A 247,001-nucleotide genomic window follows, 5' to 3' on the forward strand; every position below is an offset into this window, starting at 1 on the left:
TCCTCCCCTTGTGGGGAGTTGATCCAAAACTGTGGGGTTGAAATAGTGCTTGGACCCCACTGACAGTAGATGCTGCCATTGTGTGACTTAGGATTAGTGTCTGGGATGACTTGGGTCAAGATCTCAACCTCCCTGCAACCCACTTCACTGCTGTCAGAATCCCTCCTGCACACCCTGTTAGAGCCGCCTCCCAGCCCAACCTGTGTCGGGGTGGAGAAGAGGGTTCTGATGACTTGAGCTGTGATTTGGAGGTGGAATATCTGTGAAGGGCACTGAGCAGGAGGTAGCAGGAGCTCACCCTACAAGGAGGGGGGTTGGCTCTGGAGGTTTCTAGAAAGGACAAGAAGACTCCATTTTGGGGTTCAGGAGGTGAATTCATCTCTCATTGATGGGCAGGTGCTGGGTGGAAATACTGCTGGTTCCAGGTTCCCTTAATTCCCCCTGATTCCTCGGGGCGTTTGAGTCTCTGACAGGTTCTCGTTCCCTTGCAGCAGGAGGACGTCACGGCCAAAAGTGATGCATCAGCTCCGCATCATCCGGCACTTGCGCCAGATTCCTGAGACACTGCAGGGGCTGTGCCTCTGAGGCCATCAGCAACTCCCGCTCCCTGCTGCAGGTACTGCTCTGGCTCACTGTAAATGGGGAGCTAGTGGAAGGGGAAATGGAGCCCCCTTGCACTCACTAAAAGGGAAAGTGATGGATTCTCCATCTGTTAATGTCATTTAATTTAGACTAGATACTTTTCTGGAATGTTTGTGCCCAAAAAGTAACTATTGTACTATACAGGAAGCCCATGATATGCAGGGGCTTAGATGAGATGCTCTAAGGGTCTCTTCTGGCCATAAAGTGTAATAATTTTGGAAACAGTGAGTGTAGCATTGGGAGCAGCCTCTGATGTTTTATTGTCTAGCCGGCTTGCTTCCTAGAATGAAGACCCATTGAGTGGGGTGATTCACACAGAGTAGCTCAAACCTTCAAAGTGTCAGGCCAGCAGGAGGACATTAGCACTTCAGGGTTTGGTTGGGTGTGGCAGTGACACCACAAAGGCCTTTTGCAGGACGTCAGCTTATTGGTCAAATGTGTTAGGGAGGTGGTGACCTCAGAGAGAGATGCTGACATCAGAGAGAGATGCTGACATGAGGGCCAGGGAAACCTCAGAGACCCCTCTGGCTTTGCTTCAGCAAGTCTCCTCCTTGAGGTCTCTCGTTGAGGAAAGTAAGTGCCTCGGAGAGGTTTGTATCCTGTTCAGTCTGATACACCTGGTGCCAGCTGAATTCTAAGCATGGAAAACACTAGTTCAAGGTGGCAGAATTTTATTCCCTCCCTGTGATTTTGTCCCGTAGAATCACTGGGGACATTAGTGTTTGTCCTTTTCATTTTACCTTTTCCTCCCTCCCTCCTTCCTTTCTCTTCATCTCTTTCTTCTTTTGTCCTTTCTCCTGTTCCCCTCCCACCACCGGGAGTGGTTTGTGTGTCTGTGTGTGTTTGTGTGTTGCTGGGGGTGCTCTTCACCTCCCTTTGTGGGGAGTTCATCCAAACCTGTGTGGTTGAAATAGTGCTTGGACTCCACTGACACTAGATGCTGCCATCGTGTGGATTAGCATTGGTGTCTGGGATGACTTGGGGCAAGATATCAACCTCCCCGGAACCCACTTCACTGCTGGCAGAATCCCTCCTGCCACCCCTGCTAGAGCCGCCTCCCTGGCCAACCTGGGTAGGGGTGGAGAAGAGGGTTCTGATAACTTGAGCTGTGGTTTGGTGGTGGAACATCTGTCAAGGGCACTGAGAGGGAGGTAGCAGTAGCTCACCCTTCAAGGAGGGGATTTGGCACTGGAGGATACTAGAAAGGACAAGAAGACTCCATTCTGGGGTTCAGGAGGTGAATTTATCCCTCAGTGGTGGGCAGGTGATGGGTGGAAGTAGTGCTGGTTCCAGGTGCCCTTAATTCCCGCTGATTCCTCGGGGCGTTTGAGTCTCTGACAGGTTCTCGTTCCCTTGCAGCAGGAGGACGTCACGGCCAAAAGTGATGCACCAGCTCCGCATCATCCGGCACTTGCGCCAGATTCCTGAGACACTGCAGGGGCTGTGCCTCTGAGGCCATCAGCAACTCCCGCTCCCTGCTGCAGGTACTGCTCTGGCTCACTGTAAATGGGGAGCTAGTGGAAGGGGAAATGGAGCCCCGTGGCACTCACTAAAAGGGAAAGTGGTGGTTCTTCTTCGAGTGCTTGCTCATATCCATTCCATTAGGTGTGTGCGCGCCGCGTGCACGATCGTCGGAAGATTTTCTACCCTAGCAACACCGGCGGGTCGGCTGTGGAGCCCCCTAGAGTGGCGCCTTCATGGCGCTGAATATATACCCCAGCCGACCCGGCGCCCCCTCAGTTCCTTCTTACCGCCCCTGACGGTCGTTGGAACTGTGGAGCGCTGCTTAGCTGTTCTCCAGTCTCCCTAGCTTAGTTAGTTATTCGCAGTTATAGTTATAGTTATAGTCCTAGTGTTTATAGTTAAATAGTTCAATAGTTTTAAAAGTTGTTCTAGTTGTTATAATAGTTCAGGGGATTAAGGGGGTCGTCTCCCCCTTTCTCCCCCGGCCGCGGGGCCGAGCTCATGCCCAACGCTCCCGGCTTCAAGCTGTGCGCCTCCTGCGCTAAGCCTATGCCCACGAGCGACCCGCACGACTCCTGTCTGAAGTGCCTGGGAGAGTCCCATCAAACAGATAAGTGCAAGATCTGTAAGGCCTTCAGACCAAGGACCAAGAAGGAGCGGGACTTTCGGCTCCGGCAACTCCTGATGGAGGCGGCACTTAGTCCGGACGCTCCATCTACAAGTCAGGCCCCGGCACCTAGCGCCTCGGTGCGCAGTGCCCCGGCGGCACCGGCTATGACGACCACGCGAGTGGCGTCAGATAAGCCTCCCCGGCACCGGACCTCGTCGGCACCGCAAGCACAGCAAGTGCCTCGGCGCCGGTCATTATCCCCAGGGCATAAAAAAGCCCATAAGACGGGGACCTCCGTGCCGAAGACGCTGGCTCCCCCAGTGCCGGGGGTAGAGCCGCGTCCGCCGGTGGAGCAGCGGAAACAGGTGCCTCCAGCACCGTCGACTCCGGCGCCGAGGCCGATGGTGTCTCCACCGAGGCCGGTGGTGATACAGTGCCTCCCGTCGACGCCAGAGACCTTCGCGACGGCGAGAGACTTAATAGCTCTCACGGAGCCGGCACCGCCCCAACCACCGGCACCGACGGCACCGTTGACTTGCCCGGTCCAGTCGAGGGGGAAACCTGCCTTGATGCGCCCTCCATCGCAAGGACTGGAACCTCGGCACCGATCCAGGTCCCGAAGCAGGTCCCCACGCCGCTCACAGTCCCGGCACCGAATATCACCTCGGCACCGGTCGTACTCGCGGCCAAGATCTTCTTCGCGGCACCGCTCTACGTCTCGGCACCGCTATGATCGTCGGCACCGATCAACGTCGAGACGTAGTTCTCGGCACCGCTACGGTCGACGCTCGACGTCGAGAGGCCGCTCCCGGTACCGGGCATACTCCAGGTCCTCGTCGAGGTCCAGATCCGACTCCCGGCACCGACGAGGTCATCGGCACCGGTCGCGGTCCCGGCACCGATCGCCGGCACCGCGTAGAGATAGATCATCTCCGGACTGGCACCGTGCGGCACCGCAGCCCACGGGAATCGTCTCGACGCTCTCGGCACCGCCATGGCCATCGAGATCGGTGTCTCGCTCCTCGGAGAACCTCTCGAGATCGGCATACCCCCCTCAGGGGCAAGCCGAGGAACAGGACTTGGGCCATTGGCAGAACATAACAGAGGACCATTCTCATGGCCCATCTCACTGGTCGTTTTGGACCCCGTGGGCGTACCATCAGGCGCAAGGGGCTCCAGTTGCTCCGGTCACTCTGCTAGAAGGGCCCCGGAGTCCACCATCTCTCGGCCTCCGCCAGGGGGCATGGAGGCTTCCGTGTCCGCACCACCTGACGCCCTGGATTCAAGCGCAGGTGATGCTCCGGCCCAGGAGCAGGGAGACCAGGACCCTCCCTTGGATCCTGTTCCACCGGAGGCATCTTCCTCTTCCTCTCCGGATGAGGCAGTGGCGGGCACATCGTGCACAGGTCCACCTCCAATAGATCTTCGGGCTCACCAGGATCTTCTGCGTAGGATGGCCCGTAATATGGACCTGCAGGCGGAGGAGATAGTGGAGGTGCACGACCCCATCGCGAATATCCTCGGAGCGGATGCCCCATCGAGGGTGGCGTTACCCCTGATCCGCACGATACAAGCCAATGCATCTACGATATGGCAGACTCCTGCCTCTATCCCACCCACAGCGAGAGGGGTGGAAAGGAAATACTTTGTCCCGTCTAAAGACTACGGGTACTTGTATACCCACCCCCAGCCGTGTTCACTGGTGGTGGCATCAGTGAACGCAAGGGAGCGCCACGGTCAGCAGGCCGCAGCGCCCAAATCAAAGGAGGCCAAGCGCCTCGATTTATTCGGCCGTAAAGTTTACTCAGCCGGAGGGCTGCAACTTAGAGCGGCTAACCAACAGGCGCTCTTGAGCCGCTATAGCTTTAACTCCTGGAACTCTATGGGGAAGTTCAAGGAGTTGGTTCCCCAAGAGTCCAGGGAGGAGTTTGGAGCCCTGGTAGAGGAAGGTAAGAAGGTGGCTCGGACCTCCTTACAGGCCTCCTTAGACATAGCGGACTCTGCTGCGAGAACCCTGGCCTCAGGTATCGCTATGCGGAGGATCTCCTGGCTCCAGGTTTCGGGTCTGCCTCAGGAACTGCAGCAAACCCTGCAGGATCTACCCTTCGAAGGACAAGGGTTGTTTTCAGAAAAGACGGACTCTCGCTTGCAGAGCCTCAAGGACTCCAGGACGATCATGCGTTCCCTGGGGATGCATGTTGTGGGCCCTCAGCGCAGGCCATTCAGACCGCAGCCTCAGCGCTTCTACCCCCCCCCGCCTCGTCAGAGACAGGACTCGGCCCGGAGGCGAGGGCGAGGTGGTAGAAGAAGGTGGACCGGCCCTCTACCCGGTCAGAACCAAGGGCCTCCTAGACCACCTTCAGGCCCCAGGCAGAACTTTTGAAGGTGCGGTCGAGGACGGCGCCCCAGTCATCCCCCAGGATCCAGCCCCCTCCTTTCGGGATCGCCTTTCCCATTTCCACCGTGCCTGGTCCCTTATAACCTCGGACCGTTGGGTCCTTCGCACGGTGGACAGGGGATATGCTATCCAGTTTTCTTCAATCCCCTCCTCCTCCCCCCCTTCCCCGTCCCTCTTCAGGGACCCTTCTCACGAGCAACTTCTTATACAGGAAGTTTCCACGCTCCTTGCTATGGGGGCCATAGAGGAGGTTCCAGTGGAGTTGAGGGGCAGGGGATTCTATTCCCGTTACTTCCTCATTCCCAAGTCCAAAGGAGGTCTGCGACCCATCTTGGACTTGCGCGGACTCAACAAATTCGTAGTAAAGTTGAAGTTCCGCATGGTCTCTCTGGGGGCCATTATCCCTTCCCTCGATCCTGGAGACTGGTTCGCCGCCCTCGACATGAAAGACGCATACTTTCACATCCCAATTTACCCGCCTCACAGACGCTTCCTGCGATTCGTGGTAAGCAAGGTGCACTACCAATTTGCAGTCCTTCCCTTCGGCCTATCCTCGGCCCCAAGGGTGTTCACGAAATGTATGGCCGTCGTGGCAGCGTACCTTCGTCGGCAAGGGATACAGGTGTTCCCGTACCTAGACGACTGGCTAGTACGCGGTCGCACCAAAGAGCAAGCTCGAGCTCACGTCCACATAATAGTGCACACATTCAACGAGTTGGGCATCCTACTCAACAAGGACAAATCTACTCTAGAACCTACCCAGAGAATAGAATTCATCGGTGCAGTTCTAGACTCCAGACGTGCACAAGCCATCCTGCCAGACAACCGCTTTGGCACCATCACGAGCCTCATTCAAGGACTCAAGGCCTTCCCAACTACCACGGTGAGGTCGTGCCTTACCCTGCTGGGTCACATGGCTTCTTGCACGTACGTAACCAGGCATGCCAGACTTCGGCTTCGCCCACTCCAGACCTGGGTGTCATCGATATACCGCCCACATCGGGACAGCCTGAACATGGTGGTCACGGTCCCGAACTCGGTCCTGACCTCCCTCACATGGCGGCTAGATCACAATGTGGTTTGCGAGGGGATGCCGTTTCACGCCCCACAACCCTCTCTGCACCTGGTCACAGACGCTTCATCTCTGGGTTGGGGCGCCCATCTCAACGAGCACCATACCCAGGGCCGGTGGACTGCACCCCAGCTAGCCCTGCACATCAATGTTCGGGAACTGATGGCGGTGCGCCTGGCGTGCCAGGCATTTCTCAATCTCCTACGTGGCCGCTGTGTGTTAGTTCTCATCGACAACACCACGGCCATGTTTTACATCAACAAGCAAGGAGGAGCACGTTCGTCAATTCTATGCCAAGAGGCCATTCGCCTGTGGGACTTCTGCATCGCCCACTCAATCCATCTCACGGCATCGTTCCTCCCTGGTGTCCAGAACACTTTAGCGGACCGACTCAGCAGGTCCTTTCAGACTCACGAGTGGTCTATCCGTCCGGACATCATACATTCCGTTTTCCAGAAGTGGGGGTTTCCCCAGATAGACCTGTTTGCATCTCGAGACAACAGGAAGTGCCACGTGTTCTGCTCCCTGCAAGGTCGAGCTCCGGGCTCCCTCTCGGATGCGTTTCTCCTTCCCTGGAAAGACCACCTGTTTTATGCCTTCCCTCCGTTTCCTCTCGTCCACAAGGTACTGCTCAAATTGCGCAGAGACCAGGCACAGGTGATTCTGATCGCCCCAGCGTGGCCGAGACAACATTGGTACACCACGCTGTTGGAGCTCTCGGTTCAGACACCGATCCCGCTTCCATTATGTCCGGATCTCATCTCTCAGGACCACGGCCGGCTGCGTCACCCCGACCTGCAATCACTCCACCTCACGGCGTGGCTGCTCCATGGTTCACCCAGGTAGAGCAGCAATGCTCACATTCTGTCCAACAGATTCTGCTGAGCAGTAGGAAGCCCTCAACACGGTCCACGTACCTGGCCAAGTGGAAGCGGTTCTCCTGTTGGTGCGAACAACGAGCCACGCCCCCGTTACAGGCACCTATTCCTCTCATATTGGAATATCTCCTCTCCCTAAAACAGCAGGGTTTGGCGATATCTTCAATTAGAGTTCACCTGGCCGCTATATCGGCCTTTCACCCAGGGGAACTCGCATCCTCGGTATTCTCTAACCCGATGGTCGTTAGATTCCTCAAGGGCTTAGACCGGATGTATCCACAACAACGTCAGCCCGTTCTGACGTGGGACCTCAACCTGGTTCTCTCCAAGCTCACAGGTCCTCCATTCGAGCCACTGGCCACCTGTTCACTTCTGTACCTATCCTGGAAGACAGCCTTCCTCGTAGCCATCACCTCAGCAAGGCGCGTTTCTGAACTCAGGGCGCTTACATCCGAGCCCCCTTACACAGTTTTCCATAAGGATAAAGTGCAGCTTCGCCCACATCCTGCCTTTCTCCCTAAGGTGGTTTCTCCATTTCATATCAACCAGGATATATTTCTCCCGGTCTTTCATCCTAAACCACATGCTACTCGCCAGGACCAACGTTTGCATTCTCTGGACGTGCGCAGGGCCCTGGCTTTCTATATTGACCGCACAAGGCACTTTAGAAAGACGACGCAACTCTTCGTTGCAGTGGCCGACCGAATGAAAGGCTCACCGGTCTCCTCACAACGCCTATCCTCCTGGATTACGTCTTACATCCGGACTTGCTATGACCTGGCAGGTGTCTCAGCACCGCACATCACCGCTCACTCCACGAGGGCCCAAGCTTCCTCGACGGCTTTCCTGGCTCAAGTTCCGATCCAGGACATTTGTAGAGCTGCGGTTTGGTCATCAGTCCACACGTTTACAGCGCACTATGCACTAGTGCAGCAGTCCAGGGACGATGCTGCATTCGGATCAGCAGTTTTGCACACAGCAATGTCTCACTCCGACCCCACCACCTAAGTTGGGCTTGGGAGTCACCTAATGGAATGGATATGAGCAAGCACTCGAAGAAGAAAAGACGGTTACTCACCGTTGTAACTGTTGTTCTTCGAGATGTGTTGCTCATATCCATTCCAAACCCGCCCCCCGTCCCCACTGTCGGAGTAGCCGGCAAGAAGGAACTGAGGGGGCGCCGGGTCGGCTGGGGTATATATTCAGCGCCATGAAGGCGCCACTCTAGGGGGCTCCACAGCCGACCCGCCGGTGTTGCTAGGGTAGAAAATCTTCCGACGATCGTGCACGCGGCGCGCACACACCTAATGGAATGGATATGAGCAACACATCTCGAAGAACAACAGTTACAACGGTGAGTAACCGTCTTATTCTCCATCTCTTGATGTCATTGAAGGAAGACTAGATGCCTTTCTGCAATGTGTGTGCCCAAAAAGTAACTATTGTACTATACAGCAAGCCTATGGTATGCAAGGGGTTAGATGAGATGCTCTAAAGGTCTCTTCTGGCCATAAAGTCCCCTAATTTTGGAAACACTGAGTGTAGCATTGGGAGCAGCCTCTGATGTTTTACCGTCTAGCCGGCTTGCTTCCTAGAATGAACAGGCATTGAGTGGGGTGATCCACAGAGAGTAGCTGAAACCTTCAAAGTGTCAGCCCAGCAACAGGACATTAGCACTTCCGGGGAAGGGTGGGTGTGGCAGTGATATCACAAAGGCCTTTTGCAGGACGTCAGCCTATTGGTCAAAGGTGTTAGGGAGGTGGTGACCTCCGAGAGAGATGCTGACATCAGCCTGGCAGGACAGGAGCACAGGGCCAGGGAAACCTCAGAGACCCCTGTGGCTTTGCTTCAGCAAGTCTCCTTCTCGAGGTCTCTCTTTGAGGACTGAGAGAGTGTTAGGGTTGACGTATGTGAGTGTGAGCAGGAGCCTCTTTCGAGTTTTCTCCTTTCCTTTTGACGGATTTTACTAGAAAACAGACGTCCCTATTTAGAAGGTAAGAGCCTCCAAGAGGTTTTGGAACCTGCTCAGTCTGATCCATCTGGTGCCAGCTGAATTCTAGGCATGGAAAACAGTAGTTTAAGATGGCAGAATTTTATTCCCTCCCTGGGATTTTGTCCCGTAGAATCACTGGGGACATTAGGGTTTGTCCTTTTCGTTTTACCTTTTCCTCCATCCCTCCTTCCTTTCTCTTCATCTCTTACTTCTTTTGTCCTTTCTCCTGTTCCCCTTTCACCACCAGGAGTGGTGTGTGTGTGTGTGTGTGTTTGTGTGTGTGTTGCTGGGGGTGCTCTTCACCTCCCCTTGTGGGGAGTTCATCCAAAACTGTATGGTTGAAATAGTGCTTGGACTCCACTGACACTAGATGCTGCCATCCTGTGGCTTAGCATTAGTGTCTGGGATGACTTGGGGCAAGATCTCAACCTCCCCTCAACCCACTTCACTTCTGGCAGAATCCCTCTTGCCCCCCCCGCTAGAGCCGCCTCGATGCCCAACCTGGTTGGGGGTGCAGAAGAGAGTTCTGATAACTTGAGGTTTGGTTTGGAGGTGGAACAGCTGTGAAGAACACTGAGGGGGAGGTAGCAGGAGCTAATCCTACAAGGAGGGGGGTTGGCACTGGAGGATACTAGAAAGGACAAGAAGACTCCATTCTGGGGTTCAGGAGGTGAATTCATCCCTCAGCGGTGGGCAGATGGTGGGTGGAAATTCTGCTGGTTCCAGGTGCCCTTAATTCCCCCTGATTCCTCGGGGCCTTTGAGTCTCTGACAGGTTCTCGTTCCCTTGCAGCAGGAGGACGTCACGGCCAAAGTGATGCACCAGCTCCGCATCATCCGGCACTTGTGCCAGGTGCCTGAGACACTGCAGGGGCTGTTCCTCTGAGGCCTTCAGCAACTCCCGCTCCCTGCTGCAGGTACTGCTCTGGCTCACTGTAAATGGGGAGCTAGTGGAAGGGGAAATGGAGCCCCCTGGCCCTCACTAAAAGGGAAAGTGGTGGATTCTCCATCTCTTGATGTCATTGAATGAAGACTAGATGCCTTTCTGGAATGTGTGTGCCCAAAGAGTAACTATTGTACTATACAGTAAGCCTATGATATGCAGCGGGTTAGATTAGATGCTCTAAAGGTCTCTTCTGACCATAAAGTCTACTAATTTTGGAAACACTGAGTGTAGCATTGGGAGCAGCCTCTGATGTTTTACTGTCTAGCCCGCTTGCTTCCTAGAATGAGGATGCATTGAGTGGGGTGATCCACAGAGAGTAGCTCAAACCTTCAAAGTGTCAGGCCAGTAGCAGGACATTAGCACTTTAGGGTTTGGTTGGGTGTGGCAGTGATATCACAAAGGCCTTATCCTGGACCTCAGCCTATGGGTCAAAGGTGTTAGGGAGGTGGTTACCTGAGAGAGAGATGCTGACATCAGCCAGGCAGGACAGGAGCGCAGGGCCAGGGAAACCTCAGAGACCCCTTTGGCTTTGCTTTAGCAAGTCTCCTTCTCGAGGTCTCCCTTTTTAGGACTCAGAGAGTATTAGGGTTCAAGTATGTGAGTGCGAGGAGGAACCTCTTTCGAGTTTCTCCTTTTATTGATTTTACTAGAAAACAGACGTGCCTGTTGAGAAGGTAAGAACCTTGGAGAGGTTTTTAACCTGCTCAGTCTGCAGTCTGATCCATCTGGTGCCAGCTGAATTCTAGGCATGGAAAACACTAGTTCAAGGTGGCAGAATTTTACAGCCCACCTGGGATTTTGTGCCGTAGAATCACTGGGGACATTAGGGTTTGTCCTTTTCGTTTTACCTTTTCCTCCATCCCTCCTTGCTTTCTCTTGTTCCCCTCCCACCACCAGGAGTGGTGTGTGTGTGTGTGTGTGTGTTGCTGGGGGTGCTCTTCACCTCCCCTTGTGGGAAGTTGACACTGCAAGGGCTGTGCCTCTGTGGACATCAGCAACTCCCACTCCCTGCTGCAGGTACTGCTCTGGCTCACTGTAAATGGGGAGCTAGTGGAAGGGGAAATGGAACCCCCTGGCACTCACTAAAAGGGAAAGTGGTGGATTCTCCATCTCTTGATGTCATTGAATGAAGACTAGATGCCTTTCTGGAATGTGTGTGCCCAAAGAGTAACTATTGTACTATACAGGAAGCCTATGATATGCAGGGGCTTAGATTAGATGCTCTAAAGGTCCCTTGTGGCCATAAAGTCTACTAATTTTGGAAACACTGAGTGTAGCATTGGGAGCAGCCTCTGATGTTTTACTGTCTAGCCCACTTGCTTCCTAGAATGAAGACGCATTGAGTGGGGTGATCCACAGAGAGTAGCTCAAACCTTCATAGTGTCAGTCCAGCAGCAGGACATTAGCACTTAAGGGTTTGATTGGTGGCAGTGATATCACAAAGGTCTTTTGCAGGACCTCAGCGTATTGGTCAGGTGTTAGGGAGGTGGTAACCTCCGAGAGAGATGCTGCCATCAGCGAGGCAGGACAGGGGCGCATGGCCAGGGAAACCTCAGAGACCCCTGTGGCCTTGCTTCAGCAAGTCTCCTTCTCGAGGTTTCTCTTGAGGACTGAGAGAGTATTAGGATTCACGTATTTGAGTGAGAGCAGGAGCCTCTTTCGAGTTGTCTCCTTTCCTTTTACAGATTTTACTAGAAAACAGACATCCCTGTTTAGAAGGTAAGAGCCTCCAAGAGGTTTTGGAACCTGCTCAGTCTGATCCATCTGGTGCCAGCTGAATTCTAGGCATGGAAAACACTAGTTCAAGGTGGCAGAATTTTAATCCCTCCCTGTAATTTTGTCTGGTAGAATCACTGGGGACATTAGGGTTTGTCCTTTTCGTTTTACCTTTTCCTCCATCCCTGCCATCCTGTGGCTTAGCATTAGTGTCTGGGATGACTTGGGGCAAGATCTCAACCTCCCCGCAACCCACTTCACTGCTGCCAGAATCCCACCTGCCCCCCCTGCTAGAGCCGCCTCCCTGGCCAACCTGGGTGGGGGTGGAGAAGAGGGTTCTGATAACTTGAGCTGTGGTTTGGAGGTGGAACAGCTGTCAAGGGCACTGAGGGGGAGGTAGCAGGAGCTCACCCTACAAGGACGGGGGTTGGCACTGGAGATTCCTAGAAAGGAGAAGACGACTCCATTCTGGGGTTCAGGAGGTGAATTCATCCCTCAGTGGTGGGCAGGTGCTGGGTGTAAATACTGCTGGTTCCAGGTGTCCTTAATTGCCCCTGATTCCTCGGGGCATTTGAGTCTCCGACAGGTTCTCGTTCCCTTGCAGGAGGAGGACGTCACGGCCAAAGGGATGCACCAGCTCCGCATCATCCGGCACTTACGCCATGTGCCTGAGACACTGCAGGGGCTGTTCCTCTGAGGCCTTAGCAACTCCCTCTCCCTGCTGCAGGTACTGCTCTGGCTCACTGTAAATGGGGAGCTAGTGGAAGGGGAAATGGAGCCCCCTGGCACTCACTAAAAGGGAAAGTGGTGGATTCTCCAACTCTTGATGTCATTGATTGAAGACTAGATGCCTTTCTGGAATGTGTGTGCCCAAAAAGTAACTATTGTACTATACTGGAAGCCTATGATATGGAGGGGGTTAGATGAGATGCTGTAAAGGTCTCTTCTGGCCAGAAAGTCTTCTACTTTTGGAAACACTGAGTGTAGTATTGGGAGCAGCCTCTGATGTTTTACTGTCTAGCTAGCTTGCTTCCTAGAATGAAGATGAATTTTGTGGTGTGATCCACAGAGCGTAGCTCAAACCTTCAAAGTGTCAGGCCAGCAGCAGGACATGAGCACTTTAGGGTTTGGTTGGGTGTGGCAGTGATATCACAAAGGCTTTTTCAAGGACCTCAGCGTACTGGACAAAGGTGTTAGGGAGGTGGTGACCTCAGAGAGAGATGCTGTCTTCAGCCAGGGAGGACAGGGGCTTACGACCAGGGAAACCTCAGAGACCCCTGTGGCTTTGCTTCAGCAAGTCTCCTTCTCGAGGTTTCTTTTTGAAGACTGAGAGAGTGTTAGGGTTGACGTATCTGAGTGCGAGCAGGAGCCTCTTTCGAGTTTTCTCCTTTCCTTTTACTGATTTTACTTGAAAATTAGAAGGTAAGAGCCTCCAAGAGGTTTTGGAACCTGCTCAGTCTGATCCATCTGGTGCCATCTGAATTCTCGGCATGGAAAACAGTAGTTTAAGGTGGCAGAATTTTATTCCCTCCCTGGAATTTTGTCCCGTGGAATCACTGGGGACACTAGGGTTTGTCCTTTTCGTTTTACCTTTTCCTCCATCCCTCCTTCCTTTCTCTTCATCTCTTACTTCTTTTGTCCTTTCTCTTGTTCCCCTCCCACCTCCAGGAGTGGTGTGTGTGTTGCTGGGGGTGCTCTTCACCTCCCCTTGTGGGAAGTTGATCCAAAACTGTCGGGTTCAAATAGTGCTTGGACTCCACTGACACTAGATGCTGCCATCGTGTGGTTTAGCATTAGTGTCTGGGACAACTTGGGGCAAGATCTCAACTTCCCCGCAACCCACTTCACTGCTGGCAGAATCTCTCCTGCCCCCCCTGCTAGGGCCGCCTCCCTTCGCAACCTGGGTTGGGGTGGAGAAGAGGGTTCTGATAACTTGAGCTGTGGTTTGGAGGTAGAACAGCTGTCAAGGGTACTGAGGGGGAGGTAGCAGGAGCTAATCCTACAAGGAGGGGGGTTGGCACTGGAGGATACTAGAAAGGACAAGAAGACTCCATTCTGGGGTTCAGGAGGTGAATTCATCCCTCAGCGGTGGGCAGGTAGTCAGTTTAAATACTGCTGGTTCCAGGTGCCCTTAATTCCCCCTGATTCCTCGGGGCGTTTGAGTCTCTGACAGGTTCTCGTTCCCTTGCAGGAGGAGGACGTCACGGCCAAAGTGATGCACCCGCATCATCCGGCACTTGCGCCAGGTGCCTGAGACACTGCAGGGGCTGCGCCTCTGAGGCCTTCAGCAACTCCCGCTCCCTGCTGCAGGTACTGCTCTGTCTCCCTGTAAATGGCGAGCTAGTGGAAGGGGAAATGGAGCCCCCTGGCACTCACTAAAAGGGAAAGTGGTGGATTCTCCATCTCTCGATGTCATTGAATGAAGACTAGATGCCTTTCTGTAATGTGTGCGCCCAAAAAGTAACTATTGTACTATACAGGAGGCCTATGATATGCAGGGGCTTAGATGAGATGCTCTAAAGGTCTCTTGTGGCCATAAAGTCTACAAATTTTGGAAACACTGAGTGTAGTATTGGGAGCAGCCTCTGATGTTTTACTGTCTAGCCGGCTTGCTTCCTAGAATGAAGACGCATTGAGTGGGGTGATCCACAGAGAGTACCTGTGTCAAGGCTGTATCCCCACTTTGAAGTTTAGGGTACAAATGTAGGGGCCTGCATGAAAACCTCTAAGCTTAACCACCATCCCAAGGCTAATTTCCTCCCCTGGGTAGCCTTGAGAAACCTTTCAGCAATTCCCTGGTGAATACAGATCCAAACCCCTTGGATCTTAAAACAAGGAGAAATAAACCGTCCCCCCTCCTTCCTCCCACCAACTTCTGGTGAATACAGATTCAACCCCCTTGGATCTAAAAGAAGGAGAAATTAACCATTCCCCTCCTTCCTCCCACCAACTCCTGGTGAATCAAGATCCAAACTCCTTGGATCTTAAAACAAGGAAAAATCAATCAGGTTCTTAAAAATAAGGCTTTTAATTAAAGAAAAAGGTAAAAATCATCTCTGTAAAATCAGTATGGAAATTAACCTTACAGGGTAATCAAACTTAAAGAGCTCAGAGGACTCCCCTCTAGTCTTAGGTTCAAAGTACAGCAAACAAAGATAAACACTCTAGTAAAAGGTACATTTACAAGTTGAGAAAACAAAGGAAAACTAACACGCCTTGTTTGAAATAGGAGAGACTTGTTTAGAAAGATGTGGAGAACCTGGCTTGATGTCTGGTCCCTCTCAGTCCCGAGGGCGAACACCCACACAAACAAAGAACACAAACAAAAGCCTTCCCCTCCCCAAGATTTGAAAGTATCTTGTCCCCTTATTGGTCCTTTAGGTCAGATGCCAGCCAGGTTACCTGAGCTTCTTAACCCTTTAGAGGGAAAAGGATTTTGGAGTCTCTGGCCAGGAGGATTTCTTAGTACTGTACACAGGACAGCTGTTACCCTTCCCTTTATAGTTATGACAACCTCAAACCTTCAAAGTGTCAGGCCAGCAGCAGGACATTAGCACTTGAGGGTTTGGTTGGGTGTGTCAGTGACATCACAAAGGCCTTTTGCAGGATGTCAGCTTATTGGTCAAATGTGTTAGAGAGGTGGTGACCTCAGAGAGAGATGCTGACATCAGCCTGGCAGGACAGGAGCACAGGGCCAGGGAAACCTGTGTGTGTGTTGCTGGGGGTGCTCATCACCTCTCCTTGTGGGAAGTTCATCGAAAACTGTGGGGTTGAAATAGTGTTTGGACTCCACTGACACTAGATGCTGCCATCCTGTGGCTTAGCATTAGTGTCTGGGATGACTTGGGTCAAGATCTCAACTTCCCCGCAACCCACTTCACTGCTGCCAGAATCCCTCCTGCCCCCCCTGCTAGAGCCGCCTCCCTGGCCAACCTGGGTGGGGGTGGAGAACAGTGTTTTTTTCATACATTCATAGATTCTAGGACTGGAAGGGACCTCGAGAGGTCATCGAGTCCAGTCCCCTGCCCGCATGGCAGGACCATGTAACGGACTTATTAGATAAGGGAAATGCGGTGGACCTAATATACCTGGATTTCAGTAAAGCGTTTGATACTGTACCCCATGAGGAATTATTGGTTAAACTGGAAAACATGGGGATCGATATGAAAATCCAGAGGTGGATAAAGAATTGGTTAATGGGGAGAATGCAGCGGGTCGTATTAAAGGGTGAACTGTCGGGTTGGAGGGAGGTTACTAGTGGAGTGCCTCAAGGTTCGGTTTTGGGACCCATTTTATTTAATCTATTTATAACTGACCTCGGAACCGATTGCAAGAGTGGGCTGATAAAGTTTGCGGATGATACGAAGGTGGGAGGAGTTGCAAATTCGGAGGAGGACAGGGATATTCTGCAGGGAGACTTGAATGAGCTTGTGAATTGGAGTGTCAGAAATAAGATGAAATTTAATAGTGAAAAGTGTAAGGTGATGCACTTGGGGATTTTAGTTACAAGATGGGGACGCATTGGTTAGAAGTAACGGAAGAGGAGAAGGACCTAGGGGTTCTTGTAGACCGCAGGATGACTATGAGTCGACAATGTGACGTGGCTGTGAAAAAAGCCAATGCGGTCTTGGGATGTATTAGGCGAGGTATATCTAGTAGGGATAAGGAGGTCCTGCTTCCGTTGTATACGGCGCTGGTGAGACCTCATTTGGAGTACTGTGTGTAGTTCTGGTCTCCCATGTTTAAAAAAGATGAACTCAAATTGGAACGGGTGCAGAGAAGGGCGACTAGGATGATCAGAGGAATGGAAAACCTGTCGTATGAAAAGAGATTAGAGGAGCTCGGGTTGTTTAGTCTGACAAAACGAAGGCTGAGGGGGGATATGATTGCTATCTTTAAATATATCAGAGGGATAAATACAAGGGAGGGAGAGGAATTATTTCAGCTTAGTATACTAATGTGGACACGAGAACCAATGGATATAAACTGGCCGTGGGGAAGTTCAGGCTTGAAATCAGACGAAGGTTTCTGACCGTCAGAGGGGTGAAATATTGGAACGGCCTTCCGAGGGAAACGGTGGGGGCAACGGACCTGTCTGGTTTTAAGATTAAGTTGGATAAGTTTATGGAGGGAATGGTTTAATGGTAAAACATAGTAGCCGAGGAAAACCAAGCAATGGTACGTAAATAGCATAATGGCAAACAAGGGTCAGGCTAGAGACTCTTGCCTACATGCTCGGGGTATTACTGATCGCCATATTTGGGGTCGGGAAGGAATTTTCCTCCAGGGTAGATTGGCTGAGCCTGTGGAGGTTTTTCGCCTTCCTCCGCAGCATGGGGCAGGGATCACTAGCAGGAGGGTCCCTGCCGATTGAAGTCACTAAAACACAGGATTGGGGACTTCAACGGCACAGTCCAGGGAAGGGTCTTGTGGCCTGCAGCATGCAGGGGGTCAGACCAGATGATCATAATGGTCCCTTCTGACCTTAAAGTCTATGAGTCTATGAGACCAAATACCATCCCTGATAGACATTTATCTAACCTCCTCTTAAATATCTCAAGAGATGGAGATTCCACAACCTCCCTCGGCAATTTATTCCAGTGTTTAACCACCCTGACAGTTAGGAACTTTTTCCTAATGTCCAACCTAGACCTCCCTTGCTGCACTTTAAACCCATTGCTTCTGGTTCTATCCTTAGAGGCTAAGGTGAACAAGTTTTCTCCCTCCTCCTTATGACACCCTTTTAAATACCTGAAAACTGCTATCATGTCTCCTCTCAGTCTTCTCTTTTCCAAACTAAACAAAGCCAATTCTTTCAGCCTTCCTTCATAGGTCATGTTCTCAAGACCTTTAATCATTCTTGTTGCTCTTCTCTGGACCCTTTCCAATTTCTCCACATCTTTTTTAAAATGCGGTGCCCAGAACTGGACCCAATACTCCAGCTGAGGCCTAACCAGAGCAGAGTAGAGCGGAAGAATGACTTCTCGTGTCTTGCTCACAACACACCTGTTAATACATCCCAGAATCAGGTTTGCTTTTTTTGCAAGAGCATCACACTGTTGACTCATATTTAGCTTGTGGTCCACTATAACCCCTAGATCCCTTTCTGCCGTACTCCTTCCTAGACAGTCTCTTCCCATTCTGTATGTGTGAAACTGATTGTTCCTTCCTAAGTGGAGCACTTTGCATTTGTCTTTGTTAAACTTCATCCTGTTTAACTCAGACCATTTCTCCAATTTGTCCAGATCATTTTGAATTATGACCCTGTCCTCCAAAGCAGTTGCAATCCCTCCCAGTTTGGTATCATCCGCAAACTTAATAAGCGTACTTTCTATGCCAATATCTAAGTCGTTGATGAAGATATTGAACAGCGCCGGTCCCAAAACAGACCCCTGCGATACCCCACTCGTTATGGCTTTCCAGCAGGATTGGGAACTATTAATAACAACTCTCTGAGTACGGTTATCCAGCCAGTTATGCACCCACCTTATAGTAGCCCCATCTAAATTGTATTTGCCTAGTTTATCAATAAAAATATCATGCGAGACCGTATCAAATGCCTTACTAAGGTCTAGGTATACCACATCCACAGCCTCACCCTTATCCACAAGGCTCGTTATCCTATCAAAGAAAGCTATCAGATTGGTTTGACATGATTTGTTCTTCACAAATCCATGCTGGCTGTTCCCTATCACCTTACCACCTTCCAAGTGTTTGCAGATGATTTCCTTAATTACTTGCTCCATTATCTTCCCTGGCCCAGAAGTTAAACTCACTGGGGTCTGTAGTTTCCTGGGTTGTTTTTATTTCCCTTTTTATAGATGGGCACTATATTTGCCCTTTTCCAGTCTTCTGGAATCTCTCCCGTCTCCCATGATTTTCCAAAGATAATAGCTAGAGGCTCAGATACCTCCTCTATTAGCTCCTTGAGTATTCTAGGATGCATTTCATCAGGCCCGGGTGACTTGCAGGCATCTAACTTTTCTAAGTGATTTTTAACTTGTTCTTTTTTTATTTTATCTGCTAAACCTACCCCCTTCCCATTAGCATTCACTATGTTAGGCATTCCTTCAGACTTCTCGGTGAAGACCGAAACAAAGAAGTCATTAAGCATCTCCGCCATTTCCAAGTTTCCTGTTACTGTTTCTCCCTCTTCACTAAGCAGTGGGCCTACCCTGTCTTTGGTCTTCCTCTTGCTTCTAATGTATTGATAAAAAGTCTTCTTGTTTCCCTTTATTCCCGTAGCTAGTTTGAGCTCATTTTGTGCCTTTGCCTTTCTAATCTTGCCCCTGCATTCCTGTGTTGTTTGCCTATATTCATCCTTTGTAATCTGTCCCAGTTTCCATTTTTTATATGACTCCTTTTTATTTTTTAGATCATGCAAGATCTCATGGTTAAGCCAAGGTGGTCTTTTGCCACATTTTCTATCTTTCCTAACCAGCGGAATAGCTTGCTTTTGGGCCCTTAATAGTGTCCCTTTGAAAAACTGCCAACTCTCCTCAGTTGTTTTTCCCCTCAGTCTTGATTCCCATGGGACCTTACCTATCAGCTCTCTGAGCTTACCAAAATCTGCCTTCCTGAAATCCATTGTCTCTATTTTGCTGTTCTCCCTTCTACCCTTCCTTAGAATTGCAAACTCTATGATTTCATGATCACTTTCACGCAGGCTGCCTTCTACTTTCAAATTCTCAACGAGTTCCTCCCTATTTGTTAAAATCAAGTCTAGAACAGCTTCCCCCCAGTAGCTTTTTCAACCTTCTGAAATAAAAAGTTGTCTCCAATGCAGTCCAGGAATTTGTTGGATAGTCTGTGCCCCGCTGTGTTATTTTCCCAACATATAGCCGGATAGTTGAAGTCCCCCATCACCACCAAATCTTGGGCTTTGGATGATTTTGTTAGTTGCTTAAAAAAAGCCTCATCCACCTCTTCCACCTGGTTAGGTGGCCTGTAGTAGACTCCTAGCATGACATCTCCCTTGTTTTTTACCCCTTTTAGCCTAACCCAGAGACTCTCAACACTTCCGTCTCCTATGTCCATCTCTACCTCAGTCCAAGTGTGTACATTTTTAATATACAAGGCAACACCTCCTCCCTTTTTCCCCTGTCTATCCTCCCTGAGCAAGCTGTACCCATCCACACCAACATTCCAATCATGTGTATTATCCCACCAAGTTTCAGTGATGCCAACAATGTCATAGTTGTATTTATTTATTAGCACTTCCAGTTCTTCCTGCTTATTCCCCATACTTCTCGCATTTGTATATAGACATCTAAGATACTGGTTTGATCTTTCCTCCCAGTTTTGTCCTGACCCTCCTTTCCCTCTGACAATATAGCCCACACTCCCTCTCGTTTTTGACCCATCTCCCCGGTCTCCATGTTCCCCACTTACCTGTGGGCTTTGCTCACCTGTCCCCGTCGAACCTAGTTTAAAGCCCTCCTCACTAGGTTAGCCAGTCTGTGTCCAAAGGTACTAATAACTTGAGCTGTGGTTTGGAGGTGGAACAGCTGTCAAGGGCACTGAGGGGGAGATAGCAGGAGCTCATCCTTCAAGGAGGGGGGTTGGCACTGGAGGTTACTAGAAAGGACAAGAAGACTCCATTCTGGGGTTCAGGAGGTGAATTTATCCCTCAGTGGTGGGCAGGTGATGGGTGGAAGTAGTGCTGGTACCAGGTGCCCTTAATTCCCGCTGATTCCTCGGGGCGTTTGAGTCTCTGACAGGTTCTCGTTCCCTTGCAGCAGAGGACGTCACGGCCAAAAGTGATGCACCAGCTCCGCATCATCCGGCACTTGCGCCAGATTCCTGAGACACTGCAGGGGCTGTGCCTCTGAGGCCATCAGCAACTCCCGCTCCCTGCTGCAGGTACTGCTCTGGCTCACTGTAAATGGGGAGCTAGTGGAAGGGGAAATGGAGCCCCTTGGCACTCACTAAAAGGGAAAGTGGTGGATTCTCCATCTCTTGATGTCATTGAAGGAAGACTAGATGCCTTTCTGCAATGTGTGTGCCCAAAAAGTAACTATTTTACTATACAGCAAGCCTATGGTTTGCAAGGGGTTAGATGAGATGCTCTAAAGGTCTCTTCTGGCCATAAAGTCCCCTAATTTTGGAAACACTGAGTGTAGCATAGGGAACAGCCTCTGATGTTTTACCGTCTAGCCGGCTTGCTTCCTAGAATGAACAGGCATTGAGTGGGGTGATCCACAGAGAGTAGCTGAAACCTTCAAAGTGTCAGGCCAGCAGCAGGACATTAGCACTTCCGGGGAAGGGTGGGTGTGGCAGTGATATCACAAAGGCCTTTTGCAGGACGTCAGCCTATTGGTCAAAGGTGTTAGGGAGGTGGTGACCTCCGAGAGAGATGCTGACATCAGCCTGGCAGGACAGGAGCACAGGGCCAGGGAAACCTCAGAGACCCCTGTGGCTTTGCTTCAGCAAGTCTCCCTCTCGAGGTCTCTCTTTGAGGACCGAGAGAGTGTTAGGGTTGACGTATGTGAGTGTGAGCAGGAGCCTCTTTCGAGTTTTCTCCTTTCCTTTGACGGATTTTACTAGAAAACAGACGTCCCTATTTAGAAGGTAAGAGCCTCCAAGAGGTTTTGGAACCTGCTCAGTCTGATCCATCTGGTGCCAGCTGAATTCTAGGCATGGAAAACAGTAGTTTAAGATGGCAGAATTTTATTCCCTCCCTGGGATTTTGTCCCGTAGAATCACTGGGGACATTAGGGTTTGTCCTTTTCGTTTTACCTTTTCCTCCATCCCTCCTTCCTTTCTCTTCATCTCTTACTTCTTTTGTCCTTTCTCCTGTTCCCCTTTCACCTCCAGGAGTGGTGTGTGTGTGTGTGTGTGTGTGTGTTTTTGTGTGTGATGCTGGGGGTGCTCTTCACCTCCCCTTGTGGGGAGTTCATCCAAAACTGTATGGTTGAAATAGTGCTTGGACTCCACTGACACTAGATGCTGCCATCCTGTGGCTTAGCATTAGTGTCTGGGATGACTTGGGGCAAGATCTCAACCTCCCCTCAACCCACTTCACTTCTGGCAGAATCCCTCCTGCCCCCCCGCTAGAGCCGCCTCGATGCCCAACCTGGTTGGGGGTGCAGAAGAGGGTTCTGATAACTTGAGGTTTGGTTTGGAGGTGGAACAGCTGTGAAGAACACTGAGGGGGAGGTAGCAGGAGCTAATCCTACAAGGAGGGGGGTTGGCACTGGAGGATACTAGAAAGGACAAGAAGACTCCATTCTGGGGTTCAGGAGGTGAATTCATCCCTCAGCCGTGGGCAGGTGGTGGGTGGAAATACTGCTGGTTCCAGGTGCCCTTAATTCCCCCTGATTCCTCGGGGCCTTTGAGTCTCTGACAGGTTCTCGTTCCCTTGCAGCAGGAGGACGTCACGGCCAAAGTGATGCACCAGCTCCGCATCATCCGGCACTTGCGCCAGGTGCCTGAGACACTGCAGGGGCTGTTCCTCTGAGGCCTTCAGCAACTCCTGCTCCCTGCTGCAGGTACTGCTCTGGCTCACTGTAAATGGGGTGCTAGTGGAAGGGGAAATGGAACCCCCTGGCACTCACTAAAAGGGAAAGTGGTGGATTCTCCATCTCTTGATGTCATTGAATGAAGACTAGATGCCTTTCTGGAATGTGTGTGCCCAAAGAGTAACTATTGTACTATACAGGAAGCCTATGATATGTAGGGGCTTAGATTAGATGCTCTAAAGGTCTCTTGTGGCCATAAAGTCTACTAATTTTGGAAACACTGAGTGTAGCATTGGGAGCAGCCTCTGATGTTTTACTGTCTAGCCCACTTGCTTCCTAGAATGAAGACGCATTGAGTGGGGTGATCCACAGAGAGTAGCTCAAACCTTCAAAGTGTCAGGCCAGCAGCAGGACATTAGCACTTTAGGGTTTGGTTGGGTGTGGCAGTGATATCACAAAGGCCTTATCCTGGACCTCAGCCTATGGGTCAAAGGTGTTAGGGAGGTGGTTACCTGAGAGAGAGATGCTGACATCAGCCAGGCAGGACAGGAGCGCAGGGCCAGGGAAACCTCAGAGACCCCTTTGGCTTTGCTTTAGCAAGTCTCCTTCTCGAGGTCTCCCTTTTTAGGACTCAGAGAGTATTAGGGTTCAAGTATGTGAGTGCGAGGAGGAACCTCTTTCGAGTTTCTCCTTTTATTGATTTTACTAGAAAACAGACGTGCCTGTTGAGAAGGTAAGAACCTTGGAGAGGTTTTTAACCTGCTCAGTCTGCAGTCTGATCCATCTGGTGCCAGCTGAATTCTAGGCATGGAAAACACTAGTTCAAGGTGGCAGAATTTTATAGCCCACCTGGGATTTTGTTCCATAGAATCACTGGGGACATTAGGGTTTGTCCTTTTCGTTTTACCTTTTCCTCCATCCCTCCTTGCTTTCTCTTGTTCCCCTCCCACCACCAGGAGTGGTGTGTGTGTGTGTGTTGCTGGGGGTGCTCTTCACCTCCCCTTGTGGGAAGTTGACACTGCAAGGGCTGTGCCTCTGTGGACATCAGCAACTCCCACTCCCTGCTGCAGGTACTCCTCTGGCTCACTGTAAATGGGGTGCTAGTGGAAGGGGAAATGGAACCCCCTGGCACTCACTAAAAGGGAAAGTGGTGGATTCTCCATCTCTTGATGTCATTGCATGAAGACTAGATGCCTTTCTGGAATGTGTGTGCCCAAAGAGTAACTATTGTACGATACAGGAAGCCTATGATATGCAGGGGCTTAGATTAGATGCTCTAAAGGTCTCTTGTGGCCATAAAGTCTACTAATTTTGGAACCACTGAGTGTAGCATTGGGAGCAGCCTCTGATGTTTTACTGTCTAGCCCACTTGCTTCCTAGAATGAAGACGCATTGAGTGGGGTGATCCACAGAGAGTAGCTCAAACCTTCATAGTGTCAGGCCAGCAGCAGGACATTAGCACTTAAGGGTTTGATTGGTGGCAGTGATATCACAAAGGTCTTTTGCAGGACCTCAGCATATTGGTCAAAAGTGTTAGGGAGGTGGTAACCTCAGAGAGAGATGCTGCCATCAGCGAGGCAGGACAGGGGCGCATGGCCAGGGAAACCTCAGAGACCCCTGTGGCTTTGCTTCAGCAAGTCTCCTTCTCGAGGTTTCTCTTGAGGACTGAGAGAGTATTAGGATTCACGTATTTGAGTGAGAGCAGGAGCCTCTTTCGAGTTGTCTCCTTTCCTTTTACTGATTTTACTAGAAAACAGACATCCCTGTTTAGAAAGTAAGAGCCTCCAAGAGGTTTTGGAACCTGCTCAGTCTGATCCATCTGGTGCCAGCTGAATTCTAGGCAGGCATGGAAAACACTAGTTCAAGGTGGCAGAATTTTAATCCCTCCCTGTAATTTTGTCTGGTAGAATCACTGGGGACATTAGGGTTTGTCCTTTTCGTTTTACCTTTTCCTCCATCCCTCCTTCCTTTCTCTTTATCTCTTACTTCTTTTGTCCTTTCTCTTGTTCCCCTCCCACCACCAGGAGTGGTGTGTGTGTGTGTGTGTGTGTGTGTGTTGGTGGGGGTGCTCTTCACCTCCCCTTGTTGGGAGTTGATCCAAAACTGTATGGTTGAAATAGTGCTTGGACTCCACTGACACTAGATGCTGCCATCGTGTGGTTTAGCATTAGTGTCTGGGATGACTTGGGGCAAGATCTCAACCTCCCCGCAACCCACTTCACTGCTGCCAGAATCCCACCTGCCCCCCCTGCTAGAGCCGCCTCCCTGCCCAACCTGGGTGGGGGTGGAGAAGAGGGTTCTGATAACTTGAGCTGTGGTTTGGAGGTGGAACAGCTGTCAAGGGCACTGAGGGGGAGGTAGCAGGAGCTCACCCTACAAGGACGGGGGTTGGCACTGGAGATTCCTAGAAAGGAGAAGACGACTCCATTCTGGGGTTCAGGAGGTGAATTCATCCCTCAGTGGTGGGCAGGTGCTGGGTGTAAATACTGCTGGTTCCAGGTGTCCTTAATTGCCCCTGATTCCTCGGGGCATTTGAGTCTCTGACAGGTTCTCGTTCCCTTGCAGGAGGAGGACGTCACGGCCAAAGGGATGCACCAGCTCTGCATCATCCGGCACTTACGCCATGTGCCTGAGACACTGCAGGGGCTGTTCCTCTGAGGCCTTAGCAACTCCCTCTCCCGGCTGCAGGTACTGCTCTGGCTCACTGTAAATGGGGAGCTAGTGGAAGGGGAAATGGAGCCCCCTGGCACTCACTAAAAGGGAAAGTGGTGGATTCTCCAACTCTTGATGTCATTGATTGAAGACTAGATGCCTTTCTGGAATGTGTGTGCCCAAAAAGTAACTATTGTACTCTACTGGAAACCTATGATATGGAGGGGGTTAGATGAGATGCTGTAAAGGTCTCTTCTGGCCAGAAAGTCTCCTACTTTTGGAAACACTGAGTGTAGTATTGGGAGCAGCCTCTGATGTTTTACTGTCTAGCTAGCTTGCTTCCTAGAATAAAGACGAATTTTGTGGTGTGATCCACAGAGCGTAGCTCAAACCTTGAAAGTGTCAGGCCAACAGCAGGACATGAGCACTTTAGGGTTTGGTTGGGTGTGGCAGTGATATCACAAAGGCTTTTTCAAGGACCTCAGCGTACTGGTCAAAGGTGTTAGGGAGGTGGTGACCTCAGAGAGAGATGCTGTCTTCAGCCAGGGAGGACAGGGGCTTACGACCAGGGAAACCTCAGAGACCCCTGTGGCTTTGCTTCAGCAAGTCTCCTTCTCGAGGTTTCTTTTTGAGGACTGAGAGAGTGTTAGGGTTGACGTATGTGAGTGCGAGCAGGAGCCTCTTTCGAGTTTTCTCCTTTCCTTTTACTGATTTTACTTGAAAATTAGAAGGTAAGAGCCTCCAAGAGGTTTTGGAACCTGCTCAGTCTGATCCATCTGGTGCCAGCTGAATTCTCGGCATGGAAAACAGTAGTTTAAGGTGGCAGAATTTTCTTCCCTCCCTGGAATTTTGTCCCGTGGAATCACTGGGGACACGAGGGTTTGTCCTTTTCGTTTTACCTTTTCCTCCATCCCTCCTTCCTTTCTCTTCATCTCTTACTTCTTTTGTCCTTTCTCTTGTTCCCCTCCCACCTCCAGGAGTGGTGTGTGTGTTGCTGGGGGTGCTCTTCACCTCCCCTTGTGGGAAGTTGATCCAAAACTGTCGGGTTCAAATAGTGCTTGGACTCCACTGACACTAGATGCTGCCATCCTGTGGCTTAGCATTAGTGTCTGGGACAACTTGGGGCAAGATCTCAACTTTCCCGCAACCCACTTCACTGCTGGCAGAATCCCTCCTGCCCCCCCTGCTAGGGCCGCCTCCCTGCGCAACCTGGGTTGGGGTGGAGAAGAGGGTTCTGATAACTTGAGCTGTGGTTTGGAGGTAGAACAGCTGTCAAGGGTACTGAGGGGGAGGTAGCAGGAGCTCACCCTACAAGGTGGTGGGTTGGCACTGGAGGTTACTAGAAAGGACAAGAAGACTCCATTCTGGGGTTCAGGAGGTGAATTCATCCCTCAGTGGTGGGCAGGTAGTCAGTTTAAATACTGCTGGTTCCAGGTGCCCTTAATTCCCCCTGATTCCTCGGGGCGTTTGAGTCTCTGACAGGTTCTCGTTCCCTTGCAGCAGGAGGACGTCACGGCCAAAGTGATGCACCAGCTCCGCATCATCCGCCACTTGCGCCAGGTGCCTGAGACACTGCAGGGGCTGCGCCTCTGAGGCCTTCAGCAACTCCCGCTCCCTGCTGCAGGTACTGCTCTGTCTCCCTGTAAATGGCGAGCTAGTGGAAGGGGAAATGGAGCCCCCTGGCACTCACTAAAAGGGAAAGTGGTGGATTCTCCATCTCTTGATGTCATTGAATGAAGACTAGATGCCTTTCTGGAATGTGTGTGCCCAAAAAGTAACTATTGTACTATACAGGAGGCCTATGATATGCAGGGGCTTAGATGAGATGCTCTAAAGGTCTCTTGTGGCCATAAAGTCTACAAATTTTGGAAACACTGAGTGTAGTATTGGGAGCAGCCTCTGATGTTTTACTGTCTAGCCGGCTTGCTTCCTAGAATGAAGACGCATTGAGTGGGGTGATCCACAGAGAGTACCTGTGTCAAGGCTGTATCCCCACTTTGAAGTTTAGGGTACAAATGTAGGGGCCTGCATGAAAACCTCTAAGCTTAACCACCATCCCAAGGCTAATTTCCTCCCCTGGGTAGCCTTGAGAAACCTTTCACCAATTCCCTGGTGAATACAGATCCAAACCCCTTGGATCTTAAAACAAGGAGAAATAAACCACCCCCCCTCCTTCCTCCCACCAACTTCTGGTGAATACAGATCCAACCCCCTTGGATCTAAAAGAAGGAGAAATTAACCATTCCCCTCCTTCCTCCCACCAACTCCTGGTGAATCAAGATCCAAACTCCTTGGATCTTAAAACAAGGAAAAATCAATCAGGTTCTTAAAAATAAGGCTTTTAATTAAAGAAAAAGGTAAAAATCATCTCTGTAAAATCAGTATGGAAATTAACCTTACAGGGTAATCAAACTTAAAAAGCTCAGAGGACTCCCCTCTAGTCTTAGGTTCAAAGTACAGCAAACAAAGATAAACACTCTAGTAAAAGGTACATTTACAAGTTGAGAAAACAAAGGAAAACTAACATGCCTTGTTTGAAATAGGAGAGACTTGTTTAGAAAGATGTGGAGAATCTGGATTGATGTCTGGTCCCTCTCAGTCCCGAGGGCGAACACCCACACAAACAAAGAACACAAACAAAAGCCTTCCCCTCCCCAAGATTTGAAAGTATCTTGTCCCCTTATTGGTCCTTTAGGTCAGATGCCAGCCAGGTTACCTGAGCTTCTTAACCCTTTAGAGGGAAAAGGATTTTGGAGTCTCTGGCCAGGAGGATTTTATAGTACTGTACACAGGACAGCTGTTACCCTTCCCTTTATAGTTATGACAACCTCAAACCTTCAAAGTGTCAGGCCAGCAGCAGGACATTAGCACTTGAGGGTTTGGTTGGGTGTGGCAGTGACATCACAAAGGCCTTTTGCAGGATGTCAGCTTATTGGTCAAATGTGTTAGGGAGGTGGTGACCTCAGAGAGAGATGCTGACATCAGCCTGGCAGGACAGGAGCACAGGGCCAGGGAAACCTCAGAGACCCCTGTGGCTTTGCTTCAGCAAGTCTCCTTCTCGAGGTTTCTCTTGAGGACTGAGAGAGTATTAGGATTCACGTATTTGAGTGAGAGCAGGAGCCTCTTTCGAGTTGTCTCCTTTCCTTTTACTGATTTTACTAGAAAACAGACATCCCTGTTTAGAAAGTAAGAGCCTCCAAGAGGTTTTGGAACCTGCTCAGTCTGATCCATCTGGTGCCAGCTGAATTCTAGGCATGGAAAACACTAGTTCAAGGTGGCAGAATTTTAATCCCTCCCTGTAATTTTGTCTGGTAGAATCACTGGGGACATTAGGGTTTGTCCTTTTCGTTTTACCTTTTCCTCCATCCCTCCTTCCTTTCTCTCTATCTCTTACTTCTTTTGTCCTTTCTCTTGTTCCCCTCCCACCACCAGGAGTGGTGTGTGTGTGTGTGTGTGTGTGTGTGTGTGTGTGTGTGTGTGTGTGGTGATGGTGCTCCTCACCTCCCCTTGTTGGGAGTTGATCCAAAACTGTATGGTTGAAATAATGCTTGGACTCCACTGACACTAGATGCTGCCATCGTGTGGTTTAGCATTAGTGTCTGGGATGAGTTGGGGCAAGATCTCAACCTCCCCGCAACCCACTTCACTGCTGCCAGAATCCCACCTGCCCCCCCTGCTAGAGCCGCCTCCCTGGCCAACCTGGGTGGGGGTGGAGAAGAGGGTTCTGATAACTTAAGCTGTGGTTTGGAGGTGGAACAGCTGTCAAGGGCACTGAGGGGGAGGTAGCAGGAGCTCACCCTACAAGGACGGGGGTTGGCACTGGAGATTACTAGAAAGGAGAAGACGACTCCATTCTGGGGTTCAGGAGGTGAATTCATCCCTCAGTGGTGGGCAGGTGCTGGGTGTAAATACTGCTGGTTCCAGGTGTCCTTAATTGCCCCTGATTCCTCGGGGCATTTGAGTCTCTGACAGGTTCTCGTTTCCTCACGGCCAAAGGGATGCACCAGCTCCGCATCATCCGGCACTTACGCCATGTGCCTGAGACACTGCAGGGGCTGTTCCTCTGAGGCCTTAGCAACTCCCGCTCCCTGCTGCAGGTACTGCTCTGTCTCCCTGTAAATGGGGAGCTAGTGGAAGGGGAAATGGAGCCCCCTGGCACTCACTAAAAGGGAAAGTGGTGGATTCTCCATCTCTTGATATCATTGAATGAAGACTAGATGCCTTTCTGGAATGTGTGTGCCCAAAAAGTAACTATTGTACTATACTGGAAGCCTATGATATGGAGGGGGTTAGATGAGATGCTGTAAAGGTCTCTTCTGGCCAGAAAGTCTCCTACTTTTGGAAACACTGAGTGTAGTATTGGGAGCAGCCTCTGATGTTTTACTGTCTAGCCGGCTTGCTTCCTAGAATGAAGACGCATTGAGTGGGGTGATCCACAGAGAGTACCTGTGTCAAGGCTCTATCCCCACTTTGAAGTTTAGGGTACAAATGTAGGGGCCTGCATGAAAACTTCTAAGCTTAACCACCATCCGAAGGCTAATTTCCTCCCCTGGGTAGCCTTGAGAAACCTTTCAGCAATTCCCTGGTGAATACAGATCCAAACCCCTTGGATCTTAAAACAAGGAGAAATAAACCGTCCCCCCTCCTTCCTCCCACCAACTTCTGGTGAATACAGATCCAACCCCCTTGGATCTAAAAGAAGGAGAAATTAACCATTCCCACCTTCCTCCCACCAACTCCTGGTGAATCAAGATCCAAACTCCTTGGATCTTAAAACAAGGAAAAATCAATCAGGTTCTTAAAAATAAGGCTTTTAATTAAAGAAAAAGGTAAAAATCATCTCTGTAAAATCAGTATGGAAATTAACCTTACAGGGTAATCAAACTTAAAGAGCTCAGAGGACTCCCCTCTAGTCTTAGGTTCAAAGTACAGCAAACAAAGATAAACACTCTAGTAAAAGGTACATTTACAAGTTGAGAAAACAAAGGAAAACTAACACGCCTTGTTTGAAATAGGAGAGACTTGTTTAGAAAGATGTGGAGAACCTGGATTGATGTCTGGTCCCTCTCAGTCCCGAGGGCGAACACCCACACAAACAAAGAACACAAACAAAAGCCTTCCCCTCCCCAAGATTTGAAAGTATCTTGTCCCCTTATTGGTCCTTTAGGTCAGATGCCAGCCAGGTTACCTGAGCTTCTTAACCCTTTAGAGGGAAAAGGATTTTGGAGTCTCTGGCCAGGAGGATTTTATAGTACTGTACACAGACAGCTGTTACCCTTCCCTTTATAGTTATGACAACCTCAAACCTTCAAAGTGTCAGGCCAGCAGCAGGACATTAGCACTTGAGGGTTTGGTTGGGTGTGGCAGTGACATCACAAAGGCCTTTTGCAGGATGTCAGCTTATTGGTCAAATGTGTTAGGGAGGTGGTGACCTCAGAGAGAGATGCTGACATCAGCCTGGCAGGACAGGAGCACAGGGCCAGGGAAACCTCAGAGACCCTGTGGTTTTGCTTCAGCAAGTCTCGGGGTCTTTCTTTGAGGACTGAGAGAGTATTAGGGTTCACGTACATGAGTGCGTGCAGGAGCCTCTTTCGAGTTTTCTCCTTTCCTTTTACTGATTTTACTAGAAAACAGACGTCCCTGTTTAGAAGGTAAGAGCCTCCAAGAGGTTTTGGCAGCTGCTCAGTCTGATCCACGTGGTGCCAGCTGAATTCTAGGCATGGAAAACAGTAGTTTAAGATGGCAGAATTTTATTCCATCCCTTGGATTTTGTCCCGTAGAATCACTGGGGACATTAGGGTTTGTCCTTTTTGTTTTAACTTTTCCTCCATCCCTCCTTCCTTTCTCTTCATCTCTTACTTCTTTTGTCCTTTCTCCTGTTCCCCTCCCACCACCAGGAGTGGTGTGTGTGTGTGTGTGTGTGTGTGTGTGTGTGTGTGTGTGTTGCTGGGGGTGCTCATCACCTCTCCTTGTGGGAAGTTCATCGAAAACTGTGGGGTTGAAATAGTGTTTGGACTCCACTGACACTAGATGCTGCCATCCTGTGGCTTAGCATTAGTGTCTGGGATGACTTGGGTCAAGATCTCAACTTCCCCGCAACCCACTTCACTGCTGACAGAATCCTTCCTGCCCTCCCTGCTAGAAAACCTGTCGTATGAAAAGAGATTAGAGGAGCTCGGGTTGTTTAGTCTGACAAAACGAAGGCTGAGGGGGGATATGATTGCTATCTTTAAATATATCAGAGGGATAAATACAAGGGAGGGAGAGGAATTATTTCAGCTGAGTACTAATGTGGACACGAGAACCAATGGATATAAACTGGCCGTGGGGAAGTTCAGGCTTGAAATCAGACGAAGGTTTCTGACCGTCAGAGGGGTGAAATATTGGAACGGCCTTCCGAGGGAAACGGTGGGGGCAACGGACCTGTCTGGTTTTAAGATTAAGTTGGATAAGTTTATGGAGGGAATGGTTTAATGGTAAAACATAGTAGCCGAGGAAAACCAAGCAATGGTACGTAAATAGCATAATGGCAAACAAGGGTCAGGCTAGAGACTCTTGCCTACATGCTCGGGGTATTACTGATCGCCATATTTGGGGTCGGGAAGGAATTTTCCTCCAGGGTAGATTGGCTGAGCCTCTGGAGGTTTTTCGCCTTCCTCCGCAGCATGGGGCAGGGATCACTAGCAGGAGGGTCCCTGCCGATTGAAGTCACTAAAACACAGGATTGGGGACTTCAACGGCACAGTCCAGGGAAGGGTCTTGTGGCCTGCAGCATGCAGGGGGTCAGACCAGATGATCACAATGGTCCCTTCTGACCTTAAAGTCTATGAGTCTATGAGACCAAATACCATCCCTGATAGACATTTATCTAACCTCCTCTTAAATATCTCAAGAGATGGAGATTCCACAACCTCCCTCGGCAATTTATTCCAGTGTTTAACCACCCTGACAGTTAGGAACTTTTTCCTAATGTCCAACCTAGACCTCCCTTGCTGCACTTTAAACCCATTGCTTCTGGTTCTATCCTTAGAGGCTAAGGTGAACAAGTTTTCTCCCTCCTCCTTATGACACCCTTTTAAATACCTGAAAACTGCTATCATGTCTCCTCTCAGTCTTCTCTTTTCCAAACTAAACAAAGCCAATTCTTTCAGCCTTCCTTCATAGGTCATGTTCTCAAGACCTTTAATCATTCTTGTTGCTCTTCTCTGGACCCTTTCCAATTTCTCCACATCTTTTTTAAAATGCGGTGCCCAGAACTGGACACAATACTCCAGCTGAGGCCTAACCAGAGCAGAGTAGAGCGGAAGAATGACTTCTCGTGTCTTGCTCACAACACACCTGTTAATACATCCCAGAATCAGGTTTGCTTTTTTTGCAACAGCATCACACTGTTGACTCATATTTAGCTTGTGGTCCACTATAACCCCGAGATCCCTTTCTGCCGTACTCCTTCCTAGACAGTCTCTTCCCATTCTGTATGTGTGAAACTGATTGTTCCTTCCTAAGTGGAGCACTTTGCATTTGTCTTTGTTAAACTTCATCCTGTTTAACTCAGACCATTTCTCCAATTTGTCCAGATCATTTTGAATTATGACCCTGTCCTCCAAAGCAGTTGCAATCCCTCCCAGTTTGGTATCATCCGCAAACTTAATAAGCGTACTTTCTATGCCAATATCTAAGTCGTTGATGAAGATATTGAACAGCGCCGGTCCCAAAACAGACCCCTGCGATACCCCACTCGTTATGGCTTTCCAGCAGGATTGGGAACTATTAATAACAACTCTCTGAGTACGGTTATCCAGCCAGTTATGCACCCACCTTATAGTAGCCCCATCTAAATTGTATTTGCCTAGTTTATCAATAAGAATATCATGCGAGACCGTATCAAATGCCTTACTAAAGTCTAGGTATACCACATCCACAGCCTCACCCTTATCCACAAGGCTCGTTATCCTATCAAAGAAAGCTATCAGATTGGTTTGACATGATTTGTTCTTCACAAATCCATGCTGGCTGTTCCCTATCACCTTACCACCTTCCAAGTGTTTGCAGATGATTTCCTTAATTACTTGCTCCATTATCTTCCCTGGCCCAGAAGTTAAACTCACTGGGGTCTGTAGTTTCCTGGGTTATTTTTATTTCCCTTTTTATAGATGGGCACTATATTTGCCCTTTTCCAGTCTTCTGGAATCTCTCCCGTCTCCCATGATTTTCCAAAGATAATAGCTAGAGGCTCAGATACCTCCTCTATTAGCTCCTTGAGTATTCTAGGATGCATTTCATCAGGCCCGGGTGACTTGCAGGCATCTAACTTTTCTAAGTGATTTTTAACTTGTTCTTTTTTTATTTTATCTGCTAAACCTACCCCCTTCCCATTAGCATTCACTATGTTAGGCATTCCTTCAGACTTCTCGGTGAAGACCGAAACAAAGAAGTCATTAAGCATCTCCGCCATTTCCAAGTTTCCTGTTACTGTTTCTCCCTCTTCACTATGCAGTGGGCCTACCCTGTCTTTGGTCTTCCTCTTGCTTCTAATGTATTGATAAAAAGTCTTCTTGTTTCCCTTTATTCCCGTAGCTAGTTTGAGCTCATTTTGTGCCTTTGCCTTTCTAATCTTGCCCCTGCATTCCTGTGTTGTTTGCCTATATTCATCCTTTGTAATCTGTCCCAGTTTCCATTTTTGATATGACTCCTTTTTATTTTTTAGATCATGCAAAATCTCATGGTTAAGCCAAGGTGGTCTTTTGCCACATTTTCTATCTTTCCTAACCAGCGGAATAGCTTGCTTTTGGGCCCTTAATAGTGTCCCTTTGAAAAACTGCCAACTCTCCTCAGTTGTTTTTCCCCTCAGTCTTGATTCCCATGGGACCTTACCTATCAGCTCTCTGAGCTTACCAAAATCTGCCTTCCTGAAATCCATTGTCTCTATTTTGCTGTTCTCCCTTCTACCCTTCCTTAGAATTGCAAACTCTATGATTTCATGATCACTTTCACCCAGGCTGCCTTCTACTTTCAAATTCTCAACGAGTTCCTCCCTATTTGTTTAAATCAAGACTAGAACAGCTTCCCCCCAGTAGCTTTTTCAACCTTCTGAAATAAAAAGTTGTCTCCAATGCAGTCCAGGAATTTGTTGGATAGTCTGTGCCCCGCTGTGTTATTTTCCCAACATATAGCCGGATAGTTGAAGTCCCCCATCACCACCAAATCTTGGGCTTTGGATGATTTTGTTAGTTGCTTAAAAAAAGCCTCATCCACCTCTTCCACCTGGTTAGGTGGCCTGTAGTAGACTCCTAGCATGACATCTCCCTTGTTTTTTACCCCTTTTAGCCTAACCCAGAGACTCTCAACACTTCCGTCTCCTATGTCCATCTCTACCTCAGTCCAAGTGTGTACATTTTTAATATACAAGGCAACACCTCCTCCCTTTTTCCCCTGTCTATCCTTCCTGAGCAAGCTGTACCCATCCACACCAACATTCCAATCATGTGTATTATCCCACCAAGTTTCAGTAATGCCAACAATGTCATAGTTGTATTTATTTATTAGCACTTCCAGTTCTTCCTGCTTATTCCCCATACTTCTCGCATTTGTATATAGACATCTAAGATACTGGTTTGATCTTTCCTCCCAGTTTTGTCTTGACCCTCCTTTCCCTCTGACAATATAGCCCACACTCCCTCTCGTTTTTGACCCATCTCCCCGGTCTCCATGTTCCCCACTTACCTGTGGGCTTTGCTCACCTGTCCCCGTCGAACCTAGTTTAAAGCCCTCCTCACTAGGTTAGCCAGTCTGTGTCCAAAGGTACTAATAACTTGAGCTGTGGTTTGGAGGTGGAACAGCTGTCAAGGGCACTGAGGGGGAGATAGCAGGAGCTCATCCTTCAAGGAGGGGGGTTGGCACTGGAGGTTACTAGAAAGGACAAGAAGACTCCATTCTGGGGTTCAGGAGGTGAATTTATCCCTCAGTGGTGGGCAGGTGATGGGTGGAAGTAGTGCTGGTTCCAGGTGCCCTTAATTCCCGCTGATTCCTCGGGGCGTTTGAGTCTCTGACAGGTTCTCGTTCCCTTGCAGCAGGAGGACGTCACGGCCAAAAGTGATGCACCAGCTCCGCATCATCCGGCACTTGCGCCAGATTCCTGAGACACTGCAGGGGCTGTGCCTCTGAGGCCATCAGCAACTCCCGCTCCCTGCTGCAGGTACTGCTCTGGCTCACTGTAAATGGGGAGCTAGTGGAAGGGGAAATGGAGCCCCCTGTTACTCACTAAAAAGGAAAGTGGTGGATTCTCCATCTCTTGATGTCATTGAAGGAAGACTAGATGCCTTTCTGGAATGTGTGTGCCCAAAAAGTAACTATTGTACTATACAGCAAGCCTATGGTATGCAAGGGGTTAGATGAGATGCTCTAAAGGTCTCTTGTGGCCATAAAGTCTACAAATTTTGGAAACACTGAGTGTAGTATTGGGAGCAGCCTCTGATGTTTTACTGTCTAGCCGGCTTGCTTCCTAGAATGAAGACGCATTGAGTGGGGTGGTCCACACAGAGTAGCTCAAACCTTCAAAGTGTCAGGCCAGCAGCAGGACATTAGCACTTCCGGGGATGGGTGGGTGTGGCAGTGACATCACAAAGGCCTTTTCAGGACCTCAGCCTATTGGTCAAAGGTGTTAGGGAGGTGGTGACCTCAGAGAGAGATGCTGACATCAGCCAGGCAGGACAGGGGCTTAGGGCCAGGGAAACCTCAGAGACCCCTGTGACTTTCATAGAATCATAGAATCATAGAATATCAGGGTTGGAAGGGACCTCAAGAGGTCATCTACTCCAACCCCGTCCTCAAAGCAGGACCAATTCCCAACTAAATCATCCCAGCCAGGGCTTTGTCAAGCCGGGCCTTAAAAACCTCCAAGGAAGGAGACTCCACCACCTCCCTAGTTAACGCATTCCAGTGCTTCACCACCCTCCTAGTGAAATAGTGTTTCCTAATATCCAACCTGGACCTCCCCCACTGCAACTTGAGACCATTGCTCCTTGTTCTGTCATCTGTCACCACTGAGAACAACCGAGCTCCATCCTCTTTGGAACCCCCCTTCACGTAGTTGAAGGCTGCTATCAAATCCCCCCTCATTCTTCTCTTCTGGAGACTAAACAATCCCAGTTCCCTCAGCCTCTCCTCATAAGTCATGTGCTCCAGACCCCTAATCATTTTTGTTGCTCTCCACTGGACTCTTTCCAATTTTTCCACATCCTTCTTGTAGTGTGGGGCCTGTCGGAGAAAAACAGAGTTCTCACTATTTGTTTAGGTACAGCAAGTCAGATGCTTTATTAACTCTCACAATTGCCCAGAGGGAGAGAGCTAAGCAGGTCTCTCCCAGGTAACTAATTACAGCAAGCATTTATACCTTTCATTACAGAAATAACGAGGGACAGCTGCGTTTTGTTTATACATAGGCCATCTTGATATCTCATTTCTTCACTTGTTTTGACTCTTGCCAACATACAATATTTTCTATACCTTATCTACACAAGGTCTTCTACACCTTATCTATACCAGGTCATAATGACTTCTTACACAGTTCTTTCTCACCTGCCTCACACATTCCTCGCTTCTACAAATCTCGCGTTATTAGGGTTACAGTTAGCCTAACTCTTGCTAACGAACTGTCATGCATTGCATCCCCTTCCTGTGAGCTCTTTCTCTGCTTCCACAGGCCCAAAACTGGACACAGTATTCCAGATGAGGCCTCACCAATGTCGAATAAAGGGGAACGATCACGTTCCTCGATCTGCTGGCAATGCCCCTACTTATACAGCCCAAAATGCCGTTAGCCTTCTTGGCAACAAGAGCACACTGTTGACTCATATCCAGCTTCTCGTCCACTGTGACCCCTAGGTCCTTTTCTGCAGAACTGCTACCTAGCCATTCGGTCCCTAGTCTGTAGCAGTGCATGGGATTCTTCCGTCCTAAGTGCAGGACTCTGCACTTGTCCTTGTTGAACTTCATCAGGTTTTTTTTGGCCCAATCCTCTAATTTGTCTAGGTCCCTCTGTATCCGATCCCTACCCTCTAGCGTATCTACCACGCCTCCTAGTTTAGTGTAATCTGCAAACTTGCTGAGAGTGCAGTCCACACCATCCTCCAGATCATTAATAAAGATATTAAACAAAACCGGCCCCAGGACTGACCCTTGGGGCACTACTCCGCTTGAAACCGGCTGCCAACTAGACATGGAGCCATTGATCACTACCCGTTGAGCCCGACGATCCAGCCAGCTTTCTATCCACCTTACAGTCCATTCATCCAGCCCATACTTCTTTAACTTGGTGGCAAGAATACTGTGGGAGAGCGTATCAAAAGCTTTGCTAAAGTCAAGGAATAACACATCCACTGCTTTCCCCTCATCCACAGAGCCAGTTATCTCATCATAGAAGGCAATTAGGTTAGTCAGGCACGACTTCCCCTTGGTGAATCCATGCTGACTGTTCCTGATCACTTTCCTCTCCTCTAAGTGTTTCATAATTGATTCCTTGAGGACCTGCTCCATGATTTTTCCAGGGACTGAGGTGAGGCTGACTGGCCTGTAGTTCCCCGGATCCTCCTCCTTCCCTTTTTTAAAGATGGGCACGACATTAGCCTTTTTCCAGTCATCCGGGACCTCCCTCGATCGCCATGAGTTTTCAAAAATAATGGCTAATGGCTGTGCAATCTCATCCGCCAAGTCCTTTAGCACCCTCGGATGCAGCGCATCCAGCCCCATGGAGTTGTGCACGTCCAGTTTTTCTAAATAGTCCCGAACCACTTCTTTCTCCACAGAGGGCTGGTCACCTTCTCCCCATATTGTGCTGCCCAGTGCAGCAGTCTGGGAGCTGACCTTGTTCGTGAAGACAGAGGCAAAAAAAGCATTGAGTACATTAGCTTTTTCCACATCCTCAGTCACTAGGTTGCCTCCCTCATTCAGTAAGGGGCCCACACTTTCCTTGACTTTCTTCTTGTTGCTAACATACCTGAAGAAACCCTTCTTGTTACTCTTAACATCTCTTGCTAGCTGCAACTCCAAGTGTGATTTGGCCTTCCTGATTTCACTCCTGCATGCCTGAGCAATATTTTTATACTCCTCTCTGGTCATTTGTCCAATCTTCCACTTCTTGTAAGCTTCTTTTTTGCGTTTAAGATCAGCAAGGATTTCACTGTTTAGCCAAGCTGGTCGCCTGCCATATTTACTATTCTTTCTACACATCGGGATGGTTTGTTCCTGCAACCGCAATAAGGATTCTTTAAAATACAGCCAGCTCTCCTGGACCCCTTTGCCCTTCATGTTATTCTCCCAGGGGATCCTGCCCATCTGTTCCCTGAGGGAGTCAAAGTCTGCTTTTCTGAAGTCCAGGGTCCGTATTCTGCTGCTCTCCTTTCTTCCTTGTGTCAGGATCCTGAACTCGACCATCTCCTGGTCACTGCCTCCCAGGTTCCCATCCACTTTTGCTTCCCCTACTAATTCTTCCCTGTTTGTGAGCAGCAGGTCGAGAAAAGCTCTGCCCCTAGTTGGTTCCTCCAGCACTTGCACCAGGAAATTGTGCCCTACACTTTCCAAAAACTTCCTGGATTGTCTGTGCACCGCTGTATTGCTCTCCTAGCAGATATCAGGGTGATTAAAGTCTCCCATGAGAACCAGGGCCTGCGATCTAGCAACTTCTGCTAGTTCCCAGAAGAAAGCCTCGTCCACCTCATCCCCCTGGTCTGGTGGTCTATACCAGACTCCAACCGTGACATCCCCATTGTTGCTCACACTTCTCAACTTTATCCAGAGACTCTCAGGTTTTTCTACAGTTTCATACCGGACCTCTGAGCACTCATACTCCTCTCTTACATACAATGCAACTCCCCTACCTTTTCTGCCCTGCCTGTCCTTCCTGAACAGTTTATATCCATCCATGACAGTACTCCAGTCATGTGAGTTATCCCACCAAGTGTCTGTTATTGCTTCAGCAAGTCTCCTTCTCGAGGTCTCTCTTTGAGGACTGAGAGAGTATTAGTGTTCACATGTGTGAGTGCGAGCAGGAGCCTCTTTGGAGTTTTCTCCTTTCCTTTGACGGATTTTACTAGAAAACAGACGTCCCTATTTAGAAGGTAAGAGCCTCCAAGAGGTTTTGGAACCTGCTCAGTCTGATCCATCTGGTGCCAGCTGAATTCTAGGCATGGAAAACACTAGGTTAAGGTGGCAGAATTTTATTCCCTCTGTGGGATTTTGTCCCGTAGAATCACAGGGGACATTAGTGTTTGTCATTTTCGTTTTACCTTTTCCTCCATCCCTCCTTCCTTTCTCTTCATCTCTTACTTCTTTTGTCCTTTCTCCTGTTCACCTGCCACCACCAGGAGTGGTGTGTGTGTGTGTGTGTGTGTGTGTGTGTGTGTGTGTGTGTGTGTTGCTGGGGGTGCTCTTCACCTCTCCTTGTGGGAAGTTGATCCAAAACTGTGAGGTTGAAATAGTGCTTGAACTCCAATGACACAAGATGCTGCCATCCTGTGGCTTAGCATTAGTGTCTGGGATGATTGGGGCAAGATCTCAACCTCCCCGCAACCCACTTCACTGCTGGCAGAATCCCTCCTGCCCCCCCTGCTAGAGCCGCCTTCCTGCCCAACCTGGGTGGGGGTGGAGAAGAGGGTTCTGATAACTTGAGCTGTGGTTTGGAGGTGGAACAGCTGTCAAGGGCACTGAGGGGGAAGTAGCAGGATCTCATCCTTCAAGGAGGGGGGTTGGCACTGGAGGTTACTAGAGAGGACAAGAAGACTCCATTCTGGGGTTCAGGAGGTGAATTCATCCCTCAGTGGTGGGGAGGTGCTGGGTGGAAATACTGCTGGTTCCAGATGCCCTTAATTCCCCCTGATTCCTCGGGGCGTTTGAGTCTTTGACAGGTGTGGTCCCGTTAGACTGGAGAATAGCTAATGTGGTTCCTATTTTCAAGAAAGGGAAAAAAAGTGATCCGGGTAACTACAGGCCTGTTAGTCTAACATCTGTAGTGTGCAAGGTGTTAGAGAAAATTCTGAAAGAGAAACTAGTTGAGGACCTGGAGGGTAGTGGCAATTGCGATAAATTACAACATGGTTTTACGAAGGGCAGATCGTGCCAAACGAATCTGATCTCCTTCTTTGAGAAAGTAACGGATTTATTAGACAAGGGAAATGCGGTGGACCTAATATACCTGGATTTCAGTAAAGCGTTTGATACTGTACCCCATGAGGAATTATTGGTTAAACTGAAAAACATGGGGATCGATATGAAAATCCAGAGGTGGATAAGGAATTGGTTACTGGGGAGAATGCAGCGGGTCGTATTAAAGGGTGAACTGTCGGGTTGGAGGGAGGTTACTAGTGGAGTGCCTCAAGCTTCGGTTTTGGGACCCATTTTATTTAATCTATTTATAACTGACCTCGGAACCGATTGCAGGAGTGGGCTGATAAAATTTGCGGATGATACGAAGGTGGGAGGCGTTGTAAATTCGGAGGAGGATAGGGATATCCTGCAGGGAGACTTGAATGAGCTTGTGAATTGGAGTATCAGAAATAAGATGAAATTTAATAGTGAAAAGTGTAAGGTGATGCATTTGGGGATGACTAATAACAATTTTAGTTACAAGATGGGGACGCATTGGTTAGAAGTAACGGAAGAGGAGAAGGACCTAGGGGTTCTTGTAGACCGCAGGATGACTATGAGTCGACAATGTGACGTGGCGGTGAAAAAAGCCAATGCTGTCTTGGGATGCATTAGGCGAGGTATATCTAGTAGGGATAAGGAGGTCCTGCTTCCGTTGTACAAGGCGCTGGTGAGACCTCATTTGGAGTACTGTGTGCAGTTCTGGTCTCCCATGTTTAAAAAAGATGAACTCAAACTGGAACGGGTGCAGAGAAGGGCCACTAGGATGATCAGAGGAATGGAAAAGCTGTCGTACGAAAGGAGACTAGAGGAGCTTGGGTTGTTTAGTCTTGTTGCCTGCACAGGTGTGCTCGAGGACAGCAACAGTGGGTTCGTTGCCCGGTGTGCTTCGCGTCAATAAACACACCAGGGGGAGAAGCAAACAAAGTTTATTTGGGATCCCAAAGCGGTGCAAGGAGACAGGCACGTCTCAAATCAAGCACATTAACAGGAACAGTTTTTCTTCTTTTATACATTTTGCAGTTAAGCCTCACCCCCCCCCCGCCCTTTCCGCTCTAGCCCTCCCTTTCTCCCCCCCATTCCTCCCTCTACCCCTTCCGTCCCTGGTAATAGTTAAGTCATTCTTGGCAGCTATAAGCCTAGCTTGTTAGTAACTTCTTTAAACCGTTATCTTGTCCTTTTTCCCTTCAGCCAGAAACATGCAGACCTCATTATTACTGCTTGAGCAGGGGGTTGCACACAGATAACTGGTTGCTTACATATTCCAATTGCACCTGGCTTTTGAGGTTGATTAGAGTTTAAACATGGAAGGATAGAGTTTGGTTCACTTAGGCCTAGTGCAGGAAGGCTTCATTGACACTTAGTGGCCTTCCACCCTCCCGAGTTACCTAGGGTGAGGCTTAATGACGTCAACAGCTCCCTCCTTTGAGAATACTCAACAAGCTTTTGGCTGAGTTTTCTCATATTCTGTGGACAAGATATGATTAAGTGCTATGAAGCTGGGGTTTTCAATGAGAGGGTATGCCGGGATTTTTGAGGAACGGGGGGCACAAAGCTTACGGAGGAGCATTTTAAAACAAGCAATTAGGAGGAGGGTGACCAGGCACAATACCACACCGGTGAGGAGGAGACGCACAAGGCCACCCCCCAGTCCTCCTAGGTTGGGCAACCAACTTCAAAGGGAATTGAAAACTGTGGGTTTCCTTTCCTGGGCCTTCCACTGCTTGAAAGCCTGTTCGGCCGACAGGACGTGCTTGTTAATGTCCTGTGAGTTTTCTGGGACATAAGCTTCTTCCTTAATGGGCTCTGAGGTGGCATACAAAGATTTACGCTGCCTGGGGCAGCCAGGGGTTGTCCCTTAATGCATACTGGGATTCAATGGTACAGTTTTGTGACAAGGGGGTACCCGAGGTATTTCTTCCCCTACTGAACCATCCCCAACAGATATCTGACCAATTTTGGGGGACCACCCTCCAGGGTAACCCTGCTGCGTGGTGTGGGATTTGGGAGCATACCCAGCAGTTAGAGAGGTTAAACTCTTGGGCAAAGCAAACTTTCAAGGACTCATATGTGTTTGTTTCCAAGTTAGTAGGGATCCCTTTCCATCCCACATGTGCCTGGGGGGAAAACGGGAGGTAACGAGAGGAGTGTCCCTATGGCAAAGAGTACCACTGTGGCGGACCCTGGACCTGAACTCATGCTGGGCAGGTGACCCTAGGGCCTAACAATTACAATTCCCCAAATACCCACAAAATATCAATTACCAATAGTAGGCAGATTAAAAACAAAAGGACTAGGCCACCAGGTTAGGCTGGCCCTGTGAGAGTAAACACAACCAACGCTTAGAGTTTTCACGGGGAGTGCACTGAGACTGTCCAAAGAGACCACAGGGCATTCCCAGCAGGCCTTATTGTCTTTTGAATAACAGTTTAAATCTCAGGTCGTCGCTGGTAGTCCTTTTCCGTAGGCTGGACGGTCCACCGTTCAGGAGCGGGCACTGCCTTCAGACGGGAGTGATGAATCCAGTTCTTGTGTCCCTTGACCTTTGCTGCTGTGTGGGAGACCAGCAGGACGGTGTGGGGTCCCTTCCACTTCTCTTGGAGAGGCTAGTCCTTCCAGGTCCGAACGAGAATGGAATCGCCTGGCTGCAAGGAGTGGACAGGGGCATCCAGTGGGAGAGGCTGCAAATCTCTGCTATACCTGTGGAGAGAACAGAGAACAGCAGACAGAGAGCACATATACTGAGATAAAAAGCCACACCCCATTTCCCACTTCCCTGCCAGAACCGGTGTACCGTTCATAGGCCATGCCCTTCCAAACATAATCTCGAAGGGACTGAGCCCTAACCTGCCCTTTGGGAGAGTGCGCATGTGGAGCAAAACAAGGGGTAAGGCATCAGGCCACTTAAGGGAAGCCTCTTGTCACACCTTTGAGAGGTGCCGCTTAAGTGTTTGATTTGTGCGTTCCACTACTCCACTGGCCTGCAGTCGCCATGGAGTGTGGAGCTTCCAGGGGATTTGCAGGGCATCCGATATCTTCTGGTCGAGGGTTGTTCTTTTGGCAGACTAGACATTCAGCCTGTACCTGGGAGGCCAGGGGTCTAACAGCCTCCCTGCCAGCGTATAATTCTTTGTTTCTTCACCAGGGTCAGTTCTTAATGTCTTTTGTAGTCAGGAATTCCTGGACTTTGTGGTTTCAGTGAAGCAAGTGTTCCTTCTTCTCTTTTCCTGAAACAGTGTGGTTCAGCATCATACAGGGGAGAGGTTACTAGCACATCACCCTGTCTTTAAATAGGCTTATCATCAGTCGGAGAATCCTCCCGAGGTGGAGGGGTCTTTTTACAGTGAGAAGCCTGGGTCCAGGTGGGCAGTCCTTGGTACTTCACAGCGGTGTTGGTGGTGAACAGGACTTGGAAAGGGCCTTTCCAGTGTGGAGCCAAAGCAGTTTTTCGTTGATGGACTTTACGTAGACTCAGTCTCCTTGTTTCAATGAGTGGCAGGGCTGCTAGGGTCTTTGGTTAGCACGTCTTTTTTCTGTGAGAAAAGAAACCTAACACATTTCATTAATGCCTGACAGTGTTTTGCAGATCTCATAGTTGCTTGGGCACATTCAGGCCCCCCCTTTTCTTGGCTGTCGGCCAAGTCTTAGCTCTGGGCAGTGTCCTTGGATGGTGCCAGCATCTTATCTTTGGACTGAGCTTGCTAGCTATATTTTTTCCCTCAGATAACTCGTTCTGTTCTTTTTCCTGCTCTCCTTCTTGGCTTCTTTTAACTTACAAAGGAAACTTCCACTCTTCACTCATACACCTTTTCCCAACAATGAACACATACACATTGCCATTATCCAGCAAAATAACTTCTATACAGAGCTTTGGAGCAACAAACCAGGATGAGCACACCCACTTTTGAGGAGTCCAACAAAGTTCAGGAGGCTCACAGTGGCTTTAAGGCAAGGGGTGAGACCCACAGCAGCAATCAACAAGTCATCCACATATTGCAGGAGGAGGACCCTGTCCTCATTGTCCCACTCCCCCAAGTCTCTGGCCAGGGCCTGGGCGAAAAGGGTGGGGGAATTTTTAAATCCCTGGGCCAGCACTGTCCAGCAAAGCTGCTTTTTAACCCTCCTTTTGTCTTCCCACTGGCTCCACTCTGGGGCTTGCAAAGCTGAGGGCTCAGTTGCAAGAGTCATTATCCAGGCATTCTCTGGGGGTAAGGTGAGGGTTATTTCATCTTGGGTGAAATGCAGGGTGGCTCCTAAGCGACAAAGCAGGTCCCATCCTAGTAGAAGCGTTGGACAATCAGGGAGGTAAACCAGTTTGTGAGATAGAGTTCTGTTTCCCAAAGCACATTCCGCTGGGGCATATACTGGGCATTTGATTCCTTTCCCTGAGGCACCCACCACAGTGAGGGACTCTAACACAGGCAGCTGCAGAGGTTGGTTTACGGCTGTTCGTGCAGCTCCAGAGTCTATTAAAAAGTTGATGTCCAAGTCTCCCACCCTCATGTTTACTCGGGGTTCCAGGGGCAGGATGGTCCGTCTCCCCTGACACTCCTATTCTTGATCCTCCGCTGCCATCATAGGGGTACCTTCCCTTTCGGGGCACTCATTTTTCCAATGTCCCTCCTTCCGGCATCTGGCACACTGGTTGCGACCCAGACGCCTTTCCTGTGAGCCAGGGCGCCCACGTCCTCTCATTCCCCGGTCCCTTCCACCTTCCTGGAATTTTCCCCTGCCACCGGCCTGTACTGCTGCAACCATCATTTTCGCCTGCCTCTTTTCCTTTTCTTTAGACACAACCTGATTACGCTCCACCTCAGACAGCAGGGTCCGCGTAAGAACATTACAATCATCACAATCAGGCTTACAGCTAGCCAGGCACCCTTCAAAGACCCAGATAAACTTGCTTGGGTTCGTAGAGAATTCCCCTGCCTGTGCCTTAAAGACTGCTAGGTCCACCGGGTTAAAAAGCACATGGGTGTAAACCTGCATAGTAGTGGCCTGATTCCTATCTGAGCCATGTCTGGACACCACGGTCTCACTGATCAACGGATAAAATTCCACCGAGGGGGCAATCTCTGGGACCTGAGACACCTTGTCTTTATATGGTGGGGGTGTGATAGCCGAAGGGGACACCGGACCTGCCATTACAGCTGTGGGGGGGTTCTGGGAACTAACAATAGCTACTACCGAACCTGTCGGAGTCAAATTACACTTTTGCAAAATATCTAACCTATCTCTTAGCAACATAAACAACTGTACATACATATGTTCATTCCATTTACCCATTTGCTGACAAAACAGAAGTAATTGAAGGATCGTGTTATAATTAAGTGATCCTTCCGGTGGCCACCTTTCCTGGTCCTCTAGCTGATATTGAGGCCAGTCTACTGTACAGAACCTTTTCAGTTTACTTTTAATCAACGGATCCGATCCAAACACTTTCCAATTCACCAGAATGCATTCCAAGGGTGTACACCTTGCCCTGCCTGCCATACTCTGTCCCTGCCCCGTAGGGAGACACTGGGCGTCCCCAGGTCATAACAGGTAGACATTGGGCGTCCCCAGGTCAAGACAGATAAAGTCCCCACTGGACTGTTCCTACCTTATCCAAGGGTCCGGTTCTGCACCGTCGCCCTATCCACGGGACCGGTTCCCCACCGTCGCCCGCAGCTGCTTCTCCACTACTCGAGCGCGTTGCACCGTTGTGCCCTCCGGGGTCGACCAAACCACGTCTCCGCCGAGGCCCCCAGTAAAGTCACCGGTGCGCGCTGGGCGTTGGTCGTCGCCGCAATCTGTCGACCTCTGAGAGGGGTCCGGGCAAGGCTAAATTTCAGCCTCGAGCCCCACGTTGGGCGCCAAAACTGTTGCCAGCACAGGTGTGCTCGAGGACAGCAACAGTGGGTTCGTTGCCCCGTGTGCTTCGCGTCAATAAACACACCAGGGGGAGAAGCAAACAAAGTTTATTTGGGATCCCAAATAAACTTTGTTTGCTTCTCCACCTGGTGTGTTTATTGACGCGAAGCACACCGGGCAACGAACCCCTCTGTTGCTTTGCCTCGGGCACTCTGTGCTGGCAACAGTCTGACAAAGCGAAGGCTGAGAGGGGATATGATTGCTATCTTTAAATATATTAGAGGGATTAATACAAGGGAGGGAGAAGAATTATTCCAGCTTAGTACTAACGTGGATACCAGAACGAATGGATACAAACTGGCCGTGGGGAAGTTCAGACTTGAAATTAGACGAAGGTTTCTGACCATCAGAGGGGTGAAATATTGGAACGGCCTTCCGAGGGAAACGGTGGGGGCGACGGACCTGTCTGGTTTTAAGATAAAGTTAGATAAGTTTATGGAGGGAATGGTTTAATGGTAAAACATAGTAGTCAAGGAAAGCCAAGCAATGGTAGGTAAATAGTATAATGGCAAACAAGGGTCAGGCTAGAGACTCTTGCCTACATGCTCGGGGTCTTACTGATCGCCACATTTGGGGTCGGGAAGGAATTTTCCTCCAGGGTAGATTGGCTGAGCCTCTGGAGGTTTTTTGCCTTCCTCCGCAGCATGGGGCAGGGATCTCTAGCAGGAGGGTCTCTGCCGATTGCAGTCACTAAAAACAGGATTGGGGACTTCAACAGCAGAGTCCAGGGAAGGGGTAGGGACGGTTTCATGGCCTGCAGCATGCAGGGGGTCAGACCAGATGATCATAATGGTCCCTTCTGACCTTAAAGTCTATGAGTCTATGAGGTTCTCGTTCCCTTGCAGCAGGAGGACGTTATGGCCAGAGTGATGCACCAGCTCTGCATCATCCGGCACTTGTGCCAGGTGCCTGAGACACTGCAGGGGCTGTGCCTCTGAGGCCATCAGCAACTCCCGCTCCCTGCTGCAGGTACTGCTCTGGCTCACTGTAAATGGGGAGCTAGTGGAAGGGGAAATGGAGCCCCCTGGCACTCAGTAAAAGGGAAAGTGGTGGATTCTCCATCTCTTGATGTCATTTCATGAAGACTAGATGCCTTTCTGGAATGTGTGTGCCCAAAAAGTACCTATTGTACTATACAGGAAGCCTATGATATGCAGGGGGTTAGATGAGATGTTCTAAAGGTCTCTTCTGGCCATAAAGTGTAGTAATTTTGGAAACACTGAGTGTAGCATTGGGAGCAGCCTCTGATGCTTTACTGTCTAGCCGGCTTGCTTCCTAGAATGAAGACGCATCGAGTGGGGTGATCCACAGAGAGTAGCTGAAACCTTCAAAGTGTCAGGGCAGCAGCAGGACATTAGCACTTCAGGGGATGGGTGGGTGTGGCAGTGACATCACAAAGGCCTTTTGCAGTGTAGTAGTTCCGGGGTGGGGCTCGTCCCTTCCTGGGGTACCTGGGAGCCAGGCCGCCCCGCTACAAAGCGAATAACAGTTAGGGCCCAGACCTTTGGGTAGGGGCTGAGCACACAATCAACAGTTCAGAGCTCAGGCCCTTATGCAGGGACTGAGCACACAATCAACAGTTCAGAGCTCAGGCCCTTATGCAGGGACTGAGCACACAATCAACAGCTCCGGCCCTGGGTCAGGGCGGGGAACAAACCAGTAGTCAGTCAGCGGCCCAGGCTTTGTAGCAGGAGCTGGGTCAGTTTGGGTTAGCCCAGGCCCTAGGTCAGGGCGGGGAACAAACCAGTAGTCAGTCAGCGGCCCAGGCCTTGTAGCAGGAGCTGGGTCAGTTTGGGTTAGCCCAGGCCCTAGGTCAGGGCGGGGCAGCAAACCAATCGTCAGTCAGAGGCCCAGGCCCCTTGGACAAGGAGGAGGAGAGACTGCCACCCAGCACGGGGTGGCAAGGGGGAACACAGGCCCACCCACTCCACTGTGTTCCAGCCCGGGGCCCTATCCGCAGCAGTCCGTCTGCCGCGCAGTCAGTGGGGATCCTGACCGCAACACACTGACATGGGTTCGGGGTCTGCTATCCCCGGGCCACTTCCCATCTCCTCCTCCATGGGTACCTGTTCCTCCTGAGTTCCGTCTGCTGGGTCGCAGATCATGGGCTGCTCCGGGCCCCGAGCAGCAGGTAGGTCTGTCACTCCCTCTGGGCCCTTGGCGGGGGGAAGCTCAGACCGTTCCTCAGGATACCGGGCTCTCGGCAGGCTCAGGTCCGCGGGAGCTCGGGCACCAGCGTTTGTCCTCTCCCGCTGCCGGCCAGCTACTGAGCGCTGTGGCTTGGCCTTTATACTTCCTGTCCCGCCCCTTGACTTCCGGGGGGTGGGGACAGGCCGCGGTGGCCTTGACTTCCTGGGGCGCCTGGGAGCCAGGCCGCCCCGCTACATGCAGTATCTCAGCGTATTGGTCAAAGGTGTTAGGGAGGTGGTGACCTCAGAGAGAGATGCTGACATCAGTCAGGGGCGCAGGGCCAGGGAAACCTCAGAGACCCCTGTGGCTTTGCTTTAGCAAGTCTCCTTCTCGAGGTCTCTCTTTGAGGACTGAGAGAGTATTAGGGTTCACGTATGTGAGTGCGAGCAGGAGCCTCTTTCGAGTTTTCTCCTTCCCTTTTACTGATTTTACTAGAAAACAGACGTCCCTGTTTAGAAGGTAAGAGCCTCCAAGAGGTTTTTGAACCTGCTCAGTCTGATCCACCTGGTGCCCGTTGAATTCTAGGCATGGAAAACACTAGTTCAAGGTGACAGAATTTTGTAGTCCACACGGGATTTTGTCCCGTGGAATCACTGGGGACATTAGGGTTTGTCCTTTTCGTTTTACCTTTTCCACCATCCCTCCTTCCTTTCTCTTCATCTCTTACTTCTTTTGTCCTTTCTCCTGTTCCCCTCCCACCACCAGGAGTGGTGTGTGTGTGTGTGTGTGTGTGTGTGTGTGTGTGTGTGTTGCTGGGGATGATCTTCACCTCCTCTTGTGGGAAGTTCATCCAAAACTGTGAGGTTGAAATAGTGCTTGGACTCCACAGACACTAGATGCTGCCATCCTGTGGCTTAGCGTTAGTGTCTCGGATGACTTGGGCAAGATCTCAACCTCCCCGCAACCCACTTCACTGCTGCCAGAATCCCTCCTGCCCCCACTGCTAGACCCGCCTCCCAGCCCAACCTTGGTGGGGGTCTAGAAGAGGTTTCTGATGACTTAAGCTGTGGTTTGGAGGTGGAACAGCTGTCAAGGACACTGAGGGGGAGGTAGCAGGAGCTCACCCTAGAAGGAGGGGGATTGGCACTGGAGGTTACTAGAAAGGACAAGAAGACTCCATTCTGGGATTCAGGAGGTGAATTCATCCCTCAGTGTTGGGCAGGTGCTGAGTGGAAATACTGCTGGTTCCAGGTGCCCTTAATTCCCCCTGATTCCTCGGGGCGTTTGAGTCTGACAGGTTCTCATTCCCTTGCAGCAGGAGGGCGTCACGGCCAAAGTGAGGCACCAGCTCCGCATCATCCATCACTTGCGCCAGGTGCCTGAGACACTGCAGGGGTTGTGCCTCTGAGGCCTTCAGCAACTCCCGCTCTCTGTTGCAGGTACTGCTCTGGCTCACTGTAAATGGGGAGCTAGTGGAAGGGGAAATGGAGCCCCCTGGCACTCAGTGAAAGGGAAAGTGGTGGATTCTCCATCTCTTGAAGTCATTGAATGAAACTAGATGCCTTTCTGGAATGTTTGTGCCCAAAAAGTAACTATTGTCCTATACAGGAAGCCTATGATATGCAGGGGGTTAGATGAGATGCTCTAAAGGTCTCTTCTGGCCATAAAGTGTATTAATTTTGGAAACACTGAGTGTAGCATTGGGAGCAGCCTCTAATGTTTTACTGTCTAACCGGCTTGCTTCCTAGAATGAAGACGCATTGAGTGGGGTGATCCACAGAGAGTAGCTCAAACCTCCAAAGTGTCAGGCCAGCAGCAGGATATTAGCACTTCAGGGGATGGGTGGGTGTGGCAGTGACATCACAAAGGCCTTTTGCAGGAGCTCAGCCTATTGGTCAAAGTTGTTAGGGAGGTGGTGACCTCAGAGAGAGATGCTCACATCAGCCAGGCAAAACAGGGGCGCAGGGCCAGGGAAACCTCAGAGACCCCTGTGGCTTTGCTTCAGCAAGTCTCCTTCTCGAGCTCTCTTTGAGGACTGAGAGAGTATTAGGGTTCACATATGTGAGTGTGAGCAGGAGCCTCTTTCGAGTTTTCTCCTTTCCTTTTACCCATTTTACTAGAAAACAGAAGTCCCTGTTGAGAAAGTAAGTGCCTCGGAGAGGTTTGTAACCTGTTCAGTCTGATCCACCTGGTGCCATCTGAATTCTAGGCACGGAAAACACTAGTTTAAGGTGGCAGAATTTTATTCCCTCCCTGGGATTTTGTCCCGTAGAATCACTGGGGATATTAGGAAAACAACAAGGAGTCTGGTGGCACCTTAAAGACTAACAGATTTATTTGGGCATAAGCTTTCGTGAGTAAAAACCTCACTTCTTCGGATGCATAGAGTGAAAGTTACAGATGCAGGCATTATATACTGACACATGGAGAGCAGGGAGTTACTTCACAAGTGGAGAACCAGTGTTGACAGGGCCAATTCAAAAATCAGGGTGGATGTAGTCCACTCCAAATAATAAATGAGGAGGTGTCAATTCCAGGAGAGGAAAAGCTGCTTCTGTAGTGAGCCAGCCACTCCCAGTCCCTATTCAAGCCCAGATTAATGGTGTTGAATTTGCAAATGAATTTTAGTTCTGCTGTTTCTCTTTGAAGTCTGTTTCTGAAGTTTTTTTGTTCAATGATAGTGACTTTTAAATCTGTAATAGAATGACCAGGGAGATTGAAGTGTTCACTTACTGGCTTATGTATGTTACCACTCCTGATGTCCGATTTGTGTCCATTTATTCTTTTGCGGAGGGACTGTCCGGTTTGGCCAATGTACATGGGAGAGGGGCATTGCTGGCACATGATGGCATATATGACATTAGTGGATGTGCAGGTGAATGAGTCCCTGATGGTGTGGCTGATGTGGTTGGGTCCTCTGATGCTGTTGCCAGAGTAGATATGGGGACAGAGTAGGCAACAAGGTTTGCTACGGGGATAGGTTCCTGGGTTGGTGTTTCTGTGGTGTGGTGTGTAGTTGCTGGTGAGTATTTGCTTCAGGTTGGGGGGTTGTCTGTAAGCGAGGACTGGCCTGCCTCCCAAGGTCTGTGAGAGTGAGGGATCATTTTCCAGGATAGGTTGTAGATCGTGGATAATGCGCTGGAGAGGTTTTAGCTGGGGGCTGTATGTGATGGCCAGTGGTGTTCTGTTATTGTCCTTGTTGGGCCTGTCCTGTAGTAGGTGATTTCTGGGTACCCGTCTTGCTCTGTCAATCTGTTTCCTCACTTCCCCAGGTGGGTATTGTAGTTTTACGAATGCTTGATAAAGATCTTGTAGGTGTTTGTCTCTGTCTGAGGGGTTGGAGCAAATTCGGTTGTATCTTAGGGCTTGGCTGTAGACAATGGATCGTGTGATGTGTCTTGGATGGAAGCCGGAGGCATGTAGGTACGTATAGCGGTCAGTAGGTTTCCGGTATAGGGTGGTGTTTATGTGACCATCACTTATTTGTACTGTAGTGTCCAGGAAGTGGATCTCTTGTGTGGACTGGTCCAGGCTGAGGTTGATGGTGGGGTGGAAATTGTTGAAGTCCAGGTGGAATTCTTCAAGGGCCTCCTTTCCGTGGGTCCATATGATGAAGATGTCGTCAATGTAGCGCAAGTAGAGGAGGGGCACTAGGGGACGAGAGCTGAGGAAGCGTTGTTCTAAGTCAGCCATAAAAATGTTGGCATACTGTGGGGCCATGCGAGTACCCATAGCAGTGCCACTGACTTGAAGGTATAAGTTGTCCCCAAATCTGAAGTGGTTGTGGGTGAGGACAAAGTCACAAAGCTCAGCCACCAGGCTTGCTGTGGCCTCATCAGGGATACTGTTCCTGACAGCTTGTAGTCCATCCTCATGTAGAATATTGGTATAAAGTGCTTCTACATGCATGGTGGCCAGGATGGTGTTTCCAGGAAGAACATCAATGCATTGTAGTTTCCTCAGGAAGTTGGTGGTGTCTCGAAGATAGCTGGGAGTGCTGGTAGCATAGGGCCTGAGGAGAGAGGCCAAATAGCCAGATAATCCTGCCGTCAGAGTGCCAATGCCTGAGATGATGGGGCGTCCAGGGTTTCCGGGTTTATGGATCTTGGGTAGCAGATAGAATACCCCTGGTCGGGGTTCTGGGGGTGTGTCCATGTAGATTTGTTCCCGTACTGTAGCTGGGAGTTTCTTGAGCAGATGGTGTAGTTTCTTTTGGTATTCCTCAGTGGGATCAGAGGATAGTGGCCTGTAGAATGTGGTCTTGGAGAGTTGCCTGGCAGCCTCCTGTTCATAATCTGACCTGTTCATTATGACTACAGCACCTCCTTTGTCAGCCCCTTTGATGATGATGTCAGAGTTGTTTCTGAGGCTGTGGATGGCATTGCGTTCTGTACGGCTGAGGTTATGGGACAAGTGATGTTGTTTGTCCACAATTTCAGCCTGTGCACGTCTGCGGAAACACTCTATGTAGAGGTCCAGTCTGTCATTTCGACCGTCAGGAGGAGTCCACGCAGAATTCTTCTTTTTGTAGTGTTGGTAGGAGGGTTCCTGTGGGTCAGTGCACTGTTCAGTGGTGCGTTGAAAATATTCCTTGAGTCGGAGACGAGGAAAGTAGGCTTCCAGATCACCGCAGAACTGTATCATGTTCGTGGGGACGGTGGGACAGAAAGAGAGTCCCCGAGATAGGACAGACTCTTCTGCTGGGCTAAGCGTGTGGTTGGAAAGATTGACAATGTTGTTAGATGAGTTGAGGGTACCATTGTTATAGCCCCTAGTGGCAGGTATTAGTTTAGATAACTTACAGTCCTTTTTCCTCTGTAGAGAAGTGAAGTGTGCATTGTAAATGGCTTGTCTCATTTTTGTAAAGTCCAGCCACGTGGAAGTTTGTGTAGAAGGCTGGTATTGTATGAGAGTCTCCAGTTCTGAGAGCTCATTCTTGATCTTCTCCTGTCTGCTGTACAGGATGCTGATCAGGTGCTTCCTCAGTTTCTTTGAGAGAGTGTGTGGCACAATCTCTCACCATACTCAGTGTAGTATGTTGATTGCAATGGATTTTTTACCTTCAGTCCTTTTGGTATGATGTCCATCTGTTTGCATTTGGAGAGGAAGATGATGTCTGTCTGTATCTGTGCAAGTTTTTTGTTGAGGTTGATGGATTTCCACTCCATACGGCTAAATTTAGTGTCTTGCATGGTGTCAAGTATCAGGGGGTAGCCATGTTAGTCTGTATCTACAAAAACAACAAGGAGTCTGGTGGCACCTTAAAGACTAACAGATTTATTTGGGCATAAGCTTTCGTGAGTAAAAACCTCACTTCTTCGGATGCATAGAGTGAAAGTTACAGATGCAGGCATTATATACTGACACATGGAGAGCAGGGAGTTACTTCACAAGTGGAGAACCAGTGTTGACAGGGCCAATTCAAAAATCAGGGTGGATGTAGTCCACTCCCAATAATAGATGAGGAGGTGTCAATTCCAGGAGAGGAAAAGCTGCTTCTGTAGTGAGCCAGCCACTCCCAGTCCCTATTCAAGCCCAGATTAATGGTGTTGAATTTGCAAATGAATTTTAGTTCTGCTGTTTCTCTTTGAAGTCTGTTTCTGAAGTTTTTTTTGTTTAATGATAGTGACTTTTAAATCTGTAATAGAATGACCAGGGAGATTGAAGTGTTCACATACTGGCTTATGTATGTTACCATTCCTGATGTCCGACATGGGGACATTAGGGTTTGTCCTTTTCCTTTTCCCTTTTCCTCCATCCCTCCTTCCTTTCTCTTCATCTCTTACTTCTTTTGTCCTTTCTCTTGTTCCCCTCCCACCACCAGGAGTGGTGTGTGTGTGTGTGTGTTGCTGGGGGTGCTCTTCACCTCCCCTTGTGGGAAGTTGACACTGCAAGGGCTGTGCCTCTGTGGACATCAGCAACTTCCACTCCCTGCTGCAGGTACTGCTCTGGCTCACTGTAAATGGGGAGCTAGTGGAAGGGGAAATGGAACCCCCTGGCACTCACTAAAAGGGAAAGTGGTGGATTCTCCATCTCTTGATGTCATTGAATGAAGACTAGATGCCTTTCTGGAATGTGTGTGCCCAAAGAGTAACTATTGTACTATACAGGAAGCCTATGATATGCAGGGGCTTAGATTAGATGCTCTAAAGGTCCCTTGTGGCCATAAAGTCTACTAATTTTGGAAACACTGAGTGTAGCATTGGGAGCAGCCTCTGATGTTTTACTGTCTAGCCCACTTGCTTCCTAGAATGAAGACGCATTGAGTGGGGTGATCCACAGAGAGTAGCTCAAACCTTCATAGTGTCAGTCCAGCAGCAGGACATTAGCACTTAAGGGTTTGATTGGTGGCAGTGATATCACAAAGGTCTTTTGCAGGACCTCAGCATATTTGTCAGGTGTTAGGGAGGTGGTAACCTCCGAGAGAGATGCTGCCATCAGCGAGGCAGGACAGGGGCGCATGGCCAGGGAAACCTCAGAGACCCCTGTGGCCTTGCTTCAGCAAGTCTCCTTCTCGAGGTTTCTCTTGAGGACTGAGAGAGTATTAGGATTCACGTATTTGAGTGAGAGCAGGAGCCTCTTTCGAGTTGTCTCCTTTCCTTTTACAGATTTTACTAGAAAACAGACATCCCTGTTTAGAAAGTAAGAGCCTCCAAGAGGTTTTGGAACCTGCTCAGTCTGATCCATCTGGTGCCAGCTGAATTCTAGGCATGGAAAACACTAGTTCAAGGTGGCAGAATTTTAATCCCTCCCTGTAATTTTGTCTGGTAGAATCACTGGGGACATTAGGGTTTGTCCTTTTCGTTTTACCTTTTCCTCCATCCCTCCTTCCTTTCTCTTCATCTCTTACTTCTTTTGTCCTTTCTCTTGTTCCCCTCCCACCACCAGGAGTGGTGTGTGTGTGTGTGTGTGTGTGTGTGTGTGTGTGTGTGTGTGTGTGTGTTGCTGGGGGTGCTCTTCACCTCCCCTTGTTGGGAGTTGATCCAAAACTGTATGGTTGAAATAGTGCTTGGACTCCACTGACACTAGATGCTGCCATCGTGTGGTTTAGCATTAGTGTCTGGGATGACTTGGGGCAAGATCTCAACCTCCCCGCAACCCACTTCACTGCTGCCAGAATCCCACCTGCCCCCCCTGCTAGAGCCGCCTCCCTGCCCAACCTGGGTGGGGGTGGAGAAGAGGGTTCTGATAACTTGAGCTGTGGTTTGGAGGTGGAACAGCTGTCAAGGGCACTGAGGGGGAGGTAGCAGGAGCTCACCCTACAAGGACGGGGGTTGGCACTGGAGATTCCTAGAAAGGAGAAGACGACTCCATTCTGGGGTTCAGGAGGTGAATTCATCCCTCAGTGGTGGGCAGGTGCTGGGTGTAAATACTGCTGGTTCCAGGTGTCCTTAATTGCCCCTGATTCCTCGGGGCATTTGAGTCTCTGACAGGTTCTCGTTCCCTTGCAGGAGGAGGACGTCACGGCCAAAGGGATGCACCAGCTCCGCATCATCCGGCACTTACGCCATGTGCCTGAGACACTGCAGGGGCTGTTCCTCTGAGGCCTTAGCAACTCCCTCTCCCTGCTGCAGGTACTGCTCTGGCTCACTGTAAATGGGGAGCTAGTGGAAGGGGAAATGGAGCCCCCTGGCACTCACTAAAAGGGAAAGTGGTGGATTCTCCAACTCTTGATGTCATTGATTGAAGACTAGATGCCTTTCTGGAATGTGTGTGCCCAAAAAGTAACTATTGTACTATACTGGAAGCCTATGATATGGAGGGGGTTAGATGAGATGCTGTAAAGGTCTCTTCTGGCCAGAAAGTCTCCTACTTTTGGAAACACTGAGTGTAGTATTGGGAGCAGCCTGTGATGTTTTACTGTCTAGCCGGCTTTCTTCCTAGAATGAAGACGCATTGAGTGGGGTGATCCACAGAGAGTACCTGTGTCAAGGCTGTATCCCCACTTTGAAGTTTAGGGTACAAATGTAGGGGCCTGCATGAAAACTTCTAAGCTTAACCACCATCCCAAGGCTAATTTCCTCCCCTGGTAGCCTTGAGAAACCTTTCACCAATTCCCTGGTGAATACAGATCCAACCCCCTTGGATCTTAAAACAAGGAGAAATTAACCATCCCCCCTCCTTCCTCCCACCAACTCCTGGTGAATCAAGATCCAAACTCCTTGGATCTTAAAACAAGGAAAAATCAATCAGGTTCTTATAAATAAGGCTTTTAATTAAAGAAAAAGGTAAAAATCATCTCTGTAAAATCAGTATGGAAATTAACCTTACAGGGTAATCAAACTTAAAGAGCTCAGAGGACTCCCCTCTAGTCTTAGGTTCAAAGTACAGCAAACAAAGATAAACACTCTAGTAAAAGGTACATTTACAAGTTGAGAAAACAAAGGAAAACTAACACGCCTTGTTTGAAATAGGAGAGACTTGTTTAGAAAGATGTGGAGAACCTGGATTGATGTCTGGTCCCTCTCAGTCCCGAGGGCGAACACCCACACAAACAAAGAACACAAACAAAAGCCTTCCCCTCCCCAAGATTTGAAAGTATCTTGTCCCCTTATTGGTCCTTTAGGTCAGATGCCAGCCAGGTTACCTGAGCTTCTTAACCCTTTAGAGGGAAAAGGATTTTGGAGTCTCTGGCCAGGAGGATTTTATAGTACTGTACACAGGACAGCTGTTACCCTTCCCTTTATAGTTATGACAACCTCAAAGCTTCAAAGTGTCAGGCCAGCAGCAGGACATTAGCACTTGAGGGTTTGGTTGGGTGTGGCAGTGACATCACAAAGGCCTTTTGCAGGATGTCAGCTTATTGGTCAAATGTGTTAGGGAGGTGGTGACCTCAGAGAGAGATGCTGACATCAGCCTGGCAGGACAGGAGCACAGGGCCAGGGAAACCTCAGAGACCCTGTGGCTTTGCTTCAGCAAGTCTCCTTCTCGGGGTCTTTCTTTGAGGACTGAGAGAGTATTAGGGTTCACGTACGTGAGTGCGTGCAGGAGCCTCTTTCGAGTTTTCTCCTTTCCTTTTACTGATTTTACTAGAAAACAGACGTCCCTGTTTAGAAGGTAAGAGCCTCCAAGAGGTTTTGGCAGCTGCTCAGTCTGATCCACGTGGTGCCAGCTGAATTCTAGGCATGGAAAACAGTAGTTTAAGATGTCAGAATTTTATTCCATCCCTTGGATTTTGTGCCGTAGAATCACTGGGGACGTTAGGGTTTGTCCTTTTTGTTTTACCTTTTCCTCCATCCCTCCTTCATTTCTCTTCATCTGTTACTTCTTTTGTCCTTTCTCCTCTTCCCCTCCCACCACAAGGAGTGGTGTGTGTGTGTGTGTGTGTGTTGCTGGGGGTGCTCATCACCTCTCCTTGTGGGAAGTTCATCGAAAACTGTGGGGTTGAAATAGTGTTTGGACTCCACTGACACTAGATGCTGCCATCCTGTGGCTTAGCATTAGTGTCTGGGATGACTTGGGTCAAGATCTCAACTTCCCCGCAACCCACTTCACTGCTGCCAGAATCCCTCCTGCCCCCCCTGCTAGAGCCGCCTCCCTGGCCAACCTGGCTGGGGGTGGAGAACAGTGTTTTTTTCATACGTTCATAGATTCTAGGACTGGAAGGGACCTCGAGAGGTCATCGAGTCCAATCCCCTGCCCGCATGGCAGGACCATGTAACGGACTTATTAGATAAGGGAAATGTGGTAGACCTAATATGCCTGGATTTCAGTAAAGCGTTTGATACTGTACCCCATGAGGAATTATTGGTTAAACTGGAAAACATGGGGATCGATATGAAAATCCAGAGGTGGATAAAGAATTGGTTAATGGGGAGAATGCAGCGGGTCGTATTAAAGGGTGAACTGTCGGGTTGGAGGGAGGTTACTAGTGGAGTGCCTCAAGGTTCGGTTTTGGGACCCATTTTATTTAATCTATTTATAACTGACCTCGGAACCGATTGCAAGAGTGGGCTGATAAAGTTTGCGGATGATACGAAGGTGGGAGGAGTTGCAAATTTGGAGGAGGATAGGGATATTCTGCAGGGAGACTTGAATGAGCTTGTGAATTGGAGTGTCAGAAATAAGATGAAATTTAATAGTGAAAAGTGTAAGGTGATGCACTTGGGGATGACTAATAACAATTTTAGTTACAAGATGGGGACGCATTGGTTAGAAGTAACGGAAGAGGAGAAGGACCTAGGGGTCCTTGTAGACCGCAGGATGACTATGAGTCGACAATGTGACGTGGCTGTGAAAAAAGCCAATGCGGTCTTGGGATGTATTAGGCGAGGTATATCTAGTAGGGATAAGGAGGTCCTGCTTCCGTTGTATACGGCGCTGGTGAGACCTCATTTGGAGTACTGTGTGTAGTTCTGGTCTCCCATGTTTAAAAAAGATGAACTCAAATTGGAACGGGTGCAGAGAAGGGCGACTAGGATGATCAGAGGAATGGAAAACCTGTCGTATGAAAAGAGATTAGAGGAGCTCGGGTTGTTTAGTCTGACAAAACGAAGGCTGAGGGGGGATATGATTGCTATCTTTAAATATATCAGAGGGATAAATACAAGGGAGGGAGAGGAATTATTTCAGCTTAGTATACTAATGTGGACACGAGAACCAATGGATATAAACTGGCCGTGGGGAAGTTCAGGCTTGAAATCAGACGAAGGTTTCTGACCGTCAGAGGGGTGAAATATTGGAACGGCCTTCCGAGGGAAACGGTGGGGGCAACGGACCTGTCTGGTTTTAAGATTAAGTTGGATAAGTTTATGGAGGGAATGGTTTAATGGTAAAACATAGTAGCCGAGGAAAACCAAGCAATGGTACGTAAATAGCATAATGGCAAACAAGGGTCAGGCTAGAGACTCTTGCCTACATGCTCGGGGTATTACTGATCGCCATATTTGGGGTCGGGAAGGAATTTTCCTCCAGGGTAGATTGGCTGAGCCGCTGGAGGTTTTTCGCCTTCCTCCGCAGCATGGGGCAGGGATCACTAGCAGGAGGGTCCCTGCCGATTGAAGTCACTAAAACACAGGATTGGGGACTTCAACGGCACAGTCCAGGGAAGGGTCTTGTGGCCTGCAGCATGCAGGGGGTCAGACCAGATGATCATAATGGTCCCTTCTGACCTTAAAGTCTATGAGTCTATGAGACCAAATACCATCCCTGATAGACATTTATCTAACCTCCTCTTAAATATCTCAAGAGATGGAGATTCCACAACCTCCCTCGGCAATTTATTCCAGTGTTTAACCACCCTGACAGTTAGGAACTTTTTCCTAATGTCCAACCTAGACCTCCCTTGCTGCACTTTAAACCCATTGCTTCTGGTTCTATCCTTAGAGGCTAAGGTGAACAAGTTTTCTCCCTCCTCCTTATGACACCCTTTTAAATACCTGAAAACTGCTATCATGTCTCCTCTCAGTCTTCTCTTTTCCAAACTAAACAAAGCCAATTCTTTCAGCCTTCCTTCATAGGTCATGTTCTCAAGACCTTTAATCATTCTTGTTGCTCTTCTCTGGACCCTTTCCAATTTCTCCACATCTTTTTTAAAATGCGGTGCCCAGAACTGGACCCAATACTCCAGCTGAGGCCTAACCAGAGCAGAGTAGAGCGGAAGAATGACTTCTCGTGTCTTGCTCACAACACACCTGTTAATACATCCCAGAATCAGGTTTGCTTTTTTTGCAACAGCATCACACTGTTGACTCATATTTAGCTTGTGGTCCACTATAACCCCTAGATCCCTTTCTGCCGTACTCCTTCCTAGACCGTCTCTTCCCATTCTGTATGTGTGAAACTGATTGTTCCTTCCTAAGTGGAGCACTTTGCATTTGTCTTTGTTAAACTTCATCCTGTTTAACTCAGACCATTTCTCCAATTTGTCCAGATCATTTTGAATTATGACCCTGTCCTCCAAAGCAGTTGCAATCCCTCCTAGTTTGGTATCATCCGCAAACTTAATAAGCGTACTTTCTATGCCAATATCTAAGTCGTTGATGAAGATATTGAACAGCGCCGGTCCCAAAACAGACCCCTGCGATACCCCACTCGTTATGGCTTTCCAGCAGGATTGGGAACTATTAATAACAACTCTCTGAGTACGGTTATCCAGCCAGTTATGCACGCACCTTATAGTAGCCCCATCTAAATTGTATTTGCCTAGTTTATCAATAAGAATATCATGCGAGACCGTATCAAAAGCCTTACTAAAGTCTAGGTATACCACATCCACAGCCTCACCCTTATCCACAAGGCTCGTTATCCTATCAAAGAAAGCTATCAGATTGGTTTGACATGATTTGTTCTTCACAAATCCATGCTGGCTGTTCCCTATCACCTTACCACCTTCCAAGTGTTTGCAGATGATTTCCTTAATTACTTGCTCCATTATCTTCCCTGGCACAGAAGTTAAACTCACTGGGGTCTGTAGTTTCCTGGGTTGTTTTTATTTCCCTTTTTATAGATGGGCACTATATTTGCCCTTTTCCAGTCTTCTGGAATCTCTCCCGTCTCCCATGATTTTCCAAAGATAATAGCTAGAGGCTCAGATACCTCCTCTATTAGCTCCTTGAGTATTCTAGGATGCATTTCATCAGGCCCGGGTGACTTGCAGGCATCTAACTTTTCTAAGTGATTTTTAACTTGTTCTTTTTTTATTTTATCTGCTAAACCTCCCCCCTTCCCATTAGCATTCACTATGTTAGGCATTCCTTCAGACTTCTCGGTGAAGACCGAAACAAAGAAGTCATTAAGCATCTCCGCCATTTCCAAGTTTCCTGTTACTGTTTCTCCCTCTTCACTAAGCAGTGGGCCTACCCTGTCTTTGGTCTTCCTCTTGCTTCTAATGTATTGATAAAAAGTCTTCTTGTTTCCCTTTATTCCCGTAGCTAGTTTGAGCTCATTTTGTGCCTTTGCCTTTCTAATCTTGCCCCTGCATTCCTGTGTTGTTTGCCTATATTCATCCTTTGTAATCTGTCCCAGTTTCCATTTTTGATATGACTCCTTTTTATTTTTTAGATCATGCAAGATCTCATGGTTAAGCCAAGGTGGTCTTTTGCCACATTTTCTATCTTTCCTAACCAGCGGAATAGCTTGCTTTTGGGCCCTTAATAGTGTCCCTTTGAAAAACTGCCAACTCTCCTCAGTTGTTTTTCCCCTCAGTCTTGATTCCCATGGGACCTTACCTATCAGCTCTCTGAGCTTACCAAAATCTGCCTTCCTGAAATCCATTGTCTCTATTTTGCTGTTCTCCCTTCTACCCTTCCTTAGAATTGCAAACTCTATGATTTCATGATCACTTTCACCCAGGCTGCCTTCTACTTTCAAATTCTCAACGAGTTCCTCCCTATTTGTTAAAATCAAGTCTAGAACAGCTTCCCCCCTAGTAGCTTTTTCAACCTTCTGAAATAAAAAGTTGTCTCCAATGCAGTCCAGGAATTTGTTGGATAGTCTGTGCCCCGCTGTGTTATTTTCCCAACATATAGCCGGATAGTTGAAGTCCCCCATCACCACCAAATCTTGGGCTTTGGATGATTTTGTTAGTTGCTTAAAAAAAGCCTCATCCACCTCTTCCACCTGGTTAGGTGGCCTGTAGTAGACTCCTAGCATGACATCTCCCTTGTTTTTTACCCCTTTTAGCCTAACCCAGAGACTCTCAACACTTCCGTCTCCTATGTCCATCTCTACCTCAGTCCAAGTGTGTACACTTTTAATATACAAGGCAACACCTCCTCCCTTTTTCCCCTGTCTATCCTTCCTGAGCAAGCTGTACCCATCCACACCAACATTCCAATCATGTGTATTATCCCACCAAGTTTCAGTAATGCCAACAATGTCATAGTTGTATTTATTTATTAGCACTTCCAGTTCTTCCTGCTTATTCCCCATACTTCTCGCATTTGTATAGAGACATCTAAGATACTGGTTTGATCTTTCCTCCCAGTTTTGTCCTGACCCTCCTTTCCCTCTGACAATATAGCCCACACTCCCTCTCGTTTTTGACCCATCTCCCCGGTCTCCATGTTCCCCACTTACCTGTGGGCTTTGCTCACCTGTCCCCGTCGAACCTAGTTTAAAGCCCTCCTCACTAGGTTAGCCAGTCTGTGTCCAAAGGTACTAATAACTTGAGCTGTGGTTTGGAGGTGGAACAGCTGTCAAGGGCACTGAGGGGGAGATAGCAGGAGCTCATCCTTCAAGGAGGGGGGTTGGCACTGGGAGGACAGGGGCTTACGACCAGGGAAACCTCAGAGACCCCTGTGGCTTTGCTTCAGCAAGTCTCCTTCTCGAGGTCTCTCTTTGAGGACTGAGAGAGTATTAGGGTTGACGTATGTGAGTGTGAGCAGGAGCCTCTTTCGAGTTTTCTCCTTCCTTTTGACGGATTTTACTAGAAAACAGACGTCCCTATTTAGAAGGTAAGAGCCTCCAAGAGGTTTTGGAACCTGCTCAGTCTGATCCATCTGGTGCCAGCTGAATTCTCGGCATGGAAAACAGTAGTTTAAGATGGCAGAATTTTATTCCCTCCCTTGGATTTTGTCCCGTAGAATCACTGGGGACATTAGGGTTTGTCCTTTTCGTTTTACCTTTTCCTCCATCCCTCCTTCCTTTCTCTTCATCTCTTACTTCTTTTGTCCTTTCTCCTGTTCCCCTTTCACCACCAGGAGTGGTGTGTGTGTGTGTGTGTGTGTGTGTGTGTGTGTGTGTGTGTTTGTGTGTGTTGCTGGGGGTGCTCTTCACCTCCCCTTGTTGGGAGTTGATCCAAAACTGTATGGTTGAAATAGTGCTTGGACTCCACTGACACTAGATGCTGCCATCCTGTGGCTTAGCATTAGTGTCTGGGATGACTTGGGGCAAGATCTCAACCTCCCCTCAACCCACTTCACTTCTGGCAGAATCCCTCCTGCCCCCCCGCTAGAGCCGCCTCGATGCCCAACCTGGTTGGGGGTGCAGAAGAGGGTTCTGATAACTTGAGGTTTGGTTTGGAGGTGGAACAGCTGTGAAGAACACTGAGGGGGAGGTAGCAGGAGCTAATCCTACAAGGAGGGGGGTTGGCACTGGAGGATACTAGAAAGGACAAGAAGACTCCATTCTGGGGTTCAGGAGGTTAATTCATCTCTCAGCGGTGGGCAGGTGGTGGGTGGAAATACTGCTGGTTCCAGGTGCCCTTAATTCCCCCTGATTCCTCGGGACCTTTGAGTCTCTGACAGGTTCTCGTTCCCTTGCAGCAGGAGGACGTCACGGCCAAAGTGATGCACCAGCTCCGCATCATCCGGCACTTGCGCCAGGTGCCTGAGACACTGCAGGGGCTGTTCCTCTGAGGCCTTCAGCAACTCCCGCTCCCTGCTGCCGGTACTGCTCTGGCTCACTGTAAATGGGGAGCTAGTGGAAGGGGAAATGGAGCCCCCTGGCCCTCACTAAAAGGGAAAGTGGTGGATTCTCCATCTCTTGATGTCATTGAATGAAGACCAGATGCCTTTCTGGAATGTGTGTGCCCAAAGAGTAACTATTGTACTATACAGTAAGCCTATGATATGCAGCGGGTTAGATTAGATGCTCTAAAGGTCTCTTCTGACCATAAAGTCTACTAATTTTGGAAACACTGAGTGTAGCATTGGGAGCAGCCTCTGATGTTTTACTGTCTAGCCCGCTTGCTTCCTAGAATGAGGATGCATTGAGTGGGGTGATCCACAGAGAGTAGCTCAAACCTTCAAAGTGTCAGGCCAGTAGCAGGACATTAGCACTTTAGGGTTTGGTTGGGTGTGGCAGTGATATCACAAAGGCCTTATCCTGGACCTCAGCCTATGGGTCAAAGGTGTTAGGGAGGTGGTTACCTGAGAGAGAGATGCTGACATCAGCCAGGCAGGACAGGAGCGCAGGGCCAGGGAAACCTCAGAGACCCCTTTGGCTTTGCTTTAGCAAGTCTCCTTCTCGAGGTCTCCCTTTTTAGGACTCAGAGAGTATTAGGGTTCAAGTATGTGAGTGCGAGGAGGAACCTCTTTCGAGTTTCTCCTTTTATTGATTTTACTAGAAAACAGACGTGCCTGTTGAGAAGGTAAGAACCTTGGAGAGGTTTTTAACCTGCTCAGTCTGCAGTCTGATCCATCTGGTGCCAGCTGAATTCTAGGCATGGAAAACACTAGTTCAAGGTGGCAGAATTGTATAGCCCACCTGGGATTTTGTGCCGTAGAATCACTGGGGACATTAGGGTTTGTCCTTTTCGTTTTACCTTTTCCTCCATCCCTCCTTGCTTTCTCTTGTTCCCCTCCCACCACCAGGAGTGGTGTGTGTGTGTGTGTGTGTTTGTGTGTGTGTTGCTGGGGGTGCTCTTCACCTCCCCTTGTTGGGAGTTCATCCAAAACTGTATGGTTGAAATAGTGCTTGGACTCCACTGACACTAGATGCTGCCATCCTGTGGCTTAGCATTAGTGTCTGGGATGACTTGGGGCAAGATCTCAACCTCCCCTCAACCCACTTCACTTCTGGCAGAATCCCTCCTGCCCCCCCGCTAGAGCCGCCTCGATGCCCAACCTGGTTGGGGGTGCAGAAGAGTGTTCTGATAACTTGAGGTTTGGTTTGGAGGTGGAACAGCTGTGAAGAACACTGAGGGGGGTTGGCACTGGAGGATACTAGAAAGGACAAGAAGACTCCATTCTGGGGTTCAGGAGGTGAATTCATCCCTCAGCGGTGGGCAGGTGGTGGGTGGAAATACTGCTGGTTCCAGGTGCCCTTAATTCCCCCTGATTCCTCGGGACCTTTGAGTCTCTGACTGGTTCTCGTTCCCTTGCAGCAGGAGGACGTCACGGCCAAAGTGATGCACCAGCTCCGCATCATCCGGCACTTGCGCCAGGTGCCTGAGACACTGCAGGGGCTGTTCCTCTGAGGCCTTCAGCAACTCCCGCTCCCTGCTGCAGGTACTGCTCTGGCTCACTGTAAATGGGGAGCTAGTGGAAGGGGAAATGGAGCCCCCTGGCCCTCACTAAAAGGGAAAGTGGTGGATTCTCCATCTCTTGATGTCATTGAATGAAGACTAGATGCCTTTCTGGAATGTGTGTGCCCAAAGAGTAACTATTGTACTATACAGGAAGCCTATGATATGCCGGGGCTTAGATTAGATGCTCTAAAGGTCCCTTGTGGCCATAAAGTCTACTAATTTTGGAAACACTGAGTGTAGCATTGGGAGCAGCCTCTGATGTTTTACTGTCTAGCCCACTTCCTTCCTAGAATGAAGACGCATTGAGTGGGGTGATCCACAGAGAGTAGCTCAAACCTTCATAGTGTCAGGCCAGCAGCAGGACATTAGCACTTAAGGGTTTGATTGGTGGCAGTGATATCACAAAGGTCTTTTGCAGGACCTCAGCATATTGGTCAAATGTGTTAGGGAGGTGGTGACCTCAGAGAGAGATGCTGTCTTCAGCCAGGGAGGACAGGGGCTTACGACCAGGGAAACCTCAGAGACCCCTGTGGCTTTGCTTCAGCAAGTCTCCTTCTCGAGGTTTCTTTTTGAGGACTGAGAGAGTGTTAGGGTTGACGTATGTGAGTGTGAGCAGGAGCCTCTTTCGAGTTTTCTCCTTTCCTTTTACTGATTTTACTTGAAAATTAGAAGGTAAGAGCCTCCAAGAGGTTTTGGAACCTGCTCAGTCTGATCCATCTGGTGCCAGCTGAATTCTCGGCATGGAAAACAGTAGTTTAAGGTGGCAGAATTTTCTTCCCTCCCTGGAATCTTGTCCCGTGGAATCACTGGGGACACTAGGGTTTGTCCTTTTCGTTTTAACTTTTCCTCCATCCCTCCTTCCTTTCTCTTCATCTCTTACTTCTTTTGTCCTTTCTCTTGTTCCCCTCCCACCTCCAGGAGTGGTGTGTGTGTTGCTGGGGGTGCTCTTCACCTCCCCTTGTGGGAAGTTGATCCAAAACTGTCGGGTTCAAATAGTGCTTGGACTCCACTGACACTAGATGCTGCCATCCTGTGGCTTAGCATTAGTGTCTAGGACAACTTGGGGCAAGATCTCAACTTCCCCGCAACCCACTTCACTGCTGGCAGAATCCCTCCTGCTCCCTCTGCTAGGTCTGCCTCCCTGCGCAACCTGGGTTGGGGTGGAGAAGACGGTTCTGATAACTTGAGCTGTGGTTTGGAGGTGGAACAGCTGTCAAGGGCACTGAGGGGGAGATAGCAGGAGCTCACCCTACAAGGTGGTGGGTTGGCACTGGAGGTTACTAGAAAGGACAAGAAGACTCCATTCTGGGGTTCAGGAGGTGAATTCATCCCTCAGTGGTGGGCAGGTAGTCAGTTTAAATACTGCTGGTTCCAGGTGCCCTTAATTCCCCCTGATTCCTCGGGGCGTTTGAGTCTCTGACAGGTTCTCGTTCCCTTGCAGCAGGAGGACGTCACGGCCAAAGTGATGCACCCGCATCATCCGCCACTTGCGCCAGGTGCCTGAGACACTGCAGGGGCTGCGCCTCTGAGGCCTTCAGCAACTCCCGCTCCCTGCTGCAGGTACTGCTCTGTCTCCCTGTAAATGGGGAGCTAGTGGAAGGGGAAATGGAGCCCCCTGGCACTCACTAAAAGGGAAAGTGGTGGATTCTCCATCTCTTGATGTCATTGAATGAAGACTAGATGCCTTTCTGGAATGTGTGTGCCCAAAAAGTAACTATTGTACTATACAGGAGGCCTATGATATGCAGGGGCTTAGATGAGATGCTCTAAAGGTCTCTTGTGGCCATAAAGTCTACAAATTTTGGAAACACTGAGTGTAGCATTGGGAGCAGCCTGTGATGTTTTACTGTCTAGCCGGCTTGCTTCCTAGAATGAAGACGCATTGAGTGGGGTGATCCACAGAGAGTACCTGTGTCAAGGCTGTATCCCCACTTTGAAGTTTAGGGTACAAATGTAGGGGCCTGCATGAAAAATTCTAAGCTTAACCACCATCCCAAGGCTAATTTCCTCCCCTGGGTAGCCTTGAGAAACCTTTCACCAATTCCCTGGTGAATACAGATCCAACCCCCTTGGATCTAAAAGAAGGAGAAATTAACCATTCCCCTCCTTCCTCCCACCAACTCCTGGTGAATCAAGATCCAAACTCCTTGGATCTTAAAACAAGGAAAAATCAATCAGGTTCTTAAAAATAAGGCTTTTAATTAAAGAAAAAGGTAAAAATCATCTCTGTAAAATCAGTATGGAAATTAACCTTACAGGGTAATCAAACTTAAAGAGCTCAGAGGACTCCCCTCTAGTCTTAGGTTCAAAGTACAGCAAACAAAGATAAACACTCTAGTAAAAGGTACATTTACAAGTTGAGAAAACAAAGGAAAACTAACACGCCTTGTTTGAAATAGGAGAGACTTGTTTAGAAAGATGTGGAGAACCTGGATTGATGTCTGGTCCCTCTCAGTCCCGAGGGCGAACACCCACACAAACAAAGAACACAAACAAAAGCCTTCCCCTCCCCAAGATTTGAAAGTATCTTGTCCCCTTATTGGTCCTTTAGGTCAGATGCCAGCCAGGTTACCTGAGCTTCTTAACCCTTTAGAGGGAAAAGGATTTTGGAGTCTCTGGCCAGGAGGATTTTATAGTACTGTACACAGGACAGCTGTTACCCTTCCCTTTATAGTTATGACAACCTCAAAGCTTCAAAGTGTCAGGCCAGCAGCAGAACATTAGCACTTCAGGGTTTGGTTGGGTGTGGCAGTGACATCACAAAGGCCTTTTGCAGGATGTCAGCTTATTGGTCAAATGTGTTAGGGAGGTGGTGACCTCAGAGAGAGATGCTGACATCAGCCTGGCAGGACAGGAGCACAGGGCCAGGGAAACCTCAGAGACCCTGTGGCTTTGCTTCAGCAAGTCTCCTTCTCGGGGTCTTTCTTTGAGGACTGAGAGAGTATTAGGGTTCACGTACGTGAGTGAGAGCAGGAGCCTCTTTCGAGTTTTCTCCTTTCCTTTTACTGATTTTACTAGAAAACAGACGTCCCTGTTTAGAAGGTAAGAGCCTCCAAGAGGTTTTGGCAGCTGCTCAGTCTGATCCACGTGGTGCCAGCTGAATTCTAGGCATGGAAAACAGTAGTTTAAGATGGCAGAATTTTATTCCATCCCTTGGATTTTGTGCCATAGAATCACTGGGGACGTTAGGGTTTGTCCTTTTTGTTTTACCTTTTCCTCCATCCCTCCTTCCTTTCTCTTCATCTCTTACTTCTTTTGTCCTTTCTCCTGTTCCCCTCCCACCACCAGGAGTGGTGTGTGTGTGTGTGTGTGTGTGTGTGTGTGTGTGTGTGTGTGTGTGTGTGTGTGTGTTGCTGGGGGTGCTCATCACCTCTCCTTGTGGGAAGTTCATCGAAAACTGTGGGGTTGAAATAGTGTTTGGACTCCACTGACACTAGATGCTGCCATCCTGTGGCTTAGCATTAGTGTCTGGGATGACTTGGGTCAAGATCTCAACTTCCCCGCAACCCACTTCACTGCTGCCAGAATCCCTCCTGCCCCCCCTGCTAGAGCCGCCTCCCTGGCCAACCTGGGTGGGGGTGGAGAACAGTGTTTTTTTCATACGTTCATAGATTCTAGGACTGGAAGGGACCTCGAGAGGTCATCGAGTCCAGTCCCCTGCCCGCATGGCAGGACCATGTAACGGACTTATTAGATAAGGGAAATGCGGTGGACCTAATATACCTGGATTTCAGTAAAGCGTTTGATACTGTACCCCATGAGGAATTATTGGTTAAACTGGAAAACATGGGGATCGATATGAAAATCCAGAGGTGGATAAAGAATTGGTTAATGGGGAGAATGCAGCGGGTCGTATTAAAGGGTGAACTGTCGGGTTGGAGGGAGGTTACTAGTGGAGTGCCTCAAGGTTCGGTTTTGGGACCCATTTTATTTAATCTATTTATAACTGACCTCGGAACCGATTGCAAGAGTGGGCTGATAAAGTTTGCGGATGATACGAAGGTGGGAGGAGTTGCAAATTCGGAGGAGGATAGGGATATTCTGCAGGGAGACTTGAATGAGCTTGTGAATTGGAGTGTCAGAAATAAGATGAAATTTAATAGTGAAAAGTGTAAGGTGATGCACTTGGGGATGACTAATAACAATTTTAGTTACAAGATGGGGACGCATTGGTTAGAAGTAACGGAAGAGGAGAAGGACCTAGGGGTCCTTGTAGACCGCAGGATGACTATGAGTCGACAATGTGACGTGGCTGTGAAAAAAGCCAATGCGGTCTTGGGATGTATTAGGCGAGGTATATCTAGTAGGGATAAGGAGGTCCTGCTTCCGTTGTATACGGCGCTGGTGAGACCTCATTTGGAGTACTGTGTGTAGTTCTGGTCTCCCATGTTTAAAAAAGATGAACTCAAATTGGAACGGGTGCAGAGAAGGGCGACTAGGATGATCAGAGGAATGGAAAACCTGTCGTATGAAAAGAGATTAGAGGAGCTCGGGTTGTTTAGTCTGACAAAACGAAGGCTGAGGGGGGATATGATTGCTATCTTTAAATATATCAGAGGGATAAATACAAGGGAGGGAGAGGAATTATTTCAGCTGAGTACTAATGTGGACACGAGAACCAATGGATATAAACTGGCCGTGGGGAAGTTCAGGCTTGAAATCAGACGAAGGTTTCTGACCGTCAGAGGGGTGAAATATTGGAACGGCCTTCCGAGGGAAACGGTGGGGGCAACGGACCTGTCTGGTTTTAAGATTAAGTTGGATAAGTTTATGGAGGGAATGGTTTAATGGTAAAACATAGTAGCCGAGGAAAACCAAGCAATGGTACGTAAATAGCATAATGGCAAACAAGGGTCAGGCTAGAGACTCTTGCCTACATGCTCGGGGTATTACTGATCGCCATATTTGGGGTCGGGAAGGAATTTTCCTCCAGGGTAGATTGGCTGAGCCTCTGGAGGTTTTTCGCCTTCCTCCGCAGCATGGGGCAGGGATCACTAGCAGGAGGGTCCCTGCCGATTGAAGTCACTAAAACACAGGATTGGGGACTTCAACGGCACAGTCCAGGGAAGGGTCTTGTGGCCTGCAGCATGCAGGGGGTCAGACCAGATGATCATAATGGTCCCTTCTGACCTTAAAGTCTATGAGTCTATGAGACCAAATACCATCCCTGATAGACATTTATCTAACCTACTCTTAAATATCTCAAGAGATGGAGATTCCACAACCTCCCTCGGCAATTTATTCCAGTGTTTAACCACCCTGACAGTTAGGAACTTTTTCCTAATGTCCAACCTAGACCTCCCTTGCTGCACTTTAAACCCATTGCTTCTGGTTCTATCCTTAGAGGCTAAGGTGAACAAGTTTTCTCCCTCCTCCTTATGACACCCTTTTAAATACCTGAAAACTGCTATCATGTCTCCTCTCAGTCTTCTCTTTTCCAAACTAAACAAAGCCAATTCTTTCAGCCTTCCTTCATAGGTCATGTTCTCAAGACCTTTAATCATTCTTGTTGCTCTTCTCTGGACCCTTTCCAATTTCTCCACATCTTTTTTTAAAATGCGGTGCCCAGAACTGGACACAATACTCCAGCTGAGGCCTAACCAGAGCAGAGTAGAGCGGAAGAATGACTTCTCGTGTCTTGCTCACAACACACCTGTTAATACATCCCAGAATCAGGTTTGCTTTTTTTGCAACAGCATCACACTGTTGACTCATATTTAGCTTGTGGCCCACTATAACCCCTAGATCCCTTTCTGCCGTACTCCTTCCTAGACAGTCTCTTCCCATTCTGTACGTGTGAAACTGATTGTTCCTTCCTAAGTGGAGCACTTTGCATTTGTCTTTGTTAAACTTCATCCTGTTTAACTCAGACCATTTCTCCAATTTGTCCAGATCATTTTGAATTATGACCCTGTCCTCCAAAGCAGTTGCAATCCCTCCCAGTTTGGTATCATCCGCAAACTTAATAAGCGTACTTTCTATGCCAATATCTAAGTCGTTGATGAAGATATTGAACAGCGCCGGTCCCAAAACAGACCCCTGCGATACCCCACTCGTTATGGCTTTCCAGCAGGATTGGGAACTATTAATAACAACTCTCTGAGTATGGTTATCCAGCCAGTTATGCACCCACCTTATAGTAGCCCCATCTAAATTGTATTTGCCTAGTTTATCAATAAGAATATCATGCGAGACCGTATCAAATGCCTTACTAAAGTCTAGGTATACCACATCCACAGCCTCACCCTTATCCACAAGGCTCGTTATCCTATCAAAGAAAGCTATCAGATTGGTTTGACATGATTTGTTCTTCACAAATCCATGCTGGCTGTTCCCTATCACCTTACCACCTTCCAAGTGTTTGCAGATGATTTCCTTAATTACTTGCTCCATTATCTTCCCTGGCCCAGAAGTTAAACTCACTGGGGTCTGTAGTTTCCTGGGTTGTTTTTATTTCCCTTTTTATAGATGGGCACTATATTTGCCCTTTTCCAGTCTTCTGGAATCTCTCCCGTCTCCCATGATTTTCCAAAGATAATAGCTAGAGGCTCAGATACCTCCTCTATTAGCTCCTTGAGTATTCTAGGATGCATTTCATCAGGCCCGGGTGACTTGCAGGCATCTAACTTTTCTAAGTGAGTTTTAACTTGTTCTTTTTTTATTTTATCTGCTAAACCTACCCCCTTCCCACTAGCATTCACTATGTTAGGCATTCCTTCAGACTTCTCGGTGAAGACCGAAACAAAGAAGTCATTAAGCATCTCCGCCATTTCCAAGTTTCCTGTTACTGTTTCTCCCTCTTCACTAAGCAGTGGGCCTACCCTGTCTTTGGTCTTCCTCTTGCTTCTAATGTATTGATAAAAAGTCGTCTTGTTTCCCTTTATTCCCGTAGCTAGTTTGAGCTCATTTTGTGCCTTTGCCTTTCTAATCTTGCCCCTGCATTCCTGTGTTGTTTGCCTATATTCATCCTTTGTAATCTGTCCCAGTTTCCATTTTTGATATGACTCCTTTTTATTTTTTAGATCATGCAAGATCTCATGGTTAAGCCAAGGTGGTCTTTTGCCACATTTTCTATCTTTCCTAACCAGCGGAATAGCTTGCTTTTGGGCCCTTAATAGTGTCCCTTTGAAAAACTGCCAACTCTCCTCAGTTGTTTTTCCCCTCAGTCTTGATTCCCATGGGACCTTACCTATCAGCTCTCTGAGCTTACCAAAATCTGCCTTCCTGAAATCCATTGTCTCTATTTTGCTGTTCTCCCTTCTACCCTTCCTTAGAATTGCAAACTCTATGATTTCATGATCACTTTCACCCAGGCTGCCTTCTACTTTCAAATTCTCAACGAGTTCCTCCCTATTTGTTAAATTCAGTCTAGAACACCTTCCCCCCAGTAGCTTTTTCAACCTTCTGAAATAAAAAGTTGTCTCCAATGCAGTCCAGGAATTTGTTGGATAGTCTGTGCCCCGCTGTGTTATTTTCCCAACATATAGCCGGATAGTTGAAGTCCCCCATCACCACCAAATCTTGGGCTTTGGATGATTTTGTTAGTTGCTTAAAAAAAGCCTCATCCACCTCTTCCACCTGGTTAGGTGGCCTGTAGTAGACTCCTAGCATGACATCTCCCTTGTTTTTTACCCCTTTTAGCCTAACCCAGAGACTCTCAACACTTCCGTCTCCTATGTCCATCTCTACCTCAGTCCAAGTGTGTACATTTTTAATATACAAGGCAACACCTCCTCCCTTTTTCCCCTGTCTATCCTTCCTGAGCAAGCTGTACCCATCCACACCAACATTCCAATCACGTGTATTATCCCACCAAGTTTCAGTGATGCCAACAATGTCATAGTTGTATTTATTTATTAGCACTTCCAGTTCTTCCTGCTTATTCCCCATACTTCTCGCATTTGTATATAGGCATCTAAGATACTGGTTTGATCTTTCCTCCCAGTTTTGTCCTGACCCTCCTTTCTCTCTGACAATATAGCCCACACTCCCTCTCGTTTTTGACCCATCTCCCCGGTCTCCATGTTCCCCACTTACCTGTGGGCTTTGCTCACCTGTCCCCGTCGAACCTAGTTTAAAGCCCTCCTCACTAGGTTAGCCAGTCTGTGTCCAAAGGTACTAATAACTTGAGCTGTGGTTTGGAGGTGGAACAGCTGTCAAGGGCACTGAGGGGGAGATAGCAGGAGCTCATCCTTCAAGGAGGGGGGTTGGCACTGGAGGTTACTAGAAAGGACAAGAAGACTCCATTCTGGGGTTCAGGAGGTGAATTTATCCCTCAGTGGTCGGCAGGTGCTGGGTGGAAATATTGCTGGTTCCAGGTGCCCTTAATTCCTCCAGTTTCCTCGGGGCGTTTGAGTCTCTGACAGGTTCTCGTTCCCTTGCAGGAGGAGGACGTCACGGCCAAAGTGATGCACCCGCATCATCCGCCACTTGCGCCAGGTGCCTGAGACACTGCAGGGGCTGCGCCTCTGAGGCCTTCAGCAACTCCCGCTCCCTGCTGCAGGTACTCCTCTGTCTCCCTGTAAATGGGGAGCTAGTGGAAGGGGAAATGGAGCCCCCTGGCACTCACTAAAAGGGAAAGTGGTGGATTCTCCATCTCTCGATGTCATTGAATGAAGACTAGATGCCTTTCTGGAATGTGTGTGCCCAAAAACTAACTATTGTACTATACAGGAGGCCTATGATATGCAGGGGCTTAGATGAGATGCTCTAAAGGTCTCTTGTGGCCATAAAGTCTACAAATTTTGGAAACACTGAGTGTAGTATTGGGAGCAGCCTCTGATGTTTTACTGTCTAGCCGGCTTGCTTCCTAGAATGAAGACGCATTGAGTGGGGTGATCCACAGAGAGTAGCTCAAACCTTCAAAGTGTCAGGCCAGCAGCAGGACATTAGCACTTCCGGGGATGGGTGGGTGTGGCAGTGACATCACAAAGGCCTTTTCAGGACCTCAGCCTATTGGTCAAAGGTGTTAGGGAGGTGGTAACCTCAGAGAGAGATGCTGACATCAGCCAGGCAGGACAGGGGCTTAGGGCCAGGGAAACCTCAGAGACCCCTGTGACTTTCATAGAATCATAGAATCATAGAATATCAGGGTTGGAAGGGACCTCAAGAGGTCATCTACTCCAACCCCGTCCTCAAAGCAGGACCAATTCCCAACTAAATCATCCCAGCCAGGGCTTTGTCAAGCCGGGCCTTAAAAACCTCCAAGGAAGGAGCCTCCACCACCTCCCTAGTTAACGCATTCCAGTGCTTCACCACCCTCCTAGTGAAATAGTGTTTCCTAATATCCAACCTGGACCTCCCCCACTGCAACTTGAGACCATTGCTCCTTGTTCTGTCATCTGCCACCACTGAGAACAACCGAGCTCCATCCTCTTTGGAACCCCCCTTCACGTAGTTGAAGGCTGCTATCAAATCCCCCCTCATTCTTCTCTTCTGGAGACTAAACAATCCCAGTTCCCTCAGCCTCTCCTCATAAGTCATGTGCTCCAGACCCCTAATCATTTTTGTTGCTCTCCACTGGACTCTTTCCAATTTTTCCACATCCTTCTTGTAGTGTGGGGCCTGTCGGAGAAAAACAGAGTTCTCACTATTTGTTTAGGTACAGCAAGTCAGATGCTTTATTAACTCTCACAATTGCCCAGAGGGAGAGAGCTAAGCAGGTCTCTCCCAGGTAACTAATTACAGCAAGCATTTATACCTTTCATTACAGAAATAACGAGGGACAGCTGCGTTTTGTTTATACATAGGCCATCTTGATATCTCATTTCTTCACTTGTTTTGACTCTTGCCAACATACAATATTTTCTATACCTTATCTACACAAGGTCTTCTACACCTTATCTATACCAGGTCCTAATGACTTCTTACACAGTTCTTTCTCACCCGCCTCACACATTCCTCGCTTCTACAAATCTCGCGTTATTAGGGTTACAGTTAGCCTAACTCTTGCTAACGAACTGTCATGCATTGCATCCCCTTCCTGTGAGCTCTTTCTCTGCTTCCACAGGCCCAAAACTGGACACAGTATTCCAGATGAGGCCTCACCAATGTCGAATAAAGGGGAACGATCACGTTCCTCGATCTGCTGGCAATGCCCCTACTTATACAGCCCAAAATGCCGTTAGCCTTCTTGGCAACAAGAGCACACTGTTGACTCATATCCAGCTTCTCGTCCACTGTGACCCCTAGGTCCTTTTCTGCAGAACTGCTACCTAGCCATTCGGTCCCTAGTCTGTAGCAGTGCATGGGATTCTTCCGTCCTAAGTGCAGGACTCTGCACTTGTCCTTGTTGAACTTCATCAGGTTTTTTTTGGCCCAATCCTCTAATTTGTCTAGGTCCCTCTGTATCCGATCCCTACCCTCTAGCGTATCTACCACGCCTCCTAGTTTAGTGTCATCTGCAAACTTGCTGAGAGTGCAGTCCACACCATCCTCCAGATCATTAATAAAGATATTAAACAAAACCGGCCCCAGGACCGACCCTTGGGGCACTACTCCGCTTGAAACCGGCTGCCAACTAGACATGGAGCCATTGATCACTACCCGTTGAGCCCGACGATCCAGCCAGCTTTCTATCCACCTTACAGTCCATTCATCCATCCCATACTTCTTTAACTTGGTGGCAAGAATACTGTGGGAGAGCGTATCAAAAGCTTTGCTAAAGTCAAGGAATAACACATCCACTGCTTTCCCCTCCTCCACAGAGCCAGTTATCTCATCATAGAAGGCAATTAGGTTAGTCAGGCACGACTTCCCCTTGGTGAATCCATGCTGACTGTTCCTGATCACTTTCCTCTCCTCTAAGTGTTTCATAATTGATTCCTTGAGGACCTGCTCCATGATTTTTCCAGGGACTGAGGTGAGGCTGACTGGCCTGTAGTTCCCCGGATCCTCCTCCTTCCCTTTTTTAAAGATGGGCACTACATTAGCCTTTTTCCAGTCATCCGGGACCTCCCTCGATCGCCATGAGTTTTCAAAAATAATGGCTAATGGCTGTGCAATCTCATCCGCCAAGTCCTTTAGCACCCTCGGATGCAGCGCATCCAGCCCCATGGAGTTGTGCACGTCCAGTTTTTCTAAATAGTCCCGAACCACTTCTTTCTCCACAGAGGGCTGGTCACCTTCTCCCCATATTGTGCTGCCCAGTGCAGCAGTCTGGGAGCTGACCTTGTTCGTGAAGACAGAGGCAAAAAAAGCATTGAGTACATTAGCTTTTTCCACATCCTCAGTCACTAGGTTGCCTCCCTCATTCAGTAAGGGGCCCACACTTTCCTTGACTTTCTTCTTGTTGCTAACATACCTGAAGAAACCCTTCTTGTTACTCTTAACATCTCTTGCTAGCTGCAACTCCAAGTGTGATTTGGCCTTCCTGATTTCACTCCTGCATGCCTGAGCAATATTTTTATACTCCTCCCTGGTCATTTGTCCAATCTTCCACTTCTTGTAAGCTTCTTTTTTGCGTTTAAGATCAGCAAGGATTTCACTGTTTAGCCAAGCTGGTCGCCTGCCATATTTACTATTCTTTCTACACATCGGGATGGTTTGTTCCTGCAACCGCAATAAGGATTCTTTAAAATACAGCCAGCTCTCCTGGACCCCTTTGCCCTTCATGTTATTCTCCCAGGGGATCCTGCCCATCGGTTCCCTGAGGGAGTCAAAGTCTGCTTTTCTGAAGTCCAGGGTCCGTATTCTGCTGCTCTCCTTTCTTCCTTGTGTCAGGATCCTGAACTCGACCATCTCATGGTCACTGCCTCCCAGGTTCCCATCCACTTTTGCTTCCCCTACTAATTCTTCCCTGTTTGTGAGCAGCAGGTCGAGAAAAGCTCTGCCCCTAGTTGGTTCCTCCAGCACTTGCACCAGGAAATTGTGCCCTACACTTTCCAAAAACTTCCTGGATTGTCTGTGCACCGCTGTATTGCTCTCCTAGCAGATATCAGGGTGATTAAAGTCTCCCATGAGAACCAGGGCCTGCGATCTAGCAACTTCTGCTAGTTGCCAGAAGAAAGCCTCGTCCACCTCATCCCCCTGGTCTGGTGGTCTATACCAGACTCCAACCGTGACATCCCCCTTGTTGCTCACACTTCTCAACTTTATCCAGAGACTCTCAGGTTTTTCTACAGTTTCATACCGGACCTCTGAGCACTCATACTCCTCTCTTACATACAATGCAACTCCCCCACCTTTTCTGCCCTGCCTGTCCTTCCTGAACAGTTTATATCCATCCATGACAATACTCCAGTCATGTGAGTTATCCCACCAAGTGTCTGTTATTGCTTCAGCAAGTCTCCTTCTCGAGGTCTCTCTTTGAGGACTGAGAGAGTATTAGTGTTCACATGTGTGAGTGCGAGCAGGAGCCTCTTTGGAGTTTTCTCCTTTCCTTTGACGGATTTTACTAGAAAACAGACGTCCCTATTTAGAAGGTAAGAGCCTCCAAGAGGTTTTGGAACCTGCTCAGTCTGATCCATCTGGTGCCAGCTGAATTCTAGGCATGGAAAACACTAGGTTAAGGTGGCAGAATTTTATTCCCTCTGTGGGATTTTGTCCCGTAGAATCACAGGGGACATTAGTGTTTGTCATTTTCGTTTTACCTTTTCCTCCATCCCTCCTTCATTTCTCTTCATCTCTTACTTCTTTTGTCCTTTCTCCTGTTCACCTGCCACCACCAGGAGTGGTGTGTGTGTGTGTGTGTGTGTTGCTGGGGGTGCTCTTCACCTCCCCTTGTGGGAAGTTGATCCAAAACTGTGGGGTTGAAATAGTGCTTGAACTCCAATGACACTAGATGCTGCCATCCTGTGGCTTAGCATTAGTGTCTGGGATGATTGGGGCAAGATCTCAACCTCCCCGCAACCCACTTCACTGCTGGCAGAATCCCTCCTGCCCCCCCTGCTAGAGCCGCCTCCCTGCCCAACCTGGGTGGGGGTGGAGAAGAGGGTTCTGATAACTTGAGCTGTGGTTTGGAGGTAGAACAGCTGTCAAGGGTACTGAGGGGGAGGTAGCAGGAGCTCACCCTACAAGGTGGTGGGTTGGCACTGGAGGTTACTAGAAAGGACAAGAAGACTCCATTCTGGGGTTCAGGAGGTGAATTCATCCCTCAGTGGTGGGCAGGTAGTCAGTTTAAATACTGCTGGTTTCAGGTGCCCTTAATTCCCCCTGATTCCTCGGGGCGTTTGAGTCTTTGACAGGTTCTCGTTCCCTTGCAGCAGGAGGACGTCATGGCCAGAGTGATGCACCAGCTCCGCATCATCCGGCACTTGTGCCAGGTGCCTTAGACACTGCAGGGGCTGTGCCTCTGAGGCCATCAGCAACTCCCGCTCCCTGCTGCAGGTACTGCTCTGGCTCACTGTAAATGGGGTGCTAGTGGAAGGGGAAATGGAGCCCCTTGGCACTCAGTAAAAGGGAAAGTGGTGGATTCTCCATCTCTTGATGTCATTTCATGAAGACTAGATGCCTTTCTGGAATGTGTGTGCCCCAAAAGTACCTATTGTACTATACAGGAAGCCTATGATATGCAGGGGGTTAGATGAGATGTTCTAAAGGTCTCTTCTGGCCATAAAGTGTAGTAATTTTGGAAACACTGAGTGTAGCATTGGGAGCAGCCTCTGATGCTTTACTGTCTAGCCGACTTGCTTCCTAGAATGAAGACGCATCGAGTGGGGTGATCCACAGAGAGTAGCTGAAACCTTCAAAGTGTCAGGGCAGCAGCAGGACATTCGCACTTCAGGGGATGGGTGGGTGTGGCAGTGACATCACAAAGGCCTTTTGCAGTGTAGTAGTTCCGGGGTGGGGCTCGTCCCTTCCTGGGGTACCTGGGAGCCAGGCCGCCCCGCTACAAAGCGAATAACAGTTAGGGCCCAGACCTTTGGGTAGGGACTGAGCACACAATCAACAGTTCAGAGCTCAGGCCCTTATGCAGGGACTGAGCACACAATCAACAGCTCCGGCCCTGGGTCAGGGCGGGGAACAAACCAGTAGTCAGTCAGCGGCCCAGGCCTTGTAGCAGGAGCTGGGTCAGTTTGGGTTAGCCCAGGCCCTAGGTCAGGGCGGGGCAGCAAACCAATCGTCAGTCAGAGGCCCAGGCCCCTTGGACAAGGAGGAGGAGAGACTGCCACCCAGCACGGGGTGGCAGGGGGGAACACAGGCCCACCCACTCCACTGTGTTCCAGCCCGGGGCCCTATCCGCAGCAGTCCGTCTGCCGCGCAGTCAGTGGGGATCCTGACCGCAACACACTGACATGGGTTCGGGGTCTGCTATCCCCGGGCCACTTCCCATCTCCTCCTCCATGGGTACCTGTTCCTCCTGAGTTCCGTCTGCTGGGTCGCAGATCATGGGCTCCTCCGGGCCCCGAGCAGCAGGTAGGTCTGTCACTCCCTCTGGGCCCTTGGCGGGGGGAAGCTCAGACCGTTCCTCAGGATACCGGGCTCTCGGCAGGCTCAGGTCCGCGGGAGCTCGGGCACCAGCGTCTGTCCTCTCCCGCTGCCGGCCAGCTACTGAGCGCTGTGGCTTGGCCTTTATACTTCCTGTCCCGCCCCTTGACTTCCGGGGGGGTGGGGACAGGCCGCGGTGGCCTTGACTTCCTGGGGCGCCTGGGAGCCAGGCCGCCCCGCTACATGCAGTATCTCAGCGTATTGGTCAAAGGTGTTAGGGAGTTGGTGACCTCAGAGAGAGATGCTGACATCAGTCAGGGGCGCAGGGCCAGGGAAACCTCAGAGACCCCTGTGGCTTTGCTTTAGCAAGTCTCCTTCTCGAGGTCTCTCTTTGAGGACTGAGAGAGTATTAGGGTTCACGTATGTGAGTGAGAGCAGGAGCCTCTTTCGAGTTTTCTCCTTCCCTTTTACTGATTTTACTAGAAAACAGACGTCCCTGTTTAGAAGGTAAGAGCCTCCAAGAGGTTTTTGAACTTGCTCAGTCTGATCCACCTGGTGCCCGTTGAATTCTAGGCATGGAAAACACTAGTTCAAGGTGACAGAATTTTGTAGTCCACACGGGATTTTGTCCTGTGGAATCACTGGGGACATTAGGGTTTGTCCTTTTCGTTTTACCTTTTCCACCATCCCTCCTTCCTTTCTCTTCATCTCTTACTTCTTTTGTCCTTTCTCCTGTTCCCCTCCCACCACCAGGAGTGGTGTGTGTGTGTGTGTGTGTGTGTGTTGCTGGGGATGATCTTCACCTCCTCTTGTGGGAAGTTCATCCAAAACTGTGGGGTTGAAATAGTGCTTGGACTCCACAGACACTAGATGCTGCCATCCTGTGGCTTAGCGTTAGTGTCTCGGATGACTTGGGCAAGATCTCAACCTCCCCGCAACCCACTTCACTGCTGCCAGAATCCCTCCTGCCCCCACTGCTAGACCCGCCTCCCAGCCCAACCTTGGTGGGGGTCTAGAAGAGGTTTCTGATGACTTAAGCTGTGGTTTGGAGGTGGAACAGCTGTCAAGGACACTGAGGGGGAGGTAGCAGGAGCTCACCCTAGAAGGAGGGGGATTGGCACTGGAGGTTACTAGAAAGGACAAGAAGACTCCATTCTGGGATTCAGGAGGTGAATTCATCCCTCAGTGGTGGGCAGGTGCTGAGTGGAAATACTGCTGGTTCCAGGTGCCCTTAATTCCCCCTGATTCCTCGGGGCGTTTGAGTCTGACAGGTTCTCATTCCCTTGCAGCAGGAGGGCGTCACGGCCAAAGTGAGGCACCAGCTCCGCATCATCCATCACTTGCGCCAGGTGCCTGAGACACTGCAGGGGTTGTGCCTCTGAGGCCTTCAGCAACTCCCGCTCCCTGTTGCAGGTACTGCTCTGGCTCACTGTAAATGGGGAGCTAGTGGAAGGGGAAATGGAGCCCCCTGGCACTCAGTGAAAGGGAAAGTGGTGGATTCTCCATCTCTTGAAATCATTGAATGAAACTAGATGCCTTTCTGGAATGTTTGTGCCCAAAAAGTAACTATTGTCCTATACAGGAAGCCTATGATATGCAGGGAGTTAGATGAGATGCTCTAAAGGTCTCTTCTGGCCATAAAGTGTATTAATTTTGGAAACACTGAGTGTAGCATTGGGAGCAGCCTCTAATGTTTTACTGTCTAACCGGCTTGCTTCCTAGAATGAAGACGCATTGAGTGGGGTGATCCACAGAGAGTAGCTCAAACCTTCAAAATGTCAGGCCAGCAGCAGGATATTAGCACTTCAGGGGATGGGTGGGTGTGGCAGTGACATCACAAAGGCCTTTTGCAGGAGCTCAGCCTATTGGTCAAAGTTGTTAGGGAGGTGGTGACCTCAGAGAGAGATGCTCACATCAGCCAGGCAAAACAGGGGCGCAGGGCCAGGGAAACCTCAGAGACCCCTGTGGCTTTGCTTCAGCAAGTCTCCTTCTCGAGCTCTCTTTGAGGACTGAGAGAGTATTAGGGTTCACATATGTGAGTGTGAGCAGGAGCCTCTTTCAAGTTTTCTCCTTTCCTTTTACCCATTTTACTAGAAAACAGAAGTCCCTGTTGAGAAAGTAAGTGCCTCGGAGAGGTTTGTAACCTGTTCAGTCTGATCCACCTGGTGCCATCTGAATTCTAGGCATGGAAAACACTAGTTTAAGGTGGCAGAATTTTATTCCCTCCCTGGGATTTTGTCCCGTAGAATCACTGGGGATATTAGGAAAACAACAAGGAGTCTGGTGGCACCTTAAAGACTAACAGATTTATTTGGGCATAAGCTTTCGTGAGTAAAAACCTCACTTCTTCGGATGCATAGAGTGAAAGTTACAGATGCAGGCATTATATACTGACACATGGAGAGCAGGGAGTTACTTCACAAGTGGAGAACCAGTGTTGACAGGGCCAATTCAAAAATCAGGGTGGATGTAGTCCACTCCCAATAATAGATGAGGAGGTGTCAATTCCAGGAGAGGAAAAGCTGCTTCTGTAGTGAGCCAGCCACTCCCAGTCCCTATTCAAGCCCAGATTAATGGTGTTGAATTTGCAAATGAATTTTAGTTCTGCTGTTTCTCTTTGAAGTCTGTTTCTGAAGTTTTTTTGTTCAATGATAGTGACTTTTAAATCTGTAATAGAATGACCAGGGAGATTGAAGTGTTCACTTACTGGCTTATGTATGTTACCACTCCTGATGTCCGATTTGTGTCCATTTATTCTTTTGCGGAGGGACTGTCCGGTTTGGCCAATGTACATGGGAGAGGGGCATTGCTGGCACATGATGGCATATATGACATTAGTGGATGTGCAGGTGAATGAGTCCCTGATGGTGTGGCTGATGTGGTTGGGTCCTCTGATGCTGTTGCCAGAGTAGATATGGGGACAGAGTAGGCAACGAGGTTTGCTACGGGGATAGGTTCCTGGGTTGGTGTTTCTGTGGTGTGGTGTGTAGTTGCTGGTGAGTATTTGCTTCAGGTTGGGGGGTTGTCTGTAAGCGAGGAGTGGCCTGCCTCCCAAGGTCTGTGAGAGTGAGGGATCATTTTCCAGGATAGGTTGTAGATCGTGGATAATGCGCTGGAGAGGTTTTAGCTGGGGGCTGTATGTGATGGCCAGTGGTGTTCTGTTCTTGTTCTTGTTGGGCCTGTCCTGTAGTAGGTGATTTCTGGGTACCCGTCTTGCTCTGTCAATCTGTTTCCTCACTTCCCCAGGTGGGTATTGTAGTTTTACGAATGCTTGATAAAGATCTTGTAGGTGTTTGTCTCTGTCTGAGGGGTTGGAGCAAATTCGGTTGTATCTTAGGGCTTGGCTGTAGACAATGGATCGTGTGATGTGTCTTGGATGGAAGCCGAAGGCATGTAGATACGTATAGCGGTCAGTAGGTTTCCGGTATAGGGTGGTGTTTATGTGACCATCACTTATTTGTACTGTAGTGTCCAGGAAGTGGATCTCTTGTGTGGACTGGTCCAGGCTGAGGTTGATGGTGGGGTGGAAATTGTTGAAGTCCAGGTGGAATTCTTCAAGGGCCTCCTTTCCATAGGTCCATATGATGAAGATGTCGTCAATGTAGTGCAAGTAGAGGAGGGGCACTAGGGGACGAGAGCTGAGGAAGCGTTGTTCTAAGTCAGCCATAAAAATGTTGGCATACTGTGGGGCCATGCGAGTACCCATAGCAGTGCCACTGACTTGAAGGTATAAGTTGTCCCCAAATCTGAAGTGGTTGTGGGTGAGGACAAAGTCACAAAGCTCAGCCACCAGGCTTGCTGTGGCCTCATCAGGGATACTGTTCCTGACAGCTTGTAGTCCATCCTCATGTGGAATATTGGTATAAAGTGCTTCTACATGCATGGTGGCCAGGATGGTGTTTCCAGGAAGAACATCAATGCATTGTAGTTTCCTCAGGAAGTTGGTGGTGTCTTGAAGATAGCTGGGAGTGCTGGTAGCATAGGGCCTGAGGAGAGAGGCCAAATAGCCAGATAATCCTGCCGTCAGAGTGCCAATGCCTGAGATGATGGGGCGTCCAGGGTTTCCGGGTTTATGGATCTTGGGTAGCAGATAGAATACCCCTGGTCGGGGTTCTGGGGGTGTGTCCATGTAGATTTGTTCCCGTACTGTAGCTGGGAGTTTCTTGAGCAGATGGTGTAGTTTCTTTTGGTATTCCTCAGTGGGATCAGAGGATAGTGGCCTGTAGAATGTGGTCTTGGAGAGTTGCCTGGCAGCCTCCTGTTCATAATCTGACCTGTTCATTATGACTACAGCACCTCCTTTGTCAGCCCCTTTGATGATAATGTCAGAGTTGTTTCTGAGGCTGTGGATGGCATTGCATTCTGTACGGCTGAGGTTATGGGACAAGTGATGATGTTTGTCCACAATTTCAGCCTGTGCACGTCTGCGGAAACACTCTATGTAGAGGTCCAGTCTGTCATTTCGACCGTCAGGAGGAGTCCACGCAGAATTCTTCTTTTTGTAGTGTTGGTAGGAGGGTTCCTGTGGGTCAGTGCACTGTTCAGTGGTGCGTTGAAAATATTCCTTGAGTCGGAGACGAGGAAAGTAGGCTTCCAGATCACCGCAGAACTGTATCATGTTCGTGGGGACGGTGGGACAGAAAGAGAGTCCCCGAGATAGGACAGACTCTTCTGCTGGGCTAAGCGTGTGGTTGGAAAGATTGACAATGTTGTTAGATGAGTTGAGGGTACCATTGTTATAGCCCCTAGTGGCAGGTATTAGTTTAGATAACTTACAGTCCTTTTTCCTCTGTAGAGAAGTGAAGTGTGCATTGTAAATGGCTTGTCTCATTTTTGTAAAGTCCAGCCACGTGGAAGTTTGTGTAGAAGGCTGGTATTGTATGAGAGTCTCCAGTTCTGAGAGCTCATTCTTGATCTTCTCCTGTCTGCTGTACAGGATGCTGATCAGGTGCTTCCTCAGTTTCTTTGAGAGAGTGTGTGGCACAATCTCTCACCATACTCAGTGTAGTATGTTGATTGCAATGGATTTTTGACCTTCCGTCCTTTTGGTATGATGTCCATCTGTTTGCATTTGGAGAGGAAGATGATGTCTGTCTGTATCTGTGCAAGTTTTTTGTTGAGGTTGATGGATTTCCACTCCATACGGCTAAATTTAGTGCCTTGCATGGTGTCAAGTATCAGGGGGTAGCCATGTTAGTCTGTATCTACAAAAACAACAAGGAGTCTGGTGGCACCTTAAAGACTAACAGATTTATTTGGGCATAAGCTTTCGTGAGTAAAAACCTCACTTCTTCGGATGCATAGAGTGAAAGTTACAGATGCAGGCATTATATACTGACACATGGAGAGCAGGGAGTTACTTCACAAGTGGAGAACCAGTGTTGACAGGGCCAATTCAAAAATCAGGGTGGATGTAGTCCACTCCCAATAATAGATGAGGAGGTGTCAATTCCAGGAGAGGAAAAGCTGCTTCTGTAGTGAGCCAGCCACTCCCAGTCCCTATTCAAGCCCAGATTAATGGTGTTGAATTTGCAAATGAATTTTAGTTCTGCTGTTTCTCTTTGAAGTCTGTTTCTGAAGTTTTTTTTGTTCAATGATAGTGACTTTTAAATCTGTAATAGAATGACCAGGGAGATTGAAGTCTTCACATACTGGCTTATGTATGTTACCATTCCTGATGTCCGACATGGGGACATTAGGGTTTGTCCTTTTCCTTTTACCTTTTCCTCCATCCCTCCTTCCTTTCTCTTCATCTCTTACTTCTTTTGTCCTTTCTCTTGTTCCCCTCACACCACCAGGAGTGGTGTGTGTGTGTGTGTGTGTGTGTGTGTGTGTGTGTGTGTGTGTGTGTGGTGCTGATGGTTCTCTTCTCCTCCCCTTGTGGGGAGTTGATCCAAAACTGTGGGGTTGAAATAGTGCTTGGACCCCACTGACAGTAGATGCTGCCATTGTGTGACTTAGCATTAGTGTCTGGGATGACTTGGGTCAAGATCTCAACCTCCCTGCAACCCACTTCACTGCTGTCAGAATCCCTCCTGCACACCCTGTTAGAGCCGCCTCCCAGCCCAACCTGTGTCGGGGTGGAGAAGAGGGTTCTGATGACTTGAGCTGTGGTTTGGAGGTGGAATATCTGTGAAGGGCACTGAGCAGGAGGTAGCAGGAGCTCACCCTACAAGGAGGGGGGTTGGCTCTGGAGGTTTCTAGAAAGGACAAGAAGACTCCATTTTGGGGTTCAGGAGGTGAATTCATCTCTCATTGATGGGCAGGTGCTGGGTGGAAATACTGCTGGTTCCAGGTTCCCTTAATTCCCCCTGATTCCTCGGGGCGTTTGAGTCTCTGACAGGTTCTCGTTCCCTTGCAGCAGGAGGACGTCAGGGCCAAAATGATGCACCAGCTCCGCATCATCCTGCACTTAGGCCACGTGCCTGAGACACTGCAGGGGCTGCGCCTCTGAGGCCTTCAGGAACTCCCGCTCCCTGCTGCAGGTACTGCTCTGGCTCACTGTAAATGGGGAGCTAGTGGAAGGGGAAATGGAGCCCCCTGGCACTCACTAAAAGGGAAAGTGATGGATTCTCCATCTCTTAATGTCATTTAATTTAGACTAGATACCTTTCTGGAATGTTTGTACCCAAAAAGTAACTATTATACTATACAGGAAGCCCATGATATGCAGGGGCTTAGATTAGATGCTCTAAAGGTCTCTTCTGGCCATAAAGTGTAGTAATTTTGGAAACACGGAGTGTAGCATTGGGAGCAGCCTCTGATGTTTTATTGTCTAGCCGGCTTGCTTCCTAGAATGAAGATCCATTGAGTAGAGTAGAGCGGAAGAATGACTTCTCGTGTCTTGCTCACAACACACCTGTTAATACATCCCAGAATCAGGTTTGCTTTTTTTGCAACAGCATCACACTGTTGACTCATATTTAGCTTGTGGTCCACTATAACCCCTAGATCCCTTTCTGCCGTACTCCTTCCTAGACAGTCTCTTCCCATTCTGTATGTGTGAAACTGATTGTTCCTTCCTAAGTGGAGCACTTTGCATTTGTCTTTGTTAAACTTCATCCTCTTTAACTCAGACCATTTCTCCAATTTGTCCAGATCATTTTGAATTATGACCCTGTCCTCCAAAGCAGTTGCAATCCCTCCCAGTTTGGTATCATCCGCAAACTTAATAAGCGTACTTTCTATGCCAATATCTAAGTCGTTGATGAAGATATTGAACAGCGCCGGTCCCAAAACAGACCCCTGCGATACCCCACTCGTTATGGCTTTCCAGCAGGATTGGGAACTATTAATAACAACTCTCTGAGTACGGTTATCCAGCCAGTTATGCACCCACCTTATAGTAGCCCCATCTAAATTGTATTTGCCTAGTTTATCAATAAGAATATCATGCGAGACCGTATCAAATGCCTTACTAAAGTCGAGGTATACCACATCCACAGCCTCACCCTTATCCACAAGGCTCGTTATCCTATCAAAGAAAGCTATCAGATTGGTTTGACATGATTTGTTCTTCACAAATCCATGCTGGCTGTTCCCTATCACCTTACCACCTTCCAAGTGTTTGCAGGTGATTTCCTTAATTACTTGCTCCATTATCTTCCCTGGCCCAGAAGTTAAACTCACTGGGGTCTGTAGTTTCCTGGGTTGTTTTTATTTCCCTTTTTATAGATGGGCACTATATTTGCCCTTTTCCAGTCTTCTGGAATCTCTCCCGTCTCCCATGATTTTCCAAAGATAATAGCTAGAGGCTCAGATACCTCCTCTATTAGCTCCTTGAGTATTCTAGGATGCATTTCATCAGGCCCGGGTGACTTGCAGGCATCTAACTTTTCTAAGTGATTTTTAACTTGTTCTTTTTTTATTTTATCTGCTAAACTTCCCCCCTTCCCATTAGCATTCACTATGTTAGGCATTCCTTCAGACTTCTCGGTGAAGACCGAAACAAAGAAGTCATTAAGCATCTCCGCCATTTCCAAGTTTCCTGTTACAGTTTCTCCCTCTTCACTAAGCAGTGGGCCTACCCTGTCTTTGGTCTTCCTCTTGCTTCTAATGTATTGATAAAAAGTCTTCTTGTTTCCCTTTATTCCCGTAGCTAGTTTGAGCTCATTTTGTGCCTTTGCCTTTCTAATCTTGCCCCTGCATTCCTGTGTTGTTTGCCTATATTCATCCTTTGTAATCTGTCCCAGTTTCCATTTTTGATATGACCCCTTTTTATTTTTTAGATCATGCAAGATCTCATGGTTAGGCCAAGGTGGTCTTTTGCCACATTTTCTATCTTTCCTAACCAGCGGAATAGCTTGCTTTTGGGCCCTTAATAGTGTCCCTTTGAAAAACTGCCAACTCTCCTCAGTTGTTTTTCCCCTCAGTCTTGATTCCCATGGGACCTTACCTATCAGCTCTCTGAGCGTACCAAAATCTGCCTTCCTGAAATCCATTGTCTCTATTTTGCTGTTCTCCCTTCTACCCTTCCTTAGAATTGCAAACTCTATGATTTCATGATCACTTTCACCCAGGCTGCCTTCTACTTTCAAATTCTCAACGAGTTCCTCCCTATTTGTTAAAATCAAGTCTAGAACAGCTTCCCCCCAGTAGCTTTTTCAACCTTCTGAAATAAAAAGTTGTCTCCAATGCAGTCCAGGAATTTGTCGGATAGTCTGTGCCCGCTGTGTTATTTTCCCAACATATAGCCGGATAGTTGAAGTCCCCCATCACCACCAAATCTTGGGCTTTGGATGATTTTGTTAGTTGCTTAAAAAAAGCCTCATCCACCTCTTCCACCTGGTTAGTTGGCTTGTAGTAGACTCCTAGCATGAGATCTCCCTTGTTTTTTACCCCTTTTAGCCTAACCCATAGACTCTCAACACTTCCGTCTCCTATGTCCATCTCTACCTCAGTCCAAGTGTGTACATTTTTAATATACAAGGCAACACCTCCTCCCTTTTTCCCCTGTCTATCCTTCCTGAGCAAGCTGTACCCATCCACACCAACATTCCAATCACGTGTATTATCCCACCAAGTTTCAGTGATGCCAACAATGTCATAGTTGTATTTATTTATTAGCACTTCCAGTTCTTCCTGCTTATTCCCCATACTTCTCACATTTGTATATAGGCATCTAAGATACTGGTTTGATCTTTCCTCCCAGTTTTGTCCTGACCCTCCTTTCCCTCTGACAATATAGCCCACACTCCCTCTCGTTTTTGACCCATCTCCCCGGTCTCCATGTTCCCCACTTACCTGTGGGCTTTGCTCACCTGTCCCCATCGAACCTAGTTTAAAGCCCTCCTCACTAGGTTAGCCAGTCTGTGTCCAAAGGTACTAATAACTTGAGCTGTGGTTTGGAGGTGGAACAGCTGTCAAGGGCACTGAGGGGGAGATAGCAGGAGCTCATCCTTCAAGGAGGGGGGTTGTCACTGGAGGTTACTAGAAAGGACAAGAAGATTCCATTCTGGGGTTCAGGAGGTGAATTTATCCCTCAGTGGTGGGCAGGTGATGGGTGGAAGTAGTGCTGGTTCCAGGTGCCCTTAATTCCCGCTGATTCCTCGGGGCCTTTGAGTCTCTGACAGGTTCTCATTCCCTTGCAGCAGGAGGACGTCACGGCCAAAAGTGATGCACCAGCTCCGCATCATCCGGCACTTGTGCCAGATTCCTGAGACACTGCAGGGGCTGTGCCTCTGAGGCCATCAGCAACTCCCGCTCCCTGCTGCAGGTACTGCTCTGGCTCACTGTAAATGGGGAGCTAGTGGAAGGGGAAATGGAGCCTCCTGGAACTCACTAAAAGGGAAAGTGGTGGATTCTCCATCTCTTGATGTCATTGAAGGAAGACTAGATGGCTTTCTGCAATGTGTGTGCCCAAAAAGTAACTATTGTACTATACAGCAAGCCTATGGTATGCAAGGGGTTAGATGAGATGCTCTAAAGGTCTCTTCTGGCCATAAAGTCCCCTAATTTTGGAAACACTGAGGGTACGTCTACACTACGAAATTAGTTCGAATTTATAGAAGCCGGTTTTATTGAAATCGGTTGTATACAGCCGATTGTGTGTGTCCACACAATAAAATGCTCTAGGTGCTCTAGTCGGCGGACCGCGTCCACAGTACAAGGCTAGCGTCGACTTCCAGAGCATTGCACTATGGGTAGCTATCCCACAGCTATCCCACAGTTCCCGCAGTCTCCGCCGCCCCTTTGAATTCTGGGTTGAGATCCCAATGCCCGGATGATGCAAAACAGTGTCGCGGGCGGTTCTGGGTACATGTCGTCAGGCCCCTCCCTCCCCCGTCACAGCAACGGCAGACAATAGATTCGCGCCTCTTTACCTGGGTTACCTGGGTTACCTGTGCAGACAACATGGAGCCCGCTCAGCTCAGCTCACCGTCACCATATGTCCTCTGGGTGTCGGCAGACGTGGGACTGCATTGCTACACAGCAGCAGCTGCTAACTGCCTTTTGGCGGTAGACGGTGCAGTAGACTGGTAGCCTTCATCGGCGATCTGGGTGCTGGCAGCCGTGGGGCTTGCCTTTTGGCAGTAAATGGTGTATTACGACTATTAGCCGTCCTATTACAAGTCGGGTCATCGCACGTTAGCAGAGTCTTCCCCGAGCAGCCGATTGTGCAATAGGCCTGAAGACCATCGTCATACGCCGCCCCGTATTTGCTGCCAAGCACCCAGAAAGATGCCGAGGGCTATCAGTCACGCTGCACCGTCGTCTTAAGATGTAAAAAATAGATTTGCTCTGTATTCATTTGCTTCCCCCTCCCTCCGTCAAATCAACGGCCTGCTAAGCCCAGGGTTTTCAGTTTAATCTTTGGGGGGAACATTCTGTGTGACAGTTGTTTGTGTTTCTCCCTGATGCACAGCCACCGTTCTTGATTTTAATTCCCTGTGCCTGTACGCCATGTCGTCACTCGGCCCCCCTCCCTCCTTCCCCTAGTCCGTCAGATACTACGTTTGCGCCACAGCTCAGAGAGCCGAGAAGCGGTTCGCGCCTTTTCTTTGAATTCTGGGTTGAGATTCCAATGCCCGGATGATGCAAAACAGTGTCGCGGGCGGTTCTGGGTACATGTCGTCAGGCCCCTCCCCCCTCGTCACAGCAACGCAGACAATAGATTCGCACCTTTTTACCTGGGTTACCTGTGCAGACAACATATCACGGCAAGCATGGAGCCCGCTCAGCTCAGCTGAGCTCACCGTCACCATATGTCCTCTGGGTGCTGGCAGACGTGGGACTGCATTGCTACACAGCAGCAGCTGCTAACTGCCTTTTGGCGGTAGACGGTGTAGCATGAGTGATAGCCATGGGGCTGGCAGCCGTAGGGCTGCATTGCACCAGCCCCTTGCCAGGCGATGGTATATTATGACTGGTACCCATCGTCGTCGTACTGGTGTGGCTGTCAATCATGGCCACCTGGGCAGACATGCTACTGTTTCGATGATGATGGCTACCAGTCGTAATATACTATTTTCTGCCAATTGCCCAGTATTGTCTGCTAAGCACCCAGAAGAGGCCGAGGGCGATGCTGGGTGCTGGCGGACGTGGGGCTGGCAGACGTGGGGCTGCATTGCTACACAGCAGCAGCCCCTTGCCTTTTGGCAGATGATGGTATTTTATGATTGGTATCCGTCATCGTCATACTGGTATGGGTATGGCTGTCACTCATGCTGCACCGTCGGCTGCCACCTTAAGATGTAAAAAATAGATTTGTTCTGTATTCATATGCTTCCCCTTCCTCCGTGAAATCAATGGCCTGCTAAGCCCAGGGTTTTCATTTTAATCTTTGGGGGGACCATTCTGTGTGACAGTTGTTTGTGTTTCTCCCTGTTCCTGTACCTGTACGCCATGTCGTCACTCGGCCCTCCCTCCCTCCCGCCCTCCCTCCTTCTCCTGGTCCATCAGATACTACTTTCGCGCCTTTTTTCTGACCAGGCGCCATAGCTAGCACTGGGATCATGGAGCCCGCTCAGATCACCGCGGCAATTATGAGCACTATGAACACCACGCGCATTGTCCTGGAGTATATGCAGAGCCAGGACATGCCAAGGTGAAACCCGGACCAGGCGAGGAGGCGATTGCAGCGCGGCGACGAGAGTGATGAGGAAATTGACATGGACATAGACCTCTCACAAGGCACAGGCACCAGCAATGTGGAAATCATGGTGTCACTGGGGCAGGTTGATGCCGTGGAACGCCGATTCTGGGCCCGGGAAACAAGCACAGACTGGTGGGACCGCATCGTGCTGCAGGTATGGGACGATTCCCAGTGGCTGCGAAACTTTCGCATGCGTAAGGGCACTTTCATGGAACTTTGTGACTTGCTGTCCCCTGCCCTGAAACGCCAGGATACCAAGATGAGAGCAGCCCTCACAGTTGAGAAGCGAGTGGCGATAGCCCTGTGGAAGCTTGCAACGCCAGACAGCTACCGGTCAGTCGGGAATCAATTTGGAGTGGGCAAATCTACGGTGGAGGCTGCTGTGATCCAATTTGCCAGGGCAATGAAAGACCTGGTGATAGCAAGGGTAGTGACTCTGGGCAACGTGCAGTCAATAGTGGATGGTTTTGCTGAAATGGGATTCCCAAACTGTGGCGGGGCCATAGACGGAACCCATATCCCTATCTTGTCACCGGAGCACCAAGCCACCGACTACGTAAACCGCAAGGGGTACTTTTCAATGCTGCTGCAAGCCCTGGTGGATCACAAGGGACGTTTCACCAACATCAACGTGGGATGGCCGGGAAAGGTACATGATGCTCGCGTCTTCAGGAACTCTGCTCTGTTTCGAAAGCTGGAGGAAGGGACTTTCTTCCCGGACCAGAAAGTGACCATTGGGGATGTTGAAATGCCTATCGTGATCCTTGGGGACCCAGCCTACCCCTTAATGCCATGGCTCATGAAGCCGTACACAGGCAGCCTGGACAGGAGTCAGGACCTGTTCAACTACAGGCTGAGCAAGTGCCGAATGGTGGTGGAATGTGCATTTGGACGTTTAAAAGCGCGCTGGCGCAGCTTACTGACTCGCTCAGACCTCAGCGAAAAGAATATCCCCATTGTTATTGCTACTTGCTGTGCGCTCCACAATATCTGTGAGAGTAAGGGGGAGACCTTTATGGCGGGGTGGGAGGTTGAGGCAACTCGCCTGGCCGCTGATTACGCGCAGCCAGACACCAGGGCGGTTAGAGGAGCACAGCAGGGCGCGGTGCGCATCAGAGAAGCTTTGAAAACGAGTTTTGTGACTGGCCAGGCTACGGTGTGAAACTTCTGTTTGTTTCTCCTTGATGAACCCTCCAAACCCCCCCCCCCCGACCCGGTTCACTCTACTTCCCTGTAAACCAACCACCCCACCCCACCCTCCCCTCCCGCTTGCAGAGGCAATAAAGTCATTTTTTTTAACATTCATGCATTCTTTATTAGTTCCTTACAGAGGTAGGGGGATAATTGCCGAGGTAGCCTGGGATGGGTGGGGGTGGAGGGATGGAAAAGGACACACTGCATTTTAAAACTTTAACTCTTATTGAAGGCCAGCCTTCTGATGCTTGGGCGATCATCTGGGGTGGAGTGACTGGGTGGACGGAGGCCCCCCCACCGCGTTCTTGGGCGTCTGGGTGAGGAGGCTATGGAACTTGGGGAGGAGGGCTGTTGGTTACACAGGGGCTGTAGCGGCGGTCTCTGCTCCTGCTGCCTTTCCTGCAACTCAACCATACGCTCGAGCATATCAGTTTGATGCTCCAGCAGACGGAGCATTGCCTCTTGCCGTCTGTCTGCAAGCTGACGCCACCTATCGTCTTCAGCCCGCCACTTGCTCTGTTCTTCCCGCGATTCAGCCCGCCACCTCTCCTCTCGTTCATATTGGGCTTTTCTCATCTCCGTCATTGACTGCCTCCACGCATTTTGCTGTGCTCTATCAGCCTGGGCGGACATCTGGAGCTCCGTGAACATCTCGTCCCTCGTCCTACGTTTTCTCTTTCTAATGTTCACGAGCCTCTGCGAAGGAGAAACATTTGCAGCTGGCGGAGGAGAAGGGAGAGGTGGTTAAAAAAGACACATTTTAGAGAACAATGGGTACACTCTTTCATTACAAGGTCGCATATTTCGGCTTGCAGGCAGCCATCGTAGGCCACAGTGTTTTGGCTTTTTTAACCTTCTTAACATGCGGGAAAGGTTGCAAACAGCAGCGCATTTCCCATATCAAGGATGAATTGGGTTGTCCATTTAAAATGGGGTTTCAATGTAAAAGGAGGGGGCTGTGGTTTCCCGGTTAACATGCGGCACAAACACAAGTAACCCCCCCCCCCCCCCACACACACACACACGATTCTCTGGGATGATCACTTCACCCCTCCCCCCACCGCGTGGTTAACAGCGGGGAACATTTCTGGTCAGAAGAGCAGGAACGGGCGCCTCTGAATGTCCCCTTAATAAAATCACCCCATTTCAACCAGGAGAGCTTTCTGGAGATGTCCCTGGAGGATTTCCGCTCCATCCCCATACACGTTAACAGACTTTTCCAGTAGATGTACTGGCCACGATTGCCAGGGCAAAGTAATCATTAAACACACTTGCTTTTTTTTTGTAATGTTTACAAATAGTTACAAAGTTACACTCACCAGAGGTCTCCTGTGTGCCCTGAGGGTCTTGGGTGAGTTCGGGGGTTACTGGTTCCAGGTCCAGGGTCACAAACATATCCTGGCTGTTGGGGAAACCGGTTTCTCCGCTTCCTTGCTGCTGTGAGCTACCTACAGTACCTCCATCGTCATCTTCCTCGTTCCCTGAACCGTCTTCCCTGTGTGTTTCTCCAGTGAGAGAGTCATAGCACACGGTTGGGGTAGTGGTGGCTGCACCCCCTAGGATCGCATGCAGCTCCGCGTAGTAGCGGCAAGTTTGCGGCTCTGCCCCGGACCTTCCGTTTGCTTCTCTGGCTTTGTGGTAAGCTTGCCGTAGCTCCTTAATTTTCACGCGGCACTGCTGTGTGTCCCTGTTATGGCCTCGGTCCTTCATGGCCTTGGAGATCTTTTCTAATACTTTTCCATTTCTTTTACTGCTACGGAGTTCAGCTATCACTGCTTCATCTCCCCATATGGCGAGCAGATCTCGTACCTCCCGTTCGGTCCATGCTGGAGCTCTTTTGCGATCCTGGGAGGACTCCATCACGGTTACCTGTGCTGATGAGCTCTGCGGGGTCACCTGAGCTCTCCACGCTGGGCAAACAGGAAATGAAATTCAAACCTTCGTGGGTCTTTTCCTGTCTACCTGGTCAGTGCATCTGAGTTGAGAGTGCTGTCCAGAGCGGTCACAATGAAGCACTGTGGGATAGCTCCCGGAGGCCAATAACGTCGAATTCCGTCCACACTACCCCAATTCCGACCCGCAAAGACCGGTTTTATCGCTAATCCCCTCGTCAGAGGTGGTGTAAAGAAACCGGTTTAAAGGACCCTTTAAGTCGAAAGAAAGGGCTTCGTTGTGTGGACGTGTCCAGGCTTAATTCGGTTTAACGCCACTAAAGTCGACCTAAACCCGAAGTGTAGACCAGGCCCATGTGTAGCATTGGGAGCAGCCTCTGATGTTTTACCGTCTAGCCGGCTTGCTTCCTAGAATGAAGATCCATTGAGTGGGGTGATTCACACAGAGTAGCTCAAACCTTCAAAGTGTCACGCCAGCAGGAGGACATTAGCACTTCAGGGTTTGGTTGGGTGTGGCAGTGACATCACAAAGGCCTTTTGCAGGACGTCAGCTTATTGGTCAAATGTGTTAGGGAGGTGGTGACCTCAGAGAGAGATGCTGACATCAGAGAGAGATGCTGACATGAGGGCCAGGGAAACCTCAGAGACCCCTGTGGCTTTGCTTCAACATGTCTCCTTCTCGAGGTCTCTCTTTGAGGACTGAGAGAGTGTTAGGGTTGACGTATGTGAGTGTGAGCAGGAGCCTCTTTCGAGTTTTCTCCTTTCCTTTGACGGATTTTACTAGAAAACAGACGTCCCTATTTAGAAGGTAAGAGCCTCCAAGAGGTTTTGGAACCTGCTCAGTCTGATCCATCTGGTGCCAGCTGAATTCTAGGCATGGAAAACAGTAGTTTAAGATGGCAGAATTTTATTCCCTCCCTGGGATTTTGTCCCGTAGAATCACTGGGGACATTAGGGTTTGTCCTTTTTGTTTTACCTTTTCCTCCATCACCCCTTCCTTTCTCTTCATCTCTTACTTCTTTTGTCCTTTCTCCTGTTCCCCTTTCACCACCAGGAGTGGTGTGTGTGTGTGTTTGTGTGTGTGTTGCTGGGGGTGCTCTTCACCTCCCCTTGTGGGGAGTTCATCCAAAACTGTATGGTTGAAATAGTGCTTGGACTCCACTGACACTAGATGCTGCCATCCTGTGGCTTAGCATTAGTGTCTGGGATGACTTGGGGCAAGATCTCAACCTCCCCTCAACCCACTTCACTTCTGGCAGAATCCCTCCTGCCCCCCCGCTAGAGCCGCCTCGATGCCCAGCCTGGTTGGGGGTGCAGAAGAGGGTTCTGATAACTTGAGGTTTGGTTTGGAGGTGGAACAGCTGTGAAGAACACTGAAGGGGAGGTAGCAGGAGCTAATCCTACAAGGAGGGGGGTTGGCACTGGAGGATACTAGAAAGGACAAGAAGACTCCATTCTGGGGTTCAGGAGGTGAATTCATCCCTCAGCGGTGGGCAGGTGGTGGGTGGAAATACTGCTGGTTCCAGGTGCCCTTAATTCCCCCTGATTCCTCGGGGCCTTTGAGTCTCTGACAGGTTCTCATTCCCTTGCAGCAGGAGGACGTCACGGCCAAAGTGATGCACCAGCTCCGCATCATCCGGCACTTGCGCCAGGTGCCTGAGACACTGCAGGGGCTGTTCCTCTGAGGCCTTCAGCAACTCCCGCTCCCTGCTGCAGGTACTGCTCTGGCTCACTGTAAATGGGGAGCTAGTGGAAGGGGAAATGGAGCCCCCTGGCCCTCACTAAAAGGGAAAGTGGTGGATTCTCCATCTCTTGATGTCATTGAATGAAGACTAGATGCCTTTCTGGAATGTGTGTGCCCAAAGAGTAACTATTGTACTATACAGTAATCCTATGATATGCAGCGGGTTAGATTAGATGCTCTAAAGGTCTCTTCTGACCATAAAGTCTACTAATTTTGGAAACACTGAGTGTAGCATTGGGAGCAGCCTCTGATGTTTTACTGTCTAGCCCGCTTGCTTCCTAGAATGAGGATGCATTGAGTGGGGTGATCCACAGAGAGTAGCTCAAACCTTCAAAGTGTCAGGCCAGCAGCAGGACATTAGCACTTGAGGGTTTGGTTGGGTGTGGCAGTGACATCACAAAGGCCTTTTGCAGGATGTCAGCTTATTGGTCAAATGTGTTAGGGAGGTGGTGACCTCAGAGAGAGATGCTGACATCAGCCTGGCAGGACAGGAGCACAGGGCCAGGGAAACCTCAGAGACCCTGTGGCTTTCCTTCAGCAAGTCTCCTTCTCGGGGTCTTTCTTTGAGGACTGAGAGAGTATTAGGGTTCACGTACGTCAGTGCGTGCAGGAGCCTCTTTCGAGTTTTCTCCTTTCCTTTTACTGATTTTACTAGAAAACAGACGTCCCTGTTTAGAAGGTAAGAGCCTCCAAGAGGTTTTAGCAGCTGCTCAGTCTGATCCACGTGGTGCCAGCTGAATTCTAGGCATGGAAAACAGTAGTTTAAGATGGCAGAATTTTATTCCATCCCTTGGATTTTGTGCCGTAGAATCACTGGGGACATTAGGGTTTGTCCTTTTTGTTTTACCTTTTCCTCCATCCCTCCTTCCTTTCTCTTCATCTCTTACTTCTTTTGTCCTTTCTCCTGTTCCTCGAAAACTGTGGGGTTGAAATAGTGTTTGGACTCCACTGACACTAGATGCTGCCATCCTGTGGCTTAGCATTAGTGTCTGGGATGACTTGGGTCAAGATCTCAACTTCCCCGCAACCCACTTCACTGCTGGCAGAATCCCTCCTGCCCCCCCTGCTAGAGCCGCCTCCCTGGCCAACCTGGGTGGGGGTGGAGAACAGTGTTTTTTTCATACATTCATAGATTATCGGACTGGAAGGGACCTCGAGAGGTCATCGAGTCCAGTCCCCTGCCCGCCTGGCAGGACCAAATACCATCCCTGATAGACATTTATCTAACCTACTCTTAAATATCTCAAGAGATGGAGATTCCACAACCTCCCTCGGCAATTTATTCCAGTGTTTAACCACCCTGACAGTTAGGAACTTTTTCCTAATGTCCAACCTAGACCTCCCTTGCTGCACTTTAAACCCATTGCTTCTGGTTCTATCCTTAGAGGCTAAGGTGAACAAGTTTTCTCCCTCCTCCTTATGACACCCTTTTAAATACCTGAAAACTGCTATCATGTCTCCTCTCAGTCTTCTCTTTTCCAAACTAAACAAAGCCAATTCTTTCAGCCTTCCTTCATAGGTCATGTTCTCAAGACCTTTAATCATTCTTGTTGCTCTTCTCTGGACCCTTTCCAATTTCTCCACATCTTTTTTAAAATGCGGTGCCCAGAACTGGACCCAATACTCCAGCTGAGGCCTAACCAGAGCAGAGTAGAGCGGAAGAATGACTTCTCGTGTCTTGCTCACAACACACCTGTTAATACATCCCAGAATCAGGTTTGCTTTTTTTGCAACAGCATCACACTGTTGACTCATATTTAGCTTGTGGTCCACTATAACCCCTAGATCCCTTTCTGCCGTACTCCTTCCTAGACAGTCTCTTCCCATTCTGTATGTGTGAAACTGATTGTTCCTTCCTAAGTGGAGCACTTTGCATTTGTCTTTGTTAAACTTCATCCTGTTTAACTCAGACCATTTCTCCAATTTGTCCAGATCATTTTGAATTATGACCCTGTCCTCCAAAGCAGTTGCAATCCCTCCCAGTTTGGTATCATCCGCAAACTTAATAAGCGTACTTTCTATGCCAATATCTAAGTCGTTGATGAAGATATTGAACAGCGCCGGTCCCAAAACAGACCCCTGCGATACCCCACTCGTTATGGCTTTCCAGCAGGATTGGGAACTATTAATAACAACTCTCTGAGTACGGTTATCCAGCCAGTTATGCACCCACCTTATAGTAGCCCCATCTAAATTGTATTTGCCTAGTTTATCAATAAGAATATCATGCGAGACCGTATCAAATGCCTTACTAAAGTCTAGGTATACCACATCCACAGCCTCACCCTTATCCACAAGGCTCGTTATCCTATCAAAGAAAGCTATCAGATTGGTTTGACATGATTTGTTCTTCACAAATCCATGCTGGCTGTTCCCTATCACCTTACCACCTTCCAAGTGTTTGCAGATGATTTCCTTAATTACTTGCTCCATTATCTTCCCTGGCCCAGAAGTTAAACTCACTGGGGTCTGTAGTTTCCTGGGTTGTTTTTATTTCCCTTTTTATAGATGGGCACTATATTTGCCCTTTTCCAGTCTTCTGGAATCTCTCCCGTCTCCCATGATTTTCCAAAGATAATAGCTAGAGGCTCAGATACCTCCTCTATTAGCTCCTTGAGTATTCTAGGATGCATTTCATCAGGCCCGGGTGACTTGCAGGCATCTAACTTTTCTAAGTGATTTTTAACTTGTTCTTTTTTTATTTTATCTGCTAAACCTCCCCCCTTCCCATTAGCATTCACTATGTTAGGCATTCCTTCAGACTTCTCGGTGAAGACCGAAACAAAGAAGTCATTAAGCATCTCCGCCATTTCCAAGTTTCCTGTTACAGTTTCTCCCTCTTCACTAAGCAGTGGGCCTACCCTGTCTTTGGTCTTCCTCTTGCTTCTAATGTATTGATAAAAAGTCTTCTTGTTTCCCTTTATTCCCGTAGCTAGTTTGAGCTCATTTTGTGCCTTTGCCTTTCTAATCTTGCCCCTGCATTCCTGTGTTGTTTGCCTATATTCATCCTTTGTAATCTGTCCCAGTTTCCATTTTTGATATGACCCCTTTTTATTTTTTAGATCATGCAAGATCTCATGGTTAAGCCAAGGTGGTCTTTTGCCACATTTTCTATCTTTCCTAACCAGCGGAATAGCTTGCTTTTGGGCCCTTAATAGTGTCCCTTTGAAAAACTGCCAACTCTCCTCAGTTGTTTTTCCCCTCAGTCTTGATTCCCATGGGACCTTACCTATCAGCTCTCTGAGCTTACCAAAATCTGCCTTCCTGAAATCCATTGTCTCTATTTTGCTGTTCTCCCTTCTACCCTTCCTTAGAATTGCAAACTCTATGATTTCATGATCACTTTCACCCAGGCTGCCTTCTACTTTCAAATTCTCAACGAGTTCCTCCCTATTTGTTAAAATCAAGTCTAGAACAGCTTCCCCCCAGTAGCTTTTTCAACCTTCTGAAATAAAAAGTTGTCTCCAATGCAGTCCAGGAATTTGTTGGATAGTCTGTGCCCGCTGTGTTATTTTCCCAACATATAGCCGGATAGTTGAAGTCCCCCATCACCACCAAATCTTGGGCTTTGGATGATTTTGTTAGTTGCTTAAAAAAAGCCTCATCCACCTCTTCCACCTGGTTAGTTGGCTTGTAGTAGACTCCTAGCATGACATCTCCCTTGTTTTTTACCCCTTTTAGCCTAACCCATAGACTCTCAACACTTCCGTCTCCTATGTCCATCTCTACCTCAGTCCAAGTGTGTACATTTTTAATATACAAGGCAACACCTCCTCCCTTTTTCCCCGTCTATCCTTCCTGAGCAAGCTGTACCCATCCACACCAACATTCCAATCACGTGTATTATCCCACCAAGTTTCAGTGATGCCAACAATGTCATAGTTGTATTTATTTATTAGCACTTCCAGTTCTTCCTGCTTATTCCCCATACTTCTCACATTTGTATATAGGCATCTAAGATACTGGTTTGATCTTTCCTCCCAGTTTTGTCCTGACCCTCCTTTCCCTCTGACAATATAGCCCACACTCCCTCTCGTTTTTGACCCATCTCCCCGGTCTCCATGTTCCCCACTTACCTGTGGGCTTTGCTCACCTGTCCCCGTCGAACCTAGTTTAAAGCCCTCCTCACTAGGTTAGCCAGTCTGTGTCCAAAGGTACTAATAACTTGAGCTGTGGTTTGGAGGTGGAACAGCTGTCAAGGGCACTGAGGGGGAGATAGCAGGAGCTCATCCTTCAAGGAGGGGGGTTGTCACTGGAGGTTACTAGAAAGGACAAGAAGATTCCATTCTGGGGTTCAGGAGGTGAATTTATCCCTCAGTGGTGGGCAGGTGATGGGTGGAAGTAGTGCTGGTTCCAGGTGCCCTTAATTCCCGCTGATTCCTCGGGGCCTTTGAGTCTCTGACAGGTTCTCATTCCCTTGCAGCAGGAGGACGTCACGGCCAAAAGTGATGCACCAGCTCCGCATCATCCGGCACTTGCGCCAGATTCCTGAGACACTGCAGGGGCTGTGCCTCTGAGGCCATCAGCAACTCCCGCTCCCTGCTGCAGGTACTGCTCTGGCTCACTGTAAATGGGGAGCTAGTGGAAGGGGAAATGGAGCCCCCTGGCACTCACTAAAAGGGAAAGTGGTGGATTCTCCATCTCTTGATGTCATTGAAGGAAGACTAGATGCCTTTCTGCAATGTGTGTGCCCAAAAAGTAACTATTGTACTATACAGCAAGCCTATGGTATGCAAGCGGTTAGATGAGATGCTCTAAAGGTCTCTTCTGGCCATAAAGTCCCCTAATTTTGGAAACACTGAGGGTACGTCTACACTACGAAATTAGTTCGAATTTATAGAAGCCGGTTTTATTGAAATCGGTTGTATACAGCCGATTGTGTGTCCACACAATAAAATTCTCTAGGTGCTCTAGTCGGCGGACCGCGTCCACAGTACAAGGCTAGCGTCGACTTCCAGAGCATTGCACTATTGGTAGCTATCCCACAGCTATCCCACAGTTCCCGCAGTCTCCGCCGCCCCTTTGAATTCTGGGTTGAGATCCCAATGCCCGGATGATGCAAAACAGTGTCGCGGGCGGTTCTGGGTACATGTCGTCAGGCCCCTCCCTCCCCCGTCACAGCAACAGCAGACAATAGATTCGCGCCTCTTTACCTGGGTTACCTGGGTTACCTGCGCAGACAACATGGAGCCCGCTCAGCTCAGCTCACCGTCACCATATGTCCTCTGGGTGTCGGCAGACGTGGGACTGCATTGCTACACAGCAGCAGCTGCTAACTGCCTTTTGGCGGTAGACGGTGCAGTAGACTGGTAGCCTTCATCGGCGATCTGGGTGCTGGCAGCCGTGGGGCTTGCCTTTTGGCAGTAAATGGTGTATTACGACTATTAGCCGTCCTATTACAAGTCGGGTCATCGCACGTTAGCAGAGTCTTCCCCGAGCAGCCGATTGTGCAATAGGCCTGAAGACCATCGTCATACGCCGCCCCGTATTTGCTGCCAAGCACCCAGAAAGATGCCGAGGGCTATCAGTCACGCTGCACCGTCGTCTTAAGATGTAAAAAATAGATTTGCTCTGTATTCATTTGCTTCCCCCTCCCTCCGTCAAATCAACGGCCTGCTAAGCCCAGGGTTTTCAGTTTAATCTTTGGGGGGAACATTCTGTGTGACAGTTGTTTGTGTTTCTCCCTGATGCACAGCCACCGTTCTTGATTTTAATTCCCTGTGCCTGTACGCCATGTCGTCACTCGGCCCCCCTCCCTCCTTCCCCTAGTCCGTCAGATACTACGTTTGCGCCACAGCTCAGAGAGCCGAGAAGCGGTTCGCGCCTTTTCTTTGAATTCTGGGTTGAGATTCCAATGCCCGGATGATGCAAAACAGTGTCGCGGGCGGTTCTGGGTACATGTCGTCAGGCCCCTCCCCCCTCGTCACAGCAACGCAGACAATAGATTCGCACCTTTTTACCTGGGTTACCTGTGCAGACAACATATCACGGCAAGCATGGAGCCCGCTCAGCTCAGCTGAGCTCACCGTCACCATATGTCCTCTGGGTGCTGGCAGACGTGGGACTGCATTGCTACACAGCAGCAGCTGCTAACTGCCTTTTGGCGGTAGACGGTGTAGCATGAGTGATAGCCATGGGGCTGGCAGCCGTAGGGCTGCATTGCACCAGCCCCTTGCCAGGCGATGGTATATTATGACTGGTACCCATCGTCGTCGTACTGGTGTGGCTGTCAATCATGGCCACCTGGGCAGACATGCTACTGTTTCGATGATGATGGCTACCAGTCGTAATATACTATTTTCTGCCAATTGCCCAGTATTGTCTGCTAAGCACCCAGAAGAGGCCGAGGGCGATGCTGGGTGCTGGCGGACGTGGGGCTGGCAGACGTGGGGCTGCATTGCTACACAGCAGCAGCCCCTTGCCGTTTGGCAGATGATGGTATTTTATGATTGGTATCCGTCATCGTCATACTGGTATGGGTATGGCTGTCACTCATGCTGCACCGTCGGCTGCCACCTTAAGATGTAAAAAATAGATTTGTTCTGTATTCATATGCTTCCCCTTCCTCCGTGAAATCAATGGCCTGCTAAGCCCAGGGTTTTCATTTTAATCTTTGGGGGGACCATTCTGTGTGACAGTTGTTTGTGTTTCTCCCTGTTCCTGTACCTGTACGCCATGTCGTCACTCGGCCCTCCCTCCCTCCCGCCCTCCCTCCTTCTCCTGGTCCATCAGATACTACTTTCGCGCCTTTTTTCTGACCAGGCGCCATAGCTAGCACTGGGATCATGGAGCCCGCTCAGATCACTGCGGCAATTATGAGCACTATGAACACCACGCGCATTGTCCTGGAGTATATGCAGAGCCAGGACATGCCAAGGTGAAACCCGGACCAGGCGAGGAGGCGATTGCAGCGCGGCGACGAGAGTGATGAGGAAATTGACATGGACATAGACCTCTCACAAGGCACAGGCACCAGCAATGTGGAAATCATGGTGTCACTGGGGCAGGTTGATGCCGTGGAACGCCGATTCTGGGCCCGGGAAACAAGCACAGACTGGTGGGACCGCATCGTGCTGCAGGTATGGGACGATTCCCAGTGGCTGCGAAACTTTCGCATGCGTAAGGGCACTTTCATGGAACTTTGTGACTTGCTGTCCCCTGCCCTGAAACGCCAGGATACCAAGATGAGAGCAGCCCTCACAGTTGAGAAGCGAGTGGCGATAGCCCTGTGGAAGCTTGCAACGCCAGACAGCTACCGGTCAGTCGGGAATCAATTTGGAGTGGGCAAATCTACGGTGGAGGCTGCTGTGATCCAATTTGCCAGGGCAATGAAAGACCTGGTGATAGCAAGGGTAGTGACTCTGGGCAACGTGCAGTCAATAGTGGATGGTTTTGCTGAAATGGGATTCCCAAACTGTGGCGGGGCCATAGACGGAACCCATATCCCTATCTTGTCACCGGAGCACCAAGCCACCGACTACGTAAACCGCAAGGGGTACTTTTCAATGCTGCTGCAAGCCCTGGTGGATCACAAGGGACGTTTCACCAACATCAACGTGGGATGGCCGGGAAAGGTACATGATGCTCGCGTCTTCAGGAACTCTGCTCTGTTTCGAAAGCTGGAGGAAGGGACTTTCTTCCCGGACCAGAAAGTGACCATTGGGGATGTTGAAATGCCTATCGTGATCCTTGGGGACCCAGCCTACCCCTTAATGCCATGGCTCATGAAGCCGTACACAGGCAGCCTGGACAGGAGTCAGGACCTGTTCAACTACAGGCTGAGCAAGTGCCGAATGGTGGTGGAATGTGCATTTGGACGTTTAAAAGCGCGCTGGCGCAGCTTACTGACTCGCTCAGACCTCAGCGAAAAGAATATCCCCATTGTTATTGCTACTTGCTGTGCGCTCCACAATATCTGTGAGAGTAAGGGGGAGACCTTTATGGCGGGGTGGGAGGTTGAGGCAACTCGCCTGGCCGCTGATTACGCGCAGCCAGACACCAGGGCGGTTAGAGGAGCACAGCAGGGCGCGGTGCGCATCAGAGAAGCTTTGAAAACGAGTTTTGTGACTGGCCAGGCTACGGTGTGAAACTTCTGTTTGTTTCTCCTTGATGAACCCTCCAAACCCCCCCCCCCCCCGACCCGGTTCACTCTACTTCCCTGTAAACCAACCACACCACCCCACCCTCCCCTCCCGCTTGCAGAGGCAATAAAGTCATTTTTTTTTAACATTCATGCATTCTTTATTAGTTCCTTACAGAGGTAGGGGGATAATTGCCGAGGTAGCCTGGGATGGGTGGGGGTGGAGGGATGGAAAAGGACACACTGCATTTTAAAACTTTAACTCTTATTGAAGGCCAGCCTTCTGATGCTTGGGCGATCATCTGGGGTGGAGTGACTGGGTGGACGGAGGCCCCCCCACCGCGTTCTTGGGCGTCTGGGTGAGGAGGCTATGGAACTTGGGGAGGAGGGCTGTTGGTTACACAGGGGCTGTAGCGGCGGTCTCTGCTCCTGCTGCCTTTCCTGCAACTCAACCATACGCTCGAGCATATCAGTTTGATGCTCCAGCAGACGGAGCATTGCCTCTTGCCGTCTGTCTGCAAGCTGACGCCACCTATCGTCTTCAGCCCGCCACTTGCTCTGTTCTTCCCGCGATTCAGCCCGCCACCTCTCCTCTCGTTCATATTGGGCTTTTCTCATCTCCGTCATTGACTGCCTCCACGCATTTTGCTGTGCTCTATCAGCCTGGGCGGACATCTGGAGCTCCGTGAACATCTCGTCCCTCGTCCTACGTTTTCTCTTTCTAATGTTCACGAGCCTCTGCGAAGGAGAAACATTTGCAGCTGGCGGAGGAGAAGGGAGAGGTGGTTAAAAAAGACACATTTTAGAGAACAATGGGTACACTCTTTCATTACAAGGTCGCATATTTCGGCTTGCAGGCAGCCATCGTAGGCCACAGTGTTTTGGCTTTTTTAACCTTCTTAACATGCGGGAAAGGTTGCAAACAGCAGCGCATTTCCCATATCAAGGATGAATTGGGTTGTCCATTTAAAATGGGGTTTCAATGTAAAAGGAGGGGGCTGTGGTTTCCCGGTTAACATGCGGCACAAACACAAGTAACCCCCCCCCCCCACACACACACACACGATTCTCTGGGATGATCACTTCACCCCTCCCCCCACCGCGTGGTTAACAGCGGGGAACATTTCTGGTCAGAAGAGCAGGAACGGGCGCCTCTGAATGTCCCCTTAATAAAATCACCCCATTTCAACCAGGAGAGCTTTCTGGAGATGTCCCTGGAGGATTTCCGCTCCATCCCCATACACGTTAACAGACTTTTCCAGTAGATGTACTGGCCACGATTGCCAGGGCAAAGTAATCATTAAACACGCTTGCTTTTTTTTTGTAATGTTTACAAATAGTTACAAAGTTACACTCACCAGAGGTCTCCTGTGTGCCCTGAGGGTCTTGGGTGAGTTCGGGGGTTACTGGTTCCAGGTCCAGGGTCACAAACATATCCTGGCTGTTGGGGAAACCGGTTTCTCCGCTTCCTTGCTGCTGTGAGCTACCTACAGTACCTCCATCGTCATCTTCCTCGTTCCCTGAACCGTCTTCCCTGTGTGTTTCTCCAGTGAGAGAGTCATAGCACACGGTTGGGGTAGTCGTGGCTGCACCCCCTAGGATCGCATGCAGCTCCGCGTAGTAGCGGCAAGTTTGCGGCTCTGCCCCGGACCTTCCGTTTGCTTCTCTGGCTTTGTGGTAAGCTTGCCGTAGCTCCTTAATTTTCACGCGGCACTGCTGTGTGTCCCTGTTATGGCCTCGGTCCTTCATGGCCTTGGAGATCTTTTCTAATACTTTTCCATTTCTTTTACTGCTACGGAGTTCAGCTATCACTGCTTCATCTCCCCATATGGCGAGCAGATCTCGTACCTCCCGTTCGGTCCATGCTGGAGCTCTTTTGCGATCCTGGGAGGACTCCATCACGGTTACCTGTGCTGATGAGCTCTGCGGGGTCACCTGAGCTCTCCACGCTGGGCAAACAGGAAATGAAATTCAAACCTTCGCGGGTCTTTTCCTGTCTACCTGGTCAGTGCATCTGAGTTGAGAGTGCTGTCCAGAGCGGTCACAATGAAGCACTGTGGGATAGCTCCCGGAGGCCAATAAAATCGAATTCCGTCCACACTACCCCAATTCCGACCCGCAAAGACCGGTTTTATCGCTAATCCCCTCATCAGAGGTGGTGTAAAGAAACCGGTTTAAAGGACCCTTTAAGTCGAAAGAAAGGGCTTCGTTGTGTGGACGTGTCCAGGCTTAATTCGGTTTAACGCCGCTAAAGTCGACCTAAACCCGTAGTGTAGACCAGGCCCATGTGTAGCATTGGGAGCAGCCTCTGATGTTTTACCGTCTAGCCGGCTTGCTTCCTAGAATGAACAGGCATTGAGTGGGGTGATCCACAGAGAGTAGCTGAAACCTTCAAAGTGTCAGCCCAGCAACAGGACATTAGCACTTCCGGGGAAGGGTGGGTGTGGCAGTGATATCACAAAGGCCTTTTGCAGGACGTCAGCCTATTGGTCAAAGGTGTTAGGGAGGTGGTGACCTCCGAGAGAGATGCTGACATCAGCCTGGCAGGACAGGAGCACAGGGCCAGGGAAACCTCAGAGACCCCTGTGGCTTTGCTTCAGCAAGTCTCCTTCTCGAGGTCTCTCTTTGAGGACTGAGAGAGTGTTAGGGTTGACGTATGTGAGTGTGAGCAGGAGCCTCTTTCAAGTTTTCTCCTTTCCTTTGACGGATTTTACTAGAAAACAGACGTCCCTATTTAGAAGGTAAGAGCCTCCAAGAGGTTTTGAAACCTGCTCAGTCTGATCCATCTGGTGCCAGCTGAATTCTAGTCATGGAAAACAGTAGTTTAAGATGGCAGAATTTTATTCCCTCCCTGGGATTTTGTCCCGTAGAATCACTGGGGACATTAGGGTTTGTCCTTTTCGTTTTACCTTTTCCTCCATCCCCCCTTCCTTTCTCTTCATCTCTTACGTCTTTTGTCCTTTCTCCTGTTCCCCTTTCACCACCAGGAGTGGTGTGTGTGTGTGTGTGTGTGTGTTTGTGTGTTGCTGGGGGTGCTCTTCACCTCCCCTTGTGGGGAGTTCATCCAAAACTGTATGGTTGAAATAGTGCTTGGACTCCACTGACACTAGATGCTGCCATCCTGTGGCTTAGCATTAGTGTCTGGGATGACTTGGGGCAAGATCTCAACCTCCCCTCAACCCACTTCACTTCTGGCAGAATCCCTCCTGCCCCCCCGCTAGAGCCGCCTCGATGCCCAGCCTGGTTGGGGGTGCAGAAGAGGGTTCTGATAACTTGAGGTTTGGTTTGGAGGTGGAACAGCTGTGAAGAACACTGAAGGGGAGGTAGCAGGAGCTAATCCTACAAGGAGGGGGGTTGGCACTGGAGGATACTAGAAAGGACAAGAAGACTCCATTCTGGGGTTCAGGAGGTGAATTCATCCCTCAGCGGTGGGCAGGTGGTGGGTGGAAATACTGCTGGTTCCAGGTGCCCTTAATTCCCCCTGATTCCTCGGGGCCTTTGAGTCTCTGACAGGTTCTCATTCCCTTGCAGCAGGAGGACGTCACGGCCAAAGTGATGCACCAGCTCCGCATCATCCGGCACTTGCGCCAGGTGCCTGAGACACTGCAGGGGCTGTTCCTCTGAGGCCTTCAGCAAGTCCCGCTCCCTGCTGCAGGTACTGCTCTGGCTCACTGTAAATGGGGAGCTAGTGGAAGGGGAAATGGAGCCCCCTGGCCCTCACTAAAAGGGAAAGTGGTGGATTCTCCATCTCTTGATGTCATTGAATGAAGACTAGATGCCTTTCTGGAATGTGTGTGCCCAAAGAGTAACTATTGTACTATACAGTAATCCTATGATATGCAGCGGGTTAGATTAGATGCTCTAAAGGTCTCTTCTGACCATAAAGTCTACTAATTTTGGAAACACTGAGTGTAGCATTGGGAGCAGCCTCTGATGTTTTACTGTCTAGCCCGCTTGCTTCCTAGAATGAGGATGCATTGAGTGGGGTGATCCACAGAGAGTAGCTCAAACCTTCAAAGTGTCAGGCCAGCAGCAGGACATTAGCACTTGAGGGTTTGGTTGGGTGTGGCAGTGACATCACAAAGGCCTTTTGCAGGATGTCAGCTTATTGGTCAAATGTGTTAGGGAGGTGGTGACCTCAGAGAGAGATGCTGACATCAGCCTGGCAGGACAGGAGCGCAGGGCCAGGGAAACCTCAGAGACCCTGTGGCTTTCCTTCAGCAAGTCTCCTTCTCGGGGTCTTTCTTTGAGGACTGAGAGAGTATTAGGGTTCACGTACGTCAGTGCGTGCAGGAGCCTCTTTCGAGTTTCTCCTTTTATTGATTTTACTAGAAAACAGACGTGCCTGTTGAGAAGGTAAGAACCTTGGAGAGGTTTTTAACCTGCTCAGTCTGCAGTCTGATCCATCTGGTGCCAGCTGAATTCTAGGCATGGAAAACACTAGTTCAAGGTGGCAGAATTTTACAGCCCACCTGGGATTTTGTGCTGTAGAATCACTGGGGACATTAGGGTTTGTCCTTTTCGTTTTACCTTTTCCTCCATCCCTCCTTGCTTTCTCTTGTTCCCCTCCCACCACCAGGAGTGGTGTGTGTGTTTGTGTGTTGCTGGGGGTGCTCTTCACCTCCCCTTGTGGGAAGTTGACACTGCAAGGGCTGTGCCTCTGTGGACATCAGCAACTCCCACTCCCTGCTGCAGGTACTGCTCTGGCTCACTGTAAATGGGGTGCTAGTGGAAGGGGAAATGGAACCCCCTGGCCCTCACTAAAAGGGAAAGTGGTGGATTCTCCATCTCTCGATGTCATTGAATGAAGACTAGATACCTTTCTGGAATGTGTGTGCCCAAAAAGTAACTATTGTACTATACAGGAGGCCTATGATATGCAGGGGCTTAGATGAGATGCTCTAAAGGTCTCTTCTGGCCATAAAGTCTACAAATTTTGGAAACACTGAGTGTAGCATTGGGAGCAGCCTCTGATGTTTTACTGTCTAGCCCACTTGCTTCCTAGAATGAAGACGCATTGAGTGGGGTGATCCACAGAGAGTAGCTCAAACCTTCATAGTGTCAGGCCAGCAGCAGGACATTAGCACTTAAGGGTTTGATTGGTGGCAGTGATATCACAAAGGTCTTTTGCAGGACCTCAGCATATTGGTCAAAGGTGTTAGGGAGGTGGTAACCTCAGAGAGAGATGCCGCCATCAGCGAGGCAGGACAGGGGCGCATGGCCAGGGAAACCTCAGAGACCCCTGTGGCTTTGCTTCAGCAAGTCTCCTTCTCGAGGTTTCTCTTGAGGACTGAGAGAGTATTAGGATTCACGTATTTGAGTGAGAGCAGGAGCCTCTTTCGAGTTGTCTCCTTTCCTTTTACTGATTTTACTAGAAAACAGACATCCCTGTTTCGAAAGTAAGAGCCTCCAAGAGGTTTTGGAACCTGCTCAGTCTGATCCATCTGGAGCCAGCTGAATTCTAGGCATGGAAAACACTAGTTCAAGGTGGCAGAATTTTAATCCCTCCCTGTAATTTTGTCTGGTAGAATCACTGGGGACATTAGGGTTTGTCCTTTTCGTTTTACCTTTTCCTCCATCCCTCCTTCCTTTCTCTTTATCTCTTACTTGTTTTGTCCTTTCTCTTGTTCCTCTCCCACCACCAGGAGTGGTATATGTGTGTGTGTGTGTGTGTGTGTGTGTTGCTGGGGGTGCTCTTCACCTCCCCTTGTTGGGAGTTGATCCAAAACTGTATGGTTGAAATAGTGCTTGGACTCCACTGACACTAGATGCTGCCATCGTGTGGTTTAGCATTAGTGTCTGGGATGACTTGGGGCAAGATCTCAACCTCCCCGCAACCCACTTCACTGCTGCCAGAATCCCACCTGCCCCCCCAAACTCCTTGGATCTTAAAACAAGGAAAAATCAATCAGGTTCTTAAAAATAAGGCTTTTAATTAAAGAAAAAGGTAAAAATCATCTCTGTAAAATCAGTATGGAAATTAACCTTACAGGGTAATCAAACTTAAAGAGCTCCGAGGACTCCCCTCTAGTCTTAGGTTCAAAGTACAGCAAACAAAGATAAACACTCTAGTAAAAGGTACATTTACAAGTTGAGAAAACAAAGGAAAACTAACACGCCTTGTTTGAAATAGGAGAGACTTGTTTAGAAAGATGTGGAGAACCTGGATTGATGTCTGGTCCCTCTCAGTCCCGAGGGCGAACACCCACACAAACAAAGAACACAAACAAAAGCCTTCCCCTCCCCAAGATTTGAAAGTATCTTGTCCCCTTATTGGTCCTTTAGGTCAGATGCCAGCCAGGTTACCTGAGCTTCTTAACCCTTTAGAGGGAAAAGGATTTTGGAGTCTCTGGCCAGGAGGATTTTATAGTACTGTACACAGGACAGCTGTTACCCTTCCCTTTATAGTTATGACAACCTCAAACCTTCAAAGTGTCAGGCCAGCAGCAGGACATTAGCACTTCAGGGTTTGGTTGGGTGTGTCAGTGACATCACAAAGGCCTTTTGCAGGATGTCAGCTTATTGGTCAAATGTGTTAGGGAGGTGGTGACCTCCGAGAGAGATGCTGACATCAGCCTGGCAGGACAGGAGCACAGGGCCAGGGAAACCTCAGAGACCCTGTGGCTTTGCTTCAGCAAGTCTCCTTCTCGGGGTCTTTCTTTGAGGACTGAGAGAGTATTAGGGTTCACATACGTGAGTGCGTGCAGGAGCCTCTTTCGAGTTTTCTCCTTTCCTTTTACTGATTTTACTAGAAAACAGACGTCCCTGTTTAGAAGGTAAGAGCCTCCAAGAGGTTTTGGAACCTGCTCAGTCTGATCCATCTGGTTCCAGCTGAATTCTAGGCATGGAAAACAGTAGTTTAAGGTGGCAGAATTTTAATCCCTCCCTGTAATTTTGTCTGGTAGAATCACCTGGGACATTAGGGTTTGTCCTTTTCGTTTTACCTTTTCCTCCATCCCTCCTTCCTTTCTCTTTATCTCTTACTTCTTTTGTCCTTTCTCTTGTTCCCCTCCCACCACCAGGAGTGGTATATATGTGTGTGTGTGTGTGTGTGTGTGTGTGTGTGTGTGTGTGTTGCTGGGGGTGCTCTTCACCTCCCCGTGTTGGGAGTTGATCCAAAACTGTATGGTTGAAATAGTGCTTGGACTCCACTGACACTAGATGCTGCCATCGTGTGGTTTACCATTAGTGTCTGGGATGACTTGGGGCAAGATCTCAACCTCCCCGCAACCCACTTCACTGCTGCCAGAATCCCACCTGCCCCCCCTGCTAGAGCCGCCTCCCTGCCCAACCTGGGTGCGGGTGGAGAAGAGGGTTCTGATAACTTGAGCTGTGGTTTGGAGGTGGAACAGCTGTCAAGGGCACTGAGGGGGAGGTAGCAGGAGCTCACCCTACAAGGACGGGGGTTGGCACTGGAGATTACTAGAAAGGAGAAGACGACTACATTCTGGGGTTCAGGAGGTGAATTCATCCCTCAGTGGTAGGCAGGTAGTCAGTTTAAATACTGCTGGTTCCAGGTGCCCTTAATTCCCCCTGATTCCTCGGGGCGTTTGAGTCTCTGACAGGTTCTCGTTCCCTTGCAGGAGGAGGACGTCACGGCCAAAGTGATGCACCCGCATCATCCGCCACTTGCGCCAGGTCCTGAGACACTGCAGGGGCTGCGCCTCTGAGGCCTTCAGCAACTCCCGCTCCCTGCTGCAGGTACTGCTCTGTCTCCCTGTAAATGGGGAGCTAGTGGAAGGGGAAATGGAGCCCCCTGGCACTCACTAAAAGGGAAAGTGGTGGATTCTCCATCTCTCGATGTCATTGAATGAAGACTAGATGCCTTTCTGGAATGTGTGTGCCCAAAAACTAACTATTGTACTATACAGGAGGCCTATGATATGCAGGGGCTTAGATGAGATGCTCTAAAGGTCTCTTGTGGCCATAAAGTCTACAAATTTTGGAAACACTGAGTGTAGTATTGGGAGCAGCCTCTGATGTTTTACTGTCTAGCCGGCTTGCTTCCTAGAATGAAGACGCATTGAGTGGGGTGATCCACACAGAGTAGCTCAAACCTTCAAAGTGTCAGGCCAGCAGCAGGACATTAGCACTTCCGGGGATGGGTGGGTGTGGCAGTGACATCACAAAGGCCTTTTCAGGACCTCAGCCTATTGGTCAAAGGTGTTAGGGAGGTGGTAACCTCCGAGAGAGATGCTGACATCAGCCAGGCAGGACAGGGGCTTAGGGCCAGGGAAACTTCAGAGACCCCTGTGACTTTCATAGAATCATAGAATCATAGAATATCAGGGTTGGAAGGGACCTCAAGAGGTCATCTACTCCAACCCCGTCCTCAAAGCAGGACCAATTCCCAACTAAATCATCCCAACCAGGGCTTTGTCAAGCCGGGCCTTAAAAACCTCCAAGGAAGGAGACTCCACCAGCTCCCTAGTTAACGCATTCCAGTGCTTCACCACCCTCCAAGTGAAATAGTGTTTCCTAATATCCAACCTGGACCTCCCCCACTGCAACTTGAGACCATTGCTCCTTGTTCTGTCATCTGCCACCACTGAGAACAACCGAGCTCCATCCTCTTTGGAACCCCCCTTCACGTAGTTGAAGGCTGCTATCAAATCCCCCCTCATTCTTCTCTTCTGGAGACTAAACAATCCCAGTTCCCTCAGCCTCTCCTCATAAGTCATGTGCTCCAGACCCCTAATCATTTTTGTTGCTCTCCACTGGACTCTTTCCAATTTTTCCACATCCTTCTTGTAGTGTGGGGCCTGTCGGAGAAAAACAGAGTTCTCACTATTTGTTTAGGTACAGCAAGTCAGATGCTTTATTAACTCTCACAATTGCCCAGAGGGAGAGAGCTAAGCAGGTCTCTCCCAGGTAACTAATTACAGCAAGCATTTATACCTTTCATTACAGAAATAACGAGGGACAGCTGCGTTTTGTTTATACATAGGCCATCTTGATATCTCATTTCTTCACTTGTTTTGACTCTTGCCAACATACAATATTTTCTATACCTTATCTACACAAGGTCTTCTACAGCTTATCTATACCAGGTCCTAATGACTTCTTACACAGTTCTTTCTCACCCGCCTCACACATTCCTCGCTTCTACAAATCTCGCGTTATTGGGGTTACAGTTAGCCTAACTCTTGCTAACGAACTGTCATGCATTGCATCCCCTTCCTGTGAGCTCTTTCTCTGCTTCCACAGGCCCAAAACTGGACACAGTATTCCAGATGAGGCCTCACCAATGTCGAATAAAGGGGAACGATCACGTTCCTCGATCTGCTGGCAATGCCCCTACTTATACAGCCCAAAATGCCGTTAGCCTTCTTGGCAACAAGAGCACACTGTTGACTCATATCCAGCTTCTCGTCCACTGTGATCCCTAGGTCCTTTTCTGCAGAACTGCTACCTAGCCATTCGGTCCCTAGTCTGTAGCAGTGCATGGGATTCTTCCGTCCTAAGTGCAGGACTCTGCACTTGTCCTTGTTGAACTTCATGAGGTTTTTTTTGGCCCAATCCTCTAATTTGTCTAGGTCCCTCTGTATCCAATCCCTACCCTCTAGCGTATCTACCACGCCTCCTAGTTTAGTGTCATCTGCAAACTTGCTGAGAGTGCAGTCCACACCATCCTCCAGATCATTAATAAAGATATTAAACAAAACCGGCCCCAGGACCGACCCTTGGGGCACTACTCCGCTTGAAACCGGCTGCCAACTAGACATGGAGCCATTGATCACTACCCGTTGAGCCCGACGATCCAGCCAGCTTTCTATCCACCTTACAGTCCATTCATCCATCCCATACTTCTTTAACTTGGTGGCAAGAATACTGTGGGAGAGCGTATCAAAAGCTTTGCTAAAGTCAAGGAATAACACATCCACTGCTTTCCCCTCCTCCACAGAGCCAGTTATCTCATCATAGAAGGCAATTAGGTTAGTCAGGCACGACTTCCCCTTGGTGAATCCATGCTGACTGTTCCTGATCACTTTCCTCTCCTCTAAGTGTTTCATAATTGATTCCTTGAGGACCTGCTCCATGATTTTTCCAGGGACTGAGGTGAGGCTGACTGGCCTGTAGTTCCCCGGATCCTCCTCCTTCCCTTTTTTAAAGATGGGCACTACATTAGCCTTTTTCCAGTCATCCGGGACCTCCCTCGATCGCCATGAGTTTTCAAAAATAATGGCTAATGGCTGTGCAATCTCATCCGCCAAGTCCTTTAGCACCTTCGGATGCAGCGCATCCAGCCCCATGGAGTTGTGCACGTCCAGTTTTTCTAAATAGTCCCGAACCACTTCTTTCTCCACAGAGGGCTGGTCACCTTCTCCCCATATTGTGCTGCCCAGTGCAGCAGTCTGGGAGCTGACCTTGTTCGTGAAGACAGAGGCAAAAAAAGCATTGAGTACATTAGCTTTTTCCACATCCTCAGTCACTAGGTTGCCTCCCTCATTCAGTAAGGGGCCCACACTTTCCTTGACTTTCTTCTTGTTGCTAACATACCTGAAGAAACCCTTCTTGTTACTCTTAACATCTCTTGCTAGCTGCAACTCCAAGTGTGATTTGGCCTTCCTGATTTCACTCCTGCATGCCTGAGCAATATTTTTATACTCCTCCCTGGTCATTTGTCCAATCTTCCACTTCTTGTAAGCTTCTTTTTTGCGTTTAAGATCAGCAAGGATTTCACTGTTTAGCCAAGCTGGTCGCCTGCCATATTTACTATTCTTTCTACACATCGGGATGGTTTGTTCCTGCAACCGCAATAAGGATTCTTTAAAATACAGCCAGCTCTCCTGGACCCCTTTGCCCTTCATGTTATTCTCCCAGGGGATCCTGCCCATCTGTTCCCTGAGGGAGTCAAAGTCTGCTTTTCTGAAGTCCAGGGTCCGTATTCTGCTGCTCTCCTTTCTTCCTTGTGTCAGGATCCTGAACTCGACCATCTCATGGTCACTGCCTCCCAGGTTCCCATCCACTTTTGCTTCCCCTACTAATTCTTCCCTGTTTGTGAGCAGCAGGTCGAGAAAAGCTCTGCCCCTAGTTGGTTCCTCCAGCACTTGCACCAGGAAATTGTGCCCTACACTTTCCAAAAACTTCCTGGATTGACTGTTCACCGCTGTATTGCTCTCCTAGCAGATATCAGGGTGATTAAAGTCTCCCATGAGAACCAGGGCCTGCGATCTAGCAACTTCTGCTAGTTGCCAGAAGAAAGCCTCGTCCACCTCATCCCCCTGGTCTGGTGGTCTATACCAGACTCCAACCGTGACATCTCCCTTGTTGCTCACACTTCTCAACTTTATCCAGAGACTCTCAGGTTTTTCTACAGTTTCATACCGGACCTCTGAGCACTCATACTCCTCTCTTACATACAATGCAACTCCCCCACCTTTTCTGCCCTGCCTGTCCTTCCTGAACAGTTTATATCCATCCATGACAGTACTCCAGTCATGTGAGTTATCCCACCAAGTGTCTGTTATTGCTTCAGCAAGTCTCCTTCTTGAGGTCTCTCTTTGAGGACTGAGAGAGTATTAGTGTTCACATGTGTGAGTGCGAGCAGGAGCCTCTTTGGAGTTTTCTCCTTTCCTTTGACGGATTTTACTAGAAAACAGACGTCCCTATTTAGAAGGTAAGAGCCTCCAAGAGGTTTTGGAACCTGCTCAGTCTGATCCATCTGGTGCCAGCTGAATTCTAGGCATGGAAAACACTAGGTTAAGGTGGCAGAATTTTATTTCCTCTGTGGGATTTTGTCCCGTAGAATCACAGGGGACATTAGTGTTTGTCATTTTCGTTTTACCTTTTCCTCCATCCCTCCTTCCTTTCTCTTCATCTCTTACTTCTTTTGTCCTTTCTCCTGTTCACCTGCCACCACCAGGAGTGGGGTGGGTGTGTGTGTGTGTGTGTGTGTGTGTGTGTGTGTGTGTGTGTGTTGCTGGGGGTGCTCTTCACCTCCCCTTGTGGGAAGTTGATCCAAAACTGTGGGGTTGAAATAGTGCTTGAACTCCAATGACACTAGATGCTGCCATCCTGTGGCTTAGCATTAGTGTCTGGGATGATTGGGGCAAGATCTCAACCTCCCCGCAACCCACTTCACTGCTGGCAGAATCCCTCCTGCCCCCCCTGCTAGAGCCGCCTCCCTGCCCAACCTGGGTGGGGGTGGAGAAGAGGGTTCTGATAACTTGAGCTGTGGTTTGGAGGTAGAACAGCTGTCAAGGGTACTGAGGGGGAGGTAGCAGGAGCTCACCCTACAAGGTGGTGGGTTGGCACTGGAGATTACTAGAAAGGACAAGAAGACTCCATTCTGGGGTTCAGGAGGTGGATTCATCCCTCAGTGGTGGGCAGGTAGTCAGTTTAAATACTCCTGGTTCCAGGTGCCCTTAATTCCCCCTGATTCCTCGGGGCGTTTGAGTCTTTGACAGGTTCTCGTTCCCTTGCAGCAGGAGGACGTCATGGCCAGAGTGATGCACCAGCTCCGCATCATCCGGCACTTGTGCCAGGTGCCTTAGACACTGCAGGGGCTGTGCCTCTGAGGCCATCAGCAACTCCCGCTCCCTGCTGCAGGTACTGCTCTGGCTCACTGTAAATGGGGTGCTAGTGGAAGGGGAAATGGAGCGCCCTGGCACTCAGTAAAAGGGAAAGTGGTGGATTCTCCATCTCTTGATGTCATTTCATGAAGACTAGATGCCTTTCTGGAATGTGTGTGCCCAAAAAGTACCTATTGTACTATACAGGAAGCCTATGATATGCAGGGGGTTAGATGAGATGTTCTAAAGGTCTCTTCTGGCCATAAAGTGTAGTAATTTTGGAAACACTGAGTGTAGCATTGGGAGCAGCCTCTGATGCTTTACTGTCTAGCCGACTTGCTTCCTAGAATGAAGACGCATCGAGTGGGGTGATCCACAGAGAGTAGGTGAAACCTTCAAAGTGTCAGGCCAGCAGCAGGACATTAGCACTTCAGGGGATGGGTGGGTGTGGCAGTGACATCACAAAGGCCTTTTGCAGTGTAGTAGTTCCGGGGTGGGGCTCGTCCCTTCCTGGGGTACCTGGGAGCCAGGCCGCCCCGCTACAAAGCGAATAACAGTTAGGGCCCAGACCTTTGGGTAGGGGCTGAGCACACAATTAGCAGTTCGGCGCTCAGGCCTTTGTGCAGGGACTGAGCACACAATCAACAGTTCAGAGCTCAGGCCCTTATGCAGGGACTGAGCACACAATCAACAGTTCAGAGCTCAGGCCCTTATGCAGGGACTGAGCACACAATCAACAGCTCCGGCCCTGGGTCAGGGCGGGGAACAAACCAGTAGTCAGTCAGCGGCCCAGGCCTTGTAGCAGGAGCTGGGTCAGTTTGGGTTAGCCCAGGCCCTAGGTCAGGGCGGGGCAGCAAACCAATCGTCAGTCAGAGGCCCAGGCCCCTTGGACAAGGAGGAGGAGAGACTGCCACCCAGCACGGGGTGGCAGGGGGGAACACAGGCCCACCCACTCCACTGTGTTCCAGCCCGGGGCCCTATCCGCAGCAGTCCGTCTGCCGCGCAGTCAGTGGGGATCCTGACCGCAACACACTGACATGGGTTCGGGGTCTGCTATCCCCGGGCCACTTCCCATCTCCTCCTCCATGGGTACCTGTTCTTCCTGAGTTCCGTCTGCTGGGTCGCAGATCATGGGCTCCTCCGGGCCCCGAGCAGCAGGTAGGTCTGTCACTCCCTCTGGGCCCTTGGCGGGGGGAAGCTCAGACCGTTCCTCAGGATACCGGGCTCTCGGCAGGCTCAGGTCCGCGGGAGCTCGGGCACCAGCGTCTGTCCTCTCCCGCTGCCGGCCAGCTACTGAGCGCTGTGGCTTGGCCTTTATACTTCCTGTCCCGCCCCTTGACTTCCGGGGGGTGGGGACAGGCCGCGGTGGCCTTGACTTCCTGGGGCGCCTGGGAGCCAGGCCGCCCCGCTACATGCAGTATCTCAGCGTATTGGTCAAAGGTGTTAGGGAGGTGGTGACCTCAGAGAGAGATGCTGACATCAGTCGGGGCCCAGGGCCAGGGAAACCTCAGAGTCCCCTGTGGCTTTGCTTTAGCAAGTCTCCTTCTCGAGGTCTCTCTTTGAGGACTGAGAGAGTATTAGGGTTCACGTATGTGAGTGAGAGCAGGAGCCTCTTTCGAGTTTTCTCCTTCCCTTTTACTGATTTTACTAGAAAACAGACGTCCCTGTTTAGAAGGTAAGAGCCTCCAAGAGGTTTTTGAACCTGCTCAGTCTGATCCACCTGGTGCCCGTTGAATTCTAGGCATGGAAAACACTGGTTCAAGGTGACAGAATTTTGTAGTCCACACGGGATTTTGTCCTGTGGAATCACTGGGGACATTAGGGTTTGTCCTTTTCGTTTTACCTTTTCCACCATCCCTCCTTCCTTTCTCTTCATCTCTTACTTCTTTTGTCCTTTCTCCTGTTCCCCTCCCACCACCAGGAGTGGTGTGTGTGTGTGTGTGTGTGTGTTGCTGGGGATGATCTTCACCTCCTCTTGTGGGAAGTTCATCCAAAACTGTGGGGTTGAAATAGTGCTTGGACTCCACAGACACTAGATGCTGCCATCCTGTGGCTTAGCGTTAGTGTCTCGGATGACTTGGGCAAGATCTCAACCTCCCCGCAACCCACTTCACTGCTGCCAGAATCCCTCCTGCCCCCACTGCTAGACCCGCCTCCCAGCCCAACCTTGGTGGGGGTCTAGAAGAGGTTTCTGATGACTTAAGCTGTGGTTTGGAGGTGGAACAGCTGTCAAGGACACTGAGGGGGAGGTAGCAGGAGCTCACCCTAGAAGGAGGGGGATTGGCACTGGAGGTTACTAGAAAGGACAAGAAGACTCCATTCTGGGATTCAGGAGGTGAATTCATCCCTCAGTGTTGGGCAGGTGCTGAGTGGAAATACTGCTGGTTCCAGGTGCCCTTAATTCCCCCTGATTCCTCGGGGCGTTTGAGTCTGACAGGTTCTCATTCCCTTGCAGCAGGAGGGCGTCACGGCCAAAGTGAGGCACCAGCTCCGCTTCATCCATCACTTGCGCCAGGTGCCTGAGACACTGCAGGGGTTGTGCCTCTGAGGCCTTCAGCAACTCCCGCTCCCTGTTGCAGGTACTGCTCTGGCTCACTGTAAATGGGGAGCTAGTGGAAGGGGAAATGGAGCCCCCTGGCACTCAGTGAAAGGGAAAGTGGTGGATTCTCCATCTCTTGAAGTCATTGAATGAAACTAGATGCCTTTCTGGAATGTTTGTGCCCAAAAAGTAACTATTGTCCTATACAGGAAGCCTATGATATGCAGGGGGTTAGATGAGATGCTCTAAAGGTCTCTTCTGGCCATAAAGTGTATTAATTTTGGAAACACTGAGTGTAGCATTGGGAGCAGCCTCTAATGTTTTACTGTCTAACCGGCTTGCTTCCTAGAATGAAGACGCATTGAGTGGGGTGATCCACAGAGAGTAGCTCAAACCTTCAAAATGTCAGGCCAGCAGCAGGATATTAGCACTTCAGGGGATGGGTGGGTGTGGCAGTGACATCACAAAGGCCTTTTGCAGGAGCTCAGCCTATTGGTCAAAGTTGTTAGGGAGGTGGTGACCTCAGAGAGAGATGCTCACATCAGCCAGGCAAAACAGGGGCGCAGGGCCAGGGAAACCTCAGAGACCCCTGTGGCTTTGCTTCAGCAAGTCTCCTTCTCGAGCTCTCTTTGAGGACTGAGAGAGTATTAGGGTTCACATATGTGAGTGTGAGCAGGAGCCTCTTTCAAGTTTTCTCCTTTCCTTTTACCCATTTTACTAGAAAACAGAAGTCCCTGTTGAGAAAGTAAGTGCCTCGGAGAGGTTTGTAACCTGTTCAGTCTGATCCACCTGGTGCCATCTGAATTCTAGGCATGGAAAACACTAGTTTAAGGCGGCAGAATTTTATTCCCTCCCTGGGATTTTGTCCCGTAGAATGACTGGGGATATTAGGAAAACAACAAGGAGTCTGGTGGCACCTTAAAGACTAACAGATTTATTTGGGCATAAGCTTTCGTGAGTAAAAACCTCACTTCTTCGGATGCATAGAGTGAAAGTTACAGATGCAGGCATTATATACTGACACATGGAGAGCAGGGAGTTACTTCACAAGTGGAGAACCAGTGTTGACAGGGCCAATTCAAAAATCAGGGTGGATGTAGTCCACTCCCAATAATAGATGAGGAGGTGTCAATTCCAGGAGAGGAAAAGCTGCTTCTGTAGTGAGCCAGCCACTCCCAGTCCCTATTCAAGCCCAGATTAATGGTGTTGAATTTGCAAATGAATTTTAGTTCTGCTGTTTCTCTTTGAAGTCTGTTTCTGAAGTTTTTTTGTTCAATGATAGTGACTTTTAAATCTGTAATAGAATGACCAGGGAGATTGAAGTGTTCACTTACTGGCTTATGTATGTTACCACTCCTGATGTCCGATTTGTGTCCATTTATTCATTTGCGGAGGGACTGTCCGGTTTGGCCAATGTACATGGGAGAGGGGCATTGCTGGCACATGATGGCATATATGACATTAGTGGATGTGCAGGTGAATGAGTCCCTGATGGTGTGGCTGATGTGGTTGGGTCCTCTGATGCTGTTGCCAGAGTAGATATGGGGACAGAGTAGGCAACGAGGTTTGCTACGGGGATAGGTTCCTGGGTTGGTGTTTCTGTGGTGTGGTGTGTAGTTGCTGGTGAGTATTTGCTTCAGGTTGGGGGGTTGTCTGTAAGCGAGGAGTGGCCTGCCTCCCAAGGTCTGTGAGAGTGAGGGATCATTTTCCAGGATAGGTTGTAGATCGTGGATAATGCGCTGGAGAGGTTTTAGCTGGGGGCTGTATGTGATGGCCAGTGGTGTTCTGTTATTGTTCTTGTTGGGCCTGTCCTGTAGTAGGTGATTTCTGGGTACCCGTCTTGCTCTGTCAATCTGTTTCCTCACTTCCCCAGGTGGGTATTGTAGTTTTACGAATGCTTGATAAAGATCTTGTAGGTGTTTGTCTCTGTCTGAGGGGTTGGAGCAAATTCGGTTGTATCTTAGGGCTTGGCTGTAGACAATGGATCGTGTGATGTGTCTTGGATGGAAGCCGGAGGCATGTAGGTACGTATAGCGGTCAGTAGGTTTCCGGTATAGGGTGGTGTTTATGTGACCATCACTTATTTGTACTGTAGTGTCCAGGAAGTGGATCTCTTGTGTGCACTGGTCCAGGCTGAGGTTGATGGTGGGGTGGAAATTGTTGAAGTCCAGGTGGAATTCTTCAAGGGCCTCCTTTCCATGGGTCCATATGATGAAGATGTCGTCAATGTAGTGCAAGTAGAGGAGGGGCACTAGGGGACGAGAGCTGAGGAAGCGTTGTTCTAAGTCAGCCATAAAAATGTTGGCATACTGTGGGGCCATGCGAGTACCCATAGCAGTGCCACTGACTTGAAGGTATAAGTTGTCCCCAAATCTGAAGTGGTTGTGGGTGAGGACAAAGTCACAAAGCTCAGCCACCAGGCTTGCTGTGGCCTCATCAGGGATACTGTTCCTGACAGCTTGTAGTCCATCCTCATGTAGAATATTGGTATAAAGTGCTTCTACATGCATGGTGGCCAGGATGGTGTTTCCAGGAAGAACATCAATGCATTGTAGTTTCCTCAGGAAGTTGGTGGTGTCTCGAAGATAGCTGGGAGTGCTGGTAGCATAGGGCCTGAGGAGAGAGGCCAAATAGCCAGATAATCCTGCCGTCAGAGTGCCAATGCCTGAGATGATGGGGCGTCCAGGGTTTCCGGGTTTATGGATCTTGGGTAGCAGATAGAATACCCCTGGTCGGGGTTCTGGGGGTGTGTCCATGTAGATTTGTTCCCGTACTGTAGCTGGGAGTTTCTTGAGCAGATGGTGTAGTTTCTTTTGGTATTCCTCAGTGGGATCAGAGGATAGTGGCCTGTAGAATGTGGTCTTGGAGAGTTGCCTGGCAGCCTCCTGTTCATAATCTGACCTGTTCATTATGACTACAGCACCTCCTTTGTCAGCCCCTTTGATGATAATGTCAGAGTTGTTTCTGAGGCTGTGGATGGCATTGCGTTCTGTACGGCTGAGGTTATGGGACAAGTGATGTTGTTTGTCCACAATTTCAGCCTGTGCACGTCTGCGGAAACACTCTATGTAGAGGTCCAGTCTGTCATTTCGACCATCAGGAGGAGTCCACGCAGAATTCTTCTTTTTGTAGTGTTGGTAGGAGGGTTCCTGTGGGTCAGTGCACTGTTCAGTGGTGCGTTGAAAATATTCCTTGAGTCGGAGACGAGGAAAGTAGGCTTCCAGATCACCGCAGAACTGTATCATGTTCGTGGGGACGGTGGGACAGAAAGAGAGTCCCCGAGATAGGACAGACTCTTCTGCTGGGCTAAGCGTGTGGTTGGAAAGATTGACAATGTTGTTAGATGAGTTGAGGGTACCATTGTTGTAGCCCCTAGTGGCAGGTATTAGTTTAGATAACTTACAGTCCTTTTTCCTCTGTAGAGAAGTGAAGTGTGCATTGTAAATGGCTTGTCTCATTTTTGTAAAGTCCAGCCACGTGGAAGTTTGTGTAGAAGGCTGGTATTGTATGAGAGTCTCCAGTTCTGAGAGCTCATTCTTGATCTTCTCCTGTCTGCTGTACAGGATGCTGATCAGGTGGTTCCTCAGTTTCTTTGAGAGAGTGTGTGGCACAATCTCTCACCATACTCAATGTAGTATGTTGATTGCAATGGATTTTTGACCTTCCGTCCTTTTGGTATGATGTCCATCTGTTTTCATTTGGAGAGGAAGATGATGTCTGTCTGTATCTGTGCAAGTTTTTTGTTGAGGTTGATGGATTTCCACTCCATACGGCTAAATTTAGTGCCTTGCATGGTGTCAAGTATCAGGGGGTAGCCATGTTAGTCTGTATCTACAAAAACAACAAGGAGTCTGGTGGCACCTTAAAGACTAACAGATTTATTTGGGCATAAGCTTTCGTGAGTAAAAACCTCACTTCTTCGGATGCATAGAGTGAAAGTTACAGATGCAGGCATTATATACTGACACATGGAGAGCAGGGAGTTACTTCACAAGTGGAGAACCAGTGTTGACAGGGCCAATTCAAAAATCAGGGTGGATGTAGTCCACTCCCAATAATAGATGAGGAGGTGTCAATTCCAGGAGAGGAAAAGCTGCTTCTGTAGTGAGCCAGCCACTCCCAGTCCCTATTCAAGCCCAGATTAATGGTGTTGAATTTGCAAATGAATTTTAGTTCTGCTGTTTCTCTTTGAAGTCTGTTTCTGAAGTTTTTTTTGTTCAATGATAGTGACTTTTAAATCTGTAATAGAATGACCAGGGAGATTGAAGTGTTCACATACTGGCTTATGTATGTTACCATTCCTGATGTCCGACATGGGGACATTATGGTTTGTCCTTTTCCTTTTAGCTTTTCCTCCATCCCTCCTTCCTTTCTCTTCATCTCTTACTTCTTTTGTCCTTTCTCTTGTTCCCCTCACACCACCAGGAGTGGTGTGTGTGTGTGTGTGTGTGTGTGTGTGTGTGTGTGTGTGGTGCTGATGGTTCTCTTCTCCTCCCCTTGTGGGGAGTTGATCCAAAACTGTGGGGTTGAAATAGTGCTTGGACCCCACTGACAGTAGATGCTGCCATTGTGTGACTTAGCATTAGTGTCTGGGATGACTTGGGTCAAGATCTCAACCTCCCTGCAACCCACTTCACTGCTGGCAGAATCCCTCCTGCACACCCTGTTAGAGCCGCCTCCCAGCCCAACCTGTGTCGGGGTGGAGAAGAGGGTTCTGATGACTTGAGCTGTGGTTTGGAGGTGGAATATCTGTGAAGGGCACTGAGCAGGAGGTAGCAGGAGCTCACCCTACAAGGAGGGGGGTTGGCTCTGGAGGTTTCTAGAAAGGACAAGAAGACTCCATTTTGGGGTTCAGGAGGTGAATTCATCTCTCATTGATGGGCAGGTGCTGGGTGGAAATACTGCTGGTTCCAGGTTCCCTTAATTCCCCCTGATTCCTCGGGGCGTTTGAGTCTCTGACAGGTTCTCGTTCCCTTGCAGCAGGAGGACGTCACGGCCAAAATGATGCACCAGCTCCGCATCATCCTGCACTTAGGCCACGTGCCTGAGACACTGCAGGGGCTGCGCCTCTGAGGCCTTCAGGAACTCCCGCTCCCTGCTGCAGGTACTGCTCTGGCTCACTGTAAATGGGGAGCTAGTGGAAGGGGAAATGGAGCCCCCTGGCACTCACTAAAAGGGAAAGTGATGGATTCTCCATCTCTTAATGTCATTTAATTTAGACTAGATACCTTTCTGGAATGTTTGTACCCAAAAAGTAACTATTGTACTATACAGGAAGCCCATGATATGCAGGGGCTTAGATTAGATGCTCTAAAGGTCTCTTCTGGCCATAAAGTGTAGTAATTTTGGAAACACGGAGTGTAGCAATGGGAGCAGCCTCTGATGTTTTATTGTCTAGCCGGCTTGCTTCCTAGAATGAAGACCCATTGAGTGGGGTGATTCACACAGAGTAGCTCAAACCTTCAAAGTGTCAGGCCAGCAGGAGGACATTAGCACTTCAGGGTTTGGTTGGGTGTGGCAGTGACATCACAAAGGCCTTTTGCAGGACGTCAGCTTATTGGTCAAATGTGTTAGGGAGGTGGTGACCTCAGAGAGAGATGCTGACATCAGAGAGAGATGCTGACATGAGGGCCAGGGAAACCTCAGAGACCCCTCTGGCTTTGCTTCAGCAAGTCTCCTCCTTGAGGTCTCTCTTTGAGGAAAGTAAGTGCCTCGGAGAGGTTTGTATCCTGTTCAGTCTGATCCACCTGGTGCCAGCTGAATTCTAAGCATGGAAAACACTAGTTCAAGGTGGCAGAATTTTATTCCCTCCCTGTGATTTTGTCCCGTAGAATCACTGGGGACATTAGTGTTTGTCCTTTTCGTTTTACCTTTTCCTCCCTCCCTCCTTCCTTTCTCTTCATCTCTTACTTCTTTTGTCCTTTCTCCTGTTCCCCTCCCACCACCGGGAGTGGTTTGTGTGTGTGTGTGTGTGTTTGTGTGTTGCTGGGGGTGCTCTTCACCTCCCTTTGTGGGGAGTTCATCCAAACCTGTGTGGTTGAAATAGTGCTTGGACTCCACTGACACTAGATGCTGCCATCGTGTGGATTAGCATTGGTGTCTGGGATGACTTGGGGCAAGATCTCAACCTCCCCGGAACCCACTTCACTGCTGGCAGAATCCCTCCTGCCACCCCTGCTAGAGCCGCCTCTCTGGCCAACCTGGGTGGGGGTGGAGAAGAGGGTTCTGATAACTTGAGCTGTGGTTTGGTGGTGGAACATCTGTCAAGGGCACTGAGAGGGAGGTAGCAGCAGCTCACCCTTCAAGGAGGGGATTTGGCACTGGAGGTTACTAGAAAGGACAAGAAGACTCCATTCTGGGGTTCAGGAGGTGAATTCATCCCTCAGCGGTGGGCAGGTGCTGAGTGGAAATATTGCTGGTTCCCAGTGCCCTTAATTCCCCCTGATTCCTCGGGGCGTTTGAGTCTCTGACAGGTTCTCGTTCCCTTGCAGCAGGAGGACGTCACGGCAAAAGTGATGCACCCGCATCATCCGCCACTTGCGCCAGGTGCCTGAGACACTGCATGGGTTGTTCCTCTGAGTCTTTCAGCAACTCCCGCTCCCTGCTGCAGGTACTGCTCTGTCTCACTGTAAATGGGGAACTAGTGGAAGGGGAAATGGAGCCCCCTGGCACTCACTAAAAGGGAAAGTGGTGGATTCTCCATCTCTTGATGTCATTGAATGAAGACTAGATGCCTTTCTGGAATGTGTGTGCCCAAAAAGTAACTATTGTATTATACAGGAGGCCTATGATATGCAGGGGCTTAGATGAGATGCTCTAAAGGTCCCTTGTGGCCATAAAGTCTACAAATTTTGGAAACACTGAGTGTAGTATTGGGAGCAGCCTCTGATGTTTTACTGTCTAGCCGGCTTGCTTCCTAGAATGAAGACGCATTGAGTGGGGTGATCCACAGAGAGTACCTGTGTCAAGGCTGTATCCCCACTTTGAAGTTTAGGGTACAAATGTAGGGGCCTGCATGAAAACTTCTAACCTTAACCACCATCCCAAGGCTAATTTCCTCCCCTGGGTAGCCTTGAGAAACCTTTCACCAATTCCCTGGTGAATACAGATCCAAACCCCTTGGATCTTAAAACAAGGAGAAATAAACCATCCCCCCTCCTTCCTCCCACCAACTTCTGGTGAATACAGATCCAACCCCCTTGGATCTAAAAGAAGGAGAAATTAACCATTCCCCTCCTTCCTCCCATCAACTCCTGGTGAATCAAGATCCAAACTCCTTGGATCTTAAAACAAGGAAAAATCAATCAGGTTCTTATAAATAAGGCTTTTAATTAAAGAAAAAGGTAAAAATCATCTCTGTAAAATCAGTATGGAAATTAACCTTACAGGGTAATCAAACTTAAAGAGCTCAGAGGACTCCCCTCTAGTCTTAGGTTCAAAGTACAGCAAACAAAGATAAACACTCTAGTAAAAGGTACATTTACAAGTTGAGAAAACAAAGGAAAACTAACACGCCTTGTTTGAAATAGGAGAGACTTGTTTAGAAAGATGTGGAGAACCTGGATTGATGTCTGGTCCCTCTCAGTCCCGAGGGCGAACACCCACACAAACAAAGAACACAAACAAAAGCCTTCCCCTCCCCAAGATTTGAAAGTATCTTGTCCCCTTATTGGTCCTTTAGGTCAGATGCCAGCCAGGTTACCTGAGCTTCTTAACCCTTTACAGGGAAAAGGATTTTGGAGTCTCTGGCCAGGAGGGATTTTATAGTACTGTACACAGGACAGCTGTTACCCTTCCCTTTATAGTTATGACAACCTCAAACCTTCAAAGTGTCAGGCCAGCAGCAGGACATTAGCACTTGAGGGTTTGGTTGGGTGTGGCAGTGACATCACAAAGGCCTTTTGCAGGATGTCAGCTTATTGGTCAAATGTGTTAGGGAGGTGGTGACCTCCGAGAGAGATGCTGACATCAGCCTGGCAGGACAGGAGCACAGGGCCAGGGAAACCTCAGAGACCCCTGTGGCTTTGCTTCAGCAAGTCTCCTTCTCGAGGTCTCTCTTTGAGGACTGAGAGAGTATTAGGGTTCACGTACGTGAGTGCGTGCAGGAGCCTCTTTCGAGTTTTCTCCTTTCCTTTTACTGATTTTACTAGAAAACAGACGTCCCTGTTTAGAAGGTAAGAGCCTCCAAGAGGTTTTGGCAGCTGCTCAGTCTGATCCATCTGGTGCCAGCTGAATTCTAGGCATGGAAAACAGTAGTTTAAGATGGCAGAATTTTATTCCATCCCTTGGATTTTGTGCCGTAGAATCACTGGGGACATTAGGGTTTGTCCTTTTTGTTTTACCTTTTCCTCCATCCCTCCTTCCTTTCTCTTCATCTCTTACTTCTTTTGTCCTTTCTCCTGTTCCTCGAAAACTGTGGGGTTGAAATAGTGTTTGGACTCCACTAACACTAGATGCTGCCATCCTGTGGCTTAGCATTAGTGTCTGGGATGACTTGGGTCAAGATCTCAACTTCCCCGCAACCCACTTCACTGCTGCCAGAATCCCTCCTGCCCCCCCTGCTAGAGCCGCCTCCCTGGCCAACCTGGGTGGGGGTGGAGAACAGTGTTTTTTTCATACGTTCATAGATTATCGGACTGGAAGGGACCTCGAGAGGTCATCGAGTCCAGTCCCCTGCCCGCGTGGCAGGACCAAATACCATCTAGACCATCCCTGATAGACATTTATCTAACCTACTCTTAAATATCTCAAGAGATGGAGATTCCACAACCTCCCTCGGCAATTTATTCCAGTGTTTAACCACCCTGACAGTTAGGAACTTTTTCCTAATGTCCAACCTAGACCTCCCTTGCTGCACTTTAAACCCATTGCTTCTGGTTCTATCCTTAGAGGCTAAGGTGAACAAGTTTTCTCCCTCCTCCTTATGACACCCTTTTAAATACCTGAAAACTGCTATCATGTCTCCTCTCAGTCTTCTCTTTTCCAAACTAAACAAAGCCAATTCTTTCAGCCTTCCTTCATAGGTCATGTTCTCAAGACCTTTAATCATTCTTGTTGCTCTTCTCTGGACCCTTTCCAATTTCTCCACATCTTTTTTAAAATGCGGTGCCCAGAACTGGACCCAATACTCCAGCTGAGGCCTAACCAGAGCAGAGTAGAGCGGAAGAATGACTTCTCGTGTCTTGCTCACAACACACCTGTTAATACATCCCAGAATCAGGTTTGCTTTTTTTGCAACAGCATCACACTGTTGACTCATATTTAGCTTGTGGTCCACTATAACCCCTAGATCCCTTTCTGCCGTACTCCTTCCTAGACAGTCTCTTCCCATTCTGTATGTGTGAAACTGATTGTTCCTTCCTAAGTGGAGCACTTTGCATTTGTCTTTGTTAAACTTCATCCTGTTTAACTCAGACCATTTCTCCAATTTGTCCAGATCATTTTGAATTATGACCCTGTCCTCCAAAGCAGTTGCAATCCCTCCCAGTTTGGTATCATCCGCAAACTTAATAAGCGTACTTTCTATGCCAATATCTAAGTCGTTGATGAAGATATTGAACAGCGCCGGTCCCAAAACAGACCCCTGCGATACCCCACTCGTTATGGCTTTCCAGCAGGATTGGGAACTATTAATAACAACTCTCTGAGTACGGTTATCCAGCCAGTTATGCACCCACCTTATAGTAGCCCCATCTAAATTGTATTTGCCTAGTTTATCAATAAGAATATCATGCGAGACCGTATCAAATGCCTTACTAAAGTCTAGGTATACCACATCCACAGCCTCACCCTTATCCACAAGGCTCGTTATCCTATCAAAGAAAGCTATCAGATTGGTTTGACATGATTTGTTCTTCACAAATCCATGCTGGCTGTTCCCTATCACCTTACCACCTTCCAAGTGTTTGCAGATGATTTCCTTAATTACTTGCTCCATTATCTTCCCTGGCCCAGAATTTAAACTCACTGGGGTCTGTAGTTTCCTGGGTTGTTTTTATTTCCCTTTTTATAGATGGGCACTATATTTGCCCTTTTCCAGTCTTCTGGAATCTCTCCCGTCTCCCATGATTTTCCAAAGATAATAGCTAGAGGCTCAGATACCTCCTTTATTAGCTCCTTGAGTATTCTAGGATGCATTTCATCAGGCCCGGGTGACTTGCAGGCATCTAACTTTTCTAAGTGATTTTTAACTTGTTCTTTTTTTATTTTATCTGCTAAACCTACCCCCTTCCCATTAGCATTCACTATGTTAGGCATTCCTTCAGACTTCTCGGTGAAGACCGAAACAAAGAAGTCATTAAGCATCTCCGCCATTTCCAAGTTTCCTGTTACTGTTTCTCCCTCTTCACTAAGCAGTGGGCCTACCCTGTCTTTGGTCTTCCTCTTGCTTCTAATGTATTGATAAAAAGTCTTCTTGTTTCCCTTTATTCCCGTAGCTAGTTTGAGCTCATTTTGTGCCTTTGCCTTTCTAATCTTGCCCCTGCATTCCTGTGTTGTTTGCCTATATTCATCCTTTGTAATCTGTCCCAGTTTCCATTTTTGATATGACTCCTTTTTATTTTTTAGATCATGCAAGATCTCATGGTTAAGCCAAGGTGGTCTTTTGCCACATTTTCTATCTTTCCTAACCAGCGGAATAGCTTGCTTTTGGGCCCTTAATAGTGTCCCTTTGAAAAACTGCCAACTCTCCTCAGTTGTTTTTCCCCTCAGTCTTGATTCCCATGGGACCTTACCTATCAGCTCTCTGAGCTTACCAAAATCTGCCTTCCTGAAATCCATTGTCTCTATTTTGCTGTTCTCCCTTCTACCCTTCCTTAGAATTGCAAACTCTATGATTTCATGATCACTTTCACCCAGGCTGCCTTCTACTTTCAAATTCTCAACGAGTTCCTCCCTATTTGTTAAAATCAAGTCTAGAACAGCTTCCCCCCAGTAGCTTTTTCAACCTTCTGAAATAAAAAGTTGTCTCCAATGCAGTCCAGGAATTTGTTGGATAGTCTGTGCCCCGCTGTGTTATTTTCCCAACATATAGCCGGATAGTTGAAGTCCCCCATCACCACCAAATCTTGGGCTTTGGATGATTTTGTTAGTTGCTTAAAAAAAGCCTCATCCACCTCTTCCACCTGGTTAGGTGGCCTGTAGTAGACTCCTAGCATGACATCTCCCTTGTTTTTTACCCCTTTTAGCCTAACCCAGAGACTCTCAACACTTCCGTCTCCTATGTCCATCTCTACCTCAGTCCAAGTGTGTACATTTTTAATATACAAGGCAACACCTCCTCCCTTTTTCCCCTGTCTATCCTTCCTGAGCAAGCTGTACCCATCCACACCAACATTCCAATCATGTGTATTATCCCACCAAGTTTCAGTGATGCCAACAATGTCATAGTTGTATTTATTTATTAGCACTTCCAGTTCTTCCTGCTTATTCCCCATACTTCTCGCATTTGTATATAGACATCTAAGATACTGGTTTGATCTTTCCTCCCAGTTTTGTCCTGACCCTCCTTTCTCTCTGACAATATAGCCCACACTCCCTCTCGTTTTTGACCCATCTCCCCGGTCTCCATGTTCCCCACTTACCTGTGGGCTTTGCTCACCTGTCCCCGTCGAACCTAGTTTAAAGCCCTCCTCACTAGGTTAGCCAGTCTGTGTCCAAAGGTACTAATAACTTGAGCTGTGGTTTGGAGGTGGAACAGCTGTCAAGGGCACTGAGGGGGAGATAGCAGGAGCTCATCCTTCAAGGAGGGGGGTTGGCACTGGAGGTTACTAGAAAGGACAAGAAGACTCCATTCTGGGGTTCAGGAGGTGAATTTATCCCTCAGTGGTGGGCAGGTGATGGGTGGAAGTAGTGCTGGTTCCAGGTGCCCTTAATTCCCGCTGATTCCTCGGGGCGTTTGAGTCTCTGACAGGTTCTCATTCCCTTGCAGCAGGAGGACGTCACGGCCAAAAGTGATGCTCCAGCTCCGCATCATCCGGCACTTGCGCCAGATTCCTGAGACACTGCAGGGGCTGTGCCTCTGAGGCCATCAGCAACTCCCGCTCCCTGCTGCAGGTACTGCTCTGGCTCACTGTAAATGGGGAGCTAGTGGAAGGGGAAATGGAGCCCCCTGGCACTCCCTTAAAATGAAAGTGGTGGATTCTCCATCTCTTGATGTCATTGAAGGAAGACTAGATGCCTTTCTGCAATGTGTGTGCCCAAAAAGTAACTATTGTACTATACAGCAAGCCTATGGTATGCAAGGGGTTAGATGAGATGCTCTAAAGGTCTCTTCTGGCCATAAAGTCCCCTAATTTTGGAAACACTGAGTGTAGCATTGGGAGCAGCCTCTGATGTTTTACCGTCTAGCCGGCTTGCTTCCCAGAATGAACAGGCATTGAGTGGGGTGATCCACAGAGAGTAGCTGAAACCTTCAAAGTGTCAGGCCAGCAGCAGGACATTAGCACTTCCGGGGAAGGGTGGGTGTGGCAGTGATATCACAAAGGCCTTTTGCAGGACGTCAGCCTATTGGTCAAAGGTGTTAGGGAGGTGGTGACCTCCGAGAGAGATGCTGACATCAGCCTGGCAGGACAGGAGCACAGCGCCAGGGAAACCTCAGAGACTCCTGTGGCTTTGCTTCAGCAAGTCTCCTTCTCGAGGTCTCTCTTTGAGGACTGAGAGAGTGTTAGGGTTGACGTATGTGAGTGTGAGCAGGAGCCTCTTTCGAGTTTTCTCCTTTCCTTTGACGGATTTTACTAGAAAACAGACGTCCCTATTTAGAAGGTAAGAGCCTCCAAGAGGTTTTGGAACCTGCTCAGTCTGATCCATCTGGTGCCAGCTGAATTCTAGGCATGGAAAACAGTAGTTTAAGATGGCAGAATTTTATTCCCTCCCTGGGATTTTGTCCCGTAGAATCACTGGGGACATTAGGGTTTGTCCTTTTCGTTTTACCTTTTCCTCCATCCCTCCTTCCTTTCTCTTCATCTCTTACTTCTTTTGTCCTTTCTCCTGTTCCCCTTTCACCACCAGGAGTGGTGTGTGTGTTTGTGTGTGTGTGTGTTTGTGTGTGTGTTGCTGGGGGTGCTCTTCACCTCCCCTTGTGGGGAGTTCATCCGAAACTGTATGGTTGAAATAGTGCTTGGACTCCACTGACACTAGATGCTGCCATCCTGTGGCTTAGCATTAGTGTCTGGGATGACTTGGGGCAAGATCTCAACCTCCCCTCAACCCACTTCACTTCTGGCAGAATCCCTCCTGCCCCCCGCTAGAACCGCCTCGATGCCCAACCTGGTTGGGGGTGCAGAAGAGGGTTCTGATAACTTGAGGTTTGGTTTGGAGGTGGAACAGCTGTGAAGAACACTGAGGGGGAGGTAGCAGGAGCTAATCCTACAAGGAGGGGGGTTGGCACTGGAGGATACTAGAAAGGACAAGAAGACTCCATTCTGGGGTTCAGGAGGTGAATTCATCCCTCAGCGGTGGGCAGGTGGTGGGTGGAAATACTGCTGGTTCCAGGTGCCCTTAATTCCCCCTGATTCCTCGGGGCCTTTGAGTCTCTGACAGGTTCTCGTTCCCTTGCAGCAGGAGGACGTCACGGCCAAAGTGATGCACCAGCTCCGCATCATCCGGCACTTGCGCCAGGTGCCTGAGACACTGCAGGGGCTGTTCCTCTGAGGCCTTCAGCAACTCCCGCTCCCTGCTGCAGGTACTGCTCTGGCTCACTGTAACTGGGGAGCTAGTGGAAGGGGAAATGGAGCCCCCTGGCCCTCACTAAAAGGGAAAGTGGTGGATTCTCCATCTCTTGATGTCATTGAATGAAGACTAGATGCCTTTCTGGAATGTGTGTGCCCAAAGAGTAACTATTGTACTATACAGTAAGCCTATGATATGCAGCGGGTTAGATTAGATGCTCTAAAGGTCTCTTGTGACCATAAAGTCTACTAATTTTGGAAACACTGAGTGTAGCATTGGGAGCAGCCTCTGATGTTTTACTGTCTAGCCCGCTTGCTTCCTAGAATGAGGATGCATTGAGTGGGGTGATCCACAGAGAGTAGCTCAAACCTTCAAAGTGTCAGGCCAGTAGCAGGACATTAGCACTTTAGGGTTTGGTTGGGTGTGGCAGTGATATCACAAAGGCCTTATCCTGGACCTCAGCCTATGGGTCAAAGGTGTTAGGGAGGTGGTTACCTGAGAGAGAGATGCTGACATCAGCCAGGCAGGACAGGAGCGCAGGGCCAGGGAAACCTCAGAGACCCCTTTGGCTTTGCTTTAGCAAGTCTCCTTCTCGAGGTCTCCCTTTTTAGGACTCAGAGAGTATTAGGGTTCAAGTATGTGAGTGCGAGGAGGAACCTCTTTCGAGTTTCTCCTTTTATTGATTTTACTAGAAAACAGACGTGCCTGTTGAGAAGGTAAGAACCTTGGAGAGGTTTTTAACCTGCTCAGTCTGCAGTCTGATCCATCTGGTGCCAGCTGAATTCTAGGCATGGAAAACACTAGTTCAAGGTGGCAGAATTTTATAGCCCACCTGGGATTTTGTGCCGTAGAATCACTGGGGACATTAGGGTTTGTCCTTTTCGTTTTACCTTTTCCTCCATCCCTCCTTCCTTTCTCTTCATCTCTTACTTCTTTTGTCCTTTCTCCTGTTCCTCGAAAACTGTGGGGTTGAAATAGTGTTTGGACTCCACTAACACTAGATGCTGCCATCCTGTGGCTTAGCATTAGTGTCTGGGATGACTTGGGTCAAGATCTCAACTTCCCCGCAACCCACTTCACTGCTGCCAGAATCCCTCCTGCCCCCCCTGCTAGAGCCGCCTCCCTGGCCAACCTGGGTGGGGGTGGAGAACAGTGTTTTTTTCATACATTCATAGATAATCGGACTGGAAGGGACCTCGAGAGGTCATCGAGTCCAGTCCCCTGCCCGCGTGGCAGGACCAAATACCATCTAGACCATCCCTGATAGACATTTATCTAACCTACTCTTAAATATCTCAAGAGATGGAGATTCCACAACCTCCCTCGGCAATTTATTCCAGTGTTTAACCACCCTGACAGTTAGGAACTTTTTCCTAATGTCCAACCTAGACCTCCCTTGCTGCACTTTAAACCCATTGCTTCTGGTTCTATCCTTAGAGGCTAAGGTGAACAAGTTTTCTCCCTCCTCCTTATGACACCCTTTTAAATACCTGAAAACTGCTATCATGTCTCCTCTCAGTCTTCTCTTTTCCAAACTAAACAAAGCCAATTCTTTCAGCCTTCCTTCATAGGTCATGTTCTCAAGACCTTTAATCATTCTTGTTGCTCTTCTCTGGACCCTTTCCAATTTCTCCACATCTTTTTTAAAATGCGGTGCCCAGAACTGGACACAATACTCCAGCTGAGGCCTAACCAGAGCAGAGTAGAGCGGAAGAATGACTTCTCGTGTCTTGCTCACAACACACCTGTTAATACATCCCAGAATCAGGTTTGCTTTTTTTGCAACAGCATCACACTGTTGACTCATATTTAGCTTGTGGTCCACTATAACCCCTAGATCCCTTTCTGCCGTACTCCTTCCTAGACAGTCTCTTCCCATTCTGTATGTGTGAAACTGATTGTTCCTTCCTAAGTGGAGCACTTTGCATTTGTCTTTGTTAAACTTCATCCTGTTTAACTCAGACCATTTCTCCAATTTGTCCAGATCATTTTGAATTATGACCCTGTCCTCCAAAGCAGTTGCAATCCCTCCCAGTTTGGTATCATCCGCAAACTTAATAAGCGTACTTTCTATGCCAATATCTAAGTCGTTGATGAAGATATTGAACAGCGCCGGTCCCAAAACAGACCCCTGCGATACCCCACTCGTTATGGCTTTCCAGCAGGATTGGGAACTATTAATAACAACTCTCTGAGTACGGTTATCCAGCCAGTTATGCACCCACCTTATAGTAGCCCCATCTAAATTGTATTTGCCTAGTTTATCAATAAGAATATCATGCGAGACCGTATCAAATGCCTTACTAAAGTCTAGGTATACCACATCCACAGCCTCACCCTTATCCACAAGGCTCGTTATCCTATCAAAGAAAGCTATCAGATTGGTTTGACATGATTTGTTCTTCACAAATCCATGCTGGCTGTTCCCTATCACCTTACCACCTTCCAAGTGTTTGCAGATGATTTCCTTAATTACTTGCTCCATTATCTTCCCTGGCACAGAAGTTAAAGTCACTGGGGTCTGTAGTTTCCTGGGTTGTTTTTATTTCCCTTTTTATAGATGGGCACTATATTTGCCCTTTTCCAGTCTCCTGGAATCTCTCCCGTCTCCCATGATTTTCCAAAGATAATAGCTAGAGGCTCAGATACCTCCTCTATTAGCTCCTTGAGTATTCTAGGATGCATTTCATCAGGCCCGGGTGACTTGCAGGCATCTAACTTTTCTAAGTGAGTTTTAACTTGTTCTTTTTTTATTTTATCTGCTAAACCTACCCCCTTCCCACTAGCATTCACTATGTTAGGCATTCCTTCAGACTTCTCGGTGAAGACCGAAACAAAGAAGTCATTAAGCATCTCCGCCATTTCCAAGTTTCCTGTTACAGTTTCTCCCTCTTCACTAAGCAGTGGGCCTACCCTGTCTTTGGTCTTCCTCTTGCTTCTAATGTATTGATAAAAAGTCTTCTTGTTTCCCTTTATTCCCGTAGCTAGTTTGAGCTCATTTTGTGCCTTTGCCTTTCTAATCTTGCCCCTGCATTCCTGTGTTGTTTGCCTATATTCATCCTTTGTAATCTGTCCCAGTTTCCATTTTTGATATGACTCCTTTTTATTTTTTAGATCATGCAAGATCTCATGGTTAAGCCAAGGTGGTCTTTTGCCACATTTTCTATCTTTCCTAACCAGCGGAATAGCTTGCTTTTGGGCCCTTAATAGTGTCCCTTTGAAAAACTGCCAACTCTCCTCAGTTGTTTTTCCCCTCAGTCTTGATTCCCATGGGACCTTACCTATCAGCTCTCTGAGCTTACCAAAATCTGCCTTCCTGAAATCCATTGTCTCTATTTTGCTGTTCTCCCTTCTACCCTTCCTTAGAATTGCAAACTCTAATCCTACAAGGAGGGGGGTTGGCACTGGAGGATACTAGAAAGGACAAGAAGACTCCATTCTGGGGTTCAGGAGGTGAATTCATCCCTCAGCGGTGGGCAGGTGGTGGGTGGAAATACTGCTGGTTCCAGGTGCCCTTAATTCCCCCTGATTCCTCGGGGCCTTTGAGTCTCTGACAGGTTCTCGTTCCCTTGCAGCAGGAGGACGTCACGGCCAAAGTGATGCACCAGCTCCGCATCATCCAGCACTTGCGCCAGGTGCCTGAGACACTGCAGGGGCTGTTCCTCTGAGGCCTTCAGCAACTCCCGCTCCCTGCTGCAGGTACTGCTCTGGCTCACTGTAAATGGGGAGCTAGTGGAAGGGGAAATGGAGCCCCCTGGCCCTCACTAAAAGGGAAAGTGGTGGATTCTCCATCTCTTGATGTCATTGAATGAAGACTAGATGCCTTTCTGGAATGTGTGTGCCCAAGGAGTAACTATAGTACTATACAGTAAGCCTATGATATGCAGCGGGTTAGATGAGATGCTCTAAAGGTCTCTTCTGACCATAAAGTCTACTAATTTTGGAAACACTGAGTGTAGCATTGGGAGCAGCCTCTGATGTTTTACTGTCTAGCTAGCTTGCTTCCTAGAATGAAGACGAATTTTGTGGTGTGATCCACAGAGCGTAGCTCAAACCTTCAAAGTGTCAGGCCAGCAGCAGGACATGAGCACTTTAGGGTTTGGTTGGGTGTGGCAGTGATATCACAAAGGCTTTTTCAAGGACCTCAGCGTACTGGTCAAAGGTGTTAGGGAGGTGGTGACCTCAGAGAGAGATGCTGTCTTCAGCCAGGGAGGACAGGGGCTTACGACCAGGGAAACCTCAGAGACCCCTGTGGCTTTGCTTCAGCAAGTCTCCTTCTCGAGGTTTCTTTTTGAGGACTGAGAGAGTGTTAGGGTTGACGTATGTGAGTGCGAGCAGGAGCCTCTTTCGAGTTTTCTCCTTTCCTTTTACTGATTTTACTTGAAAATTAGAAGTCTCAGTCAGGCAGGACAGGAGCGCAGGGCCAGGGAAACCTCAGAGACCCCTTTGGCTTTGCTTTAGCAAGTCTTCTTCTCGAGGTCTCCCTTTTTATGACTCAGAGAGTATTAGGGTTCAAGTATGTGAGTGCGAGGAGGAACCTCTTTCGAGTTTCTCCTTTTATTGATTTTACTAGAAAACAGACGTGCCTGTTGAGAAGGTAAGAACCTTGGAGAGGTTTTTAACCTGCTCAGTCTGCAGTCTGATCCATCTGGTGCCAGCTGAATTCTAGGCATGGAAAACACTAGTTCAAGGTGGCAGAATTTTACAGCCCACCTGGGATTTTGTGCCGTAGAATCACTGGGGACATTAGGGTTTGTCCTTTTCGTTTTACCTTTTCCTCCATCCCTCCTTGCTTTCTCTTGTTCCCCTCCCACCACCAGGAGTGGTGTGTGTGTTTGTGTGTTGCTGGGGGTGCTCTTCACCTCCCCTTGTGGGAAGTTGACACTGCAAGGGCTGTGCCTCTGTGGACATCAGCAACTCCCACTCCCTGCTGCAGGTACTGCTCTGGCTCACTGTAAATGGGGTGCTAGTGGAAGGGGAAATGGAACCCCCTGGCCCTCACTAAAAGGGAAAGTGGTGGATTCTCCATCTCTTGATGTCATTGAATGAAGACTAGATGCCTTTCTGGAATGTGTGTGCCCAAAGAGTAACTATTGTACTATACAGGAAGCCTATGATATGCAGGGGCTTAGATTAGATGCTCTAAAGGTCTCTTGTGACCATAAAGTCTACTAATTTTGGAAACACTGAGTGTAGCATTGGGAGCAGCCTCTGATGTTTTACTGTCTAGCCCACTTGCTTCCTAGAATGAAGACGCATTGAGTGGGGTGATCCACAGAGAGTAGCTCAAACCTTCATAGTGTCAGGCCAGCAGCAGGACATTAGCACTTAAGGGTTTGATTGGTGGCAGTGATATCACAAAGGTCTTTTGCAGGACCTCAGCATATTGGTCAAAGGTGTTAGGGAGGTGGTAACCTCAGAGAGAGATGCTGCCATCAGCGAGGCAGGATAGGGGCGCATGGCCAGGGAAACCTCAGAGACCCCTGTGGCTTTGCTTCAGCAAGTCTCCTTCTCGAGGTTTCTCTTGAGGACTGGGAGAGTATTAGGATTCACGTATTTGAGTGAGAGCAGGAGCCTCTTTCGAGTTGTCTCCTTTCCTTTTACTGATTTTACTAGACATCCCTGTTTAGAAAGTAAGAGCCTCCAAGAGGTTTTGGAACCTGCTCAGTCTGATCCATCTGGTGCCAGCTGAATTCTAGGCATGGAAAACGCTAGTTCAAGGTGGCAGAATTTTAATCCCTCCCTGTAATTTTGTCTGGTAGAATCACTGGGGACATTAGGGTTTGTCCTTTTCGTTTTACCTTTTCCTCCATCCCTCCTTCCTTTCTCTTCATCTCTTACTTCTTTTGTCCTTTCTCTTGTTCCCCTCCCACCACCAGGAGTGGTATATATATGTGTGTGTGTGTGTGTGGGTGTGGGTGTGGGTGTGGGTGTGGGTGTGGGTGTGGGTGTGTGTGGGTGTGGGTGTGGGTGTGTGTGTGTGTGTGTGTGTGTGTGTGTGTGGGTGCTCTTCACCTCCCCTTGTTGGGAGTTGATCCATAACTGTATGGTTGAAATAGTGCTTGGACTCCACTGACACTAGATGCTGCCATCGTGTGGTTTAGCATTAGTGTCTGGGATGACTTGGGGCAAGATCTCAACCTCCCCGCAACCCACTTCACTGCTGCCAGAATCCCACCTGCCCCCCCTGCTAGAGCCGCCTCCCTGCCCAACGTGGGTGGGGGTGGAGAAGAGGGTTCTGATAACTTGAGCTGTGGTTTGGAGGTGGAACAGCTGTCAAGGGCACTGAGGGGGAGGTAGCAGGAGCTCACCCTACAAGGACGGGGGTTGGCACTGGAGATTCCTAGAAAGGAGAAGACGACTCCATTCTGGGGTTCAGGAGGTGAATTCATCCCTCAGTGGTGGGCAGGTGGTGGGTGTAAATACTGCTGGTTCCAGGTGTCCTTAATTGCCCCTGATTCCTCGGGGCATTTGAGTCTCTGACAGGTTCTCGTTCCCTTGCAGGAGGAGGACGTCACGGCCAAAGGGATGCACCAGCTCCGCATCATCCGGCACTTACGCCATGTGCCTGAGACACTGCAGGGGCTGTTCCTCTGAGGCCTTAGCAACTCCCTCTCCCTGCTGCAGGTACTGCTCTGGCTCACTGTAAATGGGGAGCTAGTGGAAGGGGAAATGGAGCCCCCTGGCACTCACTAAAAGGGAAAGTGGTGGATTCTCCAACTCTTGATGTCATTGATTGAAGACTAGATGCCTTTCTGGAATGTGTGTGCCCAAAAAGTAACTATTGTACTATACTGGAAGCCTATGATATGGAGGGGGTTAGATGAGATGCTGTAAAGGTCTCTTGTGGCCATAAAGTCTACAAATTTTGGAAACACTGAGTGTAGTATTGGGAGCAGCCTCTGATGTTTTACTGTCTAGCTAGCTTGCTTCCTAGAATGAAGACGAATTTTGTGGTGTGATCCACAGAGCGTAGCTCAAACCTTCAAAGTGTCAGGCCAGCAGCAGGACATGAGCACTTTAGGGTTTGGTTGGGTGTGGCAGTGATATCACAAAGGCTTTTTCAAGGACCTCAGCGTACTGGTCAAAGGTGTTAGGGAGGTGGTGACCTCAGAGAGAGATGCTGTCTTCAGCCAGGGAGGACAGGGGCTTACGACCAGGGAAACCTCAGAGACCCCTGTGGCTTTGCTTCAGCAAGTCTCCTTCTCGAGGTTTCTTTTTGAGGACTGAGAGAGTGTTAGGGTTGACGTATGTGAGTGCGAGCAGGAGCCTCTTTCGAGTTTTCTCCTTTCCTTTTACTGATTTTACTTGAAAATTAGAAGGTAAGAGCCTCCAAGAGGTTTTGGAACCTGCTCAGTCTGATCCATCTGGTGCCAGCTGAATTTTCGGCATGGAAAACAGTAGTTTAAGGTGGCAGAATTTTCTTCCCTCCCTGGAATTTTGTCCCGTGGAATCACTGGGGACACTAGGGTTTGTCCTTTTCGTTTTACCTTTTCCTCCATCCCTCCTTCCTTTCTCTTCATCTCTTACTTCTTTTGTCCTTTCTCTTGTTCCCCTCCCACCTCCAGGAGTGGTGTGTGTGTTGCTGGGGGTGCTCTTCACCTCCCCTTGTGGGAAGTTGATCCAAATCTGTCGGGTTCAAATAGTGCTTGGACTCCACTGACACTAGATGCTGCCATCCTGTGGCTTAGCATTAGTGTCTGGGACAACTTGGGGCAAGATCTCAACTTCCCCGCAACCCACTTCACAGCTGGCAGAATCGCTCCTGCCCCCCCCTGCTAGGGCCGCCTCCCTGCGCAACCTGGGTTGGGGTGGAGAAGAGGGTTCTGATAACTTGAGCTGTGGTTTGGAGGTAGAACAGCTGTCAAGGGTACTGAGCGGGAGGTAGCAGGAGCTCACCCTACAAGGTGGTGGGTTGGCACTGGAGGTTACTAGAAAGGACAAGAAGACTCCATTCTGGGGTTCAGGAGGTGAATTCATCCCTCAGTGGTGGGCAGGTAGTCAGTTTAAATACTGCTGGTTCCAGGTGCCCTTAATTCCCCCTGATTCCTCGGGGCGTTTGAGTCTCTGACAGGTTCTCGTTCCCTTGCAGCAGGAGGACGTCACGGCCAAAATGATGCACCAGCTCCGCATCATCCTGCACTTACGCCACGTGCCTGAGACACTGCAGGGGCTGCACCTCTGAGGCCTTCAGGAACTCCCGCTCCCTGCTGCAGGTACTGCTCTGGCTCACTGTAAATGGGGAGCTAGTGGAAGGGGAAATGGAGCCCCCTGGCACTCACTAAAAGGGAAAGTGATGGATTCTCCATCTCTTAATGTCATTTAATTTAGACTAGATACCTTTCTGGAATGTTTGTACCCAAAAAGTAACTATTGTACTATACAGGAAGCCCATGATATGCAGGGGCTTAGATTAGATGCTCTAAAGGTCTCTTCTGGCCATAAAGTGTAGTAATTTTGGAAACACGGAGTGTAGCATTGGGAGCAGCCTCTGATGTTTTATTGTCTAGCCGGCTTGCTTCCTAGAATGAAGACCCATTGAGTGGGGTGATTCACACAGAGTAGCTCAAACCTTCAAAGTGTCAGGCCAGCAGGAGGACATTAGCACTTCAGGGTTTGGTTGGGTGTGGCAGTGACATCACAAAGGCCTTTTGCAGGACGTCAGCTTATTGGTCAAATGTGTTAGGGAGGTGGTGACCTCAGAGAGAGATGCTGACATCAGAGAGAGATGCTGACATGAGGGCCAGGGAAACCTCAGAGACCCCTCTGGCTTTGCTTCAGCAAGTCTCCTCCTTGAGGTCTCTCTTTGAGGAAAGTAAGTGCCTCGGAGAGGTTTGTATCCTGTTCAGTCTGATCCACCTGGTGCCATCTGAATTCTAAGCATGGAAAACACTAGTTCAAGGTGGCAGAATTTTATTCCCTCCCTGTGATTTTGTCCCGTAGAATCACTGGGGACATTAGTGTTTGTCCTTTTCGTTTTACCTTTTCCTCCCTCCCTCCTTCCTTTCTCTTCATCTCTTACTTCTTTTGTCCTTTCTCCTGTTCCCCTCCCACCACCGGGAGTGGTTTGTGTGTGTGTGTGTTTGTGTGTTGCTGGGGGTGCTCTTCACCTCCCTTTGTGGGGAGTTCATCCAAACCTGTGTGGTTGAAATAGTGCTTGGACTCCACTGACACTAGATGCTGCCATCGTGTGGATTAGCATTGGTGTCTGGGATGACTTGGGGCAAGATCTCAACCTCCCCGGAACCCACTTCACTGCTGGCAGAATCCCTCCTGCCACCCCTGCTAGAGCCGCCTCTCTGGCCAACCTGGGTGGGGGTGGAGAAGAGGGTTCTGATAACTTGAGCTGTGGTTTGGTGGTGGAACATCTGTCAAGGGCACTGAGAGGGAGGTAGCAGCAGCTCACCCTTCAAGGAGGGGATTTGGCACTGGAGGTTACTAGAAAGGACAAGAAGACTCCATTCTGGGGTTCAGGAGGTGAATTCATCCCTCAGCGGTGGGCAGGTGCTGAGTGGAAATATTGCTGGTTCCCAGTGCCCTTAATTCCCCCTGATTCCTCGGGGCGTTTGAGTCTCTGACAGGTTCTCGTTCCCTTGCAGCAGGAGGACGTCACGGCAAAAGTGATGCACCCGCATCATCCGCCACTTGCGCCAGGTGCCTGAGACACTGCATGGGTTGTTCCTCTGAGTCTTTCAGCAACTCCCGCTCCCTGCTGCAGGTACTGCTCTGTCTCACTGTAAATGGGGAACTAGTGGAAGGGGAAATGGAGCCCCCTGGCACTCACTAAAAGGGAAAGTGGTGGATTCTCCATCTCTTGATGTCATTGAATGAAGACTAGATGCCTTTCTGGAATGTGTGTGCCCAAAAAGTAACTATTGTATTATACAGGAGGCCTATGATATGCAGGGGCTTAGATGAGATGCTCTAAAGGTCCCTTGTGGCCATAAAGTCTACAAATTTTGGAAACACTGAGTGTAGTATTGGGAGCAGCCTCTGATGTTTTACTGTCTAGCCGGCTTGCTTCCTAGAATGAAGACGCATTGAGTGGGGTGATCCACAGAGAGTACCTGTGTCAAGGCTGTATCCCCACTTTGAAGTTTAGGGTACAAATGTAGGGGCCTGCATGAAAACTTCTAACCTTAACCACCATCCCAAGGCTAATTTCCTCCCCTGGGTAGCCTTGAGAAACCTTTCACCAATTCCCTGGTGAATACAGATCCAAACCCCTTGGATCTTAAAACAAGGAGAAATAAACCATCCCCCCTCCTTCCTCCCACCAACTTCTGGTGAATACAGATCCAACCCCCTTGGATCTAAAAGAAGGAGAAATTAACCATTCCCCTCCTTCCTCCCATCAACTCCTGGTGAATCAAGATCCAAACTCCTTGGATCTTAAAACAAGGAAAAATCAATCAGGTTCTTATAAATAAGGCTTTTAATTAAAGAAAAAGGTAAAAATCATCTCTGTAAAATCAGTATGGAAATTAACCTTACAGGGTAATCAAACTTAAAGAGCTCAGAGGACTCCCCTCTAGTCTTAGGTTCAAAGTACAGCAAACAAAGATAAACACTCTAGTAAAAGGTACATTTACAAGTTGAGAAAACAAAGGAAAACTAACACGCCTTGTTTGAAATAGGAGAGACTTGTTTAGAAAGATGTGGAGAACCTGGATTGATGTCTGGTCCCTCTCAGTCCCGAGGGCGAACACCCACACAAACAAAGAACACAAACAAAAGCCTTCCCCTCCCCAAGATTTGAAAGTATCTTGTCCCCTTATTGGTCCTTTAGGTCAGATGCCAGCCAGGTTACCTGAGCTTCTTAACCCTTTACAGGGAAAAGGATTTTGGAGTCTCTGGCCAGGAGGGATTTTATAGTACTGTACACAGGACAGCTGTTACCCTTCCCTTTATAGTTATGACAACCTCAAACCTTCAAAGTGTCAGGCCAGCAGCAGGACATTAGCACTTGAGAGTTTGGTTGGGTGTGGCAGTGACATCACAAAGGCCTTTTGCAGGATGTCAGCTTATTGGTCAAATGTGTTAGGGAGGTGGTGACCTCCGAGAGAGATGCTGACAGCAGCCTGGCAGGACAGGAGCACAGGGCCAGGGAAACCGCAGAGACCCCTGTGGCTTTGCTTCAGCAAGTCTCCTTCTCGAGGTCTCTCTTTGAGGACTGAGAGAGTATTAGGGTTCACGTACGTGAGTGCGTGCAGGAGCCTCTTTCGAGTTTTCTCCTTTCCTTTTACTGATTTTACTAGAAAACAGACGTCCCTGTTTAGAAGGTAAGAGCCTCCAAGAGGTTTTGGCAGCTGCTCAGTCTGATCCATCTGGTGCCAGCTGAATTCTAGGCATGGAAAACAGTAGTTTAAGATGGCAGAATTTTATTCCATCCCTTGGATTTTGTGCCGTAGAATCACTGGGGACATTAGGGTTTGTCCTTTTTGTTTTACCTTTTCCTCCATCCCTCCTTCCTTTCTCTTCATCTCTTACTTCTTTTGTCCTTTCTCCTGTTCCTCGAAAACTGTGGGGTTGAAATAGTGTTTGGACTCCACTAACACTAGATGCTGCCATCCTGTGGCTTAGCATTAGTGTCTGGGATGACTTGGGTCAAGATCTCAACTTCCCCGCAACCCACTTCACTGCTGCCAGAATCCCTCCTGCCCCCCCTGCTAGAGCCGCCTCCCTGGCCAACCTGGGTGGGGGTGGAGAACAGTGTTTTTTTCATACATTCATAGATTATCGGACTGGAAGGGACCTCGAGAGGTCATCGAGTCCAGTCCCCTGCCCGCCTGGCAGGACCAAATACCATCCCTGATAGACATTTATCTAACCTACTCTTAAATATCTCAAGAGATGGAGATTCCACAACCTCCCTCGGCAATTTATTCCAGTGTTTAACCACCCTGACAGTTAGGAACTTTTTCCTAATGTCCAACCTAGAGCTCCCTTGCTGCACTTTAAACCCATTGCTTCTGGTTCTATCCTTAGAGGCTAAGGTGAACAAGTTTTCTCCCTCCTCCTTATGACACCCTTTTAAATACCTGAAAACTGCTATCATGTCTCCTCTCAGTCTTCTCTTTTCCAAACTAAACAAAGCCAATTCTTTCAGCCTTCCTTCATAGGTCATGTTCTCAAGACCTTTAATCATTCTTGTTGCTCTTCTCTGGACCCTTTCCAATTTCTCCACATCTTTTTTAAAATGCGGTGCCCAGAACTGGACACAATACTCCAGCTGAGGCCTAACCAGAGCAGAGTAGAGCGGAAGAATGACTTCTCGTGTCTTGCTCACAACACACCTGTTAATACATCCCAGAATCAGGTTTGCTTTTTTTGCAACAGCATCACACTGTTGACTCATATTTAGCTTGTGGTCCACTATAACCCCTAGATCCCTTTCTGCCGTACTCCTTCCTAGACAGTCTCTTCCCATTCTGTATGTGTGAAACTGATTGTTCCTTCCTAAGTGGAGCACTTTGCATTTGTCTTTGTTAAACTTCATCCTGTTTAACTCAGACCATTTCTCCAATTTGTCCAGATCATTTTGAATTATGACCCTGTCCTCCAAAGCAGTTGCAATCCCTCCCAGTTTGGTATCATCCGCAAACTTAATAAGCGTACTTTCTATGCCAATATCTAAGTCGTTGATGAAGATATTGAACAGCGCCGGTCCCAAAACAGACCCCTGCGATACCCCACTCGTTATGGCTTTCCAGCAGGATTGGGAACTATTAATAACAACTCTCTGAGTACGGTTATCCAGCCAGTTATGCACCCACCTTATAGTAGCCCCATCTAAATTGTATTTGCCTAGTTTATCAATAAGAATATCATGCGAGACCGTATCAAATGCCTTACTAAAGTCTAGGTATACCACATCCACAGCCTCACCCTTATCCACAAGGCTCGTTATCCTATCAAAGAAAGCTATCAGATTGGTTTGACATGATTTGTTCTTCACAAATCCATGCTGGCTGTTCCCTATCACCTTACCACCTTCCAAGTGTTTGCAGATGATTTCCTTAATTACTTGCTCCATTATCTTCCCTGGCACAGAAGTTAAACTCACTGGGGTCTGTAGTTTCCTGGGTTGTTTTTATTTCCCTTTTTATAGATGGGCACTATATTTGCCCTTTTCCAGTCTTCTGGAATCTCTCCCGTCTCCCATGATTTTCCAAAGATAATAGCTAGAGGCTCAGATACCTCCTCTATTAGCTCCTTGAGTATTCTAGGATGCATTTCATCAGGCCCGGGTGACTTGCAGGCATCTAACTTTTCTAAGTGATTTTTAACTTGTTCTTTTTTTATTTTATCTGCTAAACCTCCCCCCTTCCCATTAGCATTCACTATGTTAGGCATTCCTTCAGACTTCTCGGTGAAGACCGAAACAAAGAAGTCATTAAGCATCTCCGCCATTTCCAAGTTTCCTGTTACAGTTTCTCCCTCTTCACTAAGCAGTGGGCCTACCCTGTCTTTGGTCTTCCTCTTGCTTCTAATGTATTGATAAAAAGTCTTCTTGTTTCCCTTTATTCCCGTAGCTAGTTTGAGCTCATTTTGTGCCTTTGCCTTTCTAATCTTGCCCCTGCATTCCTGTGTTGTTTGCCTATATTCATCCTTTGTAATCTGTCCCAGTTTCCATTTTTGATATGACCCCTTTTTATTTTTTAGATCATGCAAGATCTCATGGTTAAGCCAAGGTGGTCTTTTGCCACATTTTCTATCTTTCCTAACCAGCGGAATAGCTTGCTTTTGGGCCCTTAATAGTGTCCCTTTGAAAAACTGCCAACTCTCCTCAGTTGTTTTTCCCCTCAGTCTTGATTCCCATGGGACCTTACCTATCAGCTCTCTGAGCTTACCAAAATCTGCCTTCCTGAAATCCATTGTCTCTATTTTGCTGTTCTCCCTTCTACCCTTCCTTAGAATTGCAAACTCTATGATTTCATGATCACTTTCACCCAGGCTGCCTTCTACTTTCAAATTCTCAACGAGTTCCTCCCTATTTGTTAAAATCAAGTCTAGAACAGCTTCCCCCCAGTAGCTTTTTCAACCTTCTGAAATAAAAAGTTGTCTCCAATGCAGTCCAGGAATTTGTCGGATAGTCTGTGCCCGCTGTGTTATTTTCCCAACATATAGCCGGATAGTTGAAGTCCCCCATCACCACCAAATCTTGGGCTTTGGATGATTTTGTTAGTTGCTTAAAAAAAGCCTCATCCACCTCTTCCACCTGGTTAGTTGGCTTGTAGTAGACTCCTAGCATGACATCTCCCTTGTTTTTTACCCCTTTTAGCCTAACCCATAGACTCTCAACACTTCCGTCTCCTATGTCCATCTCTACCTCAGTCCAAGTGTGTACATTTTTAATATACAAGGCAACACCTCCTCCCTTTTTCCCCTGTCTATCCTTCCTGAGCAAGCTGTACCCATCCACACCAACATTCCAATCACGTGTATTATCCCACCAAGTTTCAGTGATGCCAACAATGTCATAGTTGTATTTATTTATTAGCACTTCCAGTTCTTCCTGCTTATTCCCCATACTTCTCACATTTGTATATAGGCATCTAAGATACTGGTTTGATCTTTCCTCCCAGTTTTGTCCTGACCCTCCTTTCCCTCTGACAATATAGCCCACACTCCCTCTCGTTTTTGACCCATCTCCCCGGTCTCCATGTTCCCCACTTACCTGTGGGCTTTGCTCACCTGTCCCCATCGAACCTAGTTTAAAGCCCTCCTCACTAGGTTAGCCAGTCTGTGTCCAAAGGTACTAATGACTTGAGCTGTGGTTTGGAGGTGGAACAGCTGTCAAGGGCACTGAGGGGGAGATAGCAGGAGCTCATCCTTCAAGGAGGGGGGTTGTCACTGGAGGTTACTAGAAAGGACAAGAAGATTCCATTCTGGGGTTCAGGAGGTGAATTTATCCCTCAGTGGTGGGCAGGTGATGGGTGGAAGTAGTGCTGGTTCCAGGTGCCCTTAATTCCCGCTGATTCCTCGGGGCCTTTGAGTCTCTGACAGGTTCTCATTCCCTTGCAGCAGGAGGACGTCACGGCCAAAAGTGATGCACCAGCTCCGCATCATCCGGCACTTGTGCCAGATTCCTGAGACACTGCAGGGGCTGTGCCTCTGAGGCCATCAGCAACTCCCGCTCCCTGCTGCAGGTACTGCTCTGGCTCACTGTAAATGGGGAGCTAGTGGAAGGGGAAATGGAGCCCCCTGGAACTCACTAAAAGGGAAAGTGGTGGATTCTCCATCTCTTGATGTCATTGAAGGAAGACTAGATGCCTTTCTGCAATGTGTGTGCCCAAAAAGTAACTATTGTACTATACAGCAAGCCTATGGTATGCAAGGGGTTAGATGAGATGCTCTAAAGGTCTCTTCTGGCCATAAAGTCCCCTAATTTTGGAAACACTGAGGGTACGTCTACACTACGAAATTAGTTCGAATTTATAGAAGCCGGTTTTATTGAAATCGGTTGTATACAGCCGATTGTGTGTGTCCACACAATAAAATGCTCTAGGTGCTCTAGTCGGCGGACCGCGTCCACAGTACAAGGCTAGCGTCGACTTCCAGAGCATTGCACTATGGGTAGCTATCCCACAGCTATCCCACAGTTCCCGCAGTCTCCGCCGCCCCTTTGAATTCTGGGTTGAGATCCCAATGCCCGGATGATGCAAAACAGTGTCGCGGGCGGTTCTGGGTACATGTCGTCAGGCCCCTCCCTCCCCCGTCACAGCAACGGCAGACAATAGATTCGCGCCTCTTTACCTGGGTTACCTGGGTTACCTGTGCAGACAACATGGAGCCCGCTCAGCTCAGCTCACCGTCACCATATGTCCTCTGGGTGTCGGCAGACGTGGGACTGCATTGCTGCACAGCAGCAGCTGCTAACTGCCTTTTGGCGGTAGACGGTGCAGTAGACTGGTAGCCTTCATCGGCGATCTGGGTGCTGGCAGCCGTGGGGCTTGCCTTTTGGCAGTAAATGGTGTATTACGACTATTAGCCGTCCTATTACAAGTCGGGTCATCGCACGTTAGCAGAGTCTTCCCCGAGCAGCCGATTGTGCAATAGGCCTGAAGACCATCGTCATACGCCGCCCCGTATTTGCTGCCAAGCACCCAGAAAGATGCCGAGGGCTATCAGTCACGCTGCACCGTCGTCTTAAGATGTAAAAAATAGATTTGCTCTGTATTCATTTGCTTCCCCCTCCCTCCGTCAAATCAACGGCCTGCTAAGCCCAGGGTTTTCAGTTTAATCTTTGGGGGGAACATTCTGTGTGACAGTTGTTTGTGTTTCTCCCTGATGCACAGCCACCGTTCTTGATTTTAATTCCCTGTGCCTGTACGCCATGTCGTCACTCGGCCCCCCTCCCTCCTTCCCCTAGTCCGTCAGATACTACGTTTGCGCCACAGCTCAGAGAGCCGAGAAGCGGTTCGCGCCTTTTCTTTGAATTCTGGGTTGAGATTCCAATGCCCGGATGATGCAAAACAGTGTCGCGGGCGGTTCTGGGTACATGTCGTCAGGCCCCTCCCCCCTCGTCACAGCAACGCAGACAATAGATTCGCACCTTTTTACCTGGGTTACCTGTGCAGACAACATATCACGGCAAGCATGGAGCCCGCTCAGCTCAGCTGAGCTCACCGTCACCATATGTCCTCTGGGTGCTGGCAGACGTGGGACTGCATTGCTACACAGCAGCAGCTGCTAACTGCCTTTTGGCGGTAGACGGTGTAGCATGAGTGATAGCCATGGGGCTGGCAGCCGTAGGGCTGCATTGCACCAGCCCCTTGCCAGGCGATGGTATATTATGACTGGTACCCATCGTCGTCGTACTGGTGTGGCTGTCAATCATGGCCACCTGGGCAGACATGCTACTGTTTCGATGATGATGGCTACCAGTCGTAATATACTATTTTCTGCCAATTGCCCAGTATTGTCTGCTAAGCACCCAGAAGAGGCCGAGGGCGATGCTGGGTGCTGGCGGACGTGGGGCTGGCAGACGTGGGGCTGCATTGCTACACAGCAGCAGCCCCTTGCCTTTTGGCAGATGATGGTATTTTATGATTGGTATCCGTCATCGTCATACTGGTATGGGTATGGCTGTCACTCATGCTGCACCGTCGGCTGCCACCTTAAGATGTAAAAAATAGATTTGTTCTGTATTCATATGCTTCCCCTTCCTCCGTGAAATCAATGGCCTGCTAAGCCCAGGGTTTTCATTTTAATCTTTGGGGGGACCATTCTGTGTGACAGTTGTTTGTGTTTCTCCCTGTTCCTGTACCTGTACGCCATGTCGTCACTCGGCCCTCCCTCCCTCCCGCCCTCCCTCCTTCTCCTGGTCCATCAGATACTACTTTCGCGCCTTTTTTCTGACCAGGCGCCATAGCTAGCACTGGGATCATGGAGCCTGCTCAGATCACCGCGGCAATTATGAGCACTATGAACACCACGCGCATTGTCCTGGAGTATATGCAGAGCCAGGACATGCCAAGGTGAAACCCGGACCAGGCGAGGAGGCGATTGCAGCGCGGCGACGAGAGTGATGAGGAAATTGACATGGACATAGACCTCTCACAAGGCACAGGCACCAGCAATGTGGAAATCATGGTGTCACTGGGGCAGGTTGATGCCGTGGAACGCCGATTCTGGGCCCGGGAAACAAGCACAGACTGGTGGGACCGCATCGTGCTGCAGGTATGGGACGATTCCCAGTGGCTGCGAAACTTTCGCATGCGTAAGGGCACTTTCATGGAACTTTGTGACTTGCTGTCCCCTGCCCTGAAACGCCAGGATACCAAGATGAGAGCAGCCCTCACAGTTGAGAAGCGAGTGGCGATAGCCCTGTGGAAGCTTGCAACGCCAGACAGCTACCGGTCAGTCGGGAATCAATTTGGAGTGGGCAAATCTACGGTGGAGGCTGCTGTGATCCAATTTGCCAGGGCAATGAAAGACCTGGTGATAGCAAGGGTAGTGACTCTGGGCAACGTGCAGTCAATAGTGGATGGTTTTGCTGAAATGGGATTCCCAAACTGTGGCGGGGCCATAGACGGAACCCATATCCCTATCTTGTCACCGGAGCACCAAGCCACCGACTACGTAAACCGCAAGGGGTACTTTTCAATGCTGCTGCAAGCCCTGGTGGATCACAAGGGACGTTTCACCAACATCAACGTGGGATGGCCGGGAAAGGTACATGATGCTCGCGTCTTCAGGAACTCTGCTCTGTTTCGAAAGCTGGAGGAAGGGACTTTCTTCCCGGACCAGAAAGTGACCATTGGGGATGTTGAAATGCCTATCGTGATCCTTGGGGACCCAGCCTACCCCTTAATGCCATGGCTCATGAAGCCGTACACAGGCAGCCTGGACAGGAGTCAGGACCTGTTCAACTACAGGCTGAGCAAGTGCCGAATGGTGGTGGAATGTGCATTTGGACGTTTAAAAGCGCGCTGGCGCAGCTTACTGACTCGCTCAGACCTCAGCGAAAAGAATATCCCCATTGTTATTGCTACTTGCTGTGCGCTCCACAATATCTGTGAGAGTAAGGGGGAGACCTTTATGGCGGGGTGGGAGGTTGAGGCAACTCGCCTGGCCGCTGATTACGCGCAGCCAGACACCAGGGCGGTTAGAGGAGCACAGCAGGGCGCGGTGCGCATCAGAGAAGCTTTGAAAACGAGTTTTGTGACTGGCCAGGCTACGGTGTGAAACTTCTGTTTGTTTCTCCTTGATGAACCCTCCAAACCCCCCCCCCCCCGACCCGGTTCACTCTACTTCCCTGTAAACCAACCACCCCACCCCACCCTCCCCTCCCGCTTGCAGAGGCAATAAAGTCATTTTTTTTAACATTCATGCATTCTTTATTAGTTCCTTACAGAGGTAGGGGGATAATTGCCGAGGTAGCCTGGAATGGGTGGGGGTGGAGGGATGGAAAAGGACACACTGCATTTTAAAACTTTAACTCTTATTGAAGGCCAGCCTTCTGATGCTTGGGCGATCATCTGGGGTGGAGTGACTGGGTGGACGGAGGCCCCCCCACCGCGTTCTTGGGCGTCTGGGTGAGGAGGCTATGGAACTTGGGGAGGAGGGCTGTTGGTTACACAGGGGCTGTAGCGGCGGTCTCTGCTCCTGCTGCCTTTCCTGCAACTCAACCATACACTCGAGCATATCAGTTTGATGCTCCAGCAGACGGAGCATTGCCTCTTGCCGTCTGTCTGCAAGCTGACGCCACCTATCGTCTTCAGCCCGCCACTTGCTCTGTTCTTCCCACGATTCAGCCCGCCACCTCTCCTCTCGTTCATATTGGGCTTTTCTCATCTCCGTCATTGACTGCCTCCACGCATTTTGCTGTGCTCTATCAGCCTGGGCGGACATCTGGAGCTCCGTGAACATCTCGTCCCTCGTCCTACGTTTTCTCTTTCTAATGTTCACGAGCCTCTGCGAAGGAGAAACATTTGCAGCTGGCGGAGGAGAAGGGAGAGGTGGTTAAAAAAGACACATTTTAGAGAACAATGGGTACACTCTTTCATTACAAGGTCGCATATTTCGGCTTGCAGGCAGCCATCGTAGGCCACAGTGTTTTGGCTTTTTTAACCTTCTTAACATGCGGGAAAGGTTGCAAACAGCAGCGCATTTCCCATATCAAGGATGAATTGGGTTGTCCATTTAAAATGGGGTTTCAATGTAAAAGGAGGGGGCTGTGGTTTCCCGGTTAACATGCGGCACAAACACAAGTAACCCCCCCCCCCCCACACACACACACACGATTCTCTGGGATGATCACTTCACCCCTCCCCCCACCGCGTGGTTAACAGCGGGGAACATTTCTGGTCAGAAGAGCAGGAACGGGCGCCTCTGAATGTCCCCTTAATAAAATCACCCCATTTCAACCAGGAGAGCTTTCTGGAGATGTCCCTGGAGGATTTCCGCTCCATCCCCATACACGTTAACAGACTTTTCCAGTAGATGTACTGGCCACGATTGCCAGGGCAAAGTAATCATTAAACACGCTTGCTTTTTTTTTGTAATGTTTACAAATAGTTACAAAGTTACACTCACCAGAGGTCTCCTGTGTGCCCTGAGGGTCTTGGGTGAGTTCGGGGGTTACTGGTTCCAGGTCCAGGGTCACAAACATATCCTGGCTGTTGGGGAAACCGGTTTCTCCGCTTCCTTGCTGCTGTGAGCTACCTACAGTACCTCCATCGTCATCTTCCTCGTTCCCTGAACCGTCTTCCCTGTGTGTTTCTCCAGTGAGAGAGTCATAGCACACGGTTGGGGTAGTGGTGGCTGCACCCCCTAGGATCGCATGCAGCTCCGCGTAGTAGCGGCAAGTTTGCGGCTCTGCCCCGGACCTTCCGTTTGCTTCTCTGGCTTTGTGGTAATTCCGTCCACACTACCCCAATTCCGACCCGCAAAGACCGGTTTTATCGCTAATCCCCTCGTCAGAGGTGGTGTAAAGAAACCGGTTTAAAGGACCCTTTAAGTCGAAAGAAAGGGCTTCGTTGTGTGGACGTGTCCAGGCTTAATTCGGTTTAACGCCGCTAAAGTCGACCTAAACCCGTAGTGTAGACCAGGCCCATGTGTAGCATTGGGAGCAGCCTCTGATGTTTTACCGTCTAGCCGGCTTGCTTCCTAGAATGAACAGGCATTGAGTGGGGTGATCCACAGAGAGTAGCTGAAACCTTCAAAGTGTCAGCCCAGCAACAGGACATTAGCACTTCCGGGGAAGAGTGGGTGTGGCAGTGATATCACAAAGGCCTTTTGCAGGACGTCAGCCTATTGGTCAAAGGTGTTAGGGAGGTGGTGACCTCCGAGAGAGATGCTGACATCAGCCTGGCAGGACAGGAGCACAGGGCCAGGGAAACCTCAGAGACCCCTGTGGCTTTGCTTCAGCAAGTCTCCTTCTCGAGGTCTCTCTTTGAGGACTGAGAGAGTGTTAGGGTTGACGTATGTGAGTGTGAGCAGGAGCCTCTTTCAAGTTTTCTCCTTTCCTTTGACGGATTTTACTAGAAAACAGACGTCCCTATTTAGAAGGTAAGAGCCTCCAAGAGGTTTTGAAACCTGCTCAGTCTGATCCATCTGGTGCCAGCTGAATTCTAGTCATGGAAAACAGTAGTTTAAGATGGCAGAATTTTATTCCCTCCCTGGGATTTTGTCCCGTAGAATCACTGGGGACATTAGGGTTTGTCCTTTTCGTTTTACCTTTTCCTCCATCCCCCCTTCCTTTCTCTTCATCTCTTACTTCTTTTGTCCTTTCTCCTGTTCCCCTTTCACCACCAGGAGTGGTGTGTGTGTGTGTGTGTGTGTGTGTGTTGCTGGGGGTGCTCTTCACCTCCCCTTGTGGGGAGTTCATCCAAAACTGTATGGTTGAAATAGTGCTTGGACTCCACTGACACTAGATGCTGCCATCCTGTGGCTTAGCATTAGTGTCTGGGATGACTTGGGGCAAGATCTCAACCTCCCCTCAACCCACTTCACTTCTGGCAGAATCCCTCCTGCCCCCCCGCTAGAGCCGCCTCGATGCCCAACCTGGTTGGGGGTGTAGAAGAGGGTTCTGATAACTTGAGGTTTGGTTTGGAGGTGGAACAGCTGTGAAGAACACTGAGGGGGAGGTAGCAGGAGCTAATGCTACAAGGAGGGGGGTTGGCACTGGAGGATACTAGAAAGGACAAGAAGACTCCATTCTGGGGTTCAGGAGGTGAATTCATCCCTCAGCGGTGGGCAGGTGGTGGGTGGAAATACTGCTGGTTCCAGGTGCCCTTAATTCCCCCTGATTCCTCGGGGCCTTTGAGTCTCTGACAGGTTCTCGTTCCCTTGCAGCAGGAGGACGTCACGGCCAAAGTGATGCACCAGCTCCGCATCATCCGGCACTTGCGCCAGGTGCCTGAGACACTGCAGGGGCTGTTCCTCTGAGGCCTTCAGCAACTCCCGCTCCCTGCTGCAGGTACTGCTCTGGCTCACTGTAAATGGGGAGCTAGTGGAAGGGGAAATGGAGTCCCCTGGCCCTCACTAAAAGGGAAAGTGGTGGATTCTCCATCTCTTGATGTCATTGAATGAAGACTAGATGCCTTTCTGGAATGTGTGTGCCCAAAGAGTAACTATTGTACTATACAGTAAGCCTATGATATGCAGCGGGTTAGATTAGATGCTCTAAAGGTCTCTTCTGACCATAAAGTCTACTAATTTTGGAAACACTGAGTGTAGCATTGGGAGCAGCCTCTGATGTTTTACTGTCTAGCCCGCTTGCTTCCTAGAATGAGGATGCATTGAGTGGGGTGATCCACAGAGAGTAGCTCAAACCTTCAAAGTGTCAGGCCAGTAGCAGGACATTAGCACTTTAGGGTTTGGTTGGGTGTGGCAGTGATATCACAAAGGCCTTATCCTGGACCTCAGCCTATGGGTCAAAGGTGTTAGGGAGGTGGTTACCAGAGAGAGAGATGCTGACATCAGCCAGGCAGGACAGGAGCGCAGGGCCAGGGAAACCTCAGAGACCCCTTTGGCTTTGCTTTAGCAAGTCTCCTTCTCGAGGTCTCCCTTTTTAGGACTCAGAGAGTATTAGGGTTCAAGTATGTGAGTGCGAGGAGGAACCTCTTTCGAGTTTCTCCTTTTATTGATTTTACTAGAAAACAGACGTGCCTGTTGAGAAGGTAAGAACCTTGGAGAGGTTTTTAACCTGCTCAGTCTGCAGTCTGATCCATCTGGTGCCAGCTGAATTCTAGGCATGGAAAACACTAGTTCAAGGTGGCAGAATTTTACAGCCCACCTGGGATTTTGTGCCGTAGAATCACTGGGGACATTAGTGTTTGTCCTTTTCGTTTTACCTTTTCCTCCATCCCTCCTTGCTTTCTCTTGTTCCCCTCCCACCACCAGGAGTGGTGTGTGTGTTTGTGTGTTGCTGGGGGTGCTCTTCACCTCCCCTTGTGGGAAGTTGACACTGCAAGGGCTGTGCCTCTGTGGACATCAGCAACTCCCACTCCCTGCTGCAGGTACTGCTCTGGCTCACTGTAAATGGGGTGCTAGTGGAAGGGGAAATGGAACCCCCTGGCCCTCACTAAAAGGGAAAGTGGTGGATTCTCCATCTCTCGATGTCATTGAATGAAGACTAGATGCCTTTCTGGAATGTGTGTGCCCAAAAAGTAACTATTGTACTATACAGGAGGCCTATGATATGCAGGGGCTTAGATGAGATGCTCTAAAGGTCTCTTCTGGCCATAAAGTCTACAAATTTTGGAAACACTGAGTGTAGCATTGGGAGCAGCCTCTGATGTTTTACTGTCTAGCCCACTTGCTTCCTAGAATGAAGACGCATTGAGTGGGGTGATCCACAGAGAGTAGCTCAAACCTTCATAGTGTCAGGCCAGCAGCAGGACATTAGCACTTAAGGGTTTGATTGGTGGCAGTGATATCACAAAGGTCTTTTGCAGGACCTCAGCATATTGGTCAAAGGTGTTAGGGAGGTGGTAACCTCAGAGAGAGATGCCGCCATCAGCGAGGCAGGACAGGGGCGCATGGCCAGGGAAACCTCAGAGACCCCTGTGGCTTTGCTTCAGCAAGTCTCCTTCTCGAGGTTTCTCTTGAGGACTGAGAGAGTATTAGGATTCACGTATATGAGTGAGAGCAGGAGCCTCTTTCGAGTTGTCTCCTTTCCTTTTACTGATTTTACTAGAAAACAGACATCCCTGTTTAGAAAGTAAGAGCCTCCAAGAGGTTTTGGAACCTGCTCAGTCTGATCCATCTGGTGCCAGCTGAATTCTAGGCATGGAAAACACTAGTTCAAGGTGGCAGAATTTTAATCCCTCCCTGTAATTTTGTCTGGTAGAATCACTGGGGACATTAGGGTTTGTCCTTTTCGTTTTACCTTTTCCTCCATCCCTCCTTCCTTTCTCTTCATCTCTTACTTCTTTTGTCCTTTCTCTTGTTCCTCTCCCACCACCAGGAGTGGTATATGTGTGTGTGTGTGTGTGTGTGTGTGTGTTGCTGGGGGTGCTCTTCACCTCCCCTTGTTGGGAGTTGATCCAAAACTGTATGGTTGAAATAGTGCTTGGACTCCACTGACACTAGATGCTGCCATCGTGTGGTTTAGCATTAGTGTCTGGGATGACTTGGGGCAAGATCTCAACCTCCCCGCAACCCACTTCACTGCTGCCAGAATCCCACCTGCCCCCCCAAACTCCTTGGATCTTAAAACAAGGAAAAATCAATCAGGTTCTTAAAAATAAGGCTTTTAATTAAAGAAAAAGGTAAAAATCATCTCTGTAAATCAGTATGGAAATTAACCTTACAGGGTAATCAAACTTAAAGAGCTCAGAGGACTCCCCTCTAGTCTTAGGTTCAAAGTACAGCAAACAAAGATAAACACTCTAGTAAAAGGTACATTTACAAGTTGAGAAAACAAAGGAAAACTAACACGCCTTGTTTGAAATAGGAGAGACTTGTTTAGAAAGATGTGGAGAACCTGGATTGATGTCTGGTCCCTCTCAGTCCCGAGGGCGAACACCCACACAAACAAAGAACACAAACAAAAGCCTTCCCCTCCCCAAGATTTGAAAGTATCTTGTCCCCTTATTGGTCCTTTAGGTCAGATGCCAGCCAGGTTACCTGAGCTTCTTAACCCTTTAGAGGGAAAAGGATTTTGGAGTCTCTGGCCAGGAGGATTTTATAGTACTGTACACAGGACAGCTGTTACCCTTCCCTTTATAGTTATGACAACCTCAAACCTTCAAAGTGTCAGGCCAGCAGCAGGACATTAGCACTTCAGGGTTTGGTTGGGTGTGGCAGTGACATCACAAAGGCCTTTTGCAGGACGTCAGCTTATTGGTCAAATGTGTTAGGGAGGTGGTGATCTCAGAGAGAGATGCTGACATCAGAGAGAGATGCTGACATGAGGGCCAGGGAAACCTCAGAGACCCCTCTGGCTTTGCTTCAGCAAGTCTCCTCCTTGAGGTCTCTCTTTGAGGAAAGTAAGTGCCTCGGAGAGGTTTGTATCCTGTTCAGTCTGATCCACCTGGTGCAAGCTGAATTCTAGGCATGGAAAACACTAGTTCAAGGTGGCAGAATTTTATTCCCTCCCTGTGATTTTGTCCCGTAGAATCACTGGGGACATTAGTGTTTGTCCTTTTCGTTTTACCTTTTCCTCCCTCCCTCCTTCCTTTCTCTTCATCTCTTACTTCTTTTGTCCTTTCTCCTGTTCCCCTCCCACCACCGGGAGTGGTGTGTGTGTGTGTGTGTGTGTTTGTGTGTGTGTTGCTGGGGGTGCTCTTCACCTCCCCTTGTGGGTAATTCATCCAAAACTGTATGGTTGAAATAGTGCTTGGACTCCACTGACACTAGATGCTGCCATCCTGTGGCTTAGCATTAGTGTCTGGTATGACTTGGGGCAAGATCTCAACCTCCCCTCAACCCACTTCACTTCTGGCAGAATCCCTCCTGCCCCCCCGCTAGAGCCGCCTCGATGCCCAACCTGGGTGGGGGTTCAGAAGAGGGTTCTGATAACTTGAGGTTTGGTTTGGAGGTGGAACAGCTGTCAAGGGCACTGAGGGGGAGGTAGCAGGAGCTCACCCTACAAGGAGGGGGGTTGGCACTGGAGGATACTAGAAAGGAGAATACGACTCCATTCTGGGGTTCAGGAGGTGAATTCATCCCTCAGTGGTGGGCAGGTGGTGGGTGTAAATACTGCTGGTTCCAGGTGTCCTTAATTGCCCCTGATTCCTCGGGGCATTTGAGTCTCTGACAGGTTCTCGTTCCCTTGCAGGAGGAGGACGTCACGGCCAAAGGGATGCACCAGCTCCGCATCATCCGGCACTTACGCCATGTGCCTGAGACACTGCAGGGGCTGTTCCTCTGAGGCCTTAGCAACTCCCTCTCCCTGCTGCAGGTACTGCTCTGTCTCACTGTAAATGGGGAGCTAGTGGAAGGGGAAATGGAGCCCCCTGGCACTCACTAAAAGGGAAAGTGGTGGATTCTCCAACTCTTGATGTCATTGATTGAAGACTAGATGCCTTTCTGGAATGTGTGTGCCCAAAAAGTAACTATTGTACTATACTGGAAGCCTATGATATGGAGTGGGTTAGATGAGATGCTGTAAAGGTCTCTTCTGGCCAGAAAGTCTCCTACTTTTGGAAACACTGAGTGTAGTATTGGGAGCAGCCTCTGATGTTTTACTGTCTAGCTAGCTTGCTTCCTAGAATGAAGATGAATTTTGTGGTGTGATCCACAGAGCGTAGCTCAAACCTTCAAAGTGTCAGGCCAGCAGCAGGACATGAGCACTTTAGGGTTTGGTTGGGTGTGGCAGTGATATCACAAAGGCTTTTTCAAGGACCTCAGCGTACTGGTCAAAGGTGTTAGGGAGGTGGTGACCTCAGAGAGAGATGCTGTCTTCAGCCAGGGAGGACAGGGTCTTACGACCAGGGAAACCTCAGAAACCCCTGTGGCTTTGCTTCACCAAGTCTCCTTCTCGAGGTTTCTTTTTGAGGACTGAGAGTGTTAGGGTTGACGTATGTGAGTGCGAGCAGGAGCCTCTTTCGAGTTTTCTCCTTTCCTTTTACTGATTTTACTTGAAAATTAGAAGGTAAGAGCCTCCAAGAGGTTTTGGAACCTGCTCAGTCTGATCCATCTGGTGCCAGCTGAATTTTCGGCATGGAAAACAGTAGTTTAAGGTGGCAGAATTTTATTCCCTCCCTGGAATTTTGTCCCGTGGAATCACTGGGGACACTAGGGTTTGTCCTTTTCGTTTTACCTTTTCCTCCATCCCTCCTTCCTTTCTCTTCATCTCTTACTTCTTTTGTCCTTTCTCTTGTTCCCCTCCCACCTCCTGGAGTGGTGTGTGTGTTGCTGGGGGTGCTCTTCACCTCCCCTTGTGGGAAGTTGATCCAAATCTGTCGGGTTCAAATAGTGCTTGGACTCCACTGACACTAGATGCTGCCATCCTGTGGCTTAGCATTAGTGTCTGGGACAACTTGGGGCAAGATCTCAACTTCCCCGCAACCCACTTCACAGCTGGCAGAATCGCTCCTGCCCCCCCCTGCTAGGGCCGCCTCCCTGCGCAACCTGGGTTGGGGTGGAGAAGAGGGTTCTGATAACTTGAGCTGTGGTTTGGAGGTAGAACAGCTGTCAAGGGTACTGAGGGGGAGGTAGCAGGAGCTCACCCTACAAGGTGGTGGGTTGGCACTGGAGGTTACTAGAAAGGACAAGAAGACTCCATTCTGGGGTTCAGGAGGTGAATTCATCCCTCAGTGGTGGGCAGGTAGTCAGTTTAAATACTGCTGGTTCCAGGTGCCCTTAATTCCCCCTGATTCCTCGGGGCGTTTGAGTCTCTGACAGGTTCTCGTTCCCTTGCAGGAGGAGGACGTCACGGCCAAAGTGATGCACCCGCATCATCCGCCACTTGCGCCAGGTGCCTGAGACACTGCAGGGGCTGCGCCTCTGAGGCCTTCAGCAACTCCCGCTCCCTGCTGCAGGTACTGCTCTGTCTCCCTGTAAATGGCGAGCTAGTGGAAGGGGAAATGGAGCCCCCTGGCACTCACTAAAAGGGAAAGTGGTGGATTCTCCATCTCTCGATGTCATTGAATGAAGACTAGATGCCTTTCTGGAATGTGTGTGCCCAAAAAGTAACTATTGTACTATACAGGAGGCCTATGATATGCAGGGGCTTAGATGAGATGCTCTAAAGGTCCCTTGTGGCCATAAAGTCTACAAATTTTGGAAACACTGAGTGTAGCATTGGGAGCAGCCTGTGATGTTTTACCGTCTAGCCGGCTTGCTTCCTAGAATGAACAGGCATTGAGTGGGGTGATCCACAGAGAGTAGCTGAAATCTTCAAAGTGTCAGCCCAGCAACAGGACATTAGCACTTCCGGGGAAGGGTGGGTGTGGCAGTGATAGCACAAAGGCCTTTTGCAGGACGTCAGCCTATTGGTCAAAGGTGTTAGGGAGGTGGTGACCTCCGAGAGAGATGCTGACATCAGCCTGGCAGGACAGGAGCACAGGGCCAGGGAAACCTCAGAGACCCCTGTGGCTTTGCTTCAGCAAGTCTCCTTCTCGAGGTCTCCCTTTTTAGGACTCAGAGAGTATTAGGGTTGACGTATGTGAGTGTGAGCAGGAGCCTCTTTCGAGTTTTCTCCTTTCCTTTTGACGGATTTTACTAGGAAACAGACGTCCCTATTTAGAAGGTAAGAGCCTCCAAGAGGTTTTGGAACCTGCTCAGTCTGATCCATCTGGTGCCAGCTGAATTCTAGGCATGGAAAACAGTAGTTTAAGATGGCAGAATTTTATTCCCTCCCTGGGATTTTGTCCCGTAGAATCACTGGGGACATTAGGGTTTGTCCTTTTCGTTTTACCTTTTCCTCCATCCCTCCTTCCTTTCTCTTCATCTCTTACTTCTTTTGTCCTTTCTCCTGTTCCCCTTTCACCACCAGGAGTGGTGTGTGTGTGTGTGTGTGTGTGTGTGTGTGTGTGTGTGTGTGTGTTTGTGTGTGTGTTGCTGGGGGTGCTCTTCACCTCCCCTTGTGGGGAGTTCATCCAAAACTGTATGGTTGAAATAGTGCTTGGACTCCACTGACACTAGATGCTGCCATCCTGTGGCTTAGCATTAGTGTCTGGGATGACTTGGGGCAAGATCTCAACCTCCCCTCAACCCACTTCACTTCTGGCAGAATCCCTCCTGCCCCCCCGCTAGAGCCGCCTCGATGCCCAACCTGGTTGGGGGTGCAGAAGAGGGTTCTGATAACTTGAGGTTTGGTTTGGAGGTGGAACAGCTGTGAAGAACACTGAGGGGGAGGTAGCAGGAGGTAATCCTACAAGGAGGGGGGTTGGCACTGGAGGATACTAGAAAGGACAAGAAGACTCCATTCTGGGGTTCAGGAGGTGAATTCATCCCTCAGCGGTGGGCAGGTGGTGGGTGGAAATACTGCTGGTTCCAGGTGCCCTTAATTCCCCCTGATTCCTCGGGACCTTTGAGTCTCTGACAGGTTCTCGTTCCCTTGCAGCAGGAGGACGTCACGGCCAAAGTGATGCACCAGCTCCGCATCATCCGGCACTTGCGCCAGATGCCTGAGACACTGCAGGGGCTGTTCCTCTGAGGCCTTCAGCAACTCCCGCTCCCTGCTGCAGGTACTGCTCTGGCTCACTGTAAATGGGGAGCTAGTGGAAGGGGAAATGGAGCCCCCTGGCCCTCACTAAAAGGGAAAGTGGTGGATTCTCCATCTCTTGGTGTCATTGAATGAAGACTAGATGCCTTTCTGGAATGTGTGTGCCCAAAGAGTAACTATTGTACTATACAGTAAGCCTATGATATGCAGCGGGTTAGATGAGATGCTCTAAAGGTCTCTTCTGACCATAAAGTCTACAAATTTTGGAAACACTGAGTGTAGCATTGGGAGCAGCCTCTGAAGTTTTACTGTCTAGTCCGCTTGCTTCCTAGAATGAGGATGCATTGAGTGGGGTGATCCACAGAGAGTAGCTCAAACCTTCAAAGTGTCAGGCCAGTAGCAGGACATTAGCACTTTAGGGTTTGGTTGGGTGTGGCAGTGATATCACAAAGGCCTTATCCTGGACCTCAGCCTATGGGTCAAAGGTGTTAGGGAGGTGGTTACCTGAGAGAGAGATGCTGACATCAGCCAGGCAGGACAGGAGCGCAGGGCCAGGGAAACCTCAGAGACCCCTTTGGCTTTGCTTTAGCAAGTCTCCTTCTCGAGGTCTCCCTTTTTAGGACTCAGAGAGTATTAGGGTTCAAGTATGTGAGTGGGAGGAGGAACCTCTTTCGAGTTTCTCCTTTTATTGATTTTACTAGAAAACAGACGTGCCTGTTGAGAAGGTAAGAACCTTGCAGAGGTTTTTAACCTGCTCAGTCTGCAGTCTGATCCATCTGGTGCCAGCTGAATTCTAGGCATGGAAAACACTAGTTCAAGGTGGCAGAATTTTATAGCCCACCTGGGATTTTGTGCTGTAGAATCACTGGGGACATTAGGGTTTGTCCTTTTCCTTTTACCTTTTCCTCCATCCCTCCTTGCTTTCTCTTGTTCCCCTCCCACCACCAGGAGTGGTGTGTGTGTGTGTGTTGCTGGGGGTGCTCTTCACCTCCCCTTGTGGGAAGTTGACACTGCAAGGGCTGTGCCTCTGTGGACATCAGCAACTCCCACTCCCTGCTGCAGGTACTGCTCTGGCTCACTGTAAATGGGGTGCTAGTGGAAGGGGAAATGGAACCCCCTGGCACTCACTAAAAGGGAAAGTGGTGGATTCTCCATCTCTTGATGTCATTGAATGAAGACTAGATGCCTTTCTGGAATGTGTGTGCCCAAAGAGTAACTATTGTACTATACAGGAAGCCTATGATATGCAGGGGCTTAGATTAGATGATCTAAAGGTCTCTTGTGGCCATAAAGTCTACTAATTTTGGAAACACTGAGTGTAGCATTGGGAGCAGCCTCTGATGTTTTACTGTCTAGCCCACTTGCTTCCTAGAATGAAGACGCATTGAGTGGGGTGATCCACAGAGAGTACCTGTGTCAAGGCTGTATCCCCACTTTGAAGTTTAGGGTACAAATGTAGGGGCCTGCATGAAAACTTCTAAGCTTAACCACCATCCCAAGGCTAATTTCCTCCCCTGCGTAGCCTTGAGAAACGTTTCACCAATTCCCTGGTGAATACAGATCCAAACCCCTTGGATCTTAAAACAAGGAGAATTAAACCATCCCCCCTCCTTCCTCCCACCAACTTCTGGTGAATACAGATCCAACCCCCTTGGATCTAAAAGAAGGAGAAATTAACCATTCCCCTCCTTCGTTCCACCAACTCCTGGTGAATCAAGATCCAAACTCCTTGGATCTTAAAACAAGGAAAAATCAATCAGGTTCTTAAAAATCAGGCTTTTAATTAAAGAAAAAGGTAAAAATCATCTCTGTAAAATCAGTATGGAAATTAACCTTACAGGGTAATCAAACTTAAAGAGCTCAGAGGACTCCCCTCTAGTCTTAGGTTCAAAGTACAGCAAACAAAGATAAACACTCTAGTAAAAGGTACATTTACAAGTTGAGAAAACAAAGGAAAACTAACACGCCTTGTTTGAAATAGGAGAGACTTGTTTAGAAAGATGTGGAGAACCTGGATTGATGTCTGGTCCCTCTCAGTCCCGAGGGCGAACACCCACACAAACAAAGAACACAAACAAAAGCCTTCCCCTCCCCAAGATTTGAAAGTATCTTGTCCCCTTATTGGTCCTTTAGGTCAGATGCCAGCCAGGTTACCTGAGCTTCTTAACCCTTTAGAGGGAAAAGGATTTTGGAGTCTCTGGCCAGGAGGATTTTATAGTACTGTACACAGGACAGCTGTTACCCTTCCCTTTATAGTTATGACATCCTCAAACCTTCAAAGTGTCAGGCCAGCAGCAGGACATTAGCACTTGAGGGTTTGGTTGGGTGTGGCAGTGACATCACAAAGGCCTTTTGCAGGATGTCAGCTTATTGGTCAAATGTGTTAGGGAGGTGGTGACCTCCGAGAGAGATGCTGACATCAGCCTGGCAGGACAGGAGCACAGGGCCAGGGAAACCTCAGAGACCCTGTGGCTTTGCTTCAGCAAGTCTCCTTCTCGGGGTCTTTCTTTGAGGACTGAGAGAGTATTAGGGTTCACGTACGTGAGTGCGTGCAGGAGCCTCTTTCGAGTTTTCTCCTTTCCTTTTACTGATTTTACTAGAAAACAGACGTCCCTGTTTAGAAGGTAAGAGCCTCCAAGAGGTTTTGGCAGCTGCTCAGTCTGATCCACGTGGTGCCAGCTGAATTCTAGGCATGGAAAACAGTAGTTTAAGATGGCAGAATTTTATTCCATCCCTTGGATTTTGTGCCGTAGAATCACTGGGGACATTAGGGTTTGTCCTTTTTGTTTTACCTTTTCCTCCATCCCTCCTTCCTTTCTCTTCATCTCTTACTTCTTTTGTCCTTTCTCCTGTTCCCCTCCCACCACCAGGAGTGGTGTGTGTGTGTGTGTGTGTGTGTGTGTGTGTGTGTGTGTGTGTGTGTGTGTGTGTGTGTGTGTGTGTGTGTGTGTGTGTTGCTGGGGGTGCTCATCACCTCTCCTTGTGGGAAGTTCATCGAAAACTGTGGGGTTGAAATAGTGTTTGGACTCCACTGACACTAGATGCTGCCATCCTGTGGCTTAGCATTAGTGTCTGGGATGACTTGGGTCAAGATCTCAACTTCCCCGCAACCCACTTCACTGCTGCCAGAATCCCTCCTGCCCCCCCTGCTAGAGCCTCCTCCCTGGCCAACCTGGGTGGGGGTGGAGAACAGTGTTTTTTTCATACGTTCGTAGATTCTAGGACTGGAAGGGACCTCGAGAGGTCATCGAGTCCAGTCCCGTGCCCGCATGGCAGGACCATGTAACGGACTTATTAGATAAGGGAAATGCGGTGGACCTAATATACCTGGATTTCAGTAAAGCGTTTGATACTGTACCCCATGAGGAATTATTGGTTAATCTGGAAAACATGGGGATCGATATGAAAATCCAGAGGTGGATAAAGAATTGGTTAATGGGGAGAATGCAGCGGGTCGTATTAAAGGGTGAACTGTCGGGTTGGAGGGAGGTTACTAGTGGAGTGCCTCAAGGTTCGGTTTTGGGACCCATTTTATTTAATCTATTTATAACTGACCTCGGAACCGATTGCAAGAGTGGGCTGATAAAGTTTGCGGATGATACGAAGGTGGGAGGAGTTGCAAATTCGGAGGAGGATAGGGATATTCTGCAGGGAGACTTGAATGAGCTTGTGAATTGGAGTGTCAGAAATAAGATGAAATTTAATAGTGAAAAGTGTAAGGTGATGCACTTGGGGATGACTAATAACAATTTTATTTACAAGATGGGGACGCATTGGTTAGAAGTAACGGAAGAGGAGAAGGACCTAGGGGTCCTTGTAGACCGCAGGATGACTATGAGTCGACAATGTGACGTGGCTGTGAAAAAAGCCAATGCGGTCTTGGGATGTATTAGGCGAGGTATATCTAGTAGGGATAAGGAGGTCCTGCTTCCGTTGTATACGGCGCTGGTGAGACCTCATTTGGAGTACTGTGTGTAGTTCTGGTCTCCCATGTTTAAAAAAGATGAACTCAAATTGGAACGGGTGCAGAGAAGGGCGACTAGGATGATCAGAGGAATGGAAAACCTGTCGTATGAAAAGAGATTAGAGGAGCTCGGGTTGTTTAGTCTGACAAAACGAAGGCTGAGGGGGGATATGATTGCTATCTTTAAATATATCAGAGGGATAAATACAAGGGAGGGAGAGGAATTATTTCAGCTGAGTACTAATGTGGACACGAGAACCAATGGATATAAACTGGCCGTGGGGAAGTTCAGGCTTGAAATCAGACGAAGGTTTCTGACCGTCAGAGGGGTGAAATATTGGAACGGCCTTCCGAGGGAAACGGTGGGGGCAACGGACCTGTCTGGTTTTAAGATTAAGTTGGATAAGTTTATGGAGGGAATGGTTTAATGGTAAAACATAGTAGCCGAGGAAAACCAAGCAATGGTACGTAAATAGCATAATGGCAAACAAGGGTCAGGCTAGAGACTCTTGCCTACATGCTCGGGGTATTACTGATCGCCATATTTGGGGTCGGGAAGGAATTTTCCTCCAGGGTAGATTGGCTGAGCCTCTGGAGGTTTTTCGCCTTCCTCCGCAGCATGGGGCAGGGATCACTAGCAGGAGGGTCCCTGCCGATTGAAGTCACTAAAACACAGGATTGGGGACTTCAACGGCACAGTCCAGGGAAGGGTCTTGTGGCCTGCAGCATGCAGGGGGTCAGACCAGATGATCATAATGGTCCCTTCTGACCTTAAAGTCTATGAGTCTATAAGACCAAATACCATCCCTGATAGACATTTATCTAACCTACTCTTAAATATCTCAAGAGATGGAGATTCCACAACCTCCCTCGGCAATTTATTCCAGTGTTTAACCACCCTGACAGTTAGGAACTTTTTCCTAATGTCCAACCTAGACCTCCCTTGCTGCACTTTAAACCCATTGCTTCTGGTTCTATCCTTAGAGGCTAAGGTGAACAAGTTTTCTCCCTCCTCCTTATGACACCCTTTTAAATACCTGAAAACTGCTATCATGTCTCCTCTCAGTCTTCTCTTTTCCAAACTAAACAAAGCCAATTCTTTCAGCCTTCCTTCATAGGTCATGTTCTCAAGACCTTTAATCATTCTTGTTGCTCTTCTCTGGACCCTTTCCAATTTCTCCACATCTTTTTTAAAATGCGGTGCCCAGAACTGGACACAATACTGCAGCTGAGGCCTAACCAGAGCAGAGTAGAGCGGAAGAATGACTTCTCGTGTCTTGCTCACAACACACCTGTTAATACATCCCAGAATCAGGTTTGCTTTTTTTGCAACAGCATCACACTGTTGACTCATATTTAGCTTGCAAGATCTCATGGTTAAGCCAAGGTGGTCTTTTGCCACATTTTCTATCTTTCCTAACCAGCGGAATAGCTTGCTTTTGGGCCCTTAATAGTGTCCCTTTGAAAAACTGCCAACTCTCCTCAGTTGTTTTTCCCCTCAGTCTTGATTCCCATGGGACCTTACCTATCAGCTCTCTGAGCTTACCAAAATCTGCCTTCCTGAAATCCATTGTCTCTATTTTGCTGTTCTCCCTTCTACCCTTCCTTAGAATTGTAAACTCTATGATTTCATGATCACTTTCACCCAGGCTGCCTTCTACTTTCAAATTCTCAACGAGTTCCTCCCTATTTGTTAAAATCAAGTCTAGAACAGCTTCCCCCCAGTAGCTTTTTCAACCTTCTGAAATAAAAAGTTGTCTCCAATGCAGTCCAGGAATTTGTTGGATAGTCTGTGCCCCGCTGTGTTATTTTCCCAACATATAGCCGGATAGTTGAAGTCCCCCATCACCACCAAATCTTGGGCTTTGGATGATTTTGTTAGTTGCTTAAAAAAAGCCTCATCCACCTCTTCCACCTGGTTAGGTGGCCTGTAGTAGACTCCTAGCATGACATCTCCCTTGTTTTTTACCCCTTTTAGCCTAACCCAGAGACTCTCAACACTTCCGTCTCCTATGTCCATCTCTACCTCAGTCCAAGTGTGTACATTTTTAATATACAAGGCAACACCTCCTCCCTTTTTCCCCTGTCTATCCTTCCTGAGCAAGCTGTACCCATCCACACCAACATTCCAATCACGTGTATTATCCCACCAAGTTTCAGTGATGCCAACAATGTCATAGTTGTATTTATTTATTAGCACTTCCAGTTCTTCCTGCTTATTCCCCATACTTCTCGCATTTGTATATAGGCATCTAAGATACTGGTTTGATCTTTCCTCCCAGTTTTGTCCTGACCCTCCTTTCTCTCTGACAATATAGCCCACACTCCCTCTCGTTTTTGACCCATCTCCCCGGTCTCCATGTTCCCCACTTACCTGTGGGCTTTGCTCACCTGTCCCCGTCGAACCTAGTTTAAAGCCCTCCTCACTAGGTTAGCCAGTCTGTGTCCAAAGGTACTAATAACTTGAGCTGTGGTTTGGAGGTGGAACAGCTGTCAAGGGCACTGAGGGGGAGATAGCAGGAGCTCATCCTTCAAGGAGGGGGGTTGGCACTGGAGGTTACTAGAAAGAACAAGAAGACTCCATTCTGGGATTCAGGAGGTGAATTTATCCCTCAGTGGTGGGCAGGTGATGGGTGGAAGTAGTGCTGGTTCCAGGTGCCCTTAATTCCCGCTGATTCCTCGGGGCGTTTGAGTCTCTGACAGGTTCTCGTTCCCTTGCAGCAGGAGGACGTCACGGCCAAAATGATGCACCAGCTCCGCATCATCCGGCACTTGTGCCAGATTCCTGAGACACTGCAGGGGCTGTGCCTCTGAGGCCATCAGCAACTCCCGCTCCCTGCTGCAGGTACTGCTCTGGCTCACTGTAAATGGGGAGCTAGTGGAAGGGGAAATGGAGCCCCGTGGCACTCACTAAAAGGGAAAGTGGTGGATTCTCCATCTCTTGATGTCATTGAAGGAAGACTAGATGCCTTTCTGCAATGTGTGTGCCCAAAAAGTAACTATTGTACTATACAGCAAGCCTATGGTATGCAAGGGGTTAGATGAGATGCTCTAAAGGTCTCTTCTGGCCATAAAGTCCCCTAATTTTGGAAACACTGAGTGTAGCATTGGGAGCAGCCTCTGATGTTTTACCGTCTAGCCGGCTTGCTTCCTAGAATGAACAGGCATTGAGTGGGGTGATCCACAGAGAGTAGCTGAAACCTTCAAAGTGTCAGCCCAGCAACAGGACATTAGCACTTCCGGGGAAGGGTGGGTGTGGCAGTGATATCACAAAGGCCTTTTGCAGGACGTCAGCCTATTGGTCAAAGGTGTTAGGGAGGTGGTGACCTCCGAGAGAGATGCTGACATCAGCCTGGCAGGACAGGAGCACAGGGCCAGGGAAACCTCAGAGACCCCTGTGGCTTTGCTTCAGCAAGTCTCCTTCTCGAGGTTTCTCTTGAGGACTGAGAGAGTATTAGGGTTGACGTATGTGAGTGTGAGCAGGAGCCTCTTTCGAGTTTTCTCCTTTCCTTTTGACGGATTTTACTAGTAAACAGACGTCCCTATTTAGAAGGTAAGAGCCTCCAAGAGGTTTTGGAACCTGCTCAGTCTGATCCATCTGGTGCCAGCTGAATTCTAGGCATGGAAAACAGTAGTTTAAGATGGCAGAATTTTATTCCCTCCCTGGGATTTTGTCCCGTAGAATCACTGGGGACATTAGGGTTTGTCCTTTTCGTTTTACCTTTTCCTCCATCCCCCCTTCCTTTCTCTTCATCTCTTACTTCTTTTGTCCTTTCTCCTGTTCCCCTTTCACCACCAGGAGTGGTGTGTGTGTGTGTGTGTGTTTGTGTGTGTGTTGCTGGGGGTGCTCTTCACCTCCCCTTGTGGGGAGTTCATCCAAAACTGTATGGTTGAAATAGTGCTTGGACTCCACTGACACTAGATGCTGCCATCCTGTGGCTTAGCATTAGTGTCTGGGATTACTTGGGGCAAGATCTCAACCTCCCCTCAACCCACTTCACTTCTGGCAGAATCCCTCCTGCCCCCCCGCTAGAGCCGCCTCGATGCCCAACCTGGTTGGGGGTGCAGAAGAGGGTTCTGATAACTTGAGGTTTGGTTTGGAGGTGGAACAGCTGTGAAGAACACTGAGGGGGAGGTAGCAGGAGCTAATCCTACAAGGAGGGGGGTTGGCACTGGAGGATACTAGAAAGGACAAGAAGACTCCATTCTGGGGTTCAGGAGGTGAATTCATCCCTCAGCGGTGGGCAGGTGGTGGGTGGAAATACTGCTGGTTCCAGGTGCCCTTAATTCCCCCTGATTCCTCGGGGCCTTTGAGTCTCTGACAGGTTCTCGTTCCCTTGCAGCAGGAGGACGTCACGGCCAAAGTGATGCACCAGCTCCGCATCATCCGGCACTTGCGCCAGGTGCCTGAGACCCTGCAGGGGCTGTTCCTCTGAGGCCTTCAGCAACTCCCGCTCCCTGCTGCAGGTACTGCTCTGTCTCCCTGTAAATGGCGAGCTAGTGGAAGGGGAAATGGAGCCCCCTGGCCCTCACTAAAAGGGAAAGTGGTGGATTCTCCATCTCTTGATGTCTTTGAATGAAGACTAGATGCCTTTCTGGAATGTGTGTGCCCAAAAAGTAACTATTGTACTATACAGTAAGCCTATGATATGCAGCGGGTTAGATTAGATGCTCAAAAGGTCTCTTCTGACCATAAAGTCTACTAATTTTGGAAACACTGAGTGTAGCATTGGGAGCAGCCTCTGATGTTTTACTGTCTAGCCCACTTGCTTCCTAGAATGAGGATGCATTGAGTGGGGTGATCCACAGAGAGTAGCTCAAACCTTCAAAGTGTCAGGCTAGTAGCAGGACATTAGCACTTTAGGGTTTGGTTGAGTGTGGCAGTGATATCACAAAGGCCTTATCCTGGACCTCAGCCTATGGGTCAAAGGTGTTAGGGAGGTGGTTACCTGAGAGAGAGATGCTGACATCAGCCAGGCAGGACAGGAGCGCAGGGCCAGGGAAACCTCAGAGACCCCTTTGGCTTTGCTTTAGCAAGTCTCCTTCTCGAGGTCTCCCTTTTTAGGACTCAGAGAGTATTAGGGTTCAAGTATGTGAGTGCGAGGAGGAACCTCTTTCGAGTTTCTCCTTTTATTGATTTTACTAGAAAACAGACGTGCCTGTTGAGAAGGTAAGAACCTTGCAGAGGTTTTTAACCTGCTCAGTCTGCAGTCTGATCCATCTGGTGCCAGCTGAATTCTAGGCATGGAAAACACTAGTTCAAGGGGGCAGAATTTTATAGCCCACCTGGGATTTTGTGCCGTAGAATCACTTGGGGACATTAGGGTTTGTCCTTTTCGTTTTACCTTTTCCTCCATCCCTCCTTGCTTTCTCTTGTTCCCCTCCCACCACCAGGAGTGGTGTGTGTGTGTGTGTTGCTGGGGGTGCTCTTCACCTCCCCTTGTGGGAAGTTGACACTGCAAGGGCTGTGCCTCTGTGGACATCAGCAACTCCCACTCCCTGCTGCAGGTACTGCTCTGGCTCACTGTAAATGGGGTGCTAGTGGAAGGGGAAATGGAGCCTCCTGGCCCTCACTAAAAGGGAAAGTGGTGGATTCTCCATCTCTTGATGTCATTGAATGAAGACTAGATGCCTTTCTGGAATGTGTGTGCCCAAAGAATAACTATTGTACTATACAGGAAGCCTATGATATGCAGGGGCTTAGATTAGATGCTCTAAAGGTCCCTTGTGGCCATAAAGTCTACTAATTTTGGAAACACTGAGTGTAGCATTGGGAGCAGCCTCTGATGTTTTACTGTCTAGCCCACTTGCTTCCTAGAATGAAGACGCATTGAGTGGGGTGATCCACAGAGAGTAGCTGAAACCTTCATAGTGTCAGGCCAGCAGCAGGACATTAGCACTTAAGGGTTTGATTGGTGGCAGTGATATCACAAAGGTCTTTTGCAGGACCTCAGCATATTGGTCAAAGGTGTTAGGGAGGTGGTAACCTCAGAGAGAGATGCTGACATCAGTCAGGGGCGCATGGCCAGGGAAACCTCAGAGACCCCTGTGGCTTTGCTTCAGCAAGTCTCCTTCTCGAGGTTTCTCTTGAGGACTGAGAGAGTATTAGGATTCACGTATTTGAGTGAGAGCAGGAGCCTCTTTCGAGTTGTCTCCTTTCCTTTTACTGATTTTACTAGAAAACACATCCCTGTTTAGAAAGCAAGAGCCTCCAAGAGGTTTTGGAACCTGCTCAGTCTGATCCATCTGGTGCCAGCTGAATTCTAGGCATGGAAAACACTAGTTCAAGGTGGCAGAATTTTAATCCCTCCCTGTATTATTGTCTGGTAGAATCACTGGGGACATTAGGGTTTGTCCTTTTCGTTTTACCTTTTCCTCCATCCCTCCTTCCTTTCTCTTTATCTCTTACTTGTTTTGTCCTTTCTCTTGTTCCCCTCCCACCACCAGGAGTGGTATATATGTGTGTGTGTGTGTGTGTGTGTGTTGCTGGGGGTGCTCTTCACCTCCCCTTGTTGGGAGTTGATCCAAAACTGTATGGTTGAAATAGTGCTTGGACTCCACTGACACTAGATGCTGCCATCGTGTGGTTTAGCATTAGTGTCTGGGATGACTTGGGGCAAGATCTCAACCTCCCCGCAACCCACTTCACTGCTGCCAGAATCCCACCTGCCCCCCCTGCTAGAGCCGCCTCCCTGCCCAACCTGGTTGGGGGTGGAGAAGAGGGTTCTGATAACTTGAGCTGTGGTTTGGAGGTGGAACAGCTGTCCAGGGCACTGAGGGGGAGGTAGCAGGAGCTCACCCTACAAGGACGGGGGTTGGCACTGGAGATTACTAGAAAGGAGACGACGACTCCATTCTGTGGTTCAGGAGGTGAATTCATCCCTCAGTGGTGGGCAGGTGCTGGGTGTAAATACTGCTGGTTCCAGGTGTTCTTAATTGCCCCTGATTCCTCGGGGCATTTGAGTCTCTGACAGGTTCTCGTTCCCTTGCAGCAGGAGGACGTCACGGCCAAAGTGATGCACCCGCATCATCCGCCAATTGCGCCAGGTGCCTGAGACACTGCAGGGGCTGCGCCTCTGAGGCCTTCAGCAACTCCCGCTCCCTGCTTCAGGTACTGCTCTGTCTCCCTGTAAATGGCGAGCTAGTGGAAGGGGAAATGGAGCCCCCTGGCACTCACTAAAAGGGAAAGTGGTGGATTCTCCATCTCTTAATGTCATTGAATGAAGACTAGATGCATTTCTGGAATGTGTGTGCCCAAAAAGTAACTATTGTACTATACAGGAGGCCTATGATATGCAGGGGCTTAGATGAGATGCTCTAAAGGTCTCTTGTGGCCATAAAGTCTACAAATTTTGGAAACACTGAGTGTAGTATTGGGAGCAGCCTGTGATGTTTTACTGTCTAGCCGGCTTGCTTCCTAGAATGAAGACGCATTGAGTGGGGTGATCCACAGAGAGTACCTGTGTCAAGGCTGTATCCCCACTTTGAAGTTTAGGGTACAAATGTAGGGGCCTGCATGAAAACTTCTAAGCTTAACCACCATCCCAAGGCTAATTTCCTCCGCTGGGTAGCCTTGAGAAACCTTTCACCAATTCCCTGGTGAATACAGATCCAACCCCCTTGGATCTAAAAGAAGGAGAAATTAACCATTCCCCTCCTTCCTCCCACCAACTCCTGGTGAATCAAGATCCAAACTCCTTGGATCTTAAAACAAGGAAAAATCAATCAGGTTCTTAAAAATAAGGCTTTTAATTAAAGAAAAAGTTAAAAATCATCTCTGTAAAATCAGTATGGAAATTAACCTTACAGGGTAATCAAACTTAAAGAGCTCAGAGGACTCCCCTCTAGTCTTAGGTTCAAAGTACAGCAAACAAAGATAAACACTCTAGTAAAAGGTACATTTACAAGTTGAGAAAACAAAGGAAAACTAACACGCCTTGTTTGAAATAGGAGAGACTTGTTTAGAAAGATGTGGAGAACCTGGATTGATGTCTGGTCCCTCTCAGTCCCGAGGGCGAACACCCACACAAACAAAGAACACAAACAAAAGCCTTCCCCTCCCCAAGATTTGAAAGTATCTTGTCCCCTTATTGGTCCTTTAGGTCAGATACCAGCCAGGTTACCTGAGCTTCTTAACCCTTTAGAGGGAAAAGGATTTTGGAGTCTCTGGCCAGGAGGATTTTATAGTACTGTACACAGGACAGCTGTTACCCTTCCCTTTATAGTTATGACAACCTCAAACCTTCAAAGTGTCAGGCCAGCAGCAGGACATTAGCACTTCAGGGTTTGGTTGGGTGTGGCAGTGACATCACAAAGGCCTTTTGCAGGATGTCAGCTTATTGGTCAAAGGTGTTAGGGAGGTGGTGACCTCCGAGAGAGATGCTGACATCAGCCTGGCAGGACAGGAGCACAGGGCCAGGGAAACCTCAGAGACCCGGTGGCTTTGCTTCAGCAAGTCTCCTTCTCGGGGTCTCTCTTTGAGGACTGAGAGAGTATTAGGGTTCACGTACGTGAGTGCGTGCAGGAGCCTCTTTCGAGTTTTCTCCTTTCCTTTTACTGATTTTACTAGAAAACAGACGTCCCTGTTTAGAAGGTAAGAGCCTCGAAGAGGTTTTGGCAGCTACTCAGTCTGATCCACGTGGTGCCAGCTGAATTCTAGGCATGGAAAAGAGTAGTTTAAGATGGCAGAATTTTATTCCATCCCTTGGATTTTGTGCCATAGAATCACTGGGGACATTAGGGTTTGTCCTTTTTGTTTTACCTTTTCCTCCATCCCTCCTTCCTTTCTCTTCATCTCTTACTTCTTTTGTCCTTTCTCCTGTTCCCCTCCCACCACCAGGACTGGTGTGTGTGTGTGTGTGTGTGTGTGTGTTGCTGGGGGTGCTCATCACCTCTCCTTGTGGGAAGTTCATCGAAAACTGTGGGGTTGAAATAGTGTTTGGACTCCACTGACACTAGATGCTGCCATCCTGTGGCTTAGCATTAGTGTCTGGGATGACTTGGGTCAAGATCTCAAATTCCCCACAACCCACTTCACTGCTGCCAGAATCCCTCCTGCCCCCCCTGCTAGAGCCGCCTCCGTGGCCAACCTGGGTGGGGGTGGAGAACAGTGTTTTTTTCATACGTTCATAGATTCTAGGACTGGAAGGGACCTCGAGAGGTCATCGAGTCCAGTCCCCTGTCCGCATGGCAGGACCATGTAACGGACTTATTAGATAAGGGAAATGCGGTGGACCTAATATACCTGGATTTCAGTAAAGCGTTTGATACTGTACCCCATGAGGAATTATTGGTTAAACTGGAAAACATGGGGATCGATATGAAAATCCAGAGGTGGATAAAGAATTGGTTAATGGGGAGAATGCAGCGGGTCGTATTAAAGGGTGAACTGTCGGGTTGGAGGGAGGTTACTAGTGGAGTGCCTCAAGGTTCGGTTTTGGGACCCATTTTATTTAATCTATTTATAACTGACCTCGGAACCGATTGCAAGAGTGGGCTGATAAAGTTTGCGGATGATACGAAGGTGGGAGGAGTTGCAAATTCGGAGGAGGATAGGGATATTCTGCAGGGAGACTTGAATGAGCTTGTGAATTGGAGTGTCAGAAATAAGATGAAATTTAATAGTGAAAAGTGTAAGGTGATGCACTTGGGGATGACTAATAACAATTTTAGTTACAAGATGGGGACGCATTGGTTAGAAGTAACGGAAGAGGAGAAGGACCTAGGGGTCCTTGTAGACCGCAGGATGACTATGAGTCGACAATGTGACGTGGCTGTGAAAAAAGCCAATGCGGTCTTGGGATGTATTAGGCGAGGTATATCTAGTAGGGATAAGGAGGTCCTGCTTCCGTTGTATACGGCGCTGGTGAGACCTCATTTGGAGTACTGTGTGTAGTTCTGGTCTCCCATGTTTAAAAAAGATGAACTCAAATTGGAACGGGTGCAGAGAAGGGCGACTAGGATGATCAGAGGAATGGAAAACCTGTCGTATGAAAAGAGATTAGAGGAGCTCGGGTTGTTTAGTCTGACAAAACGAAGGCTGAGGGGGGATATGATTGCTATCTTTAAATATATCAGAGGGATAAATACAAGGGAGGGAGAGGAATTATTTCAGCTGAGTACTAATGTGGACACGAGAACCAATGGATATAAACTGGCCGTGGGGAAGTTCAGGCTTGAAATCAGACGAAGGTTTCTGACCGTCAGAGGGGTGAAATATTGGAACGGCCTTCCGAGGGAAACGGTGGGGGCAACGGACCTGTCTGGTTTTAAGATTAAGTTGGATAAGTTTATGGAGGGAATGGTTTAATGGTAAAACATAGTAGCCGAGGAAAACCAAGCAATGGTACGTAAATAGCATAATGGCAAACAAGGGTCAGGCTAGAGACTCTTGCCTACATGCTCGGGGTATTACTGATCGCCATATTTGGGGTCGGGAAGGAATTTTCCTCCAGGGTAGATTGGCTGAGCCTCTGGAGGTTTTTCGCCTTCCTCCGCAGCATGGGGCAGGGATCACTAGCAGGAGGGTCCCTGCCGATTGAAGTCACTAAAACACAGGATTGGGGACTTCAACGGCACAGTCCAGGGAAGGGTCTTGTGGCCTGCAGCATGCAGGGGGTCAGACCAGATGATCATAATGGTCCCTTCTGACCTTAAAGTCTATGAGTCTATGAGACCAAATACCATCCCTGATAGACATTTATCTAACCTACTCTTAAATATCTCAAGAGATGGAGATTCCACAACCTCCCTCGGCAATTTATTCCAGTGTTTAACCACCCTGACAGTTAGGAACTTTTTCCTAATGTCCAACCTAGACCTCCCTTGCTGCACTTTAAACCCATTGCTTCTGGTTCTATCCTTAGAGGCTAAGGTGAACAAGTTTTCTCCCTCCTCCTTATGACACCCTTTTAAATACCTGAAAACTGCTATCATGTCTCCTCTCAGTCTTCTCTTTTCCAAACTAAACAAAGCCAATTCTTTCAGCCTTCCTTCATAGGTCATGTTCTCAAGACCTTTAATCATTCTTGTTGCTCTTCTCTGGACCCTTTCCAATTTCTCCACATCTTTTTTAAAATGCGGTGCCCAGAACTGGACACAATACTCCAGCTGAGGCCTAACCAGAGCAGAGTAGAGCGGAAGAATGACTTCTCGTGTCTTGCTCACAACACACCTGTTAATACATCCCAGAATCAGGTTTGCTTTTTTTGCAACAGCATCACACTGTTGACTCATATTTAGCTTGTGGTCCACTATAACCCCTAGATCCCTTTCTGCCGTACTCCTTCCTAGACAGTCTCTTCCCATTCTGTATGTGTGAAACTGATTGTTCCTTCCTAAGTGGAGCACTTTGCATTTGTCTTTGTTAAACTTCATCCTGTTTAACTCAGACCATTTCTCCAATTTGTCCAGATCATTTTGAATTATGACCCTGTCCTCCAAAGCAGTTGCAATCCCTCCCAGTTTGGTATCATCCGCAAACTTAATAAGCGTACTTTCTATGCCAATATCTAAGTCGTTGATGAAGATATTGAACAGCGCCGGTCCCAAAACAGACCCCTGCGATACCCCACTCGTTATGGCTTTCCAGCAGGATTGGGAACTATTAATAACAACTCTCTGAGTACGGTTATCCAGCCAGTTATGCACCCACCTTTATAGTAGCCCCATCTAAATTGTATTTGCCTAGTTTATCAATAAGAATATCATGCGAGACCGTATCAAATGCCTTACTAAAGTCTAGGTATACCACATCCACAGCCTCACCCTTATCCACAAGGCTCGTTATCCTATCAAAGAAAGCTATCAGATTGGTTTGACATGATTTGTTCTTCACAAATCCATGCTGGCTGTTCCCTATCACCTTACCACCTTCCAAGTGTTTGCAGATGATTTCCTTAATTACTTGCTCCATTATCTTCCCTGGCACAGAAGTTAAACTCACTGGGGTCTGTAGTTTCCTGGGTTGTTTTTATTTCCCTTTTTATAGATGGGCACTATATTTGCCCTTTTCCAGTCTTCTGGAATCTCTCCCGTCTCCCATGATTTTCCAAAGATAATAGCTAGAGGCTCAGATACCTCCTCTATTAGCTCCTTGAGTATTCTAGGATGCATTTCATCAGGCCCGGGTGACTTGCAGGCATCTAACTTTTCTAAGTGATTTTTAACTTGTTCTTTTTTTATTTTATCTGCTAAACCTACCCCCTTCCCATTAGCATTCACTATGTTAGGCATTCCTTCAGACTTCTCGGTGAAGACCGAAACAAAGAAGTCATTAAGCATCTCCTCCATTTCCAAGTTTCCTGTTACTGTTTCTCCCTCTTCACTAAGCAGTGGGCCTACCCTGTCTTTGGTCTTCCTCTTGCTTCTAATGTATTGATAAAAAGTCTTCTTGTTTCCCTTTATTCCCATAGCTAGTTTGAGCTCATTTTGTGCCTTTGCCTTTCTAATCTTGCCCCTGCATTCCTGTGTTGTTTGCCTATATTCATCCTTTGTAATCTGTCCCAGTTTCCATTTTTTATATGACTCCTTTTTATTTTTTAGATCATGCAAGATCTCATGGTTAAGCCAAGGTGGTCTTTTGCCACATTTTCTATCTTTCCTAACCAGCGGAATAGCTTGCTTTTGGGCCCTTAATAGTGTCCCTTTGAAAAACTGCCAACTCTCCTCAGTTGTTTTTCCCCTCAGTCTTGATTCCCATGGGACCTTACCTATCAGCTCTCTGAGCTTACCAAAATCTGCCTTCCTGAAATCCATTGTCTCTATTTTGCTGTTCTCCCTTCTACCCTTCCTTAGAATTGCAAACTCTATGATTTCATGATCACTTTCACCCAGGCTGCCTTCTACTTTCAAATTCTCAACGAGTTCCTCCCTATTTGTTAAAATCAAGTCGAGAACAGCTTCCCCCCAGTAGCTTTTTCAACCTTCTGAAATAAAAAGTTGTCTCCAATGCAGTCCAGGAATTTGTTGGATAGTCTGTGCCCCGCTGTGTTATTTTCCCAACATATAGCCGGATAGTTGAAGTCCCCCATCACCACCAAATCTTGGGCTTTGGATGATTTTGTTAGTTGCTTAAAAAAAGCCTCATCCACCTCTTCCACCTGGTTAGGTGGCCTGTAGTAGACTCCTAGCATGACATCTCCCTTGTTTTTTACCCCTTTTAGCCTAACCCAGAGACTCTCAACGTCTCCTATGTCCATCTCTACCTCAGTCCAAGTGTGTACATTTTTAATATACAAGGCAACACCTCCTCCCTTTTTCCCCTGTCTATCCTTCCTGAGCAAGCTGTACCCATCCACACCAACATTCCAATCATGTGTATTATCCCACCAAGTTTCAGTGATGCCAACAATGTCATAGTTGTATTTATTTATTAGCACTTCCAGTTCTTCCTGCTTATTCCCCATACTTCTCGCATTTGTATATAGACATCTAAGATACTGGTTTGATCTTTCCTCCCAGTTTTGTCCTGACCCTCCTTTCCCTCTGACAATATAGCCCACACTCCCTCTCGTTTTTGACCCATCTCCCCGGTCTCCATGTTCCCCACTTACCTGTGGGCTTTGCTCACCTGTCCCCGTCGAACCTAGTTTAAAGCCCTCCTCACTAGGTTAGCCAGTCTGTGTCCAAAGGTACTAATAACTTGAGCTGTGGTTTGGAGGTGGAACAGCTGTCAAGGGCACTGAGGGGGAGATAGCAGGAGCTCATCCTTCAAGGAGGGGGGTGGCACTGGAGGTTACTAGAAAGGACAAGAAGACTCCATTCTGGGGTTCAGGAGGTGAATTTATCCCTCAGTGGTGGGCAGGTGATGGGTGGAAGTAGTGCTGGTTCCAGGTGCCCTTAATTCCCGCTGATTCCTCGGGGCGTTTGAGTCTCTGACAGGTTCTCGTTCCCTTGCAGCAGGAGGACGTCACGGCCAAAAGTGATGCACCAGCTCCGCATCGTCCGGCACTTGCGCCAGATTCCTGAGACACTGCAGGGGCTGTGCCTCTGAGGCCATCAGCAACTCCCGCTTCCTGCTGCAGGTACTGCTCTGGCTCACTGTAAATGGGGAGCTAGTGGAAGGGGAAATGGAGCCCCCTGGCACTCACTAAAAGGGAAAGTGGTGGATTCTCCATCTCTTGATGTCATTGAAGGAAGACTAGATGCCTTTCTGGAATGTGTGTGCCGAAAAAATAACTATTGTACTATACAGCAAGCCTATGGTATGCAAGGGGTTAGATGAGATGCTCTAAAGGTCTCTTCTGGCCATAAAGTCCCCTAATTTTGGAAACACTGAGTGTAGCATTGGGAGCAGCCTCTGATGTTTTACCGTCTAGCCGGCTTGCTTCCTAGAATGAACAGGCATTGAGTGGGGTGATCCACAGAGAGTAGCTGAAACCTTCAAAGTGTCAGGCCAGCAGCAGGACATTAGCACTTAAGGGTTTGATTGGTGGCAGTGATATCACAAAGGTCTTTTGCAGGACCTCAGCATATTGGTCAAAGGTGTTAGGGAGGTGGTAACCTCAGAGAGAGATGCTGCCATCAGCGAGGCAGTACAGGGGCGCATGGCCAGGGAAACCTCAGAGACCCTGTGGCTTTGCTTCAGCAAGTCTCCTTCTCGAGGTCTTTCTTTGAGGACTGAGAGAGTATTAGGGTTCACGTACGTGAGTGCGTGCAGGAGTCTCTTTCGAGTTTTCTCCTTTCCTTTTACTGATTTTACTAGAAAAGAGACGTCCCTGTTTAGAAGGTAAGAGCCTCCAAGAGGTTTTGGCAGCTGCTCAGTCTGATCCACGTGGTGCCAGCTGAATTCTAGGCATGGAAAACAGTAGTTTAAGATGGCAGAATTTTATTCCATCCCTTGGATTTTGTGCCGTAGAATCACTGGGGACATTAGGGTTTGTCCTTTTTGTTTTACCTTTTCCTCCATCCCTCCTTCCTTTCTCTTCATCTCTTACTTCTTTTGTCCTTTCTCCTGTTCCCCTCCCACCACCAGGAGTGGTGTGTGTGTGTGTGTGTGTTGCTGGGGGTGCTCATCACCTCCCCTTGTGGGAAGTTCATCGAAAACTGTGGGGTTGAAATAGTGTTTGGACTCCACTGACACTAGATGCTGCCATCCTGTGGCTTAGCATTAGTGTCTGGGATGACTTGGGTCAAGATCTCAACTTCCCCGCAACCCACTTCACTGCTGCCAGAATCCCTCCTGCCCCCCCTGCTAGAGCCGCCTCCCTGGCCAACCTGGGTGGGGGTGGAGAACAGTGTTTTTTTCATACGTTCATAGATTCTAGGACTGGAAGGGACCTCGAGAGGTCATCGAGTCCAGTCCCCTGCCCGCATGGCAGGACCATGTAACGGACTTATTAGATAAGGGAAATGCGGTGGACCTAATATACCTGGATTTCAGTAAAGCGTTTGATACTGTACCCCATGAGGAATTATTGGTTAAACTGGAAAACATGGGGATCGATATGAAAATCCAGAGGTGGATAAAGAATTGGTTAATGGGGAGAATGCAGCGGGTCGTATTAAAGGGTGAACTGTCGGGTTGGAGGGAGGTTACTAGTGGAGTGCCTCAAGGTTCGGTTTTGGGACCCATTTTATTTAATCTATTTATAACTGACCTCGGAACCGATTGCAAGAGTGGGCTGATAAAGTTTGCGGATGATACGAAGGTGGGAGGAGTTGCAAATTCGGAGGAGGATAGGGATATTCTGCAGGGAGACTTGAATGAGCTTGTGAATTGGAGTGTCAGAAATAAGATGAAATTTAATAGTGAAAAGTGTAAGGTGATGCACTTGGGGATGACTAATAACAATTTTAGTTACAAGATTGGGACGCATTGGTTAGAAGTAACGGAAGAGGAGAAGGACCTAGGGGTCCTTGTAGACCGCAGGATGACTATGAGTCGACAATGTGACGTGGCTGTGAAAAAAGCCAATGCGGTCTTGGGATGTATTAGGCGAGGTATATCTAGTAGGGATAAGGAGGTCCTGCTTCCGTTGTATACGGCGCTGGTGAGACCTCATTTGGAGTACTGTGTGTAGTTCTGGTCTCCCATGTTTAAAAAAGATGAACTCAAATTGGAACGGGTGCAGAGAAGGGCGACTAGGATGATCAGAGGAATGGAAAACCTGTCGTATGAAAAGAGATTAGAGGAGCTCGGGTTGTTTAGTCTGACAAAACGAAGGCTGAGGGGGGATATGATTGCTATCTTTAAATATATCAGAGGGATAAATACAAGGGAGGGAGAGGAATTATTTCAGCTGAGTACTAATGTGGACACGAGAACCAATGGATATAAACTGGCCGTGGGGAAGTTCAGGCTTGAAATCAGACGAAGGTTTCTGACCGTCAGAGGGGTGAAATATTGGAACGGCCTTCCGAGGGAAACGGTGGGGGCAACGGACCTGTCTGGTTTTAAGATTAAGTTGGATAAGTTTATGGAGGGAATGGTTTAATGGTAAAACATAGTAGCCGAGGAAAACCAAGCAATGGTACGTAAATAGCATAATGGCAAACAAGGGTCAGGCTAGAGACTCTTGCCTACATGCTCGGGGTATTACTGATCGCCATATTTGGGGTCGGGAAGGAATTTTCCTCCAGGGTAGATTGGCTGAGCCTCTGGAGGTTTTTCGCCTTCCTCCGCAGCATGGGGCAGGGATCACTAGCAGGAGGGTCCCTGCCGATTGAAGTCACTAAAACACAGGATTGGGGACTTCAACGGCACAGTCCAGGGAAGGGTCTTGTGGCCTGCAGCATGCAGGGGGTCAGACCAGATGATCATAATGGTCCCTTCTGACCTTAAAGTCTATGAGTCTATAAGACCAAATACCATCCCTGATAGACATTTATCTAACCTACTCTTAAATATCTCAAGAGATGGAGATTCCACAACCTCCCTCGGCAATTTATTCCAGTGTTTAACCACCCTGACAGTTAGGAACTTTTTCCTAATGTCCAACCTAGACCTCCCTTGCTGCACTTTAAACCCATTGCTTCTGGTTCTATCCTTAGAGGCTAAGGTGAACAAGTTTTCTCCCTCCTCCTTATGACACCCTTTTAAATACCTGAAAACTGCTATCATGTCTCCTCTCAGTCTTCTCTTTTCCAAACTAAACAAAGCCAATTCTTTCAGCCTTCCTTCATAGGTCATGTTCTCAAGACCTTTAATCATTCTTGTTGCTCTTCTCTGGACCCTTTCCAATTTCTCCACATCTTTTTTAAAATGCGGTGCCCAGAACTGGACACAATACTCCAGCTGAGGCCTAACCAGAGCAGAGTAGAGCGGAAGAATGACTTCTCGTGTCTTGCTCACAACACACCTGTTAATACATCCCAGAATCAGGTTTGCTTTTTTTGCAACAGCATCACACTGTTGACTCATATTTAGCTTGTGGTCCACTATAACCCCTAGATCCCTTTCTGCCGTACTCCTTCCTAGACAGTCTCTTCCCATTCTGTATGTGTGAAACTGATTGTTCCTTCCTAAGTGGAGCACTTTGCATTTGTCTTTGTTAAACTTCATCCTGTTTAACTCAGACCATTTCTCCAATTTGTCCAGATCATTTTGAATTATCTGTCACCCTGTCCTCCAAAGCAGTTGCAATCCCTCCCAGTTTGGTATCATCCGCAAACTTAATAAGCGTACTTTCTATGCCAATATCTAAGTCGTTGATGAAGATATTGAACAGCGCCGGTCCCAAAACAGACCCCTGCGATACCCCACTCGTTATGGCTTTCCAGCAGGATTGGGAACTATTAATAACAACTCTCTGAGTACGGTTATCCAGCCAGTTATGCACCCACCTTATCGTAGCCCCATCTAAATTGTATTTGCCTAGTTTATCAATAAGAATATCATGCGAGACCGTATCAAATGCCTTACTAAAGTCTAGGTATACCACATCCACAGCCTCACCCTTATCCACAAGGCTCGTTATCCTATCAAAGAAAGCTATCAGATTGGTTTGACATGATTTGTTCTTCACAAATCCATGCTGGCTGTTCCCTATCACCGTACCACCTTCCAAGTGTTTGCAGATGATTTCCTTAATTACTTGCTCCATTATCTTCCCTGGCACAGAAGTTAAACTCACTGGGGTCTGTAGTTTCCTGGGTTGTTTTTATTTCCCTTTTTATAGATGGGCACTATATTTGCCCTTTTCCAGTCTTCTGGAATCTCTCCCGTCTCCCATGATTTTCCAAAGATAATAGCTAGAGGCTCAGATACCTCCTCTATTAGCTCCTTGAGTATTCTAGGATGCATTTCATCAGGCCCGGGTGACTTGCAGGCATCTAACTTTTCTAAGTGATTTTTAACTTGTTCTTTTTTTATTTTATCTGCTAAACCTACCCCCTTCCCATTAGCATTCACTATGTTAGGCATTCCTTCAGACTTCTCGGTGAAGACCGAAACAAAGAAGTCATTAAGCATCTCCGCCATTTCCAAGTTTCCTGTTACTGTTTCTCCCTCTTCACTAAGCAGTGGGCCTACCCTGTCTTTGGTCTTCCTCTTGCTTCTAATGTATTGATAAAAAGTCTTCTTGTTTCCCTTTATTCCCGTAGCTAGTTTGAGCTCATTTTGTGCCTTTGCCTTTCTAATCTTGCCCCTGCATTCCTGTGTTGTTTGCCTATATTCATCCTTTGTAATCTGTCCCAGTTTCCATTTTTGATATGACTCCTTTTTATTTTTTAGATCATGCAAGATCTCATGGTTAAGCCAAGGTGGTCTTTTGCCACATTTTCTATCTTTCCTAACCAGCGGAATAGCTTGCTTTTGGGCCCTTAATAGTGTCCCTTTGAAAAACTGCCAACTCTCCTCAGTTGTTTTTCCCCTCAGTCTTGATTCCCATGGGACCTTACCTATCAGCTCTCTGAGCTTACCAAAATCTGCCTTCCTGAAATCCATTGTCTCTATTTTGCTGTTCTCCCTTCTACCCTTCCTTAGAATTGCAAACTCTATGATTTCATGATCACTTTCACCCAGGCTGCCTTCTACTTTCAAATTCTCAACGAGTTCCTCCCTATTTGTTAAAATCAAGTCTAGAACAGCTTCCCCCCAGTAGCTTTTTCAACCTTCTGAAATAAAAAGTTGTCTCCAATGCAGTCCAGGAATTTGTTGGATAGTCTGTGCCCCGCTGTGTTATTTTCCCAACATATAGCCGGATAGTTGAAGTCCCCCATCACCACCAAATCTTGGGCTTTGGATGATTTTGTTAGTTGCTTAAAAAAAGCCTCATCCACCTCTTCCACCTGGTTAGGTGGCCTGTAGTAGACTCCTAGCATGACATCTCCCTTGTTTTTTACCCCTTTTAGCCTAACCCAGAGACTCTCAACACTTCCGTCTCCTATGTCCATCTCTACCTCAGTCCAAGTGTGTACATTTTTAATATACAAGGCAACACCTCCTCCCTTTTTCCCCTGTCTATCCTTCCTGAGCAAGCTGTACCCATCCACACCAACATTCCAATCATGTGTATTATCCCACCAAGTTTCAGTGATGCCAACAATGTCATAGTTGTGTTTATTTATTAGCACTTCCAGTTCTTCCTGCTTATTCCCCATACTTCTCGCATTTGTATATAGGCATCTAAGATACTGGTTTGATGTTTCCTCCCAGTTTTGTCCTGACCCTCCTTTCCCTCTGACAATATAGCCCACACTCCCTCTCGTTTTTGACCCATCTCCCCGGTCTCCATGTTCCCCACTTACCTGTGGGCTTTGCTCACCTGTCCTGTTCGAACCTAGTTTAAAGCCCTCCTCACTAGGTTAGCCAGTCTGTGTCCAAAGGTACTAATAACTTGAGCTGTGGTTTGGAGGTGGAACAGCTGTCAAGGGCACTGAGGGGGAGATAGCAGGAGCTCATCCTTCAAGGAGGGGGGTTGGCACTGGAGGTTACTAGAAAGGACAAGAAGACTCCATTCTGGGGTTCAGGAGGTGAATTTATCCCTCAGTGGTGGGCAGGTGATGGGTGGAAGTAGTGCTGGTTCCAGGTGCCCTTAATTCCCGCTGATTCCTCGGGGCGTTTGAGTCTCTGACAGGTTCTCGTTCCCTTGCAGCAGGAGGACGTCACGGCCAAAAGTGATGCACCAGCTCCGCATCGTCCGGCACTTGCGCCAGATTCCTGAGACACTGCAGGGGCTGTGCCTCTGAGGCCATCAGCAACTCCCGCTCCCTGCTGCAGCTACTGCTCTGGCTCACTGTAAATGGGGAGCTAGTGGAAGGGGAAATGGAGCCCCCTGGCACTCACTAAAAGGGAAAGTGGTGGATTCTCCATCTCTTGATGTCATTGAAGGAAGACTAGATGCCTTTCTGGAATGTGTGTGCCCAAAAAGTAACTATTGTACTATACAGCAAGCCTATGGTATGCAAGGGGTTAGATGAGATGCTCTAAAGGTCTCTTCTGGCCATAAAGTCCCCTAATTTTGGAAACACTGAGTGTAGCATTGGGAGCAGCCTCTGATGTTTTACCGTCTAGCCGGCTTGCTTCCTAGAATGAACAGGCATTGAGTGGGGTGATCCACAGAGAGTAGCTGAAACCTTCAAAGTGTCAGGCCAGCAGCAGGACATTAGCACTTAAGGGTTTGATTGGTGGCAGTGATATCACAAAGGTCTTTTGCAGGACCTCAGCATATTGGTCAAAGGTGTTAGGGAGGTGGTAACCTCAGAGAGAGATGCTGCCATCAGCGAGGCAGTACAGGGGCGCATGGCCAGGGAAACCTCAGAGACCCCTGTGGCTTTGCTTCAGCAAGTCTCCTTCTCGAGGTTTCTCTTGAGGACTGAGAGAGTATTAGGATTCACGTATTTGAGTGAGAGCAGGAGCCTCTTTCGAGTTGTCTCCTTTCCTTTTACAGATTTTACTAGAAAACAGACATCCCTGTTTAGAAAGTAAGAGCCTCCAAGAGGTTTTGGCAGCTGCTCAGTCTGATCCATCTGGTGCCAGCTGAATTCTAGGCATGGAAAACACTAGTTCAAGGTGGCAGAATTTTAATCCCTCCCTGTAATTTTGTCTGGTAGAATCACTGGGGACATTAGGGTTTGTCCTTTTCGTTTGACCTTTTCCTCCATCCCTCCTTCCTTTCTCTTTATCTCTTACTTCTTTTGTCCTTTCTCTTGTTCCCCTCCCACCACCAGGAGTGGTATGTGTGTGTGTGTGTGTGTGTGTGTGTGTATGTGTGTGTGTGTGTGTGTTGCTGGGGGTGCTCTTCACCTCCCCTTGTTGGGAGTTGATCCAAAACTGTATGGTTGAAATAGTGCTTGGACTCCACTGACACTAGATGCTGCCATCGTGTGGTTTAGCATTAGTGTCTGGGATGACTTGGGGCAAGATCTCAACCTCCCCGCAACCCACTTCACTGCTGCCAGAATCCCACCTGCCCCCCCTGCTAGAGCCGCCTCCCTGCCCAACCTGGGTGGGGGTGGAGAAGAGGGTTCTGATAACTTGAGCTGTGGTTTGGAGGTGGAACAGCTGTCAAGGGCACTGAGGGGGAGGTAGCAGGAGCTCACCCTACAAGGACGGGGGTTGGCACTGGAGATTACTAGAAAGGAGAAGACGACTCCATTCTGGGGTTCAGGAGGTGAATTCATCCCTCAGTGGTGGGCAGGTGCTGGGTGTAAATACTGCTGGTTCCAGGTGTCCTTAATTGCCCCTGATTCCTCGGGGCATTTGAGTCTCTGACAGGTTCTCGTTCCCTTGCAGGAGGAGGACGTCACGGCCAAAGGGATGCACCAGCTCCGCATCATCCGGCACTTACACCATGTGCCTGAGACACTGCAGGGGCTGTTCCTCTGAGGCCTTAGCAACTCCCTCTCCCTGCTGCAGGTACTGCTCTGGCTCACTGTAAATGGGGAGCTAGTGGAAGGGGAAATGGAGCCCCCTGGCACTCACTAAAAGGGAAAGTGGTGGGTTCTCCATCTCTTGATGTCATTGAATGAAGACTAGATGCCTTTCTGGAATGTGTGTGCCCAAAAAGTAACTATTGTACTATACAGGAGGCCTATGATATGCAGGGGCTTAGATGAGATGCTCTAAAGGTCTCTTGTGGCCATAAAGTCTACAAATTTTGGCAACACTGAGTGTAGTATTGGGAGCAGCCTGTGATGTTTTACTGTCTAGCCGGCTTGCTTCCTAGAATGAAGACGCATTGAGTGGGGTGATCCACAGAGAGTACCTGTGTCAAGGCTGTATCCCCACTTTGAAGTTTAGGGTACAAATGTAGGGGCCTGCATGAAAACCTCTAAGCTTAACTACCATCCCAAGGCTAATTTCCTCCCCTGGGTAGCCTTGAGAAACCTTTCACCAATTCCCTGGTGAATACAGATCCAAACCCCTTGGATCTTAAAACAAGGAGAAATAAACCATCCCCCCTCCTTCCTTCCACCAACTTCTGGTGAATACAGATCCAACCCCCTTGGATCTAAAAGAAGGAGAAATTAACCATTCCCCTCCTTCCTCCCACCAACTCCTGGTGAATCAAGATTCAAACTCCTTGGATCTTAAAACAAGGAAAAATCAATCAGGTTCTTAAAAATAAGGCTTTTAATTAAAGAAAAAGGTAAAAATCATCTCTGTAAAATCAGTATGGAAATTAACCTTACAGGGTAATCAAACTTAAAGAGCTCAGAGGACTCCCCTCTAGTCTTAGGTTCAAAGTACAGCAAACAAAGATAAACACTCTAGTAAAAGGTACATTTACAAGTTGAGAAAACAAAGGAAAACTAACACGCCTTGTTTGAAATAGGAGAGACTTGTTTAGAAAGATGTGGAGAACCTGGATTGATGTCTGGTCCCTCTCAGTCCCGAGGGCGAACACCCACACAAACAAAGAACACAAACAAAAGCCTTCCCCTCCCCAAGATTTGAAAGTATCTTGTCCCCTTATTGGTCCTTTAGGTCAGATACCAGCCAGGTTACCTGAGCTTCTTAACCCTTTAGAGGGAAAAGGATTTAGGAGTCTCTGGCCAAGAGGATTTTATAGTACTGTACACAGGACAGCTGTTACCCTTCCCTTTATAGTTATGACAACCTCAAACCTTCAAAGTGTCAGGCCAGCAGCAGGACATTAGCACTTGAGGGTTTGGTTGGGTGTGGCAGTGACATCACAAAGGCCTTTTGCAGGATGTCAGCTTATTGGTCAAAGGTGTTAGGGAGGTGGTGACCTCAGAGAGAGATGCTGACATCAGCCTGGCAGGACAGGAGCACAGGGCCAGGGAAACCTCAGAGACCCGGTGGCTTTGCTTCAGCAAGTCTCCTTCTCGGGGTCTCTCTTTGAGGACTGAGAGAGTATTAGGGTTCACGTACGTGAGTGCGTGCAGGAGCCTCTTTCGAGTTTTCTCCTTTCCTTTTACTGATTTTACTAGAAAACAGACGTCCCTGTTTAGAAGGTAAGAGCCTCCAAGAGGTTTTGGCAGCTGCTCAGTCTGATCCACGTGGTGCCAGCTGAATTCTAGGCATGGAAAACAGTAGTTTAAGATGGCAGAATTTTATTCCATCCCTTGGATTTTGTGCCATAGAATCACTGGGGACGTTAGGGTTTGTCCTTTTTGTTTTACCTTTTCCTCCATCCCTCCTTCCTTTCTCTTCATCTCTTACTTCTTTTGTCCTTTCTCCTGTTCCCCTCCCACCACCAGGAGTGGTGTGTGTGTGTGTGTGTGTGTGTTGCTGGGGGTGCTCATCACCTCTCCTTGTGGGAAGTTCATCGAAAACTGTGGGGTTGAAATAGTGTTTGGACTCCACTGACACTAGATGCTGCCATCCTGTGGCTTAGCATTAGTGTCTGGGATGACTTGGGTCAAGATCTCAACTTCCCCGCAACCCACTTCACTGCTGCCAGAATCCCTCCTGCCCCCCCTGCTAGAGCCGCCTCCCTGGCCAACCTGGGTGGGGGTGGAGAACAGTGTTTTTTTCATACGTTCATAGATTCTAGGACTGGAAGGGACCTCGAGAGGTCATCGAGTCCAGTCCCCTGCCCGCATGGCAGGACCATGTAACGGACTTATTAGATAAGGGAAATGCGGTGGACCTAATATACCTGGATTTCAGTAAAGCGTTTGATACTGTACCCCATGAGGAATTATTGGTTAATCTGGAAAACATGGGGATCGATATGAAAATCCAGAGGTGGATAAAGAATTGGTTAATGGGGAGAATGCAGCGGGTCGTATTAAAGGGTGAACTGTCGGGTTGGAGGGAGGTTACTAGTGGAGTGCCTCAAGGTTCGGTTTTGGGACCCATTTTATTTAATCTATTTATAACTGACCTCGGAACCGATTGCAAGAGTGGGCTGATAAAGTTTGCGGATGATACGAAGGTGGGAGGAGTTGCAAATTCGGAGGAGGATAGGGATATTCTGCAGGGAGACTTGAATGAGCTTGTGAATTGGAGTGTCAGAAATAAGATGAAATTTAATAGTGAAAAGTGTAAGGTGATGCACTTGGGGATGACTAATAACAATTTTAGTTACAAGATGGGGACGCATTGGTTAGAAGTAACGGAAGAGGAGAAGGACCTAGGGGTCCTTGTAGACCGCAGGATGACTATGAGTCGACAATGTGACGTGGCTGTGAAAAAAGCCAATGCGGTCTTGGGATGTATTAGGCGAGGTATATCTAGTAGGGATAAGGAGGTCCTGCTTCCGTTGTATACGGCGCTGGTGAGACCTCATTTGGAGTACTGTGTGTAGTTCTGGTCTCCCATGTTTAAAAAAGATGAACTCAAATTGGAACGGGTGCAGAGAAGGGCGACTAGGATAATCAGAGGAATGGAAAACCTGTCGTATGAAAAGAGATTAGAGGAGCTCGGGTTGTTTAGTCTGACAAAACGAAGGCTGAGGGGGGATATGATTGCTATCTTTAAATATATCAGAGGGATAAATACAAGGGAGGGAGAGGAATTATTTCAGCTGAGTACTAATGTGGACACGAGAACCAATGGATATAAACTGGCCGTGGGGAAGTTCAGGCTTGAAATAGCATAATGGCAAACAAGGGTCAGGCTAGAGACTCTTGCCTACATGCTCGGGGTATTACTGATCGCCATATTTGGGGTCGGGAAGGAATTTTCCTCCAGGGTAGATTGGCTGAGCCTCTGGAGGTTTTTCGCCTTCCTCCGCAGCATGGGGCAGGGATCACTAGCAGGAGGGTCCCTGCCGATTGAAGTCACTAAAACACAGGATTGGGGACTTCAACGGCACAGTCCAGGGAAGGGTCTTGTGGCCTGCAGCATGCAGGGGGTCAGACCAGATGATCATAATGGTCCCTTCTGACCTTAAAGTCTATGAGTCTATGAGACCAAATACCATCCCTGATATACATTTATCTAACCTACTCTTAAATATCTCAAGAGATGGAGATTCCACAACCTCCCTCGGCAATTTATTCCAGTGTTTAACCACCCTGACAGTTAGGAACTTTTTCCTAATGTCCAACCTAGACCTCCCTTGCTGCACTTTAAACCCATTGCTTCTGGTTCTATCCTTAGAGGCTAAGGTGAACAAGTTTTCTCCCTCCTCCTTATGACACCCTTTTAAATACCTGAAAACTGCTATCATGTCTCCTCTCAGTCTTCTCTTTTCCAAACTAAACAAAGCCAATTCTTTCAGCCTTCCTTCATAGGTCATGTTCTCAAGACCTTTAATCATTCTTGTTGCTCTTCTCTGGACCCTTTCCAGTTTCTCCACATCTTTTTTAAAATGCGGTGCCCAGAACTGGACACAATACTGCAGCTGAGGCCTAACCAGAGCAGAGTAGAGCGGAAGAATGACTTCTCGTGTCTTGCTCACAACACACCTGTTAATACATCCCAGAATCAGGTTTGCTTTTTTTGCAACAGCATCACACTGTTGACTCATATTTAGCTTGCAAGATCTCATGGTTAAGCCAAGGTGGTCTTTTGCCACATTTTCTATCTTTCCTAACCAGCGGAATAGCTTGCTTTTGGGCCCTTAATAGTGTCCCTTTGAAAAACTGCCAACTCTCCTCAGTTGTTTTTCCCCTCAGTCTTGATTCCCATGGGACCTTACCTATCAGCTCTCTGAGCTTACCAAAATCTGCCTTCCTGAAATCCATTGTCTCTATTTTGCTGTTCTCCCTTCTACCCTTCCTTAGAATTGCAAACTCTATGATTTCATGATCACTTTCACCCAGGCTGCCTTCTACTTTCAAATTCTCAACGAGTTCCTCCCTATTTGTTAAAATCAAGTCGAGAACAGCTTCCCCCCAGTAGCTTTTTCAACCTTCTGAAATAAAAAGTTGTCTCCAATGCAGTCCAGGAATTTGTTGGATAGTCTGTGCCCCGCTGTGTTATTTTCCCAACATATAGCCGGATAGTTGAAGTCCCCCATCATCACCAAATCTTGGGCTTTGGATGATTTTGTTAGTTGCTTAAAAAAAGCCTCATCCACCTCTTCCACCTGGTTAGGTGGCCTGTAGTAGACTCCTAGCATGACATCTCCCTTGTTTTTTACCCCTTTTAGCCTAACCCAGAGACTCTCAACACTTCCGTCTCCTATGTCCATCTCTACCTCAGTCCAAGTGTGTACATTTTTAATATACAAGGCAACACCTCCTCCCTTTTTCCCCTGTCTATCCTTCCTGAGCAAGCTGTACCCATCCACACCAACATTCCAATCACGTGTATTATCCCACCAAGTTTCAGTAATGCCAACAATGTCATAGTTGTATTTATTTATTAGCACTTCCAGTTCTTCCTGCTTATTCCCCATACTTTTCGCATTTGTATATAGGCATCTAAGATACTGGTTTGATCTTTCCTCCCAGTTTTGTCCTGACCCTCCTTTCTCTCTGACAATATAGCCCACACTCCCTCTTGTTTTTGACCCATCTCCCCGGTCTCCATGTTCCCCACTTACCTGTGGGCTTTGCTCACCTGTCCCCGTCGAACCTAGTTTAAAGCCCTCCTCACTAGGTTAGCCAGTCTGTGTCCAAAGGTACTAATAACTTGAGCTGTGGTTTGGAGGTGGAACAGCTGTCAAGGGCACTGAGGGGGAGATAGCAGGAGCTCATCCTTCAAGGAGGGGGGTTGGCACTGGAGGTTACTAGAAAGGAGAAGAAGACTCCATTCTGGGGTTCAGGAGGTGAATTTATCCCTCAGTGGTGGGCAGGTGATGGGTGGAAGTAGTGCTGGTTCCAGGTGCCCTTAATTCCCGCTGATTCCTCGGGGCGTTTGAGTCTCTGACAGGTTCTCGTTCCCTTGCAGCAGGAGGACGTCACGGCCAAAAGTGATGCACCAGCTCCGCATCATCCGGCACTTGCGCCAGATTCCTGAGACACTGCAGGGGCTGTGCCTCTGAGGCCATCAGCAACTCCCGCTCCCTGCTGCAGGTACTGCTCTGGCTCACTGTAAATGGGAAGCTAGTGGAAGGGGAAATGGAGCCCCCTGGCACTCACTAAAAGGGAAAGTGGTGGATTCTCCATCTCTTGATGTCATTGAAGGAAGACTAGATGCCTTTCTGCAATGTGTGTGCCCAAAAAGTAACTATTGTACTATACAGCAAGCCTATGGTATGCAAGGGGTTAGATGAGATGCTCTAAAGGTCTCTTCTGGCCATAAAGTCCCCTAATTTTGGAAACACTGAGTGTAGCATTGGGAGCAGCCTCTGATGTTTTACCGTCTAGCCGGCTTGCTTCCTAGAATGAACAGGCATTGAGTGGGGTGATCCACAGAGAGTAGCTGAAATCTTCAAAGTGTCAGCCCAGCAACAGGACATTAGCACTTCCGGGGAAGGGTGGGTGTGGCAGTGATAGCACAAAGGCCTTTTGCAGGACGTCAGCCTATTGGTCAAAGGTGTTAGGGAGGTGGTGACCTCCGAGAGAGATGCTGACATCAGCCTGGCAGGACAGGAGCACAGGGCCAGGGAAACCTCAGAGACCCCTGTGGCTTTGCTTCAGCAAGTCTCCTTCTCGAGGTCTCTATTTGAGGACTGAGAGAGTGTTAGGGTTGACGTATGTGAGTGTGAGCAGGAGCCTCTTTCGAGTTTTCTCCTTTCCTTTTGACGGATTTTACTAGGAAACAGACGTCCCTATTTAGAAGGTAAGAGCCTCCAAGAGGTTTTGGAACCTGCTCAGTCTGATCCATCTGGTGCCAGCTGAATTCTAGGCATGGAAAACAGTAGTTTAAGATGGCAGAATTTTATTCCCTCCCTGGGATTTTGTCCCGTAGAATCACTGGGGACATTAGGGTTTGTCCTTTTCGTTTTACCTTTTCCTCCATCCCTCCTTCCTTTCTCTTCATCTCTTACTTCTTTTGTCCTTTCTCCTGTTCCCCTTTCACCACCAGGAGTGGTGTGTGTGTGTGTGTGTGTGTGTGTGTGTGTGTGTGTGTGTGTGTGTGTGTGTGTGTGTGTGTGTGTGTGTGTGTGTGTGTGTGTTGCTGGGGGTGCTCTTCACCTCCCCTTGTGGGGAGTTCATCCAAAACTGTATGGTTGAAATAGTGCTTGGACTCCACTGACACTAGATGCTGCCATCCTGTGGCTTAGCATTAGTGTCTGGGATGACTTGGGGCAAGATCTCAACCTCCCCTCAACCCACTTCACTTCTGGCAGAATCCCTCCTGCCCCCCCGCTAGAGCCGCCTCGATGCCCAACCTGGTTGGGGGTGCAGAAGAGGGTTCTGATAACTTGAGGTTTGGTTTGGAGGTGGAACAGCTGTGAAGAACACTGAGGGGGAGGTAGCAGGAGGTAATCCTACAAGGAGGGGGGTTGGCACTGGAGGATACTAGAAAGGACAAGAAGACTCCATTCTGGGGTTCAGGAGGTGAATTCATCCCTCAGCGGTGGGCAGGTGGTGGGTGGAAATACTGCTGGTTCCAGGTGCCCTTAATTCCCCCTGATTCCTCGGGACCTTTGAGTCTCTGACAGGTTCTCGTTCCCTTTTGCAGCAGGAGGACGTCACGGCCAAAGTGATGCACCAGCTCCGCATCATCCGGCACTTGCGCCAGATGCCTGAGACACTGCAGGGGCTGTTCCTCTGAGGCCTTCAGCAACTCCCGCTCCCTGCTGCAGGTACTGCTCTTGCTCACTGTAAATGGGGAGCTAGTGGAAGGGGAAATGGAACCCCCTGGCCCTCACTAAAAGGGAAAGTGGTGGATTCTCCATCTCTTGATGTCTTTGAATGAAGACCAGATGCCTTTCTGGAATGTGTGTGCCCAAAGAGTAACTATTGTACTATACAGTAAGCCTATGATATGCAGCGGGTTAGATGAGATGCTCTAAAGGTCTCTTCTGACCATAAAGTCTACAAATTTTGGAAACACTGAGTGTAGCATTGGGAGCAGCCTCTGATGTTTTACTGTCTAGCCCGCTTGCTTCCTAGAATGAGGATGCATTGAGTGGGGTGATCCACAGAGAGTAGCTCAAACCTTCAAAGTGTCAGGCCAGTAGCAGGACATTAGCACTTTAGGGTTTGGTTGGGTGTGGCAGTGATATCACAAAGGCCTTATCCTGGAGCTCAGCCTATGGGTCAAAGGTGTTAGGGAGGTGGTTACCTGAGAGAGAGATGCTGACATCAGCCAGGCAGGACAGGAGCGCAGGGCCAGGGAAACCTCAGAGACCCCTTTGGCTTTGCTTTAGCAAGTCTCCTTCTCGAGGTCTCCCTTTTTAGGACTCAGAGAGTATTAGGGTTCAAGTATGTGAGTGCGAGGAGGAACCTCTTTCGAGTTTCTCCTTTTATTGATTTTACTAGAAAACAGACGTGCCTGTTGAGAAGGTAAGAACCTTGGAGAGGTTTTTAACCTGCTCAGTCTGCAGTCTGATCCATCTGGTGCCAGCTGAATTCTAGGCATGGAAAACACTAGTTCAAGGTGGCAGAATTTTATAGCCCACCTGGGATTTTGTGCTGTAGAATCACTGGGGACATTAGGGTTTGTCCTTTTCCTTTTACCTTTTCCTCCATCCCTCCTTGCTTTCTCTTGTTCCCCTCCCACCACCAGGAGTGGTGTGTGTGTGTGTGTGTGTTGCTGGGGGTGCTCTTCACCTCCCCTTGTGGGAAGTTGACACTGCAAGGGCTGTGCCTCTGTGGACATCAGCAACTCCCACTCCCTGCTGCAGGTACTGCTCTGGCTCACTGTAAATGGGGTGCTAGTGGAAGGGGAAATGGAACCCCCTGGCACTCACTAAAAGGGAAAGTGGTGGATTCTCCATCTCTTGATGTCATTGAATGAAGACTAGTATCAGGGGGTAGCCGTGTTAGTCTGTATCTACAAAAACAACAAAGAGTCTGGTGGCACCTTAAAGACTAACAGATTTATTTGGGCATAAGCTTTCGTGAGTAAAAACCTCACTTCGGTTGCATCCGAAGAAGTGAGGTTTTTACTCACGAAAGCTTATGCCCAAATAAATCTGTTAGTCTTTAAGGTGCCACCAGACTCTTTGTTGTTTGAATGAAGACTAGATGCCTTTCTGGAATGTTTGTGCCCAAAGAGTAACTATTGTACTATACAGGAAGCCTATGATATGCAGGGGCTTAGATTAGATGCTCTAAAGGTCTCTTGTGGCCATAAAGTCTACTAATTTTGGAAACACTGAGTGTAGCATTGGGAGCAGCCTCTGATGTTTTACTGTCTAGCCCACTTGCTTCCTAGAATGAAGACGCATTGAGTGGGGTGATCCACAGAGTGTAGCTCAAACCTTCATAGTGTCAGGCCAGCAGCAGGACATTAGCACTTAAGGGTTTGATTGGTGGCAGTGATATCACAAAGGTCTTTTGCAGGACCTCAGCATATTGGTCAAAGGTGTTAGGGAGGTGGTAACCTCAGAGAGAGATGCTGCCATCAGCAAGGCAGGACAGGGGCGCATGGCCAGGGAAACCTCAGAGACCCCTGTGGCTTTGCTTCAGCAAGTCTCCTTCTCAAGGTTTCTCTTGAGGACTGAGAGAGTATTAGGATTCACGTATTTGAGTGAGAGCAGGAGCCTCTTTCGAGTTGTCTCCTTTCCTTTTACTGATTTTACTAGAAAACAGACATCCCTCTTTAGAAAGTAAGAGCCTCCAAGAGGTTTTGGAACCTGCTCAGTCTGATCCATCTGGTGCCAGCTGAATTCTAGGCATGGAAAACACTAGTTCAAGGTGGCAGAATTTTAATCCCTCCCTGTAATTTTGTCTGGTAGAATCACTGGGGACATTAGGGTTTGTCCTTTTCGTTTTACCTTTTCCTCCATCCCTCCTTCCTTTCTCTTCAACTCTTACTTCTTTTGTCCTTTCTCTTGTTCCCCTCCCACCACCAGGAGTGGTATGTGTGTGTGTGTGTGTGTGTGTGTGTGTGTGTGTGGTGCTGATGGTGCTCTTCACCTCCCCTTGTTGGGAGTTGATCCAAAACTGTATGGTTGAAATAGTGCTTGGACTCCACTGACACTAGATGCTGCCATCGTGTGGTTTAGCATTAGTGTCTGGGATGACTTGGGGCAAGATCTCAACCTCCCCGCAACCCACTTCACTGCTGCTAGAATCCCACCTGCCCCCCCTGCTAGAGCCGCCTCCCTGGCCAACCTGGATGGGTGGAGAAGAGGGTTCTGATAACTTGAGCTGTGGTTTGGAGGTGGAACAGCTGTCAAGGGCACTGATGGGGAGGTAGCAGGAGCTCACCCTACAAGGACGGGGGTTGGCACTGGAGATTCCTAGAAAGGAGAAGATGACTCCATTCTGGGGTTCAGGAGGTGAATTCATCCCTCAGTGGTGGGCAGGTGCTGGGTGTAAATACTGCTGGTTCCAGGTGTCCTTAATTGCCCCTGATTCCTCGGGGCATTTGAGTCTCTGACAGGTTCTCGTTCCCTTGCAGGAGGAGGACCTCACGGCCAAAGGGATGCACCAGCTCCGCATCATCCGGCACTTACGCCATGTGCCTGAGACACTGCAGGGGCTGTTCCTCTGAGGCCTTAGCAACTCCCTCTCCCTGCTGCAGGTACTGCTCTGTCTCCCTGTAAATGGGGAGCTAGTGGAAGGGGAAATGGAGCCCCCTGGCACTCACTAAAAGGGAAAGTGGTGGATTCTCCAACTCTTGATGTCATTGATTGAAGACTAGATGCCTTTCTGGAATGTGTGTGCCCAAAAAGTAACTATTGTACTATACTGAAAGCCTATGATATGGAGGGGGTTAGATGAGATGCTGTAAAGGTCTCTTCTGGCCAGAAAGTCTCCTACTTTTGGAAACACTGAGTGTAGTATTGGGAGCAGCCTCTGATGTTTTACTGTCTAGCTAGCTTGCTTCCTAGAATGAAGATGAATTTTGTGGTGTGATCCACAGAGCGTAGCTCAAACCTTCAAAGTGTCAGGCCAGCAGCAGGACATGAGCACTTTAGGGTTTGGTTGGGTGTGGCAGTGATATCACAAAGGCTTTTTCAAGGATCTCAGCGTACTGGTCAAAGGTGTTAGGGAGGTGGTGACCTCAGAGAGAGATGCTGTCTTCAGCCAGGGAGGACAGGGGCTTACGACCAGGGAAACCTCAGAGACCCCTGTGGCTTTGCTTCAGCAAGTCTCCTTCTCGAGGTTTCTTTTTGAGGACTGAGAGAGTGTTAGGGCTGACGTATGTGAGTGCGAGCAGGAGCCTCTTTCGAGTTTTCTCCTTTCCTTTTACTGATTTTACTTGAAAATTAGAAGGTAAGAGCCTCCAAGAGGTTTTGGAACCTGCTCAGTCTGATCCATCTGGTGCCAGGTGAATTCTCGGCATGGAAAACAGTAGTTTAAGGTGGCAGAATTTTCTTCCCTCCCTGGAATTTTGTCCCGTGGAATCACTGGGGACACTAGGGTTTGTCCTTTTCGTTTTACCTTTTCCTCCATCCCTCCTTCCTTTCTCTTCATCTCTTACTTCTTTTGTCCTTTCTCTTGTTCCCCTCCCACCTCCAGGAGTGGTGTGTGTGTTGCTGGGGGTGCTCTTCACCTCCCCTTGTGGGAAGTTGATCCAAAACTGTCGGGTTCAAATAGTGCTTGGACTCCACTGACACTAGATGCTGCCATCCTGTGGCTTAGCATTAATGTCTGGGACAACTTGGGGCAAGATCTCAACTTCCCCGCAACCCACTTCACTGCTGGCAGAATCCCTCCTGCCCCCCCTGCTACGGCCGCCTCCCTGCGCAACCTGGGTTGGGGTGGAGAAGAGGGTTCTGATAACTTGAGCTGTGGTTTGGAGGTAGAACAGCTGTCAAGGGTACTGAGGGGGAGGTAGCAGGAGCTCACCCTACAAGGTGGTGGGTTGGCACTGGAGGTTACTAGAAAGGACAAGAAGACTCCATTCTGGGGTTCAGGAGGTGAATTTATCCCTCAGTGGTGGGCAGGTGATGGGTGGAAGTAGTGCTGGTTCCAGGTGCCCTTAATTCCCGCTGATTCCTCGGGGCGTTTGAGTCTCTGACAGGTTCTCGTTCCCTTGCAGCAGGAGGACGTCACGGCCAAAAGTGATGCACCAGCTCCGCATCATCCGGCACTTGCGCCAGATTCCTGAGACACTGCAGGGGCTGTGCCTCTGAGGCCATCAGCAACTCCCGCTCCCTGCTGCAGGTACTGCTCTGGCTCACTGTAAATGGGGAGCTAGTGGAAGGGGAAATGGAGCCCCCTGGCACTCACTAAAAGGGAAAGTGGTGTATTCTCCATCTCTTGATGTCATTGAAGGAAGACTAGATGCCTTTCTGCAATGTGTGTGCCCAAAAAGTAACTATTGTACTATACAGCAAGCCTATGGTATGCAAGGGGTTAGATGAGATGCTCTAAAGGTCTCTTCTGGCCATAAAGTCTACAAATTTTGGAAACACTGAGTGTAGTATTGGGAGCAGCCTCTGATGTTTTACTGTCTAGCCGGCTTGCTTCCTAGAATGAAGACGCATTGAGTGGGGTGATCCACACAGAGTAGCTGAAACCTTCAAAGTGTCAGGCCAGCAGCAGGACATTAGCACTTCCGGGGATGGGTGGGTGTGGCAGTGACATCACAAAGGCCTTTTCAGGACCTCAGACTATTGGTCAAAGGTGTTAGGGAGGTGGTAACCTCAGAGAGAGATGCTGACATCAGCCAGGCAGGACAGGGGCTTAGGGCCAGGGAAACCTCAGAGACCCCTGTGACTTTCATAGAATCATAGAATCATAGAATATCAGGGTTGGAAGGGACCTCAAGAGGTCATCTACTCCAACCACGTCCTCAAAGCAGGACGAATTCCCAACTAAATCATCCCAGCCAGGGCTTTGTCAAGCCGTGCCTTAAAAACCTCCAAGGAAGGAGACTCCACCACCTCCCTAGTTAACGCATTCCAGTGCTTCACCACCCTCCTAGTGAAATAGTGTTTCCTAATATCCAACCTGGACCTCCCCCACTGCAACTTGAGACCATTGCTCCTTGTTCTGTCATCTGCCACCACTGAGAACAACCAAGCTCCATCCTCTTTGGAACCCCCCTTCACGTAGTTGAAGGCTGCTATCAAATCCCCCCTCATTCTTCTCTTCTGGAGACTAAACAATCCCAGTTCCCTCAGCCTCTCCTCATAAGTCATGTGCTCCAGACCCCTAATCATTTTTGTTGCTCTCCACTGGACTCTTTCCAATTTTTCCACATCCTTCTTGTAGTGTGGGGCCTGTCGGAGAAAAACAGAGTTCTCACTATTTGTTTAGGTACAGCAAGTCAGATGCTTTATTAACGCTCACAATTGCCCAGAGGGAGAGAGCTAAGCAGGTCTCTCCCAGGTAACTAATTACAGCAAGCATTTATACCTTTCATTACAGAAATAACGAGGGACAGCTGCGTTTTGTTTATACATAGGCCATCTTGATATCTCCTTTCTTCACTTGTTTTGACTCTTGCCAACATACAATATTTTCTATACCTTATCTACACAAGGTCTTCTACACCTTATCTATACCAGGTCATAATGACTTCTTACACAGTTCTTTCTCACCCGCCTCACACATTCCTCGCTTCTACAAATCTCGCGTTATTAGGGTTACAGTTAGCCTAACTCTTGCTAACGAACTGTCATGCATTGCATCCCCTTCCTGTGAGCTCTTTCTCTGCTTCCACAGGCCCCAAACTGGACACAGTATTCCAGATGAGGCCTCACCAATGTCGAATAAAGGGGAACGATCACGTTCCTCGATCTGCTGGCAATGCCCCTACTTATACAGCCCAAAATGCCGTTAGCCTTCTTGGCAACAAGAGCACACTGTTGACTCATATCCAGCTTCTCGTCCACTGTGACCCCTAGGTCCTTTTCTGCAGAACTGCTACCTAGCCATTCGGTCCCTAGTCTGTAGCAGTGCATGGGATTCTTCCGTCCTAAGTGCAGGACTCTGCACTTGTCCTTGTTGAACTTCATCAGGTTTTTTTTGGCCCAATCCTCTAATTTGTCTAGGTCCCTCTGTATCCGATCCCTACCCTCTAGCGTATCTACCACGCCTCCTAGTTTAGTGTCATCTGCAAACTTGCTGAGAGTGCAGTCCACACCATCCTCCAGATCATTAATAAAGATATTAAACAAAACCGGCCCCAGGACCGACCCTTGGGGCACTACTCCGCTTGAAACCGGCTGCCAACTAGACATGGAGCCATTGATCACTACCCGTTGAGCCCGACGATCCAGCCAGCTTTCTATCCACCTTACAGTCCATTCATCCATCCCATACTTCTTTAACTTGGTGGCAAGAATACTGTGGGAGAGCGTATCAAAAGCTTTGCTAAAGTCAAGGAATAACACATCCACTGCTTTCCCCTCATCCACAGAGCCAGTTATCTCATCATAGAAGGCAATTAGGTTAGTCAGGCACGACTTCCCCTTGGTGAATCCATGCTGACTGTTCCTGATCACTTTCCTCTCCTCTAAGTGTTTCATAATTGATTCCTTGAGGACCTGCTCCATGATTTTTCCAGGGACTGAGGTGAGGCTGACTGGCCTGTAGTTCCCCGGATCCTCCTCCTTCCCTTTTTTAAAGATGGGCACTACATTAGCCTTTTTCCAGTCATCCGGGACCTCCCTCGATCGCCATGAGTTTTCAAAAATAATGGCTAATGGCTGTGCAATCTCATCCGCCAAGTCCTTTAGCACCCTCGGATGCAGCGCATCCAGCCCCATGGAGTTGTGCACGTCCAGTTTTTCTAAATAGTCCCGAACCACTTCTTTCTCCACAGAGGGCTGGTCACCTTCTCCCCATATTGTGCTGCCCAGTGCAGCAGTCTGGGAGCTGACCTTGTTCGTGAAGACAGAGGCAAAAAAAGCATTGAGTACATTAGCTTTTTCCACATCCTCAGTCACTAGGTTGCCTCCCTCATTCAGTAAGGGGCCCACACTTTCCTTGACTTTCTTCTTGTTGCTAACATACCTGAAGAAACCCTTCTTGTTACTCTTAACATCTCTTGCTAGCTGCAACTCCAAGTGTGATTTGGCCTTCCTGATTTCACTCCTGCATGCCTGAGCAATATTTTTATACTCCTCCCTGGTCATTTGTCCAATCTTCCACTTCTTGTAAGCTTCTTTTTTGCGTTTAAGATCAGCAAGGATTTCACTGTTTAGCCAAGCTGGTCGCCTGCCATATTTACTATTCTTTCTACACATCGGGATGGTTTGTTCCTGCAACCGCAATAAGGATTCTTTAAAATACAGCCAGCTCTCCTGGACCCCTTTGCCCTTCATGTTATTCTCCCAGGGGATCCTGCCCATCTGTTCCCTGAGGGAGTCAAAGTCTGCTTTTCTGAAGTCCAGGGTCCGTATTCTGCTGCTCTCCTTTCTTCCTTGTGTCAGGATCCTGAACTCGACCATCTCATGGTCACTGCCTCCCAGGTTCCCATCCACTTTTGCTTCCCCTACTAATTCTTCCCTGTTTGTGAGCAGCAGGTCGAGAAAAGCTCTGCCCCTAGTTGGTTCCTCCAGCACTTGCACCAGGAAATTGTGCCCTACACTTTCCAAAAACTTCCTGGATTGTCTGTGCACCGCTGTATTGCTCTCCTAGCAGATATCAGGGTGATTAAAGTCTCCCATGAGAACCAGGGCCTGCGATCTAGCAACTTCTGCTAGTTGCCAGAAGAAAGCCTCGTCCACCTCATCCCCCTGGTCTGGTGGTCTATACCAGACTCCAACCGTGACATCCCCCTTGTTGCTCACACTTCTCAACTTTATCCAGAGACTCTCAGCTTTTTCTACAGTTTCATACCGGACCTCTGAGCACTCATACTCCTCTCTTACATACAATGCAACTCCCCCACCTTTTCTGCCCTGCCTGTCCTTCCTGAACAGTTTATATCCATCCATGACAGTACTCCAGTCATGTCAGTTATCCCACCAAGTGTCTGTTATTGCTTCAGCAAGTCTCCTTCTCGAGGTCTCTCTTTGAGGACTGAGAGAGTATTAGTGTTCACATGTGTGAGTGCGAGCAGGAGCCTCTTTGGAGTTTTCTCCTTTCCTTTGACGGATTTTACTAGAAAACAGACGTCCCTATTTAGAAGGTAAGGGCCTCCAAGAGGTTTTGGAACCTGCTCAGTCTGATCCATCTGGTGCCAGCTGAATTCTAGGCATGGAAAACACTAGGTTAAGGTGGCAGAATTTTATTCCCTCTGTGGGATTTTGTCCCGTAGAATCACAGGGGACATTAGTGTTTGTCATTTTCGTTTTACCTTTTCCTCCATCCCTCCTTCCTTTCTCTTCATCTCTTACTTCTTTTGTCCTTTCTCCTGTTCACCTGCCACCACCAGGAGTGGGGTGTGTGTGTGTGTGTGTGTGTGTGTGTGTTGCTGGGGGTGCTCTTCACCTCCCCTTGTGGGAAGTTGATCCAAAACTGTGAGGTTGAAATAGTGCTTGAACTCCAATGACACTAGATGCTGCCATCCTGTGGCTTAGCATTAGTGTCTGGGATGATTGGGGCAAGATCTCAACCTCCCCGCAACCCACTTCACTGCTGCCAGAATCCCTCTGTCCCCTTTGACAGGTTCTCGTTCCCTTGCAGCAGGAGGACGTCATGGCCAGAGTGATGCACCAGCTCTGCATCATCCGGCACTTGTGCCAGGTGCCTTAGACACTGCAGGGGCTGTGCCTCTGAGGCCATCAGCAACTCCCGCTCCCTGCTGCAGGTACTGCTCTGGCTCACTGTAAATGGCGAGCTAGTGGAAGGGGAAATGGAGCCCCCTGGCACTCAGTAAAAGGGAAAGTGGTGGATTCTCCATCTCCTGATGTCGTTTCATGAAGACTAGATGCCTTTCTGGAATGTGTGTGCCCAAAAAGTACCTATTGTACTATACAGGAAGCCTATGATATGCAGGGGGTTAGATGAGATGTTCTAAATGTCTCTTCTGGCCATAAAGTGTAGTAATTTTGGAAACACTGAGTGTAGCATTGGGAGCAGCCTCTGATGCTTTACTGTCTAGCCGGCTTGCTTCCTAGAATGAAGACGCATCGAGTGGGGTGATCCACAGAGAGTAGCTGAAACCTTCAAAGTGTCAGGGCAGCAGCAGGACATTAGCACTTCAGGGGATGGGTGGGTGTGGCAGTGACATCACAAAGGCCTTTTGCAGTGTAGTAGTTCCGGGGTGGGGCTCGTCCCTTCCTGGGGTACCTGGGAGCCAGGCCGCCCCGCTACAAAGCGAATAACAGTTAGGGCCCAGACCTTTGGGTAGGGGCTGAGCACACAATTAGCAGTTCGGCGCTCAGGCCTTTGTGCAGGGACTGAGCACACAATCAACAGTTCAGAGCTCAGGCCCTTATGCAGGGACTGAGCACACAATCAACAGCTCCGGCCCTGGGTCAGGGTGGGGAACAAACCAGTAGTCAGTCAGCGGCCCAGGCCTTGTAGCAGGAGCTGGGTCAGTTTGGTTTAGCCCAGGCCCTAGGTCAGGGCAGGGCAGCAAACCAATCGTCAGTCAGAGGCCCAGGCCCCTTGGACAAGGAGGAGGAGAGACTGCCACCCAGCACGGGGTGGCAGGGGGGAACACAGGCCCACCCACTCCACTGTGTTCCAGCCCGGGGCCCTATCCGCAGCAGTCCGTCTGCCGCGCAGTCAGTGGGGATCCTGACCGCAACACACTGACATGGGTTCGGGGTCTGCTATCCCCGGGCCACTTCCCATCTCCTCCTCCATGGGTACCTGTTCCTCCTGAGTTCCGTCTGCTGGGTCGCAGATCATGGGCTCCTCCGGGCCCCGAGCAGCAGGTAGGTCTGTCACTCCCTCTGGGCCCTTGGCGGGGGAAGCTCAGACCGTTCCTCAGGATACCGGGCTCTCGGCAGGCTCAGGTCCGCGGGAGCTCGGGCACCAGCGTCTGTCCTCTCCCGCTGCCGGCCAGCTACTGAGCGCTGTGGCTTGGCCTTTATACTTCCTGTCCCGCCCCTTGACTTCCGGGGGGTGGGGACAGGCCGCGGTGGCCTTGACTTCCTGGGGCGCCTGGGAGCCAGGCCGCCCCGCTACATGCAGTATCTCAGCGTATTGGTCAAAGGTGTTAGGGAGGTGGTGACCTCAGAGAGAGATGCTGACATCAGTCAGGGGCGCAGGGCCAGGGAAACCTCAGAGACCCCTGTGGCTTTGCTTTAGCAAGTCTCCTTCTCGAGGTCTCTCTTTGAGGACTGAGAGAGTATTAGGGTTCACGTATGTGAGTGAGAGCAGGAGCCTCTTTCGAGTTTTCTCCTTCCCTTTTACTGATTTTACTAGAAAACAGACGTCCCTGTTTAGAAGGTAAGAGCCTCCAAGAGGTTTTTGAACCTGCTCAGTCTGATCCACCTGGTGCCCGTTGAATTCTAGGCATGGAAAACACTAGTTCAAGGTGACAGAATTTTGTAGTCCACACGGGATTTTGTCCCGTGGAATCACTGGGGACATTAGGGTTTGTCCTTTTCGTTTTACCTTTTCCACGATCCCTCCTTCCTTTCTCTTCATCTCTTACTTCTTTTGTCCTTTCTCCTGTTCTCCTCCCACCACCAGGAGTGGTGTGTGTGTGTGTGTGTGTGTGTGTGTGTGTGTGTGTGTGTGTTTGTGTTGCTGGGGGTGATCTTCACCTCCTCTTGTGGGAAGTTCATCCAAAACTGTGGGGTTGAAATAGTGCTTGGACTCCACAGACACTAGATGCTGCCATCCTGTGGCTTAGCGTTAGTGTCTCGGATGACTTGGGCAAGATCTCAACCTCCCCGCAACCCACTTCACTGCTGCCAGAATCCCTCCTGCCCCCACTGCTAGACCCGCCTCCCAGCCCAACCTTGGTGGGGGTGCAGAAGAGGGTTCTGATAACTTGAGCTGTGGTTTGGAGGTGGAACAGCTGTCAAGGACACTGAGGGGGAGGTAGCAGGAGCTCACCCTAGAAGGAGGGGGATTGGCACTGGAGGTTACTAGAAAGGACAAGAAGACTCCATTCTGGGTTTCAGGAGGTGAATTTATCCCTCAGTGTTGGGTAGGTGCTGAGTGGAAATACTGCTGGTTCCAGGTGCCCTTAATTCCCCCTGATTCCTCGGGGCGTTTGAGTCTCTGACAGGTTCTCATTCCCTTGCAGCAGGAGGGCGTCACAGCCAAAGTGAGGCACCAGCTCCGCATCATCCATCACTTGCGCCAGGTGCCAGAGACACTGCAGGGGTTGTGCCTCTGAGGCCTTCAGCAACTCCCGCTCCCTGTTGCAGGTACTGCTCTGGCTCACTGTAAATGGGGAGCTAGTGGAAGGGGAAATGGAGCCCCCTGGCACTCAGTGAAAGGGAAAGTGGTGGATTCTCCATCTCTTGAAGTCATTGAATGAAACTAGATGCCTTTCTGGAATGTTTGTGCCCAAAAAGTAACTATTGTCCTATAGAGGAAGCCTATGATATGCAGGGGGTTAGATGAGATGCTCTAAAGGTCTCTTCTGGCCATAAAGTGTATTAATTTTGGAAACACTGAGTGTAGCATTGGGAGCAGCCTCTAATGTTTTACTGTCTAACCGGCTTGCTTCCTAGAATGAAGACGCATTGAGTGGGGTGATCCACAGAGAGTAGCTCAAACCTTCAAAGTGTCAGGCCAGCAGCAGGATATTAGCACTTCAGGGGATGGGTGGGTGTGGCAGTGACATCACAAAGGCCTTTTGCAGGAGCTCAGCCTATTGGTCAAAGTTGTTAGGGAGGTGGTGACCTCAGAGAGAGATGCTGACATCAGCCAGGCAAAACAGGGGCGCAGGGCCAGGGAAACCTCAGAGACCCCTGTGGCTTTGCTTCAGCAAGTCTCCTTCTCGAGCTCTCTTTGAGAACTGAGAGAGTATTAGGGTTCACATATGTGAGTGTGAGCAGGAGCCTCTTTCGACTTTTCTCCTTTCCTTTTACCCATTTTACTAGAAAACAGAAGTCCCTGTTGAGAAAGTAAGTGCCTCGGAGAGGTTTGTAACCTGTTGAGTCTGATCCACCTGGTGCCATCTGAATTCTAGGCATGGAAAACACTAGTTTAAGGTGGCAGAATTTTATTCCCTCCCTGGGATTTTGTCCCGTAGAATGACTGGGGATATTAGGAAAACAACAAGGAGTCTGGTGGCACCTTAAAGACTAACAGATTGATTTGGGCATAAGCTTTCATGAGTAAAAGCCTCACTTCTTCGGATGCATAGAGTGAAAGTTACAGATGCAGGCATTATATACTGACACATGGAGAGCAGGGAGTTACTTCACAAGTGGAGAACCAGTGTTGACAGGGCCAATTCAAAAATCAGGGTGGATGTAGTCCACTCCAAATAATAGATGAGGAGGTGTCAATTCCAGGAGAGGAAAAGCTGCTTCTGTAGTGAGCCAGCCACTCCCAGTCCCTATTCAAGCCCAGATTAATGGTTTTGAATTTGCAAATGAATTTTAGTTCTGCTGTTTCTCTTTGAAGTCTGTTTCTGAAGTTTTTTTGTTCAATGATAGTGACTTTTAAATCTGTAATAGAATGACCAGGGAGATTGAAGTGTTCACATACTGGCTTATGTATGTTACCATTCCTGCTGTCGGACATGGGGACATTAGGGTTTGTCCTTTTCCTTTTACCTTTTCCTCCATCCCTCCTTCCTTTCTCTTCATCTCTTACTTCTTTTGTCCTTTCTCTTGTTCCCCTCACACCACCAGGAGTGGTGTGTGTGTGTGTGTGTGTGTGTGGTGCTGATGGTTCTCTTCTCCTCCCCTTGTGGGGAGTTGATCCAAAACTGTGGGGTTGAAATAGTGCTTGGACCCCACTGACAGTAGATGCTGCCATTGTGTGACTTAGCATTAGTGTCTGGGATGACTTGGGTCAAGATCTCAACCTCCCTGCAACCCACTTCACTGCTGTCAGAATCCCTCCTGCACACCCTGTTAGAGCCGCCTCCCAGCCCAACCTGTGTCGGGGTGGAGAAGAGGGTTCTGATGACTTGAGCTGTGGTTTGGAGGTGGAATATCTGTGAAGGGCACTGAGCAGGAGGTAGCAGGAGCTCACCCTACAAGGAGGGGGGGTTGGCTCTGGAGGTTTCTAGAAAGGACAAGAAGACTCCATTTTGGGGTTCAGGAGGTGAATTCATCTCTCATTGATGGGCAGGTGCTGGGTGGAAATACTGCTGGTTCCAGGTTCCCTTAATTCCCCCTGATTCCTTGGGGCGTTTGAGTCTCTGACAGGTTCTCGTTCCCTTGCAGCAGGAGGACGTCACGGCCAAAGGGATGCACCAGCTCTGCATCATCCGGCACTTACGCCATGTGCCTGAGACACTGCAGGGGCTGTTCCTCTGAGGCCTTAGCAACTCCCTCTCCTGGCTGCAGGTACTGCTCTGTCTCACTGTAAATGGGGAGCTAGTGGAAGGGGAAATGGAGCCCCCTGGCACTCACTAAAAGGGAAAGTGGTGGATTCTCCATCTCTTGATGTCATTGATTGAAGACTAGATGCCTTTCTGGAATGTGTGTGCCCAAAAAGTAACTATTGTACTATACTGGAAGCCTATGATATGGAGGGGGTTAGATGAGATGCTGTAAAGGTCTCTTCTGGCCAGAAAGTCTCCTATTTTTGGAAACACTGAGTGTAGTATTGGGTGCAGCCTCTGATGTTTTACTGTCTAGCTAGCTTGCTTCCTAGAATGAAGACGAATTTTGTGGTGTGATCCACAGAGCGTAGCTCAAACCTTCAAAGTGTCAGGCCAGCAGCAGGACATGAGCACTTTAGGGTTTGGTTGGGTGTGGCAGTGATATCACAAAGGCTTTTTCAAGGACCTCAGCGTACTGGTCAAAGGTGTTAGGGAGTTGGTGACCTCAGAGAGAGATGCTGTCTTCAGCCAGGGAGGACAGGGGCTTACGACCAGGGAAACCTCAGAGACCCCTGTGGCTTTGCTTCAGCAAGTCTCCTTCTCGAGGTTTCTTTTTGAGGACTGAGAGAGTGTTAGGGTTGACGTATGTGAGTGCGAGCAGGAGCCTCTTTCGAGTTTTCTCCTTTCCTTTTACTGATTTTACTTGAAAATTAGAAGGTAAGAGCCTCCAAGAGGTTTTGGAACCTGCTCAGTCTGATCCATCTGGTGCCAGCTGAATTCTCGGCATGGAAAACAGTAGTTTAAGGTGGCAGAATTTTCTTCCCTCCCTGGAATTTTGTCCCGTGGAATCACTGGGGACACTAGGGTTTGTCCTTTTCGTTTTACCTTTTCCTCCATCCCTCCTTCCTTTCTCTTCATCTCTTACTTCTTTTGTCCTTTCTCTTGTTCCCCTCCCACCTCCAGGAGTGGTGTGTGTGTTGCTGGGGGTGCTCTTCACCTCCCCTTGTGGGAAGTTGATCCAAAACTGTCGGGTTCAAATAGTGCTTGGACTCCACTGACACTAGATGCTGCCATCCTGTGGCTTAGCATTAGTGTCTGGGACAACTTGGGGCAAGATCTCAACTTCCCCGCAACCCACTTCACTGCTGGCAGAATCCCTCCTGCCTCCCCTGCTAGGGCCGCCTCCCTGCGCAACCTGGGTTGGGGTGGAGAAGAGGGTTCTGATAACTTGAGCTGTGGTTTGGAGGTAGAACAGCTGTCAAGGGTACTGAGGGGGAGGTAGCAGGAGCTCACCCTACAAGGTGGTGGGTGGGCACTGGAGGTTACTAGAAAGGACAAGAAGACTCCATTCTGGGGTTCAGGAGGTGAATTCATCCCTCAGTGGTGGGCAGGTAGTCAGTTTAAATACTGCTGGTTCCAGGTGCCCTTAATTCCCCCTGATTCCTCGGGGCGTTTGAGTCTCTGACAGGTTCTCGTTCCCTTGCAGGAGGAGGACGTCACGGCCAAAGTGATGCACCCGCATCATCCGCCACTTGCGCCAGGTGCCTGGGACACTGCAGGGGCTGCGCCTCTGAGGCCTTCAGCAACTCCCGCTCCCTGCTGCAGGTACTGCTCTGTCTCCCTGTAAATGGGGAGCTAGTGGAAGGGGAAATGGAGCCCCCTGGCACTCACTAAAAGGGAAAGTGGTGGATTCTCCATCTCTTGATGTCATTGAATGAAGACTAGATGCCTTTCTGGAATGTGTGTGCCCAAAAAGTAACTATTGTACTATACAGGAGGCCTATGATATGTAGGGGCTTAGATGAGATGCTCTAAAGGTCTCTTGTGGCCATAAAGTCTACAAATTTTGGAAACACTGAGTGTAGTATTGGGAGCAGCCTCTGATGTTTTACCGTCTAGCCGGCTTGCTTCCTAGAATGAACAGGCATTGAGTGGGGTGATCCACAGAGAGTAGCTGAAATCTTCAAAGTGTCAGCCCAGCAACAGGACATTAGCACTTCCGGGGAAGGGTGGGTGTGGCAGTGATAGCACAAAGGCCTTTTGCAGGACGTCAGCCTATTGGTCAAAGGTGTTAGGGAGGTGGTGACCTCCGAGAGAGATGCTGACATCAGCCTGGCAGGACAGGAGCACAGGGCCAGGGAAACCTCAGAGACCCCTGTGGCTTTGCTTCAGCAAGTCTCCTTCTCGAGGTCTCTATTTGAGGACTGAGAGAGTGTTAGGGTTGACGTATGTGAGTGTGAGCAGGAGCCTCTTTCGAGTTTTCTCCTTTCCTTTTGACGGATTTTACTAGGAAACAGACGTCCCTATTTAGAAGGTAAGAGCCTCCAAGAGGTTTTGGAACCTGCTCAGTCTGATCCATCTGGTGCCAGCTGAATTCTAGGCATGGAAAACAGTAGTTTAAGATGGCAGAATTTTATTCCCTCCCTGGGATTTTGTCCCGTAGAATCACTGGGGACATTAGGGTTTGTCCTTTTCGTTTTACCTTTTCCTCCATCCCTCCTTCCTTTCTCTTCATCTCTTACTTCTTTTGTCCTTTCTCCTGTTCCCCTTTCACCACCAGGAGTGGTGTGTGTGTGTGTGTGTGTGTGTGTGTGTGTTTGTGTGTGTGTTGCTGGGGGTGCTCTTCACCTCCCCTTGTGGGGAGTTCATCCAAAACTGTATGGTTGAAATAGTGCTTGGACTCCACTGACACTAGATGCTGCCATCCTGTGGCTTAGCATTAGTGTCTGGGATGACTTGGGGCAAGATCTCAACCTCCCCTCAACCCACTTCACTTCTGGCAGAATCCCTCCTGCCCCCCCGCTAGAGCCGCCTCGATGCCCAACCTGGTTGGGGGTGCAGAAGAGGGTTCTGATAACTTGAGGTTTGGTTTGGAGGTGGAACAGCTGTGAAGAACACTGAGGGGGAGGTAGCAGGAGGTAATCCTACAAGGAGGGGGGTTGGCACTGGAGGATACTAGAAAGGACAAGAAGACTCCATTCTGGGGTTCAGGAGGTGAATTCATCCCTCAGCGGTGGGCAGGTGGTGGGTGGAAATACTGCTGGTTCCAGGTGCCCTTAATTCCCCCTGATTCCTCGGGACCTTTGAGTCTCTGACAGGTTCTCGTTCCCTTGCAGCAGGAGGACGTCACGGCCAAAGTGATGCACCAGCTCCGCATCATCCGGCACTTGCGCCAGATGCCTGAGACACTGCAGGGGCTGTTCCTCTGAGGCCTTCAGCAACTCCCGCTCCCTGCTGCAGGTACTGCTCTTGCTCACTGTAAATGGGGAGCTAGTGGAAGGGGAAATGGAGCCCCCTGGCCCTCACTAAAAGGGAAAGTGGTGGATTCTCCATCTCTTGATGTCATTGAATGAAGACTAGATACCTTTCTGGAATGTGTGTGCCCAAAGAGTAACTATTGTACTATACAGTAAGCCTATGATATGCAGCGGGTTAGATGAGATGCTCTAAAGGTCTCTTCTGACAATAAAGTCTACAAATTTTGGAAACACTGAGTGTAGCATTGGGAGCAGCCTCTGATGTTTTACTGTCTAGCCCGCTTGCTTCCTAGAATGAGGATGCATTGAGTGGGGTGATCCACAGAGAGTAGCTCAAACCTTCAAAGTGTCAGGCCAGTAGCAGGACATTAGCACTTTAGGGTTTGGTTGGGTGTGGCAGTGATATCACAAAGGCCTTATCCTGGACCTCAGCCTATGGGTCAAAGGTGTTAGGGAGGTGGTTACCTGAGAGAGAGATGCTGACATCAGCCAGGCAGGACAGGAGCGCAGGGCCAGGGAAACCTCAGAGACCCCTTTGGCTTTGCTTTAGCAAGTCTCCTTCTCGAGGTCTCCCTTTTTAGGACTCAGAGAGTATTAGGGTTCAAGTATGTGAGTGCGAGGAGGAACCTCTTTCGAGTTTCTCCTTTTATTGATTTTACTAGAAAACAGACGTGCCTGTTGAGAAGGTAAGAACCTTGGAGAGGTTTTTAACCTGCTCAGTCTGCAGTCTGATCCATCTGGTGCCAGCTGAATTCTAGGCATGGAAAACACTAGTTCAAGGTGGCAGAATTTTATAGCCCACCTGGGATTTTGTGCTGTAGAATCACTGGGGACATTAGGGTTTGTCCTTTTCCTTTTACCTTTTCCTCCATCCCATCTCAAATTAAATTATAAATTAATGGAGATATCCCATCTCCTAGAACTGGAAGGGACCTTGAAAGGTCATCAAGTCAAGCCCCCTGCCTTCACTAGCAGGACCAAGTACTGATTTTGCCCCAGATCCCCAAGTGGCCCCCTCAAGGATTGAACTCACAACCCTGGGTTTAGCAGGCCAATGCTCAAACCACTGAGCTATCCCTCCCCCCGCAAAAATCAGTACTTGGTCCTAAGTGGCCCCCTCAAGGATTGAACTCTCAACCCTGGGTTTAGCAGGCCAGTGCTCAAACCACTGAGCTATCCCTCCCTCCTTGCTTTCTCTTGTTCCCCTCCCACCACCAGGAGTGGTGTGTGTGTGTGTGTGTGTTGCTGGGGGTGCTCTTCACCTCCCCTTGTGGGAAGTTGACACTGCAAGGGCTGTGCCTCTGTGGACATCAGCAACTCCCACTCCCTGCTGCAGGTGCTGCTCTGGCTCACTGTAAATGGGGTGCTAGTGGAAGGGGAAATGGAGCCCCCTGGCACTCACTAAAAGGGAAAGTGGTGGATTCTCCAACTCTTGATGTCATTGATTGAAGACTAGATGCCTTTCTGGAATGTGTGTGCCCAAAAAGTAACTACTGTACTATACTGGAAGCCTATGATATGGAGGGGGTTAGATGAGATGCTGTAAAGGTCTCTTCTGGCCAGAAAGTCTCCTACTTTTGGAAACACTGAGTGTAGTATTGGGAGCAGCCTCTGATGTTTTACTGTCTAGCCGGCTTGCTTCCTATAATGAAGACGCATTGAGTGGGGTGATCCACAGAGAGTACCTGTGTCAAGGCTGTATCCCCACTTTGAAGTTTAGGGTACAAATGTAGGGGCCTGCATGAAAACTTCTAAGCTTAACCACCATCCCAAGGCTAATTTCCTCCCCTGGGTAGCCTTGAGAAACCTTTCACCAATTCCCTGGTGAATACAGATCCAAGCCCCTTGGATCTTAAAACAAGGAGAATTAAACCATCCCCCCTCCTTCCTCCCACCAACTTCTGGTGAATACAGATCCAACCCCCTTGGATCTAAAAGAAGGAGAAATTAACCATTCCCCTCCTTCCTCCCACCAACTCCTGGTGAATCAAGATCCAAACTCCTTGGATCTTAAAACAAGGAAAAATCAATCAGGTTCTTAAAAATAAGGCTTTTAATTAAAAAAAAAGGTAAAAATCATCTCTGTAAAATCAGTATGGAAATTAACCTTACAGGGTAATCAAACTTAAAGAGCTCAGAGGACTCCCCTCTAGTCTTAGGTTCAAAGTACAGCAAACAAAGATAAACACTCTAGTAAAAGGTACATTTACAAGTTGAGAAAACAAAGGAAAACTAACACGCCTTGTTTGAAATAGGAGAGACTTGTTTAGAAAGATGTGGAGAACCTGGATTGATGTCTGGTCCCTCTCAGTCCCGAGGGCGAACACCCACACAAACAAAGAACACAAACAAAAGCCTTCCCCTCCCCAAGATTTGAAAGTATCTTGTCCCCTTATTGGTCCTTTAGGTCAGATGCCAGCCAGGTTACCTGAGCTTCTTAACCCTTTAGAGGGAAAAGGATTTTGGAGTCTCTGGCCAGGAGGATTTTATAGTACTGTACACAGGACAGCTGTTACCCTTCCCTTTATAGTTATGACAACCTCAAAGCTTCAAAGTGTCAGGCCAGCAGCAGGACATTAGCACTTGAGGGTTTGGTTGGGTGTGGCAGTGACATCACAAAGGCCTTTTGCAGGATGTCAGCTTATTGGTCAAATGTGTTAGGGAGGTGGTGACCTCAGCGAGAGATGCTGACATCAGCCTGGCAGGACAGGAGCACAGGGCCAGGGAAACCTCAGAGACCCTGTGGCTTTGCTTCAGCAAGTCTCCTTCTCGGGGTCTTTCTTTGAGGACTGAGAGAGTATTAGGGTTCACGTACGTGAGTGCGTGCAGGAGCCTCTTTCGAGTTTTCTCCTTTCCTTTTACTGATTTTACTAGAAAACAGATGTCCCTGTTTAGAAGGTAAGAGCCTCCAAGAGGTTTTGGCAGCTGCTCAGTCTGATCCACGTGGTGCCAGCTGAATTCTAGGCATGGAAAACAGTAGTTTAAGATGGCAGAATTTTATTCCATCCCTTGGATTTTGTGCCGTAGAATCACTGGGGACATTAGGGTTTGTCCTTTTTGTTTTACCTTTTCCTCCATCCCTCCTTCCTTTCTCTTCATCTCTTACTTCTTTTGTCCTTTCTCCTGTTCCCCTCCCACCACCAGGAGTGGTGTCTGTGTGTGTGTGTGTGTGTGTTGCTGGGGGTGCTCATCACCTCTCCTTGTGGGAAGTTCATCGAAAACTGTGGGGTTGAAATAGTGTTTGGACTCCACTGACACTAGATGCTGCCATCCTGTGGCTTAGCATTAGTGTCTGGGATGACTTGGGTCAAGATCTCAACTTCCCCGCAACCCACTTCACTGCTGCCAGAATCCCTCCTGCCCCCCCTGCTAGAGCCGCCTCCCTGGCCAACCTGGGTGGGGGTGGAGAACAGTGTTTTTTTCATACGTTCATAGATTCTAGGACTGGAAGGGACCTCGAGAGGTCATCGAGTCCAGTCCCCTGCCCGCATGGCAGGACCATGTAACGGACTTATTAGATAAGGGAAATGCGGTGGACCTAATATACCTGGATTTCAGTAAAGCGTTTGATACTGTACCCCATGAGGAATTATTGGTTAATCTGGAAAACATGGGGATCGATATGAAAATCCAGAGGTGGATAAAGAATTGGTTAATGGGGAGAATGCAGCGGGTCGTATTAAAGGGTGAACTGTCGGGTTGGAGGGAGGTTACTAGTGGAGTGCCTCAAGGTTCGGTTTTGGGACCCATTTTATTTAATCTATTTATAACTGACCTCGGAACCGATTGCAAGAGTGGGCTGATAAAGTTTGCGGATGATACGAAGGTGGGAGGAGTTGCAAATTCGGAGGAGGATAGGGATATTCTGCAGGGAGACTTGAATGAGCTTGTGAATTGGAGTGTCAGAAATAAGATGAAATTTAATAGTGAAAAGTGTAAGGTGATGCACTTGGGGATGACTAATAACAATTTTAGTTACAAGATGGGGACGCATTGGTTAGAAGTAACGGAAGAGGAGAAGGACCTAGGGGTCCTTGTAGACCGCAGGATGACTATGAGTCGACAATGTGACGTGGCTGTGAAAAAAGCCAATGCGGTCTTGGGATGTATTAGGCGAGGTATATCTAGTAGGGATAAGGAGGTCCTGCTTCCGTTGTATACGGCGCTGGTGAGACCTCATTTGGAGTACTGTGTGTAGTTCTGGTCTCCCATGTTTAAAAAAGATGAACTCAAATTGGAACGGGTGCAGAGAAGGGCGACTAGGATAATCAGAGGAATGGAAAACCTGTCGTATGAAAAGAGATTAGAGGAGCTCGGGTTGTTTAGTCTGACAAAACGAAGGCTGAGGGGGGATATGATTGCTATCTTTAAATATATCAGAGGGATAAATACAAGGGAGGGAGAGGAATTATTTCAGCTGAGTACTAATGTGGACACGAGAACCAATGGATATAAACTGGCCGTGGGGAAGTTCAGGCTTGAAATAGCATAATGGCAAACAAGGGTCAGGCTAGAGACTCTTGCCTACATGCTCGGGGTATTACTGATCGCCATATTTGGGGTCGGGAAGGAATTTTCCTCCAGGGTAGATTGGCTGAGCCTCTGGAGGTTTTTCGCCTTCCTCCGCAGCATGGGGCAGGGATCACTAGCAGGAGGGTCCCTGCCGATTGAAGTCACTAAAACACAGGATTGGGGACTTCAACGGCACAGTCCAGGGAAGGGTCTTGTGGCCTGCAGCATGCAGGGGGTCAGACCAGATGATCATAATGGTCCCTTCTGACCTTAAAGTCTATGAGTCTATGAGACCAAATACCATCCCTGATATACATTTATCTAACCTACTCTTAAATATCTCAAGAGATGGAGATTCCACAACCTCCCTCGGCAATTTATTCCAGTGTTTAACCACCCTGACAGTTAGGAACTTTTTCCTAATGTCCAACCTAGACCTCCCTTGCTGCACTTTAAACCCATTGCTTCTGGTTCTATCCTTAGAGGCTAAGGTGAACAAGTTTTCTCCCTCCTCCTTATGACACCCTTTTAAATACCTGAAAACTGCTATCATGTCTCCTCTCAGTCTTCTCTTTTCCAAACTAAACAAAGCCAATTCTTTCAGCCTTCCTTCATAGGTCATGTTCTCAAGACCTTTAATCATTCTTGTTGCTCTTCTCTGGACCCTTTCCAGTTTCTCCACATCTTTTTTAAAATGCGGTGCCCAGAACTGGACACAATACTGCAGCTGAGGCCTAACCAGAGCAGAGTAGAGCGGAAGAATGACTTCTCGTGTCTTGCTCACAACACACCTGTTAATACATCCCAGAATCAGGTTTGCTTTTTTTGCAACAGCATCACACTGTTGACTCATATTTAGCTTGCAAGATCTCATGGTTAAGCCAAGGTGGTCTTTTGCCACATTTTCTATCTTTCCTAACCAGCGGAATAGCTTGCTTTTGGGCCCTTAATAGTGTCCCTTTGAAAAACTGCCAACTCTCCTCAGTTGTTTTTCCCCTCAGTCTTGATTCCCATGGGACCTTACCTATCAGCTCTCTGAGCTTACCAAAATCTGCCTTCCTGAAATCCATTGTCTCTATTTTGCTGTTCTCCCTTCTACCCTTCCTTAGAATTGCAAACTCTATGATTTCATGATCACTTTCACCCAGGCTGCCTTCTACTTTCAAATTCTCAACGAGTTCCTCCCTATTTGTTAAAATCAAGTCGAGAACAGCTTCCCCCCAGTAGCTTTTTCAACCTTCTGAAATAAAAAGTTGTCTCCAATGCAGTCCAGGAATTTGTTGGATAGTCTGTGCCCCGCTGTGTTATTTTCCCAACATATAGCCGGATAGTTGAAGTCCCCCATCATCACCAAATCTTGGGCTTTGGATGATTTTGTTAGTTGCTTAAAAAAAGCCTCATCCACCTCTTCCACCTGGTTAGGTGGCCTGTAGTAGACTCCTAGCATGACATCTCCCTTGTTTTTTACCCCTTTTAGCCTAACCCAGAGACTCTCAACACTTCCGTCTCCTATGTCCATCTCTACCTCAGTCCAAGTGTGTACATTTTTAATATACAAGGCAACACCTCCTCCCTTTTTCCCCTGTCTATCCTTCCTGGGCAAGCTGTACCCATCCACACCAACATTCCAATCATGTGTATTATCCCACCAAGTTTCAGTGATGCCAACAATGTCATAGTTGTATTTATTTATTAGCACTTCCAGTTCTTCCTGCTTATTCCCCATACTTCTCGCATTTGTATATAGGCATCTAAGATACTGGTTTGATCTTTCCTCCCAGTTTTGTCCTGACCCTCCTTTCCCTCTGACAATATAGCCCACACTCCCTCTCGTTTTTGACCCATCTCCCCGGTCTCCATGTTCCCCACTTACCTGTGGGCTTTGCTCACCTGTCCCCGTCGAACCTAGTTTAAAGCCCTCCTCACTAGGTTAGCCAGTCTGTGTCCAAAGGTACTAATAACTTGAGCTGTGGTTTGGAGGTGGAACAGCTGTCAAGGGCACTGAGGGGGAGATAGCAGGAGCTCATCCTTCAAGGAGGGGGGTTGGCACTGGAGGTTACTAGAAAGGACAAGAAGACTCCATTCTGGGGAGCATTGGGAGCAGCCTCTGATGTTTTACCGTCTAGCCGGCTTGCTTCCTAGAATGAACAGGCATTGAGTGGGGTGATCCACAGAGAGTAGCTGAAATCTTCAAAGTGTCAGCCCAGCAACAGGACATTAGCACTTCCGGGGAAGGGTGGGTGTGGCAGTGATAGCACAAAGGCCTTTTGCAGGACGTCAGCCTATTGGTCAAAGGTGTTAGGGAGGTGGTGACCTCCGAGAGAGATGCTGACATCAGCCTGGCAGGACAGGAGCACAGGGCCAGGGAAACCTCAGAGACCCCTGTGGCTTTCCTTCAGCAAGTCTCCTTCTCGAGGTCTCTATTTGAGGACTGAGAGAGTGTTAGGGTTGACGTATGTGAGTGTGAGCAGGAGCCTCTTTCGAGTTTTCTCCTTTCCTTTTGACGGATTTTACTAGGAAACAGACGTCCCTATTTAGAAGGTAAGAGCCTCCAAGAGGTTTTGGAACCTGCTCAGTCTGATCCATCTGGTGCCAGCTGAATTCTAGGCATGGAAAACAGTAGTTTAAGATGGCAGAATTTTATTCCCTCCCTGGGATTTTGTCCCGTAGAATCACTGGGGACATTAGGGTTTGTCCTTTTCGTTTTACCTTTTCCTCCATCCCTCCTTCCTTTCTCTTCAACTCTTACTTCTTTTGTCCTTTCTCTTGTTCCCCTCCCACCACCAGGAGTGGTATATGTGTGTGTGTGTGTGTGTGTGTGTGTGTGTGTGTGTGTTTGTGTGTGTGTTGCTGGGGGTGCTCTTCACCTCCCCTTGTGGGAAGTTGACACTGCAAGGGCTGTGCCTCTGTGGACATCAGCAACTCCCACTCCCTGCTGCAGGTACTGCTCTGGCTCACTGTAAATGGGGTGCTAGTGGAAGGGGAAATGGAACCCCCTGGCACTCACTAAAAGGGAAAGTGGTGGATTCTCCATCTCTTGATGTCATTGAATGAAGACTAGTATCAGGGGGTAGCCGTGTTAGTCTGTATCTACAAAAACAACAAAGAGTCTGGTGGCACCTTAAAGACTAACAGATTTATTTGGGCATAAGCTTTCGTGAGTAAAAACCTCACTTCGGTTGCATCCGAAGAAGTGAGGTTTTTACTCACGAAAGCTTATGCCCAAATAAATCTGTTAGTCTTTAAGGTGCCACCAGACTCTTTGTTGTTTGAATGAAGACTAGATGCCTTTCTGGAATGTGTGTGCCCAAAGAGTAACTATTGTACTATACAGGAAGCCTATGATATGCAGGGGCTTAGATTAGATGCTCTAAAGGTCTCTTGTGGCCATAAAGTCTACTAATTTTGGAAACACTGAGTGTAGCATTGGGAGCAGCCTCTGATGTTTTACTGTCTAGCCCACTTGCTTCCTAGAATGAAGACGCATTGAGTGGGGTGATCCACAGAGAGTAGCTCAAACCTTCATAGTGTCAGGCCAGCAGCAGGACATTAGCACTTAAGGGTTTGATTGGTGGCAGTGATATCACAAAGGTCTTTTGCAGGACCTCAGCATATTGGTCAAAGGTGTTAGGGAGGTGGTAACCTCAGAGAGAGATGCTGCCATCAGCAAGGCAGGACAGGGGCGCATGGCCAGGGAAACCTCAGAGACCCCTGTGGCTTTGCTTCAGCAAGTCTCCTTCTCAAGGTTTCTCTTGAGGACTGAGAGAGTATTAGGATTCACGTATTTGAGTGAGAGCAGGAGCCTCTTTCGAGTTGTCTCCTTTCCTTTTACTGATTTTACTAGAAAACAGACATCCCTGTTTAGAAAGTAAGAGCCTCCAAGAGGTTTTGGAACCTGCTCAGTCTGATCCATCTGGTGCCAGCTGAATTCTAGGCATGGAAAACACTAGTTCAAGGTGGCAGAATTTTAATCCCTCCCTGTAATTTTGTCTGGTAGAATCACTGGGGACATTAGGGTTTGTCCTTTTCGTTTTACCTTTTCCTCCATCCCTCCTTCCTTTCTCTTCAACTCTTACTTCTTTTGTCCTTTCTCTTGTTCCCCTCCCACCACCAGGAGTGGTATATGTGTGTGTGTGTGTGTGTGTGTGTGTGTGGTGCTGATGGTGCTCTTCACCTCCCCTTGTTGGGAGTTGATCCAAAACTGTATGGTTGAAATAGTGCTTGGACTCCACTGACACTAGATGCTGCCATCGTGTGGTTTAGCATTAGTGTCTGGGATGACTTGGGGCAAGATCTCAACCTCCCCGCAACCCACTTCACTGCTGCCAGAATCCCACCTGCCCCCCCTGTTAGAGCCGCCTCCCTGGCCAACCTGGATGGGTGGAGAAGAGGGTTCTGATAACTTGAGCTGTGGTTTGGAGGTGGAACAGCTGTCAAGGGCACTGATGGGGAGGTAGCAGGAGCTCACCCTACAAGGACGGGGGTTGGCACTGGAGATTCCTAGAAAGGAGAAGACGACTCCATTCTGGGGTTCAGGAGGTGAATTCATCCCTCTGTGGTGGGCAGGTGCTGGGTGTAAATACTGCTGGTTCCAGGTGTCCTTAATTGCCCCTGATTCCTCGGGGCATTTGAGTCTCTGACAGGTTCTCGTTCCCTTGCAGGAGGAGGACCTCACGGCCAAAGGGATGCACCAGCTCCGCATCATCCGGCACTTACGCCATGTGCCTGAGACACTGCAGGGGCTGTTCCTCTGAGGCCTTAGCAACTCCCTCTCCCTGCTGCAGGTACTGCTCTGTCTCCCTGTAAATGGGGAGCTAGTGGAAGGGGAAATGGAGCCCCCTGGCACTCACTAAAAGGGAAAGTGGTGGATTCTCCATCTCTTGATGTCATTGAATGAAGACTAGATACCTTTCTGGAATGTGTGTGCCCAAAGAGTAACTATTGTACTATACAGTAAGCCTATGATATGCAGCGGGTTAGATGAGATGCTCTAAAGGTCTCTTCTGACCATAAAGTCTACAAATTTTGGAAACACTGAGTGTAGCATTGGGAGCAGCCTCTGATGTTTTACTGTCTAGCCCGCTTGCTTCCTAGAATGAGGATGCATTGAGTGGGGTGATCCACAGAGAGTAGCTCAAACCTTCAAAGTGTCAGGCCAGTAGCAGGACATTAGCACTTTAGGGTTTGGTTGGGTGTGGCAGTGATATCACAAAGGCCTTATCCTGGACCTCAGCCTATGGGTCAAAGGTGTTAGGGAGGTGGTTACCTGAGAGAGAGATGCTGACATCAGCCAGGCAGGACAGGAGCGCAGGGCCAGGGAAACCTCAGAGACCCCTTTGGCTTTGCTTTAGCAAGTCTCCTTCTCGAGGTCTCCCTTTTTAGGACTCAGAGAGTATTAGGGTTCAAGTATGTGAGTGCGAGGAGGAACCTCTTTCGAGTTTCTCCTTTTATTGATTTTACTAGAAAACAGACGTGCCTGTTGAGAAGGTAAGAACCTTGGAGAGGTTTTTAACCTGCTCAGTCTGCAGTCTGATCCATCTGGTGCCAGCTGAATTCTAGGCATGGAAAACACTAGTTCAAGGTGGCAGAATTTTATAGCCCACCTGGGATTTTGTGCTGTAGAATCACTGGGGACATTAGGGTTTGTCCTTTTCCTTTTACCTTTTCCTCCATCCCTCCTTGCTTTCTCTTGTTCCCCTCCCACCACCAGGAGTGGTGTGTGTGTGTGTGTGTGTTGCTGGGGGTGCTCTTCACCTCCCCTTGTGGGAAGTTGACACTGCAAGGGCTGTGCCTCTGTGGACATCAGCAACTCCCACTCCCTGCTGCAGGTACTGCTCTGGCTCACTGTAAATGGGGTGCTAGTGGAAGGGGAAATGGAACCCCCTGGCACTCACTAAAAGGGAAAGTGGTGGATTCTCCATCTCTTGATGTCATTGAATGAAGACTAGTATCAGGGGGTAGCCGTGTTAGTCTGTATCTACAAAAACAACAAAGAGTCTGGTGGCACCTTAAAGACTAACAGATTTATTTGGGCATAAGCTTTCGTGAGTAAAAACCTCACTTCGGTTGCATCCGAAGAAGTGAGGTTTTTACTCACGAAAGCTTATGCCCAAATAAATCTGTTAGTCTTTAAGGTGCCACCAGACTCTTTGTTGTTTGAATGAAGACTAGATGCCTTTCTGGAATGTGTGTGCCCAAAGAGTAACTATTGTACTATACAGGAAGCCTATGATATGCAGGGGCTTAGATTAGATGCTCTAAAGGTCTCTTGTGGCCATAAAGTCTACTAATTTTGGAAACACTGAGTGTAGCATTGGGAGCAGCCTCTGATGTTTTACTGTCTAGCCCACTTGCTTCCTAGAATGAAGACGCATTGAGTGGGGTGATCCACAGAGAGTAGCTCAAACCTTCATAGTGTCAGGCCAGCAGCAGGACATTAGCACTTAAGGGTTTGATTGGTGGCAGTGATATCACAAAGGTCTTTTGCAGGACCTCAGCATATTGGTCAAAGGTGTTAGGGAGGTGGTAACCTCAGAGAGAGATGCTGCCATCAGCAAGGCAGGACAGGGGCGCATGGCCAGGGAAACCTCAGAGACCCCTGTGGCTTTGCTTCAGCAAGTCTCCTTCTCAAGGTTTCTCTTGAGGACTGAGAGAGTATTAGGATTCACGTATTTGAGTGAGAGCAGGAGCCTCTTTTGAGTTGTCTCCTTTCCTTTTACTGATTTTACTAGAAAACAGACATCCCTGTTTAGAAAGTAAGAGCCTCCAAGAGGTTTTGGAACCTGCTCAGTCTGATCCATCTGGTGCCAGCTGAATTCTAGGCATGGAAAACACTAGTTCAAGGTGGCAGAATTTTAATCCCTCCCTGTAATTTTGTCTGGTAGAATCACTGGGGACATTAGGGTTTGTCCTTTTCGTTTTACCTTTTCCTCCATCCCTCCTTCCTTTCTCTTCAACTCTTACTTCTTTTGTCCTTTCTCTTGTTCCCCTCCCACCACCAGGAGTGGTATATGTGTGTGTGTGTGTGTGTGTGTGTGTGTGGTGCTGATGGTGCTCTTCACCTCCCCTTGTTGGGAGTTGATCCAAAACTGTATGGTTGAAATAGTGCTTGGACTCCACTGACACTAGATGCTGCCATCGTGTGGTTTAGCATTAGTGTCTGGGATGACTTGGGGTAAGATCTCAACCTCCCCGCAACCCACTTCACTGCTGCCAGAATCCCACCTGCCCCCCCTGTTAGAGCCGCCTCCCTGGCCAACCTGGATGGGTGGAGAAGAGGGTTCTGATAACTTGAGCTGTGGTTTGGAGGTGGAACAGCTGTCAAGGGCACTGATGGGGAGGTAGCAGGAGCTCACCCTACAAGGACGGGGGTTGGCACTGGAGATTCCTAGAAAGGAGAAGACGACTCCATTCTGGGGTTCAGGAGGTGAATTCATCCCTCTGTGGTGGGCAGGTGCTGGGTGTAAATACTGCTGGTTCCAGGTGTCCTTAATTGCCCCTGATTCCTCGGGGCATTTGAGTCTCTGACAGGTTCTCGTTCCCTTGCAGGAGGAGGACCTCACGGCCAAAGGGATGCACCAGCTCCGCATCATCCGGCACTTACGCCATGTGCCTGAGACACTGCAGGGGCTGTTCCTCTGAGGCCTTAGCAACTCCCTCTCCCTGCTGCAGGTACTGCTCTGTCTCCCTGTAAATGGGGAGCTAGTGGAAGGGGAAATGGAGCCCCCTGGCACTCACTAAAAGGGAAAGTGGTGGATTCTCCAACTCTTGATGTCATTGATTGAAGACTAGATGCCTTTCTGGAATGTGTGTGCCCAAAAAGTAACTATTGTACTATACTTGAAGCCTATGATATGGAGGGGGTTAGATGAGATGCTGTAAAGGTCTCTTCTGGCCAGAAAGTCTCCTACTTTTGGAAACACTGAGTGTAGTATTGGGAGCAGCCTCTGATGTTTTACTGTCTAGCTAGCTTGCTTCCTAGAATGAAGATGAATTTTGTGGTGTGATCCACAGAGCGTAGCTCAAACCTTCAAAGTGTCAGGCCAGCAGCAGGACATGAGCACTTTAGGGTTTGGTTGGGTGTGGCAGTGATATCACAAAGGCTTTTTCAAGGATCTCAGCGTACTGGTCAAAGGTGTTAGGGAGGTGGTGACCTCAGGGAGAGATGCTGTCTTCAGCCAGGGAGGACAGGGGCTTACGACCAGGGAAACCTCAGAGACCCCTGTGGCTTTGCTTCAGCAAGTCTCCTTCTCGAGGTTTCTTTTTGAGGACTGAGAGAGTGTTAGGGTTGACGTATGTGAGTGCGAACAGGAGCCTCTTTCGAGTTTTCTCCTTTCCTTTTACTGATTTTACTTGAAAATTAGAAGGTAAGAGCCTCCAAGAGGTTTTGGAACCTGCTCAGTCTGATCCATCTGGTGCCAGGTGAATTCTCGGCATGGAAAACAGTAGTTTAAGGTGGCAGAATTTTCTTCCCTCCCTGGAATTTTGTCCCGTGGAATCACTGGGGACACTAGGGTTTGTCCTTTTCGTTTTACCTTTTCCTCCATCCCTCCTTCCTTTCTCTTCATCTCTTACTTCTTTTGTCCTTTCTCTTGTTCCCCTCCCACCTCCAGGAGTGGTGTGTGTGTTGCTGGGGGTGCTCTTCACCTCCCCTTGGGGGAAGTTGATCCAAAACTGTCGGGTTCAAATAGTGCTTGGACTCCACTGACACTAGATGCTGCCATCCTGTGGCTTAGCATTAATGTCTGGGACAACTTGGGGCAAGATCTCAACTTCCCCGCAACCCACTTCACTGCTGGCAGAATCCCTCCTGCCCCCCCTGCTACGGCCGCCTCCCTGCGCAACCTGGGTTGGGGTGGAGAAGAGGGTTCTGATAACTTGAGCTGTGGTTTGGAGGTAGAACAGCTGTCAAGGGTACTGAGGGGGAGGTAGCAGGAGCTCACCCTACAAGGTGGTGGGTTGGCACTGGAGGTTACTAGAAAGGACAAGAAGACTCCATTCTGGGTTTCAGGAGGTGAATTTATCCCTCAGTGGTGGGCAGGTGATGGGTGGAAGTAGTGCTGGTTCCAGCTGCCCTTAATTCCCGCTGATTCCTCGCGGCGTTTGAGTCTCTGACAGGTTCTCGTTCCCTTGCAGCAGGAGGACGTCACGGCCAAAAGTGATGCACCAGCTCCGCATCATCCGGCACTTGCGCCAGATTCCTGAGACACTGCAGGGGCTGTGCCTCTGAGGCCATCAGCAACTCCCGCTCCCTGCTGCAGGTACTGCTCTGGCTCACTGTAAATGGGGAACTAGTGGAAGGGGAAATGGAGCCCCCTGGCACTCACTAAAAGGGAAAGTGGTGGATTCTCCATCTCTTGATGTCATTGAAGGAAGACTAGATGCCTTTCTGCAATGTGTGTGCCCAAAAAGTAACTATTGTACTATACAGCAAGCCTATGGTATGCAAGGGGTTAGATGAGATGCTCTAAAGGTCCCTTCTGGCCATAAAGTCTACAAATTTTGGAAACACTGAGTGTAGTATTGGGAGCAGCCTCTGATGTTTTACTGTCTAGCCGGCTTGCTTCCTAGAATGAAGACGCATTGAGTGGGGTGATCCACACAGAGTAGCTGAAACCTTCAAAGTGTCAGGCCAGCAGCAGGACATTAGCACTTCCGGGGATGGGTGGGTGTGGCAGTGACATCACAAAGGCCTTTTCAGGACCTCAGCCTATTGGTCAAAGGTGTTAGGGAGGTGGTAACCTCAGAGAGAGATGCTGACATCAGCCAGGCAGGACAGGGGCTTAGGGCCAGGGAAACCTCAGAGACCCCTGTGACTTTCATAGAATCATAGAATCATAGAATATCAGGGTTGGAAGGGACCTCAAGATGTCATCTACTCCAACCCCGTCCTCAAAGCAGGACGAATTCCCAACTAAATCATCCCAGCCAGGGCTTTGTCAAGCCGTGCCTTAAAAACCTCCAAGGAAGGAGACTCCACCACCTCCCTAGTTAACGCATTCCAGTGCTTCACCACCCTCCTAGTGAAATAGTGTTTCCTAATATCCAACCTGGACCTCCCCCACTGCAACTTGAGACCATTGCTCCTTGTTCTGTCATCTGCCACCACTGAGAACAACCGAGCTCCATCCTCTTTGGAACCCCCCTTCACGTAGTTGAAGGCTGCTATCAAATCCCCCCTCATTCTTCTCTTCTGGAGACTAAACAATCCCAGTTCCCTCAGCCTCTCCTCATAAGTCATGTGCTCCAGACCCCTAATCATTTTTGTTGCTCTCCACTGGACTCTTTCCAATTTTTCCACATCCTTCTTGTAGTGTGGGGCCTGTCGGAGAAAAACAGAGTTCTCACTATTTGTTTAGGTACAGCAAGTCAGATGCTTTATTAACGCTCACAATTGCCCAGAGGGAGAGAGCTAAGCAGGTCTCTCCCAGGTAACTAATTACAGCAAGCATTTATACCTTTCATTACAGAAATAACGAGGGACAGCTGCGTTTTGTTTATACATAGGCCATCTTGATATCTCATTTCTTCACTTGTTTTGACTCTTGCCAACATACAATATTTTCTATACCTTATCTACACAAGGTCTTCTACACCTTATCTATACCAGGTCGTAATGACTTCTTACACAGTTCTTTCTCACCCGCCTCACACATTCCTCGCTTCTACAAATCTCGCGTTATTAGGGTTACAGTTAGCCTAACTCTTGCTAACGAACTGTCATGCATTGCATCCCCTTCCTGTGAGCTCTTTCTCTGCTTCCACAGGCCCCAAACTGGACACAGTATTCCAGATGAGGCCTCACCAATGTCGAATAAAGGGGAACGATCACGTTCCTCGATCTGCTGGCAATGCCCCTACTTATACAGCCCAAAATGCCGTTAGCCTTCTTGGCAACAAGAGCACACTGTTGACTCATATCCAGCTTCTCGTCCACTGTGACCCCTAGGTCCTTTTCTGCAGAACTGCTACCTAGCCATTCGGTCCCTAGTCTGTAGCAGTGCATGGGATTCTTCCGTCCTAAGTGCAGGACTCTGCACTTGTCCTTGTTGAACTTCATCAGGTTTTTTTTGGCCCAATCCTCTAATTTGTCTAGGTCCCTCTGTATCCGATCCCTACCCTCTAGCGTATCTACCACGCCTCCTAGTTTAGTGTCATCTGCAAACTTGCTGAGAGTGCAGTCCACACCATCCTCCAGATCATTAATAAAGATATTAAACAAAACCGGCCCCAGGACCGACCCTTGGGGCACTACTCCGCTTGAAACCGGCTGCCAACTAGACATGGAGCCATTGATCACTACCCGTTGAGCCCGACGATCCAGCCAGCTTTCTATCCACCTTACAGTCCATTCATCCATCCCATACTTCTTTAACTTGGTGGCAAGAATACTGTGGGAGAGCGTATCAAAAGCTTTGCTAAAGTCAAGGAATAACACATCCACTGCTTTCCCCTCATCCACAGAGCCAGTTATCTCATCATCGAAGGCAATTAGGTTAGTCAGGCACGACTTCCCCTTGGTGAATCCATGCTGACTGTTCCTGATCACTTTCCTCTCCTCTAAGTGTTTCATAATTGATTCCTTGAGGACCTGCTCCATGATTTTTCCAGGGACTGAGGTGAGGCTGACTGGCCTGTAGTTCCCCGGATCCTCCTCCTTCCCTTTTTTAAAGATGGGCACTACATTAGCCTTTTTCCAGTCATCCGGGACCTCCCTCGATCGCCATGAGTTTTCAAAAATAATGGCTAATGGCTGTGCAATCTCATCCGCCAAGTCCTTTAGCACCCTCGGATGCAGCGCATCCAGCCCCATGGAGTTGTGCACGTCCAGTTTTTCTAAATAGTCCCGAACCACTTCTTTCTCCACAGAGGGCTGGTCACCTTCTCCCCATATTGTGCTGCCCAGTGCAGCAGTCTGGGAGCTGACCTTGTTCGTGAAGACAGAGGCAAAAAAAGCATTGAGTACATTAGCTTTTTCCACATCCTCAGTCACTAGGTTGCCTCCCTCATTCAGTAAGGGGCCCACACTTTCCTTGACTTTCTTCTTGTTGCTAACATACCTGAAGAAACCCTTCTTGTTACTCTTAACATCTCTTGCTAGCTGCAACTCCAAGTGTGATTTGGCCTTCCTGATTTCACTCCTGCATGCCTGAGCAATATTTTTATACTCCTCCCTGGTCATTTGTCCAATCTTCCACTTCTTGTAAGCTTCTTTTTTGCGTTTAAGATCAGCAAGGATTTCACTGTTTAGCCAAGCTGGTCGCCTGCCATATTTACTATTCTTTCTACACATCGGGATGGTTTGTCCTGCAACCGCAATAAGGATTCTTTAAAATACAGCCAGCTCTCCTGGACCCCTTTGCCCTTCATGTTATTCTCCCAGGGGATCCTGCCCATCTGTTCCCTGAGGGAGTCAAAGTCTGCTTTTCTGAAGTCCAGGGTCCGTATTCTGCTGCTCTCCTTTCTTCCTTGTGTCAGGATCCTGAACTCGACCATCTCATGGTCACTGCCTCCCAGGTTCCCATCCACTTTTGCTTCCCCTACTAATTCTTCCCTGTTTGTGAGCAGCAGGTCGAGAAAAGCTCTGCCCCTAGTTGGTTCCTCCAGCACTTGCACCAGGAAATTGTGCCCTACACTTTCCAAAAACTTCCTGGATTGTCTGTGCACCGCTGTATTGCTCTCCTAGCAGATATCAGGGTGATTAAAGTCTCCCATGAGAACCAGGGCCTGCGATCTAGCAACTTCTACTAGTTGCCAGAAGAAAGCCTCGTCCACCTCATCCCCCTGGTCTGGTGGTCTATACCAGACTCCAACCGTGACATCCCCCTTGTTGCTCACACTTCTCAACTTTATCCAGAGACTCTCAGGTTTTTCTACAGTTTCATACCGGACCTCTGAGCACTCATACTCCTCTCTTACATACAATGCAACTCCCCCACCTTTTCTGCCCTGCCTGTCCTTCCTGAACAGTTTATATCCATCCATGACAGTACTCCAGTCATGTGAGTTATCCCACCAAGTGTCTGTTATTGCTTCAGCAAGTCTCCTTCTCGAGGTCTCTCTTTGAGGACTGAGAGAGTATTAGTGTTCACATGTGTGAGTGCGAGCAGGAGCCTCTTTGGAGTTTTCTCCTTTCCTTTGACGGATTTTACTAGAAAACAGACGTCCCTATTTAGAAGGTAAGAGCCTCCAAGAGGTTTTGGAACCTGCTCAGTCTGATCCATGTGGTGCCAGCTGAATTCTAGGCATGGAAAACACTAGGTTAAGGTGGCAGAATTTTATTCCCTCTGTGGGATTTTGTCCCGTAGAATCACAGGGGACATTAGTGTTTGTCATTTTCGTTTTACCTTTTCCTCCATCCCTCCTTCCTTTCTCTTCATCTCTTATTTCTTTTGTCCTTTCTCCTGTTCACCTGCCACCACCAGGAGTGGGGTGTGTGTGTGTGTGTGTGTGTGTGTGTGTGTGTGTGTGTGTGTGTGTGTTGCTGGGGGTGCTCTTCACCTACCCTTGTGGGAAGTTGATCCAAAACTGTGAGGTTGAAATAGTGCTTGGACTCCACTGACACTAGATGCTGCCATCCTGTGGCTTAGCATTAGTGTCTGGGACAACTTGGGGCAAGATCTCAACTTCCCCGCAACCCACTTCACTGCTGGCAGAATCCCTCCTGCCCCCCCTGCTAGGGCTGCCTCCCTGCGCAACCTGGGTTGGGGTGGAGAAGAGGGTTCTGATAACTTGAGCTGTGGTTTGGAGGTAGAACAGCTGTCAAGGGTACTGAGGGGGAGGTAGCAGGAGCTCACCCTACAAGGTGGTGGGTTGGCACTGGAGGTTACTAGAAAGGACAAGAAGACTCCATTCTGGGGTTCAGGAGGTGAATTCATCCCTCAGCGGTGGGCAGGTGATGGGTGGAAGTAGTGCTGGTTCCAGGTGCCCTTAATTCCCGCTGATTCCTCGGGGCGTTTGAGTCTCTGACAGGTTCTCGTTCCCTTGCAGCAGGAGGACGTCACGGCCAAAAGTGATGCACCAGCTCCGCATCATCCGGCACTTGCGCCAGATTCCTGAGACACTGCAGGGGCTGTGCCTCTGAGGCCATCAGCAACTCCCGCTCCCTGCTGCAGGTACTGCTCTGGCTCACTGTAAATGGGGAGCTAGTGGAAGGGGAAATGGAGCCCCCTGGCACTCACTAAAAGGGAAAGTGGTGGATTCTCCATCTCTTGATGTCATTGAAGGAAGACTAGATGCCTTTCTGGAATGTGTGTGCCCAAAAAGTAACTATTGTACTATACAGCAAGCCTATGGTATGCAAGGGGTTAGATGAGATGCTCTAAAGGTCTCTTCTGGCCATAAAGTCCCCTAATTTTGGAAACACCGAGTGTAGCATTGGGAGCAGCCTCTGATGTTTTACCGTCTAGCCGGCTTGCTTCCTAGAATGAACAGGCATTGAGTGGGGTGATCCACAGAGAGTAGCTGAAATCTTCAAAGTGTCAGCCCAGCAACAGGACATTAGCACTTCCGGGGAAGGGTGGGTGTGGCAGTGATAGCACAAAGGCCTTTTGCAGGACGTCAGCCTATTGGTCAAAGGTGTTAGGGAGGTGGTGACCTCCGAGAGAGATGCTGACATCAGCCTGGCAGGACAGGAGCACAGGGCCAGGGAAACCTCAGAGACCCCTGTGGCTTTGCTTCAGCAAGTCTCCTTCTCGAGGTCTCTATTTGAGGACTGAGAGAGTGTTAGGGTTGACGTATGTGAGTGTGAGCAGGAGCCTCTTTCGAGTTTTCTCCTTTCCTTTTGACGGATTTTACTAGGAAACAGACGTCCCTATTTAGAAGGTAAGAGCCTCCAAGAGGTTTTGGAACCTGCTCAGTCTGATCCATCTGGTGCCAGCTGAATTCTAGGCATGGAAAACAGTAGTTTAAGATGGCAGAATTTTATTCCCTCCCTGGGATTTTGTCCCGTAGAATCACTGGGGACATTAGGGTTTGTCCTTTTCGTTTTACCTTTTCCTCCATCCCTCCTTCCTTTCTCTTCATCTCTTACTTCTTTTGTCCTTTCTCCTGTTCCCCTTTCACCACCAGGAGTGGTGTGTGTGTGTGTGTGTGTGTGTGTGTGTGTTTGTGTGTGTGTTGCTGGGGGTGCTCTTCACCTCCCCTTGTGGGGAGTTCATCCAAAACTGTATGGTTGAAATAGTGCTTGGACTCCACTGACACTAGATGCTGCCATCCTGTGGCTTAGCATTAGTGTCTGGGATGACTTGGGGCAAGATCTCAACCTCCCCTCAACCCACTTCACTTCTGGCAGAATCCCTCCTGCCCCCCCGCTAGAGCCGCCTCGATGCCCAACCTGGTTGGGGGTGCAGAAGAGGGTTCTGATAACTTGAGGTTTGGTTTGGAGGTGGAACAGCTGTGAAGAACACTGAGGGGGAGGTAGCAGGAGGTAATCCTACAAGGAGGGGGGTTGGCACTGGAGGATACTAGAAAGGACAAGAAGACTCCATTCTGGGGTTCAGGAGGTGAATTCATCCCTCAGCGGTGGGCAGGTGGTGGGTGGAAATACTGCTGGTTCCAGGTGCCCTTAATTCCCCCTGATTCCTCGGGACCTTTGAGTCTCTGACAGGTTCTCGTTCCCTTGCAGCAGGAGGACGTCACGGCCAAAGTGATGCACCAGCTCCGCATCATCCGGCACTTGCGCCAGATGCCTGAGACACTGCAGGGGCTGTTCCTCTGAGGCCTTCAGCAACTCCCGCTCCCTGCTGCAGGTACTGCTCTTGCTCACTGTAAATGGGGAGCTAGTGGAAGGGGAAATGGAGCCCCCTGGCCCTCACTAAAAGGGAAAGTGGTGGATTCTCCATCTCTTGATGTCATTGAATGAAGACTAGATACCTTTCTGGAATGTGTGTGCCCAAAGAGTAACTATTGTACTATACAGTAAGCCTATGATATGCAGCGGGTTAGATGAGATGCTCTAAAGGTCTCTTCTGACAATAAAGTCTACAAATTTTGGAAACACTGAGTGTAGCATTGGGAGCAGCCTCTGATGTTTTACTGTCTAGCCCGCTTGCTTCCTAGAATGAGGATGCATTGAGTGGGGTGATCCACAGAGAGTAGCTCAAACCTTCAAAGTGTCAGGCCAGTAGCAGGACATTAGCACTTTAGGGTTTGGTTGGGTGTGGCAGTGATATCACAAAGGCCTTATCCTGGACCTCAGCCTATGGGTCAAAGGTGTTAGGGAGGTGGTTACCTGAGAGAGAGATGCTGACATCAGCCTGGCAGGACAGGAGCGCAGGGCCAGGGAAACCTCAGAGACCCCTTTGGCTTTGCTTTAGCAAGTCTCCTTCTCGAGGTCTCCCTTTTTAGGACTCAGAGAGTATTAGGGTTCAAGTATGTGAGTGCGAGGAGGAACCTCTTTCGAGTTTCTCCTTTTATTGATTTTACTAGAAAACAGACGTGCCTGTTGAGAAGGTAAGAACCTTGGAGAGGTTTTTAACCTGCTCAGTCTGCAGTCTGATCCATCTGGTGCCAGCTGAATTCTAGGCATGGAAAACACTAGTTCAAGGTGGCAGAATTTTATAGCCCACCTGGGATTTTGTGCTGTAGAATCACTGGGGACATTAGGGTTTGTCCTTTTCCTTTTACCTTTTCCTCCATCCCTCCTTGCTTTCTCTTGTTCCCCTCCCACCACCAGGAGTGGTGTGTGTGTGTGTGTTGCTGGGGGTGCTCTTCACCTCCCCTTGTGGGAAGTTGACACTGCAAGGGCTGTGCCTCTGTGGACATCAGCAACTCCCACTCCCTGCTGCAGGTACTGCTCTGGCTCACTGTAAATGGGGTGCTAGTGGAAGGGGAAATGGAACCCCCTGGCACTCACTAAAAGGGAAAGTGGTGGATTCTCCATCTCTTGATGTCATTGAATGAAGACTAGATGCCTTTCTGGAATGTGTGTGCCCAAAGAGTAACTATTGTACTATACAGGAAGCCTATGATATGCAGGGGCTTAGATTAGATGCTCTAAAGGTCTCTTCTGGCCATAAAGTCTACTAATTTTGGAAACACTGAGTGTAGCATTGGGAGCAGCCTCTGATGTTTTACTGTCTAGCCCACTTGCTTCCTAGAATGAAGACGCATTGAGTGGGGTGATCCACAGAGAGTACCTGTGTCAAGGCTGTATCCCCACTTTGAAGTTTAGGGTACAAATGTAGGGGCCTGCATGAAAACTTCTAAGCTTAACCACCATCCCAAGGCTAATTTCCTCCCCTGCGTAGCCTTGAGAAACCTTTCACCAATTCCCTGGTGAATACAGATCCAAACCCCTTGGATCTTAAAACAAGGAGAATTAAACCATCCCCCCTCCTTCCTCCCACCAACTTCTGGTGAATACAGATCCAACCCCCTTGGATCTAAAAGAAGGAGAAATTAACCATTCCCCTCCTTCCTCCCACCAACTCCTGGTGAATCAAGATCCAAACTCCTTGGATCTTAAAACAAGGAAAAATCAATCAGGTTCTTAAAAATAAGGCTTTTAATTAAAGAAAAAGGTAAAAATCATCTCTGTAAAATCAGTATGGAAATTAACCTTACAGGGTAATCAAACTTAAAGAGCTCAGAGGACTCCCCTCTAGTCTTAGGTTCAAAGTACAGCAAACAAAGATAAACACTCTAGTAAAAGGTACATTTACAAGTTGAGAAAACAAAGGAAAACTAACACGCCTTGTTTGAAATAGGAGAGACTTGTTTAGAAAGATGTGGAGAACCTGGATTGATGTCTGGTCCCTCTCAGTCCCGAGGGCGAACACCCACACAAACAAAGAACACAAACAAAAGCCTTCCCCTCCCCAAGATTTGAAAGTATCTTGTCCCCTTATTGGTCCTTTAGGTCAGATGCCAGCCAGGTTACCTGAGCTTCTTAACCCTTTAGAGGGAAAAGGATTTTGGAGTCTCTGGCCAGGAGGATTTTATAGTACTGTACACAGGACAGCTGTTACCCTTCCCTTTATAGTTATGACAACCTCAAACCTTCAAAGTGTCAGGCCAGCAGCAGGACATTAGCACTTGAGGGTTTGGTTGGGTGTGGCAGTGAGATCACAAAGGCCTTTTGCAGGATGTCAGCTTATTGGTCAAATGTGTTAGGGAGGTGGTGACCTCAGAGAGAGATGCTGACATCAGCCTGGCAGGACAGGAGCACAGGGCCAGGGAAACCTCAGAGACCCTGTGGCTTTGCTTCAGCAAGTCTCCTTCTCGGGGTCTTTCTTTGAGGACTGAGAGAGTATTAGGGTTCACGTACGTGAGTGCGTGCAGGAGCCTCTTTCGAGTTTTCTCCTTTCCTTTTACTGATTTTACTAGAAAACAGACGTCCCTGTTTAGAAGGTAAGAGCCTCCAAGAGGTTTTGGCAGCTGCTCAGTCTGATCCACGTGGTGCCAGCTGAATTCTAGGCATGGAAAACAGTAGTTTAAGATGGCAGAATTTTATTCCATCCCTTGGATTTTGTGCCGTAGAATCACTGGGGACATTAGGGTTTGTCCTTTTTGTTTTACCTTTTCCTCCATCCCTCCTTCCTTTCTCTTCATCTCTTACTTCTTTTGTCCTTTCTCCTGTTCCCCTCCCACCACCAGGAGTGGTGTCTGTGTGTGTGTGTGTGTGTGTGTGTTGCTGGGGGTGCTCATCACCTCTCCTTGTGGGAAGTTCATCGAAAACTGTGGGGTTGAAATAGTGTTTGGACTCCACTGACACTAGATGCTGCCATCCTGTGGCTTAGCATTAGTGTCTGGGATGACTTGGGTCAAGATCTCAACTTCCCCGCAACCCACTTCACTGCTGCCAGAATCCCTCCTGCCCCCCCTGCTAGAGCCGCCTCCCTGGCCAACCTGGGTGGGGGTGGAGAACAGTGTTTTTTTCATACGTTCATAGATTCTAGGACTGGAAGGGACCTCGAGAGGTCATCGAGTGCAGTCCCCTGCCCGCATGGCAGGACCATGTAACGGACTTATTAGATAAGGGAAATGCGGTGGACCTAATATACCTGGATTTCAGTAAAGCGTTTGATACTGTACCCCATGAGGAATTATTGGTTAATCTGGAAAACATGGGGATCGATATGAAAATCCAGAGGTGGATAAAGAATTGGTTAATGGGGAGAATGCAGCGGGTCGTATTAAAGGGTGAACTGTCGGGTTGGAGGGAGGTTACTAGTGGAGTGCCTCAAGGTTCGGTTTTGGGACCCATTTTATTTAATCTATTTATAACTGACCTCAGAACCGATTGCAAGAGTGGGCTGATAAAGTTTGCGGATGATACGAAGGTGGGAGGAGTTGCAAATTCGGAGGAGGATAGGGATATTCTGCAGGGAGACTTGAATGAGCTTGTGAATTGGAGTGTCAGAAATAAGATGAAATTTAATAGTGAAAAGTGTAAGGTGATGCACTTGGGGATGATTAATAACAATTTTAGTTACAAGATGGGGACGCATTGTTTAGAAGTAACGGAAGAGGAGAAGGACCTAGGGGTCCTTGTAGACCGCAGGATGACTATGAGTCGACAATGTGACGTGGCTGTGAAAAAAGCCAATGCGGTCTTGGGATGTATTAGGCGAGGTATATCTAGTAGGGATAAGGAGGTCCTGCTTCCGTTGTATACGGCGCTGGTGAGACCTCATTTGGAGTACTGTGTGTAGTTCTGGTCTCCCATGTTTAAAAAAGATGAACTCAAATTGGAACGGGTGCAGAGAAGGGCGACTAGGATGATCAGAGGAATGGAAAACCTGTCGTATGAAAAGAGATTAGAGGAGCTCGGGTTGTTTAGTCTGACAAAACGAAGGCTGAGGGGGGATATGATTGCTATCTTTAAATATATCAGAGGGATAAATACAAGGGAGGGAGAGGAATTATTTCAGCTTAGTACTAATGTGGACACGAGAACCAATGGATATAAACTGGCCGTGGGGAAGTTCAGGCTTGAAATCAGACGAAGGTTTCTGACCGTCAGAGGGGTGAAATATTCGAACGGCCTTCTGAGGGAAACGGTGGGGGCAACGGACCTGTCTGGTTTTAAGATTAAGTTGGATAAGTTTATGGAGGGAATGGTTTAATGGTAAAACATAGTAGCCGAGGAAAACCAAGCAATGGTATGTAAATAGCATAATGGCAAACAAGGGTCAGGCTAGAGACTCTTGCCTACATGCTCGGGGTATTACTGATCGCCATATTTGGGGTCGGGAAGGAATTTTCCTCCAGGGTAGATTGGCTGAGCCTCTGGAGGTTTTTCGCCTTCCTCCGCAGCATGGGGCAGGGATCACTAGCAGGAGGGTCCCTGCCGATTGAAGTCACTAAAACACAGGATTGGGGACTTCAACGGCACAGTCCAGGGAAGGGTCTTGTGGCCTGCAGCATGCAGGGGGTCAGACCAGATGATCATAATGGTCCCTTCTGACCTTAAAGTCTATGAGTCTATAAGACCAAATACCATCCCTGATAGACATTTATCTAACCTACTCTTAAATATCTCAAGAGATGGAGATTCCACAACCTCCCTCGGCAATTTATTCCAGTGTTTAACCACCCTGACAGTTAGGAACTTTTTCCTAATGTCCAACCTAGACCTCCCTGTGACAATGCGGTTCTGGCGGAACCCAACTGAGAGTGCCAACTCAGGACAAATTGCTCAAATAGGGCAGTTACAGCCCAAGGCTGGGGTTTTTCCACCTCTAAGGCAAACCAAACCAGCCAGACTAAGACTTCGATCTCACCCCACTGGCTAACCGCAAGTCTCACAAGCAATTTCCTAGACACTCCAGTTACCCAGTATTACCACCAGTGCCACACGTTATGGGGACAAATGGTTATAAAAACCAATACCCCAGTAAAAGAAAATGGTTCTCCCGATCCCAAAGGACCAAGCCCCAGACCCAGGTCAATGTACAAGTCAGACCTTACCCACAAATCACGCTACTGCCAATCCTTTAGAATCTAAAATCTAAAGGTTTATTCATAAAAGGAAAAAGATAGAGATGAGAGTTAGAATTGGTTAAATGGAATCAATTACATACAGTAATGGCACAGTTCTTGGTTCAGGCTTGCAGCAGCGATGGAATAAACTGCAGGTTCAAATCAAGTCTCTGGAATACATCCCCCGCTGGGATGGGTCCTCAGTCCTTTGTTCAGAGCTTCAGTTTGTAGCAAAGTCCCTCCAGAGGTAAGAAGCAGGATTGAAGACAAGATGGAGATCAGGCATCAGCCTTATATAGTCTTTTCCAGGTGTAAGTTCACCTCTTTGTTCTTACTGTGGAAAATTACAGCAAAAATGGAGTCTGGAGTCACATGGGCCAGTCCCTGCATACTTTGCTGAGGTACAAGGTGTATCTGCCTTCTCTCAATGGGTCCATTGTATAGCTGATGGTCCTTAATGGGCCATCAAGCAGGCTAGGCAGAGCTAATCTCAGCTTGTCTGGGATGTCACCCAGAAGCATAGCATAAGTTTGCCATACAGACAGTATAGAGCCAATATTCATAACTTCGACTACAAAACTGATACATACATATAGACAGCATAATCATAACCAGTAAACCATAACCTTGTCCTAGACACCCCATTTGACCCCCTTTATACAAGATTTGGGTGCCACTACAGGACCTTGGTTGCAACAATGATCTATATGGTCCCAGTTTATGTCAATAACGTCACACCCCCAACGCAAAATTGATGCAGGAAGGGATGACACAAACATCACTGACTGCATCCCAAGAGCTCCCCATCCTGGGTTCTGTCTCACTACAGCTAGTATTGGGTTAGAAGCCGTACCAGTGTATAACAGAAATGGTTTATCAAAATCATGTTCAACCACATGATTGAACCTCTTTACAAACTCAAGGTAACACTTAGTTAGAACAATAGTGGATTGGATCTGCTCTGGCAGCATGGTTCCTGTATGTGCCATGTGATCTTGCCAAGAGCTAAAGAAAACTGCTACTTTATCCATACAAGCTCGGGCAAATGTTTGGAACCCAATTAACATCGAATAAATGCAGATATTAATGTTCTTCATAGTCCAGGAATCTTGGCATTTAGCCATGAAAGCAATATGGTAGTGTGCCTCAGTCTTCCTTTTCATACAGCACATTAGGTCTGGAATGTCTTTTCCCCTGTGAAAAGTTCCCATATTGTTTATAGGCATTACCTGTGAAACCCCAGTGTAACAAGGCCTTTTAACATAACGTGTGTTTTCATGTATTCCTTTTAACATGTTCGAGGGATTCTCCAAAAGATTAGGCACATTGTTAATTACAAAATTTAGCAATAACAACAAGTTCATTGCAAGTGTCCATCTACAGTCATGTTTGTCATGCCACACCTTTGGCTCAATACCATTGGAGTTTGGGCATTTTAGGGTTAACCTGTGGCTTCCCTTTGCAAAATTCAGTTTTCTCTTTCCTCCTTGTCCTGCAGGATCAAACCCCGATTTCTCTTGCTTAACAGAATTTACTGGCTGATGGGGTGGGCCCTCTGTGCTAGCAGCTATTAGCAAGTCCTTCCTTTCCCAGTCAGGCAAGTAATTTGCACTACCCCAGACCAGAGCCAGTTCACCAGTTTTCATATTCGTAACTGCTACCGGTATTATCTCCAAGGCTGGACTCTGTCTTAAAGAGATACCACACAAATCCAAAGAGTCTGCGGGTGAGAGTTTGCTTGCTCTCCCCCGCATCCTCAAGCATTTAGCCATAAAACTGCTCTGCTCTGACACATCAGTAACCAAATCTGTCCTCAAACCCTGAAGCACAAACTGCTCATTTAAAGAATCAGAAAGGAGACATTCCTGTTCCAACACCATTGTCTCCCCAACAAGTTGGCCCCACACAGCCACTCGGTTATAGGGATGCCTCAATTCCTTAACAACTTTTACTTCCTCTGAGACCTTCTCAAAGCTACCCACACTGGATCTTTTAAAAGGATTGTCAGAGGATCCATTCACAACAGACAATTTTTGGCTGCTAGGAACTGAAACTTCCTTGATTAAATCACTCTCACACCCTTCAGTTGCAGGGAACTGCTTGCACCGAGTACCATGAGGATTCCTTTTTCCAGGAGCTTTTCTAAGCAGCAATTCACCCCTCACAGAAATTCTGCCCTTACCCTCTTCACCTAGGGCTTGCTCTAAAGGCACACTTTCCTGAGCAACAACAGACTCTGTCTGGGTCTTACCTACATTCAGGATCACCTCTGGCCCATCAGGCAGATCTCTACACAATCCCCTTTCAGGTGAACCCATAGACTTCCTAGATAAAAGGTTAGAAATACTTCCCTTCTCTTTGCCACACACCAGCTTAGGAATTTTTTCCTTTTTGCTACAAGTTGTTAAACTGTCTGTAGGTAACACAACCAAATTACCTTTCTGCTCCCCTTGTGCCCTGGCTAGGGTATCACCCTGATCAGACAGAGTTGTTACACCCTTCTCCAACCACACATGAGCAACAGGCCCAATACAAGCATCAGAATTGTCTGGTCTCTGGGATTTTGCTAAGACACTAACTGGATGCAACCTAGTTACGGTGCCATTCTCCCCAGCAGATGCAAACTTAGGACCATTCCCTTCCTGGGCTTTAGTTGAATCCAGAACCAACTCTGAGACAACTAAATTACTCTCAACCATCACAGGCCGAAAGGCACCTTCTGTCTGCTCCACAGACAAAAAAGAGTTGGAGATGCATTTTCCTTTACTAGACATATAATTTGGGATTTCATTTCCCTTGTCCCAGCACACCGGGCTGTTCACAGACAACTGCTTGGAGACTGGGGTAGCTTCCTCCATAGGCAAGTCAATACCCCTGACAGACACAGGCACATTTCCTTCACTGTCACTATTCTTCGCACAGGAAACAGATAAGGTATAGGGACACTCATCTTCCACTCTCCTTGCCTTCCCAAACTGCTGACTAGATAAAGCCATCAGCTCACAAGGCTGCCTAGGCTCATCCAAAATCTCCTTGTTCTCCTCTCCCTTCGCTTGATCTAATTCCAGATTTACTTCTGAGACATTAGATAGATATTCAGAAACTTCATTCACAGCCAAACAGCTACTTTCCAAAGACAAACTTTTGGAGAAACCCTCCATAGGCACAACCTTAGGATCAATCCTCTCTTGTGCCTGGTTTGTATTAACTTGACTGACCATAGCTTTAATATCATTTCCAATCATAATATCCTTAGGGATTATGTCTTTTACTCCCACAACCATGGTGCCCTCCAATCCCTTCCATTTCAGGTGGATTTTAGCCAAAGGCACCCTGACAAAATACTTAGATAAGGCTACAACAGTTACATCTTCACCTGGCAAATAATCTTCCTTCCTGACAAGACTTGCTTTAACCAGAGTAATATCTGCTGCGGTGTCCCTCCATGCCATACACCTCACTCCATTAACTTCTGCACTGCTAATAAACTCTGCATTATTTCCCCCATATTTAGCTCTAATGTGAGTTTTAAGGTCAAATTCTTCCGAGACCACAGAAACAGCATTTGCACACAGGGCACCAATGCTGGGCTCTGTGTGGCTTGCCTGTGAGTTTACAACAACAGGGTTAGCATTGGCCGTGGCATTTGGGGTTGCTGGTTTTGGGCCGCCCTTCAGTGTCGGGCAGTCTGGTCTCATGTGGCCCAGCATACCACAGTGATAGCATGTAACCTGTTCCGTCCTGGGATGTGAGTTCCTACCCCCCGGGCCCCCTTGAACTCCTTTAGAAGAGTCAGGTTTATTTTTAAATCCTTCTCTCCTCTTGAACTGGGGAGAATGGTGATCAGTTTTCCCCGGGGTTTTACACCCTTCTCGAGCCCTGTTTTGGGTATGGGCATCCGCAATCTCTGCTGCCCGTAGGACTGACTCAGGGTCCCTGTCACACACAGCTGCTCTCACATTGTCCGGCACAATGTCTAAGAACTGTTCCAAAGTTATTAAATCCAGCAGTTTTTCAAAACTCCCATGAACCTTGGCTCCCATAACCCACTTTTTAACAAAACCCATCAGCTTATGAGCACATTCTACAAAAGTACAATCCTTAGACATTTTAAACTCTCTAAACTTAACTCTGTAAGATTCAGGAGTAACCTTGAACCGCCTTAACACAGAATCCTTAAACCGCTCATAATTTAAGGCTTCTTGTTCCCCCAAGTCATTAAACACCTCCCTGGCTTTTCCAGTCAGTCTGGTCAGCAGGACAGGCATTCGCTGACCCTCAGGGATCTGGTACAGATTGCAGAGGCGTTCAAAGGTAGACAAAAACTCCTCTATATCCTCAGTATCATTGTAAATGGGACACATCCTTTCCCAGTTTTTCTCATGGTGGGGGGGAAGTGGAGTACCAGGTGGGGATGACTTTCTCCGCTCTTCCATTACTTGGAGCTGAAGTCTGGCCGTCTCCTGTTCCATCCTGTGAGTCTCCTGCTCAGCCGCGAGCAGCTCTAGACGTCCCTTACGAGCTCTCTCTTCTCTCTCATCCGCCTCCTTCTTTCTTTGATCAGCCTCTTTCTCTCTCTCAGCAGCCTCTTTCTCTCTCTCAGCAGCCTCTTTCTCTCTCTCAGCAGCCTCTTTCTCTCTCTCTCTTTCTAACTCTGCTATTTTTTGCTTCTCCAGCAATCGAAGATCTGCTAGCTTCTGTTCATGCTCAAATTGCAGTTTACTTGTCACCCTTTGCATCCTAATTTTTTCTGCATCTTCTGCAGCCTCAGGTAAGGGCTGTGCTCTTGCCCCCTGATCACTGGCTATTAACAGATTTCTCAGTTCTTCCTTTGTAGCTTTCTTTCTAAAGCATATCCTCTTTTCTGAACACAAATTTTCCAGGGCTTTTTTGCCAAGTCCCTCATATGCTCTTTGCTCAGCCATTGCAGCAGCTCTTTAACCAACAAAACTCTCAATCCCAAAATTCAAATTTGGATAGCGTGGGGTTCTGACCCGAAGCTTAATTGACCTGGTTCTGTGGATCCAAGCACGACTACGCCACTGTGACAATGCGGTTCTGGCGGAACCCAACTGAGAGTGCCAACTCAGGACAAATTGCTCAAATAGGGCAGTTACAGCCCAAGGCTGGGGTTTTTCCACCTCTAAGGCAAACCAAACCAGCCAGACTAAGACTTCGATCTCACCCCACTGGCTAACCGCAAGTCTCACAAGCAATCTCCTAGACACTCCAGTTACCCAGTATTACCACCAGTGCCACACGTTATGGGGACAAATGGTTATAAAAACCAATACCCCAGTAAAAGAAAACGGTTCTCCCGATCTCAAAGGACCAAGCCCCAGACCCAGGTCAATGTACAAGTCAGACCTTACCCACAAATCACGCTACTGCCAATCCTTTAGAATCTAAAATCTAAAGGTTTATTCATAAAAGGAAAAAGATAGAGATGAGAGTTAGAATTGGTTAAATGGAATCAATTACATACAGTAATGGCACAGTTCTTGGTTCAGGCTTGCAGCAGCGATGGAATAAACTGCAGGTTCAAATCAAGTCTCTGGAATACATCCCCCGCTGGGATGGGTCCTCAGTCCTTTGTTCAGAGCTTCAGTTTGTAGCAAAGTCCCTCCAGAGGTAAGAAGCAGGATTGAAGACAAGATGGAGATCAGGCATCAGCCTTATATAGTCTTTTCCAGGTGTAAGTTCACCTCTTTGTTCTTACTGTGGAAAATTACAGCAAAAATGGAGTCTGGAGTCACATGGGCCAGTCCCTGCATACTTTGCTGAGGTACAAGGCGTATCTGCCTTCTCTCAATGGGTCCATTGTATAGCTGATGGTCCTTAATGGGCCATCAAGCAGGCTAGGCAGAGCTAATCTCAGCTTGTCTGGGATGTCACCCAGAAGCATAGCATAAGTTTGCCATACAGACAGTATAGAGCCAATATTCATAACTTCGACTACAAAACTGATACATACATATAGACAGCATAATCATAACCAGTAAACCATAACCTTGTCCTAGACACCCCATTTGACCCCCTTTATACAAGATTTGGGTGCCACTACAGGACCTTGGTTGCAACAATGATCTATATGGTCCCAGTTTATGTCAATAACGTCACACTCCCTTGCTGCACTTTAAACCCATTGCTTCTGGTTCTATCCTTAGAGGCTAAGGTGAACAAGTTTTCTCCCTCCTCCTTATGACACCCTTTTAAATACCTGAAAACTGCTATCATGTCTCCTCTCAGTCTTCTCTTTTCCAAACTAAACAAAGCCAATTCTTTCAGCCTTCCTTCATAGGTCATGTTCTCAAGACCTTTAATCATTCTTGTTGCTCTTCTCTGGACCCTTTCCAATTTCTCCACATCTTTTTTAAAATGCGGTGCCCAGAACTGGACACAATACTCCAGCTGAGGCCTAACCAGAGCAGAGTAGAGCGGAAGAATGACTTCTCGTGTCTTGCTCACAACACACCTGTTAATACATCCCAGAATCAGGTTTGCTTTTTTTGCAACAGCATCACACTGTTGACTCATATTTAGCTTGCAAGATCTCATGGTTAAGCCAAGGTGGTCTTTTGCCACATTTTCTATCTTTCCTAACCAGCGGAATAGCTTGCTTTTGGGCCCTTAATAGTGTCCCTTTGAAAAACTGCCAACTCTCCTCAGTTGTTTTTCCCCTCAGTCTTGATTCCCATGGGACCTTACCTATCAGCTCTCTGAGCTTACCAAAATCTGCCTTCCTGAAATCCATTGTCTCTATTTTGCTGTTCTCCCTTCTACCCTTCCTTAGAATTGCAAACTCTATGATTTCATGATCACTTTCACCCAGGCTGCCTTCTACTTTCAAATTCTCAACGAGTTCCTCCCTATTTGTTAAAATCAAGTCTAGAACAGCTTCCCCCCAGTAGCTTTTTCAACCTTCTGAAATAAAAAGTTGTCTCCAATGCAGTCCAGGAATTTGTTGGATAGTCTGTGCCCCGCTGTGTTATTTTCCCAACATATAGCCGGATAGTTGAAGTCCCCCATCACCACCAAATCTTGGGCTTTGGATGATTTTGTTAGTTGCTTAAAAAAAGCCTCATCCACCTCTTCCACCTGGTTAGGTGGCCTGTAGTAGACTCCTAGCATGACATCTCCCTTGTTTTTTACCCCTTTTAGCCTAACCCAGAGACTCTCAACACTTCCGTCTCCTATGTCCATCTCTACCTCAGTCCAAGTGTGTACATTTTTAATATACAAGGCAACACCTCCTCCCTTTTTCCCCTGTCTATCCTTCCTGAGCAAGCTGTACCCATCCACACCAACATTCCAATCACGTGTATTATCCCACCAAGTTTCAGTGATGCCAACAATGTCATAGTTGTATTTATTTATTAGCACTTCCAGTTCTTCCTGCTTATTCCCCATACTTCTCGCATTTGTATATAGGCATCTAAGATACTGGTTTGATCTTTCCTCCCAGTTTTGTCCTGACCCTCCTTTCTCTCTGACAATATAGCCCACACTCCCTCTCGTTTTTGACCCATCTCCCCGGTCTCCATGTTCCCCACTTAGCTGTGGGCTTTGCTCACCTGTCCCCGTCGAACCTAGTTTAAAGCCCTCCTCACTAGGTTAGCCAGTCTGTGTCCAAAGGTACTAATAACTTGAGCTGTGGTTTGGAGGTGGAACAGCTGTCAAGGGCACTGAGGGGGAGATAGCAGGAGCTCATCCTTCAAGGAGGGGGGTTGTCACTGGAGGTTACTAGAAAGGACAAGAAGACTCCATTCTGGGGTTCAGGAGGTGAATTTATCCCTCAGTGGTCGGCAGGTGCTGGGTGGAAATACTGCTGGTTCCAGGTGCCCTTAACTCCTCCAGATTCCTCGGGGCGTTTGAGTCTCTGACAGGTTCTCGTTCCCTTGCAGCAGGAGGACGTCACGGCCAAAAGTGATGCACCAGCTCCGCATCATCCGGCACTTGCGCCAGATTCCTGAGACACTGCAGGGGCTGTGCCTCTGAGGCCATCAGCAACTCCCGCTCCCTGCTGCAGGTACTGCTCTGGCTCACTGTAAATGGGGAGCTAGTGGAAGGGGAAATGGAGCCCCCTGGCACTCACTAAAAGGGAAAGTGGTGGATTCTCCATCTCTTGATGTCATTGAATGAAGACTAGATGCCTTTCTGGAATGTGTGTGCCCAAAAAGTAACTATTGTACTATACAGGAGGCCTATGATATGCAGGGGCTTAGATGAGATGCTCTAAAGGTCTCTTGTGGCCATAAAGTCTACAAATTTTGGAAACACTGAGTGTAGTATTGGGAGCAGCCTCTGATGTTTTACTGTCTAGCCGGCTTGCTTCCTAGAATGAAGACGCATCGAGTGGGGTGATCCACACAGAGTAGCTCAAACCTTCAAAGTGTCAGGCCAGCAGCAGGACATTAGCACTTCCGGGGATGGGTGGGTGTGGCAGTGACATCACAAAGGCCTTTTCAGGATCTCAGCCTATTGGTCAAAGGTGTTAGGGAGGTGGTAACCTCAGAGAGAGATGCTGACATCAGCCAGGCAGGACAGGGGCTTAGGGCCAGGGAAACCTCAGAGACCCCTGTGACTTTCATAGAATCATAGAATCATAGAATATCAGGGTTGGAAGGGACCTCAAGAGGTCATCTACTCCAACCCCGTCCTCAAAGCAGGACGAATTCCCAACTAAATCATCCCAGCCAGGGCTTTGTCAAGCCGTGCCTTAAAAACCTCCAAGGAAGGAGACTCCACCACCTCCCTAGTTAACGCATTCCAGTGCTTCACCACCCTCCTAGTGAAATAGTGTTTCCTAATATCCAACCTGGACCTCCCCCACTGCAACTTGAGACCATTGCTCCTTGTTCTGTCATCTGCCACCACTGAGAACAACCGAGCTCCATCCTCTTTGGAACCCCCCTTCACGTAGTTGAAGGCTGCTATCAAATCCCCCCTCATTCTTCTCTTCTGGAGACTAAACAATCCCAGTTCCCTCAGCCTCTCCTCATAAGTCATGTGCTCCAGACCCCTAATCATTTTTGTTGCTCTCCACTGGACTCTTTCCAATTTTTCCACATCCTTCTTGTAGTGTGGGGCCTGTCGGAGAAAAACAGAGTTCTCACTATTTGTTTAGGTACAGCAAGTCAGATGCTTTATTAACGCTCACAATTGCCCAGAGGGAGAGAGCTAAGCAGGTCTCTCCCAGGTAACTAATTACAGCAAGCATTTATACCTTTCATTACAGAAATAACGAGGGACAGCTGCGTTTTGTTTATACATAGGCCATCTTGATATCTCCTTTCTTCACTTGTTTTGACTCTTGCCAACATACAATATTTTTTATACCTTATCTACACAAGGTCTTCTACACCTTATCTATACCAGGTCATAATGACTTCTTACACAGTTCTTTCTCACCCGCCTCACACATTCCTCGCTTCTACAAATCTCGCGTTATTAGGGTTACAGTTAGCCTAACTCTTGCTAACGAACTGTCATGCATTGCATCCCCTTCCTGTGAGCTCTTTCTCTGCTTCCACAGGCCCCAAACTGGACACAGTATTCCAGATGAGGCCTCACCAATGTCGAATAAAGGGGAACGATCACGTTCCTCGATCTGCTGGCAATGCCCCTACTTATACAG

The 247,001-nt window shown here is 48.7% G+C and overlaps 2 protein-coding genes and 5 long non-coding RNA genes across 10 annotated transcripts; 4 read left to right on the forward strand and 3 right to left on the reverse strand.

Annotated features, from left to right (window-relative positions):
* The first annotated feature begins 26,345 nt into the window (after positions 1 to 26,345).
* Positions 26,346 to 148,162, forward strand: LOC135977850 (uncharacterized). Of its 4 annotated transcripts, XR_010595295.1 has the most exons (7): positions 26,346 to 26,454; positions 34,901 to 35,025; positions 78,126 to 78,249; positions 80,580 to 80,703; positions 141,109 to 141,232; positions 142,616 to 142,734; positions 148,044 to 148,162. It is a non-coding gene; the product is annotated as an uncharacterized LOC135977850 (long non-coding RNA). The 4 variants fall into 4 exon arrangements; XR_010595296.1 differs by lacking the exons at positions 26,346 to 26,454; positions 34,901 to 35,025 and adding an exon at positions 46,697 to 46,850; XR_010595293.1 differs by lacking the exons at positions 26,346 to 26,454; positions 34,901 to 35,025 and adding an exon at positions 64,776 to 64,903.
* On the reverse strand, positions 41,658 to 46,057 carry LOC135977849 (uncharacterized). Its single transcript, XR_010595292.1, has 2 exons — positions 45,571 to 46,057; positions 41,658 to 43,501 (listed from the first exon to the last, which is right to left on the reverse strand). It is a non-coding gene; the product is annotated as an uncharacterized LOC135977849 (long non-coding RNA).
* Positions 91,826 to 94,781, reverse strand: LOC135977852 (uncharacterized). The gene is made up of 2 exons (XM_065579028.1): positions 93,898 to 94,781; positions 91,826 to 93,297 (listed from the first exon to the last, which is right to left on the reverse strand). Exons 1-2 carry the CDS (start codon positions 94,436 to 94,438, stop codon positions 92,795 to 92,797), a joined length of 1,044 nt encoding a protein of 347 aa, XP_065435100.1. The 5' UTR covers positions 94,439 to 94,781; the 3' UTR covers positions 91,826 to 92,794.
* On the forward strand, positions 96,064 to 107,949 carry LOC135977851 (uncharacterized). Its single transcript, XR_010595297.1, has 3 exons — positions 96,064 to 96,186; positions 100,638 to 100,762; positions 107,826 to 107,949. It is a non-coding gene; the product is annotated as an uncharacterized LOC135977851 (long non-coding RNA).
* Positions 104,431 to 106,355, reverse strand: LOC135977854 (uncharacterized). The gene is made up of 2 exons (XM_065579029.1): positions 105,653 to 106,355; positions 104,431 to 105,055 (listed from the first exon to the last, which is right to left on the reverse strand). The coding sequence occupies exons 1-2, from the start codon at positions 106,191 to 106,193 to the stop codon at positions 104,553 to 104,555; spliced, it is 1,044 nt and encodes a 347-aa protein (XP_065435101.1). The 5' UTR covers positions 106,194 to 106,355; the 3' UTR covers positions 104,431 to 104,552.
* Positions 148,163 to 158,760: 10,598 nt separating the features above from the next.
* Positions 158,761 to 195,039, forward strand: LOC135977856 (uncharacterized). The gene is made up of 5 exons (XR_010595299.1): positions 158,761 to 158,874; positions 160,338 to 160,456; positions 179,948 to 180,072; positions 193,242 to 193,366; positions 194,922 to 195,039. It is a non-coding gene; the product is annotated as an uncharacterized LOC135977856 (long non-coding RNA).
* Positions 195,040 to 199,392: 4,353 nt separating this feature from the next.
* Positions 199,393 to 206,589, forward strand: LOC135977855 (uncharacterized). The gene is made up of 3 exons (XR_010595298.1): positions 199,393 to 199,525; positions 203,942 to 204,065; positions 206,466 to 206,589. It is a non-coding gene; the product is annotated as an uncharacterized LOC135977855 (long non-coding RNA).
* Positions 206,590 to 247,001: the final 40,412 nt, after the last annotated feature.

This window comes from Chrysemys picta, unplaced genomic scaffold (assembly GCF_011386835.1).
Source record: "Chrysemys picta bellii isolate R12L10 unplaced genomic scaffold, ASM1138683v2 scaf45, whole genome shotgun sequence".
Taxonomy (NCBI): Eukaryota; Metazoa; Chordata; order Testudines; family Emydidae; genus Chrysemys; species Chrysemys picta.

Bases quoted from the DNA above. Each gene is read 5' to 3' on its own strand.
- LOC135977854 (XM_065579029.1), bottom strand. From the start codon at position 106,193: ATGGAGTCCTCCCAGGATCGCAAAAGAGCTCCAGCATGGACCGAACGG. The intron at 105,056-105,652 runs GTGAGTGTAACT...CTCCTCCGCCAG, and splicing joins GGGCACACAGGAGACCTCTG to CTGCAAATGTTTCTCCTTCG.
- LOC135977852 (XM_065579028.1), bottom strand. From the start codon at position 94,438: ATGGAGTCCTCCCAGGATCGCAAAAGAGCTCCAGCATGGACCGAACGG. The intron at 93,298-93,897 runs GTGAGTGTAACT...CTCCTCCGCCAG, and splicing joins GGGCACACAGGAGACCTCTG to CTGCAAATGTTTCTCCTTCG.